The sequence below is a fragment of the Saccopteryx bilineata genome, chromosome 9 (assembly GCF_036850765.1).
Source record: "Saccopteryx bilineata isolate mSacBil1 chromosome 9, mSacBil1_pri_phased_curated, whole genome shotgun sequence".
Taxonomy (NCBI): Eukaryota; Metazoa; Chordata; class Mammalia; order Chiroptera; family Emballonuridae; genus Saccopteryx; species Saccopteryx bilineata.
The window spans coordinates 16,328,260-16,616,617 of record NC_089498.1 but is presented as its reverse complement, the minus strand read 5'-3'; the positions used below and the strand labels follow the sequence as shown (position 1 = coordinate 16,616,617).

General features: G+C 47.2%; 1 pseudogene; it reads right to left on the bottom strand.

Moving 5' to 3' along the window:
- Positions 1-26,006: 26,006 nt before the first annotated feature.
- LOC136313577 (ATP synthase subunit d, mitochondrial pseudogene) lies at positions 26,007-26,491 on the bottom strand (annotated as a pseudogene).
- Positions 26,492-288,358: the final 261,867 nt, after the last annotated feature.

The following is a 288,358-nucleotide window of genomic DNA, read 5'->3' as shown; positions in this document are numbered from 1 at the left end:
TGTATAGATTGCTTAGTTAGGCATTCCCAAAATAGATGTGAGAGCCCAGAGAGGGAAAGCAAATCGCCCGAGGTCACGCAGCAAGTGAATGGCAATATTTGGGCTGCTTTAGGTATCCTGATGTAGCTTAAAATGAGATTAAAGAAAAAAAAAAGTGCATTTCTGAATTTCCATTTCACAGACTGTTCAGCAGTTCTTTCTCTACAGACTAACATTGGAATGACTTTGCATCAGGCAGATTCCGGAAGAGATCTGAGGAAAAAACAGGGACTGAAGACGTCAGGCTCAGCATCCCAGTTCATGACATTGAAGTTTATATTATAGAAGGGGCAGCCTGGGTACCGTGCGCATATTTTCCAGTGTCATCCAAACGAGTAGCCTGCCGCCATTCCACTTTTTGATCACATCTCATTTCACGAAGCCTCTTTTATTAGGTTTTGAATTACCCTGCACAGGTGAGCTTTTGGATGAATTCTCAGGCCAAACCTGGTGCTTCAAAGTCTTTCTCCTGCACTGCAGAGAGATAATCCATTGCCAAGTTCTGCTGATTTTTACCCTCTAGATATCTCTAGGGTACGTCTTCCCCTCTCCATCTCCCCTACAACTATCCTGTCCACGTTCAAGTTCATCACTCTCATCAGGACCCTATAAATAGCCCTCTAGTCAACATACCTTCCCCTACTCTTGACAAAGCCTAGTCCAGTCCCCGCCCAGCAAACAGATTTAATTCACCCCCTTCCCAACTCAAATCGAATCATATTGACTTGACATCCCAACCGAAATCCGCACCCTGGCCAGGGTAGTCTGGCCCGTGCCGATCCCCAGCTTTCTCACCCTCTGGTCCCCACTCCATTCTCCATTCCAGCCCACAGGCTGCCTGCCCTTCAGCCACGTTACCAGCCGGGCTCTCTCCTCCTACAGAACTTGCGCACATACTGGTTGTACTGGACCTACTCGTCCAACCTCCCATTGGCTACTTATTGCCAACTCATTCTTTAGACCTCAAAAATTTTCTTCCTCATGCAGATCTTTTATTGACCCTCAGATCTGACCAGTTTCCATTTGATTCACCGGCACAGGAACCTGTGCCCATTCTGCCCGTGGGCAAGATGGGGGGAATATCTCATTAAAAGCTTAAACACTGGGTGGGCGGTGCTGAATGTACAGGGGTCAAGATCTTGACTGACCTGATGGTTTTAATGTCTGAGATTCAGGTCACTGGGTATCCAGGGCTTTCTTTACCCTCGGGGCAACTATAAAAAGGCAGCATCCTTTTCAGATTCCTGTACTGGGTTTTCAAAACGTTCCTGTTATTTCATCAGCAGACGTGGCTTTTGCTGCCTGTCATTCTGGGAGGGATAGAGATTTGATCCCAGCAGCAAAAGTAGGAGCTAGGGAGGGAGAAGGATGAAGTGGATAGTTCCAGTTTCATTCCCCTTTTAATCCATGGACTCATTAGTCCTTGATGCAGAATAGAAGGGGGCTCCCTGGGGTCCTTGGCATCTGCTCTCCATGTTCTGACCCCTGAAAGCTTGGGAGTTGAGTTGCCCCGCACCTCCCCCATCCTCTGCAGATCGCTGTACACCAGCAGCACGTGCTCACTTCTGTTTTCCGGGGAAGACTGACAAGGACGTGTCATGACTCGGTGTCTTCCTTCTGCTGTGGCCAACACTCCTCGCTGGGAGGTCTGACCGTCTTAGCAGTTGCAAGAGCAAAACGAAATGGTGTAAATGAACATGCCACTGCAAATGCCCGCTCCTTTCATTTATGGTTTGGGGGCCACGTTCCAGTTAGCTCTGCCAATGATTTGTGTTAACACATTCTGGTGACCATTTAGCAGAACCGGAATGGTATGTGAGTGACACTGCAGCGACTGCAGCTCAGAGGAGCCCCCACAGGACTGTTTACAAGAACTGCTTCTATACTGACCGCCCTTTGGGAAGGTGCGCCTGGCCTCACCTTTGCTCTGTCCCTTTCGGGTCAGCCTGCTGGCCCCTCTTCAATCTCCTGTTCTCCATTGCCTTAGCCCTCCCGTCCCTGCACCTCTCTGCTTCCCTCTGAAATAGCCACAGTCACGACGACAGGGGTTAGCATTTACGAGTGCTTGTATAGAGCAGGCCGTGCACATACATGCTTCATCTCATTTACTACAACAGCCCTCCAATAGGTAGCTGTTATTCCCTTTACTTTATAAGAGAGGAAACTGATGTCCTGAGAGGCTACTTAGCTCTGGTGGTGGAGCTGGGCTTTAACCCACATCTGTCAGAACCCCAGAGGTCACAGGAAGAGTTGTGGCGATAAGGCACAGAGAACGCTGGCCCTGTGGACAGTGGGTGGAAGGCTGGGAACCTTGGTCTTGGCGAAGAGGCCGCGCGAGGGCTGGTTCAGCGATGCTGGGTGTCTGAGAGGCTCCGTGGGACTGAAAAAGGCACGGAGTTTAGTATAATGTAAGTTCAGTTTAGTATAATGAGGGAGTTTCCTGATGAAAGGAATGGGCCCCTTGCCCCCGGGGGTGCCAGGGAGGGTGGAGAACACAGAAGCCAGAACTCCTTGTCACGCTCCCATTCTGGTTCTCTTACCTGCTGCGGTTCTGTCCTCAGGTGTCACAAGACCTCGGTGCAGCTGTACCTTCATGTGGGAATTGATTTTTTTGTTGTTCCCATCCTATATGTCATTTCCATCAAGATGAGACTGCAGTCATACTCTCGCTGCTGATGTTGTTCCTGGGCGCCATTAATTGAGTTTGTGATGGTAGCTGAGGGGATTGGGTGCTGGAATTGAAGTCTATAGGCTTACTTTAAGAATCCTGCTAACTATGGTCTGTCTCAAATTTGAACTCCATTTTCTCCTTTTTCTTTTAGCATAACAGTTAAAAGCTTGAACATCAGAAAGGGATGGAGCTGGTTTAAATCCTGACTCTGCCACTTAATGAATGTGGGCGAGTCATTTTATTTCTTGGAGCCCGTCTCCTCACCTGTAAAATGCAGCTTGTAGTGCCTGCCCCTGCATTGCTGTGCAGAGGAAGTGATAAAATGCAGGTGAAGCATTTCATGGCTCCTAGAACATTCCCTGGAAAATGGCAGCTGCTGTCATTCCAGTGCTTTACCCCATGTCAGTCTCTGTGCAGCTCACCTGTGGCTCCTAGTGCCCACGGGGCCATAAAGATGATTGTCATTTAAAAAAATGACTCATGGGCTCAGAGAGGTTAGGCCACTAGCTCAAGGTCATTCAGCCCAGTGAGTGGCCTTTACTCTCCATGTCCGCAGGCTCAGCTCTCTTGCTCTGCCCTCCAGCGAGTCTTCCATGGTAACACCGCCCATTTGAGGCTGGTGACTGCCCACACATGCCGCACCTGGAGGTTGTGCCCACTGGATGCTTTTTACCTCAGTGGTTGAGGACAAGAAACTTGTTTGTGTTTCTTTTTTTCTGTAGCAAATCGAGCCTGTTCTTTCCTCTTCTCAGGGCTCCAGTCTCCTGACCTGGAGGGTTCGGATCAGATTCTGGAGTCCCTTTCTCACTGCTCACATGTTCTCCTGCAGCACCAAGCGCACAGTAGGTCCCTTGTGATGCTTCACAGTAAGCCTGGGACCAAGGTGAGGCAAGCCAGGCAGCTAGGTCATAAAACTTAAAGAGGCACCCATTCTGAGGGCTGTGCGAGTACGAAGTCAGCACCTGGGGGTGCGTGCCTCCTTAAATTCTGTGCCCACGGTGACTCCCCTCACACCCTAGTCCCGGTCCTGGTCCTGCTCCACAAGGTGGTGGACGCATCAGTGACCCAGGGGCCAAAACAGATGTTTTTTCCTTCTCTTTTTAAACACAAGTGATGTGTCCATGGGTATTTTTTAAAAAGAGTTGGCTGGTGCTTTGAATAGTTCTGCTCAAAAAGACATTCTTGAAAAGGGCTATTATTCTCCTAGTTATATATTTTGGGCTTCTGGGGAAAGCAGTAGGGGTATGAGAGTGTAAGAAATAGAAAGATGTGAAAGGGAAAAGATGAAATTACTGTAACAGCAATTAGACTAGCTGAGGAAATAATTTCCAATGATATAGTCATTATTTGTATAAGCATTTCCCCCCTCCACTGCCCCCCCCCCCAAATAAAGACCAACGGAATTTTCACACTTACTTCTTTGGTTTAATTGTCTATTTATTTCAAAACGAAAGCTAATTAAAAGATTATTTTCATATGCTTTAATCACACTACAGCTAACTGTTGGAAAATTTGCAATTAATTGATGCAACAGTTGACATAAGAATGCATTTTTTTAAAAAAATAACATCACTATTTGAATACACAGAGTGAAGCAATTAGTTCTTCATTAGTTCAGAGTTATTTCAAATGCTTTGAAATACTTACGTGTTTAATGTTTAATCATCAAGGAAATATCCCTGGCAATGGAGCTGGCTCCAGGATCATGAATTAAATATCACCCCTTGGGAGTGGGAAGAGCTCAGGAAGAAAAATGGCCCCCTCCCCAGACCTGGCCACAGGCAGTTCCCATGGTGCCCAGGGAAAGCTTTTCTTGATGGGTCAGGGCTTTTCCGGTGCTTGTCGGTCTCCATGCCTGGCTATGCATGTTGCGGTTGGTTGTCTTGGAGTGGAGCTAACGGGGAGGGATGGCCCTGAGTCTAGAGCTCCCTACTGGAGTGAGGTGGATATATGATCCCTACTCTCTAGTTAAGGGAACTGAGGCACAGGGAGGTGAAGCGATTTACTAAACTGGAGCTATCCCTGATGTCTATCTCACTGGTTGTAGGGAAATAAAAATATATATGGTATTTCCTACTGTGCAAAGGAAAACATGGCGGGATCGAGGACCTGCCCAAGGACACACATGCACTTGGTAAGTAGCTGAACTGATGTTTTAACTCAAATCTTTCTGACTCCAAATCTACTCAAGTCTCGGTGCTTGGGTGTGTGATTTTATGAGTGCGTCATGGGCGTGCAAACACAAAAGGACAGCTCCACTGGTGTGCCATGCAGTCACAGGAGGCTCACTCTGTCGTCAGCCAGGATAGGAGCGATTTAGCTTCCTTGGAGCCCAGGTCATGTCCTCTCTTGTTAGCCAAACCAGTAAGGATTCTTCAAATCCGGACTTGAAAATGTCAGGAGCCTGAGAGCGGTCTAATGACAGCAGAACAGATCCCAGACTTTGCCCCTGCAGATGTGTTTTAAGATTGGACGTGAAGATCTTGGGGAGTGCAGTGGGGAGCAGGCCTGGGGGAGCCAAGAATGAAACCAGGGCCACCCCCATTTCTAAAACTCATGTTGACGGTGAGCAATGGAATGATGACTTGGAGTCTCTCTGCCTGTCTTTTGTGGTCTCAACCAGTGGTCCCCAACCTTTTTTGGGCCACGGACCAGTTTAATGTCAGAAAATATTTTCACAGACTGGCCGTTAGGGTGGGACGGATAAATGTATCAGGTGACCGAGACAAGCATCAAGAGTGAGTCTTAGATGGATGTAGGGAATCTGGTCATTTTTTTTTAATTTTTTTTAATCTTATTTTTATTAATTTTAATGCAGTGACATTGATAAATCAGGGTACATATGTTCTGAGAAAACATCTCCAGATTATTTTAACCCTTGACCATGCTGCATACCCCTCACTCAAAGTCAAATCGTCCTCCTCACCTTCTATCTGGTTTTCTTTGTGCCCCTACCCTTCCCCTACTCCCTCCCTCTCCTTCCTCGCCCCCTCCCCACCCCTCCCCCCCACGCCCTGTTACCATCACATTCTTGTCCATGTCTCTAAGTCTCATTTTTATGTCCCATCTATGCATTGGTTCATATAGTTCTTAGTTTTTTTCTGATTTACTTATTTCACTCTGTATAATGTTATCAAGGTCCATCCATGTTGTTGTAAATGATCTGATGTCATCATTTCTTATGACTGAGTAGTATTCCATAGTATATATGTACCAAAGCTTTTTAATCCACTCGTCCTCTGACGGACACTTGGGCTGTTTCCAGATCTTCGCTATTGTGAACAATGCTGCTATAAACATGGGGGTGCATTTCTCCTTCTGGAACGGTTCTATGGTGTCCTTGGGGTATATTCCTAAAAGTGGGATGGCTGGGTCAAAAGGCAGTTCGATTTTCAATTTTTTGTGGAATCTCCATACTGTTTTCCACAGAGTCTGCACCAGTCTGCATTCCCACCAGCAATGCAGGAAGGTTCCCTTTTCTCCACATCCTCGCCAGCACTTATTCTGTGTTGTTTTGTTGATGAGCGCCATTCTAACCGGTGTGAGGTGATATCTCATTCTGGTTTTAATTTGCATTTCTCTAATGATTAATGATGTTGAGCATTTTTTCATATGCCTATTGGCCATCTGTATATCCTTTTTGGAGAAGTGTCTATTCATTTCTTTTGCCCATTTTTTGATTGGATTGTTTGTCTTCCTGGTGTTGAGTTTTACAAGTTCTTTATAAATTTTGGTTATTAACTCCTTATCAGACATACTGTCAAATATGTTCTCCCATTGTGCAGTTTGTCTTTTTATTCTGTTCTTATTGTCTTTGGCCGTGCAAAAGCTTTTTAGTTTGATATAGTCTCATTTGTTTATCCTGTCTTTTATTTCACTTGCCCGTGGAGATAAATCGGCAAATACATTGCTGCGAGAGATGTCGGAGAGCTTACTGCCTATGTTTTCTTCTAAGATGCTTATGGTTTCACGTCTTACATTTAAGTCTTTTATCCATTTTGAGTTTATTTTTGTGAATGGTGTAAGTTGGTGGTCTAGTTTCATTTTTTTGCAGGTTGCTGTCCAATTTTCCCAACACCATTTGTTGAAGAGGCTGTCTTTACTCCATTGTATTTCCTTACCTCCTTTGTCAAATATCAGTTGTCCATAGAACTGTGGATTTATTTCTGGGTTCTCTGTTCTGTTCCATTGATCTATGTGCCTGTTCTTATGCCAGTACCAGGCTGTTTTGAGTACAATGGCCTTGTAGTATAGCTTGATATCAGGAAGTGTGATACCTCCCCCTTTACTCTTCTTTTTTAAGATTGCTGAGGCTATTCGTGTTCTCTTTTGGTTCCATATAAATTTTTGGAATATGTGATCTATATCTTTAAAGTATGTCATTGGTATTTTAATTGGTATTGCATTGAATTTATAAATTAATTTGGGTAATATAGACATTTTAATGATGTTTATTCTTTCTAACCATGAGCATGGTATATGCTTCCACTTGTTTGTATCTTCCTTGATTTCTTTTATCAATGTTTTATAATTTTCCGAGTACAAGTCTTTAGTCTCCTTGGTTAAATGTACTCCTAGGTACTTTATTTTTTTGGTTGTAATAGTGAAGGGGATTGTTTCCTTAATTTCTCTTTCTGATTGTTCATTGTTGGTGTATAAAAATGCCTCTGATTTCTGAGTATTAATTTTATATCCTGCCACCTTGCTGAATTCATTTATCAGGTCCAGTAGTTTTTTGACTGAGACTTTAGGATTTTCTATATACAATATCATATCATCTGCAAATAATGATAGCTTTACTTCTTCTTTTCCAACTTGAATGCCTTTTATTTCTTCTTCTTGTCTGATTGCTGTGGCTAGGACTTCCAGGACTATGTTGAATAAGAGTGGTGAAAGGGGGCACCCCTGCCTTGTTCCTGATCTTAAGGGGATTGCTTTTAATTTTTGCCCATTGAGTATGATGTTGGCTGTGGGTTTGTCATAGATGGCTTTTATCATGTTGAGGTATGTTCCCTGTATTCCCACTTTGCTGAGAGTTTTGATCATGAATGGGTGCTGGATTTTATCAAATGCTTTTTATGCATCTATTGAAATTATCATGTGGTTTTTCTCCTTCCTTTCATTTATGTGATGAATAACATTGATAGATTTGCAAATATTGTACCAGCCTTGCCTCCCCAAAATAAATCCCACTTGATCATGGTGTATGATTTTTTCCATATATTGTTGGATCTGGTTTGCTAATATTTTGTTGAGGATTTTAGCATCTATATTCATCAGGGATATTGGCCTATAATTTTCTTTCTTTGTGTTGTCTTTGCCTGGTTTTGGGATCAGAATTATGCTCGCCTCATAAAAGGAGCTTGGAAGTCTTCCTTCCTCTTGAATTTTTTGAAATAGCTTGAGAAGGATAGTAGTTAGTTCTTCTTTGAATAGTTGATAGAATTCACTTGTGAAGCCATCTGGCCCAGGACTTTTCTTTGTTGGGAGTTTTTTGATAACTGTTTTGATCTCATTTGATGTAATCGGTCTGTTTAGGTTTTCTGATTCTTCCAGATTGATTTTTGGAAGATTGTATGTTTCAAGGAATTTGTCCATTTCATCTAGGTTGTCTAGTTTTTTTGGCATACAGTTCTTCATAGTATTTTCTTACAATCCTTTGTATTTCTGTTGTGTCAGTTGTTATTTCTCCCCTCTCATTTCTAATTTTATTTATTTGAGTCCTCTCTCTCTTTTTCTTGGTGAGTCTAGTTAAAGGTTCATCAATCTTGTTTACCTTTTCAAAAAACCAGCTCCTAGTTTCATTGATCCTCTGTATTGTTTCTTTAGTCTCTATGTCATTTATTTCTGCTCTGATCTTTATTATTTCCTTCCTTCTACTAGATTTAGGCTTTACTTGCTGTTCTTTTCCTAATTCTTTTAGATGCAGGGTTAAGTTGTTTATTTGAGCTTTTTCTAGCTTCTTAAAGTGTGCTGTAGTGCTATGAACTTCCCTCTCAGTACTGCTTTTGCTGTGTCCCATAAATTTTGAGCTGTTGTTAGTTCATTATCATTCGTTTCTAGGAATTTTTTTATTTCTTCTTTGATCTCATTCTTTTTTTTTTAATAATTTTATTTTTTTAATGGGGTAACATCAATAAATCAGGATACATATATTCAAAGATAACAAGTCCAGGTTATCTTGTCGTTCAATTATGTTGCATACCCACCACCCAAAGTCAGATTGTCCTCTGTCACCTTCTATCTTGTTTTCTTTGTGCCCCTCCCCACCCCCTATCCCTCTCCCATTCCCCCCTCCCCCCCGTAACCACCACACTCTTATCAATGTCTCTTAGTTTCACTATTATGTCCCACCTACGTATGGAATAATACAGTTCCTGTTTTTTTCTGATTTACTTATTTCGCTTCGTATCATGTTATCAAGATCCCACCATTTTGCTGTAAATGTTCCGATGTCATCATTTCTTATGGCTGAGTAGTATTCCATAGTGTATATGTGCCACATCTTCTTTATCCAGTCATCTATTGATGGGCTTTTTGGTTGTTTCCATGTCCTGGCCACTGTGAACAATGCTGCAATAAACATGGGGCTGCATGTGTCTTTATGTATCAATGTTTCTGAGTTTTGGGGATATATACCCAGTAGAGGGATTGCTGGGTCATACGGTAGTTCTATTTTCAGTTTTTTGAGGAACCACCATACTTTCTTCCATAATGGTTGTACTACTTTACATTCCCACCAACAGTGTATGAGGGTTCCTTTTTCTCCACAGCCTCTCCAACATTTGCTATTACCTGTCTTGCTAATAACAGCTAATCGAACAGGTGTGAGGTGGTATCTCATTGCCGTTTTGATTTGCATTTCTCTAATAGCTAAAGAAGATGAGCATCTTTTCATATATCTGTTGGCCATTTGTATTTCTTCCTGGGAGAAGTGTCTATTCATATCCTCTTCCCATTTTTTTATTGGATTGTTTGTTTGTTTGTTGTTGAGTTTTATGAGTTCTTTGTATATTTTGGATATTAGGCCCTTATCTGAGCTGTTGTTTGAAAATATCATTTCCCATTTAGTTGGCTTCCTGTTTATTTTGTTATCAGTTTCTCTTGCTGAGCAAAAACATCTTAATCTGATGTAGTCCCATTCATTAATTTTTGCCTTCACTTCTCTTGCCTGTGGAGTCAAATTCATAAAATGCTCTTTAAAACCCAGGTCCATAAGTTGAGTACCTATGTCTTCTTCTATGTACTTAATTGTTTCAGGTCTTATGTTTAGATCTTTGATCCATTTTGAGTTAATTTTTGTACAGGGGGAGAGACTGTAGTCCAGTTTCATTCTTTTGCATGTGGCTTTCCAGTTTTCCCAGCACCATTTATTGAAGAGGCTTTCTTTTCTCCATTGTGTGTTGTTGGCCCCTTTATCAAAAATTATTTGACTATATATATGTGGTTTTATTTCTGGACTTTCTATTCTGTTCCATTGGTCTGAGTGTCTATTTTTCTGCCAATACCATGCTGTTTTGATTGTTGTGGCCCTATAATAGAGTTTGAAGTCAGGTATTGTTATGCCCCCAGCTTCATTCTTTTTCTTTAGAATTGCTTTGGCTATTCGGGGTTTTTTATAGTTCCATATAAATCTGATGATTTTTTGCTCTATTTCTTTAAAAAATGTCATTGGAAGTTTGATGGGAATTGCATTAAATTTGTATATTGCTTTGGGTAATATAGCCATCTTGATTATATTTATTCTTCCTAGCCAAGAACAAGGTATATTCTTCCATCTCATTATATCTTTTTCGATTTCCCTTAACAATGGTTTATAGTTTTCATTATATAAGTCCTTTACATTCTTTGTTATGTTTATTCCTAAGTATTTTATTTTTTTTGTTGCAATCATGAAGGGGATTATTCTTTTGAGTTCGTTCTCAATTGTTTCATTGTTGGCATATAGAAAGGCTATTGACTTCTGTATGTTAATTTTGTATCCTGCGACCTTACTATATTGGCTTATTGTTTCTAGTAGTCTTTTTGTGGATTCTTTGGGGTTTTCGATGTATAGGATCATATCATCTGCAAAAAGTGATACCTTTCCTTCTTCTTTTCCGATATGGATGCCTTTTATTTCTTTGTCTTGTCTGATTGCTCTGGCTAGAACCTCTAGTACCACATTAAATAAGAGTGGAGAGAGTGGACAACCCTGTCTTGTTCCTGATTTAAGGGGGAAAGCCTTCAGTTTAGTGCCATTTAATATGATGTTAGCTGATGGTTTATCATATATGGCCTTTATCATGTTGAGATATTTTCCTTCTATACCCAGTTTGTTGAGAGTCTTAAACATAAAATTGTGTTGTATTTTATCGAAAGCCTTTTCTGCGTCTATTGATAAGATCATGTGGTTTTTGTTCTTTGTTTTGTTGATATGGTGAATTACGTTAACCGTTTTACATATGTTGAACCATCCTTGAGATTCTGGGATGAATCCCACTTGATCATGATGTATTATTTTTTTAATATGTTGTTGTATTCGATTTGCTAGTATTTTGTTTAGTATTTTAGCATCTGTATTCATTAGAGATATTGGTCTGTAGTTTTCTTTTTTTGTGCCATCCTTGCCTGGTTTTGGGATGAGGGTTATGTTGGCCTCATAAAATGTGTTTGGAAGTATTGCTTCTTCTTCAATTTTTTGGAAGACTTTGAGTAGAATAGGAACCAAGTCTTCTTTGAATGTTTGATAAAATTCGCTGGTATAGCCGTCAGGGCCTGGACTTTTATTCTTGGGGAGGTTTTTAATGGTTTTTTCTATTTCTTCTCTACTGATAGGTCTGTTTAAGCTTTCTGCTTCTTCTTGACTCAGTCTAGGAAGGTTGTATTTTTCTAGGAATTTATCCATTTCTTCTAGGTTGTTGAATTTAGTGGCATAAAGTTTTTCATAGTATTCTACAATAATTCTTTGTATATCTACGGTGTCCGTGGTGATTTCTCCTCTTTCATTTTGGATTTTGTTTATATGAGTTCTTTCTCTTTTTTCCTTGGTAAGTCTTGCCAAGGGTTTGTCAATTTTGTTGATCTTTTCAAAGAACCAGCTCCTTGTTCTATTAATTTTTTCTATAGTTTTTCTGTTCTCTAATTCATTTATTTCTGCTCTGATTTTTATTATCTCCTTTCTTCGGCTGGTTTTGGGTTGTCTTTGTTCTTCTTTTTCTAGTTCCTTAAGGTGGGAAGTTAAGTGGTTCACTTGGGCTCTCTCTTGTTTGTTCATATATGCCTGAAGTGATATGAACTTCCCTCTTATCACTGCTTTTGCTGCATCCTATAGATTCTGATATGTCGTATTGTCATTTTCATTAGTCTGTATATATCTTTTGATCTCTGCACTTATTTCTTCTTTGACCCATTCACTTTTTAAAAGTATGTTGTTTAGTTTCCACATTTTTGTGGGATTTTTTTTCCTCTTTTTTGCAGTTGAATTCTAGTTTCAAGGATTTATGATCAGAAAATATGCTTGGTACAACTTCAATTTTTCTGAATTTGCTGATGTTGTTTTTGTGGCCCAACATATGGTCAATTCTTGAGAATGATCCATGTACACTGGAGAAAAATGTATACTCACTCACTTTGGGATGAAATGTCCTGTAGATGTCTATCATATCCAGGTGCTCTAGTGTTTTGTTTAAGGCCACTATGTCTTTATTGATTCTCTGTTTGGATGACCGATCTAGAGCCGTCAGCGGTGTATTGAGGTCTCCAAGTATGATTGTGTTTTTGTCAGTTTTTGTTTTAAGATCAATAAGTAGCTGTCTTATATATTTTGGTGCTCCTTGGTTTGGTGCATATATATTAAAAATTGTTATGTCTTCTTGATTCAGTGTCCCCTTAGCCATTATGAAATGGCCATTTTTGTCTCTGAGTACTTTTCCTGTCTTGTAGTCAGCATTATCCGATATGAGTATTGCTACACCTGCTTTTTTTTGGATGTTATTTGCTTGGAGTATTGTTTTCCAGCCTTTCACTTTGAATTTGTTTTTATCCTTGTTACTTAGATGAGTTTCCTGTAGGCAGCCTACAGTTGGATTTTCTTTTTTAATCCATTCTGCTACTCTGTGCCTTTTTATTGGTGAGTTTAATCCGTTTACATTTAGTGTAATTATTGATACTTGTGAGTTCCCTATTGCCATTTTATATCTTGCTTTCTGTTAGTTTTGTGTCTTGTTTGATCCTTCTCTTTCGTTTTTCTATCTTTTGTTTTTATTTGGTTGTATTCCATACATCTTTCCTCTGTTGCTATCTTTTTTATCTCATGTGCTTCTGTGGTGGTTTTTTCAATGGTGGTTACCTTTGAGTAATGAAAAGGGTCCCTACCCTGTTCATTGTAGCGAACTATTTTGTGAGTACTTTTGCACTCCATCGTCCTTTGCTACTGTTAATCTCCATCTTCTCCCCCTCTTTCTTTTTGTTGTTGTCACAGTTTCAATTTGGGTTTATTGTGTTCTTCTTGGAGCTTTTACTTGTGGCTCTGTTTTTTTTTTTTGTTCTTTGTATCTGATTGGAGAACCCCCTTTAGTAATTCCTGGAGTGGGGGTTTTCTGATGATAAATTCCCTCATCTTTTCTGTATCTGTGAATGTTTTTATTTCTCCTTCGTATTTGAAGGATAGCTTTGATGGGTATAGTATTTGTGGCTGAAAGTTCCTCTCTTTCAGGACTTTAAATATTGGGGTCCACTCTCTTCTAGCTTGTAGAGTTTCTGCTGAGAAATCTGATGATAATCTAATGGGCCTTCCTTTATATGTTGTATTCTTCTTTTCCCTGGCTGCCTTGAGAATTTTTTCTTTGCTGTTGGTTTGTGTCAATTTCATTATGATATGCCTTGGAGTAGGTTTGTTGGGGTTAAGAAAACTTGGAGTTCTGTTTGCTTCTTGAACTTGAGGCTTTAGTTCTTTCCACAGGCTTGGGAAGTTCTCATCTATTATTTATTTGAGTATGTTCTCCATTCCATTTTCTCTCTCTTCTCCCTCTGATATACCTATTATTCTTATGTTATTCTTTTTGATGGAGTCACATAATTCTTGTAGGGCTATCTCATTTTTTTTAATTTTTGAGTCTCTTTCTTCTTCTCTCTGTTGTGCCTCAAGTTGCTTGTCTTCTATTTCACTAATCCTCTCTTCTATCTGACCTGTTCTATTAGCTAAGCTTGTTACTTCGTTTTTCAGCTCGTGAATTGAGTTTTTCATCTCTGTTTGATTTGTTTTTATAGTTTCAATTTCCTTGGACATATATTCTTTGTGTTCATTGAGTTGTTTTCTGAGCTCCCTAAATTGCCTTTCTGTGTTTTCTTGTATATCTCGGAGGATTTTTAGGATTTCTATCTTGAATTCTCTGTCATTTAGCTCCAAGGTTTCCAATATATTAAATTTTTTCTCCATAGATTTTTCCTCATCTAGCTGTGTTACCTCTCTTTCTTTTGTATCCATGATATTCGATTTTCTCTTCCTTAATGGCATCTGAGGGTGGTTTTGTTGATAGTATTAATGAGATTTAATAAAAAATAAAAAGTTTAAAAAAAATATTAAAAAAATAAAAAATCGAAGTTTTTTTTTTAAAAATTAATAATGAAATAAAGAAAAATAAAATAAAATAAAAATTTTAAAAAAAGGAAATTATTCCCCCCCTTCCTTTTTTCCTCTCCTCTCCTCTCCCCTCTTTCTTGAGAAAATCTTGTGGTGAACTCTGAATTATAACAAACAATGCCTGTGATGGAGGGCCTGAATTGGGGAAAAGTAATAAAGGGGCAAAAAAAAAAAAAAAAAAAAAAAGAAGAAAAAAGAAAAAAAAAGAGCGTATGGACCCACAAAAAGCAAATAAGGAAAAAATTTGGGTCAAGAATAAAATGATTTGCTTTTAGGTGTTGGTTGTCTAAGAGTTATGATGAGAGGAATAAGAGGAAAATGGAAAAATGGGGGGACAAATTAAAAAAATTACTATTGTATTTAGTGGAACAAGAACTAGATAATATGGAGAGCCAGGGATGGGAGCACTGCTAGTGAGTTAAAAAGGTGAAGTAAAAATCCCCCAAAATGCCACAAACATAAGTTTGAGTCCCAGATAAGATAATTTGTTTGTTATTGAGGTTTGAATGAGAGGAGATGTAAAGGAGAAAGGAAGAAACTAATGTAGAGGGAGAAAAGAAAGAGAGAGAGAGAGAAAAAGAGGGAACCACTAAAAGAAGAAAAAAGAAAGGAGAGAGAGAGAGAGTTAAGGGTTTTGGAGTGCAACCCTCATAGAGAGAAAGGAAGAGAAGAGAAAAGATAATGGGAGATGTAACACTTATGGGTAGTGTAGGTCAAGGAGAGGAGAGAGTAAGACCGGCAGAGAGTTAATCGGCCAAATTGGACGAGGAAAAAAAGTATCAAGAATGAAGATAAGAGAAACAAATGAACAAATATAATAAAATGGGATAGGTAATAAAGTCTGCAGATTATTCTTCATTTTGAGAGGTTATCTTCTTGCTTTTTCTTTTCTCTCCCTCTTTCTAGTCGGTGACTCTGTACCCCGGGTTCTGCCCCTTTGGCACGCTCAGGTAGAGGTTTGCAGTTGATAAGTCTCTATGGCAATGTCATGTATTGTGCTTTAGTCTTGTTGGCAGTCGAGGCTCATTAGCATTTATAGGCTCTGACAGTGAGAGAGTCCGTGTTCCTAGAGCCTTTCTCCTAGTCTTTCCTTCCTCAATTAGTAGTCTGATAATCCAGCTATGGGGTTGCTGCTGCCTCTGCCTAGATAGTAAGAGGCTCAAAGAGCTGGCAACTCCCCACTCTATTTCCACTCAGCACAGGGCTCTGGGTAAGGCTCAGTCAGTCAGAGCTGCTAGCATAATCAGGCGGGCTTTCCACCCACTCAAAGACCTCTGGCTCTGCCACTCTGTCCGGTAACACAGGCGGGCGCCCACTTCCGGGGCGCTTGGAGGAAACTCTCACTCACTGTCTGCGACCAGGATATCTGGCCAGCAGTCTCACGCTCTGAGTGAATCCCCCAACCGCAGGGAAAAGTTGCAGCGTTGGAATTGAGTCTCGCTCCGTCCCCGTGCGCAGCTTTTGCAAGGTGCTGGGGCGGCCTGAGATTCCGCTTTGGCCCACACAAAGGCCCCTGACTCTGCCCCTCTGTGCGATAACACGGGCTCGCACTGCCAAGGCACTCGGAGGAATCTCTCATTCACTATCTGCACGCGCAAACTCGGATATGAGGCCGGCCGCGTTTCCCTCTGAGTGAAACCCCCGCCCGCACGGAAAATCTCCACCGTTGGAATTAGTTCTCACTCCCTCCCGTGCGTGGCTTTCCCAGGGCGCTGGGGCTGCCCAGAGACTATGCCCTCGGCCCACAGAAAGGCCTCTGACCCTGCCTCTCCGTGGGGCAACACGGGCACCCACTCCCGGGGCCTAGGAAGAAATCTCTCGCCCACTAACTGCGCGCACGCCGACCAGGAGACCGGGTAAAATGGCCGCTCCGCTTGTCTTTCTTTGTTTGGGTTTGGCGCGAGTGTTAGCTGTATTGCCCGGGTTGTCACAGGAACAGTTTTTTCTCGGCTTGGATCTGTGTGCCACAGCCTGGTTCGGCCGTTTGTGCCGCGGCCTGGATTTATTCACCCCCTTTGCCCGCCTCAGTTTCTATATTCACAGTTACAGTTACCAGAGAAAGCCGCCCTGTTTAGGTTAGTGAGGAAGGCAGAGCATTTCTTACTCCCTATTTCCTTTGGGGTTTGGTTATATATTTAGCCAATTTTTCACTCAACCATACCTTTGGGTGTATTGCAAAGCATCTGGAGGCTCCAAGTATAGGTTTTTCTGTTTCTGGTTGAAGATCTTGTTGAGTTTTGGGGGAGATTTATCGGTATCGCTTCCTGCCCCGCCATTACTCTGACGTCATCTGATCTCATTCTTAATCCATTCGTTATTTAACAACCTGCTATTTAGTTTCCATGTGTTTGAGAATTTTTGAGCTTTTCTGTTGTGGTTGATTTCTAGTTTCATGCCATTGTGATCAGAGAAAGTGTTTGATATGATTTCAATCTTCTTAAATTTGTTGAGACCACTTTTGTGCCCTAACATGTCGTCTATCCTAGAGAATGTACCATGAGCACTTGAAAAGAATGTATATTCTGCTGCTTTAGGGTGAAAGGTTCTGTAGATATCTATTAAATCGAGTTGATCTAGTGTGTCCTTTAAGTCTGCTGTTTCTTTGTTAATTTTCTTTCTTGAGGATCTATCTAGTGATGTTAGTGGGGTATTAAAATCCCCTACTATTATAGTGTTGCTCTTGATCTCGCTCTTTATATCCATCAAAGTCTGCTTTATATATTTAGGTGCTCCTATATTAGGTGTGTAGATGTTTATAATAGTTATATCTTCCTGTTGGATTGCTCCCTTTATCATTATGTAGTGGCCTTCTTTATCTCTTACTATATTCTTTGTTTTAAAAATCCATTTTGTCTGATATAAGTATTGCTACCCCAGCTTTTTTTTCATTTCCATTTGCATGAAATTTTTTTCCATCCTTTTATCTTCAACCTATGTGCATCTTTTGTTTTAAGGTGTGTCTCTTGTAGACAGCATATGTATGGGTCCTGTTTTCTTATCCATGCAGCTACCCTATGTCTTTTGATTGGATCATTTAATACATTTAGGGTTATTATTGACATGTAGTTGTTTATTGCCATTTTATTCTTTAAAGCTGTATTCCTCTTTTGCTATATTCTTTTCCCACTTTGATCTGTTTACACCATGCACCTTAACATTTCCTGCAGCATTGGTTTGGTTGTAATGAATTCCTTGAGGTTTTTTTTGTCTGGGAAACTTTTTATTTCTCCTTCAATTTTAAATGATAGCCTTGCTGGATAAAGTAGTCTTGGTTGTAGGTTCTTGTTCTGCATTACTTTGAATATTTCTTGCCATTCCCTTCTGGCTTCAAGTGTTTCTGTTGAGAAATCAGATGTCATCCTTATGGGGGCTCCTTTGTAGGTGATAGCCTTTTTTCTCTCACAGCTTTTTTAAAAATATTTTCTCTTTATCACTTAGCTTTAGCTTTGGGTTTTTTGTTTGTTTTTTTTTTTTGGTAGCTTTGGAATTTTATTATGATGTGTCTTGGTATAGGTTTCTTTGGGTTTCTTTTTAGTGGAGTTCTCTGTGCTTCTTGAATTTGTGAGAGTTTCTCCTGCATTAATTTAGGGAAGTTTTCAGCTATGATATGATTGAACAAAGCCTCTATCCCTTGTTCTTTCTCTTCTTCTTCAGGAACCCCTATGATGCGGATGTTATTTCTCTTTATGTTGTCACAGATCTCTCTAAGAGTTTCCTCAGACTTTTTGAGTGTCTTTTCTTTTTTCTTCTCTGCTTTCATGCCTTCATTCCAGTTGTCCTCCAACTCGCTGATTCGATCCTCAGCTGTATCCATCCTGTTTTTAATTCCTTCCATTGTGTTCTTCATTTCTGATACTATATTTGTCATCTCCGACTGATTCTTTTTTAATATTTCAATATCCTTTTTTATACTTGCTCTTTCCTTATTTAGGTGTTTGTGATGACCATCCATTGTTGTTCTAAGATCCCTAAGCATCCTTACAATCATTATTTTAAACTCCACATCTGGAAGTTTGATTATTTCTATATCACTCAGTTCATCTCCTGAAGTTCTCTCTTGTGGTTTCATTTGGATTGCACTTCTTTGTCTTCTCATTGTGCCTACCCAGGGTGTTTTCTTTGTAGAGCTGGTTGAGTCTAGGCTTGGTGTTGTCTGCCTCTAGTTTTTACTTGTGTTGTTTCTAAGTCTTCTTGGGTTGGCATCAGCTATTATTTGTAATCCACTTTAGGATTTGGGCCGCTTTGAAGTCTTGATTTGTTTGTTTTCTTAACAGGTGATTGTCTTGTTTGCTGATCTCAGCAGGGGGCTTATTTGAAACTGTATCCAGGAATGCGGTGGGTGTGACCTGAGGCTCTGAAGTCCTCTTCTGCCAGTTAATCTCTCTGGGGGCAGGTTGCTTTCTCAGCTTCAGTAGGGGGAGGTGTATCTCAGATCTCCAAGGAGACCTGAGTTACTGCCCCTCCTCCCCACTTCTTGTTTTCAGCTGTGTCTTGTTGCGCTGATTGGAGCTGGAGAGATGTCTGTATCTCTGTGACCTGGAAGTACTTTTGTATTTTGCTTTGTGGAAGGATCAGTCCCTCCCCCAGTTATGGCCACCTCCAGCACTGAATGAGTCAGCTTTTTATGTCATCACCTATATTCCTCTCCCCCTCACCATCTGTCTCTCTCTTTCTCCTCTTTTTGGAAGACAAGCAGGCCCTTTCAACACACCTCATTCCCTGGTCGCCAGGTAAGTGGCTGTGAGCAGTATTTACTGCTCTTTTCCTTGGAATTGAGAGCCCAGCCTCACCCCTCGCCCTGTTCCTGTAAGCAGGGGAGATTCAGGTGCTCCCTACCAGGTTTGTTGTGGCTTATTCTTGGCTCCTTGATTTTTGAAAGCTGTTCTTGTAGTCCAGATTTGGTTTTTCACGCTGATTGTTCATAAATTAGTTTATAATCCAGTTTGGTAGTGTGAGCTGGGAGTCTGTGCATCTGCCTACTCCGCTGCCATCTTCAGGTCTCGGGAATCTGGTCATTTTTTAAAAATAAAACATTGTTCAGACTTAAATATAAATAAAATGGAAATAATGTTAAGTTATTTATTCTTTCTCTGCGGACCGGTACCAAATGGCCCATGGACTGGTACTGGTCCACGGCCCGGGGGTTGAGGACCACTGGTCTAAACAGTGACCTGGCTCCTCTGTGCCAAGTGCCCTCTGTGCTCTGTCTCCTGTGCCCTGTGGAGACTCTTTTGTAAAGTGTGGTTCCCTTTGTCCACGGGGAGCATAGAGCCCCGTAGGAGAAACTAACAGGGAAGCCTGGCAGGGCAGTTTTGTGAGTGACCAATAGGGATGTGGTGCAGTTTGAAGAAACAGGGAGCGAGGAGCCATCGTCGGTATGACAGAGGAGTAGAAATACTCTTAGTCTTAAATTTTCCATGGGGAAAATGAGGGAAAGACATTACAAGCTTAGGAACCGTGCGTGCCTAAGCCCGGGACAGGAAAGGGTGGTGGTTTCAGGGACTGAGGAGTGCTTTAGTAGAATGGGGTGTAGGACGCAGAGGCAGGACGGGCTGAGCTGGTGGATCTGGATTGTAAAGCCCTCGGCTGCCATTCACTGGGGGGGGGGGGGCTTGCAGGCTGGGAGCCAACAGACCGGCGATCTTCAACTTTGTTCATTTCGTGGCACACATAAACTAATTACCAAAATTCTGCGGCACGACAAAAATACATTTTTTTTTTGCCAAGTGATGGAAAAAAAAATAGGTATAATTTTGATTCATTCACACCAGATGGTTATTGTTCTGTTGGCTGTTGTCATTCTTTTATTTGATGGTCTAAGGGGAAAGAGGTCAGTGTCTCTGACTATATAGGTAATGCATGTTTTAAAAATTTTGGCTAAAAATGGCTGCCACAGAGTCATAAGCAGGGAGTGGGAAACAGTGTCTCTCATAGACACTGCCGTTGGCAGAAGCCCAACCAAAATGAACTGAGTTGCTTTCTTTGTCTTTAAGGGCCACTTACTTTTATTTATTTGTATACTTATATCCCTCTTTTTTTTTTTTAATATCACAAAGGAGGGAGGATCCACAAATTCTGCATGAACTCACACAAACAAATGCAATCCAAAATGACAAAGTAAGTAACCCCGGGAGAGGGGCCAGAGATTAGAGTCTGTAGGAGCCCCGCATTCGGCGTGGTTGGAAGGGAGCTGGAGAGACAGCACTGAGCTTCCCAGAGACCAAGGCCAAGATGGAGGCAGGGTCAAGTTCCCCGTCCATAGTGGCCACATGACCTCATCCCATCGGAATCAGCGTTTCCTGATATAGAGGAAGAAAGGCCATTATGAGGTCACCAAAAAGAGTCCTGTAAGACACATTTTAGGAATTTCAATGGGTTGTCCTATAGGTTTCCACCCCATGGGCTGATGGATTTCACTGAGGCTCAATTCAGCAGCAGACATTCTCAGGGCAGCTGAGCAGGGGAACACGACCCAGGCTTGTAGATTTCCCACCATCTGGCTTAATCACAGGATAAAAGTTAGGCTAAAGCGATGCCTTTTGTTCATCTAAGGCAGGGGTCCCCAAACTACGGCCCATGGGCTGCACGCGGCCCCCTGAGGCCATTTATCCAGCCCCGCCGCACTTCGGGAAGGGCACCTCTTTCATTGGTGGTCAGTGCATCCTGTGCTCCTGGAGTACTGTATGTGGCGGCGCCACAAAGCGCAGTGTTGCTCACGTACAGTACTACTTCCGGTGACACTGGATGCACGCGTCACGGCTCCGGAAACGCATCATATCACTTGTTACATCTAGCAGTGACAAATATGGAACCAGACATTGACCATCTCATTAGCCAAAAGCAGGCCCATAGTTCCCATTGAAATACCGGTCAGTTTGTTGATTTAAATTTACTTGTTCTTGATTTTAAATATTGTATTTGTTCCCGTTTTGTTTTTTTACTTTAAAATAAGATATGTGCAGTGTGCATAGGGATTTGTTCATAGTTTTTTTTTTATAGTCCGGCCCTCCAACGGTCTGAGGGACAGTGAACTGGCTCCCTGTGTAAAAAGTTTGGGGACCCCTGATTTAAGGTATCAGCATCCTTTTTTTAAAAAAAGGCAATTTCTGGTCTCTATATCCCATGTAGACCAGATGAGACCTGGCATTCTCTGAGTTGGGGTCCAGGTGAGGGATTGGTTTCCAGGGAGCTGTAGGGAACACCCCCAGTAATTCCAGGGCTCTGGGGAAGAGAATCTGAAAACCTGCTGATGTAAAGGAGTGATGGACAGCACATCCTTCAGGCAATACTCTATAAATATGATTCCTCCCGGCTGGGGTTTTGACAAGGATGGGCAGACAGCGTGCCTGGGCCGGGATCTGCGGGGCAGATGTTCTGTGCTGCTGACCGCAGGGGATTTCTTCACCTTGACGAGCGGAAAAGGGGCAGATTCTGCAGGCTCTCGGCTTCCAATCCCAGGTCTCAGAGGATCCCGCCTGTGAGAATTCAAGGACCTGACCGTGGGCTAGCGGGCCATGTCACCCCCACGTCGGCCCTGACAGGACGCGGTCTCACTCTGACAGACATCTCCCGGGACTGGGTTCCTCTAGATCCTTTTCATTGTTTTTTTGACATGCCCTTTAAGTTGTCACGCTGAAATGTGATTCCCATCTTTGTTTATTTAATGTCATTGGGGGGGGGGGCGGGAGGAGGCTCTTGGAGAATTATGACTAGACATCAACGTGCAAACACACCCTCTCTTCTCAGCTATCTCTCTCTACCTTCCGACATGTCTCTGTAGCCGCTGAGAATGGGCGAGGTCTTGGGCAGCAACAAGGAATGACCAACCTTGGGGCAAGTGGGCAGCTGGCGGGTTCTTCGTGCTGTTCGCTCACCCTGCCAATCCCCTGACGCTCACGGTACACCTACTCCATGCCAGGCACTGAGATGGTGGGGGAGGTGCCCAGGCTCTTAGGGGGCTCGTGGTTGGGTGCGTGAGGCCAGCACACCCACAGGCATAATTTTCTGATCTAAATGAAAATGTGATACACGGGACATATAAACATTGCACTGGAGGTCAACGAGGAGATCCCCTCTCCACTCTTCTCCAAGCGGCTGTCTGTCCAGACGCTGAACTGCGTGGATGTCATCAATAGGTTCCTCCGCTTCTGCTTCCAACTGGGTCCACCCAATGGGGAGCCCCCAAAACAGTTTGCGGGAAATCAAAGAATGCAGATTGTAGATGTCAGCATTGTCAGTAAACAATGCTGACGAGCTGGTGCAAACCAGCCCCAAATGCCGGTGGCCCATAGTCACAAAGCAGCACTATTAATCAGGACAATTTATGAACACATGAAACAGGTAGGTTAGCAAAATAGCTCAGGCCAATATTATGTTTCTGGAATTAACTCTCACAGCCAAGAGTGAGGTCAGAATATTAATCCCCTAACTGCCACACTGACAAGTCACCTCTTGGCTGACTATGTCCTTTGATGGAAGGTTACTGACTCTCTCAGAGAAGCTGATTCCCCTCTACTCTCGCTCTGATTTCTAGTAAAAACTCCCTCTATTCAGCCCTTTGGTCATAGGGGTGGTAAAGTTCTGCTGCAACTGAGACAAGTCAGTCCTATCATCTTAGTACCCTGTCCCTACCCCTCTGTGCGTGGCCCCTGCAGACAGAATGCCCTCTTGAGTCACCCTGTCTTCAGTATACAATCTCATTCTTGCTGGGACTCAGATTGGTTCAAGCAGGGATGGATCAGTTCCAAAACCAGAGGGCAGCTTTTCCAGGGCTGGGTCTTTAAGGAAAGTGGAACATGAGTAGGGGGAGAGCAGGACCATTGCACAGGATATGTCAGCAACTGGGCCTGGAGCTTACCCCACCCGGCACCATGTAACTTCCCCAGGAGCCTCAGAGGCAGGCGTGCTCTGGCCGAGGACAGCCAGGCGTGGGGAGTTCATCGGAGAGCACGCATTCCTGCCTGGCAGAGACAGGTTGCTGCTGCCTGTCACTCAGTTCACCTCCATGGTCTGTGAACCATCCATTACCCAACGCTGCAATGCCCTCTTCTGTAGTCAAAGACCTAATCAAAGTCCAAACTGGACAGGGCAGGAAGACCCGGTGCACAAAAGGAGAGAGATGCCCTAGAGACCCCAGGGAAGATAAGAGGTGACTGTAGCAAGTTCTGTACCTTGGCTGCCTAGGTCATAATTGTTGAGAAGCACGGAGGGGTGGGCTCAAGCCCCAGGCATGTGCAGCTTCGGGTTCCCCGGCTATCAACCAGGGACAGCGATAGCATCTGCTTCAGAGGGCTGTGCTGAGAATTAAATAAGATGAGGCATTTGGCACAGCCTGACCCTTATTTTGCTTTCAACAAAGGTTGGTGAAAAATTGTTATTCTTGCTAAGCAGGAGGTTGCAGGCATGGTTGTTAAGGCAGCTGAGAGGGGACATAAAGCAGTAAGCTTTTACGACAGGCTAAGTCTTCGAATGGAGCGTGGCCAAGTAAGTACCTGAGCTGGAAGGACATTTAATCCTTCTTCTTGTCTAAATCTCTCCATTCGCAGATGAGTAAAATGAGGCCAGCATGAAGAGGCGGCTTATGTAAGGTCACCCTGATCTTCATGGTAGGACCAGGGACTTAAACTTGAATCGCTTTGCTTTTCTATCTTAAGCCTTTTTCCCCAGAGCCTCCTATGGAGATATCTCCATTGATTTTCTCACCTCAAGGGTTATGATGACCCTCAGACCTCTTAATATCCCTGTGAGGAATATTTAAGGTAATACTATACATAAATCATGCCAAATTCATTCTTGAAAGGGCAAGAACAATTGTTGAATTTGCACTGATTTGGTAACATACCCAGAGTCAAGCCCGCCCTAGAAGGCGGAAGGGAGGAGGCAGGATGAATTAGGGATACCGCCTTTCCTGACCTGCAAGTTTATATTCTCTCGTCTGGATCCCATGCCTTCAACCACTTCTTCGCTGAAATTAAGAACTGTGGCTTCAAAGGGACCCCCTTGCTTCACACACAATTCCGTCCTTGCTCCAAGACACCCTCTCTTACAGTGTGTGCTGTTAAAAAACGCCAAGGGACAAGAAAGAGTCTGAAATGTTTCATCTGGAAGAGCAAACTCACACACAGATAAACAAAGGGACAATTAGTTTTTGTTTGGGCTGAGCCAGCAGGATGTTTGTCATGTAAGTGGAAGTCTGTAGAATTTAATAGGATTATTGTAGGGTGAGAAAGTCTATTTGGAGAGGACGAAGAAAAAAAAATGAGAGGATCAAAACATGCCTATGCATATATTTATGGACTAAAGAAAAGAAATCTAACCTAAAAGTTACTCACCCCTTAGTTGAAATAACATCACCACCACGAATGGCGATTGTAATGTTAATAAACTCCCATTAACTCTGCACCAGATCTTGTGTTAAGCAGGGCACATTCGTGATCTCATTTAATCCTTGCCTGGCTACAAGGCACACGTTATTATGTCTGCTTTGGTGGTTTAAGTACCAGGGACAAGAGGGGCTGAATAATTTATGCAAAGCTACCAACGAGGTAAATGGTGGAGGTGGAATTTGAACTGTATTCCAAGTCCTCTTCCTCCTTTCTGCCTCCTATGAAATGCCGTGGGAGCACCACTGACATCTAAGGAGTGATGTCGCCAATCTGAACATCTGAGAGGACAAAGATGTTAAATCCAAGTCTGGATTAATTCAGGGTCCAAGATCAAACAAGACGGGTGAGAAGGCGGAGCATGCTGACCCACTGTAACTGCAGGAAATAGGTTTGCTGGTGCCTTAAAAGTTGCGATTAATGCCTTCAGAAGCATGGCTTCCCTCTTCTAGCTAGCATCTAGAGGGGGCGCATTTCCTCATTCTTTCTCCATTTGCCCAGCAAGGGTTGGCCCTTCACATGGACTTGCTGATTTACTGATGGGCTGATTGATTGATTAATTGATATATTTGCGGCTCTATGGTTTGGGGCTTCCAGCGCTAGCTGGGAATTGATTTTAATCTTCACAGGTTAAAAATAAAAGCTATCAAATCCCTTACAGGAGATGGTGATGAGACACAATCTTATTAAAGAGAAACTGACAATTTATCATCTCCCAGCAGTGAGAGGCCCAGGTTTTTTTGTGTATTCTTGCCAGGATCTCGGTGTCTTGTTCAATATCTAATTTACTTGGAGTTTGACTGAGGGAGTAGCATCCTCTGCAATTCTTGCCTCCAGATTTCAGAGTAGTTAAGCAGCAAAAACTGTTCACAAGGAGGGACTTGGTGGCTATATGTGTTAGTCCATACCAGAGGCCACATGCCTGTTTTCTCTGGTTCCCTTGTGCATGGATGGTAGTGTTCTTCTTTTTTTTTAATTTTAATTATTTATTTATTTATTCATTTTACAGAGGAGAGGGAGAGACAGAGAGAGGAGAGACAGAGAGAAAGAAGGGGGGAGGAGCTGGAAGCATCAACTCCCATATGTGCCTTGACCAGGCAAGCCCAGGGTTTTGAACCGGCGACCTCAGCATTTCCAGGTCGACGCTTTATCCACTGTGCTACCACAGGTCAGGCCGGTAGTGTTCTTCTGAACCTAATTTCTTATCGTATTTGTTTTGTAGTATTATAATTATTTTTCATGTCCAGAGTTTATAAGACAAGGGCCATAACACTCTCCCCTACTCAGTTTATTAATTTTTAGTTGACTGGTGAGGCCAGAGGGGATTCTTTTCCTTGTGGAATTTGGCTTCTGGGAAGATGGCATTCAGATCCTCAGTGGTCACCTGGTCCAAGGGGATTATGGTCTTCATCTTCTCCACCTCTTTCTCGTGTTTCTTGATCCTGGTTCTTGAGAGAGACAGCAACGCAGCATGACTTCTCACGTCTTCTTTTTCTTCAGCGTCCATGAGGGCGCTGTATTTACCCTCCGGCCCTGCAGCCTCCAGGACATTCAACTTCATCCCAGAGGAATCTACCAGGCCGGGCTTCGCTACATTGCCTTTGTCATAAGCCCAGTCAGTAGCAGGTGGGTGGCTTCTCAGGTAGAGTAGCCAACCTGGGGGTGAGGGTCTCATTCAGGATTTCAGGGAGTGAGCAACAGCTTTCTGGTTTGGGGGTGTGAGCTCCCCAAAGCTACCCAGTCAATATCTTGTAAAGCAAGTTTGTACCCAGCCATCTTGAGATGCTTCAGCAATAAGTAACGGCTGATCCTATTTGTTTCTGTTTTTCTGACCAAACATGACTTTGTTTTTGTGTTGTTACCTTGACTTAAATTTTTTTTTCTTTCCCCTCTGCTAAACACTGAAGTGTTGTTTAGCAAAATTCACTTATTTAATGCATTTCACAAGCTAATTAAACCTTCTAACATAAATTGGACCCTCTGGCTATTGGAGATGCTCACCCCATCTGGCTTGGTCAGGAGTTTGTCTTGTTCAGCATTCATCACGTGAGAGCTGGGTCTCCAGGAAGAAGGCTACTCGGCTTGGAGGTGGGCTCATGGGATTGGCTGGGCCCATCCTGCTCCCTGCTATTGGGGTGTGGTGATTGGCTCTGAAAATGAAGGTGGGCACAAAGGATTGGCTGGGTCCATCTCACTCCCCATCACCAGGTCGCAGTGATTGGTTCCATGCAAGGGGTGGGGGCATAGGATTCAAGCATTGGCTTATCAGAATCACCCTTGATGGTGACACATGGGCTCTGAGAAAGGCCTCATATGCCCCAGGTCTGTTAATCTGGGAGGGTATGTGCAAGCCTGCTGGTGCCGGGAAAGGTGGCACCAGCCCCTGGAGAGTGGAGAACTAACAAGGGGAAGGTGGAGCGCAGGGATGGAGAGCCATAACTACACTGAGACTCCTTAGTTCCTCATCATGTGACTCAGGGAATCCCTTCTGCACTCTAAACTAGGTGAAGGTGCATTTCTGGCACTTACACTCAGGAGCCTTGGCCAATACGTATAGGTAGGTTTATTTCCTCTGTTTTATTAAGCGCTAAACTGAGACTCAGAGAGGTCAAGAGACTTGAGGCTCACACGCGTGGTAATGAGCAAAGCAGGCCTGCCTGTATCAGAAGCTGCTGGAGTCGGTGTGACACAGTACCGACTATATCACCGCCACCTCCTTACCTGAATAACATCTTTTTATCTTCAAGGCTCAGAACCTTGAAGATAAACCAAACGATTCACCACCTCCCTGACCCTCCCAAGGTAAGTAGAAGACCTTCCTGTGTTTTCTCATTGATTTACTTCATAGTCGTATTGCTTTATCTTCTGTTTTCTAAATATAAAGTTAATGCACACACATTGTAGAAGTTACAGAGAAACACAAAGAAGATAGCAAATTTACTCTTGGAGGAAACTCGTGTTAAGATGCTGCTCTATTTTCTCTCTGCGTAAGAAACTGAATGCTCACTGAAGACATCATTGGCTCAAGTCTCCATTCCGTGGCTTGTATAAAGTCCAATGTCCTGGACTTGAGTCCAAGCTCTGTCCTATGCTGTGACCTTGATTAATTTACCTAAGCTCCTTGAGCCATTTTCTGATCCATCCACTAGAGTTAATATCTCCTTCTAGATGATGGCTTTATAAGAGAACCAAATGGGGAGGGTGGGGGAGGGGGGGATACTTTAAAACCAGAAAATGTGGTACAAATAACATAATGACAGTTTTTATAAATTTGTTTCTTTTCTTTCTAGTCACAAAAACCTTTCATTAAAATTTTTATGTAGAGTCCAAGTCTATAAAATAGAGAAAGAGGAGTGTCTTTGTTTAATATAGAGCCACCTGCAACCCCAAGTGGCCCAGGATGGGCCTTCGGGTTAATCCAGGGCCCAGGGAGCTATAAAGTACCGAGTGTATTGTTAGGCAATTTCCAAAGTGCTCTCACCTAAGAAACCCAAGGGAAAATGGCTAAGGAAACTTTACGGGTCTGAAAACAGAGAAGGGGTAGGGTAATGGCAAAGAAAAACTCAACACATTCTCCCTTATGAATTAAATTAATGAGAACTCCACCCAGAGCCTGTCCCGGCACCGAAGAAGGTGAAGTTCTCATTCTGGAGTTCGCTTGGCCATTGCTGCATGCCATCAAGTACTTCTCATGACACCCTCTACCCCCTTTCTCTAACTTCATGTCTAGAAGGGGTGGGACAAAGTGAAGTACTGAGGCCACCAATCCTGTCCACACAGGCACCCCAAGGCAGTACTGTGGGATCAGGGAATCATTTAAACATATCCATTGAGCGCTTAGTCTCTTCCAGGTGCTTTGGTAGATGCTGGGGAAATAAAGGTGGGGAAAACCAGTTCTAACCCTTTTCTCTAAGGACTTACTGAGTGTCTGGGGGGTTAAGCGTAAGTCATATAATCATAAAAATGAATGTAAAATTGCATTCATTATATGTGCTAAATGGACCCAGCCTGGGAGATCAGAAAGAATATGATGAGGACATAGAATTTAAACTATTATCTAAATTAATAAGCATCCCAAGCCAAAGAAGAAGGCTGTGCAAAGGCCCTATGGTAGATAGGGGATTAATATTCTGCAGAAACTGAAAGATGGCCAGTGTGTGGAAATGGAGGCAGGGATCAGGACAAGCAAGTTCATGTGGGCCATGCCAGTGATTTTGCTCTTTATCTAAGGAGCCACAGAAAGCTAGAGGCTGTGGCACCTGTCCACAGATTGAGAGGTGATGAAAGACTATCCCATAGAAAGGGCTATGAAGAAGGGAGAATGTAGATATACCTGGGAATTATTTGGATGTCAAAATAAAGATGACTTGGTAACATACATGTTATAGTAGGGTGTATTTCTTTTCTATTGCTGCTGTTACAAATACTGCTTATGGCTTAAAATGGCTTAAATACACTACGGCTTAAAACAACATCAATGTATTCTTCTCTTACGAATGTATTCTCTCTGGCCTGGGGGCCAGAGTAAGAAATCATTCTTAAAGGGCTAAAAACCAAAGTATCAGCAGGACTGGTGCCTCTGGAAGCTCCAGGGGAGAATGTGTTTCTTGCCTCTTCCACAGTCTAGTGGCTGCATCACTCCAGTCTCTGCTTCCATTATCACACGGTGTCTCTTCTGTCATCACAACTCCCTCTGCCTCCCTCTCATAAAGACCCAAGGATTACCTTCAGGGCCCAGCCGGATAATCCAGAACAATTTCTCCATTCTGAGATTTAAGATGTTTCATATTTCTTAATTCAATCACATTTCCAACGTCCCTTTTCTCAACAAGGTAGCATTCGTGGATCCTAGGGATACGGACCTGGACATCTTTCGGCACCAGTTTCCAGGCTGTTGCCTAAGGCAAGGAGAGAAAGAGACCCTGGGTGTTGCCCAAGGTTCTGGTTTGCGAATGGTAGTGAGATGGAGTCAGGGTCATATTGAGATTGAGGTGTCTCTGATGCATCCAAGAGCAGCTGTCCATCAGGCAATTTAGAAATACAGATGTGGGCCCTGGCTGGTTGGCTCAGCGGTAGAGCGTCAGCCTGGCGTACGGGGGACCTGGGTTCGATTCCCGGCCAGGGCACATAGGAGAAGCGCCCATTTGCTTCTCCACCCCCACCCCCTCCTTCCTCTCTGTCTCTCTCTTCCCCTCCCGCAGCCAAGGCTCCATTGGAGCAAAGATGGCCCGGGTGCTGAGGATAGCTCCTTGGCCTCTGCTCCAGGCGCTAGAGTGGCTCTGGTCGTGGCAGAGCGACGCCCCGGAGGGGCAGAGCATCAACCCCTGGTGGGCAGAGCGTCGCCCCTGGTGGGCGTGCCAGGTGGATCCCGGTCGGGCGCATGCGGGAGTCTGTCTGACTGTCTCTCCCCATTTCCAGCTTCAGAAAAATACAAAAAAAAAAAAAAATACAGATGTGGCTCTTTTCCCACTGACTGCTTGAAGGTCGGCTGCCATCATGAATGACACAGGATCTAAGACTAGGAAGTTCATGACCAACAGACGACTGCAGCAGAAACCAGTGGCCATGGACATCCTTCATCCTGGGAAGGCCACAGTACCTAAGACAGAAATTCAGGAGAAACTAGCCAGAATGTCTAAGACCACACCAGATGTCATTGTGTTTGGATCCGGAACCCATTTTGGCGGTGGCAGGATAACTGGCGTCGGCCTAGACTTGCAAGACAAGGCCCGTGAGAGAAGAAGACCCAGAGAACAGCAAAAGGAACACAAGGGCAGAATAAAGACGGTCAGGGGCACTGCAAAGGCCGACCGAGCTGGCGCTGGCCAAAGTGAGCCGGGGATTGGACAACAGAAGGAGTCAGGATGCTTCAGGGACTTCGTCTGTGGTGATGGTGCAGGCTTTTCAGAGAGGATTAACAGACTAAGAAGTTGAAAAAGAAACACGGATCTGGAGTCTGGAAGAAAGGTCTGGGCTGGAGATACGAACACGAGGATCACGGCAGCAGTGTCAGTAATGCTGTCCGAAGGAGTGAGATTGTCTAGGAAAAGAATAGGAGTGAGACGGAGGCTCGCCCAAGATCACGCCTGGCAGTGCCTTCGGAGGAGAACGAGGAAGGATGGTCACCCTCAGGGAGGAGCCAGTGAGGCAGGAGGAAGAGTGACATTTTGGCTCAGAAGTCAAGGAGGAAATGATTTCAAGGAGAAGGGAGTGGTCAGCTTTTTCCAAAATGTCCAAGTAAACCGAGGACTAAAAATGTGCGTGAAATTTATCACATGAACTCCTACGGCAGAGTGATGGGAGCAGAGGGTACATTGGGTTGAAGCAGGCTGAGGAGCAGGTGGATGGGAAGAAAACAGGGAGAACAAATATAGAAAATAATTCTCTGTTTATATGTATTATTCTTCTGGGGTTATTTATTTATTTATTTTTTGTATTTTGCTGAAGTGAGAAATGGGTGTGTGTGGAGGGCGGGCAGGGAGACAGACTCCCGCATGCGCCCAACCAGGATTCACCCAGCAAGCCCACTAGGGGACGATGCTCTGCCCACCTGGGGCGTTGCTCCATTGCAACCGGAGCCATTCAAGTACCTGAGGTGGAGGCCATGGAGCCATCCTCAGCACCCAGGCTAACTTTGCTCCAATGGAACCTTGGCTGTGGGAGGAGAAGAGAGAGACAGAGAGAAAGGAGAGGGGGAGGGTGGAGAAGCAGATGGGCTCTTCTCCTGTGTGCCCTGGCCGAGAATCAGACCTGGAACTTTCACAGGCCGGGCCAATGCTCTACCATTGAGCCAACTGGCCAGGGCCAATCATTTACATTATTCTTCTATGTATTATGTATTTATACTCATCTTTGAGATCATACATCAACCATTTATTACTTCTTCAGGGGAGCTTGTCCTGACCAGCAGACCTTCACATTTACTCATAGCCCCATCTCTTTTCCTATGCAGCCCTGATCAAGGGCTAGGGAAATATCAGATATATTGATCTTGTGATTATGTTATCCATGTCATTCTCTCCTACTGCCCATGGGAGGTCCTCAAAAGTGGGTTCTGGGTCTGTTTTTTGCTCATCATTGTATCCCTGTGCATAGTCCAAAGCTGGCACATAATATGTACACAACTGATTTTAGTGAATGAAAAAATGATCAAATGAATGCTTTAGCTGTATGTTGCAGAATTGGAATCATTTTTTTTTCTTTCTAGAAAGAAGCTTACTGTAATGAAAAGTTCACTGACTTCAAACTCAGACACCCAGAGTTCTGAGTCCAGAACCTGGTTTTCCAGTTACGTGGCTTCAGCAAAATCAGATTGGCTGACCTCTGGAGCCTCAGTGTTCACGGCACTGCTGCGAGATGATCTCCTGCATGGACGAGACCGTCTCCCTGGCTGAGTCTGATACACATTTCGCTCCCATAGCCATTCTGCCTTGTCAAGAGCTGATAACCAGACATGCAAAGCAAGCAATATAGGTAACATTTTCAAGAGCATTACTTGGGGAAACCAGAAACTGACACAAGTTGAGGGTGAGAGAAGGAGACAGAGGGAGACAGAATCAAACACAGAGAGGCAGAGTCCCTGGCACACAGGGCTACTTAACAAATCTCACCCCTGGGCTGTGTTGTGTCTCCTTTTGTCCTTAGCATGTTGTGGCTGGGCCCTTGTAGCTGCATGAGGAATGACTTGCTAATTAGAGAAGATAGATGTCTTGGTGGACGCTGGTGCCTGCTGATGTCGTGAGGGCTCAGTGTGTCAGAGCAGAGAGGCGGGGGCTGAGAGGACCTGGTCCTCCTGCACGGGGCCTCACCTTCCCCCTTCCTGACGCCATTCCAGCTGGGCACCTGACAAAGGAGAGCGAAGCATCCCCCACTCCTGTGCGCACACCTCTGTGATCCCATGCAGAGATGGGCTGCCTGCTGGAAACCTGGACCAATTCCTGTTTATTAATTTGTGCCCCTGTAATTAAACAGTCATAGTAATTAGCATTTCTGCTACGTGCCTTCCCTTTTTATGTTCGAGTTGAAGCTCAGAATAATTATTTATATGATTTCTCAATTTGTTTTGGTTCTGTTTTCCCAAAGTGATACGTTTGCAAAATCGCACGTAACACTTGTTTTGCAGGTCTGATTGTCAGCTCTTGACAAGGCAGGATTGCTGGAGGAGCAGATTTATCAGACGACGTCTGTGTTCTGGGTGGTAGGTAACTCAGAGCACCCATTCTTTCTGATGAATTTGCAAGAACATTTGCAGCCTCCGTGCACAATGCCAGTGGTTCTTGCATCGTGCGTGTGTGTGTGTGTGTGTGTGTGTGTGTGTGTGATTTTTTTGTGCCTATGGGAACAGTTAAAATTTTTGTTGGTTGGGCAATGTTTCAGCTTGTTTGGTGCTCTCATCACAACGAACCACCGTTTTGATTTCCTAGAGTTTGGGTTAGAGTAACAGATACAACCTACATAGTGTGGAGAGAGATCGAGACCTTTATGACTTGATTTGGGGCCCTACTTTTTTGCCCAGTGTTCCCTTTCATGGTTGATGGGAATAGTCCCTCCCATGGGCCTTTGTGGGACACGTCTAGGCAGGTACTCAAGGCAAGGCAGGCTCTGGTCCTTGTCTCTGAGGCACTTCTTACCCACCCCTCCTGCCCTGGAGAGAGAAGGTAGAAATGATTAACGGGTCTACCTAGAAAATCCCCAAATACACAAGAGCGGGTAGTCAGTGGAATACAGTGCCGTATTGATGGTATTCTTAATAAAGGGTGCAAGAAGCCACTAGGCAGGGAATTATGGAAAGAAAGGGGACAAGTGAGAAAGAAATTGTTGAAGGGGATAACGAAGTGACATTTACAGGGTCCTTGGTATGTGCTGGACACTTCGTGGACAGATTATCTTCATTTTGTAGGCAGATTATCTTTCTTTCTACAGTGACCTGGCGGCTTTGGCATCTGGCCCGGCCCCCTAGCCCCATTTTATGGATGTGTCAGTAGAGGCTCAGGGAGCATTGAATGACTCATCAGGACCATCCACTAGAAGGCATCGCAGGCAGGATTCAAACTGAGCCTGTCTGATTCCAGAGCTCCTACACCCTCCTCTCCCCCAGGCAGCTGCACCCAACACTAATCAACACATGCTAGTTTGGAGAACATAAAAGAATTTACCAGCGATTCCCAATTTGCTGAGTATCCACTATGTGCTGGCTATCTGCTATGGGGAAGCAAATGCTCCGTGCACGGTGGGGAGAGCATGGCTTTGGGATCAGAATGACGTCACTGGAAACTTTGAAGACAACAGCCACAGTAGCTGCTATTACTGAGCTCTGGCTGTGCGCCAGGCTTGTTCAGAGCATTCCACGTTCAGGATTCCATGTGATCTTCATAGCGCTGCCTAGGATAGGCACCACTGTTTATCCCCATTTTAGAGGTGAGGAAACTGAGGCACAGAATGGCAGGTGGAGAAGCAGGAGAAATGGGGGTGAGTTCCTGTTGTCATCCTGGACCTGGGCTGAGGGAGGCCTGCGGGAAATGGGGTACCATGACTGCGGCTGGTCTAGCTGGGAGCCAGACAGAGGGAGCTGTCATGTCCGTGACAAGATCTGGGCCCAGGTCTCAAGGTGGCCCTGAGGGGTTCCGTGTGTGAGACCGATGGATGCTCTAAGGATAAAGGCCCGTTCCCAACAGAACCCAGGTATGCTCAGTGGGCAGGGGAAGCCCAGATAGGAAGCACTGAGCCGTGGGTCCAGCAGCAGGACAGCCAGTGGAAAAGAAAGGGAGGAGCGGGGGCCTTGGTATCAGGCCCAACCCGGGTCAGATCTTGGCCTCGTCAGTTATTCAGCGTCTGACTTGAGCAAGACGCTTAGCCTCCCTGAGCCTAATTTTACTGGCAGGATTCAAATAATTTAACAACCGGTTCTCTTCCCTAATGACCATTTTAAGTATAAAAAAGATGATATACCCAAAGGTAGTTTATTATTTCATGCATTTAATACTTAAGAACAATAAAAGAGGTACACAAAACTAGATTGTGTTTGAAGAAAGAGTTTTAAAATATTAATCAAAAAACTTTAGATAATACTTGACAAAAAACAATAAAACTGTTATTTACAATATTTCCAATGACAGCTTGTCACCCCCTGGGTGTTTGGCACTTTTTCTCTTTACGTTATATGTTTGTTTACTGAAGTAACAAACACGAGGGAATTAAAATGTAGTATTTCATCAAAGGTATAATGAGTTTTATGAAATGAATGAATAAATATTACAAGCATAGTTCTGTCAAATTTTTTTCACCTATGGATGGAATGAACATTACTACAGGCGCTTAGAATACACTGTCGTACCGATGAATGTTAAAAAAGAGTAAGGAATGTAAATTTGTGATTTCCACACTGGGTGGCTGCCCAGGCGCCCACCTTAGAGAGAACCCTGATGACAAGTGCCATTTTAACAACCAGTTTGCCGAACTCAACAAAAAATTAGGTATTGGTTTCGCCGAAATGGTGCAAACTGGCTAAATTCCACCACTGCCTAATTTCCTCTTCTATAGAACATGGCAACAGGACTTGCCTTGCAGGGTAGTAATGAAGATTATGCAAGACTATACCTGAAAAGATGCCGGACCCATGCCTGGCACAGGATGGGCCTTCCATAAATATTTGAGAAAGGATGAAAGGAAGGAAAGGATCCAAGGGAGGAAATCCTGGCATACTTCAAGGAGAAGGCATTTGAATTAAGGATGGGTAGAGTTTACCTGGCTTTTGTGTGAACAAAGGCCAGAGATAAGTGGAAGGTGGGTCTGTTCTCCTTACCCTTTGGGGCAGCAGAACCACCCAAGATACTCTGATGCTATAGGTCTTGACGGGGTGAGAAGCAGCATGCCCATGGGGTCAATGCCATGGTCGTCTATCTGGTTAACATCGACCGAGAACCTGCCATGAGCCAGACTCCATGCCTAATGTATGCACAGATCATTCTCCATCCTTCTGTCTGACTCAGTGTCAGAGAGCTTGAATGATGTGCCCAGGGCCATGCCGAGACTGAATGAAAAAGCAGGTTTGGACCAGCAGCCCTTGCATGACATCACCCCCTTCATCTTGCAGCTTGAACTTGTAAAGATGAACCCCCAGCGCTTGTCTCCAGTGCTAGCGCCATTGCCCTGCTCCAAAGAGAGAACGGGGGGGGGGGGGGCGGGGGTGACTGGCAGGTGGCACCGAGCCTCCCGATGAAGACACGCCCGCCGCTCACAGAGGCGGCCCTCTTGACACCTCCGGTCCAAACATTTCGAATTCTAATCGTGGCAGTAATTTGGAAGAAGGAGTTGAAGGTTATCATTTATTTAGGGGGCTCCATCGGCAGAGGCCCTCTCTGGCTTTAATAAATGAAACGCGTTGCCCAGAACGGGGATCACTGAGACATGAGATACTGGGTCTGCCCATGGAGGGCTTTGAATAATTTACATTCCGGAAAGATATTTTATGATAGCACTTATAATCTTCTCACTGGTTCAAAAATCAACATTTACAGCAGATGTCTTTGGATTGATGCCGCCGATAAGCTTATCTCTTTATTATGTGACATGAGTCGGGCCTGCCCAGGAGAGGAAAGTGTGTGGAAATTGATTCCTCTTTGGATCTCAATATTTCATTCCCCCCTAAACAGCCAATAAATAATAAAGGTCAGCTATTAATATTTCATTTTAATTAATATATTAGTAGAGAGAACTCTTTTTAATTTGAAGGGGCCCGGGAAGGAGGCTTTGGGGCTTTGCGAAGGTGATTTATCCGGAGGCTCCGCGTCCGAGGGAACCGCCCTTGGAGAGGTGCCTGCTGGTACGCCTGGAGGCGCAGGAACCGGTGACCTGACAGGGCTGCAGCGCTTACAACAGGAGAACCTCTTCCAGGCGATTCCTTGAGAGCCGCTCGGCGAAAACGTGGGGTCCCAGGTCCTCGGCAAAAGATGGAGAGAACATTTTGCTCTTATAATTCTGAAACGTTTGAGCCCGAAGAGAAAAGGGCGTGGCACGAAATGAATTTTGGGCCCTAGAAGTCCCAAAGGCTATCTGTCTGTCTGTCTGTCTGTCTGGGCATACACAGCGAATGCTCACAGGGGCAAGTGAAGGGGTCCTAGCTGTGGAGTTTTGTGCCGGTGCTGGAACATTTCTCTGCAGTTCACTGGGGAAATGAACCACTGCTCTGAGGCTCTGCTTTCTCACAGGTAGACTGGGCTTCATTGCATAGGGCTGTACTGAGAGGTAAGTGTGGGCGTTGCTGCATCCAGCGCCGTGCCATTCTGTGTAAGTACTGCGCGCTAACCGATATCGCTACTGGAGCTCCTGCGCCGTGCCATTCTGTGTAAACACCGCGCGCTAACCGATTGCGCTACTGGAGCTCCTGCACCGTGCCATTCTGTGTAAGTACTGCGCGCTAACCGATTGCGCTACTGGAGCTCGGGCGCCTGCCATTCTGTAAGCACCACGCGCTGATTGTGCTACTGGAGCTCCGGTGCCCTGCCATTCTGTGTAAGTACCGCGCGTGCTAACCAATTGCGCAACTGGAGCTCCTGTGCCGTGCCATTCTGTGTAAGCACTGTGCGCTAACCGATTGCGCTACTGGAGCTCCTGCGCCATGCCATTCTGTATAAGTACCGCGCGCTAACCCATTGCGCTACTGGAGCTCCTGCGCTGTGCCATTCTGTGTAAGTACCGCGCGTGCTAACCGATTGTGCTACTGGAGCTCCGGCGCCCTGCCATTCTGTGTAAGCACCGTGCGCTAACCGATTACGCTACTGGAGCTCCTGCACCATGCCATTCTGTGTAAGTACCGCGCGCTAACAGATTGTGCTACTGGAGCTCCTGTGCCGTGCCATTCTGTGTAATCACTGTGCGCTAACCGATTGCGCTACTGGAGCTCCTGCGCCGTGCCATTCTGTGTAAGCACTGTGCGCTAACCGATTGCGCTACTGGAGCTCCTGCGCTGTGCCATTCTGTGTAAGTACCGTGCGCTAACAGATTGTGCTACTGGAGCTCCTGTGCCGTGCCATTCTGTGTAAGCACTGTGCGCTAACCGATTGTGCTACTGGAGCTCCTGCGCCGTGCCATTCTGTGTAAGCACTGTGCGCTAACCGATTGCGCTACTGGAGCTCCTGCGCCGTGCCATTCTGTGTAAGCACTGTGCGCTAACCGATTGCGCTACTGGAGCTCCTGCGCCGTGCCATTCTGTGTAAGCACTGTGCGCTAACCGATTGCGCTACTGGAGCTCCTGCGCCGTGCCATTCTGTATAAGTACCGCGCGCTAACCGATTGTGCTACTGGAGCTCCTGCGCCGCTGTGCCATCCAAGCAGAGGTGGCTCTGAAGGTTCTAAAGTGGGATTCCCAATGCCCACGGGAGGAAGAGTTCCACCCGGGAACACCGGTGTGGATTTTAGGAATTGGAAGCCAAACATTTTCTGGATTATTTGGGTTCTTCATACCATTAAACCACAGGCCAGAAGGGGGTCACTGTGGCCTAAGGGAAATGGTCTCCACTGCCACCAGGAGTTGGGTTGCTGCTACACCACAGAGGGGTGAGCACAGAGGATTGTGTGTGAGACCCTGGGGTGAGGTGCTGGGACACTTCCTCATGTTCCCTTTCCCAAAGTTCTGGCCAATCCCACTGTGGCCACCCGGTCACAACAAGACCACTGAGGACCCTAGCCTCTAAGAAATGAGGCTAGGTTCACACTCGAGGGAAGGAACCCTCCTGGGTGGAGGGTAAGGCGGCGTGGGGTGGGCAGTGGAAGAAGAAACTAATTACAGACGGAACTGTATGATCAGAGGACCCGGTGAGAGGATTGTCAGATTGACCCTATGCGTCCCCATGTAATGGGGACATGAACCTTTCACCTGGACAATAAAGGATGGCTCTGACTTTTATCTTGGAACACTTATCTTTCTGCAACGCCATTTGGACCCCTTGACCTATAGTTTTTTTATTGGTTTTGCTGTAGGAGCTCAAAGGGAAGACAGGAGGGGTGGAGGGAGAGAGAGTGCCCTTCCTGCAGGTGCCCAAGAGGTGGCTGTGATTATTGACATAAAGTCACGGAGTCCTGGCCACACAATCCTCCCTGTCCAGTTCTAGCGTTGGGTTCTGGCAACTGTCCCCTCCCTTCCCCTCTCTTTCCTTCCTCCCCTTTTCCCCCTCCCCTTTTTAGGAATGTGGTGGTCTGTGGTAGCTCAAAGTTGTCACAGGCCCTGGGGTCCTGCTCTGAACCCTCCCTAGCGGCTTTTTCGACGCCCTGCCCACAGGTATGTGAACAGGTGCTTTGTCAAACTCCTTAAATAACCCATTTGACTGAGCCATCATTACCCTCCCCCCGGTGCCTGACAGATGCAGGCGGCAGTGTCACAGACATGGGGTGTGACCTGGTTGGGCAGGATCTGGGCGAGTGGGGAATGGACTGGAGGCTGTAGTGGCCAGTCAGAGGCCAGGAGAATGTTGCGTGTGCCTTATCTGTGGGCCCTTCGGCCAGTCGCTCAGCCTCTCTCAGCCTCTGTAACTCCAGCTGTGAAACAGGAATTGTAATATCCATACAGGATGGAACGGGAGTCAAGATGCAAGGAGACTAAAGACCTCGTGCGTAACAGGTGCTCAAGAAGCTGTTAGTTCCCTTATCCTGGCACATAGTAGGCATTCAACTGATGTCAGATAGACACAGACAGGAGAGAGGGGGACAGTGCATGTGTCTCTGTGTGTGTGCATCATGCATGTACATGCACACGAGCACCCAGAGAATAGATGAGGGCTGTGCCAGAAAGAGACAGTTCTGCCTGCAGATGACCCGGAATCTACGCAGAGATTTCAATATGGGGAACACTCAGAGATTCGGCTGTTTTGGGGTGGGGGAATGAGATTGGGGAAGGCCTCAAAGATCCAGGTCAGCTCACAAGCAATGGTGGGGCGTGGACATGCTTGACCAAGGCTGATTGTGGAAGGGAGGTTGTCTGGGCTGGGGACAGGGAGCCCAGGGAGGAGGCCAGGAAGGAAGAGGGTCTGGCTGGTGGAGGGAAAGGACGGGCGCAGGGCCTTGAGCCCCTGCGTGGTGATCTGGGCCCCTGGGCCTCTACCCTCTTGGGCCTCCCTTGTGAGATCAGTGTCTGTTCAGGCCTGAAGCCCCCCTGTACTTGGCTGGGAGCTCATTGGTGAGGCCTGGCCCCTTGTGAGCTGATCCCTAATTTAGAAGCACACTGGGGTTTCGAGGTGAACACAGTCTTCAGATTTATATGAGGAATCTGGGAACACCAGTACGCATTAGGAATCAATGATACAGAATCACGTAACCCCACTGTCCCGAGCAGGCGGGCTTGAGGATCCTTTCGCTTATTCGTTCAGTAGGCCTGGCTTTTTAATTCTTCGTTCAGCAGGCCTGGTCGGCAGGCAGGAGAGAGGTCTGGGAGGCAAAGAGTGAAGCTGGCTTCATAGGGCTGTACGTGAGGAGGTGTTTACTTCATGTAATTAAGGAGAGTGGGTCACTGAGGGCTCATTCTCCACTTTCCAATAAAAAGTATTACATTAGTCATGCTGCCTTTGAAATCTGTCAACAGCCTATTGGCTTGTTGGTTCAAGACTGTGCACTGATTGGAGCCATGGAGAAGATTCCTGCCACAGCCGGTCGCTGTGGCTCGCTTAGAGGGAAGGCAGCTTTGTTCCGTGTGAGTATCCCAAGTGGGAATTTGGGCAAAGACAGGAGTGGCCAGAGGGCATGGCTCGTAGGCACAAGGATCAGACAGACATCCTGAAACACCACAGCAAGATAAGCACCAATGTGGTCTCTCGTTCACTCACATTTTTATTGAGCACTTAGGCTGGGCCAGGTCCTGCTATTCTCTGGAGGTTTAACGATGGTTGGAGCATGGCTTTGAGGTGCTCCAGTCAACCTGGGGAGAACAAGATGGAATCAGGCCAGCGAAGTACAACATAAAACCATCCCATCACAACAAGGTGGGGGATTCCAGGTGCCATGCCATGGGGACAGGAGGCCTTGAACTCCGTGGAGGCTCAGACAATGTCTTTTCATTCCCCACTATGTCCTTACACTGTGCTGGGCTAAATAAACTCACTAGGTATTTATGGAGTGGATGAATGATTGAATGAATGAAAAAGGCAGAAGGGGTGTCAGGAAAGGCTCTTGCAAAGGGGGTTGGTGTGTGAACTGAGTCTTGAAGTTCATGGAAAGTTGGTTAGGGTTGGGGTTAGGAGTAGGGTGATCATTCCAGAGAGAGGGGGCAGCACAGGGAGGACAGAGGGTGACACATTGGACGTAGAGGGCACCCAGTCCCAGCTTTCTGTTTTAGGTTGCTACCTTGGGGCATAATCAGATCAGATCTTAAGCTCATGCAATGCTGGGTGAGCTGCCTCGATGCTGACGCCTGCATGTACTGGTGATGCAGTTTGTTATCTACCAAACCTCTGGAATTTTTTACCGAAGTAACAATTACGGCGCCTAACCTGTGATTTCAGAAGCGCGGCGCACTCAGTGCGGGGAGAAGTGGGCTGACAAGTTAGCTGAGGCATATTTAGGTCAGTCACTCATCTCTTTTTAGTAGCACTTAACGGAAGGGCTTCTGACAGAAGTGTGTGCTTATGTGGCTGACGGGCTGGCGTTCTGCCTGGGTTTCAGCTTTCCCTCACATGGTAGCATGTGACAATTCACTGAACATCTCTCAATGCCGCTGGCTTCCTCAACTCCAGAGTGGAACAAAACGATTCACCTGATTTGCCAGGAGATTCTGTCCAGTGCCACAAAGTCCCCGTGAGTCCAGGAGAGGGATCTCAGACCCCCAGGAATATGATGGTATCTCTCCACAGCACAAAATGGGTTTGAAGCCTGTTGTTTCATCTTAAAAATCACATGGTTTTGTATTCCACCCCTCAGTAGAGTTGTGTATTTTAGTTTTGCAGATTTTTTTTTTTGAAATAAAAGATAAACGTTTAAAAATAAAACTAGAACACCTGATATTTAAATACATCTCAAGCAATGTAATGACTCAAAACCCACCATTATCCATTGAAAAGTACACAAACAAATACTCTTTAACTGTAATACATTTTATAGGAATCTTTGTTCTGGAATTCCTATCCATCTCACACTTCATGATTTCTTATTTTTTTTATTGATTTAAATTTATTGTGTTTACATAGATTCAAGTGTCCCACCGAACACATCCTCCCGCACCCCCGTGTTCCCCTCAATATCCTCTTGCCCCCTCCCCCAACGCCCTCCCCGCTTCCCTCCAGGATTTGCTCTTCTGCTCTCTATAACGCTATTATGTGTATATAATTTCACCAAGCTCTTTCCCTTCTCTGATCCAATCCTCTCATCTCCTTTCCCTCTGTCCGCTTTCCCTCTGGTCCCTTTGATCCCTCCTCTGCCTCTATTCTGTTCCTCAGTTCACATTGTTCATTGGATTCCTCATGTGAGTGAGGTCATATGATATTTTTATTTCTTGCCTGGCTCATGTCACTTAACATAATAGTTTCCAGGTCCATCCATGTTGTTGCAAAAGGTAGTATTTCCTTCTTTTTCATGGCCCCATAGTATTCCATGTGTATATGTAGTACAGCTTTTTAATCCACTCGTCCACTGAAGGACACTTGGGCTGTTTCCAGATCTTCATTATTATAAACAATGCTGCCATAAACATAGAGGTGCATTTCTTCTTTTGAAACTGTGATTTCGTGTTCTTAGTATATATTCCTAAAAGTGGGATGGCTGGGTCAAAAGGCAGTTCCATTTTTAATTTTTTGAGGAATCTCCATACCATTTTCCACAGTGGTTGCACCAGTCTGCATTCCCACCAGCAGTGCAGGAGGATTCCCTTTACTCCACATCCTCATCAGCACTTATTATGTTTTGTTTTGTTAATGTGTCATTCTGACTGGTGTGAGGTGATATCTCATTGTGGTTTTAATTTGCATTTCTCTAATGATTAGTGATGTTGAACATTATTTTCTTTTGCCTATTGGCCATCTGAATGTCCTCTTTGAAGTGTCTATTCATTTCTTTTGCCCATTTTTGATTCGATTATGTTCCTTGATTTCTCTTATTAATGTTTTATAATTTTCTGAGTACAAGTCTTTAACCTCCCTGGTTAAATTTACAGCTAGGTACTTTCTTTGTTGTTGTTGCAGTAGTGAAGGGGATTTTCTTAATTTCTCTTTCGGACAGTTCATTGTTGGTGTATAAAAATGCCACTGGTTTTTGAATATTAATTTTATATCCTGCCACCTTGCTGAATTCATTTATTAGGTCCAGTAGTTTTTTTACTGAGACTTTAGGGTTTTCTATGTACAGTATCATATCATCAGCAAATAATGATAGTTTTACTTCTTTATGAAAAAAAAATTTTTCATTGATAGAGGGGAGATGGGAAGAAAGAAAGAGAGAGAGGGAGTGAGAGAGAGAGAGAGAGAGAGGCATCAACTCATTGTTCCACTTAGTTCCATTTAGTTGTACACTCACTGGTTGCTTCTCTTATATGTCCTAGCCAGGGATAGAACCCACTACCTCAGTGTGTCGGGATAATGCTCTATCCACCGAACCACCTGGCCAGGGCCTATTTTTGCATATTTTCAATGACTTACAGTGACCAAGGCTGGGACTAAGTTGAGGAGAGTGAGACACAGCTGACTTAGGCCCAAACTTTAAGGAGACATCAGAAAAACCTCAGTTATCAAAATACCATGTTAATGCAATATTTTTAAAACTCCAGTTGGCAAACTGGCCACCCCTTTGTGTAAATACAGTTTTATCAGAACTGGTTGCAGGATTAGAGTGAGGCGAGTGATCTTTATTTAAAGTTGTGATATTTTATTTGTCATCGATCTTTTGGCATTACCTTTGATTTTTAAGAACAATGCATTAAAATATTATTTATCAACCCTAGCCGGGTGGATCAATGAATAGAAGGTCCTCCCGGTGTGCCGAAATTGTGGGTTTGATTTCCGGTCAGGGCACACATGAGAAGCAGCCCGTGAGTGCACAACTAAATGGAACAACTAGGTGGAACACCAAGGTAATGCTTCTCTCTCTCTCCCCCTCCCAAATCAATGGAAAAAACATTTTGAAATATATCACTTATCATTGATTTTTTGGTGCCTTCTTAAATTCTGCACCTGAGGAGGCTGCCTCACCTGCCACACCCTAGTCCCAGCCCCCAGTGTAATAACCTTCAAACCCCTCCACCGAAACTTTGGAGCCGAGAGACTCTCCAGGCAGACGCTGCACGTTATCCCTCTGGCTTCGTAAAACCCCGGAGCACATTTCCTGTGTGTTTGGGTCCCTTCCTTGGAGAAACACCAGAGGTGTGAGGTTCTCAGTACAAGGCCAGGTGCACAGGGGCTCCCTGAAGGCGGCAAGCTGGTTGGGCTCCACCCTGTTACAAAATCACCCGTGGCTTTTAGGCAATCCCCTGATCTCCATTTACTCATCAGCCAAGTACGGGCATAGCAACAGGTGATCTTTATTTAGTGAGTCTCGGAAGGCTGTGGTTCTCCAAAGGCCTCCCCCTGCAGGCAGTGGGCATAGAGACTGTGGCAGGCACGTCCCTGTGCAGAACTTCCTGTGAGTCGTGGACTGACTGAGAAAAGGTCAGTGCAAAAGATCGAAAGATCGTTGGTGTTTAAGACAGACGTGCTGAAGTGGTGCTCCCGGGTGTGAGGGAGAGAGGCAATGTTTGCTGGTCTCTTAAAGCTCTTCAGGGAACAAACGGCTAGTCTGGGTGTTGGGAGAGGTGCAGGAGGGGGCAGGGGAGCGTCCACTCTTCCTTTGGGCTGGCGGGCAGGGTCACGGGCATTGGGTGAGGTCCGGCAATGAGACGGAGAGGGTGACATGGGCTAAATGGTGGGTGGAAATTCTGCACAGGGATTTATTTTAAGCCTGATCTGGGGAGCCTTCTCAGAAAAGATGGGTCTTGCAGAGTGTGCTTCAAATGATGGTGAACATTATGACCTGATCAGTTCTGGGCTATCGGTCCAGGGCCTGAAAAGAGACAGATGGTGCTCTCAGGGGGAACTGAGGAGAAGTCAGCAAATGGAATAGCAACAACAGCCCCGGGAAGGTTAGGAGAAAATCAGTAAGGGACGGGGAGGTGCTCGGGGGTTAGCAGCACTGAGGAGGCTTTGCCACCCCAGGCCAAAACAGGAAGGGGAAGGCGGGGTTGCCAGAACCGAGAGGGAGCTGTCGCTGTGGAAGAAGGCTGTGGACAGGTTTTGGGGATCAGAGAGCAGCTGGAAGGGTGAGCCCAGGAGTCAGAAGCCTCACCTTGCTCTCGGTCCACCCTGGAATCTCTCGGCACCCTCTGAGGGATGAACCCGAGGGGGTGTGGTCACACAGGTCAGTGTCCCAACGCCCAGAGCCAGGTGGAGAGCGGGTTTGGGGAGAGATGAGCAGAGGGAGCCCATGGGTGAGCTGAGCTGTGCAGGTGATTGTGTGGCTAAGGAAGGAGGAGAGGGAGAAGCCTCTATTTACTGGGCTCCCACACACCTGGCCTCCTCCTACGCCTCCCAACGCCCACTGTGTTAGCCTTTACTACCGCTGTTCTCAGCGAGGATGGCAGCTGGACTCCCCAGTCCGTTGTCTTGGCCAGTTGAAGAGTCTGTCTGGTATCTCTCGAGGGGAGAGTCTGAGCTTTCCCTGGGGCCCCCGCAGGGCAGCTCTGCCTCAGTGCTGTGAAGGCCGGAGCCAACTCAGGGTCAGGCCGACTTCAGACCTGCACTCCTGCACGCGTGCCTTCAACCACGCGTGCTTTCTGAACACCGATGAGGCACAGGTCTGGCTGGAGGCTGAGGTTTTGCAGGTGAACCGAAACATCCCAACGCCTCCTCATCTGCCTTCTCATTACAACCGTCATTTATGGAGCTCTTGTTAGGTTTCAGGCTTTGTGTTGAGTTCTACAGGTCAACTGATGCATTTAATCCTTGCTACAACATGGCACGGATGGGTGTTAGCACTGTCATTTACATACAGGGACTCAGGCACTCAAGGGCTTGCATTGTACTGAGAACAGAGAAGCACAACCCAGTGTGGGAGCAGTGCCATCGTCATGGAGTTGCACATGGACATTTCTGCATGGCAGGTGTCCTCGGTCCAGTTTCTTTGAGCCTTGTTTCCTGTCATTAGAAACCACCTCGTGGCCCTGGCCGGTTGGCTCAGTGGTAGAGTGTCAGCCTGGCGTGTGGAAGTCCTGGGTTCGATTCCCGGCCAGGACACACAGGAGAAGTGCCCATCTGCTTCTCCACCCCTCCCCCTCTCCTTCCTCTCTGTCTCTCTCTTCCCCTCCCACAGCTGAGGCTCCATTGGAGCAAAGATGGCCCGGGGGCTGGGGATGGCTCTATGGCCTTTGCCTCAGGCGCTAGAGTGGCTCTGGTTGCAACAGAGTGATGCCCCAGATGGGCAGAGCATCGCCCCCTGGTGGGCCTGCCGGGTGGATCCCGGGCGGGCGCATGCGGGAGTCTGTCTGACTGTCTCTCCCCATTTCCAGCTTCAGAAAAATACAAAAAAAAAGAAACCACCTCGTTAGGCTGTTCTCAGAGTGAAAGAGATGGTCCACAGGAAGCCTCTAGCATGGCACAGGACACACAGCAGCCCTGGACATGTCAGCTGCTTTATTGTTGTTGCTTTAATTATCCTGTCACGCCACCTCTGTCACCTTTTGCTTGTCCTTCTCTTCCTCTCTCTAATTATTACCTTTTCCCAGCCCGTCACTGGCTTGGGAGTTCCCCCAGGCACAGTGTCCTGAAAAGACCCACAGTGGCACCAGGTGTGTTAGGTGTATTCATGGTTGTGTTCTTCCTGAACCGCCCACATTGGGTTTTGAATGAGACTCCAAGAGATGGGTGGAGAAATGCGTGTGTGCTCTTTCATTTAGATCCAGACTGTGTCCTCCTTCCTTCCCTCCCTCCCTTCAATCCTCTTCTCTCCTTCCTAGATAAGCCTTGTGCAAGCCCTGGGAAAACAACAACATAAGATCACGTATTTTCACGGCTCCCCGAGCACTTCCCCAGTGGGCTGACGGTACTTTTTCTCCAGTTGTATACATGTGCAGTCGGCAGCTCCGATTCAGAATGCGATTAGGTCACTCAGCTCATCAGAAGGGAGCTGTAGGGGCAGCAGGTCTGTCAGGCACTGAAGCTCCAGTTCCTCCTTGTCACCAGATCGGCAACTTTCTGTCTGCTCCTCTTGTCGGCCCTGTTTTCCCATTTGGTCTTCCTGAGGGGGCCTCTCCCTGTGGTCCCTGTGCTTCTGCCCAAGTCTCACCTGGTAGGATTTTGACTCTTCATGAGGGGCCGGCCTTGGGAAGTTCCTAGTAGAGGCTGAAGGAGCCTGATACTGGGGGTAGAGAGGGGAGCTGTGATTAAAGCGAACAAGTGGACTAGGGAGGATCCCAGAGATGAAGGCAGAGCCCAGACAGAGCCCTTGGAAGATGCTGAGGTAGCACGGGATGTCCTGATTGGCCCAGGGCGGGAGGTGGGAGGGGCTGAGTGTGGCCACCGGCCCTGGTGAGCATGCGCTGTAGTGCTGGCCAGAGAAGGCGCGGAAGAATCGGGGCACACAACAGTGCCTAATAAAGGTCTCAGCCTGTGGTGAAGACTTTTTATTAGCTTGTGCATGTACAGATGTAGCAATTTTTAGGGCAGGAGAACAGTGACATATACCCTGGAGCTGCAGCAGCTCCTGTAGTCCTGAGCGGTAGATTCTGGAGCTCAGACTCTGAGCAGAAAGCTGTACTGTTCCCCCTGCTCCCTGTGCTGGGCCCGGAGCCAAGGGCACGAGCATCTATCTGGTCTCACTAATGCAGTTCCGTGGCTCTCACATTCTGGTGCCCTAGCCTCACCTGGAGGGCTTGTTCTGTTCACAAACCAAAATGAAACAGCCCTGGTGTTTCTTCTTCAGTAAACCAGGAAGGAGGCCCAAATCGTCACATTCGTAGCAAGTACCGAGGGGATGTGAAGCTATTCTGGCGACCACTCCTTGAGAACCACTGCCATGGGATTGCCACCCTTCTCCTGCCTGCATGGAGGAATCACCTGAGAACATAGCTCAGCCGGTTCCAGGCCAGCTGAGGCGTGTGTAGCACCAGACGTCAGGGTGTTTTCAGAGCTCCCGGCCGCTTCTGCGTGTCACTGAAGACACCCCAGCTCTACGCCCCACTCTGCAAATAACCTTCTGGTTGCCATTTTGATTCTAGAATCAAGAATTCTTGTGTGAGTTCATGAGAGATGGCAAAAAAAAAAAAAAGTCAACAACATAAACCTACATACATATTGGGAGATACAAGCTCTCAATTCTTTTGTTTGACTCAGGGAGTCAGCCAAGATACTTATTAAACAGACACCACATGCCAGAAATTGGGCTGGGTACCGGAAATAGAGGAACAGTCCAATAACAGAAATCCACTATGGGGGGGTACATTTTAGTTGCAGGAAATGTGTTCATAATTATAACGTCTATTATGTAGATTATCACATAATGTGAGTTCATCCATTCCCAACTAATCCTTTTGCTGTTTGCATATTTTCCTGGGTGCATAGGTCTTTTAGGATCTGGCTAGCCGAGGTATGCAAGTGGGTCTGCAGGAAGGGAGTTGACACTTTGAGAAGACTGATCAAGTTAAATGATGTTTCTTGAAGGCAGGGAAACCCACCTCTTCTCTCCCATGTCTTTGAAGTTTGTATATCAGTGATGTGTCTATAGACCCTATCCTGAGTGCTTTGTTAAGATCTTCTAGAAAAGAGAAAAGGAAAGTTTGGGATTTGTCATACGTGGAAATTCAGCAAAGTCAAATTAGCATTTTTTTTCTTTCCTAGATGAATTTGTCTACATGAAACTGAAATCGCTAGATATAGACAAAGTCAAACTTTAAGTTTTCATATGCTTCAAATGAGATATCTAATATGCATATAATTTGGAAACTGCAAGCCCTGGTCTTTAGTATTCATGACTTTTATTATTATCATTGCACAGAAGAAGATGGTTCTGTGAATGCAGTCTTAGTAGAACATTACTCTAAGACCAGGGGTAGTCAACCTTTTTATACCTGACGCCCACTTTTGTATCTCTGTTAGTAGTAAAATTTTCTAACCGCCCACCAGTTCCACAGTAATGGTGATTTATAAAGTAGGGAAGTAACTTTACTTTATAAAATTTATAAAGCAGAGTTACAGCAAGTTAAAGCATATAATAATAATTACTTACCAAGTACTTTATGTCAGATTTTCACTAAGTTTGGTAGAATCATTCTTTATAAAAGAACTTACTATAGTTAAATCTGTCTTTTTATTTATACTTTGGTTGCTCTGCTATCACCCTCCATGAAAGCTGGAACGCCCACTAGTGGGCGGTAGGGGCCAGGTTGACTACCACTGCTCTAAGACCCTCGGGAGTGTAGCCAGCGTCCGTCATAGGTGGTAGAGTGACTCTGTCACAGGACTGCTTGCTGGGAGGATTGGATACAGGTGAAACACCCTTCCTGGTGTGCAATAGTCTCAACATAGGTCAGCAGTCATTTCCTCCCACCCCCGGCTCACTGATTGATGTTATTGGCTTTCCCTGAGAAGTCAGCCATGTTGATAAAACTTTTGCTCTCCTGAGGGGATCCCTTGGCAAAGGGAAGGGGATAAACAGAGACAGATGAGGTGATGTGCACCTGGAGGGAGCAGGAAAGGCTGTATCAAGGTGTGTGTGTGTGTGTGTGTGTATGCCTGGCCTTAGGGTCTCTCCTCTCTCTCAACTGGGGGAAGAACTATACTGTCTGTCACTTGGCATATGGCTCCTATAGATCAGCCCCTTGAAAAACAAAAACCAGGTAGGTTTTCAGAGTTTCCTTGGGTGCAGTTTTTCTACCCACACATCACTGTGATTATAGACTAATCACAAGCAAATTGGAAAAATGCGTGATTCTGAGGCAGCTGGTTTACAGCAGTTTTCTTTACCCCTTTCTCTGTCTGGGGCCAGGGAGTGGCAGAGCCAGACTTCTCCTGTTTGACTTCAGTGAGTCTGGGGAGAGCTGAGCTTCCTGTTAGCTGAGTGAAGCTTCTCAGAGCCCCCCCCCCCAAGCAGAGAGCTTGCTTAGCACACACACTGGAGGGGAAAACAGTGCCCCCTCTCCCTCTGGTGTGTCTTGCAGCAGTAAAACAGAATCATGACGAAGGACATCACTCGAGGTGTTCAGGCGTATCTATATGCCTGTGTTTAGAATGAGAAGACCCAAGCATCAGGAGACCTGGTCCTCAGGTCCTTGTTCTGTTACTGTTTTGCTTTATGATCTCGGGCAATTCCCCTCTTCTTTCTGGGTCTCAAATGACAGGATTGGATGGATTGGCTTTCATATCCAGTGGGCTGTGAACATTTTCTTTGTACCTTAGGGTCTGACCCAACTGGAAAGCATAGATGGAGACAGAGGGGAGTCAAGAGTTTATTTCATTAAGTCATTTTTTTCATGATAGGAATCCTGAGAGTTAGAAAGAGGGGGAGGGGCTTGCCTCCCACTGTGTGTGTGTGTGTGTGTGTGTGTAATGACATTAACATTATCCTTCAAGACACAAAGTCCTGGTTTAACTTCCAGTTCTATTTAATCAAGGTAGTTCTTTTTTCTGCTCTGCCTTGGTTTTCCTATCTGTAAAATGGGGGAAGACAGCAGTGCCCACTCTGATAGTGTTATTGTGGGGATTACATGAGATCACTTATCTCTAATAGTTTAGTCTGTAAACTTGTTGAGGGCTGGACACATCACCCTGCCCACCACCCAGTTATAAATCTTTGTTCCTTAGTTTTTAGCACAATGCTTGGCACACAGTGACGACTTATTAATTATTGAATAAAAAAGAGTACATGAATATGACAAGTGGCTCTGCCCATGTGCTCACTAAATGTTACTTTCCCAAGGTACGTGATCAGTTTGTGGTGGAGCTGGGATAGAGTCACATTTCATTGAAACGTGCGTACCAACTGTGTCCTTTCAGTTCTGAAATAAAGGCAGAGAGCTTTTGGCAGCTTCTGTATGCTTTTAAGTTAATTTCTTTTATTTTTGTGTATTTTTAAAAACAATACTCCCCAAAATGTCTTCCTTGGCTTTACTGAGGAAGCCACCTGAGTTCAGCATTCTTGGGTGTAAAGGCTCTGCAACAGTGGGCTGGGGAAACCTGACTGACATTCTGACTCTCCCATGTCCGTGGGGCCAGTGGCATTGGCCCTGGGCCTTGACAGAGGCCAGATGGACAACAGAGCGGGTGCGGCGCCCTCATCGCTCCTGGTCGGTGGCTTCCTCCTCTCAGGGCTGCAGACGTGGACTCAAGGAGAACCCAGGTGGCAGTGGGTTGTGTGGGCTAGCCTGGGGATGCAGCAACCAGGTCCAGGAAGGGTTCTCAGACTGAACACTCCTTGCCTGTGCTTTCCTCACTGAAAGGGCCACTCCCTCTCTTGGGGTTTAGTGAGTTACTCACCTCTCCAGTCCGCTGTGCTGAACCAGGACAGTGAGTTCGGGCCATGCTGCCTCATCTGAAACTCTGATTATAAATACCATGTTTGGTCAACACCCACGGCCAGCATCGTGCTAGCTGCTCATGTAACTTCACAACACCCTTGCTGAGTAGCTGTTGTGTTCAACTCGGATGTACCTGGAGTCCAGAGAGCTTAAGGCCCTTGCTCAGGGATGCGTGGTTAGTAAGCCACAAAGCCAGGCCCTTTGGAGTCTCTCAGTCCATGTGTCCCAGGATCCAGCGTTGGTTGTCTGCTTCACGTACCTGCAGTCCTGTGCGGTACAGGGACCTGCCTGTGCCCTGCGCACCTGGTGGTGGCCTTCCGCTCTGCAGTGAGAGAGCTGCTGTCCCCAACCCGTTCTCTGTCAGACACACGGGTAACTCGCCATGGCTGAGTCTGACATCGGGGCTCCAGTGACTCCCGACCTCGTCTCCACCCCCTCTGTCCATCTGTCCTATGGGAGCCGGGGCTCCTCCCTTTTCCGTAAACCCGGAACTCCTATCACGATTGTTACCCACCACCACCTCTGTGGGCAGTGCCTTGTTATTCTCTGATAGACTTTAACTTTAGTTTGATGTTTCTAACTAAAGTTTTCCATCCGTTTTTAAATTTCCTCTGTTCTAGGAGTCCTCAAGGGTAGCACGTGTCAGAATCCTGTCGGGTCCTAGTGGGCTTGCTGAAACCCAGATGGCTGGGCTCCACCCTCAGGGTCGCTGATCACTCCGTCTGAGGAGGGGAGTGCTGAGAGAGTTTGCATTTCTTACACGTTCCCAGCTGATGCTGATGATGCCAGTCTGGGGGTTTTGAAAAGCTCTGTTCTAGTCTTTCATTCAGCACATGTTTCCTGAGACTCCCCCGGGGCTGGGCTGCTGGAAAAGGAGCGCATTGGTGAGCCTGCTGACATTTGAGAAGTGTCGTCCTCGGGCACGGCCTTTCTGCCAGTCTAGGGAGCAGCGCGCATGCTCAGCTACCCCTGAGAATGACCTGGGGAGCCTTAAAATTATTCTCTGCCTGGACTCCACCCCAGAGCAGTGGGATCGAACTCTCTGAAGTGGGGCCTGCTGTTGTTCCCGTTTGTTAGCTCCTAGAGGATTCTAAAGCGTAGCCAACCAGGATGGAGCCACTGGTCCAGGGAGGCAAAGCCTTGAAAACTGAAGAATCACTCTGCTTGAATCAGCCGCGTTATTTCCAAACACCTGCCTCCGGAGAGCTGGGCTGAATTGGAGGGAAGGGCTGAAGCTGGCCGTCCACAGCCTTGGGTTTCAGGCTCTCTGATCTGGTTTCCTCCGGGCCCTGGTGCAGTGGTCCGTCTGGGGGATCTCTGACGGCCTTGCTCCCTCCTGCATTAATGATTCTGAGAAGACCCGGGGATGAATCTCTGTCTCACTGCCATTGTTATACTCAAGGGCTGGCTTAGCGCTGCAAACAGCAGAGGAGAAGGCCCTCGCCTCCTATGTCATCCCTCTGGCCGCGGAGGAAGGAGCTGGGTTTTGCCAGTGAGGCTTTGCTTAGAGCAGTGGTTCTCAAACTGTGGTCCTGGACCAGCAGCATCAGCATTCCCTGGGAATTTGCTAGAAAAGCAAATTCTTGAGCCCCCATCCCTGAGATGCTGAATCAGAAACTCTGGGGCCAGGGCCCAGCCATCTGTGGTTCGACAAGGCCTCCAGGTGGTGGGGACACAGGCTTCAGCTGGAGAGCCACTGAGCTGTGACTCGCGGCTCCTTCCTGGCCCCAATCCCAGTTGAGCATGAGGAGTGGATATGAATCCCAAGCTCCCTGTGTCCCGCAGGACACCTAGCTTTCCAGTTTTCTTGAAAAGAGATGGGAGAGAGAGGTCGGCAGCATGCGCTTGCTGCATTCATTGGCATTTTTCGCCTTGCACGGGTCATGCCATTTTTCTCTACTTGTTTTGGGTTTGGAATTGAATGTCGTTTGCTTAACACAGGTTAAAGAGAGAAGCTGCTGCTACCTTCTATGACTAAGACGGTTCGTTTTCTCTGAATGTATCGGTGTTCGAGTTCACTCTTGTGATGGTCCCATGCTGGCGTGACAGGAATCTCATCAGGTTACAACGGACAGAGGTTATTTAGATGTGCGTCCTGCGCAAAGTGTCAGAACGTTGTGCGGAAATGTCAGTCAGCCGCTGGACCCTGATTCTGGCTGACAGAAGGCGGGGGTGGGGGAGCTTGAAAGGGTTCAAGGAGAACGGCCACATGGTGTCAGAGCCACTAAAAGGGAAGGTCTCCTTGACTTCCAGCACAAGAGGGGCTGCCTGTGAGGATGCCAGGTCAGCTTTTATGAATACGAGACTCTAAGAAGTGTGGCAATTGTGAGCCGTGGGGGACAATGTCACCTTGATCCACCAATTTACTGCCGCCAGAAGTCAAAAGAGCTAAACGTCTTCACAGGCTTCTTAGTCCACTTTCATTTGGTCACCTGAAGAGGTGCCTGGGACAATAGTGGCGGGATGGGACATTGATGTGATATATATTTGCTTCAGTGACAAGGAGTGGGTGCCTTTGAAGAGCCGAAAAAAACGGCAGAGGATTCTGATTCCCCTCCAGTTCTCCGGCGCCCTCAGGAAGTGAAAATGGGGTCTCAGATTAGATTGACTCTTATCTGACTGGTTTCCTTTAATGACAATCAACTTTGGAACCCCCAAACCAAGGCCTGTCTCTTGCACTATCATAATATCTGCTCTGATCCCCCAAACCTTCAGTATTGTACCCATCCTGCCTCTGGGCCTGCTCACTTGCAAAGGCTTCTTTGAGTTTTATCTCAAGAGGACGGCACAACACCCGAACATTGGACACCACCATTTTGCTGCCTGCTCTTCTTAATTGATGTCGGGTTGCTTTCTCTCCTTCCCCCTTCTCTTCTCCAGTTTAGATCTGGAAACATCTGTCTTTTTATCCACCAGTAGAAGTCTCAAAAGGGTAGCAAACCTGTTAGATAAAAAAAAAAAAATCAGTGTTATGAATTCCGATTTCATAAATGTGCATTCGAGAGATGATTCATGGCGTGTGTGATGGCATTCAATTGCTTTCTCAAACAGTTCATGCTTCATCTCACTAAGAGCGTCAGTCAACGCCAACTGATTCATGATCACAGCACGAGTCATCTTTTGTTTACTAAACGTGAGCCCAGGACCTGTCTGGGCTTGGCCACATAGAACTTCATTTTAAAGGCACATAAAAAAAAATACAAATAAATATGTTTAAAAACAGATACTTTCATAAATGTCTTAAGAATTCCAGTAAAATGATATTGAAAATCATTAAATTTCTTTGCTTATAAAATGACTGTTGGGTACCCACCAGTGCCTTATGTAGTCTAAGGAGGCACCAGGCCTGCCCTCCGTGAGCTTATGGTCTAGTGGCTGCAAACCCTTTAGGGAAATGATTTTGGTTTGAGTCCTTCCAAGTCCCATTTGGGGCTTATGACTTGGGGTCCCAGCTGGACCACAAAGTGTTTGTATGACATTGAGTAAGATGCATTCACTGTCAAGGGCCTGTTATCTCCTTTTTCAAATGACCTTGTTGGAGTCTGTTGTCTTTCATGGCCCTTGCAGCCCTGACATGATATGATCCTAATTGTCGAGGTATTTTTGTTGCTCTCAACTCGATTTCAACAAAACAGGCACAGACTAAAAACACTGAGGCTTAGCTAAGACAAGTCACACGAGAAAGTAGAATTCTTCATTTTGGAACACCTACTGATCTTTTTCATGTACTCCTGAGTGTTCACTTTTGAGTGTTCATAATTGCAGAAATCAAAGGGAAGATCTCATCCTGGAAGAAATTAAGCAACTTTTGATAGGTGGGAAGGACGGGCTTTTTATTTCATGTGTAGTCTCTGAAGGTTTTGGTTTTTGTTATTTTTGTTGCGCATTTTTATTTTTTATTTCTTTTACAAATCAGAACTAAAAAAACAAAAAAAATGAGTCAAGGGAATTTTTTTCACCAGTGATCCACTGGGATAACCCGCGTGTTTCTGGTTCTGGAAGAGGCGGTTTCGTCAGGCACAACTTGACTTCCTTCAAGGGACCTCACCCTGAGAGTAATCAAAGTGGGCTGCCAGGCTCAGGGGAGTCCTCATTGGCTCCTTGGGGTAGCTCCGCCCCCACCTCCACATTTTAACTTGGATAATTGTGGGTTGTCATGACTGACAAGGGCAGCCTTGAATTGGGGGGGGGGCTTGACCAGGGGACATTTTGGGAGCCAGAGAGGAATGCTGGACAGCATGGAGGGCATGAAAGAGATGACCTGAGGTCGCCATCCTGGTGGGAGAGAAGCCCGAAATGACAGCTTTCTCAGGGGCTGGAGAGCTTCAGAGATACACTTAAAGGCCTGGAGGGCGTGGTGGAGTAAGGAGACCTTCTTTCCCAGAGGGAAGGCAGGCATCGTGGGGGTGGCAGGGCTGGGTGGCCATGTGCTCCATGGTCAGCCCCGAGCATGAATTCTGGTGACGTCACTGTTAGAGAGAACTGTAGACAGATGATTCTTAACTTTTCTGGGTACTGGTTTCCTCATCTGTAAAATGGGTATGCTTACTAGTAATGGTTGTAAGAATTGAGTTAAAGGTGGTAAAGGGCTCACCCCAATGACTGGAAGATATGAATTTTAAGAGTGATAATGAGCCCTGGCCGGTTGGCTCAGTGGTAGAGCGTCGGCCTGGTGTGCGGGGGGCCCGGGTTCGATTCCCGGCCAGGGCACATGGGAGAGGCGCCCATTTGCTTCTCCACCCCCCCCCCTCCTTCCTCTCTGTCTCTCTCTTCCCCTCCCGCAGCCAAGGCTCCATTGGAGCAAAGATGGCCCTGGCGCTGGGGATGGCTCCTTGGCCTCTGCCCCAGGCGCTAGAGTGGCTCTGGTTGCGGCAGAGCGACGCCCCGGAGGGGAAGAGCATCACCCCCTGGTGGGCAGAGCGTCACCCCTGGAGGGCGTGCCGGGTGGATCCTGGTCAGGCGCATGCGGGAGTCTGTCTGACTGTCTCTCCCCATTTCCAGCTTCAGAAAAATACAAAAAAAAAAAAGACTGATAATGATTTCTTTACTGGTGTGTTCATATTACCTCCCGAGTGCAAGGACTTCAGAAGTTAAAGAAACATGTCTATATCCCAAGTCTCTTTTGGGTCTCAGTGATGCTCTGAGGGAGAGACTATGAACTGCCCCAATGAGGAAGGCCTGGCCAGGGAACAGGACCACAGCTCAACTCAGAACTGTCCGACTTCTGGTCCAGGTTCTTCTTACTGCATCCCAGCCCTGGGAGCCACAGGGCAGCTGGCAAAGTAGTTCGGTGATTGGCTGATTGGGTGGCTAGTTTTGAATGGAGGAATAATTGCCTTGAACCCCACTTCATTATTTCTTTTTTATGACATGCATAATGCTACTTTCCAATGGTAGAGCAATAGACAGTGGATGTCCATGGAAGAAATTTTGAACCGCATGGAGAGATGTTAAAAAAGACAAAAAAAAAAAAAAAATCCCATAATTTAATCATCAAAGGTTAACATATTTGTGCATTTCCTTATTTTTCTATGTGTGTGTGTGTATAATATGATATCATACTATATGTGTATAATCTTTTAATTTGCAAAACAGTCAATATAGCACATTCTTGTATTTTTAAAAAATATCATAACTTCATAAAAGTAATACATTTTAACCATTTTTCACTTCTTTTGTTCTTCACTCACCCTTCTCTGTTGCTCACCATCTACGTGTGTGTATGCATGTGTGCATGTGTACATACAAATGATCATTATTCATTGGCTGTATGATTTGATAGCAAGTAGTATATACAATACTCTGTCCTCCCTAAAAACTTCAGTAGACGTTTTCTCAAACCAAGACTACTGTCTAATCTACCCCAGAAGCAACCATCTGAATCAGGAAACCAACACTGCTATCCAGCCCTGTTCAAATATCCCCAATTTCCCCAACAACGTACCCGTCTCTTTCCTGGCCCAGGATCCGATCCGCCATCATGAATTGTGCACATCCCCTTAGTAGCCTGCCGTCTGGAACCATCCCTTAGACTCCCTGTCTTTAATGACCTGGCATTTCTAAATAGGACAGGACTTTGCTTCCATAGGGTGTTCCTCAGCCTGGGTCTGTCCAAGGTTTCCTCATGGTCAGAAGCTAGCTGTCCGTTTGGGGCAGAAATACCATAGAAACGATGTTGTGCTTGCCTCAGTGGACCACACCGTGCCAACCTATCCTGCCCCCTCGTGCCAATTTTGGTCACTTGGTCCAGCTGGTGTCTGCCAGGTTTCTTTACAATGAAGTCACCAGTGTTAATTTATAATTTAAAACTAGTTTGTGGAGAGACTCTCTACAGTGACATCAATATTCTCTGAAGTGACATCAATATCCTGCACTAGCCTTGGTGTCTATTGATGCTTCCTGCTGAATTAACCACCACTGTGATGGTTGTCAGGGGCGATTTTCTGTTTTCATAATGTTTCTACATTGATTACTTGGTATTCTACCGTAAGGAGGAGCTTTCCCTTCTCCCTTTTTCATTTGTTAGTTTATTGTTTGTTTATGTCAGTCTGGATGCGTGGATTCATATTTTACTTAATAGGCTAAATGATGTTCCCATGATGATTTATTCTGAGGTTGAAACGGTCTCAAGATTGGCCAGTGGGAGACTCTTCAAGCTGGCTCATTGTGGCCCTTTGAACCTAGACTCATCAGTCTTGGAGCACTTCTTTTATTTATTTTTTTTAAAAAATTTAATTGGATTTATTGGGGGTGACATTGGCTAATAAAATTCCATAGGTTTCAGCTGCCCTATTCCATAGTGCGTCGTCCATACACGGCGCCACACGTTCGCCACCCCGAATCCAGTCCCCTTCCGTCACTGTTTATCCTCCCCCTCTCCCCTCCCCCCTAACCTCCCCCACCCCTCCACCCCTTCTCCCTCCCATAGCCACTGCACTGTTGTTTGAGCACTTCCTTACTTTCTGGCCTAGGGGGATGGGCCGAGCTCCTCTTGTACTTCTCCTGCCCCAGCCTTGGGATCGGTTATTTCTCCAGGGAAATCTGGCTCTTGTGAGCACAGAAGAGGATTCAGAAACCAAGGTCTGGGCAATGGACCTGTTCCTAGTTACTGAGGTCGTTGCTCCTCGGGCCGTGCAGCAACTGAGCTAGGAACCTGTGTGTTATTATCTAGATATACGTACACACTGAACTACCTGCCCACGTATACACATACCCTTCCACACGCACCTACACTCACCCACACCTGCCTCAGGGTTTCTCTACCAGGGCACTCCTGACATTTGGGTGGATACCTTGTTGGGGGCTGCCCTGCTCATCACAGGCTGTTTAGCAGCATCGCTTGCCTGAACCTGCTACATGCTGGTAGGAGCACCTCCCATTGTTACAAACTGAAATATATCCAGACTTTTCAGTTATCCCATGAGGGACAAAAACCACACTGGCTTGATACTCACTGATCTATATAGATTTCCATATCTATTTCTGTGTATATTTTAAAAGTATGAATTCACTCCAATGCCTTTATTTCCAACCCAGTACCTTAATGCCTCCTGTTCTAATCTCCCTTTCTGTGTTCGTAGATCCCTCCTCCGACCATCTGAAACCTGGCTCTCATTAGCCTCAGTCTAGTTGTTAAACTGCCTAACTCCCCTGTGTGTAACCAGCTTCCCTCCCCTGCTGGTCAGTGCTCCAGCCGCCCGGACCCCCCCACTGCCACCTCCTCTCATGGCCTCACAGGCACACGATGCCACCACTCTATTAAAATCGCACTCTTCCATCTTTGTTTCCCATTCTAAAATTTAAATTCCACGTAGGCAAGGAGCAGGCCTGTTCCACTCAGAGCTGTGTCCCCGGCGGCCGGCATGGTGCGGGTCTATAGTTGGTACTCAGTTCTTGTCTGATAGACTAATAGAAGTAGCCATGCCGGGCATTTCAATGTTATGGCAATAAGGAAGCGTCACCTTGCTGCACTCGGGTCTTAGCTCTGTGCCCATTTTCCAGGGTGGAAAGATGGAGGCTGAGCTCTAAGTCTCTCACTGATACTCATGTAAATGGCTGAGTAGTTCTTGGCCCAAATCTGTGCTGTCTCACCTCTTCAGACAGTGCGGCCATCCTGACCACACCCGGTTTTTCTCATTTTGCAGGGTTTAAGAGCTGAATTTCCAGCTGCCAGCCAGTGTTTGTTTGTGACTCTGCCTGATAATAGGGACGCTCTTCTGTGCTGTCCTTTCTGGCCTGACATCATGTGTGATAATCCCACCACCACGCTGCTCGCTGCTCCTGCCTCTTCTCCGCAGCGGCTGGTGGGATTTGCTCTTCTCCGCCGAGCCTGCCCTGCTGGTATAGAAAAAGATGACTTCCCGGGCACCCTGAAGAGTTTTCAAATAAGCTGCTTTCAGTTCAAAGAGTCCTGGCCATCCAGTACAAATGGTATTACTTAACCCACAAGAGAAGGCAGGAATGCTGGGGTGCTGTTCCCTTTCACCCCGTTATTCGAGCATGACGCGGTGGTTTCCCTGTAGGTGGTGCAGATACTTCCGCATGGTTTAAATGCGCAGAGACCTCAGCTTCTATCTGCCTCCCGCACTCCAGCAGGCTGTGGGCTGCTGGCTTCCTACAGCCCTGGGATGGAGGGATAACACAGGCAGGCTCTGACCTGAATGTCTCGTCTACCAGTCTCATGTCAAGATCACAGCTCCTTTCCCTGCTCACTCTGCAGCCTCGGGAAACACGACCTCACCTGTAAGACCAGGTGGGGATGCTGGAGAACGTGGAAGGGCGCTTTGAGCTTGGGCACGCTGTGATTCTCTGAGCAGTCCTTCCTGCTGCGGGGAGTGGAGGGGGACACAGAAGGAGCCAGCCCTGAATGGCAGGAGGTCTTGATTCTAGTCTGGGCTTTGCAATGAGCCTGACCTCAGAGCAGCATCTGTGTGGCCCAGCCTTGAGGTCGGGTCCCTCAGATGGTGCCCAGTGCAGAATAAGCCTGCAACAAACACACCCACCTTCAGTGTTTGCTTTTATCAGATGAATTGACATCTTGAAACTCCCCAGGCGCCTCCATGGTCCTTACCGGTAAAATGGGTGCAGGGAAGGATCGAGTCGATGTACAGCAAATACTGGCCACAGCGTCCAGCACATGGTTGGTAGTTAAGGCTGCGTCGCCGTTCTCACTGCTTGGCTCCAGGCTAGCTGTGTCTGAGAGAGAGCGCTTCCTGCTTCTCCAGTTCTGGGCTCAGCGCTGGACAATGGGCGGAGCTGAGAGCCTTGGCTGCCTGCTCTGTGCCTGGCGGGCAGCTCCTGCTGTTACATTCCAGGCTCAAGCAGCCCTCTGAGATACTTATAGTCCCCCCCACCCCCACCCCGTTACACGTGAGGCAGCTGCCCCGGGCAGGTATGAGGTTTTCTGAGGTCACCTGATTAGAAAACTTCAGAGCTGGGCTGCAAACTTCAGACCTGTCTGACTCCAAAGCGAGTGCTCTTTTCCTATACCTGCTGCCTCCCAGACGCAGTCCACCCACTCACCTCCGACCCCGAGCCATCCTTGGTGTGACCAGGCCTGGGCAGCAGGGAGAGCAGGCACGCCAACAGTCTTGGGCTCCCCTAATCTGAAATAAGGGGTTTTTGTTGTCATCTCTTGGGAGACAGCATGGATCAGGCTGACGGGTATTGGCAGAGAAATAACCACAGAGTCATCATATCCTCTAATTATGTTTGATCCGATGGCTAATGGGGTCATTAGCAAAAGAGAGTGATTGTAGGTGTGCCCACCCCCAGTGGTGGCCACCAGATCGATGGCTGTTCATCATCTTCTCTGCCTGCCCTGCCTGGGGTGCTGGCGATGGCTTCAGCTGGGTCCTGGCGCCCATTCCTGGGAAGGTAAACATATTCCATAACCATCTCTGGTGCCGGTCGATGCCCTGCAGGGTCTTCCCATGTTAGGAGCTTGCAGCTGCCCACGGCCTCTGCCCAGAAACGAGGCCTCCTAGCTCATTATTCTCAGCAGGTGACACGCCAGGCCCTGGGTACATCTGGGAGGTGGCATGTTTGGTCCTGAAGGCACCCGGCGAGCCTCCTCCTTGAAACAGCACCAGCTAGACAGAATCAATTTCCCATTGACTTTCAGCCCCCATCTCAGACACAGTGTAATTCTTGTCTGAGGGTTTAGAAAGGCCATTGACTGTCTTATAAAAGATTTAAACACTTACCTTGTGGCATGCGAGAGGTCTGTATATCACGACACCTTTTTGACAATTTGTAGGGGTGGCAAGGAGTTAGGGGAGGGTTAGCTGGTATTCCTAAAACAGGTGTGGCTTTGACAAACAGTGCCCCCAGGACCTGGCTGGACAGAAATGTGAATGGATCAATCGAAAGCTCCTCCTACTCTCCTACTTCATCGCCCAGGGAGCTGTCTCAATGGGGAGTTAGGCTCCCTGTTGCTCCATTCTGTGAGCAAACCACTTGCAGCACCAGATGATTCTTACCTAGCACTGCCTCTAGGGGGCCCGAGGGCCCATCACTGACACAGAATTAGAAACAGAGGCATCTCTGTATCTAGCACAAAGAGTTTTCTAGTTAAGAAAGATGGGAACAGTAAGATGACCCTTTGCCTTTGGTTAGTCCCACCCCATGATGCATGTCCATTTCTACCCTCTTTTATTTATATATATATATATATATATATATATATATATATATTTTTTTTTTTTTTTTTTTTTTTTTTTCTGAAGCTAGAAACCGGGAGAGACAGTCAGACAGACTCCCGCATGCGCCGACCGAGATCCACCCGGCACGCCCACCAGGGGCGACGCTCTGCCCACCAGGGGGCGATGCTCTGCCCCTCCGAGGCATCGCTCTGCCGCGACCAGAGCCACTCTAGTGCCTGGGGCAGAGGCCAAGGAGCCATCCGCAGCGCCCGGGCCATCTTTGCTCCAATGGAGCCTTGGCTGCGGGAGGGGAAGAGAGAGACAGAGAGGAAGGAGAGGGGGAGGGGTGGAGAAGCAAATGGGCGCTTCTCCTGTGTGCCCTGGCCGGGAATTGAACCTGGGACTTCTACACGCCAGGCCGACGCTCTACCACTGAGCCAACCGGCCAGGGCTCTTTTATTGACCCACAGAATGACTCTGGAAGTAGAGTCAGTATTGCTGTATTCATTTTACAGATAGAGAAACTGAGAGATTCAGAGGTTAAGTGTGTATTTGAGCAAGATAATCTCAACCTTCAGGCAAAGGAGTCTTTTCCATTCACCTCTCTCCTACCCTTCTCCTGTCTGTTTCTGCCCATTTATTCATGTGTTGTACAACAACAGAGCGGATGGTTGGTTTGGCCCATGGCTGGGTTCTTCTGGGAAGTGTGGCAGAGGAGACATAGAGAAAGGACCCAGAAAATGATTAAAGTAACAGATTATAGCAGTGAGTGAAGGATTAAGAGGGAGATAATGTGCTCAGAGAACAATCAAGGAACTCGACGTGATGATGAGGTCAGACAAGGATGCCAGGGGGTTAAGAGAGCTGAGAAGAACTATAAAGTGGGCAGATATTAGATTTTAAAATTTCAGAGCCACAAGTCTTCTGGATGACCACACGATCCGGGGCGTGGCAGCTGACGCAGAGGTGAAAACAGTCACCAGCATTATGCTAAGCACAACGCGAACTGCTTGAGCTGGGCTTTGTCTCCAAATCTCACCATAATGCTTGCTTTACAGATGAGAAACTGAGGCATTAGACCAGTGGTTCTCAAACTTTTTGAAGTTGGGGCACATATAAAATCCTACAAGTAACTGTAGGAGCACTATATACAAATTTCTGAGAACTATGTTATAATAATTAAGTCAAATATTAAAGAAAAAAAATATAAAGTCCAAGCATGCTTTTATGGTAATTAAACAAAATAAATACAACAAAATTAAATTTATTCTGACATTAAAAAACATTTTTATGTTACAGTTTTTGAGTTATGCTTTTTAGAATTTGTAAAAAGGGGTTAAAAAATTTTAAAAATGACAGAAAAGTTATATTTTTATATATACAGATACATTCTTAGTAAAATTTAGTAAATTTGGCAGGCCCCAGCGTGAATGTTTTAAGTTTTTTCATTCTTGTGTGTATGAGAAACATGAGTCTGATGTGTCCTAGCGTTTCTTCAATGTTTGGGCATATATTTGAAAGGCAAACTCTCATTTCCTCATCAGTGCATTGAAGAATTCCTCTCTTTTTACTCTTAATTGTATTGAGTGCAGAAAACTGCCACCATACATATCATCTTAACTTTACACCAAACAAAGGATAGAAGAAACTTGCCTCCAGTCTTTCCGGGGAATAGGGGGGGTAGTGTAAACAATCCAGCACCACAGCTTAACAGCCTTTTACAACCTAATCGGGCAAGTGAGGTGGGGGGTTGGGCAGACTGTCAGCTTACAGCCAATTCCCCACACCTCTGTCCTCCAAAAATCTAAACTCCATAAACCCTGTTGGTTTTTTGGTCCCCAACAGGCACATATTTCTCTGGAATACCATAGGGAGCACCTGGAAATCTTTTAGGGTGCCAGTGTGCCCTGGCACACACTTTGAGAACCACTGCATTAGACAGAAGAAACAGCTTGATCAGGGAGCCACAAGTAGTCATTGGCCGAGGCTAGGATGTGAAGGTAGGTGGTCTTTTTACTCTCAACTGCCACTCATAACACCTTGTCTGACATATCACCCGGTTGGTTGAGTCAACTCTGTGGACATCAGTGTCCCTCAGGATGATGACAGTGGTTGGGATGGAGAGGAAGATGATAAAAAGGGACCAAGTCTCCCATGAAAAGCTGTTCTGCGCCCAAACGAGAGCTGCAGCCTCCATCTGTTCACGCCAGCTCCACCACCATCCATATTGGCCAGGTCAGCTCTGGGCTTCAAGGGGCTGGCGAGTGTCCTGCTGGGCATAGTAGTCACCTTTGTGGTGGGCGCTCAGCTTCCTGATGCAATGGCCCTGTGTCTGGTCACTGCAGGCTGACCCTGGCATCAGATCCAAGCCACGCCCATCAGTGGCGAGGACTGGAGTGTGGGAGGGACCGTGTCCCAGCGGCTGCGGTCACAGGAGAGAGGTCTCCCACAGTGAGAGCACTGCTGAGCAGAGCTGCGTGTTAGCTGGAGGCCCTGGGCGGCTCTGTGCTCTTCACCCCCTCCCTCATCGGGCCAGCCTGCGGACTCTCCCTGGGCCAGGGTTTCCAAGGGGTGTCAGTGCCCGCAGGCGCATTTCACATCATGGGCTCGCTCTCCTGAGTAGTCCTCGTGGTGCGGGTGATACTGTGAATGCCTTTGTTGTTTGCCAAGTTTGTCCAATTATCCTAATTGGGTTTCCTCCCCTCATTTTAATTTAAATCCTTTCCCCTCTCTGTGTGTCCCCTCATTAAGAGGATAGCACGGTGGGGTGGAAATATCTGTGTTCACTTGTTTATTTGGCAACTCTGTATTGGCTCCCCTAACAACTGCTGGCACCTGGGTTATGGAGAAAGGGGGACTTGGGTTGACTCCTAGTCCTGTGCTATGCAGGTAGGCAAAACCCATATCATAACGTACTTTGGATATCACAAGTGAGCTGTTTTTAACCCGTGAGTGATAGGGACCCTTTGTGACCTGGGGGGAATTTATTACACTCTTGGCTTCTCAGTTTTCTTTTCTGTATCATGGGGCTTTTGTATCAACTTGGCACAGTGTTCATTAGAAATCAGTATGACCATGTTGTTAAGAGCCCAGTGCAGTGATTATATTGATAGTAAGGCTACACCCAAACCTGTAGATTCCTTCTCCCTCAGATCCCCTGCATTTTGTAAATGACAGCTGAACAGCTGTGCTGGTTGCCTAGCAGTGGCCAATAGGGTGCAATTTTTTAGTATCTGCATGGTGGATGCCATCCTCATGCTCATGGCAAAGGCCGCTGCAGCCGCAGGTGGCTAAGAGTCCAGCGAACCCAGCTCAGAGAGGTAGCCATTGTGATCGAGATGTAGCAGAGAGATTTAGAGAGTTCATTTCAGAACTCACTCCATGGGTTCCTATCAGCAAAGCCTCCCTGCTTCCCCAGCTCTGTTGGTCTGGAATAGGCCCGCTCAGGGGGCCTGCTTGGCCCCCATTTTTGCACAATCATTCTCAGTGTTGAGACTGAACCAGGTGTGAAATATTCTGCTACACCTAACAGTCCAGACACTGACATCGCCTTCTTCACGCCGGGTAAGTTTTCCAGGCGATCCAGGCTGGGATCTGCCGGGAGCTTCCACTTCAGTGTTTCCGGACAGGCAGCAGAGTCATCAGATCTGAATGGTGTGACCGTTTTCTGTTTTCTGTCCTCGCCTTGGCTTTCTGGGAAGTCAGGGTTCTGCCTCGGCCCCGCTGCATGTTTCAGCGTGGATATCGCGTCCTCTGGCTCCGTGTCACTTGTTTCCTCACACGTGTCGTGCCGTTTGTTCAGACGTAATAAGGACTGTGAGGCTGTGGAAAGAGCAGGGGTTTTAAACAAGGCTGCCTGGGTGGACTCCTGGCTTTCAACCTCTCTGAAGTCCAACGACGTAATGCTCATGCAAATGCCATGAAAAAAAAAAAATGCCAAGAACTGTCTAGATATTAGTTTTATTTATTCTTACCCATCAATTACAGACCAACACCCACATTCTGAGGACAGGCTGCAGGAATGTCCCAGCTTATCTGTTGAAAGGGCTGTCGATGGAGGACAGGAGTCACCGTGTTCACGTGCTCACTCTTGACCTGTGCGAGCAGGATCTGGTTGGTCTAGTCTGAGGAGCTACGGATCCGAGGGAAGTTTGGAGAATTTTTTTTTTCTTCTTTTCTTTCTTTTTTTTGGGGGGAGGGTTTAGTTTAAAACGCTAATCCATCCCCCTCAATGACTTTAATGGAGATTAAGTGAATGAAGTTCACGGTATTGTCAATGTCAATTTAACAACGACATCTGGTCTGTCATTCTCCGTGCATGGGGCGGGGTAGGGAAGTCAGAGATCTGGCTTCAGACTGAAACAGATAGTCACCCAAGGTTCCTCTTCTCCTCCATCTCTGCCCCTCCCACACAGAACACACGCCCTCCCCCCCATCTCCTCCTCTCCTCAAGAATCTGCCAGGGCTCCCAGGTGCCCGGGGACTTCTCCAGAACCTGGATCTGCCTGCCGGCTCTCTTCGACTCCATTCCTGGCTCTCTCCAACTCCACACCTGTGTTCCGGAGTTGCCGTGGGGCCCCTCCTTCAGATTCCCTGTCAGCTTGCAGGTTAGTTCTTCTAAGACCAGCACCTCCGATGCTCTGCCATTCCTCAGCAGGAATGATCTCCCTTCTCAGCGCCACTGGGTGCCAGCCCTGCCCTCTGCAGGGATGTGTCCTAAGTAGATGAGAGAGGAGGTCCATGCCCTAAGGTAATGCATGGCACCAACCCCTCTCCAGTTGGAAACTTCTCGTAGAATGGGTCGCTTTAGAAGATGCTAAGAACCTTGTAACTAACTGTGTTCCAGCTGATCCCTGTTAGGGACAGTTGTCCCTCTTATGAACCTGTTTGGGTCACTACACACATACCTCGTCTACCTACATACCATGAGCAAGCTGGGACATACTTGACTGTGTAATCACAAAGCTCCTCTCACTATGTCAATAAAATTCACCAAGTGCATTCATATTATGGCTTCTCTGGCTCTTCAGAGGCTGAGATCTTTGTTTTTTATTTTTATTTTATTTATTCATTTTAGAGAGGAGAGAGAGAGGGAGAGAGAGAGAGACAGACAGAGAGAGAGAGAGAGAGAGGAGAAAGAGACGGGGGAGGAGCTGGAAGCATCAACTCCCATATGTGCCTTGACCAGGCAAGCCCAGGGTTTTGAACCGGCGACCTCAGCATTTCCAGGTCGACGCTTTATCCACTGCGCCACCTCAGGTCAGGCCGGAGGCTCAGATCTTTGAATCAGAAAAATCCTCACATGTTGGTAACCTTGGCTCTCTGTCCCTGGCAGGGCCACGGGAGAGTCAGAGCCCTCAGTCCCCAACCCTTGTGCATGAACTCAGGAGAAGGGTGGGGTTGGGTCGTCACACCCAAGCTGGCCAAGTCCGTTGGAATTGGATAAACTAAAAGTGCTAAGTGATTGTTTCTTTGAAGCCACTTAGGAATATGAGAGGCCAATCTCTTTCCCAAATCCTTACACTGCCTGGCATGAAGAATTTGAGGACAAATGTTTAAACAAACCCAGTAATGAGAAATCACTCCTCTCGAGATCACTGAGCCCTTTCTGGCACTATTATATCAGACAGTTAGGAAGCCCTCCACCCACCACGCCTCCCACCCTCTATTCCTGTTCCGGTCTCAACATTCCTGGAGTGAGCCAGAGTCTGTGATGCCAGAGGCCTGTTTTAGCTGAAATTAGTAATCAATGAAATCTGCGGTCAATAGGCACAGGGCAAAATAAATACTCACATGAAGGTGACCAACCCTATTTTAATGAGAGTGATTCATCACTGAAAGCAAAGTGCTATTGGCCCCAGATATTGCAATCGGGTTGTGGGGAGGCGGGGCGTGGGAATACATGTGGGACCTTAGGTGCCTCAGTTCAGCGGAGGCCCCTGCACACACCAAAATGGACCCCTCAGCGGCAAAGCTGTCACTGAGCAACATTTACAGGTTACGTTTAGATGGCAAGTGATTAGCATAAATACATTTAATGTCCGTAAACAGTGCTGAAAGCCAGGGACGAAAGTACCGAGGAAACTCATTCAGAAATATGTTTTTGTCTTTACTTTGGCCCAGGCATCACAATTAGCACCCACGCCCACACACATTCACGCAGATACAGTTGTAAAAGGAATTTTGAGACTTGAGTCCCTCAAGCTTTCCAGTTCCCATGCCAACTGTGGACTTGGATGGCTCTTGGATCTTGATTGCATAACGGAATAACTCAAGTTCTAGCACTTCCATTGCTTCCTCAAACACGCGAGTGACACTTTGTGGTTTAGGTGTGAAAAACAAGGCTCTATCGTTGGAGCCACTTTTGTGGGACATGTTACTTGCAGCCAAAAACATCTGTGCCCTTCTTCCTGACAGCGTCTGTCTCCTGTGGGATCTCCTCTTAGCAGATCTTTCCTCTCATGCCAGCTCAAGGTCGCAGCCTGGCAGCCTTCTTCACCCCACCTCCTCCCAAGCCAGTGCACTTGCCTCCCCTGGCCTTCCAATCCCTTGCTCCTTCTCCTCTTGTAATATCACCCTATCTCTCTGTTAGAACCTCTCTTGAAAGTCTTTTGAAAGGTCCAAGTTGCCAACGCCAACAGATCCAGGTGTGTCCGCCTAATCTAGTGGTCCGGGCGTTCATGAGCGCTTCAGCCTGTGCACAGTGTCTAAGCTTGCTGTCCCACCTCCTTCCTTCACTCACATAAAAGTAGTTTCCTCTGACCATTTTGGTCCTCTTCTCTTTCCCTGAATTACAAGCAGTCCCCGGGTTATGAATGAGATAGGTTCTGCAGGTTTGACAATGTTTATATGCACAAAAAGGGAAAAAGAAATACTATGTTAAGATGAATGTCTAAGTTGTATTGAATTGGTAAATGTATCTGTTCCGACTTACACACAAATTCAACTTAAGAACCAACCTGCAGAACCTGTCCTGTTCGTAACCTGAGGACTGCCTGTATTTCCTTTGTTGAGCTCATCTCTGGGTTTCAAGAAAGATATCTGTGTGGGTGGTCCCCATTTCCATAGCAGGTCCTCACCCTGAGAACTAGGGGTCTAACAGCCCACTGGACAACCCGACCTGCATGTTCAGATGAACCTCAAATACAGTATGTCTGAAACCATGAACCTATTTTGTCTTCAGGGCATGTTAATAGGGCTCAGGTTTGGTTTCTGGGGCCAGGTCTATAGTGTGTGTGCCAATTTTTTCACCAACTTCCTTCCCAAGCCAAAACCCCAAGAATAGGCCCTATAGTGTCAGAGCAAGGCAGGGGTCAGGCTGCCTGGGGGCAGAAGATGCTTGACCTCGGGTGTGACCGAGCCCACGCTGAGTCCCAGGACCCTAAGCTGAAGCAGTGAGCAATGGTCCTGTGTCTTCCGTGGCGTGAGGAGCAATGGAGGATCGAGATGCTTCAGGCCCTGGCTCGACTTATTCGTGACATGTGCCACCTCTCTCCTCCTCTCACCCAGTGCAGAGTCTGAGCGGCGAGGACGCTTTCTTTGCTTTGCCACCTCATCCCCGGCACCCAGGACACTGCTGGCGAGAACACAGTCAACGTTTGCTGAATGAATATACTGAATGTGTTAAATAAATTCCAAGCCGATTCAAATATGGAAAAAAATTCCAGCAACTTGAGGTTCTTGGATGGTTCATTTCTGTCTGGTGGAGGTTTTCCATTTTAGTCCTTTGGTCCTGCATGTCACTGAGGTCAGTACCAGGAATGAGGAGGAGGTAGTAGCTTTGTCCATGAAGAAAGCTTCTGAGCAGCCTCTGGTCCAATACTATTGGAAAAAACTCAAAATGTGCATGTGACGTGTGAAACCATGCAGCCAACATCACCAGGAACTTTGTTTATAAATCTGAGCTTATATTTTATTTTATTTCTTTTGTGTGTGACAGAGACAGAGGGACAGATATGGACAGACAGACATGAAGGGAGAGATGAGAAGCATCAATTCTTCGTTGTGGCACCTTAGTTGTTCATTGATTGATTTCTCATATGTGCCTTGACTGGGGGGCTACAGCAGACTCTGAGTGGCCCCTTGCTCAAGCCAGCAACCTTGGGTCCAAGCTGGTGAGCCTTGCTAGAACCAGATGAGCCCACGCTCAAGCTGGCGACCTCGGGGTCTCGAACCTGGGTCCTCCGCGTCCCAGTCCGATGCTCTATCCACTGCGCCACCCACTGGTCAGGCCTGAGCTTATATTCTAGTATCAAGTAAAGATGAGAAAAACGACCCATAGAGGAACAGGACCAGGGACTTGCAAAGAGCTGTGAGTTCCTGGGCACCTTGAGCCTCCTTACTTGTCTCCCCTTGTCAAAACTGCATTTGCTTCTGCTTCGGAGAAGATGGTTTTGTGGGAAAAGTGTAGGCCCAGCGCCACGTGAGTTCCGTGGCCACTGCCCACCCTGGAGCTCAGGAGCGCTGCTGAGGACACAGGCTGGCCGCTGATCAGGCATTAACTGGCCTTTTGAGAAGACCACCTCTGATGCAGTGCTGCCCCAGATGGCAATGAGCCCCTGTCGGTTTCGGGATTTAGGAACTTGGAGGGAATGCTCTCCTCTTCTAACTCACCCAGGCTCTCCGTGGAGCCAGCTTGGTTCACTGCTTTCTTAGACACCCTTTGTCTTTTGTGATAACGCAGGGACTGGCCGAGGCCGTCTGGGTCCCCAGCAGGCCATGTTCTCGATAGGACGTCTGTTTGACTCAAAGCCCACTGTGATGGGTGACCTGCGGAGCAGCGCTGACCTTCACTGCAGTCCTTCCCTGGGCAGTCCGGAGAACCTTCCAGCGGCCGTGGCTCTGGGGAGCCTCTCTTCTCTGGACTGGTCAGGTCCTCTTTTATTGTCCCAGGCACATCTCCTTCCTTGATTCACATCTTGCCTGGGCCTCATGTTGGGACATCACTTTCTTTTTATTTTTTTATCTTGTTTTTTTTTATTTAGTGAGAGGTGGGGAGGCAGAGACAGACTCCTGTAGGCGCGGCAACCTGGATCCACCTGGCAAGCCCACTAGGGGGCGATGCTCTGCCCACCTGGGGCCCTTGCTCCATTTCAATGGGAACCAATTTTTAGCGCCTGAGGCAGAGGCCATGGAGTCATCCTCAGCACCCAAGATCAACTCCCTCTAATCAAGTCATGGTTGCAGGAGGGGAAGAGAGAGGTAGAGAGAGAGAAAGAGAGAAGTGAGAAGGGGAGGAGTGGAGAAGCAGATGGGCATTTCTCCTGTGTGCCCTGACTGGGAATTGAACCCAGGACTTCCACATGCCAGGCCGACACTACCACTGAGCTAACTGACCAGGGCAAAACATCACTTTCTTGTCTTGGGCAATCTCTACACTTTCTATCTGTAATTACATATTTAAAAAAAAACAAAAAAACAACCCAAAGCTCTCTCTTTATTGAAACTAACTGGGTCAAATAAACAATGTCTAGGCTATTAGTGGATCCCCCACATGGTCATGTGACCCATTCCCATTTCCATTTGCCTCATCAATAAATGAGAGTAACCATCTCACCACAGCCTTGCCAGCTTTGGGCATTACTATTTTTTGTCTTTGCCAAATTAAAAGACAACCTGGTTTGGTTTTATTTCTTTAGTTATTCAAGAGACAGGGCAAATTTTCATAAGTTGACTGGTCATTTGCAGTCATTCTTTTGAAATTTATCTTTAGTCCCTGAGTTAATGTTTTTGGTTTCCCCTTGATGAACACAGAAATCACACAGCCCCGGGTCAGCCTGCAGTACTTATTTGTGCCATATTACAATGGCATGTTATGCTTTTCTTGCCCACCATGTGCAGAATTCAGCCTAGACTCAAACGCAGCAGGAGTTTGTAGATGGAATGCTTATTATGATTCTATTCATATATGTAAATATATATATATATATATATTCGAGTAAATGTGTATACATACATATATATTCACTGTGTGTCTATGGTCAACTCAAAGAATGTGTCAGACTTTAATGGGGAAGATTAAGAGCTCTAGTGTTAGGAGTATTCTCAAGTTGAGCCCATCTGAGAGCCTGTGAGTCACAACATATTTTCACAGTTGCTTTATAAACCCTTGAAAATTAGCCTCTGGATTCAGCGTAATAGAAAATGGACTGGTCTTTAATGGTGGCCCCTGGGATGCTTCTAATTATATGTTGGAAAGCCCTTCTGGTCTCCAGCCCTCCGCCAGCCACTCCCCCCAGCAGATGAAAGAGTCGGAGCTGGTCCTTGGGGGTTGAAGTGATGCACTCCTGAGTGTTTCTTTCAATCCATGATGCTGTATTTATGCCACTTCCTGAAGTGGTGGGCTTTCTCAGTTAATAAACGAACATGTGACAAGCACCTGTTTTTGCACAGACGTTTGCATCTCTTTCTGGGATTTGAGCTGAGTGTCTGTTCTGGGCAGGGCAGGGTCCTCCGCAAGCAGCCAGAGCTCTGGGGACGGGTCCTCCGGGAAGCTCTCTGGGCTTTGCCGGATGGTGGCAGGACCTGGGGATTTACTAGGTGCCCATTGTGATGGTAACACTGCTGTGTTTATCAGGCCACCAAGGTGGGAGACGGGTGCAGGGACATGCCAATCTGTTTTATGGGAAGGACGACTTATGCGATAAACCAAGTTTATTAAAGTGCTCACAAGGCTGATGTCTCATGTTCTTTCATTGGCATGCCCTGTCTTTTGCCCTCTTTCCCACACTTACCCTTTCTGTCTCTCTTTCTCTCTTTCCTCCTCTCACTTGACCTTCTTCTTTCCTGCTTCCTTGTTTGTTCCAGGGAGCTCAGGCTGTGGCTGCCACAGACCACGTTCATGAGCCTCTGGCCTGTGCACTCACACTGGCCGCAGGGAACACACACGCCTGTCCGAAGCCTGCCCCTGGCCCGGTTGTGGATTTAACATCTCCCTCCAACCTGCGTACTTGCCTTTCACCCTCTGCTCTGCCCGTCCTTACTTTCTGACCTTGTTCCCAACTCACTCCATGAGTACGTTACCACCCTCCACCAAACACACACACACACACACACACACACACACGTGCGCGCGTGCGCTCTGCCCCAGGATTTTGGCAACAGCCTTTTTGCTAGGGACTGATAGGGAATTCTGTCTTAAGCTGTCTTTCTGGGGACAGACACTTATTGATCTCCTCTCTGGCTGGCAGACCTGGGACTCTTGTGACCTTGCTTTGCACACTCCCAGGTTCCGCTTAGTCTCTGGTCCAGATTAGAGATGCCCAATCTTGGTTCTGTCCTGTGGGGTCCGTTCCAGGTTGGCTGTGCCCCTGGCCCTCCCTACAAGACAAGGACATTAGGAACGACATGCCTTTAGAAGGAGGAAGGTGATAGCTACTCAGGAAAAAATTTCAACCTTCTTGGGTCTTTACTACTATGTATTGGGGAGGGGAAGGGTGGGGGTGTCTCTCTGAACAGGTCAGCCTGTGCCTGGAGTTGGGGCTCAGCTCCAGGGCTTGCACTTGTAGAGGGGAACCCAGAGAGGGGCAGCAGAGAGGGTGGCGATGTCATTAAAGACTCGTAAGCAGGGGCCCATCCTTTCCCGCCGCTGTGCGCCGGGGCTCCAGCGAGGCCCGTCCGTTTGCATGCATCCTCCGTGCTTGCCAAATGGCTAAGTGAACCAACCATGTCCTGAGCATAGCAGTGGAAGGACCGGCGTTGCCTGTCCACCGAGAGGAGAAGACTGAGGGACTCTAATGGGGTGCTTGAAGCACTGTCACATCCGAGCGTTTCCTGTGACTCCAGAGGCCTGAGCCGGGATTAAAAGAGGAGCAGTTACAGAGATGTAGATTTCACTTCCTATCGGGAAGTCATAGCTGTTTAACAAGGAAAGGGGCTGCCTCTCAGGATGAGGAACTCCTTGGCACTGGAGATCTTCAAGGGGAAGATGCCACCCGACCTCCTAACTGTTTATACTATGAAGGGAATTTTTATGCGACCCCCCCCCCAAAGGAGGCAATAACTGTCCATTGGAGGCTCATGGTGTGCAAGGGTCTTTACCAGGCTCTGTGAATGAAGAGACAGTGGAGTCCTTTGTTCTCAAGAAGGGCTCTAGCAGGCTCCTTCATTTGGCGGTCACAAATAGGAAAGGTTACCCTGACCCCCATGGTGCAGATGGGGAAATTGAGGTCAGGAAGGTAAAGCGCCTTTCTGTAGGTATTGGTCGCCTATGATGGGCCAGGCCCCGCATGAAGGGCTCACTTGCATCTTCTCATTTAGTCTTCACATCGGCCCTGTGGAGAAGAGATGGGTTGCAGGGCTTTGATCCAGCCTTACTCCCCACTCACCAGACCCCTGTCCTAGTACCCTTCCCACTAGGACAGGTCACAGAGACAAATTCAAGGCACGTGGTCACGGAGTGCCTGAGATCCAGAAGCTGGGGCAGAGAGCATGCCAGACGGTCTAAATAGGTGGGGGCTGGCAGGGAGGAAACGGCTCTCTGAGCCGGCTGCGGGCCAGTAGCGTTCTGGCGACAGTGTCTGGCTTTATCTGGACAAGATCATGAGAGTCAGATGGTTTGGCTGCTGGCTTACAAGCGATGGGCCTGTGGCTCAGAGAGGGTTAATGTGACGGTTAGCACCACAGAGGTAATGAGAATTGAATAGTCCTATTACCTCCACCACCATCACCACCACCATCACCACCACCATTAACTCCTGTTGCTACCACCGGTGCTAGTCCTACTGCCGTTCCTACCATTTCTGCTTGTCGTACTCGTTGCTACCGTGATCGCAGCTACCACTATGATGATGCGTCATACTATACCCCTGATCGCAGCTACCGCTATGATGATGCGTCATACTATACCCCTGATCGCAGCTACCGCTATGATGATGCGTCATGCTGTACCCCTCATCGCAGCTACCACTATGATGATGCGTCATACTATACCCCTGGTTACTAGTCCTACTTCTATGATTGATGGCAGGATTACCAGTGTTATGAGGACTATTGCTGTTCCCCCACCTCCTTCTAGCAGTGATGAAGTCTTGAGTTATTGCGTGCATACTCTGGGTGAGATCCCAGACTACGCTCTTTCAAATCTGTTATTTCATCTTCCAAACCATTCAGTGAGAGTTATGATGTACGATACAGGCCTTACCCCAAAGCGGCCGGCTTGCCCCACGCAGCGGGGTAAACACAGGCGCCCCTGATCTACAAAGGAAAGGACCAGAGGTGGAGACCGGGAGCTAGGAGCTAGCTTCCATGGGCTATAGAACACACGTGTGTATTTATCTTAAGTTTGGGATTAAAAGAAAAAAATTCAGCCTATTTTCTTTTTGGTTAGATTGGTTTGTGCAGAATTCAAATTAGATAAGGTCTCTAAAATGCCACTCTAAGGACGCGGACAGCGCTGGTGTCTGTGGGCTCCCTGCACGCTGTCTCTTTCCGGAGCCGCGCTGGGAGGAAGGGCCTATCGCCCCCATTTGACAGATCTGAAAGCTGAGGGTCCCGGACGGCGGCGGGGAGGGTATCTCAGGGAAAAGGTCCTCCCAGATCTCCACCTCTGGCCCCGCCCACTCCAGCACTGGGGGCCTCAGCACCAGAATTAAAATGTAGATCAAAACCTAATTGGCTTTGTGTGCACAGTTTAGATAAGATTTACTTTTGAAGAATGACTTTGTGTTCTCACCCAGCAGGCCTGGCCTCACATGGCCCGCTGGCACTTAATAACAGCCGGGGAGCGGGGCCATAAATATCGCAAACGATGCCGCCTGAACGAAACGCCCTATGAACCGTAATAAAACCCCCCCGTGATTAATTCCAGAACGCACTCTGTTCATATTAGACCCGCAGTGGCTTCCCTGATGAGATCAATACAGCGTGGCGGAGTGATCCTAATAGAAGTGTTATCTTTTAATCTTCGGGAAAATGCCAGCTTCTCGAATCCGTCACCAGGCCTCCTGCTTTATTTTCTTGCGGCAACCTTGAAGGCAGTTGTTTTCCCTGCGATGAAGATACATTTAGAGTCTTTTCAAGGATTTATCAATAATAGGTCCCGGTCCTTCTTTGCTGGGCCCACAGCTAAAAGGCCCATTTGTATGCAGCGAGTGGTTGCTGGTCACAATGACCTTTGCTGTCCCCTGCTATTTTCCCAGCAGACAAATGCCTCAGGAGAGCGAGTGGTAAAGACAGATATTCACAGGAGGGAGAGAGAGAGAAGGGAGGGAAGGAGAGAAATAACACGAACAAACAACCTCTCGCTGGGTGGGGTGGGGGTGGGGGGGTTAGGAAGCCAGGCGTGTTTCCAGTTTAGGACTCCAATGGCAGAGATGGCCTCCATGGTCCCGAGAAGGCAGCTGTCGCCTTCTCTGCTGCTTCTGCGGGTCTTTGGGAACTGGAGCATAGTGGAACCGGATGGGAGTCTTGATGGAAAAGAAAATGTAACTACCCTGTAGTGCGTGTCCAGGCAAGAAAAAAGAAAGACAGTGTCTCTTAGCCTCCTGCCTGCCGGGCGGCTGCGGATGGGTTTTGACCGCCTTGTGGGGATTCCTCCCCAGGGAGGAGGAGGTGAAAAGGACCCAACTCCTCAGCAACGATGCTGGGGGAAGCCTAGGAAGGGTCCCTGCACTGTTCCTGCATGTGTCCCGGGTTCTGACGGAGGCGCCACACCACACCTACCAGAGAGCCAGAAAGAAAGGCAGCAGACCTTAGGGGAAGGAGGAGGGGCTTTCAAAGACTTCCTTCTTCCTCCCTGGCTTAAAGGAGCTCACACATCTGTGAAAGGCAGCCTTGGAGGAATGTGGGCCATCGTCCCAAACCACTCTTGTGCAGAAGCAGAAACCCAGTGGGGGAAATGACGGAGCTGGGGGGCTCACAGCAGGTTATCTGGAAGGATGTGTCTCCTGGGCTTCTGCAGGGAACTCTATCTCAACTTGCTCCATGCTGTCACTTAGGGACCCAGACTTCCATTCCCTGGGGCTTCTGAGTCCAGCATTTTATCATCTGTGTGTCCAGCCACACGATCAATGAAGGGGGAGCATAGAAATTTTTGTGGGGGAATATGAGAACCAAGGAGTATGTATAAGACCTATATACCTTTGCCCAATTCCATCGGGCATAACTCGGCCTAAAAGCCAGGTACTGGGAAGTGTCATCTACCAGTGTGCCACCAAGGAAGACAGAAACTTGTGAGCATCTAGCTTATCACACCTGCAGCATCTGCATGTATGAAATAGGGGGACAGATTTCTCCTTATTGGGCCACAGAAGGGACTATCAGCAAATGATAGGTATGAGAGCCTCTGACAAACAGTAGGTGCTATATTAATGTTAATCCTTCTCCCTTGATTATGCCTGTCTCTCCTCTTGTGGATCAGAACCTAAAACCCAAGCCTGAGTCTCCCCTTCAAGTCCATGTGGCCAGAATCCTGGTGGCTGAGTTTTGCCCTTTAGTGGGCTAGAGACAAGGTACTGTCCACATTCTGATCTGACATTGAAGATGGCCTCACCTTGCTTGCCCAGTTCAGTGAAGGCTGAGACTCTTCACCTGCCCACTGGCCCTTCCCTCCTGCCCCTACCTCCTTCCCTTTATTCCCCCATTCCCCTGAGATCATCCCCTGTGAGCTGAGCCTAACACATAATCCATGACTCCTTCAGTTCAGCTTTGCTACACCTGGCATGTTCCTGGAGTCACACTGAGCTGCCTGGTGTCCATGCCCCTAAACAAAAAGTCCTGCCAGCATTGGAGAAGGTGAGGGCATTACCTTTTGGCTTCTTCACTTATGACCTCATGACCTTAGGCAAGTATTGTTCCTTTGAAAGTCAGTTGGATCATATGAATCCTAAAAAAGGGCAACCAACACACAGAGACTGTTGGCAGGAGAGCACAATGTCATGGTTGAGCCGTGGCTATAAAATTGCAGAGAGGGCTGGAGAGAAGGTGTGCCTGCGAAGGTGGTCGCACATGGCGATATCCCTCATTGTCCCCGCCTCGGACACCAGAGTGCTGTCTGAGGGCAATCCTAGTGGCAGAGTTGCTGAAGTGGGGTTGGGGGGGGGCTGACCCCATAGCCCACCACTCTCCAGAGCGATGCTGGATCAGGCACCCCTTTGCCTGTAAGTGCAGCATTCTACAACAAAAGAATACATTCTTTCAGGCATACATGAGTCTATAGCATATATTATATTTTAAGCCATAAAACAAGCTTTGGTAAATGTAAAAAGAATTGAAATTGTACAAAGTATGGCCTTGGTCACAATGGAATGGAATTGGACATTAATAACAGAAAGCAACTTGGGAAATTCACAAATATGTGGAAATTAAGCAACATATTAGTAAATATTAGTGAGTCACAAGAAAAAAATCACAAGAAAAATTAGAAAATACTTGGGAGGGAATTAAAATAAAGAGACGGCATACCTCAACTTACGGGATGCAGCTAAGTATGCTTATTGGGAAATGTGTCTCTGTAAATGCCTATATTTTTTTTAAAAAAGAAAGATCTTAACAACCTAACCTTTCACCTTAAGACACTAAAAATAGAAAACAAACCCAAAGCCGGTCAAAGGGAGAAATTTATAAGGATCAGAGTGAACATTAATTCAAGAGAAGAGAAAATCAATGAAAGCAAATGTTGGCTCTTCCAAAGTGTCAACAAAACCGACCAACCTTTAAGTAGGCTAACAAAAAGACTAAAATAAAAAATGAATGAGAGGCCACTACTACTGACCTTATAGAAAAATAAAATAAAATATAAGCAAATACTATGAATAACTGTATGCCAACAAATGAGAGATAGCTTAAATAAAAAGTTCCTACAAAGCGCTGAAGCTGACTCAAGAAGAAATGGAAAGATTTGAATTGACCTTTAACAAGTGATTGAATTAATAATCAGAAATATTCCCACAAAGAGCAGCCCAGGGTTAGACAGCTTCACTGGTAAATTCTACCAGATATTTAAAGAAGAAATAATACCAGCTATTCACAAACTTTTGCAAAAATTAAAAGAAGAGAGTGCACTTCCCACCTCATTTTATGAGGCCAGCATCACTCAGACACTGAAACCCAACAAAGATATTATGAGGAAAGGGCAGACCACCATCTTCTATGAATACAGATACAAATATCTTCATCAAAATACTGTTAAATCCAATAATATAGAAAAAAGGATTGTACATCATGACCGAATTGAACTTATCCCAGGAATTCAAGGTTGGATAAACATCTCAAATCAATGAATTGAATATACCATATCAATAGGGTTAAGGAAAAAAAAAAAACCCCACACTATCATTTCAAAAGATACAGAAAAAGTTTTTCAGAAAATTCAACACTCCTTTGTGATAAAGACACTCAACAAGGTAGGACTAGAAAGGGGATCTAAGAAAAACCCACAGCTAACATTATACCTAATGGTAAAAGCCTGAGTACTTTTCCCCTAAGATCAGGAATAAGACAGGGATGTCTGCTCTCACCACTGTATACAGTGCTGTAGTTAACCAACAGATTCCATTTAAAATAGCATCAAAAAAGAATAAAATAATTAGGAATACATTTAACAAAAGAAGTGCTAAACTTGGTACTCTGAAAACCAGAAGGCATTGTGGAAAGAAATTATAGACTTAAATAAATGGAAAGATATTTTGTGTTCAAAGTTCAGAAGACTAAGTGTTTTTAAGATGGCAAGACCACTTAAAAGTATCTACAGATTAAATGCAGCTCCTACCTAAATCCCAGCTGACTTCTCTGTGGAAAGTGACAAATTGATCCTAAAATTCATATGGAAATTCAAGGTGCCCAGAGAAGCCAACAGAATCTTGAAAAAGAGAAAAGTTGGAGGACTCCCACTTTCCAAGGTCAAATCTGACTACAAAGCTATGATAATCAGGACAGTGGGGAGCAGGCCTAAGAATGGAGACACAGATCAATGGAATAGAATTGAAAGTCCAGAAGAAACTCTCACATTTACGGTCACTGAGGGTTTTTGTTTTGTTGATTTGTTTGTTTTTGTTTTTGCTTTAGCTTTGAGAAAGAGAGTGAGGGAGAGAGAGAGAGAGAGGGAGAGAGAAAGCATCAACTGGTTGTTCCACTTTATTTGTGCTATTGACTGTTTCTCATATATGCCCTGACCGGGTCTCGAACTGGTGACCTCGGGGGTTGAGCTGCACCCTCAGGATTGAACAATAGATGACAATCTATTGTTGGCTTTCCACGATGACAATCTATTTGTTGTAGCACTGGCCAGGGCACAGTCACTTCATTTTTTAAAAAGGATTTCTTTTAAAGAATAGGGTTTTTTTAAATTAATATTATTGGGGTGACATTGATTAATCAGGGTACATATGTTCAGAGAAAACATCTCCAGATTATTTTGACATTTGATTATGTTGCATACCCCTCACCCAAAGTCAGATTGTCTTCTGTCGCCTTCTAATTGGTTTTCTTTGTGCTCCTCCCCCCTCCCCTTTTCTTCCCCCCCACCCCCGTTACCATCACATTCTTGTCCATGTCTCTGAGTCTCATTTTTATGTCCCACCTATGTATGGAATCATATAGTTCTTAGTTTTTTTCTGATTTACTTATTTTACTCAGTATAATGTTATCAAGGTCCATCCATGTTATTGTAAATGATCCAATGCCATAATTTCTTATGGCTGAATAGTATTCCATAGTATATATGTACCAAAGCTTTTTAATCCACTCGTCCACTGACGGACACTTGGGTTGTTTCCAGATCTTCATTATTGTGAACAATGCTGCCACAAACATGGGGGTGCATTTCTCCTTTTCAAACTGTGCTATGGTGTTCTGAGGATATATTCCTAAAAATGGGATAGCTGGGTTAAAAGGCAGTTCCATTTTTAATTTTTTGAGGAATCTCCATACTGTTTTCCACAGTGGCTGCACCAGTCTGCATTCCCACCAGCAGTGCAGGAGGGTTCCCTTTTCTCCACATCCTCGACAGCACTTATTCTGTGTTGTTTTGTTGATGAGCGCCATTCCGACTGGTGTGAGGTGATATCTCATTGTGGTTTTAATTTGCATTTCTCTAATGATTAGTGATGTTGAGCATTTTTTCACGTGCCTATTGGCCAAAACTGACTAAATACAGTAGGATTCAATAAATATTAGCCTTTTAAAAATAAAAAAATAAATGAATGTGCTAAAAAAAAACCCTGATGGTTGTAGAAAATTGCATTGGCTTATATTAAAAAAATCAAAATTAAAGAAAGTATTTAAAAAATAAAAAAGTTTAAAAAAGAATAGGTTTTTGTTAATTTTTTCAAAGTCCATTCAATGGAGAAAAGAGTAGTGTCTTAAATAAATGATTTAAGGAAAACTGGATATCCACATGCAAAACAATGAAATTAGACACCCCTACTTGACAACATACCACAAAATTAACTCAAAGAGATTAAGAACTAAATTTAAGGACCGAAAGTATAGAACTCTTTGAAGAAAACATAGGTGTAAATCTCCATGAGCTTGGATTAGGCAGTGTTTTCTTTGATATGACACACAAAACATAAGCCAAACTGGGCCTGGTCAGTTTGCTCAGTAGTAGAGCATTGGCCTGGCATGTGGAAGTCCTGGGTTCAATTCCCTGTCAGGGAACATAGGAGGGACAACCATCTACTTCTTCACTCCTTTCCCTCTCCTTTCCCTCTCCTTTCTCTCTCCTTTCTCTCTCTCTCTCTCTTTCTCTCTCTCTCTCTTTCTCTCTCTCTCTTTCTCTCTCTCTCTCTCTTTCTCTTCTCTTCCCCTCCTGCAGCCATGGCTTGGTTAGAGCAACTTGGCTCCAGGCTCTGAGGATGGCTCCATGCCCTCTCCTCAGGCACTGAAATAGCTTGGTTGCCAAGCAACAGAGCAAAAACCCCCAGATAGGCAGAGCATTGCCTAGTAAGGGGATTACTGGTTGGATCCAGGTTGGGGTACATGCAGGAGTCTGTCTTTCTGCCTTCCTGCTTCTCACTTAATAAAAACAAAATCATAAGGTAAACTGGATGTCATCAAAAGTAAAAAGGACTTTTATCTAGAATGCATAAAGAACTATTGCAACTTGGTAATAAAGAGACAATCAAACCAATTAAAAATGGACAAAGGATCTAAATTGACATTTCTCCAAAGAAAATATATTAAGTGGCTAGTAAGTACATGAAAAATGCCAATATTCTTTTTTTTTTTTTTTAATTTTTTTTAATTTATTTATTCATTTTTAGAGAGGAGAAAGAGAGAGAGAGAGGAGAGAGAGACAGTGAGAGAGAAGGAGGAGGAGCTGGAAGCATCAACTCCCATGTGTGCCTTGACCAGGCAAGCCCAGGGTTTCGAACAGGCGACCTCAGCATTTCCAGGTCGACGCTTTATCCACTGCGCCACCGCAGGTCAGGCAAAAATGCCAATATTCTTCAACCAATGAATGGATAAACAAAAATGTGGTATACCCATATAACAGAATGTAGTCAGTAAAAAAAAAAGAAGTAGATGCATGAAAGAACATGGATTAAAGAAGCCAATCTTTGAGGACAAAATATTGCACGATGGGATAATGAAAATATTCTAGAATTGACTGTGGTGATGCTTGTACAATTCTGTGAATATACTAAAAGCCGTTGAACCATATATAGGGGTTGGTAAAAGGAGGTTTATGGTTGTGAGTAAACAAAACAGTTTATTCTTGTATTATTATTTATATATTTATTAATTATTATTAACATACTTTTGCCCCCTCCCCCATATTTTAAATGGATGAACTATATTATATGTGTCTCGGAAAAACTGTTTTTTTGTTTGTTTGTTTTGTTTTTTTTTTGTATTTTTCTGAAGCTGGAACTGGGGAGAGACAGTCAGACAGACTCCCGCATGCGCCCGACCGGGATCCACCCGGCACGCCCACCAGGGGCGACGCTCTGCCCACCAGGGGGTGATTTTCTGCCCCTCCAGGGGGTCGCTCTGCCGTGACCAGAGCCACTCTAGCGCCTGGGACAGAGGCCAAGGAGCCATCCCCAGCGCCCGGGCCATCCTTGCTCCAATGGAGCCTTGGCTGCGGGAGGGGAAGAGAGAGATAGAGAGGAAGGAGGCGGTGGGAGTGGAGAAGCAAATGGGCGCTTCTCCTATGTGCCCTGGCCGGGAATCGAACCCCGGTCCCCCTCACGCCAGGCTGACGCTCTACTGCTGAGCCAACCGGCCAGGGCCTCGGAAAAACTGTTTTAAAAGCCCTGAATAGTATAATTAATCTGCCCATTTTACAGAGGGGTAAACTAAGGTGCAGAGAGATTGAGAAACATCCATGGTCACATAGCTCTGGTGAGGAATGGAACCAGGATCTGAATCACATTATATAGTATTTACCCCTCATGAAGCATCTGATTTTTTTGCTACAGCTTTATTTAACAAATATTTATTGAGTACTTTGTAAAAATACACTTAGATTTCATGTCTTAGATTTTGATTTGATAAAGCAGGTTTGGCATTCAGGTACCCACCTTTCTATGCTTGCTAGGTGATTCTGTAGCCCAGCCTGGATGGAGGACCATGGTTGTGTCAGGGGTTGAGTAAGAGTGTGTTTGTTAACTTGGTGAGCAACGCAGAGTTGAGTGTTCTCAGGGAGGCACTGTGAGTCTGAAAGACCATGTCTTGGTCATGAATCCTTCTGCCCAGTGAAGTTGAAGCCTTCATTGGCAGGCTGGTGTGTGATGGGGAAGAAGGTTTGCTCATGAGTCATGAGTAAGGGGGCCATGTTTCCAGGACCAACACTTTTGATTAATGGTTGTTTGACTTTTAAAAGCCATACCTGGCTAGAAGTGCCAATATCAGTTGGTGCTCAGTGGTGAAACGTATTGATGAAGATGTTCTAGAGGTAGCTGAATTATTTATGGGAGTCAACCTTAGCTGAACACCCAGCATTAATCAGAGATTGGTCACACCTTGGTGTGACATGTACAAAATACTCCTCAAGCCCTATACCCTGTGATCCTTCAGAGAAAACAGAATCTAAAGCGGGACTGGCAGTTCCTCACATCCATGATGCTGTCAAATTACTGCTGCAAAGTGAAGACTCAAAGCCCCTCAGGGTTGCTCAGATTCAGACAGTGGTCTAGAGCCAGTGGTCAGCAAACTGCGGCTCACGAGCTACATGCGGCTCTTTGGCCCCTTGAGTGGGGCTCTTTCACAAAATACCACGTGTGGGCGCTACCTCGATAAGGCATGTACCTACCTATATAGTTTAAGTTTAAAAAATTTGACTCTCAAAAGAAATTTCAATCGTTGTACTGTTGATATTTGGCTCTGTTGACTAGTAGGTTTGCCGACCACTGGTCTAGACCAATGGAGGCAGTATGGGTCAGGACTCGGGGACACAGGCTCTGGGAGCAGAAGGGCTGGATCCAAAGTCTATCTTGATTGTTTCAAAAGTGGTGAGGCCATCGGTAAGCCTTTGAAAAATCCTGAGCTTTAATCACATTGCCGAGTGAGAGGTAATAAGAATACCTTTGTCAATTATTTTAAGGATTAAATGAAATAATGTTTGGGAAGTTCCCAACCTTGGTAGCTGTAGTGTTTGAGAAACGTGAGCTATTTCTATAGCATGGTGATAAAGCCTTTTCCTGGTCCCTGTTGCTGGTGGTGGCCAATGTCCATCGTGAAGACTCAGGGATGCAGAGGCTTTGCTAGCTGCTCCACACAAGTTTATTCCCTTAGCCTAGTGTCAGCTTCATTTGACAGAGGAGACAAATGGAGCTCAAAGAGACTGGATCACCTCCCCAGCATCTCACAATGGAAGAGTCAATTGAACATGGTGGTTCTGACCCTTTCTGCCCTCTTCCTGCCCTGCTACTCACACGCCATCAGAGGGGCAAGGCATCATGGTGAAAGCACAGCCCTGTACTGGCAAAAGGCTTAATTAGTCAGCCTTTCATTGCAATTAATGGTTCTCTTTCCCAGGTGTCTCCATTTGCTGTGTGTGTGTGTGTGTGTGTGTGTGTGTGTGTGTGTGTCTGAGACTGAGCCAGGAGGCATGTTGGCCAAGTTGCTGGGTAATGGAATTCATAATTGCTTGTGGCTTACAATGTGCGTGAATAATTCTTCATTAGTCAACGTCATCTGCTCTAATGGGAAGAAGGTGAGCTGGAAAGGCCACCAGCCAGCACTGGTCTGGATGCCAGCTTCTCTGTGTACAGCGCGGCGGTCCTGGCTGCCTTCTGGGTTCCTGTCTGGCTCATGCTGGCCAGAGGGCGTGGATCCTCCACTTCCATAATGGAGGAACTCTTACTGCACTTACTGGTTTGTGTCCTGATTTTTTTGAGAAAGAACAGTTTTTACTCTTGGCCCTGCAATTCAGATTTGGACAGCAGGAATGTACCCTGGAAATATCAAATCATTATTACTCACTTCTGCAAATGAATGAACCACAGCTTCAAGAAGTAACTTGTGCGAGGTCACGGCATCAGTGGGAGGCAGGACTTGGGTGCAGTCCATGCTGCTAATCACAATGGCCTTAGGGATGAGGGATGACAAGGGCTTGGTTGACAAACCACCTGCACCTCTCTCTTCTGGACCGGCTCTTGGCAGTCCATGGGAAGCCATCCATTCCAGCATGTTTTTCGCAGGCAGGTAGTGATCTGACGCCCACTCTGCATGATGGTGCCGGGTTGAGGCCTCAGAGACACACAGAGCCCAGCCCCTGTTGCAGAAGATCTCCGAGTCCTGACTCTACTTCCTCCACCGTCCCTGCTGTGGTGTTGCCTTGTGCTATAGACCCCATGAATCTCAGCTTCTCCAATCTTCCTGCTGCTAAAGGGACTGAGGAAGAGCTTGCATTGAGGGACAAGAGAGTCCTGATACCAGTTAGCAGGAATGCAGAAGAGAAGGGGCTAATGGGACCTGGAAGGCCTCCTGGAGGAGGTGGTCAACGTGAGGGGCCCTATAGGGCTGTTGTCAGGGCGTGATTCTGATTGACAGCTGCTGTGGGCTTCTGATGTGCTGAGCTATGGTTTTCCGATCGCAACCTGACAGAGAAGTGCTTAATAAATACCAGTGGAATGAATTAACTACATAAATAAAGGGACTAGCACAGGAAGGACTTTGTGAATGAATGAAGAACTCATGTAGCAATTCACTTCTGCTGTTTCATTTAATCTTCCCATCAACCATGCTGGTGGGTATTTTTCTACAGGTTTTATAGCTGAAAAATGTAAAGCCAGAGAAGTTAAGAGACTTCCCCAAGGTCGCACAGCCAGGAAGTGAGACAACTAGGATTTAGTCCTTGCATCTAGATCCAAAACCTGTGTTCCTTTATAATGGCAAGTGTTCTGTCTCCACCATGACCGGGGCGAAAAGTCAATTTTCAGCAGTCATGGTTGTTTGCTGAAAGGAGCAAGTCCCTTTCCTTCTTCTCTAATTTTCCTCCAACTAATTGCAAATTAGTGGTAATTTTCAAATAAAAAGAAGGATCTTGCATGCCATCCATTTGGGCTTACCCAGCAAGGCCCTGGGCCTGGTGACAGCTCCGTCACCATGGCAACCCTGCAGCAGGCCTTTCCTGGATCCTTGGCAGCCTTGCCCTGGACTCCGGAGGTGGGGTCGCTTACCCTCCGGGTTTGCCTGTTTCTCTGCTCTGATGTCCCCAGTGCAGGCCCGGACTCTCCCTGTTTAACAAGGCTCCCCACTCCTCCCACTGTTTGCCTTGCTCCCCTCTATTATGGAATTTTAGAATTAATAGTAATAACAATGATAACATTACAATGAAAAAAAAATGAAAGTCCTGACCAAAAACAAACAAACAAAAAAACAGTCATAAAAATTGCAAACTGGAGAAAAACTTCCTCTCCCTCCTGAAGCATGGGGACATCATTATCCTTCTCAATTTAATTGCTGCGGCTGGTGGGACAGGCACGCCTGCTCCAGGGCAGTGCGGGGCAGATGGTCCTGCTACTCGCGGTGCTGGGAGGCCTGGTGGATAGAAGTGGTGTGATGGGAGAATGTCCACCTACCCCGACCCCAGCCCGGAAGGGCATCCCTAGCAGGCGCCCGGACCCACAAGGAAGATCTTTGCAGAGTACTGTGTATTTATTTGTGTGTTGTGTGCGTGTGTTCGTGTGTGTGAGTGTTCTCAATCTGTAACATTTATGGATCACTCGCTGTGTACCGGGCTCCGAGGATAACACAGTGAAGGACCCCCGTCTCCCTCTGTTCACTGGTGGCTGACTAGTTAGGGATGACCCATGGACAATGGGGTGCTGCGAGTGCTGTGACAGGAGGGGTGGGAGCCGGTCAGCGTGGCCGAGGACCCCTGCGGACAGCGGGGCGTGAGCTGAGTCTGGAGAGGAATTAGCATGTTGCTGGAAAGATAGAGCAAAAAGAAGCATTTCCCAGGCAGAGGGTTTAGCACAGGTGTGGATGCCTGGAGGTGAGACAGAGCTTCCTGTGTTTTGCTAACTCCCGTGGTAAGTATGGCTGGGATGCAGGTGACTGGGGGCGGGGGTTTGGGGGCAGAGGACAATGCTCATCAAATAATTAAAACAATTACAATGAAAACAAATTGGGTACTCGTTCTTGGGCTTAGCACTGATTGGGAGACAGGCCTTTATAAGATCTTTAGATTGCTGAAATAATGATGGAGGGCGGGGCTAATGTCATGTCACCTTGGCCCAGGATGACCAGGAGGGCAGAGTCAAGTTCCTGGGAGCCCTCCCATGGAGACGGCGCGTTAGCTAACGGGGAGATGCGGTGTATTTGCAGGGAAGCCACTTGCTGCCTGGGGTTGTACCCCAGGAGATAGGCCTCATGAACTTGACCTCTGGCCGATACAAGGGACATTTCCTTTAAAGTACCCCCAAATCTAGATAGCTTGAAATAGGGGAGAAGTTCCCTAGGACATGGATCAACTGATTGGAGCATGGATTCTCTACTCCAAAATACTCTTAAAAAATCAGAGGTCTGAACTGAGTTCTTTTAAAGTAACAAGGAAGAAAAAAAAAAATTCGAGATGAGATTTGTAGCCAGGCAATCAGCTAGAACAAATATTTCTTCACAAGCGGGGTTTCTAATCAAGGAAACGAAAAAGTCTATACACTGAATAGTGTCATTCAGTATTAATCAGAGACAAAGTGTTCCGTGAGTGCATGGCACTTGGGGTCCTCATCTTGTATTTGCATTCTTAAAAAAAAAAAAAAAACAGGACCAGGTTTTGCTAAAAGCAGACAACAGTTGCAGCCATGAAGTGTTAGACAAGTCTGTCACCTCCCCGGCTTTTCCCAGTCACCATTTAGGATGACATCTGCAAGCCCCGCTGGTAGTTTCCAGGGCTCTGTCCCATTTCAGAAGCCTCCCAGCACGGTTGACAGGAGATGGCCCTTTCTTGCTCTCTGGTGAGATGTTCTTAGGCTGGGTGGGCATTGTACCCCCAGACTTAGGCTCTGGGTCTTTGTACACACTGGTGATCTTTCTATTTTAGCCCCAGACCCCTTGGGACTTGCCACTGGATTTTATGTTGTTTGTTCTTGTAGGTCCCCCCCCCAAATTCAAGAGTCTGGAACAGCAGTTTTGAACCTTCTTCACCTCATAGCACACATAAGTTAATCACTAAAATTCTGTGGCACACCTAAAAATATATATGTTGCTGATCTGACCAAAAAAAAAAAAAAAAGGTATAATTTGGATTTATTCACACTGGATAACTATTGTTGTGTTGGTGGTTGTCACTTTTTTAATTTGACAATCTAAGGGGAAAGAAGTCAGTGTCCCTGACTAAATAGTCAGGCGTTGCATGTTTTAAAAATTCTTGCTGCACATCAGTTGAAAATCACTGGTCTATAACAAAAGGCCTCCCCCCCCCCCCCAGCCCCCTTCCCCCTGCTTATTTTTATTTATTTGTGTTTCACCTCTTGGAATCTCAGTTACATCATACAGTAGTTCAATGGGGATAACAATAGTGAGCTCAACAGAAGCCCTGTGATTTAAGTGCCTCTCTGGCAGAGGACCAGGCATGGGAGATACCCTCAGGTCATGCCGTCTCTTCTCCCACTTCACAGTATTCACGATGACTGTGTAAGGCAGTCCCACCCCGCCTGCCCATTTTACAGATGAGAAAGCAGAGGCTTTTAAAGGTTAAGTGACTTCCAAGTGAAGAACATCGCTGAGTTAGCATTCAAAACCTGGCCCGTGCATGTCCGGATCCTTTAAGGGAGTCAAACCACAAAGTCCCCAGTCTGCTGTCCCCTGGGACAGGTCTACTGTTGAAAGGGTTGCCTTGACTTGTCATTTATTTACACATCCCCACTGGTGGGATTGAGTCTAAATTTATGATGCACGCTCAGGTCTTCCGTGACTTGTGCTCCTGGAATTTCATTACGCCAACCTGTAATTGTTGTAAATGTTTACACATCTATAAATTATTATTAGGCAAGCAGGGCAAGGTCAGCCTTTATCTTTTAAGGCATCGGGAGGGGACTCCAGAGATTTCCCAGCAGACAAAGGAGCGGGGATCTGATTAATTACGGGCTGTGTTGGTGTCATATTGACAACACTACTTCTTGCTGTTAATTTTGAAGCCCCAGATGGGTCATCCTTTCCTGAGCATGAAAAATTATCACCCTTTTACTGATTGTTTTGCAAGTGATTCAATTTTAAATCACTAATGACTATTGATCGCTGATCTCTTTACTCAGGAAGCAAAGCCCAAGATGCCTTTGGGGTTTCGGGCTGAACCTTATTTTTCCGTTATTTTTTGCTTTATACTTGTTTAGGGCTCATACCTCTCTTCTTAACTTATTTATGTTTTTGGTATCATTTGCTAATTGTTAAGAAATTGCAAGAATAATATAAAAGAAATGTTTTTAAGTAGAAAAGAGCTAATTAACAGATGAAACACCCACTATGTCTCGGGCGCATCTAATGTCACAACCACGTGAGGCTGGTGTTGCTGCTGTTATTATTGAGCGGTGGAGACTGAGACTCAGGGTTCATGCCTCTCTGCCGAGGTGCCACAGCTAGAACATCACGAAGTAGGTCTATGTGGCTATGAGCCTAATTCTTCCCTCTACACCAGTGGTCCCAACCCCCCGGGGCCGCGAACCGGTACCGGTCCATGGGCCATTTGGTACCGGTCCGCAGAGAAAGAATAAATAACTTACATTATTTCTGTTTTATTTATATTTAAGTCTAAACAATGTTTTATTTTTAAAAAATGACCAGATTCCCTCTGTTACATCTGTCTAAGACTCACTCTTGACGCTTGTCTCAGACACATGATAACATTTATCCGTCCCACCCTAAAGGCTGATCCGTGAAAATATTTTCTGACATTAAACCGGTCTGTGGCCCAAAAAAGGTTGGGGACCACTGCTCTATACCTTTAGGCTTAGCCCTCCAAGCCCTTTAACCAGGCTCTAGAACCCGGTTGAAAGGTGAAAAAACAACAACAAAAAACAGTTGTATTTCTGTTGAGTTTGGGGGAGGGGTCACACTGTCAGCTTACACAGCACCCTGGGTGGTAACAAAATTACCAAAAATAACACAATTTCACTCCCAACACAACTTTCCTAAGTTCTTGGGGCGTGGGAAAGAGCTGGGGGAGCCTTGTGATCTCTGTGGAAATACTCAAGGCTTTTCTCCCCAGTAGTGACCTCCCCACACATCCCCCACCCCTTTTTTAACCCACTTTTTGTTTCATTCTTATCTGAAACTCCCTGCAGGTCAGGTCCTATGTCTTTTCCATCTCTGAAGCCCTGAGAGGTAACAAAACGGCTGGCATATGGTAGTAGGTGCTTAACAAAATCTACCGAAGGAATGCGTGAATGCAGGAACTCCTATCTCCACCCTCACGGAGATCATAAATATTGTTGACTCTTTAGCAACGTGGGGATTAAGGGCACTGACCTTCTGCACAGTCAAAAATGAGCATATAACTTTTGACTCCCCCCAAAGCTTGACCAAGAACAGCCAACTATTGATCTAAAGCTCTCGGTAATATAAGCAGTCGATTCACACATATTTTTGTACATAACATGTATTACACACTATTTTTCTGCAATAAAATAAGCTAGAGAGAAGAAAATGTTAAAATTCTAAGGAAGAAGAAATATATTTACAGTATTGAAAAAAAAAATCCACATATAAGTGGGCCTGGGCAGTTCAAAACCTGTGCTGTTCAAGGCTCAACTGTACAGCCGCTGCCAGAGGTAACCTCACAGCTCTGTATTCTTTGTTTCCGAATTCTCTTTCTTTCACGACGGGAAGAGGTGGTTAAGAGACTTGCTCTGCCGTATGGAAAACTAAATTGGAAACCAGTATTTTCTGAAGCCACAAAAAAGAGTTAAATAGAACCCCCTGATGACTGCTGCTTCAAAGTCTGTAACTGAAAACCAAAGTGTCCCCTCTGTACTTAGGGAGAGTCTGGGATGTGGCCCCCTGGTGCTCCTAGACTGGGGCCTTTCAGCCTCCAGAGGATAATTATTGGCATTTAAGCTTTTCTTTCCCAAAACACTAAGGCGAACTCTTTCTACTGCTCTGCCTGCCCCCTGGGGTCTCTGCCTTATTAGTGAGAGAATTGCAAGGTTGGGCTCATTATTCTGGCCTCCTCTTGCCTTTTTCTGTTCCACCCTCTCTTTGTCCAGGATACCCCTTAAAGTATAAATGCCTTTCATAACTCCAAATACAAGGATTCCATTGGCAAATGAATTCTCAGGTTCAACTCCCAGTCCCCTGACTACCCACTGTGGGCCTGGACCTTTCACATTTAGTCACCCAGCCAAGAGATTTCAACTCAAAGCAGCTCCTGTCTGTTCCTCTGTTGAATGCTGTGGGAACTGGTGAGGAACGAGTGGTCTGGAATTAGACCTGGAAATCACGTGGTCTGATGGAGGTGGCAGTAAGTAGGACCTTCTAGAAATCGGGAAGGCCAAAGAGGTGTCACCAGGCCTTAGAACATGTAATACAAATAGCCCCTTAGATGATGCCCCGAATGAGCCAGTATCTCACCTTTCAGGGAGGTGAAACCTCACTGTGTTTGTAAGAATGAACAGCACCAAATTGTTACAAAGACATTTCTTGCCCCCCTTCTGTTTGCTGTATCTACACAGGAGCAGCCCCCCTTGGGAAAGAAAAGACCCCACGGTAGTCCCCACTTCTTTGGGGTTTTGCCTTCTGCAGATTCTGTTCCCCACTGTAAACTAAGGCTCGGACATATTAAATTCCAGAAGTAAACAACTCCTGCATTTCAAAATGCGCTCATCATTCTGAGCAGCTCAATGAAATCTTGTGCAGTCCGTGTTCGCGCCACGCAGGACATGATTCATCCCTTTGTTCGGCATCTCCACGATGCTCCCCGCCTGGTAGTCACTTAGTAGCCATTTCATTGTCAGATCGACTGTCACTCTATCACAGTGTTTGTGTCCAAATAACCTTTACTGAATAACACTTGTTATTACAGCATATTGCTACAATTGTTCTATTTTATTATTGTTACTCTCTTACTGGGCTTAATTTACAAATTAAACTTGATCATAGGTATATATCAGTGGTAGTCAACCTGGTCCCTACTGTCCACTAGTGGGTGTTCCAGCTCCTCTCATGGTGGGCGGTAGCGGAGCAACCAAAGTATAAATAAAAAGATAGATTTAACTATAGTAAGTAGTTTTATAAAAATTTATTCTGCCAAACTTAGCGAAAATCCAACTTAAAGTACTTGGTAAGTAATTATTATTATATGCTTTAGCTTGCTGTAACTCTGCTTTATAAATTTTATAAAGTAAAGTTACTTCCCTACTTTATAAATCACCATAACTGTGGAACCGGTGGGCGGTTAGAAAATTTTACTACTAACAGAGATACAAAAGTGGGCAGTAGGTATAAAAAGGTTGACTACCCCTGGTATATATGGATAGGAAAAATACATAGTATATATAGGGTTTGGTACTGTCCACAGTTTTAGGCATCTACTGGGGGACTTAGAACATCTCCCGCCAGGACAAGGGGTCCCACTGTATATAGGACCCATCAGGAAGAGCTTGCTTGGCTTGCAAACATGAGCCAAGAGAATCTTGACTTCAAATGTTCGAGCTGTCTACCTACCTCTAGACAGGCATTTGTTAGAATCTTCTAAGAGAAACACAAACATTAGTTGAGTGGATTCAACTTACTTTATGAAGTTTACCCTAAATTAACTTAAACCTCTGACAAACAAATTGTCTGTGGGTCTAGTTTCATGACCAATCCCCTCTCCCTGGACCTTGGGGCCACCTCTACGATGAGTTACAATGAGAGGAGAAGATGGGTTTTGCATTTCATCCATGAGCTTCAGGTATCCAAATTCTCCTTAGCACCGGGAATGACTGATAAGCCAAGTTTGCCATCACCTATGACCAAGCCATTGTTCTTCTCTTGGCCTCCAGATCCCTAACTGTTCTATTGCAAATTCCATTTGTTAACGCCCTCCCCTGGCCTTAGAGACCCCATCTCTAAAGTGTAAGGGTAGAAGGTCCCTAACCATTCTCTGAGTACTTAAATGCCATGGCATTTTGGAAGATTCAGCTCCCCACCTCTGAGATTGTTAAACCCCTTGAGAAACATTTAGAACAGCTCCTTTCGGAACATGGATGTGAATTCTTTGATGTCCCTCCCATCTTGAGAGGGGCTCCATGTCCTTGAATCTGGAGGAATTTGTGACAATTTCAATGAATGAAACATGGCAGAAATGACATTATGAGGCATTCGAAACCAGATCATAATGGCTCTGTAGCTTCCATCTCTTCTGATAGGATTTCATATCCGGGAAGTCTGGGGCTACCATGCTGGAAAGGCTGTCTGTCCCAATAGGCCATCCCCGCTGAGCCCTGCCTTCCCATCAGCCCCATCAAGGTGCGGGCATGTGAACCAAGAAGCCTTCAGATGATTCCAAAGCCCTTTGAGCTGTTCCCGCTGAAGACTCAGCCATTGATGAGCAGATAAGCCATCTCCTCCGTGCCTCACCTCACTTCATTACCCCCGGAATCTATGAGAATGTTAAATAGTTGTTGGTTATGCTACTAAGGTATGGCGTGGTTAATTACGCAGCAATATTTAGGCCGACACCTTTTGAGTGACACCTGGCAGAGCTTTTGCGATGTAGCTCACAAGAAGGGTTGCTGGGAGAGCCTCTCCTCCTCTGTGTGTCCGCGTCGGTCTGGAGGGAGCCTCTGCCTCTTCTTTCCTGAGAGGGTGAGTGAAGGGACCTGACAGGTCACCCTTTAAAGAGGGTTCTCTTTTCTCTTTTGGTGACATCTTCTGTCCACTGTATTCCTCCTTGTCAGAAGTTTGCCCGGCCCTCTGTGCCGATGCTGGTTGGGAGCAGACCGCTATCATCGCTGCCTGTGAGATTCCTTAGGGCAGGGACCCTCCTTGCCTGTTCTGTCAAAGCTGTGTTCATCATAGAGGCCTGCTGGTTTTCCAGCAGAGAGTGTGCATGAGGCGGAGGGTGGATGGAATTGATGACAGGTCACACGGACTGTGATTTTCCTACGCGAGACATAGAAAGTGCTACACACACACTTCACCCTGTCGGCTTATCACAGCCCCACTGAGACAGGCAGGAACCAGTGTGCTGCCATTGAGCAGATGTGCATTGGGAGGCTCGGTGGAGCTGTCTGTCCCACATAGCAGAGGTCCTATCCGGATGTGTAATTATGACCAAATGAGGAATGGCCAAGTGTGGAAGGCTGTGAAGGAGACCCTTCAAAGTGGGATCTCAGGAGGTGAGCAGAGGATTCCACCCTCCCTTTGAGTCTGAACTGGGGGAAACAGGCTGGACACATGGCTCTCTGATCCCACGAGGCCTGACTTTGGACTCACATGGGTCTCCTGCCTTGCTCCCTCTATCCTGCTGCTCAGAAAGACTCAGCTAGAAGTCTGTCTGCAGTAATGAGGAGTGAGGTCTTAAGTTGTTCGTACCACCTGTACCTCAGTTGCCCCACCTATCACCTGGAGGTGTACTTTTTCCTCCTGCAAGCCTCACAGGGCTTGTAAAGGTCCTCAGTGTCCTGTTTGTGCAAACATGTTTACAACCTCTTGGTCTCTGTGTGCTTTGAGGAATTAGCCTCAGAGGCCATTATATTTGGAGATGCATAGTTTTCATGTTTAAAAAAGAAGCTTAACAAAACTTTGGTTAAACCCTAAGTAAGCCCCTTCCTTTTGTCTCTGACAAGAGTCTGGAGCATTCAGGCTGTGTGAATCTTAATCCCCGAGTAATCTCCGCCTCCACTCGCAGGGACAATGTCTGGCGTCTCAGGGGTCAGGCCCGTCAGAGCGATGAGCCTGGGATGTATTGAGCTGCAGCTCGGTGGTAATTCTTCCTTTTTCTTTTCAGTAGATTCAGATCAGCTGTGAAAGGTTTGCACTTGCAGAGGGCTCTTGCTCTGCATAGAGTTCGGCTCACCGTGTCTGCCCCAGGCCTGAACTCGAGTGCAGTCACCAAGCCCTTCCTGGCCACCAGCTCCTTCTGTGCCCTCTCACCCCTGCAAACCAGTCACCAAGTGCTGTTCACTCTTCATATGACCTTCTTCTTTTTTTATTTTATTTTTTAGCAAGAGAGAGAGAGAGGACAGATAGGAACAAACAGGAAGGGAGAAAGATGAGAAGCATCAATTCTTTGTTGCAGCACCTTAGTTGTTCATTGATTGCTTTCTCATATGTGCCTTGATTGAGGGGCTTCAGCCAAACCAGTGATCCATTGCTCAAGCCAGTGACCTTGGATTCAAGCCAGTGGTGACCTTGGACTTCAAGGCAGCAACTTTTGGGCTCAAGTCAGTGACCATGGAGACATGTCTATGATCCCATGCTTAAGCCAGTGACCCCGTGCTCAGGCTGGTAAGCCCACATTCATGCTCGATGAGCCCACGCTCAAGCCAGAGACCTTGGTGTTTCTTTTTATTTATTTATTCATTTTTAAAGAGGAGAGAGAGAGACAGAGACAGAGAGGAGAGAGAGACAGGGGGGAGGAGCTGGAAGCATCAACTCCCATATGTGCCTTGACCGGGCAAGCCCAGGGTTTCAAACCAGCGACCTCAGCATTTCCAGGTCGATGCTTTATCCACTGCGCCACCACAGGTCAGGCCCTTGGTGTTTCGACCTGGGTCCTCAGCATCCTAGGCTGACACTCTATCCCCTGCACCACAGCCTGCTCTGGTATTCATATAACCTTCTTAACACTTCCTGCCTCCGTTGCCCCCATGTATCCTGGCTGCGCCTCCCTTTGTTGGTCTTTTATCTGCCACATTCTTGCAGCAACTTCCCTGTCCCCTCTAATCTACTGTCCACCTCACAGCCAGCAAGACTCTTTGAAAATGCCGATGGCCAGCCTTGTTTCTAGGAAGGGGCAGCGATTCCTTTAATTGGTGGAAGTGATCAGAGCTCATGGCTCTGTGACCATCTCTCCCTGTTTCCGTCTTCCCATAGAATACAAGCTCATCGATGGCAGGAAGTCTGTGTTGTTTATCTTCATGCACCTAGCAACTGCCACAGTGTCTGCCGTGGCGGCTGCATCTGCACCTTTAATTGAGAGTGAATGAGGAGTAAGCTACGTGTGCAAGGCTGTGAAGAAGAGCCCATCAGATGGGGATCACAGGAGGCCGACAAAAGATGTCACCTGCTCTTAGGTCTGAACTTGGGAAACTGGCTGGACACAAGGCTATTAGAGCCCAAGTGGTTAAAATTCAGGCTAGTGAGCTGAATGGTGAGGGCAGTGTGACAACAGAAATCCATCAGACTTGGCAGTGTGATGGACAGACAGGCAGAAAGGCAGGAAGAGCCACGAGGTGGGGGTCCGCGGAGGACTGACCTGAAGACCTGTGTTTATGGGAACCCTTTAACCCAGACCCCAGTCAGTTCTCTACTCTTTATAGCCCTGCGATGCTTGCTGTCGCCCTGGGAAGCTTGCCTAATCTTTTTGAGCCTGGGTTTCTCAATCTGTTAAGAGAGTTTGAACCATTTGGAGGATTGGGGATACCCCTCCCCTCCGACAGTATAGAATTCCCCAGGGAGGAGAGGCTGGAGCACAAGGCTGTGGCATCCGGAGTCAGACCATGTTCGAATCCCAGCTCTGCCCCACGCTACCTGTGGGAACTTGGGCAAGTCATTTAATACCTGTGAGCTTCAGTTCCATGATCTATAACACGGGTAGTACCAACCCCACTTGGGTTTCGAGAAGACTAGATGGGGTGTGTAGAAAGGAGGTAGCACCTAGTAGGTGGCTTCTGAAAAATAGCTGCTACCCGTTCATTGGTTAAATGAAGACTTCCCCCTTGGCAGCCTCATCCCGAACCCCCGCCCGGGCTCTGTCCTCATCTTACCTCTGCTCCCCAACCCACCCTGCGTGCCTGAGCCTTTGCTCCTGTCTCTCGCTGGCTCCGTGAACTGCCCTCGCTTACATCCCTGGCTTTGTGTGCGCTCTTGACATATGTTAATGTTTGGAAAATCAGCCTGGAACAGAGCAGGGAGCCCTTCCAAACACGAGCCTGGAGGCAACAAATAAATTACTTTGCAGCAAGGGCTCTGTCTGTTGCAAGTTAAAACTTAACAAAGAAAACAATCCCCTTCTGTTCTGGATGCCCTGGAAGCTGTGGGCATCCTCACCTCTGGGTCAGGACTGCACTTGTGCGGCAGCCAGGGACGGGACCGTCATCAAAGGCGCCATGTGCCCGACGTTGTGCAAGACCCTTAACACTCGTATTACAGATGAGAAATGGCAGCTTAGCAAAGTTAATTAACTTGTCCAAACTCACCCAGAAAGGAAATAGTTGAAGCCACATTTGAAAGCAGGCCTGTTGGATTCCAAAGCCTATGTGTTAACCATTCAACCTCCTGGCCTCCTAGTATGTAAAAAGTGTGTGTGTGTGGGGGGGGCATCACGGTATTTTTGAGAGGAACAAAAACATTTTAGAAGATTTCCTCTGGATACAGCGTGGATTGATGAGAGGAGGGAGGGAGACGAGAGATAGGGGGACCAGGTAAGAGGCTGAGTGATTGGTCAGGTGGGTGGGGAGTTTGAAGTGTGGCCAGGAAGGCTGAGAGTCATCAGACAGCCCGGTGCCCAGGGCTTCCCCCCAGGGGCACTAGCGGTATGTCTATAGCAGTGGAGGACTAACCTCAGGCCCTGTCCACACCCACTGTAGGTTTCTGCCTTGATCCTTTAGGATGGTCTCTGTCTCTTCTGGTCTCTAGGTCTAGCACAATGCGGTAGATTGCAGAAATGACCAGAAACGTTCTTCCCGACACTTTATCCGGCCTGCTTTGCAGTGCAGCCCTGTGCTTCCTCCCACCCAGAGGTAGGGTCTTTCTCATCACTCCTTTGATTCTGGATTAAGTTCGGTCGATGGGACATAAGAAAATGTGATGTAAACAGAGACTTGAGAAGTGCCCGCAGGTTGGGGCGGACCCTCTCTAGCTGCGGTTTGGAACCCTGAGACCAGCAAGGGAAGGTGCCCGAGCTAGCGTACACGGGGAGAGGCCATGAGAGGCTACACAGGGTCCCGATGAGCAGACCCAGCTGAGGCCCCTGAGGCCAGCCAGACAGCCTCCCGCCCGCATTGTGGGCCAGGCCGCAGCGACCGGGCGTCACAGGTGAGCTGCTGGCTGACCATAGAGATGACTGAGTCGGCCAAGACCAAGAGACCTGCCCAGCTGACCCATACAATCGAGAAATAATACACACTTGTTGCTTTAGACCATTAAGGTTTGGAGTGGTTTGCTTTTTCAGCACTATAACAAGGATGTCAGCCTCAGTGGGAAGAAGGAGCCTGGGTATTTCTTGTTTCTCAGTGTCCACTGCCTCCAGGGCAGCACATCTACAGTCTAGCCACCTTACATTTAAAGGAACAAAACAGAACAACAATAGCATCAACAACAAAAGAACCCTCCGGAGTCAGAATGGAAGCTGCAAGTTGCTTCATCCCACCGCTTTTATTTCCCATCTAGAGCCTAGGCTCTCGGGGGCAGAGGCCGGAGCCCTGGCAGAGAGCCCAGACTATAACCTGAAGGTATTTAGAAGCCTTGAAAGGTTTTGCTTGTTTAGTTGCTTTAAAATAAGAATCGAAACTGTTCTGTATCCTGATCCTGTTGGTGGTTATACAACTGTATGCGTTTGTCAAAAGTCACAGAACTGTACACTAAAATGGGTCAGTTTTACTATGTTTGTATTATGCCTTAACAAGATACCGAGGAATTAAAAAGCGATTTTAGTGTGGGAAAGAATGAGTATTTCAACGAGAGCTGTGGATTCTCAAGACCCATCGTGAAAACCACCATGTTACTATGATTGCATTCTGTCACCCATATGTCATTAATAAAAATTATTTGCCATTCTAATTTTAATGAATATTTTAGCTGGAGAACTTATATCATGATAGAATGAGAAAAAAAAATCAGATTAGAAATAAATGCAATGGATATTCACCATTATTTATAATCTAGTTACTCGTGGGAAGATGGAGTACATCCACTCTACCCTATTCCTCTTGCTACACAAAACTAGGGACTCTGGAGATGATAAACAAACACAGTAAGACCCTGAAAGGTGGAAGGAAGAAGCCGGACCAGCTGCGGTTCCTGAGATCTGAGGAATGACACAATCATGTGTTCCTTAGGTTTTCCTTTTGCTTCATCTATCCCAGACTTATAGCTGAAGAATCTAGCAACTCAAAACATAGATGCAGACCAAAAAACAAAACAAAACGCCCCCAAAATAAAAACATTTCTAACAAAAGCCTATCCTTTGTAATCAAAGGACCAGGAAGAGGTAGCCTAACAAGACATCAAACTTTAATATAAGTGGTGGCTTCATCCTCATCTATGCAGCAAAGGCCAAGCAGGGCACCTAGACTTCCACTTTGCCAGGTTGTGATGAAGGTACAGAGAACACCTCACCTGGTCATTCCAGAGAAGCTCACATAGGGACTTGTATCCCTGCTGGGTGGCAATAAAGAGCTTCCTCTCTTCTGCGTGGAAGAACATGTGGTGAACCTGGACTTTATCCCTGAACAGGAAGGATGAATTGCCTCTCCTCACCCCTTCTGAGTGGTGTCAGAGGAGACCTACCAGAGAGTCAGGACTCTGACCACTGCCCATCTGTAATAAGACCACATACTCTATGGCGTCAGTGGCGGTCACATGGGGAGCAGTAATGAGTCACTTCTACCTCTCCACCGACTGATAGCAATTGGATGTGTACTGGGCAGGGGAAACTCCCACCCAACCAATAGGAATGAGGTTGTCAGCAAAGGTTAAGTGGGCAACCTTGACTTCTACCCTACCTCGAAGTAATGATCCAGTGCACACTTGCCCAACCAACGAACGGGGCATCAGAAAAAGCAGAAGGTTAAAATAAGCTCTAGTCTAGAGTGTCATAACACAATACCCAACATTCGTCCAGGTTTCAGTGGAAACCAAAGTCATACTAATAAACCAGAATACTCTCAAACTGAATGCAAAGAGGCAACCAGTAAATACCAACACTAAGATGGTAGAGATGTTAAAGTTATCTGACAAAGACTTTAAAGCAGCCATAAAAAAACAACAACAACAAAAAAGGCCTCAGTGATCAATTAGAAAAACACTTGAAATAAATGAAAACAAAATAGAAAGTCTCAGCAAAGAAATAAAGTCTTAGTAAAAAGAGAAGATATAAATAAGAACTAAATGGAAATTTTATAACTGAAAAATAAAACAATTCAAATAAAAAGGTCAATGATGGGTCTAACGGAAGAATGGAGGAAACTTAAATAATGAACTTGAATATAGGAATTGAGCTGCTCTGGCTGGTTGGCTCAGTGGTAGAGCATTGGCCCAGCATGTGGATGTTCTGGGTTTGATCTGCGGTCAGGGCACAGAGGAGAAGTGACCATCTGTGTCTCCACCCTTCCCCCTTCTTTCTCTCTCTCTCCCTCTCCTCCTCCTCCTGCAGCCATGGCTCAATTGGTACAAGTGCAGCAGCCCGGGCACTGAGGGTGGCTCTGTGGAGCCTCTGCCTCAGATACTAAAAATAACTTGGTTGCAGGCATGGCCCCAGATAGGCAGAGCATTAGCCCCAGATGGAGGTTGCTGGGTGGATCCTGGCTGGGGTACATGTGGGAGTCTGTCTCTCTATCTTCCCTCCTCTCACTTGAAAAAGAAGAAAAAAGAAATTATCCCATATGAGCAACACAGAGAAAATAGGTTGAAAACAAAATAGCAGAGCCTCAGAGACCTATGGAATTTATTTTTAAAGATCAAATATTTGTGTAGTTGAAGTTTTAGAAGGAGAGGAGAAAGAAGTTGAGCCTAAAAAATACCATTTAAATAATAGTTTAAAACTTACCAAATTTGACAACAAAACAAAAAATAAAACTAGAGAGTCAAGAAGCTGACTTTTATCTAAACAGAATAAAACCAAAGATATCTCCATTGATATGCATCATCTGGAAAAAAAATTAAGAGATAAAATCTTAAAAGTAGGGAGAAAAATATGATATCGATGGGGGACAAAACAAGTTGAATGACAGAAACCAGAGAAAGTGGTACATTTTTCTTTTCTTTTTCTTTTTTCCCTTCTCTCTCTTTTTTTTTTTTTTAGCTAGAGAGACAGAGAGAGGGACAGATAGGGACAGACAGGCTGGAAGGGAGAGAGATGAGAAACATCAATTCTTTGTTGCAGCATCTTAGTTGTTCATTGATTGCTTTCTCATATGTGCCTTCACCAGCTCCAGCTGAGCCAATGACCCCTTGCTCAAGCCAGTGACCTTGAGCTTCAAGCCAGTGCCCATGCTGGAGATCTTGGGGTTTCAAACCTGGGACCTCTCTGTCCCAGTTCAACGCTCTATGCACTGTACCACCACCTAGTCAGGCAAAGTGGTACATTTTTCAAGTGCTGAAAGAAAACAGTTGTCAACATGTAATTCTATATCCAAGAAAAATATATTTTAGGAACCAAGAAGGAAGTCAAGATATTCTTAGATGAAGTAAAACTAAGAGAATGTATCGCTGCAGACCTACCTTAAAAGAATGAATAAAGAGAGTTCTGTTAACAGGAAGGAAATGATAAAGGAAATAATCTGGGAACAGCAGGAAGAGAGATAAGCCAGTAGGTAAAAATATGAGTAAATGCAAGAGATATTCCTTCTCCTCTAGAGTTTTCTAAATTATGTTTGAAGTTTGAAGCAAAACTTATACTGTCTGTTGGGCAGATAAAATGTATTATGCTCACTTTGTTAAAGATGACACAAGGAGGCCGTCGCCCAGGTGATATTAATGTGTGTTGGGGGCAGGCAGGATTGTTGTAGCCTGGGGCTTGGTTTTGGGATTAAGCCTTTCCCACCCTTTTTGATGTGGGGCGGTACAATCCAATCATGCCTCAGAGAAGTGACTTTGTATTAGAGACTTCCCTACTTTGTATATTGGATTAGAGGTTGTGAAGCTACAGTATAAAATAGGGGCTGAACAGGAGCTTGGGCTCTTGGTTCCTGAGATTATCATTAGAGGAGAGAGCAGAAGGAGGCCACGTGGAGTAGGCCAGGAGAAGCAGCTAAGATGACGGAGTGCTGAGTGAGATGCCAGTTTGTGTAGAGTTTGTATCTGGGATAAGAAAGGAGATGGGGAACTGAGGAGAATAAGGCTGGTGAGCTAGAAACCTTTGATTCTAGGAAACTCGGATAAGTCAGTGGCTTTGTGAGCACTGAATGTGATTGGGTTTTGGAGCCCAGTGTGTATTTTTACTTGCCCGCCGGGTGCAAGCTAGAATTAAAGACTATGGCCCATCAGTTTGTGGCTCTGTTGTTTCTTTGCCGACTGTCCGAATCCAATGCGAACCTGCAAGAGCCGGGCTGCTGTGATAGTGGCCCTGGCCGTGGCTCCTGGCTTTACACTGTCTAATCTGGCCTGACCTGTGGTGGTGCAGTGGATAAAGCGTCAACCTGGAAATGCTGAGGTCGCGGGTTTGAAACCCTGGGCTTGCCTGGTCAAGTCACATATGGGAGTTGATGCTTCCAGCTCCTCCCCCCTTCTCTCTCTCTGTCTCTCCTCTCTCTCTCTCTGTTTCTCCCTCTCCTCTCTAAAATGAATAAATAAAAAAAATTATACTGTCTAATGTGGTTATAAAAGTATTTAGAAGAAATATTTAAGACACTTATAAATTAGGAGAATGAAGGAATATAAAAGGAAGTTAACAATAACTTATTTGTATATAGTGTGATACATAGAATTATCACCAAAAATGCTATACAAAGATATATACTCAAAAAGAGAACAGATAAAGTATGATGAAATTCTAAACAAACAAACAAACAAACAAAAAGTACAAGTAATTCCCAGAGAGGCAGGAAAAGGAAAACAGAAATGTAAACAGAAAGAATGATCAGAAAACAAAAACCAGAGTAGGACACTTGGCTCTAAACATCAATGGTTACATTACATGTAAATGGTCTAAAAGAGATTGGTAAAGTGGATTAAAAATCATGTCCCAACTATATGTTCTCTACAAGAAACTTCAAATATAATGAATGATATACGTAGACTGAAACTAAAGTATGGAAAAAGATGTATAGTTAATCAAAGAAAAGCAGGAGTGGCTATATTAATGTAAAGCCAGAAGCCACGGCCAGAGCTACTATCACAGCAGCCCGGCCTATGCAGGTTCGCATTGGATTCGGACAGTCGGTAAAGAAACAACGGAGCCACAAACTGGTGGGCCATAGTCTTTAATTCTAGCTTGCACCCGGCGGGCAAGTAAAAATACACACTGTGCTCCAAAACCCAGTCACATTCAGTGCTCACAAAGCCACTGACTTATCCGAGCTTCCTAGAATCAAAGGTTTCTAGCTCACCAGCCTTATTCTCCTCAGTTCCCCATCTCCTTCCTTATCCCAAATACAAACTCTACACAAACTGGCATCTCACTCAGCACTCTGCCATCTTGGCTGCTTCTCCTGGCCTCCTCCACGTGGCCTTTCTCTGCTCTCCTCTGCTCTCTCCTCTAATGATAATCTCAGGAACCAAGAGCCCAAGCTCTCGTTCCGTCCCCATTTTATAGTGTAGCTTCATAACCTTTAATCCAATATACAAAATAGGGAAGTCTCTAATACAAAGTCACTTCTCTGAGGCATGATGGGATTGTACCGCCCCACATCAAAAAGGGTGGGAAAGGCTTAATCCCAAAACCAAGCCCCAGGCTACAAGGATTCTCAACACACATTAATATCACCTGGGCAACGGCCTCTTTAACAAAGTGAGCATAATACATTTTATCTGCCCAACAATCCACCCCTATGCTCACTTTACTACCCACAATCTACATCACCGGCATCCCTGTGCAAGGAAATTAGGCACATTACACAAATTACAACAGCAGAAATCATACAGTTTCAACAATTACAAAGGTACACTTCACCAGTCTCTGAGCACTTTGCCCAAAGCGCAAAATGTCCTCGGCCTTCTTTCTAGCCATGGGAAAAGCTTCCCGGGGCAGGGGAGTGCTTTCAGCAAAGCCACCTCCCACCCCCATCAGGGTATTTCACATTGTCCAAAATCCATAATCCGTAAGTCCATCCAACAAAGGAGCCAATGCCCACTCCGGTCATAGTCCAGGAAATCAGTCCACCCACGTGGGTCATCAGCCACCCCCCTCATTCCTGCCGTCCTGGCAGGTCTTACACTGTCCCAAAGAGGGGCACATGACAATGGCAGTCAGCATTTCCATCTCGGCTCTGGAGAGCATGATAGCTTTCATCCTATGTCCCCAAAATCGCAGACCTACCAGGGCCGTAGTAGGTGCTCCTTCCAGCTGGGCTTCCACCTTCTAGAGACTGCAGATCACAACTCCAGCCCGATTCTCCTCATCCTCCAAAGAGGAACTGAAAACACCAGCTCCCGCTGCCGGTCTCGAGCCCCGGGCTGCCGCAGCCTTCTGCTCTGCAGACCTTGCAGCTCCGGGCCCGGCCTCAGCTTCAGCCTCAGCCCCGGCCTCAGCCTCAGCCCTGGCCTCCTGCTGCTGCTGGCTCTCTGCAACATCCAGGGCAAGCTGCAACTCACGAACCTCTGAATCCTTCTCCAGCGTTTGCTCCATTTCCAGGCGAATCTCGAACACCTGGTCGGCCTCCTCCTCCAGCATTTCCTCCAGCTCCAGGGTCAGCATCGGTTTCTCCTGCGTTTGCTCCAGCTCCTTCCGCTGCTCGGTTTGCAGGTCCCAGGCAGCCTCTTCCACAGAGCTCTCAGTTTCCTCACGCATGGCTGTAAAAGTCAGCCAGCCTACAATCCCCAAAAGGACAGCCATGGGGAACCCTAACACTAGCCAGTCCTCTACTCCACTACTCAAAAGCTCCTTGCCGATCTGTATCGAATCCTGCCGCAGACTACGCCAAATGTAAAGCCAGAAGCCACGGCCAGAGCTACTATCACAGCCGCCTGGCCCATGCAGGTTCGCATTGGATTCGGACAGTCGGTAAAGAAACAACGGAGCCACAAACTGGTGGGCCATAGTCTTTAATTCTAGCTTGCACCTGGCGGGCAAGTAAAAATACACACTGGGCTCCAAAACCCAATTACATTCACTGCTCACAAAGCCACTGACTTATCCGAGTTTCCTAGAATCAAAGGTTTCTAGCTCACCAGACTTATTCACCTCTGTTCCCCATCTCCTTCCTTATCCCAGATACAAACTCTGTACAAACTGGCATCTCAGCACTCCGCCATCTTGGCTGCTTCTCCTGGCCTCCTCCACATGGCCTTTCTCTGCTCTCCTCTGCTCTCTCTTCTAATGATAATCTCAGGAACCAAGAGCCCAAGCTCTCGTTCCGTCCCCATTTTATAGTGTAGCTTCACAACCTCTAATCCAATATACAAAATAGGGAAGTCTCTAATACAAAGTCACTTCTCTGAGGCATGATTGGATTGTACCGCCCCACATCAAAAAAGGGTGAGAAAGGCTTAATCCCAAAACCAAGCCCCAGGCTACAAGGATTCTCAACACACATTAATATCACCTGGGCAACGACCTCTTTAACAAAGTGAGCATAATACATTTTATCTGCCCAACAATTAATATGAGTTAAAATAGACTTCAGTGCAAAGAACATTACCAGAGACATAAAGTATGTGCCATTGAAGGGTTTTAAATAGAAAAACAATGTTGGATCTTGGTGTTAGAAAGAACTTTCTGCTTTATAGTGTTCCAAGGGAGGACCCGAGGCTCAGTCAATACCAAAGTCTAAGAAAACCCAAGGGCAACTACTTGTCTGTGTGATTCCAAGGTTTATCTCTTGAGGCAGCTTAAATCTCTATTATGATGGGTGCTATCTTGCATTGTGTTTGTTTCTTATGTATCAGCCTCCCTTTCCCTTTCCCTTTCCCTTTCCCTTTCCCTTTCCCTTTCCCTTTCCCTTTCCCTTCCCTCCCTTCCCCTCCCCTCCCATCCCCTCCTTTTCTTTCCCCTCCCCCTGCTGCAGCTGAGAATCCAGGATGGGACTGAGTCTGTTTCATTTTCTTATCCCCCGGTAGTAGGTTGTGGAATGGAGGAGCAGATGGTATTGGCTTCTGAGGCCTGAAGAAGGACAGAATGGATCAGGGCTTTAAAAGCTGTGTAAGGGGAGAAGAAGATGGGGGTGGAGGGTCCTGGTGACTTCAGTAGCTGGCTGTGCTTCTGCCTCACGTGTGAGTTCTCTGGCTGGGGCAGTACTAGACCTCATCCCCATAACAATGTATGACTCTTCCAGCCTTCTTCTCTGGGCTGGAGGGCTCCTTGTCCACACATCTTCAGTCAAGGCAGTCAGTTCCTCCTTGGACACATTACCTTCCTCAGCTCAGGTAACCCCCTTTGTCTACTTGGTTGTCCCATGTAAGGGTTGTTCCCACTGTGCCCAGCCTCAGAGGTCGGATCTGGAAGCTCTGTGCTGGGACTCAGGAAGTCTTGTTCTTTCCATCAATAACTTGCTGTGCAACCTTTGAATGAGTATCTGGTCTTATTTGTGTCTTAGTTTCCAAATTCGTGGAAAAAGAAAAATATTTTAAATGAGCCATGGAAAGGTTTCTTCAAAGAAAATCCTATAAACTCTTGCACATTAAACAAAAAACCTGAAGAGAGGAACCCTGCTCCTTGCCCTGCGGAGACCCTACGGGGCACATGTGACTTGATTACTGTCCTTCCAGATGGATTTCTCAGCATTTCTTCTCAATGCCTTTTCTCTGGGACATTTCCAGAAAGGTCCAGGGTCCTTGCCAGGGGTTTCCTCTTCCGCTATCACGTCCTTCCCCATGTTGGCTAAGGAACCACCGAGAGAGTCCAGTGAGAATTTCTCCTGTCCCTGTGCCTATCCTCGCTGAAGACTCAGTAAGGTATTAGTTCTCAGGGCTGGGCCAGAATGTCCTCTTTCTCCCTGAGAGGTGACGGGGTTGGCATTCTCATGGCATAGTCTTGTTCTGGGCCTGACAGTTTTCCGGCAAGCCAGATGCTTTCTGGGGGTTGGCGTCCATGGTTGAGTTTAGTAGGTGGAGCCCATGCTACAGGGAGGGCTAGCTGGCCAGGAGAACAAGCTTATCTTCACCATGGGGCATTCCTGACCACCTCCCGTTCCCAGGAGTAAAGAGCTGTTTATTTCTTTACTCCCACGGGGGCTAGGGTTTTCCCATTAGAGTAGGCATCAGGCTCTGCTATTACCATGGCCTCCCCATGAGCCCGTGAGCCTGGTGAAGGCCAGAACAGAGTTGTGCACCTCTTCCTATCCCTCCCTGCCCAGCGCGGGATCTGGCTCCGAGCAGGAGACCTGCAGGGGCTTGTGAATTGCAACGCACGGGGCTCCGTCTGCAGCTTCTTCCCAGCTGCAATTAGCAGATGGTAAATTCCTCTCCAGGTGGTTGTTGACCTAACAGGTGCACACGTGGAAGGCCTTCCCCTGTGCAGAGTATTTGTGTGTCTGATTTATTATTAGCAGAAGTGGTGGGTCTGGAGCAGGTCCAGAGAATAGTCAGACGTGAGTTAAAAGGCAACGGCTCCTAGGAGGAAAGTTTAAAGTAAACACAGTCCCTTAGTCTGGGGCAGGAAACACAGGCCATGATGTATGAAGTATCAGATCTGTGAGTAGTTTGGGGGGAAAATCCAACCTTCCCCCTACTCTCCTTTCCCCCCTCCCAGCTGCCTGTCTCGAGCACCCAGTGATGGGGTCTTCCCATGCACTCAGCACTGTTAAAGGATGGGAAGGGTGAAGAGGTGTATTACGCACATTCTATGACTTCAAGACACTCACACTATGGTAGGAGTCAGAACACGAAGAGCTGTAATAAAAAAAAAAAGATTAGGTTATATGAGTGGTCAGGGAAGAAGCAGAGATTGCTTCTGGCTTGGATGCTCGAAGACAACTACGTGAAGGAAGATGTGAACACTCACTTGAATTAGGAAAGGACTTAAATCAAAGAGGGGAAGTCATTAAGAAGGCAGATGCTAGCCAGACAGACGCTCTGAATCTCGGTCCGCAGCCAGTGGCTGTGTGGCCTAGGTGAAATCACTTCCCCTCTCTGAACCTTAGCCTCCTCCACGGCAAACTTGGTTAAAATATTCTCTGATAATCACCGCTTCTCCTGCAATTAGTCGGCCCCTCTCCCCTTGGTCGTTCCTGTCAGCACACACTCACGTTATAATAACAACAATGTGTCACAAAACATAAGCCACATCCCCTTTTGGCTCCCACCTGTTTTTACTGCCTTCCTTTACAGCAACCTCCTCACACAAGATGTCCAGTTGTCTCTCGCTCCTCGCGCCCGTTCTTACTTGCACCAGCTCCCATCAGGCTGTTGTCCCTGTCACCCCACTGTCACTGCACGAGTCCGGTCACCATCAACCTATATCATGAAAAACCCAAAGATCAGTTCTTTGTCCAAATCTTATTTGACTTAACAGCCTCGTTGACGCCAGTGACCGCTCTTGAGCCTCCTCCGTGTCGCCTCCAGGAAGCTACACTGTGTCCTCCAAGCTGCCAGCCAGGTTGCACCTCTTTTGAACGGAGTCTCTTTTCTGTTTCCTCTTCGTTTCCGTGACCTTTATTTAAACCCTGGACCAGCCTAGATAGAGCTCGGTGCTAGGATCTCTGCTCTCTCTACCCGCACACCTTTGGGGATCTCCTCCAGTAACGCCCTGACATTTTCCCGGTAACCTTGTTTCAGACTCTGCCCTGAGCTCAGACTCAGACATTCAACAGCCCACTGGGCATCCTGTCTTGGAGGTCTCATTAGCACCTGAATCCTAATATGTTTACGGTTCTGTGGTCAGTATTATATAGGTGTTATTTAATAGGTATTATTTAATATAGATTCTAATTATATATTTATCGGTCATTTCAAGGGGAGAATTTGAAGCGTGAGGAATCATCAGATCTTTCGAAACACTTGCTAGCCTCAGCTGAAATAGAGTTTTTACAGCCCTTGTGTTTTTTATAAGGACAATGAAACCATCATTGCATAAAGCTTGGAATCTAGGGGGGGAAGTATATTTCCCCAATTTGATGTGACGACTGTTTGCATGTGGGGGCGCTCCCCTCTGGTCTCTGTACAGACGCCTTCATAACCGTGAGCAGCGTCACTGTTGCTGTTCGCAGCGTTCGGTGTGATGTGTAGTCGGAGAAGAGAGGCCAGGCGCACGGACTCTGCTCTCGGCCCCCTCCTCTTCAGGGGCCACAGCCCCTAGACTCACAGAGAGACCCACTTACAAGAGTCCCAGCCCAGGCCTCCCAGAAGCCCTGCAAGGGAGGAAATGCAGAATAAACCCCCGGGCCAGACCCCCAGTTTACCTAAGACGCCGCCGGCATCCTTGAGCCGGTTGTGCGGTGTGCTCTTCAATTCAGCCTGTGTTTGTGGTCCCTCCCCTGTACCAGAGGGCGCACGAGACTCTGCTGCTGCCCTGGGACTCCCAGGTGAGGGGAAGACGGACACAGAAACAGCAATTATCACAGAGGGAAATACGTGTCACTCCGGAGAGTGGTGCAAAGTGGGACCCTGGAGGAGGAAGCATAGTCACCGACCGACCTGGCCAGAGGCAGGAGGTGACAAAGTCAGGGCGTGTAATGAGGTGGGTTTTTGTTAGCCCCTTGCACGGGACTGTGTTGCTGAATAGCTGACAGACATACATCTGGGGGCCCTGTGGCCTCTGTTCTTACCTCACACTTGTTCCCACTGGAGCCAAGGGGCGCTATAAAATAAAACATTGAAACTCTGATGCGTGCAAAATGTGTTAGGCTGTCATCACTCTGCAGGGAATAGCATGGCCTATCTTTCTTATTGTCTTGCTATTGGAACTCTGAAATATTTAAAATATACAGAAATTGACAGATATTGAGGAAACAAACACACATATACACCAGACCTATTTAAGCAAAGAAGTTACTTTGCCACCTTTTATTCATATTTTCTTCAAAGGAGGTGAAGCATTACACTGTGAAGCCATCCTTGTAAGCCTTTCAGACTAGATTTCCCTCCCGCTGGCCTTTCCAAGAGGTAAACACGATTGTGAAGTTGGCATGTGTTTATCCTGTGTGTCTTTTTTGCTTTCATTATGTAGGTATTTAGTTTTAAAGTCTTTCTGTCCTTCCTTCCTTCCTTCCTTCCTTCCTTCCTTCCTTCCTTCCTTCCTTCCTTCCTTTCTTCCTTCCTTCCTTCCTTCCTCCTCCCCTCCTTCCCCCCCTCCCTCCCTATCTTCCTTCCTTCCTTCCTTCCTTCCTTCCTTCCTTCCTTCCTTCCTTCCTTCCTTCCTTCCTTCCTTCCTTCCTTCCTTCCTTCTTTTCTCTCTCTCTCTCTCTCTTTCTATGTCTATCTATCTGTCTGTCTGTTGTCTGCCTGCCTACCTACCTATCATATGATACAGGTATTTTGTAACTTTGTTTTTTTCATATTGTTGTAATGGAACAGCAAGAAACAACGTCTTGTCACACAACCACGAAGCCACATTAACTAATTAGGGAGCTTTTATTAGCTAGCTGTGCACGTGAACCACACGGAGGCTGAAGCCTTTCAAATCAACGTGGCCTCAACTGCAGTTTGGAATTGGCTTTTATAGGCAGAATTACATACTAATAATTGAGGAATGGAGAGGGGAGAAAGCATAGCAGTAAAACAGAGCAGTGAAACACGCTTTCTTAGAATGTTTATCTATAGGGTTAATTGAGGGAGAAACATTCTGAGAACACCTGCAACCTTGCAAAGCTAGCCCAAGGCCACAGTCTGGGAGACCAGCCTTAAGGCCAGGAATAGGGAGTCTTTTCAGAAAAAGTAGGCTCTGCTAAAAGTCTTTGTTTTAGAGAAAGTAAGTTTTGTGAAAAATTATTCATGTTAAGAGCCTTTCTTTTCTATATTTCAATCTCTTAATATTTAAAGTTTGTGAGATATATCCATATGGATCATGTTGAAGCTGGTTCTTTCATTTTAACTGCTCTATAGTCTTTTGTTTGAAAATACCATGATTTATTTATTCCTTCTCCTTTGAATAGACACTCGAGTTGCTGCAGAAAGCATTCTTCCCTTTATCTCTTTACACATGTGTGTAAAAATTCCTCAGTGGTGTTTCAGAGGCGTCTCACCTGGGGTTTTGGCGATGTGCATTTTAAGCTTCACTACCTATTTCCAAATTGCTCTCCGCAGACTTTGTACATCTGTTCACTCCTATCTGCAATGTAATGGGTCCCATTTTCCAATGTCGGCGCTACACCCACATTGCAATTTCCAACTATTTCATGAGCATGGAACAGAATCTCACTGAGGTTTTTAGTCATGTTTCTGATTCACAGAGAAGATTCTGTTTTTATATGCTAATATGTAAAAGTTCTTTAGTGCATACACTAAACCAGGGGTCCCCAAACTTTTTACACAGGGGGCCAGTTCACTGTCCCTCAGACCGTTGGAGGGCCGGACTATAAAAAAAACTATGGAGCCCTGGCCGGTTGGCTCAGCGGTAGAGCGTCGGCCTAGCGTGCGGAGGACCCGGGTTCGATTCCTGGCCAGGGCACACAGGAGAAGCGCACATTTGCTTCTCCACCCCTCCGCCGCACTTTCCTCTCTGTCTCTCTCTTCCCCTCCCGCAGCCAAGGCTCCATTGGAGCAAAGATGGCCCGGGCGCTGGGGATGGCTCTGTGGCCTCTGCCTCAGGCGCTAGAGTGGCTCTGGTCGCAACATGGCGACGCCCAGGATGGGCAGAGCATTGCCCCCTGGTGGGCAGAGCATCGCCCCTGGTGGGCGTGCCGGGTGGATCCCGGTTGGGCGCATGCAGGAGTCTGTCGGACTGTCTCTGCCTGTTTCCAGCTTCACAAAAATGAAAGAAAGAAAAAAAAAAAACTATGGAAAAATCCCTATGCACACTGCACATATCTTAATTTAAAGTAAAAAACCAAAATGGGAACAAATACAATATTTAAAATAAAGAACAAGTAAATTTAAATCAACAAAATGACCAGTATTTCCATGGGAACTAGGCTCCTCTCACTGACCACCAATGAAAGAGGTGCCCCTTCCAGAAGTGCGGCGGGGGCCGGATAAATGGGCTCAGGGGGCTGCATGTGGCCCGCAGGCTGTAGTTTGGGGACCCCTGCACTAAACCTTTGTTGTTTCTATGCATTGAAAATATTTCCACCCAATATCTGGTTTATATTTTTAATGCTGTTTTAGGCAACTTCTCTTTTACAGATATTTGTAAATCTTTCCTTTGGTGCTGTTGTGTTTTGCATTTTGTTTAAGGAATCCTCTTTGTCCTGCGCCGTAAAAATTCTCCAGTATTTTCCTCCAAAAGATATGAGCTTATCTTTCTGCATGTAAAACTCTAACTCATGTGGATTAAAAAAACCAAACTTTTATAAATATGAGAAGTTCACAAAATTAAAGTCTATAGCTTAATTATTATAAAGCAAACACAACACAACCATGACATAAGTAAAAAAATAATACATTAGGGCCAGAGAAATACCCTCTGTCAATTAGAACACCTTCCCCTTGCCCAAATTAATCATTCTCCTAACTGCGATGCTTTTCATTAGAGTTTTGCTAAATAAGCATCCTTCAACCCTATTCTTTAGTTTTGCTTGTGTTTTATTTAAAAATTGGACATAAATGGAATAATACAACATGTCATCTTTCACGACTGGCTTCTTTTCCTCCATTTTCAGTCGTGAATTTAATCCACAGAGCTGTTTTATTTATTCCTTTTCATGATGGCTGTTGTATCATTGGATGAATATACCTCAGTGCATTTCTTCATTTGGATTGTTCCCAGTTTGGGAGGTGGTGGATTTCCAGTTCTCCCACAATCTTTTTATTGAGAAGATGGTCTTTCTCCCAGATCTCTGTGGTAGCGTCTTCATCATCAATCAAGTGTTTATAAACACATGGGCCCTTTTCTGGTGTCTGTGTTGCTACATTGGTTTGTCTGTTCCACGCTGCCTTAATTAGTTAAGCTTATAATCAGTCATGAGTCCCAACAGAGCGAGTTCTACCCTGCGTGCTTCTCAGGAGTATCTTTCATCTTCCTGGTCTTCATATTACCGTTTTATAATTAACTTCTCAAGACACACAAACACGCACACTCACACCCAGGTTGGGTTTTTCATTGGAAACCATCTGGATTTAATTTTGAGTGTAAAGCTGGTATCTTCTTTCATGCTATTATAATTTTGTTCTTATATAAAATTATAAGAATAATTTTATTAGGGATGGCTAATTATCCCAGCCTCATTTATTGACCCTCATTCCTTCCTCATGGGCATGTTACTATAACTACAGCAATTTTCTTTTTACTGATAAAGTTGATCTTTATTATTCATGGATTCTGCATTTGTGAATATATGTCCCCTTGAAAATTGATCTGTAACCCTGAATTTAATACTCATGCACTTTTGATGGTCATTCACAGATGCGTGCAGAGTGGTAAAAAACTGTGAGTTATTCCACGTGCATAAACCCACCTGAGTTGAGCAAGGTGACACTGTCTTCTTGGGCAGCTCACACTGTAAACAAGTGTCCCTTCCATGGTCTTTTTAGTGCCGCATATTTGTGCTTTATTTTTTTTTATAGCAATTTTGCTATTTAAAATGGCCCCCCAAAATTGTACTGAAGAGCTGTCTAGTATTCATAAGGGCCAGAAGGCAATGATGTCACTTTAAAGAAAGTATTTGTATTAAGTAAGCTTCCTTCAGACCTGGAATTATAGAGCTTTTGGTCATAAGTTCAGTGTTAATGAATCAACAGTACAGATGTTAAATAAGGTGTCTTTAAACAGACACAGTTCAAGGTTATGTATTGGTCAGTGGATGGAAATATTACGACTAGAGGCTGGCAGGAACTGAACACTGCATTTCCCACAGGAGCAATGGTTCAGTATTCGCTAATTCGGATTCATGGGGACTTTATAAAACATAAACTTAGCCATAAAACATAACTACTGGGAATAATGAGAATTGGCTGTATTTCATTTGCATGACTTTTTTTCTCTCTTTACTTTCAGATTTTCTATGGGGCTCTTATAAAGAGCATATAGCTGGGTTTTTTCCAACCCAATATAAGAATGTTTGCCTTTTTAAAAGAAATTAAATCAGTTCATGGCTACTTATTTCTACCATTTTACTTTATAGTTTACATCTACCGTGCTTTTTTTTTTTTTCTTTTCCTGCTTAATATTGGGTTGCTCGAATTTTATTTATTTATTTTTCTCCTTCAGGTTTGTAAATTGTAAGTTCTACTTTATTCCTTTGGTGGATACATTACCCTTAAACGTTTAGCATTTGTGCTTAATCAACAAGGACTAAGGCTAAACTCTATTTCTTTCCTTTCACCTCCAAATACAAGGATCTCAGAATGTTTTTCCTTTAGACAGTTTAAATGATATTATATCTGTGATGCTAATCTTAGTCCCTCAGACTGAATGGTCCTCCTGAGCTTGGAGTTAGGTCTCAGTTGCCAGTTCTGAAGAATGGGAATCGGGGTTGGGTGAGAGTTGTGTCTGTCCCATCTGTCTCCCAGGCTGAAAATATGGAGCCTGAGCTAACTGCACGGTCTGTTGCAGTATCCCACTGGGGAGAGAGAGGAGGTTAGCCTCCCTCGTTCCTGTTCCTCATTCATCATGATGCTGAGGTTTCGTCGGTTCTCCTTTGGTTTGTACAACAGGCCTTGTTGTGTAGGTACTCCAAACCTAGACCATTTTCAACAATTATTTACATCTGAAACGGGAAAGAGGAAATTATGACAGTTACACCTGGCAGTCATGGTGACCCTTAGCTACAGACCAATGCCACTATTTAGTAATGAGTGATTCTTGCTACCAAGTGTGGGTCCTTTCTTTCTTTGTCTTTATTTGTTTTGTCACTATGGACTATTTGTTAAATTGGCTTTTGAATCCCTGCCCAATCCTGCCTAGAGATTTAGGTCAAGGGTGGCCCGTATCAGCTGGATGTCTGCTTTGTGCTGGGCCTGGGGCTCCTAGGTTTTATGTGCGCCAACTCACTTAAGTGCCTGCATGCACTAGCCCTTTGAGTATTTTCATTGTCTGCAATTGGTAGATTAGGAGACAGACGCCCAGTGGGGTCCAAGGCCAGCAACTAGAAAGACGTTGGCATGTTTTTAAACCGAGGGGGTTAATTCCTACTTCTGTGCAATTTATCCTATAGAATAGGGTTACCACCCAGGGTATCTCAGAGTCACCTAGGGAGCTCGTAGAACTGTGTTTTCCCACCCTCCGTGCATGCATTCAGTTCTAACATGGTGCTCAGAATTATGCATGCTGATTAAGCTCCTTGTATCATGTGGGAATTCTGATCTAAGGGAACAAAAGACCCTGAAAAATCCTCCGGAAGGTCACTGCAGCTAGAAACGACCAGCTCGACGGCTAGCCCTGGCTAGCCTTCCAGTTCCGCTTGCCCTGCCCTAGACTACCCAGCTCAGGGTTTCCTCTCTGCCCTGGGCCTCCCAGGTTCCCCATGCCTACCCAAAGGCAGACCCTTCCTGGAGAAGGACACTGCGCCTGACCTGGAAGGGTGAGCGAGCCCAGGAGAAAAGCGTTCAGACCTAGAAAATGAAGGAGCAAGAGGATCAGCCATTGTGACATTGGGGACCATGTCCTTTGTCCTAAGAAGCCGGAACCAAGAGCATTTGCAGAAGGCACGGTGCAAAGAGGCCCTCAGAGTTCTGTCCTTGCCTCTCACCTGGACCCACAGGAGACCAAACTCATTTCCCTCATATGGAACAGAGACAGAAGTTTCTCCCCACTGGGCTTTAGAGAGAAAGAGCTCAAGAGGGCAAGAAAAATGCCCAGAATCCATTGGAACAGACGGGCTCGCCGAGAGCAGATGCTTTGCTCTAAAATCACTCCCATCTGACTGAAAACAGCTGGTGCTTCCAGGGTCACCCGGCCCCCTTTCTCCATCAGCCTCCTTAGCGCGCGCTCTCTCTCTCTCTCTCTCTTCATTTGCTCCTTCTCACCTTCAAGGGCAATGTCCTGGTGGCCCATTCTGCATGCAGAGCGATATTGCCCAGAGGTATTGGGCTGGTGTAGTTCCAGTTCTGATTGTTCTGGATCGCTGAGGTTCATGCAGGCTGTGCACAGGCTTTGCTCTTAGACATTGGGAACTGGGGCCGGAGGCCCAGAACCCAGACTCACCACCTGACCCTGTTTCTGGTTCACACTTGTGATGACTGGAGACTTACAAGAACCGAAGTCTGTCTTCACTGTGGAAAAAAAAGTGGGGAAATGTAGTCAAATGTGCAGAGGTTTGGGGAGGAAGTAATTCAGGCGGGAATCCTGAGCTGTAGGAGAAACCCCATATGCCAGACGCTTTTCCAGGTGCCGGGGACCCCCACGCCGGCTGGTTCTCCAAGGCACACAGGGATTATACCTTGTCTCCTTTGCTTTAGATCTCACTGGGGGTTTTTTTTGGAAATTTAAAACCCATTAAGGCAGAGGTCTCAAACTCGCAGCCCGCGGGCCGCATGTGGCCCGCCCACCAATTTTGTGCGGCCCGCAGACTGGCCTGCAGATTAATCCACGAAGTTTGATTAGTCTGCGGGCCGCACAAAATTGGTGGGCGGGCCGCATGGCAACGAGTTTGAGATCCCTGCATTAAGGGATGGCTTAAGGAGTTAATAACCTGTTACCATTCTGGAGAATTATACCTAATGATGTTTATAGCTATCTGGCTTATGAAAATAAATACATTAAGATTGGGAGCCAATTCTTATTCATGCCACTTACTGAAAGGCATGTCCTCCAATAATAAGCAGATATCATTCATCTGAAACCCACATGGGGAGAATTTCATTTTTTAAAACTAATTGTACTTGTGGGATTTTTTTTTTTTTTAAACTAGAACCTAGAAAAAAAGTGCACTAATACAATAAACTTTGCATCTCTGGTACAAAATTCGATTTGTGTGGAAAGAAACAAATTAACTGTGAAATGTAACCAGGAAAAGAAATGTTGATTTCGAGGAGCACATAATTAGGGCAGCTTGAATATGCACTGGATTCTTGTTTGCTTCCCCCCAAGCCCAAGCTGCTAGTGAATAGGTATTCAATTTGGTTTTAATTATCATGTTAGTGTCGGTAATAATTTCCATAAACGACTCTTGAGCCACAAGAATGGATACTGCTAGAGCTGCAAAACTGTTTCTTTTTTCCTTTTAAGTATTTGAGCATATATTTCCCAAATATCAGGGCAGTCTGTACAAAGGAGAAAAAGTCATACAAAGATGGCCATTTCTCAGTGTGATTCCAGATCCTTGTATACATATAAAGCCAGGTCATTTGCTTCATTTTGGTGGCTACAGTTTATTCATTCATTGCTAATTAGGGACACTTTCTTAGATGTAAGTGTGCTAGGAACTTGGGAATTTAGAAGACTTTGTCCTTGCATTAAAATTTAGCAAGGAGGAAATACCTGAAAACTAACTTTTAAGTAGTTTAACTGTCCTGAGATGGATTACAAACATGATGGTCAGTGACGACGTAAGGTGACAGGAACACAGAAGAGGGAAAGCGTGCCCTCGCAGGGGTAAGGGCGTGGGGCGTGGAAAGGGGAAATTTGTGTTGGGTTTTGATGTATAAATGGGAGTTTATTAGATGGACAAGGGAGAGATGACTTGAATCAAGAAAGGGCATAACACATTCAGAGGTTCGAATGAGGCTCAGGAGGCTGGAGGGCCAGATTAATGGGGGGAATAAACCAGGAGAAGCTGAATTCTTGCCCACTCACTCACGAATCTCAGTGACCTTCTCTACTCCCTGCCATCATCTCCCGCCTTAACCAGATCTGAAGCCTCAGCCTGGGTCTCCCTAATTCCACTCTTACCCTTTTCTAATCTGTCTTCCAAATCATAGCCGAGGAATCTTTGTGAACCTCTGATCTCTGCCTGTCACTCCCCTTTGCCCTTGGGATCAAGTCCAGCTCCGCATGATCAACAAAGACGCTACCTGGGCTGACCTGTGCCAACCTCTCCGACCTCAGTTCTTCTCTATCGCCTTCTCTCTCCCTCAGCTCCACCACACTGTTCTCCTCTTTGTTCTTAAACCTACCAGCCTTAGCTTGTCCTCTGAGCCTTTGCACATGCTGTTCCCACTGCCTGGCAAACTCACCATTTTCTTTTTTTTTTCCTTTGGTGACAGAAAGGGATAGATAGATAGAGACAGGGAGGGAGAGAGATGAGAAGCATTAATTCTTCGTTGCAGCACCTTAATTATTCATTGATTGCTTTCTCATATGTGCCTTGATGGGGGGGGGGGCTACATCAGACCAAGTGACCCCTTGCTCAAGCCAGTGACCTTGGGCTCAAGCTGGTGAACCTTGCTCAAACCAGATGAGCCCGCACTCAGGCAGGCGACCTCAGGGTTTCAAACCTGGGTCCTCAGCGTCCCAGTCCCATGCTCTATCCACTGCACCACCGCCTGGTCAGGCACAAACTCAGTTTTCTAAAATAAGTATTATCTCTCCTTTGCCTCTCCCACCCTTTTCCTACCTTTACTGAGTCCTTTTTTTTTTTTTTTTTTTTTTTTAAATAACCTATAGGCAGTCCGTAATTATTTCTGTCACCGGTACCTGTGTGTTTTTGTCTGTCATCCTCAATGCAAACTCCAGGAAAGGTGGTGGTGGGGGGGTGATGCTTGTCTTGGTCACTATGTATACCCAGTGTCTGGTCCTGCATCAGGACCATTTCTTGAGAGAATAGAGGAAGGGGCCAGATTACAGAGGGCTTTGTGTACCGGGTGATCAGCTTCAGACCTTCTCCTGTGGACGGTAGGAAGGCAAGAGGGATCTTTAACCGGGCCCATGATGAGCATGGTATGGGTCGGCCTGACACAGAAAATTAAGTTTCAAATACTTTCGGTAATTTGACTCAGACCGGCACTTCACTGGCATCCCTCCGCGGTGGTGCGATGACGGGAGCAAAAAGCGATTTTCATTCCGCGAGTGAAACATAAAACCTCTCCCCACGGGGCCTGCCCGCTCAGAATGAACACTGAACCACTGCCCGGTCCAGCCAGACTGGAGAGCCGGTTAGCAGGAGGGCCGGTGGGTCACTGGCAGCAGAGGGGCCCCTGGTTTGCAATTTGAAGGCGGCATAAAATGCTGGCTGGCTTTCACAGTGCACCAGGCTGAGTGACAGAAAACTGTAAAAAATCTCCCCGTTGGAATATAAATCTGGGATGAACTTGATTAACCAATTTTATGTTGTTACCGGAGCCTTCAATCCATTTACACTTGGATTAAAAAGACAAAATTGAGTCTGGCCCAGACAGGCATTTTTTCAACAAGCAGCATCGGTCAAGGAAAAGAGGCCTACATTCCTCCTCTTCCACCTGAAACCGTTGTCGGGGCGGAGGACTTTCCGTGACGTCCCTCGGCTCGGTGTCTGCGGACTGACTGCGGGGTTTAGCATGTGGGCGCAGAACAAGATAGACCGCAGAAGAGAAGGGCGTCTCCTGGGTGTTCTGCTAGGGCGTTCTCGCTGCCATGGACGCTTTATTGTTCAGCTAGGGCTCCTGCAGCAGCCTCCTCGCTGCGTCCGTACAGCCCTGGGGGCTACTTCTGGCCAGTCTCTGCCCAGTCCTCACCATCTCACCGAACAGCCACGGGAACGCTCTTCCAGTGCAAACCCGGACCTGCCGGAAACCTCTCCACTGATGACTCCTCAGTAAACTGGCCGTTTGAGCCTGGATGCAGTCCATAAGGCCCTTGACAGTCTGACACATGCCTCCCTTTCTAAACCCACCCCTGCTGCTGCGTCATCCTCCCATATGGACATACCGCAATCACACTCTATTTTCCAGGCTCACCTGGCAGGTGTGTGCCCGGAACTACCCGGGGCTCCCCCAGCACCTTGCTTTGCTCCTGCTCCGTCCCCGGCCTTGGCATGACCGCACTCCCACCACCATCGCTTCCTGTTCAGGTTCTCTGCGTCCTTCAGAACCCAGGCTGGAGGCCACACTGACCTCAGTGGACACAGACCTGCACTGGAAGTGGAGACCCGAGTTTCTCGTTCTGCGGCTGATTTTCTCCTTGTCCCTCAGCTTCCTTAATTGAGAAACCATGTCACTGGGAGGTCCAGGAGGTCTCTCGGTGTGGTTCTTATTCGTAGGGGACACTTTTCCCCTCCTGCCCACACCTTGTCCTGATGCTGACGTCAGATGCAGTGTTCAGAGTGCTGAACACCACAGCGGACCCTCAGAAGAGGGCTCAGGAATTGTCATGCCCCCACAAGGATTTATCCATAGAAAAGACATAAGACATATTTGATTATACTCGTGTGTGTGTGTGTGTGTGTGTGTGTGTGTGTGTGTACTGGGGGATTTGCTGATATTGGAGCATGCATTCTACCCTGCCTTCGTTTAGATTTTCCCCAAAGCAGACTCTGGAACATGAATTAGGGAGCAGGTCGTTTATGGGGGGAACGATGAAAAAGTAGGGAGGTGAGACAGAGAAGGAGAAATCCCATTATGAGTGCATCAGTGGGCGGGGTGATGGCTGTGGGCGCCGGGGCACCATCTCCATAAGGGTCTCTGAGAAACTGAGGCTCAGCTCAGGTGTGTACCTTGGTGGCCGGCAGCTGGGGTGTATTCTCCACTCCCCTCCTTGGTTGCTGGAGAGAGTCTTCCAGATTGACGCTCCGGCGCTTTGGGGCAGGTCCGGTGTGCGCCAATCACGCTGCCTTCGCCGGATACCACCTTTCTGCAGAGAGACGCAGGAGTCCTTTAAAATATCAGCAACTACCAGCCTGTCACCCCTGGGCCGGGATGGAATCAGAAATGCGCTGGAGTCAGCTTGTACGAGTGCCCAGGAGTCCGTTGTCAATGTTTCTAGAATTTTTACTAGCCTGTCATGAAACATGGCCATTATTACAAATTACATTGTACTAACTTGTAATTAAGTCATTTGGACGACAAAGGTAACAGATACTCGCACGTCATCTAATTATTTCACTGCCCGTTGCTGTTCTCTGCGCTCTTGGGGTTATGTCTTCCATATTTTCACACGGTGAAAATGCGATGAGATGACGTGAACGTACACAGCCACTCGGGGGACACGGGCATGGGCAGAAGGACGCTCAGAGTTGGCCGTGTGGAAAGCAATACAACAATTAATAAGTAATAATACAAGAGTAAACTGTGTTTCGCATATACACAACTACACACCTCCTTTTGCCCACCCTGTGTTTGCACCATGGAAATCAATCAATGCAACTGGGGCTTTGTTCCCTTGGATGACCAAGTGATTAAACATCAGGTTGTACCTGCAGGACACTGACCGTGTCTGTTACGTCGTTCATTGCCGTTTTTCCTGTGACTTTTCAGTCTAGGTATTAAGTGGCCCACAAACCACTGAGAGGTTGGACAAGCAGCAATAGGCTGGGCTTCCAGGGTGAGTCCCAGCATCCCCTCGGTATTGACGCCCTAAGGCTGCCGCTGCTTCTGCTGCGGTCAGGGAACCAGGGACCTGGGCAGCTGCCCCTGGAATCCGGAAGGCACCCTGCTGATGGAGGGCCGGCAGCCACTCTGTCCTGTTCCACGCCAGTGCAACGCTGGCTGCCCTGCGGCCCGCCTCTCCCTGGGATGACTTCGTGCCAACGCCATGCACGTGATGAGAAGGAAAAAGTCGCATCTGGCTCTCCAGCTGCAGTGGAGTCTGAGATAGGTTTTAGATTTCTGGCTCCGGCATGACAGGAAGGGGTTACAGTGCATGCTGAGGAAGCTGGTCACACGTCGGCCGCAGCGGTCACCTTCCTCAGCAGTCGGAGAACACGGCTGCCTCATAGCCCTCCTGTAGCCCCAAAGCCCAGCACGGGGCCTGGGGGGCAGCGGCAGTCCAATAGAGGAACATTAAATTGATGACTCTGGAAAAGGACATTTCTGTTTCTTGGTTGCTTCTCATGTTTGTCAGGGAGTAAACTCGGAGGAGATTGAGCTCAGAAAGAAATGTGTGGCCTGGAAAGCTTTCCATCTTCTCCCATCCCTTCCCTCCCCCTCCCTCTCCCCTCCCCCTCCCTTCCCTCTCCTTTTCCCCTCATCTCCCCTCCCCACCCCTCCCTTTGCCTCCCATTCCCTCCCCTCCTTTCTCCTCATTTTTCCTGCCTTCTCCCCTCTCTCCCTCCTCCTCCTCTCCCTCCTCCTCCTCCTCCTCTTCCTCTTCCTCCTCCTCCTTTTCCTCCTCCTCCTCTTCCTCCTCTTCCTCTTCCTCCTCCTCCTCTTCCTCTTCCTCTTCCTCTTCCTCCTCCTCCTCCTCCCCCTCTTCCTTTCTCTTCCTCCCCCTCTTCCTTTCTCTTCCTCCCTCTCTTTCAGTTCCCATCACCAGGAGACCTGCTTCTCCTGCAGACACACAGGGGACCCTTTCTACCCAGTCCAAAGTCTCCCGCCTTCCATGTGTCGCCTTTGTTAGTTAAACCCCCCTCCTTGAAGGCGGTCCCTCAGTGCTGCACCATGACCAGGTCTGCAGGAGCATATCACCAAAACTCGGGTCCAGTGTTAACGGGAAACGTGGTCCAAGACACAGCCTTCCCTCAGAAAGGGTGGGCTCCTGTCCTTGGGGCCTCCCTGTGTGTGTTCCGGGCTGGGCTCTCTCAGGCACCGCCAGCTGGAAGAGTTGGAGTGTCCTTTTCAAACTGTGAAATACGTGCCTAATTTGCAACCTCGCTGTGTCCCATTTTCCCTAATGACACCTTAATAGGGGCTTTCAGTTTTGTGTTCTATGGAGAGGGACGCTGGCGTGCTGCTGGCTCAGGCTGCCATGTTGGGGGCCTGGCCGTGGGCCCCTGGAGAAATCCCTGTACCTCTCTGTCCCCGGTCATTCATTTTAAAATGACGTTTGGTGAGTGCTTTTGGTTCTAGCCAGAAACCCGCGGTGAGGGTTAGGTGCCAGCCCTGCTGGGTCTGAGAGGTGCGGGAGGGGGCGGGAGCTGCGGGTGCTGGGCCGCGTCGGCGGGAGCCCGGGGTCTCCAGCTCGGGCTCCCGTGTTGGGGAAGGAACGGAGATGCCCCTGTGTCTGTGCCCAGCCCTCCCCATCCTGACTGCTAGACCAGGCCAGGGTCACTGTGCCCAGAGATGCCCCTGTTTTTGTGCCCAGCCCTCCCCATCCTGACTGCTAGACCAGGCCAGGGTCACTGTGCCCGGGGGGCGGGAATGTGGCTCCACCCTCTCTGCACCTCTGGGTGAACAGAGGTATGATGTGCTTCCCGGAGTATCTGCCTGGCCGTTCTCGTCCTTTCCGGGCTGAGGACACGACAGAGGCCAGGCGGGCTCTTCTGTCGACATAGCCACGCACACCCCTCCCTCTCTCTTAACCTGCAGTCATTCCTGGGTTTTTAACACTTAGATTAGGTTCAATCTCAAACCCACACCCAATTTTTAAAAAGCCAGATGTGCAAAAAACCCAATAAAAAAAAAAACACCTCAAAAAATCAGAAGTCAGAATCAGGGTCATCGAGCCGTAGCTCAGATACTAATAACATGGAAGGACATTCCCAGTCTACCACCACTGCTTCTAGATAGAGCTCCCCAAAGCCCAAGACTGGCAGGGGGGACGTGCAGAGAGCATGCGTCCCTTGCAGGGTCCCCAGTCCAGGGCTATCCCCAGGGCCCCCAAACCCCATTTCTGGCAGTATAGACGGCTTCACACAGAGACGAGGTGGAAGAAGGTGGGGACTGAGCTGGATCACCATGCAGAAAGTCTCCAAGTCACACCAGGTGCAGAGGTGGGGGAGACACATTGATTCCAGCCCCGGAACTGATAGAAAGACTCCTGCCGGAGGATTCTGGGAACACCGCTGGTGGGGACTGAGTATTAGGTCGCTTCAGTTGAAAGTAATAGAGGATAAACCAGACCTATCGAGTGTGTACGATGCACCTGACATCAGTTTGCGTGCTGAGGGCACAGCAGTTATCAAAACCGGTGGAAAGTCCTGTTGTGCTGAGCTCAGAGTCTAGTGGCCCTTAAATAACCAGCTCCTGGGAAGGGCGGATGCCGAACCCAGCTTTGGGGCAATACAGAACTGGAGACTTGAATTTCAGCAAGATGTGTGGTTCCGTTTCTCGCTGTGCTTTGCCATCCCTCCCCTCACACAACTTCTTTCTGTTGCTACCTGCACCTGGAGAAGGACCAGAGAGCCATCATCCACATCCCTGTTCTCATCCCAGGGTCCCAGACTGACAAAGAAGCTGCCAAATGAGGAAACTTTCAGGGGTCCTCAAACTTTTTATAAAAACCGCCCACTTTTGCAGTGCTGGTCAACCTGGTCCCTACCGTGCAACCAAACAGCCCTGCGATTGGCCCATCATGAAAGCTGGAACACCCACTAGTGGGCGGTAGGGACCAGGGCTACCAGCACTGCAAAAGTGGGCGGTTTTTATAAAAAGTTTGACGACCCCTGCCAGCGAACAGGCGTCAGGTCTGATAGGAGACTCCCTGGGCCAAAGAGTTCTAGGTCAGGTCGATGGAGTACCGAGGAGGGTGAAAGGTGCGCACTTCTTTGGGACAGGGGCGTGCAAACCCAGTGCTATGCTCCCTGTCCTTTGAGCCTGCAGGATAGATCACAGCTCAAGAAGGGTGAACTGATGTGAGCAGCCCGAACTGAAACCAGGAAGGTGAAGGTCGCCTGGTATGCCACCAGGCAGGTGGCTTTCCTGCTCTGAGCTTGGCTGCCTGGAGGCGCTACCTTCCTGCAGGGAGACTCCCACCTGCGGTGGCCACAGCCTGTCTCCCCGTGTAGCACGTGGTGCCCAGGCGAGAGCCAGCGCAACCCGACACTGTTCCAAGTGTCCTTCGTTTCTTCCTTCCTTTCCGGTGGCTGTTCCTCCTCACCCTGGGTCTCTGCTTCTGCTCCAGTTCCCTGCACCCCCACCCCTGGGGGTGCCCCGCCCAGTCCCTTTTCTTAATAACATACTGTGCCTGTCCCAGGCTCCCGCAAGCCCTCTCTTTCAGAGGCCCTTACCTGTCTGCTCAGGCCTTCCAGGACCTGAGCTCCTGAGGCATCAGAGCTTCCACAACGGTCATTTCGTTATACACCGAGCAACTCTGAGCAGCTGGAATCATTTCCTCCGTTTCCCAGGTGGAGAAACTGAGGCTCAGAGAGGCCTTCCGTTGCCCCAGGGAGGAGGAGCTGGAGCCCCTGCAGCTGTGTCTGCTCTGCTGTGATGTCCTCGCTTTCCTGGGAGACCAGCTGACACTCAGAGCAGCGGTTCTCAAACACCGGGTGCATGCACACGACCAAGGGACGGTCTTACTTTCTGAGCGGCGGAAGCAGGCATCCCAGGGCGGGGGCCCAGCGTCTGTGCCGGGTTGGCCAAGGGCCTTGCATAAGCACGGCTGGTCTGGTCACGCTTTGAGAACCGGTGACTCAGGATGTGCATAGTGGCGTCAGTGAAGGTGTTGGTTGCCTGGGACCCCTGGGATTCAGATCCCTCCCCAGACCTACTGGATCCAAATCTCCAGGGTGAGCGGGCCGAGGAATCTCTAGCTGACTTGGTGACCCAGGAGGTTTTTATCATCTGGCCAGTTTGGGAAAGCTGATTAAGAAGAATCAAGCCCGCCCAATTAGCACTTAATTGTATTCTGCTTTATCTCCTTCTCCAATTGGTTCTTCTGTTGCAGTTTAGCTCCTTTGGAGGCCTGGACAACAGCGCTTGACTCAGAATTGCCCCAGAGCTGGTGTGGTCCTAAGGCAGGTGACTGATCCGTGTCACCTGGCTACATCTGCACTCAGAGGTGAGGGAGCTTCTTACAAAGCTCGCCGTGGGCTGCGACGCCTCCCCTGCCTGGCACCTGCTCTTGCCTGTCATCTCTGCAGGGCTGAGCCCTTCTTGCTGCTCAAAGACCAGCTCAAGGCCCTTTCATCCCACGAAATGGACTCCAGTACCCCAGCAAGGGACAAACCTCATGCCCGGGGGCCCTTTGATGCTTCTTATGTAAATTTATGTGGCATGAGCACTGCCCATGCAGGAAGGGCTTCAGGGAAGTACCTGGCCCAACGTTGTGTTCAGCGCGGAGCAGGTACCTTTCATACCCTCTCTTTCCTTCCTGCACCTTCCTCTAGGGAGGGCATCGTCTCTGTCCTGGACATCCCCAGCCTGTGGAACAGTTATTGGCACATAGCCCAAGTTCAAGTCATAGTTTAAATTTCCATGTGAGTTTCGGTGATGTTATCAAAACGACATGTTGTCGCGATGAATGTGAATCAACGTGTGCTGTTCACGTGTGTTATTCCCACTCCTAGGAGCTGGGCTCCCCAGCACCTAGCCCAGTGGCTGACACATCATTGACTTCTATAAGTACTTTTTACCCCGAAGGAATAAAGTTATTAACTCTCAGGGTGAAAACCTGTAAGGGGGGGTGGGGAGGAATGTGTGCTTCTCTATTTAAAAAAAAAAAAAAAAATCAGAATCTTAATCTTAAAGCTACTTCAGTCTTGAACAGACTCCTTTAGTCGCCAAAGCCTCTGAGCATCAGTTTATCATTAAAAATAGAAAAAAATAATAACTACTTTATGCATCTTTAAAAACCCCTGAAAAAAAGTACTAAGTACTGTATTGTCACAGTGCACACATAGAGCGAGCTCTCGTAGATAGCAGCATGATGTGATACAGGCAACGGGAGACAGACGGGAGCATATATTTTATTCCTATCAAACAAAAATCAAAACAAGACACAACAAAGGAAACTATAAAAATTCAATATTGGTGTCATTGTGATGAATCAGGCACACGTACTTTGAAGGACTATTTAGCGGTGCATATCAAGCTATAAATATGTTCACATACGTTTACATTAGAATATCAGGTTTAAATACTACAAGAGAATTATTTTTAAAGAGTAACAACTTAGATATAGACTGAGTTCTATCTAGCACTTGGGCAGTAGCTGAAAAGGTACCAGGGACAGGCAGGGAGGAACTGAATTGTCCGGCATCAGGTCGGGCTGGGGGGACAGCTTTCTCCTAGACAGAAGTGCTGGCAGAAGCCATTGTTCCTTTTCTGAGCCTTGCCCTCACAGAGTGGGCAGGTGGGAACTATATCTGCCTCTCCACCAACTTGGCTCACACGGGTGACTCCCTGAGACCCTGCCCCACCCAACTTGTGTGCCCACCCAAGCTGTTTCCAGTGGCTTTTCCATAGTAATAGCCTGTCTTGGTTCATGCTTCAGACTTGCCTAAAATCTCTCAAACAAGCAGCATCTGGTCTCTGCCTGCCCCCTACCTCTAATAAGTGGCCCCTGGGCCAGCACTAGTGCAGCTGGCCGTGGTTTGCAGGTTGGCCCCTCCTGGGCACCTCCAAGCTCAGAACAAGGAGCAGCCATCTGCAGATCACTTTATAGCTCATGCTAGGAGGGCAGAACACAGGCAGCAGCTGACCTTGGCCTGTATCCCCTGGGAAGCCCCAGAGCCAGCACACCCCACTGAGTGGACAGATTGAGACCACGTCAAAGCACCACCCAGCCACCTCTATAAGTGACACACTTAAGGGGTGGACTCAGCTGCATCAGATTCCCACTGAAGTATGCCCTGTCCCATGGGGTGAGGCCTCTGCACAGCTGATCTTCCACAGTGGTCCCAGCCAGTCTTTGCAGCTGATTGGCCTGGAGGAAGGTAAATCCCGCCCATTGACCTGCCAATAGAAATCAAGGCTCATCTATAACAGGAGGGGTGTACACAGCCCGCCTGGTGGGAGGAGTACACCTGGAGTGCCCAGCTCAGGTGAACAGAGAAGCTGTGCCACTGGCTCCCGTAGGGTGCCTACTATATTAGGCCACTATGCCAAGCCTGGGCAACATAGCCGCTCTGCCTAGTACAGAGAAACAAACAGGGAAGCAACCAGAATGAGGAGACAGAGAACTAGGTTCTAAGTGAAAGCACAGTAACAACAACAAAAGAACTAAATAAAATGGAGGTAAGTACTCTATCAGATACAGAGTTCAAAAACACTGCTGATGAGGATGCTCAAGGAACTTAGTGAGAACTTCAATGACATGAAAAGGACATGGGAACCATTAAAAAGAACCAGCCAGCAATGAAGGATACACAGACTGAAGTGGATAATTTACAGGGAATCAATAGTAGAGAAGATGAAGCTAAGAAATAGGCAATTTGAAATATGAAGGATTAAAAAAACACCCAATCAGAACAGCAAAGAGAAAAAAGAATAAAAAATATGAGGATAGTGTAAGAAGCCTCTGGGACCACTTCAAGCACACCAACATTTGTGTCGTGAGGGGAACCAGAAGGAGAAGAGAGAGAGCAAGAAATCGAAAACCTATTTTACAAAATGACAGAAAACTTCCCTAACTTGGTGAAGGAGATAGACATACAAGTCCAGGAAGCACAGAGAGTCCCAGACAAGATGAACCCAAAGAGGCCCACACCAAGACACGTCCTCAAGTGCAAAAAGCTAAAGATAATCCTAAAAGCAGCAAGAGAAAAGCAGTTAGTTGCCTACAAGGAGCTCCCATAAGACTGTCAGCTGATTTCTCTACAGAAACTTTGCAGGCCAGAGGGGATTGGCAAGAAATATTCTTGATGGAAGGCAAGGACCTACAACCAAGGCTACTACCCAGCAAAGCTATCATTTAGAATCAAAGGACATATAAAGAGCTTCCCAGATAAGAAAAAACTAAAGAAGTTAATTATCACCAAACCAGTAATACATGAAGTGTTAAAGGGTCTTCTTTAAGAAGAAAAAGAAAAAGACAAAAAATATGAGTAATAAAATGACAATAAATACATCTCTATCGCCTGACCAGGTGGTGGCGCAGTGGATAGAATGTCGGACTGAGATGCAGAGGACCCAGTTTCAAAACCCCAAGGTCGCCCACTTGAGCATGGGCTCACCAGCTTGAGCATAGGGTCGCTGGCTTGAGCGTGGAATCATAGACATGACTCCATGGTCACTAGCTTGAGCCCAAGGTCACTGGCTTGAGCAAGGGGTCACTCGGTCTGCTGTAGCCCCCTGGTCAAGGCACATATGAGAAAGCAATTAGTGAACAACTAAGGTGCCACAACAAAGAATTTATGCTTCTCATCTCCCTCCCTGTCTGTCCCTATCTGTCTCTCTCTCTCTCTGACTCTGTCTCTCTCTCTCTCAAAAAGAAATACATCTCTATCAACAAGTCAAACTAAAAATACAAACTAAGTGAAGAAGCAGAACAGAAACAGACTCGGACACAGAGAACACTGTGATGGTGGCTAGACGGGAAGGGGCTGTGGGATGGGTGAGAAAGGCGAGGGAATTAAAAAGTACAATTAGTACTTACAGAATAGTCATGGGGATGTAAAGTACAGCATAGGGAATAGAGCCAATAATATCCTAATAACTATGGTGTCAGATGGGTATGAGATTTATCCAGACGATCACTTAGTAAGTTATATAATGTCTAATCATTGGAGTGTACATCTGAAACTAATATAATATTGTATTTCAACTGTAATTGAAAAAATAAAAAATGATTTAAAAGAAAAAATGAACTAGTCATAAGTTTACTTTCCTACATGTGTGCATTTGGCCTTGGTTTCTCCTGAGAACCCATTTCCAATTAGACCTTATTTTGTATTACAGCTATGGGGATAGATACAGAAATACATCATAGGATTTATGATATGGACTCTGCATAGTTTATGAGGTGTGGCATATCATTCATAGTTGGTCCCCATGAACCATTTCTTAGTATGCATGGCCTCATGTAGTCCTCTCTCACAGGGACGGTAGATTGGCTAGATCAGTGGTCCCCAATCCCCGGGCCACAGACCGGTACCAGTCCGTGGGCCATTTGGTACCGGTCCACAGAGAAAGAATAAATAACTTACATTATTTCCGTTTTATTTATATTTAAGTTCTGAACGATGTTTTATTTTTTTAAAAATGACCAGATTCCCTCTGTTACATCTGTTTAAGACTCACTCTTGACGCTTGTCTCGGTCACGTGATACATTTATCCGTCCTACCCTAAAGGCCGGTCCGTGAAAATATTTTCTGACGTTAAAGCGGTCCGTGGCTCAAAAAAAGTTGGGGACCACTGAGCTAGATGACACGCCTTGGCCAATAGGCCTTTGACAAGCTCATGTAGGGGTTTGGGCTCATGGAACCCAGCTGCCATGTTATGAGAAAGCCCAAATTAGTCACAGGAGAGGCCACATAAAAGAGAACCAAAGCATCCCCCCAAAAAGAGCACCAGATGAACTCCCAGCTCATTGCCAGCACCCACTGCCAGCCATGTGGAGAGATCAGCATGGCTGATCCAATCCCCATCTGCCCTCAGATGACACTGACCCCTTACACCGTGTGGAAAGAAGAACCACACAATGAGCCCAGCCGACCTGTAGAATCGTGAGAATCTTTGTTGTTCTAAGCCACGAAGTTTCGGAGTGGTTTGTTATCTAGCAACAGATAACTGACACACTGGAAATGGAACATTTCAAAGTGCCAGTTATCACGTCGTAGGTGCTTAATTAAAATGTGTATGAGAAAGAAGGGGTAGTAACTCCTGCCGCTTGGCCTTCAGATTCCCTTACGGTTGATCACTGCAGCCTTCCCACTTTGACGGGACAGACTCTGTTGAACCGCATCTATCTGTAAACTGGTTGGCCATTCTGGCTCAGGGCGGTTTTTCCTAGACGGCTGATTGTGCAGTTCCAGAGCCAAGGGGCCTTGTTCTTTTTGAAAAGCCAAACCATTCAGAAGCTGGAGAGTTACAGTCACCGCTTAGTAATTGCCCCGCCCCCTGCTAGTGCTGCTGCCATTCTCGGCTCCCGTAATAAAGTTCAGTCTCATGCTCATTTTTTATCTTCCTTAATGGAGCCTGCCATGGAACAGCCATTCGTATTAGGATCTTAAACAACCATGACTTCCGGGCCACGGCACCCTGCCACTGCCGCAGTTCAGTTCCCGTCGTCTCTCCCTGGGATAATTACAGCGGCCCCTGACAAGTCTCCTAGCATCTTGGCTTACACTCCTCTGTTCCATTCTTTGCAGCAGGCAGTAGGCCATTTCTAAAGCACAAATTAGATCGTTCCACTCTGCTTTTTAAAACCCCTCCAATAGGCTCCCCATTGCCTCACACTGGATTAATGAGTGTTCCGGAGTGTAAAGGACTAGGAATGGGATTCATCGTTGCATACGTTTGGCAAACCCTGGGTTAAACGAGGTTAACCAGGGTGTGTGTGTGTGTGTGTGTGTGTGTGTGTGTGTGTTGCAGGACTTCTCAGAACCTTTCATATGCTGATGATGGTGGGAATCGTGTATCTCCGAAAGGGTGATATAAAATGCAACACTTACAAACTGACTTTCTTGTCTTGGGTTCTGGTGAGTGAATGTTCAGGACTATTGAAGTATTTCCGAGTCCCTTCGCCTGGCACACGGAGTTCTTCAGAATGGGACCTCTGCTTCTCTCTCCGGCGCACGTCCCTGCAGTGCTCCTGACTTCTCACTTCCTGGCATCTTGGTGCCTCTGCACCTGTATGCCTTTTACCCACAACCACCCTCTCTGCTCTTTCGTAGCCTAGTGCACTCTTATTCACCTTCCCAATCTCCGGTCAGTCTTTCCTCCTCTGGGGACTGTCCTAACCCCAGTGTACCCACTCCACTCACTTCATCCTCCCCACCGTGGTCTGTGGTCTGGATTCTGTGTTCACCTCATAATATCCCATGATTTGTTTTGCTGTTTTTTTTGCACACAGCCATATACTTGCCTGCTAGCCTTTTCTTCTAGATTGCATGTTCCTGTGAGTCGGGCTGACTGGCCCCTAGTGGGCATTCAGTTCGTGTCTACTGAATAAGTGAGGACTGAAAAGTAAAACCAATCATCATTGACTAAGGCTTTCCCGGGAGCAGTCACATTGTGGTAGACACCTTTTCATGTGATGACCCACCCCAGTCCTAATGTGTCTTTCATATTGACCTTTTCCCCACAGGTGTCTTCCAGGATGCTCTCTGGGGGGACCCTGGAAGGTCATATGAACAAAACTGGGACTTCTCAATTTGTTCTCTGAAAATTTGGACTTAGCAGTGGTTAGAATGTTGTTCAAACTGCAGACACACACACTCAGAGCCCTGGCAGCCAAGTCTGTGTGTGAACAGACGGAGCAGTGGGAGCTGTTTGGGGGGGGGGGGGAGAGAGAGAGAGAGAGAGGAGAGAGGGAGAAGGGAAGAGATGGGGAGATACAGCGGCCTGTGTTCCTATCTGGTCGTATATTTCTCCTTTCAGCAAACTGAGCTCTGACTGCGTCTCCTGTTTTTGAGTTATGACTGTATCATTCGCACGAAGTTTCTATTTCCCACTTGAGCTTGCTTGAAGGATTTTGTTTTGTTTTCGTTATATGTTACCAATAGGGTCTTTACTATTCAACATCCAGGGTTTGTTTTTTTCTTTTTCTTTCCCTTAGAAAAACTCAAAATCTGAGTGTCCCTGTCAATGTGCTTCTCTTTGTCATGGCCACGTTGTGAATATTAATGACAGTACTTAAGCACCTCGATTGTGCATTGAGAATACAAAATATGCGCGTCATTTCAAAACAGACGATTGTCAACGCAGAGCCTGGGCTGAATTCGTCTCACCTAGGTTGTCACAGCTGATGCGGAGGGAAGCTACAGCGACACGCTTGTGCCAGGCGTTACGGATCGGATCTCAAGGTCAGGACCTAAGTGTGTAGACTCAGGAAAGTGCTTTCTTACTAACGATTTGTTATCATGAACTCGACGCACGGGGAGATTAACACAGAGAACAAAGGACGTTAATACAAGGTTCTTTGAGCTACATTTCTCCTTTGCTGAATTGTCATTCCATTAAGCAAATCTGAGGCAGCCTAATTGCTACAAGATTCTACATACTTGAAAATAAATCTGTGAATTTATTTGGGGAATAAATGGGTTTTAACTTGGCTTTGTTGGACTCATACTGTCTGGGTGTTTCGAAGAGATGTTTCGATTACGGGTTTCTAAGAGCTTGCACGACGGTGGGTGAAAGAGTTCACTGTTGACAAGATAGCAGACAGATAGGCCTGGATAAATCCTGACTCAGTCACTTACTCATGGCCTGACCACGGCTTCATTACTCCTCACAGTCTCTGTTTTCTCATCTGTCAAATGGGCATGATAGTAATATTTAGCGTATGGGGTCATTTGGGAGTTAAATTTAATAGTACGTGTTAAAAACTGGCATCCAGGCCCTGGCCGGTTGGCTCAGTGGTAGAGCGTCGGCCTGGCGTGCAGGAGTCCTGGGTTCGATTCCCAGCCAGGGCACACAGGAGAAGTGCCCATCTGCTTCTCCACCTCTCCCCCTCTCCTTCCTCTCTGTCTCTCTCTTCCCCTCCCGCAGCCAAGGCTCCATTGGAGCAAAGATGGCCCGGGCACTGGGGATGGCTCCTTGGCCTCTGCCCCAGACGCTGGAGTGGCTTTGGTCGCAGCAGAGCGACCCCCCGGAGGGGCAGAGCATCACCCTCTGGTGGGCATGCCGGGTGGATCCCAGTCAGGCGCATGCGGAAGTCTGTCTGGCTGTCTCTCCCCGTTTCCAGCTTCAGAAAAATACAAAAAAACAACAACAACAAACAAACAAACAAAAAAAAACTGGCATCCAATAATCGGTAGTTACTATTTCATTTTAAGCTGGTTTTTGATGACTCCTATTAGAGCAAAAAGGAAAGTTGCCATGACACAAATATTTACAAAATTAATTGTGTGACTACAGATGTGGGATTTAAACTATATATGATTGAAGGGAAGGGTGCATGGGACAGCTGCCCCCCGCCACACCTGTACAGGTAGCACCCAGTAGGGCCAGGAGTGGGCACACATGCAGATCATATTTGAAGCAAAGCTGTCCCAGAGTTTATCATCAGCTGAGTACATGTTTGGAATGTATCAAACCCAAGGGATGGATTCAGCCCACATGTGGGCACCTTACAATCATTAATTGACTGATTGACCTGGGTTTTGAAGCATTCATATTTTTTGAGTGTTCTATAGGATTCTAATCCTCTTTCTGAAAGTATCTGACAAGCAGGAATTTTCAAAGGCAGCGTGCTTGGTGAAAATTACATGGAATCTGAAGGAAAAACCTGAAGGCTAGTTATTTTGACTATTTCCTATTTCTTTTGCCTTTGGGCTCAGCATTTCACCACCTGCATATTATTTCTGTATCTGTAAGATAAAGGTAATATCACCATGTGACACAAATGTATTTTCCTTCATTTGTTCATTCATTCATTCATTCATTCATTTAACAAATGGAATGCTAAGGGCTAAGAACCCAGCAGTGAACAGAAGAGACAAAAAGTTTGCTCTGTAAAGCTTATTCTTTTGGGGTAAGATAAATATCTCAAAAAGTAGAACACAGAGTGTGTCAGATGGTGATAGCTACCCCAGGGGGTAAACAAGACACAGAGAAGGATTTGAAGCATCAGCAACGTGGGGGGAGGTCATCAGTGTAGAAGAGAGTGTCTGGTCCAGGACTTATTGAGAAGAAGGTGGCAGCTGAGTACAGACCTGAAGGAAGTGAGGGAGCAGCTCCCGGTGACACTGAGTAGGAGGTGGGAGCATCCAGGCAGGGGGACCAGCTGGACAAAGAACCGGAAGTGACAGTGTGTCTGAAGCATCTGAGGAACCGCGGGAAGACCCGGTGGCTGGAATGGAACCAGTGAAGAAGAGAGAAGCCAGAGGTGAGGATGGAGGGGTCGGCAGGGCAGCAGGAAAGGCCGTGGGGACCACTGACTTTTACGCTGAGTGTCATGGGGAACCTCTGAGAATCCAGAGCTCTGCAACAGAACAATCGGAAAGAGGCTTCAATGGCATCATCCTGACCTCTGCGGCCCCGGGGAAGGACAGGGAACCCTGGGAATGTGGCTGATGGAACCGAGGGACTGCGCTTCCCTTTTTATTTCATTAGAATTAATTTAAACTGAAAAAAACACTCACTGCTTGACTCAGTGATTGGAAAACTTTTAACTGCGTTTGGAACAACTTGGATATGCAAATCTACATTTTCAACTGTACATTTATGAGAGCTAAATATAGATCAGCTATTTCAATAAAAATTTACCACCTGAATTTGAGATGTGCCGTCATTATAAAAAGGCACTTGGACTTCTAAAATAGAGGATGAAAAAATTAAGGTTAAAAAAAAATCTCAAGGATGTTTTGTATTTTCATTATATGTTGAAATAATGTTTTGAGTATGTCGGGTTAAATAGAATATAGTAACATTTATTTCGTCTGCTTATATGGAACTGTTGGAAAGTTAAAAATGACAAGCAAGGCTTCTATTTATTATTATTTTTTGAACAGTACCCAGTCAGGAAAAGAATGTACCAAGCTTGACACATATTAATGAACTAATTCATCCATTCGTCACAAAGGCATTGGGTGCTTTCTATGGACAGGGTGCCGTGCTCATAGAAGGTGACATGGGTGCTCCTTGTCCTCGTGGATTTCTATTCTAGAAGGGAGAACAAACAAAACAAAAAACAAAATAATGTAAAATTTTGGTAAGTTCTATGGAAGAAAAAATAAGGGACCCAAGAAGGGATGTTAGGCGCATAGTCAAGGAATTCCCCGAGGAGGTGAGGAGTTACAGCTGCCTGACAATTGACATTGTCATCAAACTGCCACACAGAAGTGCTTTTTAAACTTTCAAGCACTATCAAAGTGAGTTACCGTTAATATCCATGTTCTTAGGGGCAAGGCATTTGGCTGGACTACGGTCCCTTTGGGAACAGAGACTGTGTCTCAGTCAACATTTCACGTCGGGTGTCTGCCCCGTCAGGCACGTGCGAGGTGTTGGCGAGGATCTGAGACAATCACAGGCCTCCCAAGAGAGAAAATGAAGCACTAAGCGGGTTCCAGCCTTCGTTGCTTCAGTTGGAAGGGAGGATGCAGGGGTGTGGATAGGAGCTGCAAAATAGGTGTGTCTTCTCGGGGCTGCAAAAATGACAGGCGTGGGAGCCAGTGAGCATCCTAGGAGACCAAGTAGGTGGGGAAGATGCGTTAGAGGAGGAGGACTCTGTGTGTTTCTGAGCAGCCTGTGGGTACTTGGAGTAGGTTGGGAGGAGCAAGGAGGAGGCTCAGGGCAGGACGCATGGGACAAGCAAAAGTTTGCAGGTGGGACGTGGTGGCCAAGACCAAGTGTGCTCCCAGGAAGGAGGGGGAAGGGAATTCTGAGAAGCCACTAAATAAATGGGCTCAGAGAGAAATGTGATCCAAATATAGATCGGGCATTTCTAATAAAAATTGACCATCTTAACTGAAATAGTTTAATTGTAAAAGCATTCTAGATTTTGAAAATTTAGGATGAAAATTAACAGAAATGCAAAACTCAATTATGTTTTTTATATTATATGTTGCAATTATATTTTGACTATGTTGTGTTAAATAGATTATATTAACATTAATTTCAACTGTTTTAATTTTTTTTCCCTTTTTTTCTTTTTTATTAAGTGAGAGATGGGTAGGCAGAGACAGACACCCAGATGTGCCCTGAGGGATCCACCCGGCAAGCCCCCTACCAGGCAATGCTCTGCCTGTCTGGACTGCTGCTGCTGTTGCTCAGCAACCGAGCTATTTTGGTGCCTTAGGCAAGGCCATGGAGCATCCTCAGCACTCAGGGCCAACTTTGCTCGAACGGAGCCATGGCTGTGGGAGGGGAAAAGAGAGAGCAAGAGAGAGAGAGAGAGGAGGGAGAGGAGTGGAGAAGCAGATGATTGCTTTTCCTGTGTGCTCTGACCAGGAATCAAACCAGGGACTTCCACATGCCAGGCTGATGCTTTACCACTTAGCCAACTGGCCAGGGCTAACGGTTTTTTTTTTTTCTTTAAATGTAAGTATTAGAGAATTAAAATGACAAACAAGCTCACATTTGCATTTCTACTGGAGAATGCTGTTCCTGGCCCTGCTGTGGCTGGGACACCAGCAGGGAAAAGCCTGGGCTGGCCCGGCCCAGCCTACCTTTCTGTGAGGTCTTCAGATGGGCCCAAACCAAAGGTCAAGGCTCTCAGCATCCCCTATAACTTGTTGGAGTTAATATGTTGGAGTCATAGCCTCAGAGTGTGACAGGGGCAGCTCAAGAGCCCTCTCCCTAAAAGTGAGAAAATGATTCTATGGTCATATGTGCTCATATTTCTTTCCACTGAGAGTCCTTATTCAGGGTCACATGTCACTCTGCTGAAGCTGGAACTCCTGTCCTGACTTTGTAAGTCCCATGAGTGGGAAGTGAGATTTCTGGCCTCAAGTTATGTGGGTTAGCCAGAATTCAGACCTAGATCTTAGGCTAATCCTCACCCCTTATTCAGCCACTGAAACCTTGATGCCGACACTGAGAGGGACCTCGCTCTCTGGCGTTGCAGCCCCTCCCGGTCTCCCAGATGGGAAACTGAGACCCAGCAAGAGAGACAGACTTGTTGAGGGTCCTGCTGTCAATCGTGTTTATTTAGTTCCCTTCTGAGAGGAGAGAAAGACATCTACATTCTCTGGGGTGGGGAGAGAAGGGGTCACTTTTCTGGCCCATCAGTGGGAAACAAGGCCACCACAATTTAATGTGCACTGACCTCAACCAGAAGCGTTATCGAGGTTGATGGGCTGGAGGTGCGCTTCTCATGACCAAATCCCTCACTCGCCCCCAGTGGTGACTTCTGGAGGCCAGACAGAGCTCAGGTCTGGCTTTCTTCCTACCAGGGAGACTGGCAGCTGCAGATTTCGGCTGGCTGGACCAAGTGCCGGCTGGGTGGGGTCAGCACTGGCCCCGGGTGACGCTCATAATAACCGGCTGCTGCCGATCTCGCCCCGGATGCAGGGCTGGGAGCCAGGCAGGAGGAGATAAGGCACATTCGGCGACAGGACCTCCCGCACGCTGTTCATAAGCACATCTCCCTGCCATCTGGGCTCTGTCCCCACACCTGGCCTCCAGCCTGGGCAGCTGGGCCATGTCACACACTCTTCACTCTGATGCATTCCAGGCCGGGCCGTTTAGGAGGAAATCTGAGCCCTGGTGTGGGGTCTGAGGAAGCAGAGTCCAGAGAGGCCCTGGCCCAAGCCTGTCCGCGCCCACCGTCTCTGGAGTCCGGGGCTTGAGTGGCTGTGCCGGGCTCCCAGCTCTGCAATCTCCAGCCCAGGGGACAGGATAGTCCTCAATGTGACAGCAGTTAGGATGGCTGTTCCAGCTCACCCTAGTGTCCCCTGTGGTCATAGCTCTCTGTTGATTGACAGCATTTCACATCCCTAAAAATTGCATTCTTTATCTGAAAGAAACACCCTGAAACGTTAGCAACAGTAAATGTCTACGGGTGCTGAACCTGTGGATGGGTCTTCCTCTATAATTTTCTATCCCCTGAACATTTTCCTCACTGGGCCTGTATTACCTTATGACAATAACATCTGCACAAAGGAGTTTTCCAAAACCCTGTCCAGAAGGCAAGATGTGACTTTCAAGGAGCAGACTGTCTCCTTGGAAGGAGACGACCATTTCTGTGTACCCAGACCCACCCACACCCCCAAATGCTCCACCATTCCTTTGGCTCCATCCTCCTTCATCTATTCCTATTTCTTCTTTTTCAGGGGAAAAGAAAAAAGAAAAAAGCTGTTCTCTCGAAGCAGGGAGCTTTAATACTTTATTTCATTGAATCATCAGAAAAACAAAACAAAACAAGCACTAAGAAGGCAGGACAGAAAGGAGAGGTCTTCGGCGCTGGGTGTCTGGCCGCCACCAGCAGCCATCAGAGCTCCGCGCAGTCACGTGGCTTTCAGCTCACACCGCGTGTCTCCGCCATCCCACCCGTCACTCCCTCAGAGCCTGCCCTGGGCACATCCGCGATTGCCGTCTGTCCTCCCGTCTTCCATCGCGTATTGGTCAGAATCCTCCTGTGGCACCTGAGCCGGGACTTTGAGTCCCCGAGCTCATCTTTTTCTTTCTCTGCCTTGTTCAGGGGACAATGAGGAGCAACTAGCTCGTCTCATTCTATTCATTAGTTCACCAAATATGTTTGAAAGTCTCACGTGCACGGTCATCCAGCCCCCTACCTCTTTTATTGGTTGGTTAGGAGTAGCCGCACCTGCTTTTTTGTGTCTGCTGCCCCATCACGCCGCCGGCTGGCAGTGCTCTTTTCCCTCCCGAAAGCCGTCACTCGTGTCTTCAAATCCAAACAGATGGGAGCCTATTCCAGGAACTCCTGAACCAAGTGAGCAAACTCGTTCTTAAAATCCTGTTCTACTAGAACAACACTCAGTACCAAAAACTGTATTAGGGTTCTCCAGAGAAACAGAACCAATAGGGTCTATCTACCCATCTATCTGTCTGTCCATCCTTCCATGCATGCATCCATCCATCCATCCATCTACATCGGGTCTTTGAGTCACATTATTTCATTCAGTGTTGCATTGCTATATTATTGATGAGATGCTCTGGGAATTTAACTCTTGTTTATGTCAATTAGCCTCTGGTAAAATTGGTTTTGTTATACATCATTGTTAAAAGTCAAAGAACCTTTTGAAAGCACTAAGTGAGGACTCTATCTGCCTATCAATCAATCAATCAATCAGTCAAGAGCTTTATTATAAGGAATTGACTTATGTGCTTATGGAGTCTGAGAAGTCCTAAAATCTCAGTCAACTAGCTGGAGGCTCAGGAGAGCTGATGGTATAGGTTCATGGAAGGACAGGAGAAGACTGACGTCCCCACTTAAGTAGATAGATGAAGATCCCTTTTACTTAGTCTTTTTAGTCTATTCAGGTCTTTAACTGATTGAGAGAGGCCCACCCACACTAGGGAGGACAATCTGCTTTATTCAGTCTACTGATTTTCCTTAGGTCCCCCCCACCCCCGAAGCTGGAAACGGGGAGGCAGTCAGACAGACTCCCGCATGTGCCCTTGACCGGGATCCACCCAGCATGCCCACCAGGGGGCAATGTTCTGCCCCTCTGGGGCGTCGCTCTGTTGCATCCAGAGCCATTCTAGCGCCTGAGGCAGAGGCCACAGAGCCATCCCCAGCGCCTGGGCCATCTTTGCTCCAATGGAGCCTCGGCTGCAGGAGGGGAAGAGAGAGACAGAGAGGAAGGAGAGGGGGAGGGGTGGAGAAGCAGATGGGCGCCTCTCCTGTGTGCCCTGGCGGGGAATCGAACCCAGGACTCCTGCACGCCAGGCCGACGCTCTACCGTTGAGCCATCTGGCCAGGGTGATTTTCCTTAGTTTTTAGTGAGGCCATCTCTTTGTTGAAAATCATATTTGTTCTAGATATTTGGTAATGACAAGTCTCTCAGAATATCTATTTGCCAATTGTTTAGAGCAGAAGTTGCCTATATAGTATGTGTGTCTGTGTACATACATATATGAAATGCATCAAATTAGTAAATTTTATATACTAAAAATATGTCCTTCTGTGATAACTATATTCAGGACAGAGTTTACCTCTGGAAGGCAAAAACAGAAAATGGGCTAAGAGAGGAATACACAGAGGCATCCGATGTATCTGTAATGTTTTATTTCTTAAGACAAAGCTAAGATTTTATCAAGCTGAACCATTGTGAATGAGGTGTATGTTGTATTAGCTCAATATTTCATGGTATGTGGAAAATATTTTACAAAGGGAAAAAGGAATGGAGGAAGGGAAAGAGGGGAGGGGAAAAGAGGAACCAAAAATTATAAGAACAGCAAAGGCCAGATAATATCCAGAGTGATGGTCAAGATCAGGCCACAGAACCAGTTGGAAGGACCCCCCCCCCCCCGCCGCCACACTGAACACTGGACCCTAGGTTTCCCCTGACCCCCCCAACCTCTGCCCTCAATAGCTCCGTGTTGGCCCCAGAACTACTGCCACCCAGAGCTGGAAAAGGGTCACTGCAGTTCCAAACCTTTGTGTTACCCTCCTATTCTCACTCAGGCATAGCCCTGGTTCCGTCGTTACCCACTCTGGGTGCCAGGGGCATTTCACCTTTTATACTGAAAGGCTGTCCCCGATTCATAAAGTAAAGAATTTCTCTAGCACAAGAACGGGGTGGAGTTTTAAATTACAAGGAGCCAAATATTAAGAACCCAATATCCATCGCACCTAGAAAGATTGAGGTCCCACTACAAGGCCCTGGGCTGGGTCCTGTGCCTACAATACTTCCCTCCATCCTGGCCCCATCCCCATGTCCTTGCTTCCAGAGGGGTGAACATCCTCACCACGACTGTATGGATCACAAGAATTGGACTGGCTCCATGTTACAAGGGAACCCAGAGGCAAAGAAAAGATCAAACTTCAGGTCTCCTTAATTCCAAGTTCTTGTTCCTGACGTTTTTCAGACATAATTAAGGAGTGGCAATTTCCAAATAAGCTTCCATCACTTCCCTGTTATTTCATAATTACCAGCAGAGGAGATATGTTTCCTCCTATTGCCTTCTTCGTCCTTGCCACGAGGGAGAGGACAAAGAAAAGGAGACCCTTTTCTTTGTTATACTACAGCCAAATAACTTGATAGAATATTTGATTTTAATAAAGCCCACACGGTCACAGACAACCCCAGATCCTGCCTGTAGGAGGAGGCATTTCCCCAAAGACAGGCAGGAAGGGGATGGGTGGAGGGGAAGTGTCAGAAGCTGTGACAGTGAGAACAAATGTCTTATTTGAGACTCGGGGGGCTCTTCAAATCAGTCTGGGTCAACATGCATCTCAGCAGTAAGCACACAAAGGCTAAAAATCTCAAGTAGAAGTATGAAAAGGGGCAGGGCCTGGGTACAGATGTAGCTGCCCACGCTGTTTCGGTGCCACGGACACAGACTGTACTCTGAGCACCGATTCTCCTCCAAACCACCTGGCTGGCTGTGCCTGCGAGGCCCAGAAATTGGTCACATTTTCTCAAAATTAAAATTCAATAAGAGGCATCTTTCATTTCAATCTCCTGCCTTTGCGCGGTGGACACAATGCTCTGGTGACAGATGCAGGCGAATTGAATTTTGTTTTCCCCATAATGGTTGCATCTAGCCACAAACGAATGTATTTGTTATTGCGATGAAAATAAGCATGCCCGATCCTGAACTTGAAATTGCATTAACTGCCACAAAATGCCTCTGGATCGAACTGCGCGTGTGTTTTCTTTCTCTTCTCCCAGCTCCTATTCTTTTTTTTGTTAAACCTCCACTGACCTGGGTGATCACAGCTCATCGGAGGGCCCCTTCAGCACACAGGAAAAGGAGAGAGCCCTCATTTAAGGCATCTACTCTTGCCCCCCAGGCTCTTAGGCTCGCTCCCTGAAGCCTTCAGCGTTTGTCCCCTCCAGACCTGAACTCTTCTTCTTCCAGTCCACTTTTTAATGCACAGCCTATGTGTTTATTTGGAGAATGGGGGCTCTTGCTCAGGGAGCGGGGGCACAGTCATGAAAACAGATGATCATCTGAGCACTTTCTATGTGCCTGGTGCTTTATGTATATAGTATACCTAATCCTTACATCAGGGGTCCCCAAACTTTTTACACAGGGGAGCAGTTTACTGTCCCTCAGACCGTTGGAGGGCCGGACTATAAAAAAAACTATGAACAAATCCCTATGCACACTGTACATATCTTATTTTAAAGTAAAAAAACAAAATGGGAACAAATACAATATTTAAAATAAAGAACAAGTAAATTTAAATCAACAAACTGACCAGTATTTCAATGGGAACTATGCTCCTCTCACTGACCACCAATGAAGGAGGTGCCCCTTCCAGAAGTGCGGCGGGGGCCAGATAAATGGCCTTAGAGGGCCGCATGTGGCCCGCGGGCCGTAGTTTGGGGACCCCTGCCTTACATCATCTGAGGAAGGGAGGTGCTGTCCCTCCCTTTCACTGACGAGGAGACAGGGTCTTACCGAGGATGGTGGCTTGCAGGGAAGGGTGGGAGAAAGAGAGGAATAGGCATTAACCTCTGGAGTTGGTCTGAGAGCAAGGTGGATGGTGTTGCCCTTGGGAACTGGAAACCTGGGGGCACCATGGAGCTTCCTGTGGGGGGAAGGCACCAGCGTTAGTTAGGAGCCATTTGCTTTGGGAGGCTTATGTGAAGGTCAAGTGGAAATGTCAGGTGCAGAGTTGGTGACTAGAAGGGCTCAGAGGAAAGGAGAGAGACGGACGTTTGGGATAGCTTTGGAGTCAGTGTACTTAGGTAACCCACGCAGTATCACGTTCTGGCCTTCATGACTGCGAAGGCCCTCTTTTCTCCTCTGTCTCTCTCTCTTTTTTTTAAATTAATTGTGTTTATATAGATTCTAGGGTCACCCCAAATGCATCCCCCTCCCCCCGATTCCCCTCAATATCTCCCTGCCCTCCTCCCTACTGTGCCCTCCCCCCTTCCCTTCAGTTTATCCCATCCTATCATCCTCTTTTCCTCTGGCCCCTTTGATTCTTCCTCTGTCTCAATTCCGTTCCTCAGTTCTCATTCTTCATTGGATTCCTCAAATGAGTGAGGTCATATGATATTTTTCTTTCTCTGCCTGGCTTATTTCACTCAACATAATAGTTTCCAGGTCCCTCCATATTGTTGCAAAAGGTAATATTTCCTTTTACAAAACAACACAGAATAAGTGCTGGTGAGGATGTGGAGAAAAGGGAACCCTCCTGCACTGCTGGTGGGAATGCAGACTGGTGCAGCCACTGTGGAAAACAGTATGGAGATTCCTCAAAAAATTAGAAATGGAGCTGCCCTTTGACCCAGCCATCCCACTTATAGGAATATATATATCCCAAGAACACCATAGCACAGACTGAAAAAAAGAAATGCACCCCCATGTTTATGGCAGCATTGTTTGCCATAGTGAAGATCTGGAAACAGCCCAAGTGTCTGTCAGTGGACAAGTGGATTAAAAAGCTGTGGTACATATATACAATGGAATAGTATGAGGCTATGAAAAAGAAGGAAATATTCCTCCTTTGCCTCTTATACTCCACTGCGGAACCTGGGGCAGAGAAGATGGTACACTCAGTGGCAGTCACCCTGCTGGGCTCTTTCAGCAGGGAAATAACTCTGGACTTTATAATTTGGTAAGAAGCTAATTCATTGAAGCAACATACACAGCTGTATGCCTCATTCTGTCCACACCTAAATGCAACAGAACTCTTTCTCGACTTAAGTCAGAATTTTATAGGAATCACCATCACGTCACATTGCCCAGACTCTCTGATTCTACTCACGGTTCCCACAGACGTCCTCGCCCTTCTGCCCAGAGGATGGCACTCTGACATTTGGTGCTCAGAACGCTGTTTCCTCCCTTTTCCTCTGACTTCTGTCCAGACTAGCTCAATTCAGGGAACCTTTATTAAAAACATATGTGTGTCCAGCCTGATATGGAGAAATAGGAATGTGAGCATGCTTTCTAAAAGGAAGATCAAGATGCATGATTTGTTCAAGACACCAGTTTGCGGGTGTGATTTTAGTTACTCGAAGAGCCAAAGAGGGCTACATTAAATCCTGTGTAGCTAGACATCCAGTAAGCCACCTTCAAGGAAAGCAACTGCATCATGAGCCTGTCACTGCCTGGCAATAAGTGTGGATTTGGGTCATTTCTGTAGTTTCCGGTTTTCATGGGTGTAGGTCATGGCCCGTGACGATCATGACATCTTACTCTTAGGGGAGAGGCAAGATGTCCAACTGTGAGGCATTGTAGGTGAATAGGATGAGGAGATAATATGAAATCAAAGCCCGGGCACACGGCACTCAGAGAAGATGCATCTATTCAAGATCTTTTATGTTAAACGCTCTGTTAATGAAGCAGGAATGGTAAGGTTGGCTTACTGTCCTCTGGCTATTCACAGGCTGGTAGTGGACAGACACAAAACCCGTTCACCAGCAGTTTTAACAGAATGCAGTCATTTTAAGGATGGCGTCCTATGTGGGGCTAGGATGGGCGATCTCACCCCTGATTGGGGAAATTGAAACAGATTTCCTGGGAGGGGAGTCACTTCAATGGGGTTTCAGATTGGCAAAAAAATATATTTTTTTGAATTCCGGTAATTCATGTATGTGTGCCATGAGGTGAGAAAGGTTGAAAATCGTTGCTCTATGCTTGTTCATGTCCATATCTCCTTTCCTTATAAGGATACCAGTCACACCAGATTAGGACTCATCCCAACAGCCTCACTTTAACTCGGTCACCTCTGTAAAATGTCTGTCTCCGGATAAGCTCCCATTCTGAGGTTCTAGGGGTTAGGACTTCAATAGATGAGTTATCAGAGGACACAATTCAACCCATAATGGCCCCCAAGCCAAGCCTGGAAGGAGGGCATGGGTTCAGCACGCTGCCTCTCTCTCTCTTCCTCTCCTTGTTCAGTGACTGACGTCGGAAGTCGCATTTCCACGATGGCCTTCTCTTCAGGCAACCCTTTGGATGGCCTTGTCAATCTCTTGGTTAATTAACTCTTTGGAAACCTCCTCTGGCTCTTCCCGTCTGTCTCTTTCTTGCTGGAGTCCGAGAGTCTCCACTTCTCTCTCTTAACCTCTAACTTCCAATGAAGCCTCCCGCCCCCCCCCCCCCCCCGCCGCCCCCGGTTGTCACTCATGCTCTTGTACACGAGGTAACTATTGTGCATTTTTGAATTCTTTTTTTTTTTTTTTTCTGAAGCTGGAAATGGGGAGAGACAGTCAGACAGACTCCCGCATGTGCCCGACCGGGAGCCACCCGGCACGCCCACCAGGGGCGACGCTCTGTCCACCAGGGGGTGATGCTCTGCCCCTCTGGGGCGTCGCTCTGCTGCGACCAGAGCCACTCTAGCGCCTGGGGCAGAGGCCAAGGAGCCATCCCCAGCGCCCGGGCCATCTTTGCTCCAGGGGAAGAGAGAGACAGAGAGGAAGGAGGGGGTGGGGGTGGAGAAGCAAATGGGCGCTTCTCCTATGTGCCCTGGCCGGGAATCGAACCCGGGTCCCCCGCACGCCAGGCCGACGCTCTACCGCTGAGCCAACCAGCCAGGGCCCATTTTTGAATTCTTGATTCTTTTTGGCGACAGTTTCCTTATCTTTGAGGTGCGTAACAGGAAAAAAGTGAATGTTTCATTTGATCCAAACACATTTACTCTTTTATTAAAAAGTCAAATCATGTTTATTGAACTAGACAGCAGGTACTTTACTATTTCATTTGTGGCTTTTAGGAATTGGAAGTGGTTTTCACTTGTCTATTTACCTGATCATTTTATTTATCTCAATCTCAAAAGTAAGTAGATATCCCCACCCCTTTCTACAGGGTTAGACCCTGGAATCTGCAGCAGGAAGAACTTGGCCCAGGTTCCAGTGCGCCTTTTGCTGCCTGTGTAACTATGGCTGGATGCTTAAACTACCTTTATTTTATTCTTCAGCTATAACATGGTAATAACAGTAAGGCGGGATCCCCTAGGTCGGAAATGAGTCAAATAATTAACTGATGTTTATGAAACTGACTGACCAATACTGGACACTAGATAGGTACTCAGTAAATAGTTGTTCAATTAAACATCGCTTCTCATCAATGTTCGTTCAGCTTCCTGTGACCCCAGACCTGGGCCAACAGGTGAGCCCGCTTGTAAGGCACTGTGCCTCCTGAGGGGCTGCTGAGATCCTGGGGGGTCACGGAGCTCCATGGACGACGTTGCCATCAGCAGAGTCCTGGGAGCACAGCCATCATTGGAAGCTCTTGGTGCATTGATGTCATTCCATCAACTGGGACACATGCATTTGACTTCTCCCACCTGGAGAGAACCCTGGAGGGGATCAGCTGCATCCTGAACCGCATGCACGTGGATTTGTTTCCAGCTGCTGCTGTGACAACTGACTGCAGACTTGGTGGCTTAAAACGACACAGGCTCATTATCTAACAGTTCTGTAGAGGAGAAGTTGGGCTCAGACCTCACTGGCTCAAATCAAGGTGTGGGCAGAGCTCTGCCCCTTCTAGAGGCTCCAGAAAGAATCCATTTCCTTGCCTTATCCAGCTTCTCGAGGCCGCCCCTTATACTTCCGCTCATGGCTGCCTTCTTCTGTCTTAAAGGCCGGCAACTTTCTGGTTCTCTTTCCCACTCTGTTGTGATTACTGTCCAGTGAACCCACCCAGATAATCCAGGATGCTCAGTCAGTCGCAAAGAGTCTTAACTTCAGCACATCTGCAAAGTCTCTGTTGATGTGTAAGGTGACATACTCACAGGTTTCCAAGACTAGGATGTGGGCATCTTTGGGAGGAATTATTATTTGGCTGACCAGTGTGGACACAGGATCAGAGAGGGCATGGATTTGGCCAGGCACACAGAGTAGCAGGTGGATATGCTGAGACTTGATGCTTGGCTCAGATCTGGGGCATGAGCTGGTATTGGCAGGGAGGAAGGAAGCAGAGATTGTAACATGAGAATGGCACCTACTCCGTATCCAACATTTTGTTAGGCCATTTCACAAGCATTATTTTAATTTTTTACTCAGTTCCTGTGGGCCACCTGATTATTAATAGTCTCATATTACATCTGAGGACAATGCTAAACAGCTCAGCATACTGTTCCCTGCCTCCACCTCAATGCATTTCCAAGAGAGAAGGTTCCAGAGTATGAGCCATAAGGCAGAGACAAAGGAGGGAGTAGGGGAAGAAAAGAAAGTGATAAAGTCAGGGGAAATAAGACCCATTACTCCCAGCTGCTCTGTGGATGGGTGGGAGCTCAGCTTCCTCAATGTTACGTGCGTGGGACATAATCAATTACCTGGTAAATCACATTGAGCCCCAGGGACCTGCTGGAGTCACAGAGACAGCAGGGAGGTTAGACACCAGGGCTACAGCTATGGAATGTCTAAGCCATCGTTTTCGCGGGCTCCCTTCCCGCCAGGCCCTCCTGATCTGCTCCTGTGTAGCCAGTGGGCGGGCAGACAGACTGGCGCTGGGGTCCGAGTTCTGGCTTTTCTGCACAGAGCCCTACCTTCCTCGCCCTGTGTTTTCTCTTCTCCTCACTACCCCTGCTTGCGTCTCTCTGATGCAGACTGAAATGTCCACCCAAGTGGGGCATTTGTGATTCACATCCCCGCTTTCCCCTTACAACCATTACCACCATTACCACCATGGGACCTTGGGCTGGAGTCCTATCCGGCCTGGTTGCCTTGGTTTTCTCTCTTATCCAGTGACATCGAGGGTAACCACCTTAGACTGTTAACATCAGGATGCATACCACGAGGGTTAAATGACACAGGGAATCACAGGGCTCGGCTGTCATGACATCTGTCCTCCAGGCATATGCAAGCAGCTAAGAAGAGACGAATGAGGAGGCAGACTGGAGGCAGCCCAGGCTCATGCCGCTACCTGAGCACAGGTATGCAGACCTGCCCAGGACGGCCGCTGTGCACACGAGGGCTACATTTCTTGATACTGTGTCTCGGTCCATTATAAAATGCTCAGTGGATCCCTGGGTAACAAAGCTGTGTAGAGGGCCTCTTGGAGAGAAAATCAGGACACAGGCATTGTGGCAAACGGCTTGGATAGCGCCCTCTTCTCTGCAGATGCTTAAAGTGTATCGGCACCTCTGCTCTGAAATCCCACAAAAAACGAATGGCTGAGCCTTTTTCAAAGACTTTCACCCTCAGAGAGGTGTTACTGGACCGTCTGGCAGGACACTGGTGTTCTGAGGATCACCTGGTCCTGTTCGGGGAAACTGGGCCAAGCATGCCAGTGACCACAGCCGGGCAGCAGGTGCCTTCTCAGGCGAAGGGGCAGCCAGCCCTCTGATGTGAAAGTTGAGGCAGCGCATCTTAGGAAAGGTTGGACAGGCGCCGTCCCGTGCCCCCGGGGTTCTGCTCCCCCTGTGCAGACGACAAGGGCACATGTGGTTTGAACACAGAAGGCCTTCTGTCGCAGGCCCACGGCTGACTCTGGCCTCGCTGGGTGTTCTCTGGCCGGGAGTCGGGAAAGATCCCGTTAGTCTGGGCCACGCGCATCGCCTCAGCAGCTCACTGGGCCCCCGGGCCCCCTGGTGCTCGCCCGCTCTGCTTCGAGGTTGTGGGGTGCCCCTGCCCCATGGCTGGTTGCGGAAGGGCACAGAGCTCGGAGCTCCTCAATTCCAAGCCGCCCTGGGAGGTGTTATTTCTTTCAGCCCGTCTCCCCAGCCGCTGCCTTCACCCGCGGGGGGGGGGGGGGGGGGGAATGAGTGACCCTGGGGTTGCCCGTCCTGTCCCATCCATACGGTCTCCCCATTCAGCACCGAAACCTCGGGGCGAGTGCCATGAGTCAGTCCCTGCCCATCGCTCCCCTCATACCTCACCTTTTCTCCCCAAACTGAAATCCGGCCGTCCTCCCATTTCACCCTCCAGATCACGGTCCAGCACGCCCTCCTTCCCGAGATCTCCCCTCCTCCCCTCCTCCCCTCCGCTCCTCCTCCCCTGCTTCCCGAGGTCTCCCCTCCTCCCCTCCTTCCCTCCTCCCCTCCTTCCCTCCTCCCCTCCTCCCCTCCGCCCCTCCTCCCCTCCGCCCCTCCTCCCCTCCTTCCCGAGGTCTCCCCTCCTCCCCTCCTTCCCTCCTCCCCTCCCCTCCTCCCCTCCTCCCCTCCCCTCCTCCCCTCCTCCCCTCCTCCCCTCCTCCCCTCCTCCCCTCCTCCCCTCCTTCCCAAGGTCTCCCCTCCGCCCCTCCTCCCCTCCGCCCCTCCCCCCCTCCGCCCCTCCTCCCCTCCGCCCCTCCTGTCTCCTGCCTGCCTTCCCACCATCCTCAGGGTTCGCTCCCTGTGGTCAGAACTACCCGCCTGGTTTTTCCTCCTACGGGGCTGCGCAGTTCCCAAGGGCAGACTCAGCCTTACTCTCCGTGTTTCCCGAAGACCAGCCATGTCCCAGGCGCTGTAGGTAATAAGTACTTTGTCCTCTAACCCTGCTGGGGGACAGGTATCATGACCCTCACTTTATTAATGAAGACATTGGCGTTGGTTGGGTGTAAAGGACTAGCCAGGGTCTGAGTTTGAGCCCGACCTCCCTCCAAGCTTCATATCATCACATCAAGATTCGTATCATCAGTTCATCTCCCCCCCACCCCCAAATAGACCTTTATCAAAAATTTCATCGCCGGGTTTCCAAATTCCATTCCTTTGCAGTAAGGGAAATTCAACCTTGTCTCCCATTTAAATATCATGATTCGTTTTGTTGAAAGTGCTGTGGACACAGGAGTTAAATAAGGACAGCCTGTGTGGACTGAGAGCCATTCTGGCAAACTTCCTAGACTGTTAGGTTGTCCTTTCAATGTTGGGGTTTTGTCATGCTAATCAGTTACCTGTGCAACCAACCTTCTCAGCTGGGATTTTTTTTGATTAGAGGAAATATTCTATCAGATATTTTGTGACCCTGGAGACATGACATGTTTTTTACTGTAGGGAGGAGGATGCCCACGACACTATGGTGATCCTCCAGGTAAACCAGGGTTTGTGAAGCCACACTCCACACACCAGGGACGTGCCGAGACGCAGTGGACCAGAGCACTAGTCCTCGGGAACTTGAGCAGACCGCGAGTTCCGCTTCAGACCTGGTGAGGCAGTCTCTCCAGAAAGGGCTGGGACAGCTTTCTGCATAAAGCTTGCAGGCTTTTAAGGCAGCTGGAGCTGGGACTCACTGGAGCCTCCTAGGGAGGGCCCAGGTATGCCCACCTCGTCCTGCAAGGGGCAGCGGGAGCTCGTGGCGATGCGCAGCCGGGGTCCTGGGGTGGGCCGGGAGAGCCGGAGGACCCAGGGTTAAGGGCTGTCCTGGGAGGGTGGGGTTCTCACAGAGAGGGGACTGCCTAGGTCCCCAGGCCCCTCTGAAAATCTAGGAGTGTGATGGCACTGCCTGATTCTCCATCCAATAGAGAAAAGAGACTTAAAAAGAGTAAGGATGACCTTTGCAAATAAATTTAAGCATCTCCCATTCACCAGGTCCTGTGACACTCATGATGTTTTGTGATAAACCACTCTGTCTGGTGCTGAATCTTACAAGTCTTAACAGACACTGAGCACTGAGCGCTCACAGAGATCAGGAAAGATAGGGCCAGAGCCCCTTCCAGAGTCAGAGCACCAGTGAGACCCTTGTTCCTCCCGCTGCCTCACTGCCTCACTACCCCACTGCCCTGGGGCTTTGGCTTAATCATCCCTCTAACCGATGGTCCCCTAATCCGGCCCCTCTTTCCTAGTCCTCTTTGGCCAGGACTTCAGCAGACTGGTCAGCTCTGATGCAGGTTATAAGTTGCGGATAGTTCGTAGGCGGACAGGACTTGTACTCTGAAGCTCTGGATTCCAATTCCTGTTCTACCACTTGAAAGCTGTGTGTCCTTGGGCCAAATACTTAACCTCTCTGAGTCCCAGTTTCTTTTTCTGTAAAATAGTCACACGGATCCCCAGGTCACAGGGCTTTGGTCAGGATAAGAGGAGTTGATGCCATGAGTTGGCAAAATTTTTTCTGTAAAAGCCTAGATAGGACCTATTTTAGGTTTTGTGGGTCACACAGTCTCAGCTCCGCCATTGTATTGCTAACACAGCCATAGAAAATACATAAGTGAACAGGCATGGCTGTTCTAATAAAACTTTATTTATATAAACGGGTGGTGAGGTGGGCAGGGTGTGGACACAGGCCGTTTCTCACCCCTAAGTAAGGCACGTAAGTAAGGAAAGCACTTAGCATGGAACCCAGCACAAGGTAAGCCACGAATAGACATTGAGAGCTGTTGGAGTTGGGATGGTTAATTTCATTACTAGTCGAATTGAGGCAGAGCTGGGCACATACCCAGGTCCCCGCTGGGAAGGCGTGCAGAAGAGTGCGGGGAACTCAAGAGACCTGGTGGGATATATGAAGGCCACGTCACAACCGGCATGTGACCTTATAGAGAACACTGATGTTCTAAAATTACAGGGTTGGCAGAAGGAGTGTTAGCTCAATGCAAAGCAGGGTGAACGTGTGTGGTGTGTGTGTGCATGCATGTGTATGCATGTACTTATGTGTTCATGCGGGGGGTTGTATGTATATGTGTGTGGTGGGCAGGGCAGGCAAGGAACATATTAATATTCCATGCCAGGTGGGGATCTGTGTGCAGGAATAACACCTATCATCTGTCACCTACATTCTTACCTGGGACTGGCAGGGAAAACCCATCCCTGTGAGAAGGGCCCGATTAAGAAGCACTGCCCTGTGATAATGACTGTCTCCTCGGTTTGAGTGTGGCCGGGGTCCTTTCTGTGACCTCTCAGAGGTGCCCAGGTGGGGGAGCATGTGGAGGGTCTCTGTAACTGGCCTTCTGGATCCCTCTTCTCCAAGTTCTAGAACATTCCCTGGGGCCTTTTCTCCTTGGCTTTCAGAAGTACCATTTGTCTGTTTCTGCTAGAACCCTGGCAGAAAATTCCCACAAGAACCTGCATGGCAGTGTCACTGGAGGATGATGAAGATACTGGTGCTCCGAGCATGCATGAGGGGGCTTTCCCTACGGGACACACTCAGGTTCTAAACAGAAGGCCCCGGAAGAGAGAAAACAGAGACCTTTTCTGATGGCCGCAGGTGCTGATCTGTCTGATAAGGCCTTGGCGAAGAGCATGTCATCTGCCAGCGAAGCTGGAAATTCGCCCAGCTATCAGGTCCGGAATGAGTAACCACAGGCTCTGAGAGAGTGGCCAAGCCGGCTTCTTAAATGTTCTAGAGCAGTCAGCTGATTGTCAGCCAGGTCTCACTTCTTTCTCACTTTGCACCTGAGAAGGCTGACAGCCGTGCGGACGGACCCCTGTCGCGCAGGCAGGAGTGAACACACGGGGCCCAAGACCAGAAGCCCCCACTCGTCCTGCGCTGTGAGACGGTGGCTTCTCCCTGCCTCAGAGCTGCACCCTGGGCCTCTGTGGGTGCCTCTCATCAATCCACGTGATGTCTATCCATACTGCTCCCAGCTGGGCACCCGGCCCTTAAACCAGGCCTGGGCTCATGGAGGCTCTTGGTAAATATTTGCTGAATGAACGAAAAGCCATAAAGGCAGGTTCTCCCAAGCTATGCTACCAGTGGGATAAGTGGGCCCCTTTGTCCTCGGAGAAGGTTAAACTCTCTGTGGCCCCTGTGGGCTGGGACGACAGTGTAGCAGAGAGAGGAAGGGACAGGGACTTGAATATAACTCCCCAAATCTATGTGTAATGTGTCTCAGGCTGAGTTCTCACAGCAGGAAGCTGGTTTTCCTTTTAAATATTTGACAAACAATATTATACTAGTTTCAGGTATCCAACAGTGATTCTACATTTATATACTTTATGATGTGATCATCATGACAAGTCTTGTAACCATCTGTCACTGAAAAGTTATTACGATATTGTTGACTATGCACCCTGCGTTGTGCGTTACACTGCATTGTTTGCTCAAATCTAGCTGGGGAGTCTGATGGCAAGTGGGTGACTTGGGAGGCAATCAGGAAGCACCAGCAGGAGAGTGGGGAGGTGAGGGAAAGTGGGAAGAAGGACAGTTCAATGGGTATGAATGAGCAGACTCTACACCAGGGGTCCCCAAACTACGGCCCGCGGGCCGCATGCGGCCCCCTGAGGTCATTTACCCGGCCCCCGCCGCACTTCCAGAAGGAGCACTTCTTTCATTGGTGGTCAGTGAGAGGAGCATAGTTCCCATTGAAATACTGGTCAGTTTGTTGATTTAAATTTACTTGTTCTTTATTTTAAATATTGTATTTGTCCCCGTTTTGCTTTATTACTTTAAAATAAGATATGTACAGTGTGCACAGGGATTTGTTCATAGCTTTTTTTATAGTCCGGCCCTCCAACAGTCTGAGGGACAGTGAACTGGCCCCCTGTGTAAAAAGTTTGGGGACCCCTGCTCTACACATCAGGGGTTCAACCCCCATGGGGCTTCTGGGATACTTTGGAGTTGTCCCACCCAAGGGTGAGAGGGCTTGGGGTATTGACCCACCAACTCGCACTCATCCTGGGAAGAGAGCTGTTCTCCGGGCTGTCGACTGACCCCCCAGTAACCGGCCTGCCCTGAGCAGGGCCACACCCCCGCCACAGGAGAAAGCCCCACTGGTGCGTCTGAGAGGGGAGGGCCGAGAGGGATGGCAGGGGGCACTGATGGAGGTTACTGCCCTTCTCTCCCTTCTTTTCTCTAATAAGTTAGGAAACTGAGGCTCAAAGCAGTGAAGGGACTTATAGATAAGCAGAAAGCTGGGATGGATTTTTGCTGTTAGCAGCCAAGCTGGGATTCAAGTCCAATTTTGTCTGACTCAGAGCCTTGCTCTCCCGGCAGAACCTGTGGGTCCCACCCCTTTCCTCATGGGGAGCGTGGCCCCGAGGGTCCTGGCCGCTCTACCCTCTCTGCATTGCTAGGTCGTAGCTGCACCGGCGTGTTCCATTATAATATTCTCCCCTGTTCTGTGTGGAGCAGTTAACTCGGCTTCATGATTATTTCATTGGGGCTGCGCTTTAGTGAAACACAACCTTTAATTTGTTTATTTAACATTCCTGGTCTGCACTTGCCGATCGGGTATAACTGATTGATTGATTAATTAATTAATGGAACCACGGCTCAGGCTGGGTCATGGCAACAGTTTCGACTCTGCAGGGCGCTCGGGAGGGTGGTGATAGAGATGGGTCACGGTCCCTGGCCTGCGCACGAGGCGGTGGTGGGGCTGACTGGCCTCCCCTGCCATCCCCTGCCATGTCCCGGGGCCAGCAGGCTCCAGCCTCAGTCTTGGCCACCCAGAGTCCAGAGTACCACGTGTCTGTGTGTAACACTTGTGGTTGTATTTTGGGGATACAGGCTAGACTTTGCTGTCATTGTCTTTCTGCCACATTGGTCTAGAAGTCCCAGAGAAATGGTTCCAAATGAGAGGTGTGTCTGAAATGGTCCGGATTATAATGGGTTTGGATGGGACCGTCTGAAGCTGCACGGTGCCCTGTCCACTCAACGTCCGCAGCCTGTCCTGCCCAGCCAGTTAGGGCCCCTTCGCTTGGGCAGTCTGAAGCTGCACGGTGCCCTGTCCACTCAGCGTCAGCAGCCTGTCCTGCCCAGTCAGGGCCCCTTCGCTAGAAATAAGGTGCTTTCCTTTTGGGTGAGATCAGGGCTCTGCCTTCCTGTGGGGTTTGGACCTCAAAGGATAATGGCCTTTCTCTCATTCTATAGCCATGTGTTGACGCTAGACCCGAAGCCCCAGGGTTCAGACGTTGCCCACCAGGTGGTCTGCCGTGGGGTCTCCACCATGACAGTGGCCGGTTTCATTCAGTCATAAATTTGTAAATATGTATTAAAATGCCTATTATCTGCCAGATTATGTTCTAAGCACTGTGACCCCTACCTTCATGGGGCATACTGGGACAGATGTGGCCCCCACCTTCATGGGCATACTGGGACAGATGTGGCCCCCACCTTCATGGGGCATACTGGGACAGATGTGGCCCCCACCTTCATGGGCATACTGGGACAGATGTGACCCCTACCTTCATGGGCATACTGGGACAGATGTGGCCCCCACCTTCATGGGGCATACCGGGACAGATGTGGCCCCCACCTTCATGGGCATACCGGGACAGATGTGGCCCCCACCTTCATGGGCATACTGGGACAGATGTGGCCCCCACCTTCATGGGCATACTGGGACAGATGTGACCCCCACCTTCATGGGCATACCGGGACAGATGTGGCCCCCACCTTCATGGGCATACCAAGACAGATGTGGCCCCCACCTTCATGACCGTGCTGTCTTCACCTGGGCACACAGCTTTGCTCTGCCCCTTCTGCAGCCTCCTGCACTGCCCAGCCAGCCCTGGACGGCCTTTCCTCTCATGTTTGTTTAGAGTGCCTCCTAGGTGCCAGAGAAGTTGCCTCCCTTGGTTTCTGCCATAAGTCAGCAAGGAAGGAAGTACTATTGAACTTTATGGAAAGCAGAAGCTCCATCAGATGATGTGACATCCGCAAAACCAGGAGGTGTCAGGGTCAGTGCTGGAACCCAGGACTCGCACTTGAAGTCCACAGCCCGGTCTGCCCAACTTGGCCACCTGAGTTCCAGCCATCCCTGCTTTGGCCTGTTCTGCTGCTGCTGAGACAGCTGTGAACATGCATGTTGTCCTGGAGCATTTCTCCCAGACTTTGGAGGAAGAAAGCATTTGTAATTTTATACTTAGGGAGCCTCTAATTACCTTTGCCCTGGGAAGGAGGGTCATGCTGAATGAGACAGAAGTTTCCAGGGCATAGGCTCCTCCTTGGACCCAGCTTCAGCAACGCAGTACATCCCACCTGGTGAGGACAGACCAGGCCAGTATCAGATTAGAGAGTCCAGCCCTGCAGGGACGCTGGCTTCTCCCAGTGGTTTGGTTTATTTGTGGACACAGTGCCGTAAGTCTATGGTAAATACTTGCTGAAGACTGAGTCAAGATGAAGAAGCTGGCCCTGGCCAGTTGGCTCAGTGGTAGAGCGTCGGCCTGGCGTGCAGGAGTCCTGGGTTTGATTCCTGGCCAGGGCACACAGGAGAAGCACCCATCTGCTTCTCCACCCCTCCCCCTCTCCTTCCTCTCTGTCTCTCTCTTCCCCTCCCGCAGCCAAGGCTCCATTGGAGCAAAGTTGGCCCGGGTGCTGAGGATGGCTCTATGGCCTCTGCCTTGGGTGCTAGAGTGGCTCTGGTTGCAACAGAGCAACGGCCTGGATGGGTTGAGCGTCGCCCCCTGGTTGGCATGCTGGGTGGATCCCGGTTGGGTGCATTTAGGAGTGTGTCTGATGCCTCCCCGTTTCCAACTTTAGAAAAATATTATACAAAAAAAAGATGAAGAAGCTGTATTCAGATTTTGGTTTTGTCTCCTGCTCCCTGGGGGGTCTTGGACAAGTCACATTACTTTCTTGAGTGTGAGATTCGTCAGGCATAATAACATGGAACTTACAATATGTGCGTTGTTTTGGACATTAAATGAAATAATGTGAAAATATCCAGCTCAGCAGGCGCTAAGTGCCGTTCGCCAAAGTCAGGTTCAGGCAGGGCTGGACAAAGTCTTCTAGGTTAGTTTTATGTTCACCAGGCCATAGCACCTTATCCTCTTCAACTCATCTGGAAGAGATGAAATGCAGCTGCAAACAGATGTTCCTGCCACCTGAGCTACGCTGGAAGTTTATTCTTAGTCCCCTCAGCCACAACATGGGGACACAGTCCTCATCTAGAGAGCTCGAAAGGCAATATGGAAGCTTCCGCCCACCTCTCGGGGCCCTGGAAAGAATGGGCAAGGTTTTGTTTCCAAATGTGCTTGGCAGAGGCGGATGGTGGTGGTGATGGGGGGGGGGGTTAATTATAATTACCTGTTTATCTCTGAGATTTGACCTAGGAGAACACTATTCTGTTCGAACAATGGTGTTTAGCAATGCTCAGCTAGGCATGAAGCCTCCATCTGCTCCGCGGTGGACGGAGCCGGGGGGCGGGGGAGGGGCGGCGCGGGAGGGGCGGCGCTGGCCTCACAGCCTCACAGCGGGGGAGGGGCGGCGCTGGCCTCACAGCCTCGCGGACTGGCCTGGTTCTGTTGTTACCTTGACGAGTTCACCTTAGGGAGACATCAGTGGTGGCTCAAGGACCAACTCATCTGTCTTCTTTTCTGATTGAAGAGTAGGGAGGCACTTGTGAGAAAGCAGTCCTGGGCAGGGGCTGGTGTAGAGACATCATAGGGCATAAGAACGCATGGAGGATTATTTTATCTTTGAACCACTGGAGAAACCGTAGCTGATTGGCTTTGAGGCTGCGGTGCTAAGGTGAAGTGTTAAAAGAAAAAATGTTTATTGACTAGGGACAAGCATCAGTTGTCTTTTAAGCAGCAATGATTGAGAGACAGTCAACGGCGGGAAAGATATTATGGCAGGAGCAGAGGTGGGGGTGGGGAACTAAAGGGACCTGGGATTAAGTAAGAGAGAGCCATCGGGGACATACAGAGGGACCCGTTGACATGTTCACAGTTAGGACAGGAGCCAAAACAGGCTCCGTGGGTGGGGTGGTGGGAAGCTGCTCTCTGGAGGCAGCGTGAAGTCTGACAGAAAGGGATGGGCATGTAGGAACAAGGAGAACGTGAAGAGGTCATTCTAGATCAAAGGCCCAAGGTGCAGTCTGGCCGTGGGGGCTGGTGGGTGGACAGTCTCGCTCAAGGATCGTCTGGGTAGAAGGCCTCCGATTCCAGTTCTGCAGTGTCACTGAGTAGCTGGGCCACCTGAGGCTAGTGACCATCCCTCTCAGGACATCAGTGCCCCACTTTCAAACTGGAGTCTCACATCCGACTAGAGACCTGAGTGTGAAAAGAATATAAGGAGACTGACCCTGGCTCAACAAGTACAGTTCTTCTTCTTCTCGACTTTCCCATTTCCCGAAAATTACTGTAATTCCCTATGGCCAGTGGGCACTGGATGTGTGATGAGAAAAGCCCTGTGACCCACAGGTGATCACTGGGTGTGACTGGCCATTGTTACCTCCGTCCTTACCCCAGAGAACTGACTGCAGTCTGTATCAGAAGGCGACAGCAAGAGATTCTGTGACCGCAGCTGTACCCCAACCACCATGCCAGGAAAATGAGGCAAAAGGTCATGACTTCCTGTATTGCTTAAACTGGGATCTGGAATCCTGCCGTGGAGTTCCGTACATGCTGCAGCTGCTCCTATTGCAGAAATGTTCCTAGTATAGACTATGAGGACTTTCCAAAGATGCCCACTGTGGTCAGCAGAATAAGGTCCCCAAAGAGGTCCATGTCCTAATTCTTGGATACTGTAGATAATGCTGTTTTACTTGGCAAAGGAGAATTAAAGTTGCAGATGGAATTAAGGTTGCTAGTCAGCTGTCCTTAAAACAGGGAGATTATCTTGGATTATCTAGCTGGACCCAATGGACTCACAAGGGTCTTTAACAGCGGAAGACAGAGTGGAGCTGGCAGTGTAGTAACATGGGGAGGACTTGGCCCAACATTGTTGGCTTTGAAGATGGAGGAAGGGACCTCTAGAAGCTGGAGGAGGCAAACCAGATTCTCCCTAGAGCTTCCAGAGAGTCACATAGCCCTGCCCATGTCTTCATTTTAGCTTAGTGAGACCCATGTTGGACTTCTCATGTATAGCACTGTAGGATGATACATGGGTACTGGGTGAAGCTACCAAATTTGTTACAACAGCAATAGCAAAACTTCATCTGCCCTCCGCCTCTAATTCTCCTTCTTGCCTTTCAACAGGCTCTCTGTCATTCACCTATGCACTTATTCATTCATTCATTCTTTCAGTCACTCATGCCTACATATATTTACTCCTATATTCCTATATAGTTTAAGTTCCTAATTTGTAAGCAGAAGTTATGGCAGAAAATATTGCATAGGGTCTTCTTGAGGATTCAATTAAATAAACCAAGTACAGGGCTGAGCATGTTGACAGGCATGGAGCAAGCAGCAGAAATGTTAGCTGTCTCTAGTATTATTGTTCTTTTCCTTGCTGTTCGGTCAGAAAACATTTCTTGGGCATCAGGCTTGTGCCAGCTCTGCCTCAGCTCGGATCCAGGTGCCTGGTTGGGAGAACAGGCTGGGCAAGCATTGAAGAGGCCCTGGGGACAGCTTCACTCAGTGACCTCTGCCTGTGTCTCATTGGCCACCTCCATCTGGAAGCAGGCTAGTAGCTCCAGTCTGTCAGTTGGACTCGTGGCTGCCCTTTAATAAAATCAGGGGTCTGTTATTAGGGAGAAAGGGAGCTTGGATTTCAGCAGGAATTGACTCAGAGTTGGTCAAGACTTTGGAAACGAAGAGAGAGAGAAAAGAAAATACTTTTTTGGGAGGACGATATGTTCACATCTTCTTTTATGTGTAATTCCATTTAACTGCATAACCATCCTACAAGGTCAATTGTCTTATTCCATTTCAATCCGATGGCATAGAGACCCGACGTCACGTTACTGATAGGAGGCAGGGGCACAGTTGACGGACTGGGCACTGGCTTCCCCATCCACCCTTCACGGCCTTGTCTTCAGGGTGGGGGCTGCAGACACACTGAGCAGGTTGAACACCCCCCTTCTCCTGATACTTTTGCTTCAGAACAAAGTATTTCACCCAGCAGGATGCAGACTGCTTGTTCCTGGCCTTTCCAGCTCCTCCCTATCAGTGCTGCGGCGATAGTGTTGCCTTCAGCTCCCAACACCATCCGGGTCCCTCGACAAGAGCGGCCAACAGGAAGCATTATACATAGGCTAACGCAAACACAGAAATCACCAGAGGTGCAAACCTTTAAGAAAATAAAAAAGTGTTTTCCATCTCTATCTGTGGCTCTTGAGAACCCATGTGTCCTGCTGACCCATCTTTTGCAACTTCTCTGGGCTGCAGCGGGCTGCCCGCGGTGCTGTCTGGCACGCTGACCTGCTTCCTCGTGCCAGGGCACTTCTTGCCTCGTTGATGTGCATTGAGCTTTTCCATTCACATTCCAAGAATACATTGTGCTTTCCTGGGTGCCACCAGACAGCTGGCCCCATTTTGTGTGAACAAACTGTCACGGAAAACCCTTCCGGTGGCTGAGACACGAGAGGGCCCTCACTGGAGACTCCATCTGGAGCCCAGACCCGTCATCAATGTACATAATTGTGAGACACATTAATAATAAGACAAACAATGAATGGGCCAGCTGATAGAGGGGAGCCTTTAGTTACCACTTGGCCAAATAAAAACTGATTCAGTGATTAGGCTTCATATCAGAGACAAAATCCCTTAGAAACACCGTGTGTGTTTAGATGCCCAAGAGTGACATGACAGAGAAAAGCCACCGTGTGTTTCTGAGACACATTAGGAAGCACAAGCAGGGGCTCCATAATGCTGTTTCCTAACTCGCTGTAGGACGGCCCTGGGGCTGAGCTGTGGTGCTTTAACCAAAGCACTGGAGTAAGCCTGGGGCTGTGCAACCGTAGGCACTCTCATCCAAACAGCAGTTTCCAGGCCCGGCATAGGAGATTGGATTTACCAGTTAGGTCGGCCTGGGACTTGACCTCTCTCATTAGCCCGTCTTCACCACCACAGGATGGCCACGATGATTACATTAGGTGAGGCGTGTTGCTGCAGAGCATGCATCATCTTCTCACACCCTACGCCGCTGTCATTTGCTTTGTTAACATCGCTTCCATGAGGACGATTAGATGTCCCATTATTTTTCCTGGCTCTTTCTGTGCAGGCTTATTTTTTCATGCAGCTGAAATAGAATCCAAAAAGAAGAGAAGCCCTGGCCAGTTGGCTCAGTGGTAGAGTGTCAGCCCGGCATGTGGAATTCCCTGGTTTGAGTCCTGGTCAGGGCACACAGGAGAGTGACCATCTGCTTCTCTACCCTTCCCACTTTCCTTCTCTCTCTCTCTCTCTCTCTCTCTCTCTCTCTCTCTCTCTCTCCCTCTTCCCCTCCTGCAGCCATGGCTTGATTGGTTTGAGCAAAGTTGACCCTGGGTGCTAAGGAAGGCTCCATGGCCTCACCTCAGGCACTAAAATAGCTTGGTTGCCAAGCAACAGAGCAATGGCCCCAGATGAGCAGAGCATCGCCCCCTAGGGGGTTTGGCAGGTGGATCCTGATTGGGTCACATGTAGGAATCTGTCTCTGCCTCTCAGCCTCTCACTTAGTAATAATAATAAAAAATAAATAAAAAGAATAAGAAAATGGGCAAAATGAAGTTGACTTGACTACGTACTTACTATGGGCCCGGCATTGTGCTAAGGGCTTTATAATTACTATCTGACTGCGTCATTAAGTGATACCATTGTATTGCATTTACAGAATAAAAATCTAAGGCTTCTACAGATTATCCTGCCCCAGGACAGCCAGCTGGTAGGCCCAGAGCCCAAATCAGTTAAATATAAAGGGAGTTCCTGTCAATTTCACTTTATAAATGAGAAACTTCCAGTCATCCACAGTTTTACCCTTATAACTTAGAAACCAGGTGTTTCCTTTTAGTCCCTGGAGGTGATACAAAATCCTCCTACACCTTACAAGCTCTCAGATAAATATTAAATTACGTTTGATTTAAACTTTGTTCAAAATACCTGCTGCCGTGTTTTACCGTTGAAAGTTAGAATTCCATGCACGGAGTATTGGGTGCCTTCCTGTTAAATAGAACATGCAGCTAAGCGGAACAGGAGGGTCCTGAGCATCCTAGACACAAGCGTTTTCTCCATAATGAGTGGGATGAGTACATCCTGCAGAAAAGCTCACCGTCTGGGTTTTGAGGCCGTGGTGGTTGGATGAGTGATGGATGACACTTGACTTCTGGTCTTTATTCTGTTCTTTCTTCCACTCCGATTTCCGTTGCCTGTCTGGTGAGATGGAGGAGGGGCATATTCCTGCTTGGTTTTTGCCCTATATGTGTCTACCCCCTTATGCTTGGGACGGGAGGTAGAATCACAGCATCCATGAGTCGTGGTGATGATAGAATGTGCCCTGGTCCCTTGTTGCTTCCTGTCCTACACTCGGTTTCCTGTCTGATCAAGAGTCGACTAGAGTCAATCTGCCCATGAAGCCCCCAGTTTTTCTCTTGGTTGTGTCCACTGCATCTGCTGGAGTTCCCTCTTTTCTCAGAGGGGACAGTGACGCTATCATATGTGCAGGTAGCATTTTATTGTTTCAACACCTATCCTTTAGGGCAGGGTAGGCGTTATTTTATACAGTTTGTAGATAACGAAACTGAGGCTCCAGACATTTAAATGAATTATTAAAAGCAGGATAGCCAGTGAGTGGTGATGCTGAGCTTTAAGTCTAGGCATTGGATACCCTGCAGGACTTGGGGTCTTAGAAGAGGCTACAGATCTCAGTGGGGAGCTTTGGAGCAGATTATCCTTAAAGGAACCCTGCCCTCATGGGCAGGGCATCCAATGGGTTGTCCTATGGTCCCCCAACCCTGCATCTTTAAGAGAAGAAGGCAATTGTGTGCATCACTTAGAACAGAATTTTACTTAGTAAAAAGAAAAAAAATAGTGTTCTTCCCCTCAAACTTTATAAGTAAGGCAAAGAGGATTGAGTGATTGAATGTCAACAAAATAAAGCCCGCAGAAATAAATGAACATTTCATATTGTGCTTCATTTCAGTTTTGCGAGCTCCAAAACAGTACTTGAAGTGATTAATGTTTTCTTCATTAACCGTAACTAAACCCCAGTAAAGCCTCTCTCTTTTCTCTGACATGGTTTTTTTTTTTTTTAATTTTTATTTTAGGAGAGGGAGGGTAGTTCATTTCTAAAAGTAACCCTTTGGGACCTGCTGGAGGCCGCTCAAGGTCATGGAGAGAGTATGGGCTTTGCTGTCAGGGAGACTGGGCTCAGATCTCAGGGCTGTGACTTTCTAACTGTGTGATTTTTGAAAGAGTGAGTCTTTGTTTTACATTTTATTAAGCGGGTGTTAATCTGGGCCTTAGAGAACCATGGTAGTCTGTTACCTTGGTGGCCCTCAATGACCTCGTGCCTCCTGGTATTCATGCAATTTACATCTGGGTTGTGTTTATGGTTTATTTAAACCAGTGGAATGTGGTTGAACCTCCAAGGGTACTAAAGTGTAAGCTGCTCGTCTTTCTAAAGCAGTGATTCTCAACGAGAGCTTACTTTCTTCTCCAAGGACATTTGTCAGCTTCTAGAGACATGTGCAATGTCCTAGCTGAGCGTGCTGCTGGCATCTAGTGAGTGAAGGCTAGGGATGTTGCTAAACATTCTACAGGGCACAGGACAGGTAGCTGCCACCCCACCAACAACAAAGAATTATCCATCCCCAAATGTCAATTGTTTAACCATCAGAAACCCTGCTGCTAAGACTTCAACTTGGACATTGCCTTAAGTCTCTACATAAGAGAACAAGTTATCTTATTGGAGAGAGCATGAGAAGAAGCTACCTGGAGGTAATGAGGTTACCTGGAGGTGCAAGGTCACATTCAGAAGAGAACGGAAGACTCTTGAAAAGGGGAAGAGAATCCCAGCCATCCCATCATCTCAGCTGTGCCTGGCCCACAGCTTCCTCACCAGTGGAACACAGCCCATGAATGATCACTGGCAAGAACAGCAGAAGAAATGCCCAGCTGAGCCCAGCCCAGTTTGTAGAATCACAAGCAAAATCAAAATGTTTTCATTCAATTTATCCTACTAACTTTGGAGTGGTTCATCACACATCAGCAAATGACTTAAACAATAGCATATATTAAAGACACTATTGTATCTCAACCAATGTCAGATGCCCTCCAGGGCAGATGCTGGGGTGTCCCACCCGCATTCCCTCTTCAGGTCTCAGGCTCTCATCCTCCCATGCTGCTGGTAGTACTGGTGGCTGACAAATCACCCAACCCTTTCTCTGGGACAGCCTGCATCATATGACTGGTCCATGTGCAGGAAGAAAGTCCTGGCACCCTTGCTTCCAAGCAGGACAGCAATGAAAGCACATTGGCTCCCCAGGGCCACTGCTGAAACTGCAGCCAGGAAGCATCTTTGCCTGCCCGATCCAGCTTCCTTCAGCCCCTCCAGGTATTGAACTTGATGAAACTGGCCCCAGGAATCTCCTGTGTGCAGAGCGCCCTCTCAGAGGCTGCCCCCCATGGCTTAGAATAGCTTTCGTCCTCCCAAAGTTTTTGCTGTAAGACATTCAGGACACAAGATAGTTTGGCCAAGAGTGCCACCCTTGGATGCTGAAGGAAACCATGGCTCTATTCCCAGCTTTCAATTTCTGTTAAATTTTAGTTGCCTTGGCAATAAGGTCACAATAAACCTTGCCTTGAACCCAAAGAGAAATTCAAAAGTTGAACTGTAACTCTGGGAAACTTATAAATAGCAAAAATGAAAAAACAAAACAAAACCCCACACAGGGAAGAATACTGATCTTCACCAGAAATGCAAGAAGTGCAAATAAAGTCTACCTTGAGACACCATTTTACACTGACTAAATTAGCAGAACAAAGTTAAAATAAGTTCACGCACACATTTCTGGTGACATTATGGTGAGTATTGGGCCTGCTTAATCTGCCTACTTAAAAATAAATTTAACATCAGGAGAAAGCAACATAGCAACATACGGTGGAAGCTGTAAATATGCCCTTGCCCTCCGGCCCGTGAGTAAAAATGGATCTGGATAAATTTTTTTCAGAGAAGATTTGGGAATTAAATTCTGATCTCTTAAATTTCACCAGGCTGAAAACAGACATGTAGTGTAAGTAACTAGGTAGTGGATAACAAGAAACTTTAGGCCTTACTGTTGGAAGATTGGGAGGGCTGCCTTGTGTAAGTCAAAAGAGTAATATTGAACAGTGGCAGTGTCTCCCAAAGCTTGGCATTCTGACTTCTGACATCCAAATTGCCTGGGGATTTGTACAGTGGTTTTCAACCGCCGGTCTGTGGACCCATGCCGCTTCTCCAGAAATTGCATGCCAGTTTGCAAAAGCGTTAACCACCCTGATGTTGTATGAAGATTATAGAGTCTATTCTGTAATCATTGGGTCTAGGATCTTCATACAACATTAGGGCGGTTAACACTTCCGCAGACCGGCACAAGCTATCAGGCGGACCGGTGGTTGAAAACCACTGTATTAGAGGGTGCAATCGGAACCTGACCCCAAACGTGAGGAGCAGAGTTTATGTGAGGTGGGTCTGCATTTTCAGTCAATTTCCCAGGTGTCCTCCTTGTGCCTCCCAAGTCCAACAGTACTATATTGAAACTGTTCTTTTATGCCTTTTTGAGGGACAGAATTTATGCCACTTGGGGACAGCATTAGAAGGGATATTCTCTCTCTCACACTGTTGTAGTTATTTTTTTTTTAATTATGTTTTCACAATTGTTAAGAGAAAAAAATGTCATTTTCCAGGAGTACTTCAGAGAATAGTCATTTTAATTATAGGTGTCTTAATAGTCCCCCCTGAAAGTCGCATAGCCTATCTCATCTATGAGGGTAGGTTAAGTATCAAAAGAGAAAAGTCTCACACTTAAGAAAAGGGCATTCTTATCATGATTAATCTTCCTAGTAATAGATATTCGTGACATATTTAAGAATCTTCCATTATTAACCAGCCCAAAGTCCCCTTGGGTTCTGAATCAAGCCCACTTCCAGCTCAAGGCTTGGCAGGTTGGAGTTATGTCACTTGGGTTAGGGAAAGCTGCTCTGAAGGCTGGAGCGCGGACATTAAATCCCAGAGCTTGAAAATATTGTGCCCTTAATCTGGAGAGAGGAACACACGCGCGAGACATGAACACCTCAGAGTGCAATTGGGAAGACAGGCGGAAACGTTAGATTTTGACCATGCCACCCATCCTTGCCGTGTGCAGTCATTAGCACAACTAAAATAGCTGTCGTAAAACTAATATATATTTCTGTCTCAAGACATTTCAACGACGATTTAACGAACCATGTGCTAGCCTAGCAGACTTTCTGGTCTTTTAAGAATATTATCTTTTTTTTTTTTTTTTTTTCTGGCTGTATCATCAGAAATGTTTTTTTAACAACAAATTCTGTTATCAGAGAGATATTAGTCAGGGGGATGTTTTTCTTCAGAGGTGAATCTTTGATGCTAGTTTGTGTATACCTCATACCCAGCCCAGTTATGGATTAGAAGGAGCAGCAAGAAGGAATTAGATTACAGGTACACGGGCACACACACAGACACACACACCCCCTATACACACCATCTAATAGCTTCCAAGGGAAAATACTGAATACAGGGAAGACATATTACAAGGTCATGGAAGGCTGATGGTGTCAGAGGAGAGAGGCAGAAACGTCCCTTTTTAGTGTCAGTCAGGGGTGAGGGACGTGAGACTAAAACCTGTCCTCATCTCCGTGTGAGGTGGGACCACATCAGTCCTAGAAGGCTTTGCGTTCCCAAAAGTGCGCAAAGCCTTGGGGTCAAGAGAAGTCTCAAAGGTTTTGCTTTTCCTAACAAAATCAACAGCGGTTATAAAAGGACATTCTTGATGAAGACTAATTCCTAAGATTGACCTTTCACCAAGTAGAGCAAGGCTAACAATGGACAGAAGAAGGTATTTTTAAAATTATTTTTATTTATTCATTTTAGAGAAGAGAGACAGAGAGGAGAGAGAGAGAGAGAGAGAGAGAGAGAGAGAGAGAGAGAAGGGGGGAGGTACAGGAATCATCAACTCCCATATGTGCCTTGACTGGGCAAGCCCAGGGTTTTGAACTGGCAACCTCAGTGTTCCAGGTCGATGCTTTATCCACTGTGCCACCACAGGCCAGGCCACAGAAAAAGGTATTTTTGTTGTTGTTTTGTTTTCTTAAAGCTTGCTCTATTTCTATTAGCATTTAAGCAGTGCAAGTTGCTAGTTAACTATGGTTAGATGTCATAACCAAAGTCACAATTTTACTTTTATAATAAACTGTATACTTGATTGAAAAACTCACAATTATTTTCTGAATCTCTGGTAAAGGTGTCTCGTAGGTTAGCCCGTGGATCTCATACGTGAGACTCTGCGACTCATTTGAAAAATCAAACATTTTTCACATTTTCGGGCTGGACACATGTGGTCGTTCAGCTCTGCATTCCTGCATGTACCTCTCTGTCTTTTCCTCCTCCTTCTAAGAGAATTTGAGATTACGTATAGATTATAATGATATTGTATTTTGAAAACCTAAAATTTAACTGAATATTTCCATCTGTTAAAACCAGGGGGATATGAGGAACACTTGTTGAATTTGTTTCTGTGTTTAGTTATATGCTTGAAATATCTTCCTACTAAAAGTGAACACACAAGCAGAAAAGTTATCTGGACCAGGAAATACATAAATCTATATGCTGGTGTATGTGTGTCGTGTTGTGTGTTGTGTGTGTGTGTGTCTCACGGTAGGAGGCAGAGGAATCAGCAAGGATGTCTGTAAAGGGTCAGACAGTAAATACTTCCATCCTGGCAGGATGTACAGTGGTCTCTGTGGCATCTGCTCAGCGCTGCCATTATAGATTAAAAGTGCGCACAGACAATACCTTGATGAACGCACGCATGTGACTGGCTGCCAATAAAACTTTACCTGTAAATCCCAACTTAGGATGGTTTGGCTTTGCAATGGTGCAAAACTGATACACACTCAGTAGAAACCACACTTAAAATTTTGCAGTTTGGTCTTTTCCCTACTAGCAATTTGCGGTGTGAGATACTCTCTCTCGACACGGGCGGTGGGAGCTCCCCATCAGCCGTGGGATCAAAGGTTAGCAGTCAGTTCTCTACGGGGGAGTGTGTTGCAACATTTTTTGGATATCATGTTCCGAGCACATTTAAGGGCTAAGCTATGATGTTCGGTAGGTTATGTGGATTAAATGGATTTTCAATTTAACAATATTTTCAACTCATGGTGGCCACATCGGGTCGAGGAGCACCTATATTTACGGAAACTGGCTGCAGCCCAGGATTGGCTGTTGTGCGCCAATCCCTGGTTCAGCAACTTGACCAGGCACTTGATTGTTAGAATTGTTTTTCCACACTCATCATTTTGCTTGAGGAAAAAAAAATACAAAACATGTAGCATGATGGCTAGCACCCCTTTATGACTACTATTCTCATTTCCCTTTTTTAGCAACATCCATTATTTCATCCCAATCCTAATGTTATTAATCCCATCTTTGGGTTTAATTTTTCAAAAGTCACTTCCATTTGTTGAATGCCTAGGGTGTCCAATGTTAGAATATCCCACCTATCAACTAATCTATCTATAGATTTATAGATAATCTATAAACCTCCAAAATCAGTTTCTCCATTAGCTTCTTGTCTAGCTTTTATTATCTTGCCTACCTAGAATCTAATCAAGGGTTTTTAATATCAGCAGCACTGTTGCCATTTAGAGCTGGATCATTCTTGGGGGTCTGTCCTATGCATTGTAGCAGCCTCTGTCCAGTAGATTTTGGTAGCACCTCTCGCCCAAGTTGTGGCAATCAGTGATATCACCAAACAATGCCAAATGTCCCCTTGGAGGAGGAGGAGGAGGAGGAGCAAAATCAAACTAATCTGTCATCTATCTACTTATCTTTACTGCTACTTTCAAGAAAGCACAGAGTAAATGTTATTATTCACATCCTACAAATAAAGAGATCGAGGCTGAGAAATTAGGTGACTTCGATACAAGGTTATTTTTTTTTTATTTTAGAAAGGAGAGAGAGAGGGGGAGAGAGAGAGAGAGAGAGAGGAGAGAGATAGAGAGAGAAGGGGGGGGAGGAGCAGGAAGCATCAACTCCCATATGTGCCTTGACCAGGCAAGCCCAGGGTTTCAAACCAGCGACCTCAGCATTTCCAGGTCGACGCTTTATCCACTGCGCCACCACAGGTCAGGTGCACACAAGGTTATGACAGTATTAAGTGGTGGAGCTCGGTTAAAAAAACTAGATTTTGGCCCTGGCCGGTTGGCTCAGCGGTAGAGCGTCGGCCTAGCGTGCGGAGGACCTGGGTTCGATTCCCGGCCAGGGCACACAGGAGAAGCGCCCATTTGCTTCTCCACCCCTCCGCCGCGCTTTCCCTCTCTGTCTCTCTCTTCCCCTCCCGCAGCCAAGGGTCCATTGGAGCAAAGATGGCCCGGGCGCTGGGGATGGCTCTGTGGCCTCTGCCCCAGGCGCTAGAGTGGCTCTGGTCGCAACATGGCGACGCCCAGGATGGGCAGAGCATCGCCCCCTGGTGGGCAGAGCGTCGCCCCTGGTGGGCGTGCCGGGTGGATCCCGGTCGGGCGCATGCGGGAGTCTGTCTGACTGTCTCTCCCTGTTTCCAGCTTCAGAAAAATGAAAAAAACAAAACAAAAACAAAACAAAACAAAACAAAAAAACTAGATTTACCTTATTATTTTTTTTTAAATCCATGAGACTAGGCTATTTTAAACTGAACATAAGGCTACACGTTTTATCCTTAACGCATTGTTCTCCTTTATTCTCAGCTGAAAATTAATTCTGCCTCTGAAGCCAAAACATGTCATTCAGCCAAAACATACGCAAGTGTTCTCTGTACTCCAAAATCCTGTCCTCCACTCGAGATGTAGCCCCACTTCCCGCCCCACCCCTCCGTCGTCCTGCTGCTTTGTACAGCCTGCTTCTTGTCGCCCCCAGACGCGGAGGGCGCTCTGTGACTGAGAGCGAGCCCTCCATTGCTTGTTAACCCAGCAGGAGAGGTGGCTCTGCTCGTTTACAGCCGGGGACTTGTTTATTGTTCCATTTTGGAGAAAACTGTAAACGATTCCCCTGCTGATCCCTGAGTTAGTGTGCATATAGACCCTGGTCCGTCAGAACCCCCTGATATCGGGCTATTTGAACGTTCCGGTAATAGAAAGCTTCCCTTTGCATCTCTCAGCGACAGGCCGCAGCTTAGGAACATAACTTCTGAAGAAACAGAGCGAGTGAAAAAAAAAAAAAAAAAAGGTTTTTTTTTTTAAAACCGATCGTTTGGCCTCTCCGAGCCTGACAGTTTGGTTCGGCTTGTTCACAGTAGTTCTGATTTCTGCCCCAGTCCTCACTCTGATGCCCGTTTGATGGTTGACAGCTTCTGGCCTCCCTGGCCAGAATTCAAACAGGGAGAGACATTGTTTTATGGCAATTAACAGGGACGCTTGGAAGAGAGGGCCACAAGCTGGAAAAAGAAAATTAATTGAAAATTTAACCTTCAAATAAAAATACTCAGACCTCCGGCTTCCATCTGTAAGCGGCTTCCCCTGCCTGCGCTCTCCGTTGTATTATTTGAGTATTTTCTGCACCATTTCTGATGAATGCAGCAGGGCTATTTTCCAGTCTAGTCCCTTTAATAAATATGTGTGTCAAATACACGTTTTCTCCCCTGAATGTAAAAGACGTTGAACTCCCCTTGTCTGTGTGTGCTAACTGGTTATGCAACAAGAGGAACAGCTCTCTCTCTCTCTCTCTCTCTCTCTCTTTTTTTTCTTCTTTTTGCAGATTGTGTAAGAAAAGCCAGTGGGCTCCCAGACCAAGTTAAAAAGGTACCTTCTTTAATGTTGCATATTGTGCGAGCCGGTTGCTAACGTTGGTTTTATTTCCATCTGTCAAAAGCCAAGCCAGAGTGCATTGTGTTTGCCCCGAGTTGGCTCAATTAATCCTCCGCTGGAAACAGTTCCGTCGTTTCCTGTTTGGTTAAGGTCCTGTTCAGTCGCTCCCAAACCGGTGCTGGCCTCTGCCGAAGGCCGCCAGCGCGCCTTTGACATCACTTTCTGGGAAGTATCCTCGCGACAGAGACAAAGGAGAGGGGTGGGTGCAGTGCCCTGACAGGAATGTCGACTTGGAGTCAGCCCCATGTCTGCCTTGGGTACAAACAAGAGCGTCCTGGGCTTGGTCCTGTCGACCTGATCGTCCCCACAGAGCTAAAAGAACCAGCTAGTGAGTCACACTGGGGGATGGATGGCTTTGTCGGGTCTCAGGGTGGGGCAGAACCCCAAGAGCGCGGCTTCCGTGAAAGTCTAACAACGGTGTGTTAGTTTGCAAGCGCTATAACAAAATAACCCTGGTGGGGAGGCTTTGACAACGGGAATGTCCATGTTTTCTGGCAGTTCTGGAGGCTGGAAGTCCACGGGATGGTGTCAGCAGGGTCGGCTTCTGCTGAGGCCTCTCCGCTTGGCTGTGTCCTCACAGGGTCTTCCCTCTGTGTCCGTGTCTTATGTCCATCAAAATTTCTTCTTGTTTTGGGGCCACCTGTTATACTAGATGAGGGCTCACCATAATGACCTTATTTTAACTCAACGACCTTTCTAAAGACCCTGTGTCCAAATACAGTCACGGTCTGAGGTACTTGGAGTTGGGACTTCAAAATACAAATTTTAGAGGGACACGATGCAGCCCATAGCAGACGGTAACCAGAAAGAAAATAATAAAAGCATGATGAAGTAAGAAGAGAAAGATCTTAAACCAGAACTATATAAGTAGCCAACCCTCCTCTCCCCCATCCTCTGTCTCCCTCTTTCCCCTCTTCTTCTTGATTCTTCTCTTTCTTTTTTTTTTTCTGATAAAGGTTCTCTTCAACATTTCTATCAAGTCAACATAGTTTATGGGATGCAGGCTTTTGAGTCACAGGGCTCTGAGTTCAAATTCTGACCTGACCTCTTGCTAGCTGTATGACCAAGGGCAAGATGTTGAAGTTCTATGAGTCTTTGGTTCTTCAGCCTTAAAAACAGGGTTATTAACAACTACCCCGCTGCTGATGTTTATAAGGATAATAACATTTTATCTGTAAGGACCCATGGCTTTCTTCTATGTTCTTCCCTGAGCGCAGGCAATAGGGGGTGGGTTGTCAGTAGGGAATTTAGAAGTAATGACACTGCTGACTTGTTAAACGATGTCAGGGGGAAAGCACTCCGCATCGGTGTGGGCGGCTCCCACCTCCAGCCCACCCTACTGTGTATAGAACACTCGCTCTTTCCTCTCTGTTACATATTAAATACCTCTCTCTCTCTCTCTCTTTCTCTGTCACACTCACAGCTGTATCTTGCATTCACAGGACAGCTTAACTGAAAGTATTTCACATGACTGCACATCTTATTTTGTATTCACTTTCCTCAGAAATTGCCAAGCCTCACAACTAAATTATATATGATGGAGGAGAGCCATCATTTATTGTTGTTTGGAAATGAGGAGGCCTACCGGTCTCTGGTTAGAGCCTTTCTCTTCTTTCCCAAACATCCTCAGTTTCTCCAGTTGGCTCCCAGGGCTGTGCCTTGCCAGATGGCGTTTGGCTGTGGATTAGAAATAAAAACACACAACAGCTGACCATAAAACACACAACAGCTGACCACAGGAGATGTGTGTGTGTGTGTGTGTGTGTGGTGGGACGCATCGTTTTTATTATTCCATACTCCTTTCTGAAGGGGCGCCCAATCCCCTGGCATCTGTATATAGAGTAGCTACATCTATTACAGTTCTGCTCTAGAAGGGGCTATTTTACATAGGCAGAAGAACAGAGGGTTGGTGAGTCATGCTAAAAACAAAACAAAAACAGCAAGGCAAAACAGCTCTGCCTCGTACGTTTCCTTGCTTCATCAGGGGACATCTGTCTTCATACAATATCAGAAAGTGTAAACTCTCAGCACAAGTCATTAAATATTTCCTAGGACTATTCCACATTGGGATTGTACAATGTTACTTCTTCCATGGGAATCTCCAACCATGGGAGAAATAGATGGTGTTGTGACCATCACACAGGGTATGATGCCATTATTAAAATGATGTCTGTGGTGGCCATTTGATAATATGGGGACATTTAATCCTATTGTGTTAAGTGAGCAACAAGAAGCAAAATGTGACAGAACAGAGATTAAAATGTTTAATGACAGAAAAAGAGAACGCTTTCAATTATGCCCAATTGAATGCTCAGAACTTAGCACACTGGCACAGGTTTGGAAAGAGCTCGTTGCTGGGAGGTGGGAAGGGGTCCGTCATCTGCTCTGTCCACTTTGGTATCACAACCTTGAACTTGTAGCCCATAAGTCTGGACCTGACCTGGTTTCCTCTAATGAACTGAGTAGGTTGTGTGGAACCTGAGGCTGAATTTAGGATTTAAGGACGGCAATCAAAAGATGGGTGAACATGGTTGAACTCAATCTGCAATGAAACGTTCTAGAAATATATAGAAAGTTGGTGTACCCATAACTCATGTGACCTTTGACTACTACAAAGCAGATCCTTAATAAAAAGGTTCCAATTTCTTCTTAGAAGACACGGTAAAATGTCTACCTTGCACTTACTAAGCGAATTGTCTGCTTTTGCTCAAATGGCTTCACTTCTGCCACCCAAATTCTCTCTTTCATGCTATTCTAGACGCGTGGATTTGCCCCATAGTAACACTCCCCACGGGTCAGGCTCATGATCATGAGTTGCAGAATCTTCTAGGTTTCTGTTATTAGAATAACAAGATTATTTGTTCTAAAGTCGAGTCACAGGGCTCTCTGGGTTCCTCCAACATGCTCCCCCACAGGTGGCCACCGGTTCGCGCTGACTTCTGCCCCTGGCAGTTTCTCTTTGGTTGCCGTGGGGTTTAGTGTGTGGAGAGGTTTTGGGGAGCAATGCATATTTTTCAAAATGGGAATTTACAAATAGTGAAAGGAGTGTCTCAGCTACAGGACGGTAGATTGTACACCTCCTCCTAAATTCCATGATCCGACCCTGCCACGAGAATTTGGCTGGTGAGTCACCCCACACCCATGGTGACTAGGACCCCACACTGGATAAAGGGGCCTGGAAGGAAATGCATGGAGATGCTAATAGCAATTGGATTTCAGTCTTGGGATTATGGATTTTCTTCCCTTCTTTTCCAAATGTCCTTTAATGCCTTTGATAAGAAAAGAAAACTGAAAAAAAGAATCTGCAATAATGAGGCTACTTTTTAATGTGCATACCAAACCTATTGACATTGTATGAGCTGATTCGTTAATTTTAACTTTTTTATCATCACACATGAGAAACTGAAATATTGAACTTTATAAAGAAGACTAATGAAAAAAATCACCATTAAAATCATCACCCCTATTCTGGATACTGGTAGAAATAACTCCTAATTAAAAAAAATTTAAAAACCACACCAGGGGGTTGCTCAGTGGATAGATCATTGACCTGGGATGCTGAGGACCCAGATTCAAAACCCTGAGGTCACCAGCTTAACTGATTTGAGCACCACGGGGTTGCCAGCTTGAACGTGATATCACAGACATGACCCCATGGTCACTGGCTTGAGCCCAAAGGTTGCTGGCTTGAAGCCCAAGGTCACTGGCTTGAGCAAGGAGTCACTCACTCTGCTGTAGCCACCCCCTCACTCCCGCCATCAAGGCATATATACGGGAAAACAATCAATGAACAGCTAAAGTGCTGTAACAAGTTGGTGCTTTTCATCTCTCTCCTTTTCTATCTGTCTGTCCCTGTCCCTCTACCTCTCTCTCTCTCAAAATACATACATACATATATACATACATATACAATAAAAAATTATTATAAACCAATACAAATAAAATAAATAGTAAGTTAAGGAGGATACTGTCCATAACATTAAAACTTACTGGCTGGTTCAATCCACCCCAACCTTTATGTAATCATTCACGTATTCATTCAGCCTTACATATGGGCTAAGTCATGGGATTCACTGACAAGACAAGTACCTAGTCTCTGTCCTCGGAGAGCCTGTAGCCTAGGTTAATTTCTTATGCTGTCTAGGATTAACAGATACTAAATGAAAAGTGAGTGGAGGAAACTAAAAACAGTTCAATATCTCTCAGAACTATATTTTGCATTCATGAAAGATAATAGGGTAAAAATGTATTCTCTACTTCGTCCAGTACATGCACGCACACACACACACACAAACATACACACGCAGTCACTCTGTCTCTACCTGGCTCAGAGACCCAAGATTTGTATGAGTTACAAAAGTAATCATATATTTAAAACATGCGTTCTTGAAAGAGGCAGTTGACTCTCCTACATCTTGCTGTGTCCCACAGATGTCTACTCACAGGAAATCCGAACAAGTAATGAGGGTAGACAGGGCTCCCATGTATCTCCGGCCATGACCTTCCCAGAGAAAGGGACGTGTTGGGGCGGAGACAGGAAAGTTCCTGGCAGCAGTGTGCATGATAAAGGCAATTCCTATGTTTGACTGAGTTACTGGTTCAAAGTGTCAGAGAACCGAACAGGTGGATGAGGAGATGATCTCACCTTGGTTCGTCAGTACCTGAATGGAAGGAGACTTGTTGCAGGCTAGTAGTCCTATGTAGTATTATCCCAAAACTACTTTTTTAAAAGTAAATGTGGGTGGGTGGGAAATACTGCAGAACAAAGAAAATACATAACATCACCATGAAAATGATTCTTTATATTATATAAGTTAGGTGTAAAATATTTGGTAAAATACAGGAAGATAGGTCCCGAACCACTATTTGGAAGCCATTTTGAAAATAACAGCATCACAGACTGATGAAAAGCTGAGTGAGACAGGAACAGGTTGCAAGGAAGCTAAACTCAGCAGCAGGGGATGAGCCGCTGACTACCCACAGCTAAGACAGAAATGACCAGGAGGTCAAGTCAAAGCTGAGTGAAATAAACTTAAAAACTTATTCCCCAAATGGGTCCCTCCTTCCCTCCCTCCTACCCTTCCTTTGTTTTATTTTTTTCCTTTTTTCTTCTCCTTCCCTCCCTCTCCCTTCCTTCCTTCCTTCCTTCCTTCCTTCCTTCCTTCCTTCCTTCCTTCTCTTCCTCCTTCCCTTCTTTGCTCCCCTCTCTTGCTTCCTCCCTCCATTCCTCCCTCCCTTCCTCCTTTCTTCCCTCCCTTCCTCTCTCTCTTTCTCCCTCCCTTCCTCTTTCTCTCCCTCTTTCTCTCTCTTTCTTTTTCTTACCTCCTCTCTCTCTCTCTCTCTTCTTTCTTTCCTTCCTTCTTTCTTTCTTGACATATTTTTGGAGCATCCAATATGTGTCAGAGGAACACAAAGAAAAAGAAAAAGGGAGAGAATAGATATTATACACATAAATTTTAGATATTTCTGAAGATTAAAAGAGAGCAATTAAAAGAAACAATCATCAAGGGTATAATTAGATACAATTTTCTCAAGCTGAAAGGATCTAAATATGGAGATCAAAAATCCCCACTGTATTATAAGAAGAGATAATGAAAAAATAATTGCACCTAGAAGAGCATAATAAATGCCAGAAAATGGAACACTTATGCAGTGTTTTCAGGGAAAAGTGACCCAAAGACATTATAACCAGCCAAATGGCCATTCATGTTAAAAGCAATAGACTAAACAAACCCCTTTCCCCACCCCCACATACACTCATGCACACACACACCCCCCCCCCCAAATACACAAACCCAGAATACATGTTGAAAAACTTTCAAAATATGTTACCCATAAACTCTGATTTGAGGGGTGAAAATTGAATATGATCTATAACCAACTGAGAATTGACTTGAAATTAGAGATTCACGAGTGGGGGAACCACGGCATTAAAAGACTGATCGTTAGGAAAGAAAACCATATAAAGTCAGAAACAGAATATCCTTCCAATTTGAATGCAAACGCTAATATGATTCTCTTGGGTTGAGACAAGAGATGGTTCTCAATGATACAATACTAATCTAATAAAGAATGGATTTAGAAAGGAGACATGAAAAACATAAATGCACTAAATTGTTCATCTTGCAAATCGGTGAGAGCTGACAGTAGTAGATCTTGCAGATCGGAGGAAAAGGGATTCAAATATGTAGAATTACATTGAAAAAAAATTTTTTAAGAGAATGCATTCCTTTCTGAGAAAAAAGCAACAATGCAAGCAAACCCCAAATGTAGACCAGAAAGTAACAGAAGAGAGTGAAGTGAAGAAAGGAAATGGTAAAGCGACAGAGAGCTGATATGAAACAGAACAGCCAAGGTCGCCAGCAATGATGCTGACTAGCTCTTGTCTACCAGTTACTATAGGCCAAGAGAGCTCTCTGCACTTTACGTGCACTTCATTGCCTCATTTAATTTTTTACAGAGGAGTAAACTGAGGCAGAGACGTTTTAACTACACACAAAGTGCTCAGAGCAGGCCTCTTGGCACGTAGTCAGGACATACGGGAGTCATATACTAACTTGACTGGTGACATCTCCCATGGCATTGTCGACAGGCGAAGTCCTTGTCTAAACGTGCCTCGGACAGAGAGGGTGCTGTCTGAAATCTATGACGTGAGTTTCTCCAGGGTTCTGCAGTTTTACCCCCCTGCCAACGCAACCCTGTTACAGCCTCACTGTGTGGTTACAAGTATTGGACCAGACGGCAGTGGGACAGGAAATACATCAAGTACTTGTCTGGTAATATCGTTATTGTAAACATTGAGATTTCACCTAGGAGTGGCATCTTATTTACCTCCCCCATTTTACCCGAGTTCTCAGAGTGTGGAATTGACTCAGGATCCTGGAGGCATGCTTGCTGAAGCAGGCACTCCAAGAAGTGGCCACCAGTGAATGAAGCAAGGGCTGATAATTCACAGCCGGGGACGCCACCCAGAGTGGGGTGCAGGGGCCACCACCCAGAGTGGAGTGCAGGCGCCCCCACCCAGAGCGGGGTGCAGGGGCCATCACACAGAGTAGGGTGCAGGGGCCACCACCCAGAGTGGAGTGCAGGGGCCCCCACCCAGAGCGGGGTGCAGGGGCCATCACACAGAGTGGGGTGCAGGGGCCCCCACCCAGAGTGGAGTGCAGGGGCCCCCACCCAGAGCGGGGTGCAGGGGCCATCACACAGAGTAGGGTGCAGGGGCCCCCACCCAGAGCAGGGTGCAGGGGCCATCACACAGAGTAGGGTGCAGGGGCCACCACCCAGAGTGGGGTGCAGGGGCCACCACCCAGAGTGGGGTGCAGGGGCCACCACCCAGAGTGGGGTGCAGGGGCCACCACCCAGAGTGGGGTGCAGGGGCCACCAAGGAAAGGTTCTGTTGGCCTTTTTTTTAGGTCATTTTAAAAGATTCTGTTTAATTAACACTATCTTTCCAATGATTGGGAAGACCAAACTTCTCTTATTGTGTTCAACAATAAATTCCTACTCAGGGTTACATAAAACCAAAGGCAAAGAAAGCTGAAGAATTTGGTTAAAAATATTATCAAGGAAATGCATAAAAGAAAGTAGGGCCGATGGCGTTAGTTTCCAACAAATTTTTTTCCAGGCCAAATAATATTAAAGGAGACAAAGAGTGTCATTTTGTGACCTACAAAAAAGATAAACTAGTCATGAAAATTTATTTGCCAAATAACATAGCATCAAAATATATAAGGCTGAAAATGTTAGGAATAAAATGGGAAATTTATAAAAATATATTTGGTTTTGGAGATGGTAGCCCACCTCTCTTACCCTTGGCAGAAAATATTGAGAAGTGAAGGGACAAATTTAAATAAAATAATAAGAGTACATATTAAAATCAATAGTTTTTAAAGCATTTCTGGAAGATTTAGAAAACTTGAGCTTATTTTAAGCCACAACAAAAAGCATAATAAATCCCTTAAAGCAAATATTTTTATAAGATCACTTTTTCAAATTCAATGTCAGATAAATACAAACTAAAAATAAACATGAAAACAAATAATGAAAATTAAAATTTCTCTCTCAATAATTTTGAAGAATAATAGGACCTCGGTTACTAATTATTTAGAAATAAAACAAAGGTGAGAATACTTACACGAAGAGCATGTTATACTGCCCAAGACACAGCCATCACGGTAAACCAATTCCTTACTAGATAAGAAATAATAAAGTAGACTAATTGGTCTCATTAAGATGTTAAACTGAGAACTCAATCCTAAACTAAAGAAACTACACAAATGCACATGATGAAGATAAGAACAGAAATAAATTAAAATAAAAAATAACTAGAAAATAGAGAAATTATTCCAACCTTTCGATCTTTCTCTCTCTTGCTGTCCCTCCTCCACCCCCATCTATCAAAAGTAAATAAAATACAGCAACTAGGTTAACTTGTGATGATCTTATTAAAGAAAAAAAAACCCCACCATTCAGCCTTAAGGAAAATAGAGACTGGATCATTCCAAATGTAAGAGGTCTTAAAAAAAAAGAAAATACAATTAGAAGGTACAGCTTTAGGTTAATAGGGAGGAAATAGAAGTAACTGAAATTGGCTCAAAAAAAAAAAACCCCACTAATTAATTGCATAGACAAGTAGCTACGGAAGAAAATGGAAGCTTTCGGTTTAACACGGCAGACAATGCCATTGATGGGTTTTCTCAAACTGTCGGGCATCAGAGAATTTCTCTCTGGCTTATAAATTCTTCCACAGCACAGGCAAATTTTGAACATGTGCATCTAAGTTGTTAACACCTCAGACTATACACAGTCGATATTCCTTTCTAGTAAAATACCTTTGACGACACAAAAAGACACCTTGCACAACAGCGTGGATTTAAAAGGGGATAGGACCCCACGTTGCTGAGTTGGTGGAATAGATTGAGAAGCATTTTCTCAGCACCGAACAGCTCAGAGATCCGAGAGACGGAGCAGTCTTTGAATCTATCCAGTTCTCTTGCTTCGTCTCCCCCATGTGTGTTCCTAAACACACACACACACATACGTGTTCTCTCTTCATCACTCGATCTTACACACACATGCACATACAGATACACAAACACACAGCTTACTGTCTAACCTTAACTTGAACTACGAGTCATGTCACTGATGAGACTAACAGGTCACTATCCACAAACACCGAGAAATTCATTATAAACCTAATAGCTCCAGAGCCCTGCTTAATGCATGGGCTTTGCTTAACTTCTGCATTACTGCTTGCTTTTAAAACCATGCAAATAATAACCTAGAGAGATGCCAAAATAAAAGTGGCAGCAAGTGAAGGGCTTCATTCTGGATTATTTATTTGCATGAGAAAAAGTGCTATAAATAATGATTCAGAACCCAGTCATTGGAACAGGAGCAAATTAAACTTTCAGCCCAATGAATGAATGACAGTGGCCAATATTCCAGCAAAGCTGGGCAGTGACCATGCACACTGCTTACCCTGGATCTTTAACTGCACAGGGCTTCGTTTCATTGTTTTCCAATTTGGGATAAGCAAAACAAACAAAAACATTTAAAAAGTCAATCATTTTAAAAATCACTAAAAGTGAGGACCTGTGCCTAAGACAGAAGAAGCATCCTTCTGGAGATTAAAAAAAAAAAGAGGCATCTCTATTTTTCAAGATAAGTTAAAAATAGAAGAAGTCTAAGGCATGCCCTGAAAATTACCAGCCTCTTTGAAATAGAATCAGGGTAGAACAGAGAGGGTGGTACAAGACGAAAACAAATGCAGAGACTCAAAGAGAGCCCTTTGGGATAAGACCGGAAGACAAGACATCTCAAAATGCCACGGTAGAATTTTAAATTTGCATTCGAGGCCACAGTACAGAGCTGACACATTGTAATCTTTCATATCTTCTTACTGAAGGACTTGGAATGTATTGCTATTTTATTTTTTGATAATTCAGAATTCTCCTTTTAATTTCCCTTTTTTTTTTCACTCTGCTCTAACATGATTCTTTTAGAAGCTCCTGAGCCCGGGCAGCCTTCTGCTTATGGAAAGGCAGCCCAGTCTTGGGCGCAGTTCTTGAGTCATTCTTAACACTCGTTTCTCCAGCACCCTCCCACCTGGTGCTCCAACCCCATAATGTCTTTCTGAGCTACATGTTCTTTCTTCCTTCCTTTCTTTCTTTTCTTTCTTTCTTTTCTTTCTTTCTTTTCTTCCTTCCTTCCTTCCTTCCTTCCTTCCTTCCTTCCTTCCTTCCTTCCTTCCTTCCTTCCCTCCTTCCTTCCTTCCTTTGTAAAGATGTTTATCTATTGATTTTACAAAGGGTGGGGGAAGGATGAGAAGTAGTTGCTTCATTCTAGCTTTTCACTGAGTGCTGTCGTATGGGCCTTGACCGGGCAAGCCCAAGGCTTTGAACTGGTTATCTCAGTGTTTCAGGTCAGCGCTCCATACACTGCACCCCCACAGGACAGGCTGCATTACCTCTCTCTCATCCTCTCCAAACTTTATCCTTTAAACGTACGTTTTCCCATCTGCTGTGCACTAGAAATACAACCAAGCTATTTCATTAGTAGTATGATAAAAATTATTGTCAATAGACGTTAACTTTTTAAAGTAGTGCTACAAATGATCATTATTTTAACTCTTCAGTTTATTTTTTTTCCCTTGGCCTCGCTATCATTTCAGTTGTTCCCCTTATCTTGTGTTTTCACTTAATGTGGTTTCAGTTACCTGTGGTCAATCCCTGTCCAAATATATTAAGTAGAAAATTCCAGATAATGAACAATTCCTAAGTTTTACATTGGGCATCGTTTTGATCAGCTGATGAAATCACATGCTATCCCACATTAGATATACTCTTCAGCCATCATTTAGTTATTAGATCCAATGTCCAGTGTCATGCTGTTTAAGTCACCCTTATTTTACTGTCATGGCCCCAAAGCATGAGAGTAGTGATGTTGGCCATCAGACATGCCGAAGAGAAGTTAAAGTAGATGTATGTATAAGAAAAAACATAGACTACCTATAATTTGGTACTGTGTATTTTCAGGCAGCTGCTGGGGGTCTTGGCACATATACCCCATGATAAGGGAAACAACTGTATTCACTCTCATTCTACGTAGTAGACTGATATAGTATTTTTGGTGTTTCTATATGTAAAGTCATCTTAATGAGTATTGATTGAAGCACACATTTGCAGACAGCCTTGGAGATATCTGTAGAATGCCAACATGCTAAGGTCCTTGGGTTTCTTACGGAATAGGTCCCAAGGCTGGGGTGACTGTTGTTTTAACAGACTTAGTAACTATTGTCTCAGTTGCAGGAATAGCTGGAAGGACTAGAGATGGGGAGTCACCTAGGACATTTCTTTAAGATTCCTAGGAGCTGGGATGACTCTCCCAGAACCCAGTCATTGGAACAGGAGCAAATTAAACTTTCAGCCCAATGAATGAATGCCAGTAGCCAATATTCCAGCAAAGCTGGGCAGTGACCATGCACACGGTTTATTCTTGAACTCAGGGAAACCCTCTCCAGATACACACTGTTCTGGGGACTAACAGATGGCTCAGACTCAGGGAAGTGCAGAAGCACATTTTGTAGGACCACCGAGGGCACATCCCCCTGACGGGACTAAAAAAGTAACAGCAACTCAGGAAACCCCAACTGGTTATGGTGCACGGACTGGCGAATGCGGCGGTCTCTCCATCATTTGCTTTTAGTAAAGACTGTTTTCAAATGGAAGCAATCTGTCTTTCTCATGTCTAGGACGAGTGGTTATTAACTAGGGGGAAACTGCCTCCAACAGAGGGTCAATTAGTTACTGCATTTTAAAGCAGCTTCTTGAAAAACAGCAATTAATTTCACTGCATTTCTAGGTGTTTCTTCTCTACACCTTATTATCCGTGTGAAATCACTGTTATTCTGGGCAGATATGGAGACTTGATTATTTCTAAGAGCTTTACAGGAGGCCGTAGTCCATTTTTTAATTATTATTATTTTTTCTTTAAATGAGTGCTAGCATAGAATTAGGTTTATATTATTGCCGGCACCTTTTCACTATTGGAGATAGACTTGAAAAGACAGAAAATGGGAAGAATTCACACTGAAAGGGGAGATCATAAATACTCAGCAAGCCTATTTATCCAGACCTATCAAGTCAAAATACTATCTGATAAGAAAAAAAAAAGAAAAGACTCCAAACACAACATGGGTTATTTCTGTTTACTTACTAATATTCCTTGCACTTTCCTGGCCTAATGGTTTGGGACATTCATGAGCTTTTTTCTTCTGGGTAAGAATAATCAAAGGGACTATCTTCAACCATCTCTTCACCTTGTATCTCAGCTTCAGCTGCATCCTCTTTGACTGGGTTTGACCCTGCTGCTCTCCGATTTGGTCTTCCTAGATGCTACAGAGAACCTGACTGGCTTTTGTCCAAAGAGCAGGGAGCAATAATTTTTAAAATGTATTGATTGATTTTTAGAGAGAGAGCACACATGAGAGAGAAACATCGATTTGCTGTCCCACATATTTATACATTCATTGGTTGAGTCTTGCATATGCCCTGACTGGGGATTGAACCCGCAACCTGGCGTATCAGGCCGATACTCTAACGCAGGGGTCCCCAAACGTTTTACACAGGGGGCCAGTTCACTGTCCCTCAGACCATTGGAAGGCCAGACTATAAAAAAAACTATGAACAAATCCCTATGCACACTGCACATATTTTATTTTAAAGTAAAAAAACAAAACGGGAACAAATATAACATTTAAAATAAAGAACAAGTAAATTTAAATCAACAAACTGACCAATATTTCAATGGGAACTATGCTCCTCTCACTGACCACCAATGAAAGAGGTGTCCCTTCCGGAAGTGTGGTGGGGGCCGGATAAATGGCCTCAGGGGGCCGCATGTGACCCGCGGGCCGTAGTTTGGGGAACCCTGCTCTAATGGAACCAACTGAGCTGTCCAGCCAGGGCTGCAGTAATTTTTCATTGATGTAGATCATCTAGCTATAGGAACTGGCCACATCTGGGTTCAGAGACTAAGCTTTAAGTTGGGCATTTCACACTGACCTGGCCAGACCTTCCTGAGGATGTCTAATTTTGAGCAGTTCTTAGAGGTATAGACCAAAGTTTCTCAACCTCAGCACTTTTTTTTTAACATTTGGGACTGGGTAATTCTTTACTGTGAGGGGCTATGCTTTGCGTTATAGAATGCTTAACAGCATCCCTGGTCTCTGCCCACAGATGCCAGTAGCACCCCTCTCCCCTCAGCTGTGATGATCAGTAATGTCTCCAGATATTGCTAACTGTCCCCCAGGGGACAAAATCATACCAAATTGAGAACCCCTGGTAAAAACACAACTATCTATGTTTATAGAGATAGAGGATAGACTATAGATAAATATCCGTGGACATATGTGTGCATAATTTAATACGATGAAGGTTGTAGTTTTTGGAAAGACTGTGTCTTAGAGTTCACTAGAGAAAAAGAGCCAATAAGAGATCTATGTTGAGAGAAAGAGAGAGTGAGTGATTGATATCAGAATTAGTTCACATTGACTACAGAGGCCGAGGAATGCCATAATCTGACATCTGCAGGCTGGAAAAGCAGGAAAGCCAATGATATGCTTCAGTTTGAAGGCCTGAGCAGCAGGAGCACTGACGTCGGAGGGCAGGAATCCACGGATGTCCCAGCTCAAGCAGAAAGCAAATTCACCCTTCCTCCACCTTTTTGTTCTCCTCAGGACTCACCGGCCTGGATGAGACCCACCCGCATCTATGGGGACAATCTTCTTTACTCAGTCCACCAATGCAAATGCTAATCTCTTTTGGGAACACCTGCACAGACACACCCAGAAATACTATTTTCCCAGCTATCCGGGCATCCTGTAGTCCCGTCCCATTGACAACAACATTAACCACCGCAGCTTGTGATGTGTGTGCTGGCACACCTGGGTTTCAGCCCAGGCTTTGTCACTAACGAGCGTGGGGACACTTCCTCAACTCTAGAGCCTAAGAGCCTGGGGCCTCGAAGGTTCTGGTGAAGAACAGGTGAGCCAGTGCTGGCACGGGGCTTGCCACTGAGCGCCGTGCCCGGTGGGTGCTCCAGGAGGCTGTCCCCTCCTCCCGTGCGGAAGCCGTTAGTGCCAAGTAGATAGGACGGTAGCCACACTGGAAACAGAAGCCATTCCACTCACTAATAGATGTTTCTAGCCTCTTTGCTCCACATCAGCGGAAAGAGATATCTGCCTTCATTTCACACTGTATACTAGTGTGTCATGTCACATAAGATGGCTTTTCTTTAAAGAGCAAGTGGGTAAGCAACATCCAAATGCATCCGCCTTGTGCACCTTGAAGCACCATATGGGTGAAGCCGGAGTCTCCCTGGACCGGATACCCCAAGGCCACGCCCATCCCCAGAGGCAACTGCGGTCAGTAGATGGAGGTGTTTCCTCCAGGACCTTGTCTCGCCTGTTATATCGCTGCCATTTTGGGTGTGCAAACATGCACGTGTCTGACTTGTACAGACTGAGGTGCTGCCTGTTCACCACATACACCGTTAGTGCGCCCAGACCTGGCTCTTTCGTGTCCGCCGCTGTTGGGCATTCTGCAGTCTGGGGCCTCTGGTTGTTTTCATGTTTGGCGCTGCCACCAACAACGTTGCTGCGGACGGACTTCCCCTCACTGTGCCCTTATCTACAGTGGACACTAAGATGGGAGATTCTTGAGACAGAGCACACGCGCAATTTACATTTTAATAAAAATGCCAGGTTGCCTCCGAAGTGGCCAGGTCATTTTACATTACCTGCACACAGTAGCATCAAGTCTATTTTTTTTTTTTTTTGCCAATATTACGAAAACAAAAGAAAACAGATATATCGTTTTAATTTGCATTTCACCAATTATTGTCAAGATGAGTGTATTTTCTCATGTTTGTTGGCCTTTTATTTTCCCTTCTGAGATTTGCTTCTTCCTTTCCGGTGCCGGCTTCTGTACGGGGTTGTTTATCTTCTTATTGATCTGTGTGATTGTTTTTATACGGGCTGCATATTAATTCCTGGTCAGTTAAACACATCGCACGGGGAGAGACTTTGAGATGCCGCACAGTAAGCATTTCAAAGGGCGTCAGGTTAAAAAGCCACTGTCTGAGATAATTAGTGAGGCTTTCCTAGCTGTGATGTGTCCCCATCTCCTTGTCTCTGCTTTCCCCGTTAGACTCTTGAATGTCCACTCCCAGTTACAGTTAGTTCCGATAGTGTCAACTGAGGTGCTGCCCCTGAACTTGGCTATCTTCTGCATTCTGGGCACAGGCCATGGCCAGTGCCTGCCCAAGGGAAGGAAGCACAGCAGTGCCCCTGGCAAGCCCTGTCTTCCTCAGAGTGGCTGTACTCCTTCCCGGGGGTACAGCTCAGCGCACTATCCGTGAAATATTAATCATTGTTGTGAGCCCTGGCCAGTTGGCTCAGCGGTAGAGCGTCGGCCTGGCGTGCGGAGGACCCGGGTTCAATTCCCGGCCAGGGCACACAGGAGAAGCACCCATTTGCTTCTCCACCCCTCCGCCGCGCCTTCCTCTCTGTCTCTCTCTTCCCCTCCCGCAGCCAAGGCTCCATTGGAGCAAAGATGGCCCGGGCGCTGGGGATGGCTCTGTGGCCTCTGCCTCAGGCGCTAGAGTGGCTCTGGTCGCAACATGCGACGCCCAGGATGGGCAGAGCATCGCCCCCTGGTGGGCAGAGTGTCGCCCCCTGGTGGGCGTGCCGGGTGGATCCCGGTCGGGCGCATGCGGGAGTCTGTCTGACTGTCTCTCCCTGTTTCCAGCTTCAGAAAAATGCAAAAAAAAAAATCATTGTGAGTAAACAGGATTCGCGACATAAGCTTGCAAAGCAGTTGGTTGGGCCGAATTAAACCCTTTCCTCACTGCAGGCCATTTTCCTCTCTCCGTGTTTCCTCTGCGACCCTGCCTGGTGACCCTCCAAGGGCAGTGGAGTGAGCAGCGTATCTCAAATGGCATTTGACAGGACAAGACTTTCTTCCTAGCGCCTCTCTTAAGACTTCACCGTGGAAGATGCTTCAGGGCATTTTGTTGCGGAGCGTGCAACAAGGACGCAGTTTGACAGCTGTCACGTGGCCTTCCCGGCGTGGGTTTTTTTTGTTTGTTTGTTTGTTTTGTTTTTTGTTTCTTTGTACAGGTCATTCTGTGCCTTATTTCCTTTCTGCCCCATGTGTATCACCTACACGCGGGGCATTGCATGCAGAACTAGTTCCGTGATGGATGCTATCAGGATGCAGGTGTGAGGTCGGGACGGGGCACCGCAGGAGTGGGGTGCGCGCACGTGTTCGGGATGCGATGAGCTGTGTGACTCTGGAGAATGAACTCATCCTCTCTGGGTGGTCGTTGGCTCACTCTGCAGCAGGAATGATAAATAGTTGATTTTCAGGAACTTTGCGGAGAACTGAATGAGGTAATGGATGCCCCGGCACAGAACAGGCGCTCGGTGTGTAAAACAATAATAGGCGTTTTCAGCTGGGACCTTGGCACAGTGTGAGGCGTCCCAGCAAACTGTAATCTCAGGTGTTCTCTGATGCCTCCAATCCGCTCATTTCTCAGGGACAGTTTGGGAAAGCACTTAGATGAAGATACTTTGGAGCAGGGAACGCAGGGGCTCTGCGTCTTTCCTCACGGTTCTTCCTGGGGGCGTCCTGTCAGACTCCCGACCCCGTGGTGGCACCCCAGCCTGGCTCCTTCGCCCTGGAGGGAGCTCTGTCTTCCTGGAGCAGCAGCGGATCACATTTTGCAGCTTTTCCCACAATTACAGAACAAGTCCCGTTGTGCCCGCTACAGATCCCCATCCCAGCCCGTGGGCATCATCACCTTCTCCGAGTCCTGAGCCCCAGCGCTGGCGGCCGACCCCAGAGCATCCTAGGTCCCGCCTCTTCCCTTTGTTTCTCCTGCCCCAGCAGCGGTGGGCGAGCAGGGTGCGCGGCTCCTTCCTGCAGTGCGTGGAGCCGCCACGCCCTCGGGTTCTCCTCTTACTACTTTGGTTACCTAGTGATCAACATCATTCCTCGTGAGCCATTCTTCATAGGAAACTTTCTTCATTCACATAACGGGCCTTGGGCGCTGCCTTCTGAGTTGACCCTCCCTGAATGACCAAGGAATAAAGTGAAGAATGGGAATAGAGAAGGAAGGGATGGATTAGAAGGAAGGACGGGAGTCATCCGTCTTCTACAGCCAGGACTGCGTTCCTCCCTGCAGCTGTTGGCTGGTGGCCTTGGCTGACTCACACCCTGCCATCTGGGACACATCTGGTCACTCAGTGAGTGGTGCTTCCCCACCCAGCACCGTAACCCACCTACCGTAGGTTAGCCGGTTCATCATGGCATGTCTCTTGTTTTCTCATGGGATTGGCTGCTCAGATGTGGTTTTCTTTAACGTGTTAGAAAGTCATCAGTAATTCATTAAAGTGCCCCCAGTGACGTTGACTGCTGTTATGATGATGAGTACATCGTTGCATTAGGTTATAGATATTAACATCTCTTTTATGGGGATCCGTTAATGGGCTACACACGCTTGCCAAAGAACCTGAACCCATGAGCTTGGTATTTGGGGCCCGCTTGCTCCGTGTGCTCAGATGGGCATTGAGGACGTCTCTAGTGTCAGACTCAAGAGTGTGCGCTTTGATTTCAGACAGCGGGGCTCTGCTGCTCCTCACTGTGGGGCCCTGGACGATTCACTTAGCTTTCTCGTTCTCTACGTCCCCAAAGCCCATCCTACTGATAGGTTCCCCAATGAAAATCTCCGAGAAGCATGTGATATAAGATCCCACAGGCCCAGGCTGGTCTCAGAGATGCTGAGTCTGTAGATGTGGGATGGGCTCTGATGCTCATATTCCAACAAGCTCCTGGGGAGACTGTGTGAGTGCCGTGTGCGTGCCCTGAGGACCACGCTTTGAGGAACGCTGCATTGCAAGGTCATTATGAAGTCTCAGAGCAGCTACCCGTGCAATGCACCCAGCTGGTTGGTGGTCAGTCAGGTTTAACACCTTCCCCTTCCTCCATTGGGAGATACTGCATTTTACATAAAGACATGTGGGGTAGAACTTCAGACCTGACAAGAAAAAAAAACAGCTGCTGGGGATTAGACACATTGCTTAACTTTTCTGGGTGTCACCTTTTCCCTCACCTGCAGATGCAGATTTGAAGGGGTCTTTTTGAGAGTAAACACATAAAGTACTGTATAAGAAAAATGCTTTGCAAACCATAACTTGTCTTTCAAATGTTATGCTTTCTAATTGATGGGTTTATTTTCCTTTTATGATGAGCCTCTAAATCCATACCCTTAATCCTAAACAAGAATTTTTCTTTTAATCAAATACAGATTCATTTATAAGGTGAATTAGAATTTAGTGCATCTAGGATTATTTCAAGATTATAGACCCTACATAATCATTGGGTCTGTAATCATCACACAACATTAGAGTGGTAAACTCTTTCATGGACAAGCACGAAATTTCTGGTTGGCCCAGCAAGGTCCACGAACTGGTGGTTGAAGCACACTGGTCTGGGGGACCGCTTGTGGTCCACAAAGCCAGTGCTAAAGGATGTGTGGGTATCAGTGGCCAGCCTGATCCCTTCGGTCCAGGGCTTGAGGTCAGGGCAGTGTGACTTGCCTGGATCCCTAGAGCAGGCTGGAGCAGGCTGAGGTCTGGCCTTGTGAGGCTGCCCTGGGCTCCCTTTCCTGTCCCATGGACTGTCCAGTCTGGTGCACATCCCTCTCTCCTCACACGCCACTCTCCCCCCGCTCTGCATGCCACGCCTTTCCGGTCGCCACCTCCGCTTGTCTCAGGGGAAGAGTCCACATGTCCGGAACTCAGATCCTGGCAACTGTCTTTCACTTTCGAGAGCTGCTGATGGGAATGCAATACGTGTCCGAGTCAGAGAGACTTCGGCTCAGGTCTCTGCCCCGTACGTCAACTTCTTGCCCTCGTTAAGGCCTCTGACCCTCACTCTCTTTCTTACCTAGAAAACATGGTGCTACAGGTAAATTCTGGTCTTAATTGGTGTGATACATAAATGGAAGTAAGGAGTGGAAGGAACAGGCCTTAATTAAGCACCTACTATGTGCCCGGCCTTTTGGCTGTGTTATCCCCTGAGATCCAGGCCCAGACTGTGCTGTTGGATTATCACGTCATCCCCCCACGACAGCCACATGTCACAGATGCAGGAACACTTCACTGGGGTGCCCCCAGCACCTAAAACATGGCAGGACTCTACCACGTCCCAAAGCCTGTTACTTGGGTGACTTTGTACGTCTAAACCTTGCCTCTGTGGGCCTGGTGTTGTGGGCTTTGGAATTTTCTGCTTGGATGAGAAGATCTCTGAGGCCCCTTCCAACTCTGCATGCCCATTATCTCATGCTGCTGCTCATTAAGAAAGAATTGTAAGTTAATTGAAACAGCACTCCTTGGGCAGGCTCTGGAGAAAACCATATAGATATCTATAGGTTAAATAGAAGGCAGGGAATGACAGGCTTTCCCTGGCCGAGGAGAACGGTAATTCAGAGGATGAAATATAAGTAAGACTGGCTGCCCTATTTGGGACAGTGCCGCGTTCTCTTCCGGGCAGACCACAGACAGGGACGGATGCTGTACACATTGACCACGGGCGGTCAGCGTGTCCAGTAAGGAGGGGTGAGCTGAGACTCGGGGGTCAAGGATAACATGAGGCAGGCACACATTGCTTACTACTAGGATTTAACCAGCTTTCTTGGGTGCTTACTCAGTGTTCCATTGACTGGGTGAGGAGGTAAGGGCTCAGGGAAGTGAAGGAGCTTGGCTTTGTGACCCAGCCGGGGCGGAGAGCCCTGGGCTGGAGAATCTGAGCAGTCCGTGCTGTATGCTGCCTTGTGACTGGGGCGGGGTCAACTGTCACATGGAGAGCTACTCCAAGTTCAAAGCCAGGTCCGTAAGAGTGAGCAGAGGGCAGGGGAGCCCACCCTCACCAGCCAATCTGAGGGGAGGGAGCTGTTGTCCGAAGCCCAGAGCCCTTGGGTCTGAGCTCTCCTTCCTAAGTCCGTTCTTCCCACCTTCCTCCCTCCCGGCACACCTGACACAGTCCTCGGACGGCCAGGGGAGAGCCCTACGACGGAAGGATCCGAGTGGGATTCAGTCCAATCAGCAGGCAGGCGGCTAGCTGTGCACGGCCCAGACTGGAGCAGGGGGGCTGAAGGTCAAGGCCCGAGGGCAGGTCAGCCTCCGTGACGCCTGGTCACTTCTCCCCTCCTCCTTTTCCCCTCTCCTAATGTGTTTGCCCCTCCTAGGTACATTTGTCCCTATGATTCCATTTGCTTTGAGTTGTCTTTTACCAACTCTCTGTTTCTCCCTCATCAGACTTACCCCCCTTTTTTCTCTCTTGCACTGTTTCTCTGCCTTGGAGCGCTCTCTCTCTCTCTCTCTCTCTCTGCTCCTGCCCTCTCAGCTCCATAGCTCGGCTGGCCTGTAGAGCTCACCACCCTTCCCAGCTCAGACCCGTCCCGCCCTGCCTCTCTGATGACTGGGCTGGCTTCTGCCCGGCAGCCTGGGCCTGGCCTCTGACAGAGAACCTCCCGCTCTGAGCCTGGCACTTGTCCGCACCCCTCTCTGAGACCCTCTCAGCCTGGAGGTGATCAAGTGTCTTCTTCCTCCCAGATTCGGGCCTGGCTCTCTGGAGAGTAGATGAGCCCACAGGTGCGAGCGGCCGAGATCCAAGGGCACAGCCCTGGCTCTGCCACCGGCCGCTGCTCGGGGCCAACACAGCTCCCGTCTGTCTGCAGGCCTCCCCTTGCAGAGGATTCTACCCGCCCTCCCCCTCCTCTCCTAGTGTAGGAGGGGCCTCAGGGAGCCTCTGTCTGCACAGAGAGGCCTGGATGGATGCCACTCCTTGTGTTCCCAGCCATCTTCCAGGGCAGCCCTTTCCATTCTGGTCTTTTAAAAAATAATCAATCAAATTAATTTTTTATTTAGACAATTAAATTTAACAGGGTGACATTGGTCAACCAGAGTACATAGATTTAGAGAAAACATCTCCATATCATCTGGACAGTCGATTATGCTGTATACCCATCACCCAAAGTCAAATCATCCTCTGTCACCCTATTTTTTGTTTCTCTTTATGCCCCTCCTCCTCCCTCCACCCCTTCCCTCCCCTCCCTTCCCCTCCCTCTGGTAACCGCTACATTCTTATCTATGTCCATGAGTCTCAATTTTGTGTCCTACCTCTGTATGGAATCATATAGTTCTTAGCTTTTACTGATTTACTTATTTCACTCAGTATAATGTTATCAAGATCCATCCATGTTGTTGTAAATGATCCGATGTCATCATTTCTTATGGCTGAGTAGTATTCCATAGTATATATGTACCATATCTTTATCCAATCCTCTACTGAAGGGCATTTTGGCTGTTTCCATGTCTTGGTCATTGTGAACAATGCTGCAATGAACATGGGGGTGCATGTGTCTTTATATACTCATGTTTTCAAGTTTTGGGGGTATATACCCAGTAGAGGGATTGCTGGGTCATATGGTAGATCTAGTCTTAATTTTTTGAGGAACCACCATATTTTCTTCCATAAAGGTTGTACTACTTTACATTACCACCATCAGTGAGTGAGGGTTCCTTTTTCTCCACAGCCTCTGCTGCACTTGTTATTACCCGCCTTGTTGATAATCTGACATTCTGGTCTTCCTTATTCAGTCACTCCGCATCAGCAAGCGTTTGTGACACGCCCACTCTGCGCCTCTTATTGTGCTGGGTGCTGTCCTAACACCTGTTGGTAGGAGCAGCTAGGCATGGTGGCTGATGTGTTCCACAGGCCAAGTCACAGAGGCAGAAGAGGACTGATGTTGCCGGGGGTGAGGGCTCTGATCGGAAGGGCAAGGCTAGGGGCCCTGAGGTGGAACTGGGGCACCCAACTGAGTCAGTAGGAATTAGGGACACTTGCCTTGACACACTCTCCCTCAAGCTGAGACCGGAGGATGCATTGGGTTTTCCTGGTAAAGATACGTGTGTGTATAGCTGGGGTTGAAGGGGAAGCTAGTTGGAAATTATCCAGGTATAAGCAACAGGCACTGCAAAGGCTTGGAGGTCAAAGAGAATATTTCTTCCCTTCCCTTGTTCCTTAGGAGATTATCATGCCATCCTTTAAGATTCAGCCCAGCCTAGAACCTTCCTTCTCTGAGTTCCTATAATCCATCCCCCCATTCCTCCAGGAGAGCCATGTGTAGCTATGTGACAATGAGCCTGGTCCCCTCAATGGACAGGGGCTATCCCTGACATCCCAGAACCTAGTTCCAAAGCTGGAATGTACCCAATTCTCAGTCAGTGTTACTGAGTTCTGTTAGATGAATGGATAAAAGGTAGATGAGTTAAAAAAATAAAAAAAAGCGCTCCAGGCACAATGTGCACCCTGAGACTGCGCGAGCGGCCTCTACCCAGCAGCCTCCCTCAAGATACGCCACTTCCTTCCAGGTTTCGGGAATTTTATCCGTCTGATCCATTATTATCCCAGCTTCCAAGGACTCCTGTTCCTCCAAGAAACCAAGCAAACTCCCCCCCAAACCGGGTGTATCTGTGTGTGTTTCCTGCGAGTGCAGGCCTCACTTTCAGAAAGTAATCAATTCTAATTGATTGGCTAAACCTAACTTGTGTTCTTTTGGTCTATTCTGGACAGCAAAGTTCATTAAAAGCGGGCCTCTGGCAAGCCGACACCCCTCAGTGCTACAGTAATAAGGGCTTATTATACCAAGCAGCCGGATCTGCCCTAAAGGGTCTCTGGCATGTTGTCGTGGGGACTGGCCCATCTGTAGCAGTGTTGTTCTGTAAATGAGTAATTCGACCATGACAAAGATCCACGAGAGGTTTTTACAGAGCGTGGCCTCCCTTGAGGGCTTAGAACTCGGAGGGGGAGTTGCCTGTTGTGGGGTGGAGACCCCTTCCATCCTACCTCCCCTTCCCGACTCCCCCAGACAGACGGAGTTCTCTTGGCACCGTGCTCAGGAAAGTGGTATGGCCGCTGGCCGGCAGGACGCTGCTCTGGGGCTCCGTGGCCCCTGTGCTGGTCGTGTCTCTCCTGCATTGTTTGCTTTCAGAGGCTCCGGTGAGCTGGAACCGGAAGGTGTAAATTTCTTTCTGAATCTGCACAGGGCAGCAACTTCTGGACATCACCAAATCTTACAGCAGAACCAGCACAGGGCCCCCAGAGTGCACATGCCCTGAGCGAGCCTTCCGGTTCAAAAGCTGGAGTGTGCCTTTAAGTAACATTGATAGGGTGCCAAGCTCTGTGTCGGGCTCACACGCATGGCCACATTCACGTGCTCTAGCAGCCACCGGAGCTGGGGGTCATTGTCACTCTGATTCAACAGCAAAGGTGTTTGTTTGTTTTCTACTTTAAAATGTTCTAAAAGTTTATACAAAATAGGCATTACTTTTTTTGTTTTTGTTTTTGAGAAATAGGGCTAGAGGGTTAGAGAAGACTTTGGATTTTTACTTGACACCCTAAACATATTACTCATAAATTTAAAAAAGTAGTTATTAACATGTTTATTATTGAAAATTTGAAAAACAAAGAGGAGGAAAGGAAAAAAAATGCCACCTGTTGGATATAATTAACATTTTTGTTTTCATCGTTGTCAACAAATCTTTAAACGTATCCAAGTTTACATGAATAGATGATGAGCCAGGATTTGGCTCCAATTTTGTAGTGATTTCTTCCTACTGGGGTTTCTGAAGGTGTTTTTTACATACATACATGATGAGTTCCATGTCTTATTGTTGACAATTCAGAGTCAACTTGCTTACAGTGTGAATTTGCTTATTAAAGGCTCTGAGAAGTCCTGCAAACTTATATGAACAAAGACCCCCCCCCCCAACTCCTGCAAACCTCCCATGGAACTCAGTTTGGAAAATGCATGTGCCCTCTCGTCCTTCCACACTTAATCCTGTCCTGCCACACGAGTCTCTGGAGCTTGTGTGGGCAGGTGGGGACCCCGCAGTGGAGACAAAGGAGAAGCGATCTCAGAAGTCACTGCTGGAGGAACAGCAGGACCCTTTCTGGCTTTCCCATTGTTTTTTGTAAAAATGAGGAAACTGAGAAAGAGAAATGAGAGTCGAGTGCCTCACCCAGTGTAGCAGAACGAGTCAGAGACAGGACTGGGATTTGAGCCCAAGCCCACGAGCAGGCCCTGGGCTCCTGCCAGTAAAGGCTCCCTGCGGAGGCCTGAGGCTCAGCCAGGCCTTGATGTGAGGCAGGGTGGTGAGGGTCCCCAGCAGAACAGGACCGAGAACTCGAACGCTTAGCACCAGAAATGCACTAAGTGGCCTGGCTCTCCGTTATTTGCTTTTGCCACAGAGTAGAAGTCCGCGTCTGGACCTCAGCGAGGGGCGGTGCTGCTTCTGCCTGGTTTCCCTGGCAGCCCTCTGTCCCCCGTGCAGTCAAGCTGGGGGCGGAAGAGACTGAACTTGCCCCAAGGGCAGGCCCTCTGCGGACCGGGCTCCTTCACTCCGTCTGCTCCATGATCCCACAGGGTTGGGCTATCCCACCTCTTTCCCCAGAGGGCCCAGCCTTTTCAGAGCAGAGAGCCCAGACTCCAGAACCCATACCCCATCTCCCATGAAGCCATCGCTCACTCATCAATAGCTTTGCAATCCCAACATTTTCGGCTGCCTGCAGGGCCCAGGGCTCCCCAGACCGTACATTGACTGGTTCATCTTTCACTTCGCACTGAGCGTGAACCCGGGGTCAGGAACCATCCAGACATGGCAATCCAAAGGTAGAGAGACATCTGCATCCGGTCTGGGGACAACCACAGAAGCAGCTCACCGAGGCAGGGGCACTAACAGTGCTAAGTTCCCAGTGCCGGAAAGCTTGGAGAGCCTTCCGCTGAAGGGCCCGTTGAAACGGGTATCGAGGATGAGGCTCGGTTAACGCAAAAGTGGCGAGAGGCTCCGCTTTCTTGGCAGTGGAGTGGGAACAGCTTAGCTAAAGGGGTGGCGGTGAGAAACAGCACATCTGGAGCCCAGCTGTTCAGTAACCCGGGATCCGAGGGGGTTGGGGGCTAAGAGAGTAGGTGCAGCCTGGTGGTGAGCAGGGGTGAGCTTGTAAAAGACTGCTGAAAGGTCAGGTCCTGCGAGGGGCATGAATACGTGCGCATTCAGTAAAGTCCTCCCTCTGCGGCGTAGGCGGGGCGTTGGAGGGCCCCGGGGAACGCGCGGCAACCTGGCTGAAGACAACTGCCCTCCTCCGGGTGATGCTGGGCGGTGGCACTGAGACTGTCCGGGAGGGGGATGCTCCTGAGGTCAGAAGCCAGCGCAGTTCTGCCCCGATGTGGAGCTGAAGAGGCAAGGTCCGGGTCGGCTTCCGTGTCTCCAGCCAGCTTAGATGCCGAACACAGACTACGGCCTCAGCTCCCCGTGATTTCATTCTGTCCGCTAAGAATGAGCCATTAAATGCATAATAAATGTGATTTGTTAGCTTGACCTTTGCTAATCTTTTCCCATACGTTAAACCCCCAAGCATTCGTGGTTTTAGGCCAGGGCTCAAATAGTAGCAGCAAACCGGGGGCAGGCACAGTGATGGTGGCCATCGTCCCTCTGGGCAGAGGAAGGAAGGGAACTCAATAAAAACGGGGCGACTTTGTGTTAGCCCCTTGCGCGGGCAATTCTGGAAAGACACAGGGATAAAAGTCACCTTTCTCCTAGGCAGACCTCTTCCACCACTGGCTGGCCTTGATTTTGGGGTTTGAACATTTGGCCACCAAACTTACTGGCTAACTTAAACTAATGTCATGCAGGGCCTTCTGCGTCGCCGGTGGAAGCCCTGGAAACGGCTCCGTTTAGCAGGCTGCTAAGTCTCGATTAGAAGGCTTTTACTCTCATTTTATAAGAATGTTTTTGAGGTCCTCATTCTCCCCTGATGCAGCCTCCACTCCCCAGCACACACACCACTCTTTACACTCCAGGGCCACTGCCCTGCAGAGCGGGGGGCAGCTTCACATGGCACCTTGCCAACCAGGGCGCCTGGCCAGGAGAAGGCCGAGCCCCTGTCTTCCTCTGAGAGGTGGTCCTAAGCCCTAGATAAACCCGTTGGCCCTGCACGTGCTTCTGGAAGGAGCCTGGCAGGTCGAGCCTTTCTCTGGGGGCAGCAATAACGATTCACAAGGATCATACAAAATATTACTTGTGGTGGAGCCGTCAGGGCCTCTCGGTGTCGTGAGTGGGGCTAGGGGCACGCTGAGGACGACCCTTCCAGAAAGGGTCTTTGGAGGCACCTCCTGAGAGGGCAGACCCTGGCTGCTGGCCCAGAGGAGGGTAGGGGTCAGGCTTTCCTCAGACAGGGCCCTGGGGGCCCTAAGGCCTGGTTGTAGACTGCCCAAGCTCGGGCCAGGCTGTGGAGGCAGGCAGCAGCATCCCCCGTGGGTCCTGCAGCTGCGGGGCTCTTGCCTGTCTGCGGGAAGTTTTCACGAGCAAATCTGAAGGGTGAGGCTGGAGGTGGGGTGAGGATGGGTACAGACCCACAGCATCCACCAGGAAAAATATGTTGTATGTTCTTCTTGGATCAACTTTGTTGCCCTGGAGAAAGGTCAAGTTCCTACCTTGACTCTAGATCCTGGTGCACTGGCTTAAAGCTTGGTTCTGGGTCACACACACCCATCTGTCCGGTGACTCTAGTTCAAGCTGCCTAGGCCCCAGTTAGAAGCTGCAAATGCAACAATTGTGATCCACAGATGTGGGATTTGCATTTGGTGGCTAATGACAAAACCCTTGGGGAAGGGTGCTCTCACTGCTATTCCTCCCAGCAAGGCCAGTTCCCCTTGCCCTCCCCCACACTCAATACTGGTACATGCTTGCTTAGCCCGTGCTCATAACCCTTCGGGTGAAATGGCATCTTGCTGTTGCTTCCATTTCTGTTGATTTACTGATGATATCTTACTGTGCTTTCGATTTGCATTTCTCTGATGATTAGTGATGTTGAGCATCTTTTTATATGTCTATTGGACATCTGTATGTCCTCTTTGGAGAAGTGTCTATTCAGGTCCTATGCCCATTTTTTAATTAGATTTTTTTTTTTTTTTGGTGTTGAGTGAAGCTTACTTTTGTGAATGATATTAGGTAAAGAGTAGGTAGGAATCTACTTAGTTACTTATGTCACATAATTACTTCTCACACCATTGACTGAACTGTTGACATTTCTCAACTGATTTGAAATGTATCTTTTGTCATGAAGCATGTTCCTATAACACAGGGGCGGGCAAAAGTAGATGTGCAGTTGTTCATATGGAATATAATACAATAAATAATAGATAATAATCTAAGAAGAAACTGTGATTCACATACTCACCACTGGAACCCTACTTTTGCCTTCCCCATATGTTTTTATATACATATGTAGGTGTGCATTATACACACACACATACACATATACAGTGTGTCTGTAAAGTCATGGTGCACTTTTGACCGGTCACAGCAACAAAAGATGATAGAAATGTGAAATCTGCACCAAATAAAAGGAAAACTCTCCCAGTTTCATACCTATTCAGTGCAGTTTGATGTGGGCTCACACACAGATTTTTTTAGGGCTCCTTAGGTAGCTATCCCGTATAGCCTCTACAGACTCGTCACTGACTGATGGCCTACCAGAACGGGCTTTCTCCACCAAACTGCCGGTTTCCTTCAACTGCTTATCCCACTGAGTAGTGTTATTCCTATGTGGTGGTGCTTCATTAAAAATGCGCTGAAGCCCTGGCCAGTCGGCTCAGTGATAGAGCATCGGCCTGACGTGCAGAAGTCCCGGGTTGGATTCCCGGCCAGGGCACACAGGAGAAGCACCCATCTGCTTCTCCACCCCTCCCCCTCTCCTTCCTCTCTGTCTCTCTCTTCCCCTCCCGCAGCAAGGCTCCATTGGAGCAAAGATGGCCCGGGCACTGGGGATGGCTCCTTGGCCTCTGCCCCAGGTGCTGGAGTGGCTCTGGTCACGGCAGAGCAACGCCCCGGAGGGGCAGAGCATCGCCCCCTGGTGGGCAGAGCGTCGCCCCCTGGTGGGCGTGCTGGGTGGATCCCGGGTCAGGTGCATGCGGGAGTCTGTCTGACTGTTTCTCCCCGTTTCCAGCTTCAGAAAAATACAAAAAAAAAAAAGCGCCGATATTCACGTTGCACTTTGGTCACAGATTCGAATTTAGCGAGCCACAGAACACACTGAACTTTCCTCTGTACCGTCCACACCTCGACTGGCATGGCCTTGGGCTGCTCCGCTGTATACACGGTGTTTCATCATCATCTGCGCATGCACACATGCTGCCACATCATCCTAGAGAAACTGGGAGGGTTTTCCTTTTATTTGGTGCAGATTTCACATTTCTATCGTCTTTTGTTGCTTTCCTGTGACTGGTCAAAAGTGCACCATGACTTTACGAACACACTGTATATATATCTGGTTACTCTACAATCCTACTTCTAATGAAAATATGGGGGGGAAGTAAAAGAGGCATTGCAGTTCTGATGCTACTTTGGGGTCTTTGTTTTGATAACAGCAGTATAAAAAATCTTTGCTATATTGCTTAATGCATATTTAGCAAATGCATATGTTGTAATTAAACGTAAAGAGCTATGTTTTCTGGAGTCCTTGCCTCCCAGGAACTCTCATGGCTTAGTGAGTGCACAGACGTTGGACATATTATTAAGGTCGAGAAACTTAGAAGTAATTAAATTGACATCTAAATTGCTGGATTGAATCCTGGAACAGAAAAAGACATTAGTAAAAACCTGTTGATATGCAAGTGAATCCTGGAGTTTGGTTGATAGAATGTAGCAATGTTAATTTCTCAGTGTTCACAGTCTACTTTGATTGTGAAAGACATGAAGGTTAGGGAAGCTTGGTGAAGGGTATATGGGAACTCCCTATGTTACCTTTATAACTTTCCAGTAAATCTAAAATTATCCAAGTTTAAAAAGTATATTTAAAACATGTCAAAAATTTGCATGCAAAATTAATACAATGATGAGTATTCAATCATGAGTTTCTCTTGGGCAGTTGGTGAATGTGCCCCAGAAGGGGGACACTTTGAAATGTGTGGCTTTTAAAAGGCTCCTTACCAATCCGGGATTTGGTTCTCATTCTTCTCATCTGTAAAATGGGGGAGAAAGGTGGGAGATGATCCCTGAAGCCCCTTCCACATTTTGGGGATAAGGGTATTTGCCCTGTTAGGAAGTTTCTCCCCGCAAAAGTCTTCGCACACCCACAAATCGCACACTCAGGAGATACCTGATGAAGTTGGCCTCCAGCAGGCTCGAGTCATGGTGTAATGCTGCAGGAGCAAGAATCTCAGTTCAGAAGAGAACCGTTCGAATCACAAGTCAACAGTCAACAAACCGATCAGCTGTTGCCCTTCAGCACAGACAGTAAAATCTCAGAGCCTTGGTTTTTTCGTCGGCAAAATGGAGACTGAGATAAAACCTGTTGTCTCCCAGGGCTGCTGTGACTATTGAACGTGAAAATGTTTATGGAGACATCTCTTTGGGTACCTCGTGCATTGTCAGTGAACACAGGTTCCCCTCCCTCCCTTCCCTCCCCCCCCCCCCCCCCCGCAGTATGTTAACTCCCATTCAGACTAATGCAGCTGCCGCGAGGGAACCCTGGTTACCAGCTGAAAACTCATTTAGAGTTCTTTGCCATCTTCCTCCAAACTGTCATATCACTGAGTGGCTATGTTTCTTGCCAGGTGCCGGGGACAATCAAAAGAGCGAGATGCTTGCTCAGTAATGCAAAATGTGATTTCTCCAGGATGCTGCTGCGTGGGGAGGACATATGCATTGAAAGGAATTTTTAGTAGGCTCACTGTCACAAATTGGATAACAGGGAATAAAACAAGACTCAGACGGAACACTGCCAGTGCCAAATTTCTTAAAAGGCAGGCGCGCAGACCTAGCAGAGGTTTGAGTATCAGCCTCAATCTGGGCACAAAGCCGAGAGGTGAGAATTGTAGGAGCTTTGGTATCACACAGTCAGGGAAGGGGGGCACCACTCCCAGCCCAGTCGTGCAATGTACTGCCTCCAGGGGGCGCTAGGAAGCCTTGGGGCCATACACTGGCTTTCTGGGGCATCAACTGAAACTAAATTACTATTTCCTTTTAGATTTGACATCTGTCTGTAAATTGGGGGCAGGGCTAAATAAACCAATAGGCTCCGTAGCACCCATTGTAAAACAATTTTTATTTTTATAAACTCCCATTAAAATTCGTTGATCGAATATGTTGGTAGATTAATTCCTCCCACCCCTTCTTTTTGGTATTGCAAAAGCCATCTGAAAAATAGGGCATCATGCTGAAAAGTCGGATACACGATGCTGTTTTTGTCGAGTATACAAACAGGAAAAACTAAACCACATGCCACGAAGGGATACATATGCGTGTATGTGATGTATATATATTATATATAGAAAAGCAGTCTGGAGATCTGTGAATATGCAATGCAGGACCGGACGCGGGCAGAGGCAGAGCAGGACCGCAGGAGGCACACTCGGGAGGCCTCATCACGGCCTCAGCGACACGGCTGCTCAGGCCCCACGCTCGGGCCATGGGGCTGGGTTTTATGGCTTGGCTTTATATCTTGCACTTACCTAATGTATATTTCATTATGTATGAAATATTACATAATTTAAAGAAACCCAAGGCAACCACTCTGAAAGCAAGTTTATGTTAAAAGGTTTATCATCCAGGGGGAAAAAAAGAAATCCAAAATGCACGATCAATCACCAGAGGTGGGGACAGCAGCTGAAGACACGGAAACTCCCTGCAACATGAAGCTTCCAGCCCCGACTGTGTGCCCTCAGCAGGTGTGGCCCTCTTCCTCCCCTGCCCACGGGCTGGGGCTCTGCCCGGGGCCCCTCTCCCACATGCACCGGCTTCCCTGCTGCTCTCTGCCTGTCCCTGACTGCTCCAGGGGCTCGCGCCCAGGTCAGGGGTGAAGGGCGTTTATTTCACAGGAAGTGTTCTTTCCCCTCACTTTTCCCATCTAAGGAAGAGTAGCGGCAAAGCCTGTCCTTGAGTCGTCCTGCTCCTGGACCTCCCATGCCACCCCTCCCTCTATTACCTGGTCCTATGTTAATGTTCTTGTCACCTGTCTAACACTCCCAGCATTGGGCACGCGACAAACACTCACTCCCTTTTCCCGCTCCTTGACATGCTCGCTCTGTTTCTCCATCTCTAAAATGGGGAGGGCAATACCCACTTCAGACAGACATGGTGGCAGCCCTCGGAGAAAGCCATGGTGGTCATCCCCAGCATGGGACCTGGAAGAGAGGACACAATCCACAGACAGATTCTTTTCGCAGGCGATGTTGGCTCTCCGGGCTACTTTGCTAATTGGGGCCTCAGTAGTCCCGTCTGTCAAGTGGGGATATCCATTTGTGCCTGTTTGTGCGGCTGGCTCCTGGGCAGTGATGGGAGGGGAAACCTCGGACCGATGGGAGCATCCTCGGGAAGTTCCAACAGAGGAGAGTAAGTGTCTCCAGAGATTTGGAGCATCTCTCCACGCAGCTGTCTGGTGGCCCACACGTCCCTTGTCGGGTATGGAGACATTGGTCACTACGGCAGCAGCCTTCACGTGGCTCCTCCACAGCCCAGGCACATCTGTCCGCCTTGTCTTCTGCTTGGCTTCAGGGTGAAGACCAAGCTCACAGGCATGGAGTCCTACAAGAGGAAGGCGCTCTGCAGTAGTCTGTCATCCATGGGCCACGGGTCCCAGGGAAGTCATGGCCTCTTTCTCCCGATTCCCTTCCGAGCCAAGGACAGCTGCGCTGGCTTCCATTGCCTGTCCCTGGGCGGCTTCCGCCGGGGAGTTCTCCCTGCACGGGGCTGGGTCTCTTGACAAGATTTGCATCGTATGGAAATCAGCGTCCGCCCTCCTGTGGAGTGGCTTTCAGCTTTCGGGGCCCCAGCAGGTGTTGGGATGCAGACAGGTCTCTCTTCTGCCCCAGAGAGCTGACTGTGTTCACAAAACAGCTTTGGAATAAATTGTCAAAATTGGAAAAGGAGGGCTCGTGCGAGAGCTACACTGGAGCTGGTGGCCTCGGAACTCGGAGATGCACGGCGCAGGGCAGCCTGCAGGGGGAGAGGGTCACGCTGCCTTTCAACCCCACGGTCTTGTGACCGCGCCCGCCCGCGCAGGACACCTCACTAATTAGACTGCGTTCCCTGCGGCCTGTCACACTCCTTTTATCTTGCCGTTCCACCTTGGCCAAGTTTTAGCTGCATGACCTTGGACAAGTGACCTAACCACCTGGAACGCAGTGTCCTCATCAGTAAAAAAAAAAGAAGAAGAAACGAGGGCCTTTGCTGAGTTCTTTGGAAGATCAGAGCTAATGTGTGCGGAATTCCCAGCGGCCTGCTGGAGGCCCCGAAGGTCCGAGTCACTGCCGAAGTCACTCTTCTGTAACAACTTGAATCACCTGCACCTAAGACCTGCCTTGGGGGACGGGGGTGTGTGTGTAAGTGTTCAAGGGCTGCTGGGTTATTGTACACGTTCTAAACACTGGAAATGAAAAGTTGGAAGGAGGAGACATTTTGAGCTGAAATCTCTTTGTTCTTTTTCAATTTGAGGAATATTTTCTCATTTTTGAGACTCCTGGCATTGAGTAAATTGATTTCCTCCCTCCCTGGTCACAGAGGTAAAACCGCACTTGCTCGCCGCCGGGTGGGCTCTGGAAGGCTGCGTGTCCTTTCTTTGTTCGTGTCCCCGTTTGGGGTTCCTTGTGGACTCACCCACCCGCCCCTCGGGCCCAGGTTCTCTGCACAAGCTCCAGCGGCGAGCCTGCTAACCAGGCCTGGCCTGTGTCCTTGCTTCCGATAGCTGAGGTCAGGCCACACTTGGCAAGTTTAAAACGCGGCGTTCTTAACTCGCTACCTCGTGTAACAAAGGGAGAGAGCCACATCGCACTCTCATTAGCTTCCGAGAGAAATACTGATGTTTGTTGTTGTTTTTTTTTCTCCTTTTCCTTGCATTGGCAAGAGATTTAGTTTTGCTTAAAGGAAACACAGATGACGCTAATGAGACTGCAGTGTCTTAATTTGCATATTAGATGAGATAAATATTGAGCTCATTAACACCTAGGATGAAGTTTCATTGCCTGGGACAGTTGTTCTGTGGTGAACGTGTTCTCAGCTGCTTATTAGAGAGCAGAACGATGGGAAGGGAGACTTGGCTTCCCCACACACACTGCTGGTCAACCGAGGACCCTCCCAGGAAAGGCCACCAGGATTCTCTCTTTAGTCTGGAATGAATCCCGGATGCTTTTCCACGGGGATTTTGATCCCATTGGGAAGTTGGTCTGTTCTATCCGGGATTCCAGAAGAGGGTTTGGAAAGGACAATCTGGCTTGGCCAATCATTTTATTCTAGTGGCAGGTCGGGCTACGTGATTTGCAAAACGAAAATGCCAGGATCCTGGTTCAGAAATTAATATGTTCGAGACGGCAGTCGTGGATTAGACCCTTGAACCAAGCGTGGCCCCTGGCAGTGGAAGGTCTGTCCCACCACATAGCAACGTGCTCACGAAGCCCGCCCCGTCTGTGGAATGTGAGCTTGCAGAGGAAAAAAAGGAAGGAAAAATTATTTTAAAGGAAATAATGTACTGCTCACAAAAATTAGGGCATAATTCCAAATGAATATGAAGCGATAAAATATCCCCTAATTTTTGTGAGCAGTATAGTTCATATTTAGCTTAGTTCAGTGAACTGAATAAATTGGAGTGAATATAAATGAAATTACAGGAGTCTCTCCTTATCCACAGGGGATACGTTTCAAGACTCTCCCCCCCCCACCTTGGATGTCTGAAACCACAGATAATACCGAACCCCATATATGCTATGTTTTATTCCTATGTGTACATGCCTATGATAAAATTTAATTTAAAAGTTAGGCGGCCCTGGCCGGTTGGCTCAGTGGTAGAGCGTCGGCCTGGCATGCAGAGGTCCCGGGTTTGATTCCCGGCCAGGGCACACAGGAGAAGCGCCCATCTGCTTCTCCACCGTTCCCCCTCTCCTTCCTCTCTGTCTCTCTCTTCCCCTCCCGCAGCGAGGCTCCATTGGAGCAAAGATGGCCCGGGCGCTGGGGATGGCTCCTTGGCCTCTGCCCCAGGCGCTAGAGTGGCTCTGGTCTGCAACAGAGCGATGCCCCGGAGGGGCAGAGCATCACCCTCTGGTGGGCAGAGCATCACCCCCTGGTGGGCGTGCCAGGTGGATCCCGGTTGGGTGCATGCGGGAGTCTGACTGACTGTCTCTCCCAGTTTCCAGCTTCAGAAAAATACAAAAAACTAAAAATAAATTAAAAAAAATAAAAAGTTAGGCACGGTAAGAGCGGAACAACCATAACAGTTGGACAAAATGTGAATGAAAAAGGGGCCACGTGCCAAAACTGACAAGCTCAGGGGAGGCCTGTGTGGCAGCCTTGCAAACTCAGAGACCTACGGTAACCGCCTGGGATGGTCTGAAACAAAAACTTCCTAACTAAAAGCAAGTCATGGCTGATGGTCTTGTCCTAGAGGTCAGCATCTTCCTTGACAAAGGTCAATCTTTTTACCTTAACTGAGCCTATTATATATATATAAATATATATATTTTTATTATATATTATATAATATATATTATATTATATATATATTTTAATTTTTATATATTGATTTTAGAGAGGAAGGGAGACAGGAACATCAGTTTGTTCTTCCACTTGTTTATGCATTCATTATTCATTGGTTGATTCTTCTACATGCCCTGACTGGGGATGGAACCCACAACTGTAGTGGATCAGGACGACGCTCTACCCAACTGAACTGCCTGGCCAGGGCCTGTCTGTGGTACTTTTGCATCTAGAATAAGGTCTTTGGATTGTCAGAAGAAGCCCCTTTTCCAGACTCCTCCGGGCACAAACGCTCCCCAGAGTGCAGGACCGCAGGACCCCTCGTTGTTCCCCTGTTCTCCCGCACACCCGCTCTATGTGCTGTAAGTGTGCGCTGTTCACCACTCGCTACCCGCCAAGGTGCAGGAAGGCTGTGTCCGGCTGTTTCACTTTCTGTCCGGTCTCAGAGATGTCCCCGCTCTGCTTTCTCCCACCTCCCTAATCTACCACCAGTGGATTTCACGTCACCCCTTCCATCTTCTCTTTTGATTCTGATGCATAAAATAAGTGGTGAAACTGCCATTTTCCGGATCATTTTCTCCAATCCGTTGAGATTTTGCTTATGGGCAATAGCCGTCCGTTTGGCTCAAACTCATAAAAATTCTCTACGAGTTTGGACGTTTCTTACAGTGACACTAATGGTAAAACAGAACAATTATAACAATATACTGTGATAAAAGTTCTATGAATGACTTTGGGGCCGTTATTAAGTCAAATAAGTGTTAACTTGAAGACAAGCACTGTGATACTGTGCCAGTTGTCTGAGATGCCTATTAAGTGACAAGTGAGCAGGTAACGTATAGGGCGTGGAGGCGCTGGACAGAGGGGTGACTCGTGTTCTGGGCTGGGCAGTATGGGACAGCACGGGATGGCACAAGATCTCATCACGCGACTCAAAACAAACAGCGTGCAACTTAAAACCTACCCATGGTTTATTTCTGGAATTTTCCCCATTTACTTCTATCAGACCTTGGCTGACTGTGGGTAACGAGACCTAAGAACATGGACCCGCAGATAAGGGGGTCAAGTCGTGCTCAGTGTCCTCTCCTTCCCTCTGCGTCTGCAGACTTTAGAGGAGGGCACTAGAATCCCCCCCCCCCCCCCCACGCTCTCCAGAACAGCCTCTCCACCTTCCACAGTGCTGGCTCAACTTGCCACTCCCAAGCCTTAAGCTTTGCTCTGCCTTTTGTATTTTAATTGCTTTCTCTCTTGCTCTTAATGAGCAATCAGGGCTATTTCTTTGCTGGGGACCTGCTGGAGAATTTCAAGCAGCGCGTGTGCCTATGAAAGGGACAGGTGAATTCGGCATTGTCTGGTGTGATTAGCTTTGAGGAGGCCTGGAATAGCCCTCTATCTAACGGGAAAACGTCCACTTAACTTGCAGTGGTAATTCATAGGAAATGTCAAGTGCTCCACTCTCTGCTTTGTGGCAGTTACAGAGAAGATTGGAAGGAGGGTTGGCGAGGAGAGCTGAGGCTACAACCACTGCGGGGGAGAAATGAGCCTAGATCGTTGCGTGCTCCTGTGTGGCGGTGCCCGGTGCGGCCCATCAGAATTAACTCCCTAGCAACAAGTAGGCAAGAGGCAAAGGCTGAAGGTTAGAGAAGCCAGAGGTTCCTCATTATGGAATTAAGACCTGTACTTGCGCTGGGTATACTATGTTTTACGATGGTCTGGAAGAAACGGTCATTTTTGCCTAAGCCTTTTTTTCCCCCCCAATGTGATTTCTAACGTGGCCGGTGGGTGTTTGTTTCTCCGAATTTCTATATTTTTTCTACAACCACCTGGACGCCTTGCTGTCAGCCGGCAGATGATGCGTGCCTGTCGATTGACAGAGATGTAGGAAGCCATCGTGAAAGCTTCCTCCCCGAAGGAGTGGAAATCCTCGGCCTTCAATTAGTGTCTTTTCTCCCGGCTGGAACTCTTCAGGATGACAAAGGCATCAGGTTACAAAGGGATGTGGGGAATTGTCCTAGCAGGACCACAGATGTCACACGTGTCCCAAGCTCTCAGAGACAGCTGAGCTCAGTGATAGGAAACGGGTCTGTGCATCTGTGTCATTTTTCTGGGGCTTCCCAGTGGCCTGAAGGGTTGGCTTTCCAGCTTAGAGCTGCGATAGCCATTGCCCCAAACAGGGGCTGGACCTCCAAACCTTCGACGACTTTAGGTCACATTGAGCAAGTAATTTGTGCGAGTTAAAAAAATTTAAAAACTTATAACCTTAATAATGACAAATGAGAACACTATATATATAAAGGCAGGCTCCCCATTCTCACCACTCCCAAGCTAACCGAAAAACGATTTGCTTCTTTCAAAAGGGTGTACTGGACATTTAACGTATCCCATTATGCCCTCCATAGGTGTGGTTGAGCGGACACGCCGAGTGTCCTTGTTGAGTGCATGCGCGCCCTCTGTGGGCTTGGCGGTTTTCAGCTGGGCACGTGCCTTGTCAATCCGAGCATGTCATGCTTCAGGTGTCACTCTGAGAGATAGCCGTGGACCACTGTATTAGTCTGCTTGAGCTGGCCTCACAAACTAGCACAGACCAAGTGGCTTAAAACAACAGAAATTTATTTTCTCACGGTTCTGGAGGTTGGCAGCATGCGATCAGGCTGTCAGAAAGATGAGTGTCTCCCGAGGCCTCGTCCCGTGACTTTGTCGGCGACCGCCTTCTCGCCCTGTCCTCACAGGGCCTTTTCCCTGTGCCTGTGCGTCTCCGGTGTCTCCTCTGTGTCCTGATCTCCTTTTCCTGTTGGGCCCACCCGGGGGACCTTATTTTGACTTAACTTCCCTGTGTAAAGGCCCTATCTGGAGATGAGGGCTTCGACAGATGAATTTTGGGGGGTCACAGTTCAGCTCCTAACACTTGCAGGCACACCTCGGAGACAGTCTGGGTTCAGCTCCAGACCCCACAATAAAGCGAGTCATCACCTTTTCGCTGGTGGAGGGTCTGCCTTCACTATCTGTGAAGCGCAAGAAAACAAGGTCCGCCTGCACGGAGTCCCTTCCCTTCACAGTCCCCAGTGCAGACTGTCCCTGTTTGGAGATGAGTGGGAGGCATTTGCAGGGACCCCGCGGCACAGACGCGCTCTGGGGAGAAGGAGGGAGACGCATTTCTTCCTGTACTAAAGGCCCCTCCCCTCCCCTGTGGGCACAGCCCCCGGGGGGGCGGGGCCGGCATTCGAGGGGCAGTCTCAGTCTCCCCAAACCTGGGCTGTTCCTGCTCCTCGCCTGCCAGCGCAGACGCTCACAGACGCTCTTTGGCTGGATTGTACTCTTTGGTTAAATATTGTTTTCAAAGTTTTATCAGTGACAGCGGACAGATACAAGGGGATGGAGGTGAGAAAAAAACGCAGGGACTGGAGGAAGGTGTGGCCTCATCCTTTCGTTTTCAAATTTTGGTCCTTGATCCACCACCCCTTCGGCCTGGGTCCCGCCCCTTCTCTTAAAGGCACACTTTCTGAAAGGCCCCTGACGAGTAGAGAGAGGTGGAAAGGCAACAGGACAGCTGGCCAGTGCCCAGGCTGCTGGTTTTGGTCATCTCAGCCCTGCCCATTGGCTATTGATTGCCAGGCAGCTTGTAATTCATGGGCGCTAGTCAAGAAGGGAGGACTAGGAATGCCCACCTCCTCCCCCGCCGGCTCGGGGTCCATGCCAGGCCTTTTACAGCAGCCCAGACCCGTCTGTCTAGCATTTGTGTTCCGTCCAGTGTGAAGTGAGGCCCTGCTTCCGAAGGCCACTCAGTGTGTCGCTTCTCACCCTTTGAGGCCCCAAATAGCTGCCCTCAGTGGCGGTTTCCCTCTTTGCTTCCATTCCTCCAAAGGGTTGATAGTTCGTGCTTGAAGAAGTCATGCCTACGAGAAGAACACCAGGGGAGGAGAAGCCGGACATGCCACGCTCTTGCCAGCGCAGGCCCCATTGCTTCACGCTTCACTATAGCTCTTTCTTTAAGATCCCCACTCGTCTCCTCTGAGAAGCCGTCCTCACCATCTGGGCACAAACGATCACAGACACCACAGAGCTCCACAGCAGCACCTCTGGGACAGGCCTGCTGGCCCTGTGCAGACACTCTTCGGGTGTCTGTATACCCTGACCTTCAGAACCCAACCTGGAGCTGGGCATGCGCTGTCACTCAGTAAGTAAGTATGTGTCCAATGAGTGGGGTGAAATGCACATCTAATAACAAAGCTCCGCCCCCACACACACACCTTCTCAGGTCTGACTGCTTCGGGGAGGCCACCTCTAACTAGAGAGCTCACGCCTGCCTCTGGGTTGCCTCTCACGTTTGTGTAACTTTCATATGCGTATCATGTGGTAATACATCACATTGTCCCCCCACCCTAGCAGAATGTGATCCATTCTTGCTATTCCCCAAACCTAGAGCTATCTGTGGCCACGTGAAGGCACCACGATGCCATGCGTCTGTTGAATTGAATTGCACTTAACTAGGAAGATAAATAATCATGTGGTTTCAAGTAGGCTGGATCCAGCTTTGGCTAATTTAGAAGCAATTTCTTAATTTATTCTCTCATTGTTTATGGAGTAAGTGTGATGTCGTCAAGGCACGATCCTGGGCAGTACAGATGAAATAAATGTGCATTTGTTGAGTTACTTCCATGGACAGGCAACTTTCAAAGAAGTTACCTCTCTACACACCACTTGAGTAGGAGCGGGGGCCAGGCCTGTTTGTTCACGGCTTAATCCTCAAGGCCAGGATTAGTGACTGGAAGCCAGGCACTCGACAGAAGTGCTTTTCAATCATCGATGTGCCAGAGATTTCCAGCCGGTCCTTGAGAGAGTTAGCCATCCTGATGTTGTATGAAGCTTATAGACCCAATGATGATAGACTCCATCGTCTTCATACATCAGGGTGGTTGACTCTTTCATGGACGGCACCAGTTCATGGGCCAGCTGTTGAAAACACTGCTCTACAATCTTTGTAGAGTAAATGAATGAACAGCGTGTGAGATTAGGTGTTACTGCACCATTTTATGGAGACGTTAAATCAGTGGTCAAAGGCCATTCCGCTATTGCCTGGCAGAGCCATTTGCAGATCTAGTCCATTTGCCTCCAGTGGGCCATTTGCAGATCTAGTCCATTTGCCTCCAGTGGGCACAGTGTCTCTGTGTCCTCCATTGTCTCTTACTTTTCAAAGATGACGCTATCTCCATTGCCGTCAAGCGTTATTGTCAGCAGATGCTGTCATAGGAAACAGGTCATGAATGGGACCCAGAAGATGTTCTGGGTGGGACTGGAGGAAGTGTGGGTTATTATTATAATAATTATTATTATGTTTCTCTGTAGAATGTCAGAGGAGGGCTTGAAGAGAAGACAGTAATTCTCTGGGCCTGGTGGAATTAGAGTTCTGTAGACTTTACCTGATGGTCAGCGAAGGGCCCTGAGTGGTGGGTACCAGGCCTGTGGGAGAGGCAGTGTGGCTTGACTATCTCCGGTTTGCCTGAGGAATTAAGCAAACTGACACTGAGTGCCGAGGCTGGGCCCAATCCTGGAATGGACACACATGCTCTGTACCCTCAGATGACTCATGTTTTACTCAGGGGAACAGAACCCACCAGCTGGCCATATTGAGGGATGATGGTCACTATACACCCTTGTTGCATAGGGTCAGTTAGCCGTGTTGTGGTGGTGTTCATTATCTGGATATTTCTCTGAGAGAGAGTCCCAAGTTTGAGGGTGTTTATTGGCCAAGGTCTGATGAGTGGTGCCTTTGTTTTTCACCAGAGTTATCATCTCTAAATGAGTGGAAACCCAGCTCCTGCTGTTAAACCAAAGCTAGGAGAAATGCAAACTTTTAATCTGCAATCGATCAACTCCTGAAGTCACAGCGTGGAGTGTCTCTGTGCTTTGTCTGTTTCTTTTTTGTTGTTTGTTTGTCTATCTGTTTAAATTTGCCTTATTGGCTGGAATGGCATTCCTTCATTTAAGACTCATAGGAAGTGCTTCTTGATGATTTATGCGTGGAGGGTCCAATCTGTGGGCTAAATAACAGGTGCTCTTTGGGGAGCACTAAAATGACTTGTTGTGGAATATTTATGCTAATGATAGGTTAAGTGATCACCCCTGTGCTGATGGCTCCAGAATGGCTGTCATAGCTCGAGGAGCAGGTTATGATATCTGTCTCTTCCGTGTTGATGTTCCCTGACCCTTCCTGAAAAGGCAAGAGAGAGGACCAGCCTCTCACTTATTTATCCCTGATTATGGACCTGCCTTGTTAGATACTGTAGCATACTTAATCCCACTGCCAGGAGCTATGGTCATCCCCATTCTACGGATGAGGAACTCCGTCTGCAGGTGAGAGCTCAGGCGAGTTGCCTGAGGTCACGTGGCTTGTCAGAGGTCCAGCTTGATTTGTCTGGTTGGCCTCTGTTTTCTCTAGAACACGTTTTCCTGCTAGGCTTTAGAATTCCACTCACTGGTTTTCAAGATGGCTTGCTTTTGTGCCTTTTTTTCTGTGACATTTGGAGGGAGAAAGGATTGAGAAAGAGTTGGATATGACCTGACATATGAAGGAGAGGTGGGCTCCTGTAAGCTTCTCATCCCCCTCTCCCTGCCGGTCTGATTTATAAAGACTGCCCCCCACAGGGCATGGTGGGAATTGGATCAATGACTGTCACTAACCATCATCCTTGGTACCTTATGTGAGCTCACTCATTTAACTTGCAGAACAACCTTATGTGGTATATACTATTACTTCGATTCTACAGAGGATGAAATGGAGATATAACAATGATAAATGGGTTACCCAGTATCATTTGACATCAAGGAGACAGGGCAGGAATTTGAAACCACTTGCATCTAACTCCAAAATCCATGCTGCTTCTGTTAGGTCACCATGTCATAGTAGGGGGCAAATAGGAAGGCGAAGAAACATCCGGAGGTGATGTGAACAAGGGAGGGTGCTGGTGAAGGAGCAGCTGTGCTCGGGAGCAGGAGTACGTGGAGGAGGCCATCTTGTGGGAGGTGAGCCAGGGTATAGGGCTTTTGGGGATGGCTCAGCTGGCCTTGGCCACGCCCATCTGTGGTGAGCAAGCTCTTGTGGTTGGCCAACATTGTGGGAGGGCCCGACTCCATTTTTGGAGAGGAGGGGAAAGAGACCCTCTCACTGTCTGGATGGGGCATTAGAAAAGTTTGAGCTAAAGGGAATGGGTGGGAGTCCTCTCTTTGAGATGTCCATGCACCTTATACATAAAAAAGATGAGACAATGCTTGTATTTTCCCTGAGTATCTCTCCACATTCTCTGCCTCCTTGCCAATATCTTGAGACAGATGGGGGTTATTTTCTTTTGTTTCATGATGACCTGCAGTAAAGCCAAGACTGACTAGAAAGAGATATATCTACTCCACTTTGAAAAATGTGACTGAGGAAGCAGGAAAGTCTGTTTCATATGTTGCTGTAACTGATAGCTGGGACAAACTGATCAACATCAAGGTTGTAGTTAATGGTAGAAGGGGGAAGTTTAATTGTGTTACACAGACTAGCTCATTGCTCTGTCAGGGGGAAGTTTAATCGTTTTACCCAGATGTGTCCTGTTTCTGCACGATAGGCTTTTGATAGCAAACAGAAAGTGCTTCCTGCTAGTTACAAGGGTTAAAACATGCACAGGGTTGAGGTAAACATGGAGGTTTACCCTAAAGCTCCTGTCGGAGCTGTAGTTTCTGAACTTAGTCTACAAACCCTAGGACCTCATAGGTTGGGTTTACTCGAGAGGCGAGAAAGATGAACCCATTGTCCTTGCAGAGCCCACACTCCAGGAGCCGGAGATCTGGACCACAAATGAACTGCAACCTCCCTACTCAGGCTGCAGATCACCAGGCATTCTTTACAGCAGTGGTTTGCAAACGGGGGTCTTATTAAAATGCAGCTTCTGATTCCATAATTCTGAAGTGCCCAAGGTTCTGCATTTCGGTCAAGTCCCAGGTGACCCTAACACAAGCCCCGGCCGGCCCTCACTAGGGAAGCCCCCCGTGTGTTCTGTTTGGTCTCTTTATTTCAGTGCATGGAGGAACATGAATCAAGTCCTCCCTCCGGAGCGCAGACTTGGGCATACACAATAAATCCATTCATCATCCTGAGGAAGAGGCTAGAGCTAATGACCCTCTCTTAGTGTGGATAGAGGCCGCAAGAGGCCCAGGCATCTGGGTCTCAGAGTCACGACTGCGTCGCCTGGACTAGAGCAGATCACAGGAAGAGCCTTCGCTGTAGGTTGGCATTCTGCTTCAGCTGGATTTCGGGGACTGCCCCTCATGGTGTGGCCCTTGAACTTGGTCCGAAGTTATGACACTTTTGTCGCTTTGAGTGTTTATGAGAAGCCCCACAATCCACAATTCCACAATTTGTTCTTTGCGTGTCAGTGAAAACATTTGTTTGCAGGTCATGAGGGTCTGTGTTACCACACACACACACACACACACACACACACACACACACATTCTGCATAATTTCTGGTTAAAATTCACAGAACGGTCCACATCTCAGCCACACATTGTCCACTCTATTCCCCAACATGCCCAGTGAGATGCTGGGGTTTAAGCCGTTCCCAAATGTCCAGCTCAGGGAATCTTGGCCCCCACGCACGAGTCCTGTTATTTCTTCACTATAAGCAACACGCCAAAGCCGTGAGGGTGAGGACCTCGGAGCGGGGGACTGAAGAATGGCCTCCGAACATTGGAAATGCACTTAACGTGGAGGCCGTCTCGTCGGCACCCCCAATAAATGTTCCAAAGCCAAGAGCTCTAACCTCCAGATTGGCGCGGAGGGAGCAGCAGTGGAGCGCAGCAGGCTATCAGCCGCGGTTGGCGTGTTGGAACCTAGGGATTGACGCGGGACGGGGAGCAGAGCCTGCCGGCCTTTTTCCGTTTGGCCGGGGACCAGCAGCCTCTGCTCACAAAGGAGTTCCTGCAGGGATGAAATTTCATCGGGGAGGAAGGGGACCGACACGCCACCGGCCGGCTGAGGCAGACGCGTTTCCCAGACCAAAAAAGAAAAAGAAAAAAATACAGTCTCGGGTAAATGCGATTTACTCTAAAATATGAGCTACAAAGAGAGGAATTGTTTAATCATCTGGGGCCTTTCACCGATTCCCTTTTCTGCTGACCATTACCTCTGGGCTGCCCACCTGTTACCCTGCCAAGTGGGTATGTAGCCAGGTTAATGATGGCATTATCTAGCTCACTGCAAAAATAAAAAGAGGGGAAATTGGCCCTGGCCAGTTGGCTCAGTGGTAGAGCGTCGGCCTGGTGTGCAGGGGTCCCGGGTTTGATTCCCGGCCAGGGCACACAGGAGAAGCGCCCATCTGCTTCTCCACCCCTCCCCCTCTCCTTCCTCTCTGTCTTTCTCTTCCCCTCCCACAGCCAAGGCTCCATTGGAGCAAAGATGGCCCGAGCGCTGGGGATGGCTCCTTGGCCTCTGCCCCAGGCGCTGGAGTGGCTCTGGTCGCAACAGAGCGATGCCCCGGATGGGCAGAGCATCGCCCCCTGGTGGGCAGAGCGTTGCCCCCTGGTGGGCGTGCGGGTGGATCCCGGTCGGGCGCATGCGGGAGTCTGTCGGACTGTCTCTCCCCGTTTCCAGCTTCAGAAAAATCCAAAAAAAAAAGAGGGGAAATTGAACCTGGGATAAGAAGCAAAAAATAAAAATAAAGTTTTGTGAACATTTTTTTGTTGTTGTTCAAACAGTTTGGAGAAAAAGGGGTTGGCCATTTTGGAGGCGAGCAGGTACCGCCTCTCTCTAGTGAGCGTAGTCACCGCAGCGCTCCGAGTTTGCTCGGAACCACTGCCCCTGGAATTGAAGTGCCACCGAGCTTGAATTTAGATTCCTACAGAAGTAAGGCTTCCTCAGCGCCATGCATCGTGCCACCAGCACGGAGTCGTCTTAACAAACTGCCTGCACTCACGGTTCCTTCAGACGCGCCCAGCGGCTGCACAGGCTTTTGCCCTGTGGTTGCCAGAAACGCTAAATGAAAACACCCATTGCTTTCTTGTGTTTCTTTCCTTCTCAGCAGCTAGATGTTTCTGGACCTCTGCACAATATTCAGAAGATGTTTGCAGATGAGGGAAGATGTCATAGCCCTGCTCCCACCCTCCCAAAATAGAATAAAATACCAGCCGCTGTCTGTCTTTAATGCTGAATTTCAGGCTGAGATCATGGTCTCTAAGAGAGGCGTACCCCTGGTTACCCAGCCCGAGGACGCTGTTGTCATGACCGGTCGGTCGTGATCGGGGGCAATTGCCTGCAGTCTTATTCTGAACGCTCTGAAGCTTGGGCTTATTTATTTGTCCTGGGGTTTGACACACATCAAGGCCGGCCCCGGGAAGGCATGGCGAGAACAGAAACTCGAGCCATCACTCGGAAGGCCCAGCTGCTGCCTGCTTGGCGGTGACTGACTAATGTGTGGGACTGACGGTAACACAAGGATCAAAGAGAGAAAGATAAGATGACAGCCATGGTAAATGTTTTGAAGGAGGGTGACGTGCTGCTCTGACAGCTGATGGTGAGAACTGACCCGGTTAGCGATACTGAAACTTTTCCTCTGCTAAGGTGAATTCCTAGTTCCTTCAGTCTGTAAGGGTTTCTCTCACCTCTTTTCTTTTTTTTTTTTTCCATTTTTCCGAAGCTGGAAACGGGGAGGCACTTAGACTCCCACATGCGCCTGACTGGGATCCACCCAGCATGCCCACCAGGGGGTGATGCTCTGCCCCTCTGGGGCGTCACTCTGTTGCATCCAGAGCCATTCTAGCGCCTGAGGCAGAGGCCACAGAGCCATCCCCAGCGCCTGGGCCATCTTTGCTCCAATGGAGCCTCGGCTGCGGGAGGGGAAGAGAGAGACAGAGAGGAAGGAGAGGAGGGGTGGAGAAGCAGATGGGCGCTTCTCCTGTGTGCCCTGGCCGGGAATCAAACCCGGGACTCTTGCACGCCAGGCCGACGCTCTACTGCTGAGCCAACTGGCCAGGGCTCTCTCACCTCTTCTGAATCTCCTTCTCTTCTGATGCTCCCAGTAGGTAAACCAGGCAGAGATTACTGTCACCATGCTGCAGATGGGGACACTGAGGCATGGAGGGGACAAGAGCGCACTGCCCCGTCCTGTCTCTGGCGCACCCTGCGGTTTTGTGCCATCCCCGATGTCATTCGGGGTGATTGTGAAGACGGCGTCTGTCTGTGTCTGCTGGTTTCTGGGGTATGTTTTCCATATTAAGTCTGATCAGACTTAGTTGTGACTAGCCTCTCAGAAGTGGGAAAACTCTGAGTCACTGAAATAAAATATTTTTCAGCTGCTCCCGTCAGCTGGCCTGCTCAAATTGCCGTTCCTGTGGCTGTGGATTAGTCTCTGCTACAGCCCTCTGTTTCTCCTCCTGAGCCGTCAGCTTCCGGAGGGGGCACCCGGCTGCCTCCTGAGGGGTCTTCTATCTTTGGACAGCTGCTCACATGAGCAAGATCTTCTTTAGAGTAAGCTAATAGGTTTCGCCATGTCTTCTGCTTGGTCACATGTCTTCTGGAGCAAGACTTACTGGAGATGAGATATGGGTCCTGGGTGGGGGAGCAGGGGGGAGGATGTGGGATGTCCTAAACCCCGTGTTGTAATAAAACAGGACACATGAATTCCGCACGACAGCATGAGTTCATTGTTAGTTGGTTTGCTCAGGGGTGGGATCCCATCCTCCCCCCACCCCCATTAAAACTAGAACTGTAAACAAAGGGGACCTCCAGGTGGCCTCCCAATAAATGAAATGGGTCTACCCTCTGCCCATTCCCCAGCACCGAGTTTTCACTCTGTGTTTCTGCATCCACTTCATAAACAGTGACTGTGAATTAGATGAAGGAGGCCCTGAAGGGCCCAAGGTTGGCCGCGATCTGTGCCCCTCACGCTGCCGAACTCACCACCGTGGCCGGAGGCGAACTCTTTCCTGCCCACTCCTCTGAGCCGCCAACTCCCTTTGACAGTCTGCTTGGAGAATCACGGATTCTCCAGGAAATTACAGCTGGGAGTCTGAAGAGCTATGAGCCCCTCTGTTTTTGTTGTTGTTTTAGGTTGTTACTGGTAGATGCTCCTTGCCTTCAGAAATGCAGACTTGGTCCTGGGCAGTCTCCCAGGTGGCCCAGGGTTTGTCCCGGGCTCAGGCTCGTACTCAGGATGTACGATCAGATCGGGAGAGCTGGGGAACTGACGCTGCAGAGTCTCTGCTGTGAAAAGGAGAGCCCCTTTGGCTTTGATTAATGAAATAAAAAGAGAGGAAGAAAATGTTCTCTTCTAAATACACACCTTGAAGTTTTTTTGTTTTTTTTTCTTTATAAATAAATTTTTATTTTAATGGGGTGACATCCACACCTTGAAGTTTGATGCCTTCCTACCCCATCTGGAAATATCCTTGGCTCTCAAGGAATTAGCAAACAAAAACCCTGCGTTGCCCAAGAGAGTATGATTTAGCATTCAACTTCTCAGGTCTTTCCTAAACTCTGCACATGAAATAATGGCATTTTATTGCCTACCCTGTGTCACTTGTCACTTACAGCAGTGGTCCCCAACCCCTGCGCCACAGACCAGTACCAGTCCGTGGGCCATTTGGTACCGGTCCGCAGAGAAAGAATAAATAACTTACATTATTTCCGTTTTATTTATATTTAAGTCTGAACGATGTTTTATTTTTAAAAAATGACCAGATTCCCTCTGTTACATCCGTCTAAGACTCACTCTTGACGCTTGTCTCGGTCACGCGATACATTTATCCGTCTCACCCTAAAGGTCGGTCCGTGAAAATATTTTCTGACATTAAACCAGTCCGTGGCCCAAAATAAGGTTGGGGACCACTGACTTACAGCATCTCAGAAGCTTGTGCAGAGCCTGGCACACGGATACGATTGCACCCATTCTGCAGACGAGAGCACCCCAACAATTAGGGAGAGGCTGTACCATTAGGGCTCGGTGTTTTCTGACCTAGGGAGCCCTCCCCTTGTTCAGGAGTCACACCACGGCCCTCAGAGGCGATGCTTTGTGCTAAGGCCCGAGGAGAGCTGGGGGCAGGGCAGCGGGGAAGAGAAAGCCTCCGCTGTAATTTGTGCTGCTGGGAATGTTTAGTCCAGTAGGTCCAACAAGACTGACCATCAAGGAAACAGGTGGAGGCTTCTTGGTGGTGAGATTAGAATTCAGATAAGAAAAAGAACCTTAATAACCTTTGGAGGACAGGTGCTGTAGACTGAATGTTTCTATTCTCCCCACGTTCACGTGTTGAAAGCTAATCCCCAATATGGTGGTATGAGGAGGTGATTAGGTCATGAGAGTGGCACACGTATGATGGGATTAGACCCCCACCCCCCGAGAGTTTGCTTGTCCCTTCCCCCACATGAGGACACAGTGAAGAGATAGCTTCTATGTACCAGGGAGTGGGTTCTCACCAGGTACCATATCTGCTGGCATCTGGATCTTGAACTTCTCAGCTACCAAAATTATGAGCAGTGTTTGTTGCTTCAGCCCACCCAGTGTATGGTTAGCTGGAGCCCACACAGACTAAGACAGCAGATGTTCCTGGTGGTACTCTCCTGGGAGCAAAGGCCTTCAGCAAAGGCCTGATGGAAGAGCCCAGGGGGTGTTCAGACCAGGGGGATGGACCCTTGCAGGTGGACCCAGCCACGGAGAAGGTAGGGATGCGAATACCTCATGTGCATCGGCCATATCGCTGACCCAATGTTTCTGGCTCTCAACACTGTTGACATTTGGGGCTAAGTGATTCTTTACTGTATGTGTGTATGTGTGTGCGGGGGCTGTCCTGTGCATTGTGGGACGTTTAACAGCATCCCTAGCCTCTATCCCAATTGTGACAACCGGAAGTGTCTTCAGACATTAGCCAGATGTCCTCTGGGGGACAAACTTGCTGGTTGAAACATTGCTCCAACTTAATCTTTCTTCATGGCAATGTCTGCAGGTGACTCCATTCTCCTTTACACTGATGTAGAAAGACTAAGGCTCATGGTCTCTAAACTCGGGCCTGGGAGCATGGGGTTTTGATCCCGTACAAGACGTTGCCTGACTGCTGAGGGGGAGGAGGGAGAGAGTAACCTCGTGGACTTGGTTGCTGCGAGCTTTCATCTGTTTTCTTACGGCTTGGAACTTGTCCTTGGCCTGTTGCTTTCCCAGAGAGGGGGAGGTGCCCTGTGCTGCAGAGAGCAAACCGTTGGATGGTAATCCCCTTAGGCATGCTCTTGCATAACGTGCTGTGACCCGATTCATTCATTCTCAGATGTTTACCGAGCTCTGACCATGTCCTGGGTGTGATGCTCATTGCCGGGGATGCAAGGGGGAACCGGTCACAGCCCGAGCCCTGCCTCGGCCAGCTTTGTATGACAGCTGGAGACAGACAGCAAGACCATCGCAACTACAACCGCAGCAGCAAACCCCAACTGCACACTCTCAGAGGAAATACTGGGATGAAAGAGCTGGCCACGTCGCCTGAGATCTGTAGGGCGGGGCGGCCCCGGCTGTGCGTATGGAGATGGGAACAGGGCGTTCCAGGCAGGGGGAACAGCCAGTGCAAAGGACCTTGGCTGAGAAAGAGCTCCGTTTGTCTTAGAAATAGGCGGAGAGGGTGCGGGGCTGGCTTTACAGTGAAACCTATCCCTCCTAACAGGAGTGCTGACCACCAGGAGCTCCTGCTGCTCACGCTGTGGACAGAGTTGGGGACAGTGGAGCAGTGGAGACTACAGCACAGAGTAGAAAGTGGACCTGGCTGTGTCTGCAGAGCCTCGAGCCACCAGCCTTACAGACACTCTCGGGAGACACATCGTTGTCTCCAAGTGAGTCTGTTTCTTCCCAGGACTTTCACACCCAGTTGGGTTGTTTTCCTGCAGGAGCAGTGGCCTCGGGGCCTCCTTGTTCCTGGGCTCCCTCCAGCCGGAAGCCCTGCCCCTCTCTGCTGCCTGGGTCCCCAGGCTCTGCCTCCGTCCTGGCCTGTGTAAGGGGACCCGCCTGTGCTTACGGCTCGCTTCCAGTTCCTGTTCTACTCTCTGCTCGCTTTGTCACTAGCGGTCACCAGCTCGGTGCTCCAGAGTGGCTTAGCCTTAGGAGACACCCACGTGTGCCCACCTGCACCCTCCTCTCGGGCTGAGGGCCTGGGCACGCCCACCTTCCTTTCTCGGCTGTGTTCCCCTCATTGTCCCAGCATGCTTTTTTCTCTCGCTCTTTTGTCTCCCAGTTTGCCTGGAGCCTGGGCCTGTCTGTCACAGGGACACCTGGAAAGCCTGAGTGGGGGGCCTGCGTTCTGAGCTTGCCCGCAGCCTTGCAAGCCCTAGGGGTGCAGGGGAATGAAACCACAGTTCCTGCCGGCAGGATCTCCTGGGCTGCTGCAGGAGCGCGGGCCCCCCAGGGGCTGAAAAGCCAGCGTTCCCTGGACCGCGTGGCAGCCCAGTGGCACGGAGACGGGGCTGGGGTTGGTGGTGCGAAGACCCAAGCTAGAACGTGGTAGCGGGAGGCAGGCCGAGGCTCGGGAAGTTCCTCGGCCTCCCCGAGACGTGCCATGCCTGTCTGAACATGGCACCTGGGTGCCCGACAGCCAGCTCAGCGACAGAGCTCCCAGCCCGCCTTCCCCCCTGGGGGGGGGGTTTACTCAGCATTTTCTTCACCTCGGAGACCCTGTGGCAGCTTGTGCCCCCCCATCCCCGTGTCCCGCTGGCGTCTCTTGGATGGATCACAGGGAGAGGAGGTGCTAGAGAGGGACATCAGGTGGGGCAGGTTGAGGAGGACGCAGGCCCAGGCTTCACTGCCCACTGGCGGTGTGCGTTCCGATGGGCGGCTCGGGCTGGCTGGGCTGGCTGGGCTTCCTTTCCTTGTTTGCAAAGTGGAGCTCATGCCTCTTTCCTAGGACGAAGTGAGGAACAGGAGGGAGGCCTCAGTCACAGCCTGGAACTCTGGAGTCATCTCCAAAACTCAGTTTCTCCCTCCCTCCCCCTCCCTCCCTCCCTCCCTCCCTTCCCCCCTCCCTCCTTCCTTCCCTGCCTTCCTCCCTCAGTCCCTCCATCCTTCCCTTCCTCTCTCCCTCCTGAATGAATTCGGAACAAGATCAGTTGAGGACATACATCCTTTGTCTCCCTGCGAGAGCCCCCTCTTCCCCCCCACCGTGTAATTGTCAGCAACAGAGTTGCAAAATAAGGAGGTCTGAAGCCGCTCTCAGCACCGCAACATCTGCACCAGAGCAAACTCGAAAAGCCCTCAATCCCCAGTCATGAACGCACTATAAAAACAATGTGGCAGAAATGAAAATTGTTCCATCATAATATTTCACAGTTCTTTCTGACAAAAGCCAAGCCGCCCTCATGAATACACATTTCCCGGCGTCTTATGCATTATGCATCAGCCTATAGCTGGGGACCTGGGAATTGCCAGTCCCTTGTAAAGGGCCTTTGAAAGTGCCTATTTTGTAAACAAATGGAGCCCCGGCCCAGCACTCGGGCTCTTTAGGTAATTTAAGACTGCCTGAGTGGGGACCAGCTCTTCTCAGGGTCATAAATGGCACAAGAGTCTCCAGTGTTCACTGGACGGAGGGGGCGCTTCAGAGTTCAGTATTCTAATCTTTAATTTCATAGCATCCAAGATGGCCATCCGGAGGCGCAGGGACAATTCCTGCCGAAGCCAGAGCCAAATGTCACTGGAATGCCAAATGAGCCCGCCAAGGCTGGTTTACTGGCTGGGCAGTCAGGCAAATTAGTGGAGATGTATGACGTCCAAGAGCCTCAAACAGGGTCGAGCCTGGTGATGGGGGATGCTGTCGGGCGAGGGGCCCGGGGAGCCCAGGCAAGGGCAGGGTTGACCTGGCTCCATGGCCTCGCAGGAAGGCGTTTTTGTTTGCCCGAGGTAGGCAGGTTGGAAATGTGTATTCGGTGCTCACTGTTGTCATTCGCTGGCTCTTGACGATGCTCATTCAGTAACAGCCTCTGTTCTGAGGGTGGGGAGACTGAGGCCAGACATTTTCAGCGGCACATTCAAGGTCACAGCGGTTCTTAAGCAGCGGGTCATCTTTTGCTGCGCCTCCCCGCTGCCTCCATCATGAATTGGCAGCGATTGAATGGGCCAGGGGGCAAAACTGTTACTGATTGCAACGATTTGCGCAAAGGTCAGCCGGGATCCTGACAGCAGCCCAGGAAAAGAGCGCTAACGCGGGGCTGTTTTGTGTAATTTGCAATCCGTCCTCTAAGGTAGCCTTAATTTAAATGGCGGCCAGTAGATGATAGATCTCTACCCCTGTACATGACTGTGTGGCGGTAACAGGTGGTGATGGATTCTTGGCTACAGCCATTTATTCCATAGAATGTATGCAGCTCTCACAACAGGGTGTGCTGCGAATGGACTTGAATTGAGGCACAGAAACTCTCAATTCCAGTGCTGGGGATGACCCTCGTCTTCCCTTCTTTGCCCCTCAAATGCTCACCTGTAAAATGAGGGGCCCCGATCGGAGGCGCCTCTGGGTTGTATCCCAGTGGAAATGTCCCACCTGCCAGAGGGTGGGTGCAAGCCACCGTGACGAGGCCACGACGAGGACAAGGGAGGCAAGGAGCCACCTCGCGCCGTATAACAACAACACATCTGCAGGGCTGGGCTTCCGAGGCGGGTGGGGGAAGTCGGGGGAAGTCCAGGGATGTCCGGCGCTACGGTCTTCTCCAGCTGTGGGGCCCGCTCGCTGACTGATGCAGTTTGACAAATGAATGCAGCAACCAGCTGAAGGCTCAGGAAGGTGATGAGATGACTTGTTACTCCCCAGACACCTGCAGGAATCTACCTGGGAGAGGGCTGCTTCCCCAGCCTCCGCTGACCCAGGGAACAAGCTGGCATGGGGAGGTGGCTGGAAGAGGAGAGAAGTGGGATCATCAGGTCATCTCTCACTCGGAGAGCCCATTCATAATGCTCTAAGCCTAGAATAAGTGGTGTTCAAACAGCCGTTTGGTTTTTGTTAAAATGCACTCCCATACCTGGAGTTTTTTTTTTTTTTTTTTTTTTTTTTTTTCCATTTTTCTGAAGCTGGAAACAGAGAGACAGTCAGACAGACTCCCGCATGCGCCCGACCGGGATCCACCCGGCACGCCCACCAGGGGGCGATGCTCTGCCCATCCTGGGCGTCGCCATGTTGCGACCAGAGCCACTCTAGCGCCTGGGGCAGAGGCCAAGGAACCATCCCCAGCGCCCGGGCCATCTTTGCTCCAATGGAGCCTTGGCTGCGGGAGGGGAAGAGAGAGACAGAGAGGAAGGAGGGGGAGGGGTGGAGAAGCAAATGGGCACTTCTCCTATGTGCCCTGGCCGGGAATCGAACCCGGGTCCTCTGCATGCTAGGCCGACGCTCTACCACTGAGCCAACTGGCCAGGGCCATACCTGGAGTTTTTGATTCAAGAGAGATGTGTGTGTGCGTGTATCTTAGGGGGAGTTACACGGTTATTCCACATTTCCAGGTGATGCTACTGGTCTAGGACCCGTGCTTTGAGAACCACTGATACAGAAAAGAGAAAGGATTATCTATAGATCCTTCATTTCCGTATGTTAGCATCTTTAAACTGCTCAAAAATACTCCCAAATATTTGTAAAAAATAAAGTGATTTCAACTTGTATACCTGGCACAGCAGGGAGCAGTGTCCCTGAGATCCATAAATATTTATTTCAGGAAATAATTTCTCCTGAATTATGAAAGTGAACTATTCAATGTAGAAATTCATCAAAGTGGAAAAATGAAATGAAATTTGATGGAGATACGTCACCTAGAGATAGCCCGCTGGCCTTGGTTCATTTCTGCCCAGTGAATTTGTGCACAGAGGTCTTCGTGTTGGTCTTGTAGTTTCCCTCAGCTGGGATCCTTGGGATATTAAGTAGTGTTATGAGCAAAAGGACACAAACAAAAACAATAAAACCAGAGCCACCAACAGAAAAGGTGTCTGTTTCAAGGTCAGAATCTTTGGAAAATGCGTGGTAACCAGAATTAAAAAGTTGAGCAGTTTCAAGGGGAGGAGTCTAATATAGGAGAGGCGCTCAGGGTGGGGCTGTCTCCAGGTGGGCTTCCCGATGGTGCCCCGCCTTTTCTCCCAACCTCTCCCCCACCCTGAACTTTTGAAGGGTTGGGGGGTTCTTAGCCCTCCCAGGAGAAATGCCTGGAGGGCTGTAAGAAATTCACCCTGGGTATAAAATATGTAGTTTAAACCTCATATCACATTGTTCTATATATCATTGGTCATCTTGGGTTTCCAAAAGAAGCTGCCTTACTTCATTGAAAATTCAATGAATAAGCAAGAAATGGTCATTTTCCCTAAGTTAGCACTCTCTAGGCAATCAAGAATGAAGACTCAAAGTCCATACTTATCATGCTGTGGCCAGAGCTTGCGGTAAGCTGCCTTCCTCTTCTTAAATGGGTGCTAACTCCACAGTGAAGGCCCGCACCCTCACGACCTTATCTAAACCTAATTACCTCCTAAAAGTTCCACCTTAAAACATAATCATGTAAGGGGTTAGGGATTCAACATACGAACCTGGAGGGACACCCACATTTAGCCCATAATAACGTGCCGCGGACCAGCGCAGCTCGTAATTCTGGGTCTTGAGTGAGAACGGTGCGGAATTAAGAAAACAGACTCATTAAGAAAAAAGGATGGGATCGGGAAGCCTCTTCAATGCTGATGGCAATATCCGAGTGCCCCATAGCCCCCAGTTTGCTTTATTATATAGCCATATGCAAATCAAGGAAGTCCTTGATACAAAGTTATACATCTGAGGCAAGAACGGGAACTCTCCCAAGGCATAAACAGGAATCCCCCCACCATGCATAAGCGAAATCAATCAACATCTGAACAAACAAAGAGTGAGAGTAAGGGCATGTAAATTGCTTCCAGCAATTTAAGGAAGCAAGTGAAGTGGGTGCAAATACTCAGCATCACAGCCAATATGGAGGTGGAGGGGGGAGAATTTAGCCTTTTTTCTAAGCCTCAAATTCACAAAGGCTTTTTGCCACTTGCAGTCTACAACAATAACAGTTTTACCTCTTGGCAAGCCAACTAATCTCTCTGAGATTGTTCACGTTTTTAAAAGAGAGATGGTGATGCCCAGGTGATCTACAAACTTTCTCTGTTCTGGCCATTGTGAAATGGGCGTCTCATGTCTCCCTGCTCTGGCACCAACCGTTCCTCCTGCCTGCAACAACTTCTCCATCCATTTCTGTTCACCCATCTGATTTCTAATGGCCTTTCAAGACCCCAATGTTATTTCCTTCTGTCAATCTACCTCCACCGAAGGTCTTACTGCAGGGTTAGTGCATATCTCTATCTCTTCCACGGGCTGTGAATTGCTTCTTAAGGCCAGAGACTACCTGTCCCATTCAGGCGTCCCCAAACTACGGCCCGTGGGTCGCATGCGGACCCCTGAGGCCATTTATCCAGCCCCTGCCGCACTTCCAGAAGGGGCACCTCTTACATTGGTGGTCATTGAGAGGAGCACTGTATGTGGTGGCCCTCCAAAGGTCCGAGGGACAGTGAACTGGCCCCCTGTGTAAAAAGTTTGGGGACCCCTGCTAGGTGTTCATTAAAGTGTTTGGATCATTGGACATAATATTGTCCACTGCATAGAAGGAAAGATACGCAGTAGATATATTGCTACAACCACTGGTGAACAAGACAGATTATAAAACCAGCAGAGAACATAAGGAAGCAAATGAAAACAGCGATAGGGTTACCCACAAATGTTTTAAACACAATTCCTACCATGATGGTTTAAAGGGACCCACTTGAGAGAAAAGTGCCCTATCCAGATGAAGAACTCCTTTTCATGGCGACGACAAGGGCCAAGACTGGTGCTCAAAGCCAGCCAGGTTTCCTGTGAGGATCTTGTGTCTGCTTGAACATTCCGCACACACAGGTTGGTCCCCGTGGAGCAACTGGGTCTGATGGAAGCAGACTCTCCAGTACCTACAAATCATGAAGCTATGGGTGAGCTGCAGCAGTTAATGATCATCTTAATTAACCCACCAAACTGGACGCACGGCCAGTATTCAGCCAACCTTTTGATCCCAGACAGAAATCTATTAGGCGGTGGAGAGAATGGGAAGACAAAAATCTGATGAATGTTTTTACCTCAGTGGATATGAAAGTTAGCAGATTTTGAGGACTCTAAGAGGGATCTGTTTGCCATTAGCAGCAATACATTGCATTAAATCTGGAAAACATCATTCCCTTAAATGCAAGCTAAATGAGTGTGCTGAATAATGGCTTGAGATTAGGTGTGTCCAGGGCCTGCCAAGGCTGGAAAGGAGAGAATGAAGATTCCTGTGTTAGGAGGAACACACCTTCTCCAGTGGACTCCATTCTGAGCTTGTTTTGATTCCGGCACTAATCTGAGAATCTGGTGAATGTCATGAAGTCTCTCCCAGAATAAGTCATGCACATGGGCAGATCACTGGATGTTTCTCAGGGGCTCGTGGATTTCTGAAGTGTCCATCCGTGGTGTCCAGTCATAAATCCTTGCTCCTGGGATGCTGTCTGGTCTAGTGCACAACTGCAAACGTGAGGCATCTTATCAGAATCATCTCTGAAACTTTTCATAATGTGCGTTATTTCCCGGTTGATAGGATGGTGGGTCACCACAACCTTCCAGGAAGGGAGAACTGCGGTGTGGCTAAGATGTGGGTGTTTTTAGAAAAATACCCCAGTGATTCTCTTTCCCCCATTCCTCACCCCACCCATGAGTGGAATGAATGGGTCAGGATAGTGGTGGAATTCAAATAATTTAACAACCAGTTTTCTCCCTTAATGACTGTTTTACTTTTGTGTGTGTGTGTGTGTGTGTGTGTGTGTGTGTGTGTGTGTGTATTTTTCCAAAGTTAGAGGGAGGAAAGCAGTCAGACAGACTCCCACATGTGCCTGACCGGGATCCACCCGGCATGCCCACCAGGGGGTGATGCTTAGCCCATCTGGGCTGTTGCTCTGTTGTGACCGGAGCCATTTTAGCACCTGAGGCAGAGGCCATGGAGCTGTCCTCAGCGCCCGGGCCAACTTTTCTCCAATGGAGCCTTGGCTGTGGGAGGGGAAGAGAGAGACAGAGAGGAAGGAGAGGGGGAGGGATGGAGAAGCAGATGGTTGCTTCTCCTGTGTGCCCTGGCTGGGAACCAAACCCGGGACTTCCACATGCTAGGCCTATGCTCTACTGCTGCTGAGCCAACTGGCCAGGGCCTATGACCATTTTAAGTATAAAAAAATGATATACCAAAAGATAGTTTATTATTTCATGTATTTAATCCGCAAATAAGAAAAATTAAAGAGGTACACAAAATAATTATAAGAAAGAGTTTTAAAATATTAATGAAAAAATATTAAATAATACCTGACAAAAAACAATAAAACTGGTCAGAGTAATGGCGGGGTAGGAAGCGATACCGATAAATCTCCCCCAAAACTCAACAAGATCTTCAACCAGAAACAGAAAAACCTATACTTGGAGCTTCCAGATGCCTCGCAATACACCCAAAGGTATGATTGAGTGAAAAATTGGCTAAATATATAACCAAACCCCGAAGGAAATAGGGAGTAAGAAATGCTTCGCCTTCCTCACTAACCTAAACAGGGCGGCTTTCTCTGGTAACTGTGAATATAGAAACTGAGGCGGGCAAAGAGGGTGAATAGATCCAGGCCGCAGCGGCACAAACGGCTGAACCAGGCTGTGGCACAGAGATCCAAGCCGAGGAAAATCTGATCCTGTGGCAACCCGGGCAATACAAGCTAACACTCGCGCCAAACCCAAACAAAGAAAGACAAGCGGAGCGGCCATTTTACCCGGTCTCCTGGTCGGTGCACAGTTAGTGGGCGAGAATTTCTTCCTAGGCCCTGAGAGTGGGTGCCCGTGTTGCCCCACGGAGAGGCAGGGTCAGAGGCCTTTCTGTGGGCCGAGGGCAGAGTCTCTGGGCAGCCCCAGCGCCCTGGGAAAGCCATGCACGGGAGGGAGTGAGAACTAATTCCACCGGTGGAGATTTTCCGTGCTGGAGGGTGTTTCACTCAGAGGGAAACGCGGCCGGCCTCATATCCTGGTTTGCGCACGCAGATAAGGAGTGAGCAATTCCTCCGAGTGCCTCAGCAGTGCGCGCCCGTGTTATCGCACAGAGGGGCAGAGTCAGGGGCCTTTGTGTGGGCCAAAGCGGAATCCCAAGCCGTCCCAGCGCCTTGCAAAAGCCGCGCACGGGGACGGAGCGAGACTCAATTCCAATGCTGCAACTTTTCCCTGCGGTTGGGGGTTTCACTCAGAGCGTGAGACTTCTGGCCGGATATCCTGGTCGCAGACAGTGAGTGAGAGTTTCCTCCAAGCGCCCCGGAAGTGGGCGCCCGCTTGTGTTACCGGACAGAGTGGCAGAGCCAGAGGTCTTTGAGTGGGCAGAAAGCCCGCCTGATTATGCTAGCAGCTCTGACTGACTGAGCCTTACCCAGAGCCCTGTGCTGAGTGGAAATAGAGTGGGGAGTTGCCAGCTCTTTGAGCCTCTTACTATCCAGGCAGAGGCAGCAGCAACCCCATAGCTGGATTATCAGGCTACTAATTGAGGAAGGAAAGACTAGGAGAAAGGCTCCAGGAACACAGACTCTCTCACTGTCGGAGCCTATAAATGCTAATGAGCTTCAACTGCCAACAAGACTAAAGCACAATACATGACATTGCCATAGAGACTTATCAACTGCAAATCTCTACCTGAGCATGCCAAAGGGGCAGAACCCGGGGTACAGAGTCACCGACCAGGAAGAGGGAGAGAAAAGAAAAAGCAAGAAGATAACCTCTCAAAATCAAGAATAATCTGCAGACTTTATAACCTATCCCATTTTATTATATTTGTTCGTTTGTTTCTCTTATCTTCATTCTTGATACTTTTTTTTCCTCCTCCAATTTGGCCGATTAACTCTCTACCGGTCTTACTCTCTCCTCTCCTTGAACTATACTACCCATAAGTGTTACATCTCCCATTATCTTTTCTCTTCTCTTCCTTTCTCTCTATGAGGGTTGCACTCCAAAACCCTTAACTCTCTCTCTCTCTCTCTCCTTTCTTTTTTCTTCTTTTAGTGGTTCCCTCTTTTTTTCTCTCTCTCTCTTTCTTTTCTCCCTCTATATTAGTTTCTTCCTTTCTCCTTTACATCTCCTCTCATTCAAACCTCAATAACAAACAAATTATCTTATCTGGGACTCAAACCTATGTTTGTGGCATTTTGGGGGGTTTTTACTTCACCTTTTTAACTCACTAGCAGTGCTCCCATCCCTGGCTCTCCATATTATCTAGTTCTTGTTCCACTAAATACAATAGTAATTTTTTAATTTGTCCCCCCATTTTTCCGTTTTCCTCTTATTCCTCTCATCATAACTCTTAGACAACCAACACCTAAAAGCAAATCATTTTATTCTTGACCCAAATTTTTTCCTTATTTGCTTTTTGTGGGTCCATACGCTCTTTTTTTTCTTTTTTCTTCTTCTTTTTTTTTTTTTTTTTTGCCCCTTTATTACTTTTCCCCAATTCAGGCCCTCCATCACAGGCATTGTTTGTTATAATTCACAGTCCACCACAAGATTTTCTCAAGAAAGATGGGAGAGGAGAGGAGAGGAAAAAAGGAGGGGGGGAATAATTTCCTTTTTTTTTTAAATTTTTATTTTATTTTATTTTTCTTTATTTCATTATTAATTTTTTTTAAAAAAACAACTCTTTTCGATTTTTTATTTTTTTATTTTTTTAACTTTTTATTCTTTATTAAATCTCATTAATACTATCAACAAAACCACCCTCAGATGCCATTAAGGAAGAGAAAATCGAATATCATGGATACAAAAGAAAGAGAGGTAACACAGCTAGATGAGGAAAAATCTATGGAGAAAAAATTTAATATATTGGAAACCTTGGAGCTAAATGACAAAGAATTCAAGATAGAAATCCTAAAAATCCTCCGAGATATACAAGAAAACACAGAAAGGCAATTTAGGGAGCTCAGAAAACAACTCAATGAACACAAAGAATATATGTCCAAGGAAATTGAAACTATAAAAACAAATCAAACAGAGATGAAAAACTCAATTCACGAGCTGAAAAACGAAGTAACAAGCTTAGCTAATAGAACAGGTCAGATAGAAGAGAGGATTAGTGAAATAGAAGACAAGCAACTTGAGGCACAACAGAGAGAAGAAGAAAGAGACTCAAAAATTAAAAAAAATGAGATAGCCCTACAAGAATTATCTGACTCCATCAAAAAGAATAACATAAGAATAATAGGTATATCAGAGGGAGAAGAGAGAGAAAATGGAATGGAGAACATACTCAAACAAATAATAGATGAGAACTTCCCAAGCCTGTGGAAAGAACTAAAGCCTCAAGTTCAAGAAGCAAACAGAACTCTGAGTTTTCTTAACCCCAACAAACCTACTCCAAGGCATATCATAATGAAATTGACACAAACCAACAGCAAAGAAAAAATTCTCAAGGCAGCCAGGGAAAAGAAGAATACAACATATAAAGGAAGGCCCATTAGATTATCATCAGATTTCTCAGCAGAAACTCTACAAGCTAGAAGAGAGTGGACCCCAATATTTAAAGTCCTGAAAGAGAGGAACTTTCAGCCACAAATACTATACCCATCAAAGCTATCCTTCAAATACGAAGGAGAAATAAAAACATTCACAGATACAGAAAAGATGAGGGAATTTATCATCAGAAAACCCCCACTCCAGGAATTACTAAAGGGGGTTCTCCAATCAGATACAAAGAACAAAAAAAAAACAGAGCCACAAGTAAAAGCTCTAAGAAGAACACAATGAACCCAAATTTAAACTGTGACAACAACAAAAAGAAAGAGGGGGAGAAGATGGAGATTAACAGTAGCAAAGGATGATGGAGTGCAAAAGTACTCACAAAATAGTTCGCTACAATGAACAGGGTAGGGACCCTTTTCATTACTCAAAGGTAACCACCATTGAAAAAACCACCACAGAAGCACATGAGATAAAAAAGATAGCAACAGAGGAAAGATGTATGGAATACAACCAAATAAAAACAAAAGATAGAAAAACGAAAGAGAAGGATCAAACAAGACACAAAACTAACAGAAAGCAAGATATAAAATGGCAATAGGGAACTCACAAGTATCAATAATTACACTAAATGTAAACGGATTAAACTCACCAATAAAAAGGCACAGAGTAGCAGAATGGATTAAAAAACAAAATCCAACTGTATGCTGCCTACAGGAAACTCATCTAAGTAACAAGGATAAAAACAAATTCAAAGTGAAAGGCTGGAAAACAATACTCCAAGCAAATAACATCCAAAAAAAAGCAGGTGTAGCAATACTCATATCGGATAATGCTGACTACAAGACAGGAAAAGTACTCAGAGACAAAAATGGCCATTTCATAATGGCTAAGGGGACACTGAATCAAGAAGACATAACAATTCTTAATATATATGCACCAAACCAAGGAGCACCAAAATATATAAGACAGCTACTTATTGATCTTAAAACAAAAACTGACAAAAATACAATCATACTTGGAGACCTCAATACACTGCTGACGGCTTTAGATCGGTCATCCAAACAGAGAATCAACAAAGACATAGTGGCCTTAAACAAAACACTAGAGCACCTGAATATGATAGACATCTACAGGACATTTCATCCCAAAGTGACTGAGTATACATTTTTCTCCAGTGTACATGGATCATTCTCAAGAATTGACCATATGTTGGGCCACAAAAACAACATCAGCAAATTCAGAAAAATTGAAGTTGTACCAAGCATATTTTCTGATCATAAAGCCTTGAAACTAGAATTCAACTGCAAAAAAGAGGAAAAAAATCCCACAAAAATGTGGAAACTAAACAACATACTTTTAAAAAATGAATGGGTCAAAGAAGAAATAAGTGCAGAGATCAAAAGATATATACAGACTAATGAAAATGACAATACGACATATCAGAATCTATGGGATGCAGCAAAAGCAGTGATAAGAGGGAAGTTCATATCGCTTCAGGCCTATATGAACAAACAAGAGAGAGCCCAAGTGAACCACTTAACTTCCCACCTTAAGGAACTAGAAAAAGAAGAACAAAGACAACCCAAAACCAGCCGAAGAAAGGAGATAATAAAAATCAGAGCAGAAATAAATGAATTAGAGAACAGAAAAACTATAGAAAAAATTAATAGAACAAGGAGCTGGTTCTTTGAAAAGATCAACAAAATTGACAAACCCTTGGCAAGACTTACCAAGGAAAAAAGAGAAAGAACTCATATAAACAAAATCCAAAATGAAAGAGGAGAAATCACCACGGACACCGTAGATATACAAAGAATTATTGTAGAATACTATGAAAAACTTTATGCCACTAAATTCAACAACCTAGAAGAAATGGATAAATTCCTAGAAAAATACAACCTTCCTAGACTGAGTCAAGAAGAAGCAGAAAGCATAAACAGACCTATCAGTAGAGAAGAAATAGAAAAAACCATTAAAAACCTCCCCCAAAATAAAAGTCCAGGCCCTGAAGGCTATACCAGAGAATTTTATCAAACATTCAAAGAAGACTTGGTTCCTATTCTACTCAAAGTCTTCCAAAAAATTGAAGAAGAAGCAATACTTCCAAACACATTTTATGAGGCCAACATAACCCTCATACCAAAACCAGGCAAGGATGGCACAAAAAAAGAAAACTACAGACCAATATCTCTAATGAATACAGATGCTAAAATACTAAACAAAATACTAGCAAATCGAATACAACAACATATTAAAAAAATAATACATCATGATCAAGTGGGATTCATCCCAGAATCTCAAGGATGGTTCAACATACGTAAAACAGTTAATGTAATACACCATATCAACAAAACAAAGAACAAAAACCACATGATCTTATCAATAGAGGCAGAAAAGGCTTTTGATAAAATACAACACAATTTTATGTTTAAGACTCTCAACAAACTGGGTATAGAAGGAAAATATCTCAACATGATAAAGGCCATATATGATAAACCATCAGCTAACATCATATTAAATGGCACTAAACTGAAGGCTTTCCCCCTTAAATCAGGAACAAGACAGGGTTGTCCACTCTCTCCACTCTTATTTAATGTGGTACTAGAGGTTCTAGCCAGAGCAATCAGACAAGACAAAGAAATAAAAGGCATCCATATCGGAAAAGAAGAAGGAAAGGTATCACTTTTTGCAGATGATATGATCCTATACATCGAAAACCCCAAAGACTCCACAGAAAGACTACTAGAAACAATAAGCCAGTACAGTAAGGTCGCAGGATACAAAATTAACATACAGAAGTCAATAGCCTTTCTATATGCCAACAATGAAACAACTGAGAAGGAACTCAAAAGAATAATCCCCTTCACGATTGCAACAAAAAAAATAAAATACTTAGGAATAAACATAACAAAGAATGTAAAGGACTTATATAATGAAAACTATAAACCATTGTTAAGGGAAATCGAAAAAGATATAATGAGATGGAAGAATATACCTTGTTCTTGGCTAGGAAGAATAAATATAATCAAGATGGCTATATTACCCAAAGCAATATACAAATTTAATGCAATTCCCATCAAACTTCCAATGACGTTTTTTAAAGAAATAGAGCAAAAAATCATCAGATTTATATGGAATTATGAAAAACCCCGAATAGCCAAAGCAATCCTAAAGAAAAAGAATGAAGCTGGGGGCATAACAATACCTGACTTCAAACTCTATTATAGGGCCATGACAATCAAAACAGCATGGTATTGGCAGAAAAATAGACACTCAGACCAATGGAACAGAATAGAAAGTCCAGAAATAAAACCACATATATATAGTCAAATAATTTTTGATAAAGGGGCCAACGACACACAATGGAGAAAAGAAAGCCTCTTCAATAAATGGTGCTGGGAAAACTGGAAAGCCACATACAAAAGAATGAAACTGGACTACAGTTTGTCCCCCTGTACTAAAATTAACTCAAAATGGATCAAAGATCTAAACATAAGACCTGAAACAATTAAGTACATAGAAGAAGACATAGGTACTCAACTCATGGACCTGGGTTTTAAAGAGCATTTTATGAATTTGACTCCAATGGCAAGAGAAGTGAAGGCAAAAATTAATGAATGGGACTACATCAGACTAAGAAGTTTTTGCTCAGCAAGAGAAACTGATAACAAAATAAACAGAAATCCAACTAAATGGGAAATGATATTTTCAAACAACAGCTCAGATAAGGGCCTAATATCCAAAATATACAAAGAACTCATAAAACTCAACAACAAACAAACAAACAATCCAATAAAAAAATGGGAAGAGGATATGAATAGACACTTCTCCCAGGAAGAAATACAAATGGCCAACAGATATATGAAAAGATGCTCATCTTTAGCTATTAGAGAAATGCAAATCAAAACGGCAATGAGATACCACCTCACACCTGTTTGATTAGCTGTTATTAGCAAATCAGGTAATAGCAAATGTTGGAGAGGCTGTGGAGAAAAAGGAACCCCCATACACTGTTGGTGGGAATGTATAGTAGTACAACCATTATGGAAGAAAGTATGGTGGTTCCTCAAAAAACTGAAAATAGTACTACCTTATGACCCAGCAATCACTCTACTGGGTATATATCCCCAAAACTCAGACACATTGATACGTAAAGACACATGCAGCCCCATGTTTATTGCAGCATTGTTCACAGTGGCCAGGACATGGAAACAACCAAAAAGCCCATCAATAGATGACTGGATAAAGAAGATGTGGCACATATACACTATGGAATACTACTCAGCCATAAGAAATGATGACATCGGAACATTTACAGCGAAATGGTGGGATCTTGATAACATGATACGAAGCGAAATAAGTAAATCAGAAAAAAACAGGAACTGTATTATTCCATACGTAGGTGGGACATAATAGTGAAACTAAGAGACATTGATAAGAGTGTGGTGGTTACGGGGGGGGAGGGGGGAATGGGAGAGGGATAGGGGGTGGGGAGGGGCACAAAGAAAACAAGATAGAAGGTGACAGAGGACAATCTGACTTTGGGTGGTGGGTATGCAACATAATTGAACGACAAGATAACCTGGACTTGTTATCTTTGAATATATGTATCCTGATTTATTGATGTCACCCCATTAAAAAAATAAAATTATAAAACAAAACAAAACAATAAAACTATTATTTAAGTTATTTCCATATTGCTTCTTGATTGGTGTCCTCACTTGCAATTTTTTTTTTCACCTATGGATGGAAGGAACATTACTACAGGCACTTAGAATACGATATTGCGCATATGAATATTAAAAAAGAGTAAGGAATGTAAATTTGTGATTTCCACACTGGGCAGCTGCCCAGGTGCCCACCTTAGAGAGAACCCTGATTCCAAGTTTGCCGAACTCAACCATAAATTAGGTATCAGTTCTGCCAAACTGGTGTGAACCAGCCGAATCCCATCACTGGGTCAGGAGGAGAAAGAACTGTGGGTTATAGAGCCGTTGCTAGAGAGATAACAAATATATGTCTAATATCAAGATATACCTAATCGAGATGCGCCTGACCTCAAATCCCAGCTTCTTTCCTTAGCAGCCTGGAGACCCTCCTCAGGGGGCTTTTCCTCTTCCAGCCTCCATTTCCCCATCTGTAAGGACTTGTTGGGAGAATTGTGATGAAGGGCAGTGCATAGACGACACAACCTTAGTTCCCTTTCTTGAAGGAAAAATAAAGGTGCAGACTAGGAGATTCATTACCGGGTCTCCTCAAGCAGAAAGTCCTGGGCAGTGGATACACTGTTACACTTCATGTCTGGTGCAAAGCACAGTTGATGATGGGAATTCTCCCCGTTGCTCCTCCGGGTGTGAGGTGTTGGGAAAGTGTTGCGTTTGTCCAAATGCCCTGGGAGGGAATATGTCGCTTATAAAGGCTTCAAGGAGATGTCTCACAGAGAAGGTTATGAGCACACAAATATTGCCAGTAAAGACAGGAGTGCTTCACCATATGGTGGCTTTCTCCGGTTCAGCTTCCAAGGGCATTGTGAGTCGGAAAAGCATAAAAGTGTGGGCAGTGTTGTGAACAAGCCCTTTCTACCTTGAAGCAGGAGGATGATCTAGGTGGGCAGCTGCTACAGGGCTCCGAGGTCCGGTGTCACGGGAGCGGGGGGGGGGGGGGTGGTGTTCTGCTTGCACATAGGTCTGGAGGTGAGTCTCTTGGCACTAAATTTCCCTGATTCTCAATTTCCCATCTCTACCACGGGGTAATTGCTACCTCATGGAGCCGCCAGGAGCACTCGGTCGATAAGCTGTGTGGACAAAGTGTCTGGTGTTCCATGAGTGGTGGCTATCTCGGCGGCGGCGGCGGCGGCGGCGGCGGTGGTGGTGGCGCAAGAAGACTCAGGTTTCAGCCGGGCAAACCCAAGTTACCAGCACAGGGTGAACCCTCAGGAACGGGGGGGTACAGAGCCAAGGGGGAGGAGCCTGGGGGACGTGGGGACACACCGGAAAACGGATCAGAGTCAGAGTGAAACAGGAAGAACGGGCCGGGCTCGGGCTCTCCACCTTGCTCTACTCCCGCCCTGCTCCGCTGCAGGAGGAGGTGTCTTCCACCTGCAGGGACCAGTTCATCCCACTTCATCCAGCACTCTCCCAGGCCAGCAGCCCATTGTGCCTGGAAACCCCTCAGTTTCTGGGGAGTCAGGATGGTCGGTCACCCTATACGCATGTGCATGCTCCAGCTCATGAACAACACTAGGCCAGTCCTGTCTGGGGTGGGGTGGGGGGTTGTGGGGTGATTCCTGCTGCTACCTCGCTTGGCACCTATGACATCCGTCTTTCCTTGCTCCCACCACAGCCTCTGGGCGTGAAGCTTTAGCTTCAGTGTACTACTACTTGGGCTCCTGCTGAGAATTAAAGGACATTGTCTAGTTCACTGCGTTAACAGCATGTAGAACATTCCTGCCACCAAGTAAGATGCTCCGTAGTGTGTGTGGAATGGGTACAGAGAGATCTTGCCTGGAGTTCCAATAGGCGTGGCTAGGGTCCTGCTTAAAATCAAGCTAGCGTCCCCCTTCACAAAATGAATTCACGCTGCCCGGTCCTACTCTGATCTGAAAGGGCAGTTCACAGCTGCGGAATCCTCATGCTGATCTTTGCCGCTGCCTTGAAGCTCATTCAGGATGCTCAGGGCCACCTCGCTGGTGTGTGACACATAACAGGAGAAACTTCCTCTTTCCCCCGCGAGTTCAGCAACCCTTGAGTCAGAGCCCATTTCAAGCCACACGAGGAACAATGGGGAAGGCCTCGATGTCATGGTTTAAATATTCTCCAACCTTATCCCCACGTATCGTTATTATCTGAGACATTCTGGCATGTAGGCACCCACGCTCTGTCTTCCACCCTGATTCTCATCCTGGTAAGAGGCACATTCACTGTTTGTGGGGGCATGACAGCAAACCGTGACTCATTCTTTGGAACACAGGGTCACCGTGGCTCTAGTTTCAGAACTAGTGGGAGAAAACAAGATGACACCCCATTTTCTCTTATTTTCCATTTTTAGACAGGAACGGCCATGAAGGTACTCACGCCCACGTGGAGACTTGCAGGAAGAACAGGACATGAGTTGGGCATGGCTGCTGTCCGTCCAGCCGTGAATGACAGGCAGACATGTACCCCATTGGGACATGTAGAGGCTGTCATCCTGGTGACAAGAGGTAGGTTTTTGAATCGGACACACCTGAATTTAGCTCCCAGCCATACGACTGATTAGATCCGTGGTTCTGCTGTTGTTATATCATCGCCGTCGTCATCGCAGCCTGTGCAATGCAAAGGAGGCCTCGTGCCAGCTCAGTCACCGCCACTCTTCATGGAACAGGGGAGAACATTTTGTGTCCTTGCCCTCTATCTAGAAAGGCCACTTGTGCCTCCCACGCACCGTGATGATCCCAGGGCTCTATATACACTTCCCAGTGTCACGTGATGTGTACTGTCCCCTGCTGAAAACTCCCTGAGGGAGCTGAGCAAGGACAATCAGTGAAAGGTAGAGCTCTGATGGGCACTGGAGAAGTGGGAGCGCTGGGAACTCAGAGCCGGTTACGAGGTAATCTTGCCCGCCCATCTTCTTTCCTGTAAAAAGAAACTCCTACTGATCTTAAGAACAACCTCACAGCTCGCTGGTTCGTGTCCTAGCTCTGATGGACTCAGTGTGGTTCACTCACTTTCCCATGGGACCAAACTTTTGTTTTCCTTTGTGTAAACCTCCTGTGTTGGCGGAAAATATTCTTCTCTGCCTAAATGTCCTCTCTGCCCTTCCAATTCCATCTCCTCCTTCCAGGCTTAGCGCCTGAGTCCTCTCTCCAGGGAGCTTTTCACTGTGGTCACTGCCTGTCACCTCTCTGCCCCAGACTGGAAGATATTTGAGGACAGGGACTCTCGTACCCTCTCTGCTTTCTCTTGAACACGGAGCCTGGGTGATGTTCGCTTCTGACCTGGGAGGCACTTCTCCTGGTCTGCCTTTCTGCCCGGCATTGCTGACATTTCTGACACATATCAGAGCCCGAGAAAAGGTATTTGTTTTCACGCAGCTGCCAGGCAGAGGTCATTGCTTTGGATACATTTTCTTTTCTTTCTTTCATTCTTTCTTTCTTTTTTTTAATGAACTTAATTATTTTTAATATCTTTTCCAGAGTAGAATTCATGAAGTGACCCTGACTTGGCTGAAAGCCTTCTCTCGAGAGCTTTGGGAGGATTAACACAGCCTCTTAACACGGACTGGCTGCCTATTCCTTTCTTCGGGTTATCAGAGAGCGAGACTTGATCCTAATGAACAGAGGGGGAGCCTTGGGCCTAGCAGTTTCTGTTCACTGGGAGAGAGGCAGGGGCTGGAGCCTTTGGAGAGAGCAGGCTGTTGTTTTCCACGATACCAGCTTGTGTCTGAAGGCGGGAGCCGTACGGCAGCTTTGGGAGCCCAGAGAAAGGCAGAAAGCAGAAGGGGCAGGAGCGAGAGCAGTTGTCACCATAAGAGAGTCGACTCCGGCAGTGGGGACCGAGGCCAGCGCCGACGGCGTCAGGACCGCTGCCACCCAGCACGAATTAAAAGTCAGTGACAACAGTTCTTTACTGCACAAAGATCATAAAAAGAGAACAACAACAACAACAACAACAACAAAAAATGGGACAAATTAAACAGCAGTGTAATGAGAATGGATGCAAATTCCTGGCTCGTTCTCTTCTGGCAACAGGAGGAATTGGTTCGTGCTTGGAGAGGGTCCTATGAAAAGAAGAGGCCGTTTACACGGTTCCCACTGCATCCTACAGAGATTCCATTTGGCTTCTGTTTGTTCCCTTGTTATTCGGGCTCTAGGCCTGTGGTTTAATCTCTCTCAAAAGGCCAAGGAATAAGAAGAAGACTCCCTTGCTGGTCTCTCTCTCTCTCCACGCCCCCCAGAAAGGGCTGGCCAGGTTGCAGTGCCTTTGACCTTCCGAGGCGGATGTGCCAATCACGCACACACACCTCCCAGAGACAGAATGAACTGACAGAGAGGTTGGGGATGATTGAGATCTGGAGTTGGGTGACTGGCCCAGCCTTTTAATCGTGCTACCCAGACACGGAAGCAAGAAGCAGACAGACCCCTCTTGTCCCACGCGTGGTCTCGGACAGGGATGGCGTGCCATCGAGAGACCTCGAAGAAGTAAGTGGGCAGGGGGAGAACTGTGTGCAACGATCCCGGGAAACTGTATTCTTGAGGGCTGCCGATGGCATCGCCAGTTCAAGCCCACATCCTTCCCGGAATGTGGCATTAAAATATTCTGCTCAGCTGCTCGGCACTCCAGAAATACAGTAAGTAGCACTATTTTTAAAGGATCATTGGGCTTCATTAAGCAAAGAGAGGCTTCTCTTCAACGTGGTGTTGAGGATTCACTGTCTAAACAGAGGGCCGGGGTGTTGACATCCTGGCAGAAGCGAGTATTATTAATAGGCCTGGCTTTTCCTGGTGCTGCCGCCGCTCCCTTCCCAGGCGTATCCTTGAGCTGGTTATTTCAGGCGCTTGGGTCCTCGTTTTCTCAACCTCTGTGCACAGTGAGGATTAGAATGAAATAAACTGTCTCCCAGTTTATGGGGCGGGGGGGGGGGGGTGAAACGCAACAAGTTGGCTATGTAACCATTGCACAGGGCTCACCGGTTCTTCCTGTTCATTAATTCACCGAGAAACGCTTCTGCCGCGGATGTTTTGGATAAACACTGTGATTCCAATTTCTCTCTTGAATTCTCTCCCTCATTAGGATCTAATGAGGTTTAATAAAAACTGGGCTGAGGTTAAAGCACTGTGGTTCTCGCTCACCACAGGCCGTCATACCTGTCCAACTCTTGCCCAGGGTTAGGGTTAAGTATGTAGATGAGTTAGGTTTCCGTGGAGAACAGGGGCGGGGCCTGGTCAGTGATGATCTTTGCAGTCGGGCAGACTGGTTTGGAGTCCGGGCTTGCTTGTGCCGAGTGAAGAAGGTCACTGATTTCCTCAAAGTCTCCTTTCCACCATTGGTAAGAATCTATCTTAGAAGACTGTTGTGAGGCCAGATAAAACGGGGCCCCGACTGCGCCTTGCTGTGACTGGCACGTAGTGCGGGCACGTGAGCCAGGGGGCCCTTTCAGCAGGAAAAGGTGCTACTGCGGCGGTGGTCTCGGGCCACCAGCCTGCCTGCCTGCCTGCCTGCCTGCCTTCCGGTTTCCGGTTTCCGTCCCAGGCTTTCCTCACCAGCTCACCTGCGCTGCCCCACTCCCCTCTCCCAGACTGCCTTCTCACGTGTTCCTCATGGAGGTCTCTCTCTGTAGGGGTTTCTAAGCCCCTCGTCCTCTGCAGTGGGGTGGACTGCATGGGCTCCCTCTTCCCAGCTGGGTATGCCTTGCACCTCTTTTGGCTTTGTGGGATCAAAGACTTTGTGAGAGGAGTTTTAAATTTCTGGAGTCCTTAACATTCTTTATGGAAATACATAGCAAAGTATATATATTTTCAGTGCACAGCCTATTGCATTTTTGCAAAATTTACAGGTCTATGTCATTGGCACCCAAATTAACATTATTACCAGCATCTTAGAAGCTCCCCTCCCCATTGTCTCTAGTCACTCTCCCACCAGGTAAATTCTACAGGCTACTTCTGCCTATAAATGGAATCCTGCACCATGTACTCTTCTGTCGGCCCTTTCCCACTTGACATTGTGTTTGTGAGAACCATCAGTGTTGTGCATCATTATAGATGGCTTATCTCATTGCTGTACAGTATTCCGTTGGGTACACAGACCACAATTACATGTCAGTTCTTCCGTCAATGGGCATTTGGGTTGTTTCTTGTACGATCCAGTGGCACAGACGTTCTGTTAAGGTCGTGGAGCCTTTACCCTAAAAATCACAGACACGCACACATAACACACACACACACACGCACGCACGCACACACCCCCCAGAAGCTCAGGGCAGCCCTTGGCTGGGATTTGAGGTCAATTTTAGAAGTGAGACTTTTTATGAACTTTAATTTGCAACTTCAAGGTTTCCCAGTGGCAACCCAGCGAGGGAGGCAAGAGTCTCCCAATTGCACACATGGCCAAACCGTGTCTGCGAGGAGAGTTGAGCTATTTGCCTGAGGGAGCAGATCTAATAAATGCTGAGCCGAGGTCCTAATCCAGGCTTCAGCTTCTCTGAAGAGTCCGCATCGCTCAGAAAATCACACCACCTCTCTGCAAGGTTGGATGAACTCTCACTTCAATGGGGACTTAAGGAAAAATGATTTTATTCCTAGGTGTCTGGAAGAGGCCTGGCCAGGTAGGTCACTGCTCTCCTGGGCTGGCCACCATCTCCTCACCTTTAAGAATAAGGCAGTAAATTCATTACGCATGAGGAGTATAGGGCAGTGGGCTAGAGACTGGAGCCAGACTATAACGTTGGAATCTTGATTCCTCTACCCATTAGCTGTGTGACTTTGGGCAGGTTGCTTGCCCTTTCTGTGCCTGTTTACCCAGCCATAAAATAAGGGGGATAAAAGTTACTACCTCCGAAAGCTGCTGCGATGCTGAAATGGAAAATGTAAAGTGCTTTACACCGCGCCGGGCACTGCGTTGATATTTCTCGGGCTCTTACTGTTGTAGGGAAATGCAAACCCTTCGGCAGGTCTGACATTCTAAGAGCTGGAGCCTGTCACTTCAGCCAGCACTCTGAATCAGAGATCTTCACCGGCTCCTAAATAAACGTTACATGGCAGCTCCCACCGCTTCTCTTTTTTGGAGATGTCTATTAAAATTATGATTCAATTGTCAGAAACAAAATATTCTTAAGATGTCTCCAGCTATACCCTCATATTATATGACAGTGTCTGGCTTTAATATCCATCTAAATAGTTACACTGTTGACAGGTTTCGGGAGCAGCGTTGGCTCCGCCATTCCTCTCATTAACTTATGTAGCAACATCGTAATTCTCTGGAAGGATTAAAAAAAGAAGGATGCTGGCATCTTCCATCTGAATTCATTTCGTACAGCGTCTGTGTCAGGGCGTTTTGCATATGAATGAGATGCTTTGACGTTCGCTCATTAATGTGGGAACACTGCGGTGACATGTTTTAGAGTTCAGGTTCAAAAGTTTGAAGCCAGAGAGGAGAAGGAGAGGTTGGAGGCTCGGTCCATCTGCGATGTCGCTGTAGTAGCCTGGCATGTGTTCTCAGCCCCAGTGAGGCTGGAGTCTAGAACCACACCTCTGCCTCTTGCCCGCAAGACCGACATCCACCTCATCCTAGTCTACAGGAGCCCCGTGTTCTGGCCACGCCGACACGGTTTGCCATTGGTATCTTCGATCCTTGCATAGATCTGCTGTTCTCTCGGCTTGGTAGGTCTGTCGCTCCTTTGTGCTTGGCAAACCTTCAGGATGCCATTGAAGATCAGTGTTTTTCTGAACCCTTCTTAGCTCCTCTAGGCAAAGTTTAGCCACTTCTTCTCTGGGCTCCACACCAAATCCTCACATCCTTTTTATGCCGGATGTCCCCATCGTCCCAGCCCCGGTGATCAGTCTAGAGTAGCAGGTGCTCAGTGGATGTTTGCTAAATGGACGGATGTAGAAAGCCGGAATAAGATGTGGTGAAACATGTCCTGAGCTTCTCTCTCCCAGGGACCTAAGGTGTTCAAACTGCTCCTGTCAGGAGCAGGCGGCCAGGAACTGCGCACCGGAAAATGTCAGCTCGGTTGACAAGACTCAGGCTCAGGGTTGGCCCTGGGGTTCTGGCTGCATTATGTCTCCCTCCGATCACAAGCTTTGGAAAGGGACCGAGCACATCCTCACAGCTCATCTATGGCTTTGTTTTATGCCTTGTGCATTTTCTTTAAAGAGATTTTCTAGTTCCAGCCCACGGCCTTTGGGGAAGGGAAAGGTCATCATGGACTCCCAAGTCCAGCAGGCCTGAATTTGAATTCTGAATCTTTCCTGTCCTGCTACAACCACTAGTTATGTACGTAACAGCCTGTGCCTCCACCTGCCCAGCAGCGGCACCTGTTCATGCTACAGTGAGTATCATACACCTACTGTGCGCCAGGTCCCCCTCATCTATCCTGGGGTGAGGGGGAGCAGGATTAAAAGTGGACAAAAAGCCCTGTACCCATGGACTTTACGTTCTTGTGGTGGAGGGTGTGGATCAGCCACAAGATGAATGAATGAATTCAGCAGTACGTGAGAAGTGATAAAAGTTACAAGGAAAAATAGACCCAATAATAGGAGTGATGCGGTCCTCCTTATAAGATCACCGTGAGGCTCCATGAGAACGTGGTCCCTGCGTGGCCCCAGGCCCACCCACAGTAAGTGCTCAGTACACGGCAGCCGTGAGGATGACCATGGTCTAGAGAAGGGAGGAAGAGGCGGATAAAGTCTTCCTTCCCCCTGACCCGTTCTAGGCTGGCCAGCCCGGCGTTTTCTCTTCCCTAGCTGCGTGATGTGGAAGGACCCAGACTCCTGGATGAGCTGGTTCTAATCTTCTGTTCTCAGGCCTTCCCGGGCCTTCCTCCTTTCCAGCTGCTCACCATTGCACTGAAGGTTTGGAGTTCCCTGCCCATAACCTGACCTGATAGTTTACACTCACAATGGACATTTCTCTTTTGACTTCCCAGTATCTGACAATCCGTTTAATTGTTGGGGGCAGGGGGGCAGGAGAGGCAGGCAGGGCTTTGCCTTCCGCTTTGGAAACCCCAAGGAGGCAGTTGGTTCTGTCCCGGTTCCTTGACTGTAGCCTAAGCGGGGTCACCTGGAGACTCCAGCATGGTGCATCGAACCTGGGATGAGTGACAAAGAGCAAGGATTCTTCGCAGTGGTTCCCAACATCGGTGGCCCTTGTTCCAGCTGTGCCGTGCCCAGCATTGGCGGGGTCAGTGACGCCTGTGGCAGGCCACACAGACCTGGAGCCTGGACAAGCACTGGTTCCTGTGGACCAGCCTACCTTAGCCCCGCCCACTGCCTGAGACTTCTCTCCTGTCTTTCCAATAACCCTGTGAGCGGATTCACATCTTCTAGCCAGTTTCCTCTCTGCTGAAGTCACCAACATTGATTTCTGTATTGTGTACAAATAATATCCCTGATGGGTTCATGCTCATCCAACCGTGAGAGTGTCCCACGGAATCACCGGGGCAGCCGTCCATTATCGCAGTGCTCGGGCCAACCCCATGCCATGGCAGTTAACTCAGAGCCTCTTCCGGAATGGCTGGCCCCGGAGACTGTGCTCCTTACAGATCTGCAGGCATGTCATGGTGCAGTCACAGCAGCAAATGCTCTGCCTGGCCACACCGTTTCTTTTCGTTGCACTGCTGTCCAGACCGAGCTCAGACCAGCCTCTGGGAAGCGGTCCCTTCCGTTCTCCCTGGCTTGGGCTAAGCCAGTGGGTTCTCAGTCTTGACTCTCCATTTGTACAATGTAGGGAGTTATAAAAAACTCTGCAGCCCGGATCCTAACTTCCAAATCGTCATTCCAATGGGCTAGGCTGCAGCTTGGGCCCTGTTTCCTGTCGTTCTGTCTGTCAAATGTCCCATGCAACTCAGATAAAAATATTATATTAGTTTCAGTGGGCCAGAGTCAAGATGTCATGAGAGCCACACTCCCTCCAGAGGCTCTGGGGGAGGCTGTGCTCTAGCCTTTGTCGGCTTCCGGACCTGCGTTCCTTGCCTTTCTGGCTCCTGGGCCCCTCTTCCATTTCCAAGCCAGCAGCGTCGCACCTGCCTTCAGTCTTTACATCCCCTCTTCTTTAGTCTCTGCAGTCAAATCCCTTCTGCCATCCTCTTATAAGGACTCGTGTGCTTCCATTTAGGGCCCACCCGAATAGTTCAGGACCGTCTCCCTATACAGGATATTTAATCACACCGGCAAAACTCCCTGTGCCATTTAAGGTAACACTGGTCCAGGAATAAGGAACCGAGTGTCTTTGGGGACCGTTGTTAGGACGATCACACTAGCCAGGTAGCTATACTATAGCTGAAGTCCGGAGCTCTGACCCCCGACCAGCGTACTTGGGACTCTGGGCTGACCTTTCACGCTGTGGATTCTCAGTGTGGCCCCGGCTCTGAATCGAGGCTCATCAGGGGAGCTTTTACCTAGCCTGTGGAGGAGAGGGCCAGAACAGGCAGGTCATGCAGCGAAGGCACTGGCTCACGAGACAGTCGTGCTGCTGGAGGGAAGTGAGTAGATTGCACTTTGCCGGTCAGCTCTGTGAGCCTGAAATGTGGGAATCTGGCCCAGAGAGACAGGCTTCCGCCTCCAGAGGCTGACACCCCCAGCTCCAGAGCTGAGAATCTGAAATGGCACTTGGGTGTAGTCACCAGGGGGAGAGCCACCTAGGCTGGCTGCGGACGTCTTGACTTGATTACGTCCTATCTTGGAAACACCATTTATTTTACTAGTATTTTAACACGTGATTCGAGCGGGTGGTGCCTTTGCACTATGTTTTATCCAGTTCTCCTAGGGGCTGGTGCACCTACTGCCCGCCCCAGTTGCAGTCTTGGCGGAGCGGCGTCTCTGCTGACCCCCAGCAGCCAGCCGCTGCGGTCTGCCTCCGGGCTTTGCTCAGGACCGTGAAGACGGCGGGCCCGGCAGGCAGCCTGTGAGAGTCACCTTGGCCCTCACAGCTGCTTCGGCTCCGTGACGTTGGCACCATCTGGCTATTGATTCGATTGTTCTGAGACCACGCAGACGGCCTTAGCTCGCTCACAGAGGGGTGCGAACACCTAGCCCAGACGCAGCAGCAAGCGCTTGCCGCGAAACTCCAGCCAACCTTCTTCCTTTCGGACGCTTCTCCTGTTCGGAGTCCTGCGGAGTGAGGCCTGTGGCGTCTGCTATGAATGTTCACGAGACGGGGAACTTTTGTTTTATTATTTTCTCTTTCATGTGGAAAGCGTCTGGGAATCTATGTGCTCTGCTAACATGAGCCGACAACTCCTTCCTGAGGCCGTCCTCCGAGCATCCCTCAGGAATCCCACCAGCGTCAGGCCTCACCTTGAAGAGGAACGAGACCCACTCCCCAGCGAGTCCTTCCCCTGAACCAGCGGGTCCCCTGGCAGTGCAGTCTGAGCCGTGAATGTCGGAAACCTGGGCACGGCCAAGATGAATGGTAAAGCCATGTGCCCCTGCCACAGGGACTGGGGGCCCCAAGTCTCAACATCCCGACATCTTCCCTGTTGGGACTTTGGGCGGGAAGGCGTGTTACTTGCTCCCGGAGATTCGGTTCACCCCTTCCATCACTAAGAGAAAGCCGAGCTCACGGAAAGGGCAGAGGTGTTGAGGTGAGAGAGGCAGGTTATGTTGGCATTTAAACTAACATTATCACAGAGCCCAATAGGAGGTTAGGTACGGGTTCTATTATTTCTAACAGCTCTGGGGAGCGGGCTATTTTGCTCCTCATTCTACAGGGAGGAGACAGGTTAATGGAGGTTAGGTAACTTGTCCGTCCACTGTCGGTCAGCTAGTAAGTGGGTTTGCCAGACCCAGAGAGTCGGCCTGAGCAATCTCCTTTCTCCCCTGCTCTGCCACAACGCACGTCACTCTGCATTCTACGCCGTTACTCCCTGTACCTCTCTGACTTATATTAAGGGGTTTCCAGCAGGACGCCCGTGTCTCCACCTGGACACGCCAGGCGCAGGAGAGAGCAGAGGCACAGCGTAGGCAGTGACCACTCGCTCTGCTGGATTGTTTCTGGGATCTCCAGATCCTCGGGGAGAAGCAACCGGAAGTGTCGATTAAGGACTAACAGGCCCTGTGTGCTTTATTGTGCATCAGCCCGGGGAGTGAGTGGTACCAAGCAGTGAGCCCAGCTCTCCGAGGATGCCGCCTGAACCAGCAGCATCTGGGCCCTTGCTAGAAATGCAAAGGTTCAAGCCCTACCCAGACCTACTGAATCAGAAACGCTGAGCCTGGGGCCCAGCGATCTATATTTTAACAAGCCCCCGGGTTGCTCTGATTCATGCTAAAGAGGCTCCTTCCAGAGTCTGTGCTCTGTCGCTCCCAGCAAACCCTTTTGCCATAGTCTTCACAGACTGAGACAAAACAGCCATTTCCAGGTGCTGTGCAGGAGAGGACAGGGCTGGTCGGGCCTGCTCAGTCCTGGAGGGCTGAGAGCCCGGGGAGCAATCCTGGGGGATGTGCCCTTTTTGGAGGAGATGCACTTTTGCCTGGGAATGCTGTGTGTTCCAAGAGGCAATTCCCGAGTGTGCTGGGGCTGCTGGCTCCAAGCTCCGGGCTCCAGGCGCCCCCCATCACCGCCTCCCCCTCCTGCAAGCCTTCCGACACTGTAACACACCTCCAGACCTGGGTGCCTGTGATTCTCATCATTAGCACCTTGTCCTTGGAATCCTTGCCTTGTAAACCTCTTTGTTCTCCCAAAGTTCCGGGTAGGGAGGGGCAGGAAGCCTGGGGGAGTTCTCCTTCCGGCCTGCTCCTCTGCTTCAAGTAGAACAAAGCCAGGGCATGGGAAGGCGCTTTGATCCCAGACGACGAGTGCGGCTGGATTAAGTGTTTGGAGAGACCAGACAGCTCTGGCACAGAACAGATCAGTTCCTTTCTTTTTTTCCTCTGTTTTTTTTTTTTTTTTTTTTTTTTTTAAGACATAATTCATGTCCTAGAAACAAAAAAAGTAAAATGTTTTGAAGGATGGTGTTTCCATAGCTCTGTAAATTTCAGGCATAACTTGAAACATCTGTGTGCTGGGTACCCAGCGCCTAGTGGCAGAGGCCCCGCCCCCTGGCAGGCGGAGGCCCCGCCCCCTGGCTGGAAGCCGCCTGCCCTGCCTGATGTGTGGGATAACAGGCCTTCTTGAGGAGGGATGTGTTCTGCCACGTAAGGCCCATGAGTGGCAGCTGGGACAGGAAATGCTGGATCGGGGGGGGAACCTTGGGAAAATTTGCTCATGTATTCAACACAGTTGCTAGACATAGGGAACTCTGAGTTTAAAAATAAACACGATAAAACAAACATTTCTATAGAGAGTCCCCCCTCTGAGCCAAGCACTGCCTGGTGTGCATCAACTCCACGACCCTTCCCCACAGCCCCTGGGGTCTCCGTTTTCTCAGATGATATATGGCCATTTTAATAATACTGAGAAGATGGGTGTTATTGCTGTCCCTCGCTTTTGTTATGTATTTAATTTTTGTATTATTTCTAATAGTTTTTTTTTCCAATTGTACTTGACCTATAATAGTTATCCTGGTATTACGGAGGAGAAAAACTGAGGCACGGAGAGGCTGGTAAGCTACCCGAGTTCACACAGCTCACTGCGCGGCGGGACCGGGGTGCACACGCAGGCGGTCTGGTTCCCGGGGCCAGGTCTTCCCCGTAGCAGCGGGCTCCCGGTCCTTAATGAATCGCAGTCCATCTGTGGAGGCGGTGGGATGGCGCAGGGAAAGCCTGCAGATGCTTGTTCCGCACTCCACGCCTGCCCGCCCTTAGCATTGCTGTTGTCATATTCACAGAACGGACCCGCAGAGGGTGGCGGGAAAGCCGAGGAGGGAACCAGGAGCCCAGAGCCACCACGCAGCCAGGAAGAGTTCAGCCTTGATTCGCAGGCGAGGCAAGATGCGAGCTGAGTCTCCATCTAGAACCGCATCCTGGAGGGAAAGGAGGGAGGCGTGACAGGCAGGGCAACGCCCGGCGCCGGGCCAGGGGAATTAGGCTGCAGTGACAGAAACCAGGGGACTGTAAGGACGCTTTGCTTCTGCTTGCCATGCCTCTCATTAACCCCCTCACCTTTCCGAAATCCCCTGCATCAGAATCTCATGTGCTGCATCAAAATGATGGAGTTAGAATTAGAAATGATCAGCCCTGAAGGGACCTCAGCATCTGTATTGAGTTCATGAGTAAACTTATATCCAAACGGCAGAAGCCAGTCACTGTGCTTTGACTGTTTCCACCACTCGTGCCATCCGCACACCTTTCCCAACAGGTAGCCTGGACTTCGATGTCCCCTGTCTACCTGCAGCCCGAGTCTTGCATCCTCTGACCTTGGGCTAATAAATTACCCCTCCATGCTTGCCCTTTGCACTCTCCTGCCTTTGGTGGCCAGATCTCAGGCACAATCAAAGCCTGGTTTAGATGTCATTTCCTCCAGGATGCTTTCCGTGTTTTTCCCAGCTGAGAATAAGCCCTCCTTCCTTCTAATTCCCTTGTGGCAGTGATGGTGTCCTATCTCCCGCCCTGTGCTCATCTCATTGATGGTAAGCTCCTTGCAGTTGAGATCCGTGTTTAATCCAGAGTCCCCAGCGCCTAGCAGACCGAGCCCATGCCAAATGACAATAAGCAGTTGAAAATACGTAACAAACATATTGATAGAAATGACTTATAGTAGTTCCCCCTTATCCTTGTGAAATACATTCCAAGATGCTCTAGTGGATGTCTGAAACCGTGGCTAGTACCAAACCTTATATATACTATGCACACATGCCTGTGATAAAGTTTAATGTACATTTCCGGCATAGTAAGAGACTAACAACAATGACTAATAATAAACTAGAACCATTATAACAATATGTTATAATAAAAGTTATGTGAAAGCGGCAATGTTATTAAGTAGAATAAGAGTTGCTTGAACACACACGCCCATGATACTGTGGCAGATCTGGTAACCCAGCGGCTACTAACAGGCTAACGGGTGGGATTTGCCGGACAAAGGAACGGTTCAGCTCCTCTGTGGGAGGAGCAGGATTGTGTGAGATTTCATCCCGCAATCAGAATGGCATATGATTGAAAACTTATGAATTATTTATTTCTGGAATTTTCCAAGAAAAGCCATGACTAAGGAGGGGGGCAATGGTATTTGTCCTCGCACACTGGCTTTTTTGTTGCTGTTACTTGGGCACTGTGATCAGGAAAATGAGCCCTGAGAAGAAACCCCAGGGAGAGAGCTCAGAGAAGCTGTAACTAACTCATGGGCAGGAGGGGGTCCCCATCGTAGGGCACCAGCAATGGGCCATTTCAGGGTTCTCTGCCTCAGGGGTGATGGAGAGAGAAAAGATCTCACTTGAGGGTTCAGTATGATTTGGAGTTGTACATTTCTCAGTACCTGAAATGGCAAAACACAGAATACAGTCTTAAGACAGCTGGAAAGGGCCTAGATTCCTATGTGCTCCTGAATTCCAAAGGCCTGATATCCTTATAGTTTTGTTTTGTTTTTTTAACCAAATCAGCTGTGCTTATCAGCTGCTATTCTAATGAACCTCCTGGTACCAGTGCGGGAAGGGTAGTTTTATTAGATATGACTGGGCGGATTCTCATGTTGAAAGCATTTGGTGTAAAACATGAACGCATCCCGTCCTCTGATATCCTTCCAAATATTTCCTTTGAAATCGGAAAATTACCAAAGAACTTAAGATAAGAAGATGAAAAGGGGAGTTAAAAAGCAAGGGTGAGGTCTCCCCCTTCTTCTCCGCAGTCCTGCATGGGTGGGGCTTCGGGAATGTACAAATCAATGCAATTAGCAGATGAGATAGGGCGGGGCCTGGAGCTGGGCAGTCCCCAGACTCTGCCCCAGCGGGGCTCGGTCACATGGCCAGTGTTCTGGTCCTCTGCGTTCTCCTAGGGAGCTGGGATCACACAGAGAAAATCAGAAGAGGGCTGACTCTCATGTAGTCAACCATTTAATTTTTCATGCCCCCTGGTATTATGGTGTTTAAATCTCATCATCAGTGTTTATAGAAATCAACCCTCCCCTTCTCTACTGACGATCTCTTCCAAGGTTATTCACCTCCCCTCACTCTGAATACAGCACCCACAGGGGCTTAAAGCCTGGGTTCTGGAGTCGCCGCCTGAATTCACGCACCAACTTCAACGCTTTAGAGCTAGGAGACCTTGGACAAGTCATTTTACCTCCCATCACTCAGTTGTCGTGTTGTTAAAATGAGGAGGATAAACAATAGTTCTTTTCACATAAGGTTGTTATTAGGAGATAACGTATCTGATACATTGAAGCATACCTGACAGATTGTAAATAATAAATGTTAGCTGTTAATACACTTACCACCAACACCCATTTATCATGATGAAGCCCCCACAGGAATCGAGAACAGGGTTTGCAGAGTGTCTGGGTTGGTGAACACATTCACATGCTGGGGGGGGGTGCACCCCCACCTCCACAGGGGCCGGAAGCACCTGCATTTGGACCCTTCCAGACCTCACCCTATGTATCTCCTAATGTGGCTGTTCGTCTCCCCCATTTATTTTATCTTACGTAATATTATGCTTGTTACGTAAGTAAGAGTTCCCCTGAGTTCTGTGAGCTGTTATAGCAAACGATTAAACTCAAGGGCCCTCTGATTTGCAGCCAAGTCAGACAGAAGCGTGGGTAGCCTGGGGACACACTACTTGCGATTGGAATCTGAAGTTGGGGGGCAATCTGATGGGATGAGCCCTTAACCTTCGGGGACTGTGCTCACTCCGGGTCGTCACTGTCACAACGGAACTGCAGAGCACCCAGCTGGAGTCCGGGCAAGGGAGAATTAGTTGGTGCGGAAAACATCCCCACACACTTGGTGCTAGAAGTGTTGCTCGTTAAAGAAAATGTTTCTCCCTTTTCCCTGTGAATCATGAACAATTTCCACGTACACCTGGGCTTTTCCGAACTCCTCACACTCGATGTCATTTGGGTCTTTCCCCAGCTTATTCAGTGTGCCACCAACACACAAGATTGCATGAACTCTACTGCTCCACGTGTTCAAGATGGGAGCCGAGGGGAGTCAAGATGTGACTACCCATGAGGGGAGTCACATCTGCCGCGAGTGGCCTTGTTTTCTAGATCAGACTTTCAGAGTCGATTTTCAGAGGTCGTGAAACAGGGGCCGGTATTGTGAGACACGTTTAACCGTAGAATTTAGAGTTGCTTACCCCGACAGCCAAGATGGTCCCCTAATCCCTACTGAAATCCCGTCTTAAGACTTGCCACCATCTAAATGTGATTCCCACCGTTTGATAGATGAGAAGATGGGTACTCAGAGAAATTAGTGTCAGTGGGTTGATGGTCAAGTGTCAGTGTCAAGAGGTGGTAGTGGTATAGCTTAGAAAGGAGAACACCTGGAAGGTCAAAGTGGCCTCTCCGCCCTTGACTTGGAAGTACGGCTTTTGCTGTGCTTGGGATTTTCCTGGATATTGGTACAGAGCAAAGGCATTCCCTGGAGATGACAGCTATTTTGGGGTTGCAGCTCTTCCATGAGTCCCAGGGGTCCTCACCCTGGGCCACACCCCTAGTATGAGCTGGTCATGCCTGTGGCCCCGGCCCAGTTTTCTAGACTCATGCCTTCCCCTTACTTTTTGTGATTCTGGGTATTTTTCTCTCAACCCCCTTCTTGGTCTGAGTCCTTTAAGACATGGGAAATGTTGGGATTCCTAATGTTCTGGGCCGGCGGCCCTGCCAGGCCCTTTCTGGGCTCAGTGCCCTGTGTCGGCTCTCTGTCCAGGCTCCGATGGCTATTCCTTGACCTGACCCATTGCCTGCTTCTGCCGATTCTTCACCTTGTTCTCAGCTCTTTTCTGCTCATCAGCTCAGGTGGTCCTCATCTCTCCTGACTCCATCCAGGCTGTAGCTCTGACTTCTCTCTGGTCTGGTGCGAGTCCCCCAGCCCAGTGACCTCGGTTTTTCCCTCTCCTCACTGGCAGGAGCAGGATACCAGGAAGTCCCCCTTTTACTGGAACGCATGAGTAATGGGGAATTTATTTACTTTCTCATGCCAGCTTCGGTTCCTTAGCCATGCGGGATTCTGGAGTCCCGGGAATTTCTGCCATTGACCAGCCACATCTTTCCAGGCCACAGGGCAGGGTGTGGGGACCCTTTGGTGTAAAGGCTCTTCCTTCTAGACTGGCTGGCACTGTCTGGAGCCCATGGCCAGGTGCAGAGTAAAAATTCTTTCCCCGCTGGCACAAAGGGATTTGGCGCTCCTGTCAGACGATCAGCAACTCTTCTAGAGGGCTGGAATATTGTGGTCCAGAAACAGTCCCTCCGGAGGGGAAGAAGTCGGTGTTTCCGGAGCATCTACTGCATTCCAAGTGTCAGGATAGTTTCTTTCCCATCTGTGTAAGAGACTCTCTTGATTTCGGAATTCTGGAAGGGACAAGCTTAATCACCTGCTCTAGCCGTGCCTTGGGGGAGTCCAAAGGTTTCCTGAAGAATTCTTTTTTTTTTTTTCTGTATTTTTCTGAAGCTGGAAACAGGGAGAGACAGTCAGACAGACTCCCGCATGCACCCAACTGGGATCCACCCGGCACGCCCACCAAGGGGCGATGCTCTGCCCACCAGGGCGCGATGCTCTGCCCCTCCGGGGCGTCGCTCTGTTGCGACCAGAGCCATTCTAGCACCTGGGGCAGAGGCCGAGGAGCCATCCCCAGTGCCCGGGCCATCTTTGCTCCAATGGAGCCTCGACTGCGGGAGGGGAAGAGAGAGACAGAGAGGAAGGAGAGGGGGAGGGGTGGAGAAGCAGATGGGCGCTTCTCCTGTGTGCCCTGGCCGGGGATCGAACCCGGAACCCCTGCACGCCAGGCCGACGCTCTACCACTGAGCCAACCGGCCAGGGCCTCCTGAAGAATTCTGATTATCAAGGGATCTGGGTCTCATGACAGAACAAAAGGATGCTTTTTGGGGAGAGGAGGCGAATGAACACAAAAGGCAGCTGAGATTGTAAAGATCTTTTTTTTCTTTAACAGAAAACACATTTTTGGTTCTAATTCTCATTAAAAGGGAAAAAAAATCCTTGGGGGCAAACATTTTTAATTCCACTTTACGTATGAAAAAAAATGAGTGTATATTAGGGATTTTAACTATGCTGTCTTCTCTCACATAGCAAATAGCTGGCAGATTCATTATTCAAATCCAGGTCTGTAAGACTCCAAGCTCATGTTCTGTCCACTCATTTAAAGTGGAACTGGGCCTTCGGATTCAAAGACCAGTTTAATTGTGTGGCTGACATAGGTTTTATAATGTCATCTTTAGATCAGTGCATGGACCAAGTTGTTTTCTGGGAGTCATTTTACTTCATACGAGGCAACTAGAATTTTCACCTTTTTAGTATCAATTTTGACCCTGAAAGTTTTACATTGCAGGAGTGGTGGGACAAATAACTCATCAGAATGTTAACATTTTTTTTTGCAAACTTGGGATGAATTAGACACCAACATAAAAGGCTCCCACTCCTGGAAATAGATGGTCTGCTCTCTTAGTTAAAAATTGCTAGATTCCAAAACTTATTAGGAGTCTACTTGAAATTCTGTACTGTCCCAATTTTATCTTCAGAATTGAATTAATTAGCCCAAAAAAACATTTGCATGCGTAATTTGTTTTTTTTTTCTTAAGATGCACCGTGATAACAAGCTATTCTTTTATATCATTAAGATGGAAGCATATTTTCATGCAAAGCAGAATCTGTTATTTTTGAAGTATATAATTCCCTTGTTCTTAATAATATTCAGAAAGTAAGTATATGTCAGACCATGAGTGTCCTGGGCCTTTGGAAGTCAGACTTTTAGCTCATGAGGCCATGGCTGTGGGCGGTTTCCTCTGTATGTAGCACAAGGAAATTGATCCAGAGGAAGTCACAAGAGTTACAACATTACTAAGATGTGCATTGAAGGCCAGTTCGTAATTTAAAATAGTGTTGGGCGTAAGATTTGAAGGTAGAAGAGCTGGAGATTGTAACTGGTATTGGCCTTTATGGTGTCATTTAAAACCAAAATTTTATAGTCGATTTCTGTCTTTCGACCTTGGAGGCTCGAGCAATCACAGTCATTTTAAGAAACGTATCCGCCTTGATTAACCTCCTTGTCTATAAAGTTACAGTGCATGAAACTGCCTCTTCTGACACTTTTTATTAGAGGAGATGATTATGAAAATACATTTTAAAGATGCTGTTCATTTTTAAATGACAAAGAGAAGAAGTTTATCTAATTACAGAATATATATTCCCGTCGTTGGATAAATGAAAGGAACCTGATTTTATTGACGATTCCTGGGAAACTGGTGAATTAATTTTTAACCTGAACTTCTGGAGACATGTACCACTGATTTATATGTTAAACCCCAGAACCAACCTCAGAAGATATTTTATAAAAAGACATTCTTCAACTGGTCAATTGTCTTTCTTCTACAGCTTTGACTCAATTCTACTTATAACTTTTTCTCCTTCATGTCAATAGAGTTAAAAAAACAAAACAAAAAAGGCCCATTTACACTTTGCTCCTTTTTTTTTTTTTGTATTTTTCTGAAGCTGGAAACGGGGAGAGACAGTCAGACAGACTCCCGCATGCGCCCGACGGGGATCCACCTGGCACGCCCACCAGGGGCACCGCTCTGCCCACCAGGGGGCGATGCTCTGCCCCTCCGGGGCATCGCTCTGCCGCGACCAGAGCCACTCCAGCTCCTGGGGCAGAGGCCAAGGAGCCATCCCCAGCGCCTGGGCCATCTTTGCTCCAATGGAGCCTTGGCTGCGGGAGGGGAAGAGAGAGACAGAGAGGAAGGAGGGGGGGTGAAGAAGCAAATGGGCGCTTCTCCTATGTGCCCTGGCCGGGAATCGAACTCGGGTCCCCCGCACGCCAGGCCGACGCTCTACCGCTGAGCCAACCTGCCAGGGCCTATACTTTGCTCCTTTTTAAGTCCAGAGTAAATTATTGTAAAGTTGAGGGAGCTCAAAAGCCTGGGGACAGGAATTTCATGGGATTCAAAGAATGGCCTGGGTTGGACTCTGTCTCTTGGATTCCCTGGTGATGTTCTCATGGGAGACTTTCGTTCTCTGAGCCTGTTTTCTCTCCTATAAAGTGGGAGTATTGTAATGAAAAACTCTCAGGGATATAACATGTAAAACCTACACAGAAGACATCTGTCAACGGTGATTTTTATGTTTAACACGGAGAGGATAGTCATAAGCGTATCTACTAACTACTTACTCTCTTGTGTATTTGAAGACATTTTATGTGAAGGCGCTGTAAGGTTTGTTCTGATCAACTGCTGGGGGGTAGACAGAAGCGGAAAGTAGAGCTGGGCTTGATTGGTGTGAGTCACAGGGAAGTCGCTATCTTCCTGAGCTGCCTGGGGTTGTAGGAGGAGGCTGAGCAGGGTCTGCCCTCCCTGGGGTGAGTGTTGTAGAGAGGTATCAGGATCCGATAGAAGATTAGGCCAGGTAACCCGTAACTCCCTTCTCTGCCTGATATTCTGAAATTCTCTGATTAATCAGACCCTCGAATTGGGTAGAGGTCACATCTCAAATCAGATCTCCGAGGTCAAACGAGCCACTCTCCTGATGCCTTGTAGACTTGGATTTCCGGGGAAGGACCTGGGTCTCTCTGGGGTCTCCTCCTGACTCTCCCGGATCTCCACAGCCTCCCGCTTCAGGGAGCCTGCACTCACAGTTTTCTCTCTCTTCTAAGCCAGGGGTCCCCAAACTACGGCCCCCGGGCTGCGTGCGGCCCCCCCGAGGCCATTTATCCGGCCCCTGCCGCACTTCTGGAAGGGGCACCTCTTTCATTGGTGGTCAGTGAGAGGAGCATAGTTCTTACTGAAATACTGGTCAGTTTGTTGATTTAAATTTATTTGTTTTTTTTATTTTAAATAATGTACTTGTTCCCGTTTTGTTTTTTTACTTTAAAATAAGATATGTGCAGTGTGCATAGGGATTTGTCCATAGTTTTTTTTATAGTCTGGCCCTCCAACGGTCTGAGGGACAGTGAACTGGCCCCCTGTGTAAAAAGTTTGGGGACCCCTGCTCTATGCCATATGCTAGATCCCCGCAAGCCCTTCCTCCTCACACCCTCCACCTGCCACACCCCCTTTGCTCTCACTTTCAGATTTTTAACTCCCATTGGGACCAGGAATAGGTGTCTTCCATCGGGTCCCGTTCATTCGAGTTGACTTTGCCTCTAACAAAAGCTGACCCCCAGAAAAATTGATACTCCCTTTGGGACCACCTCTGGAAGTTCCTTTTTGTATCTGCTGGCTTCATTTAAGAAGTGGCATGTGGGAAGAAGAGTGAGCTTTGCACACAGAACTGAGTTCAAATCCTGTCTCTACCACTTGCTACCTGTAAAATCTTGGGTAAATCCCTCCACATTTTAGGGTTTCTCTTTTCTCATCTTACAAAATTATCTACCTTTCCAAGGGCGGTGCAGATTGAAAGAGCTTGGTGTAAATCCCACAGCGGGTCCCAGATGTTGCACGAGCGTGTCCCCCAGCACGGTCACCTTCGCCCGCCTGCCTTACCATGGCCTTCCTGGGTGGTCTCCGGCCTTCAGAATCATTTTTCATCTCTTCTCATTTCCTTCAGAAGCTTTCTGAGAAACTTTTATGACCAGTGACATGAAAAATGTGTATCAAATTCTACTTCTTCCAGGAAGCCTTCTCTAATTAAAGGAAGTTATCAAGGATATTAATATCCATTTTAAATGATATGAAGCTAACATTCATTCTGGTTTTCTTCCTGCCCAGCGGAAAAGGGAACCCACGGTGGGGTGACGAGTAAAGACGACCCGAGTCCCTGTTTCACTCTTATGTCTTCCGAGCAGACAAATCCTTGCAGCTGCCTTATCTGACTCTAGAAGGCTTGACTGTTTGCACGTGGTGGGCGGGGGTGCCTTTCTGAATCTGAACATACCGAGGGGCCGCTGGAACTGGTTTGTCCTCCTTATGGTGGACGTTGTAAACAGGCGTAGCGCTAACACGGAGGAAATACAGGATTTGAAGTCAGACAGAACAGGGCCTTTGCTATGCACAGTCACATCCTGCCTGTGACCAGGGCAGTTCGTCTAAAGCAGGGCTTAGCAAGCTTTTTCTGGAAAGGGCCAGATCGTAGGTATGTTAGGCTCTGTGGGCACTGTGCCCTTGGTTGCTCACACTCAGCTCTGCCATGGTGGCTCGAAAGCAGCCCCAGAGGCTCCCTCAGCGAACGAGTGAGGGGGTGAGTGTGGCTGTGTTCTAAGAAAACCTTATTTACAAAACAGAAGGCGGGCTCGCTTTGGCCCGCAGGCCGTGGTTTGCTAACTCCTGGCCCAGTTCTCCAAGGCTCCATGTACTCATCGCTCACCGTCAGCACGGGTGATGGAGCTTCGTGAAGATGAAATTGGGTAGCGGAGTGGAACATCGGAGCGCTCGGCCCGACCTGGGAAGGATCTCCGAGAAGCTACTTCTTTCTGTGTCCCCTTTTTTCCTCCCAAGGACTCCTGTCCTGGGTGGTGAGGAGTGAGGAAGAGATGCACACAAAGGTCCTTCCCAGCCCTGTGATTTTTGTGAAATTGCCCGTCAAAAAAGAACAAAAAAAAAAAAGAACAAGAAAGAGAGAGCATGCCACAGAGAGCAATTGTATGCGCGTTCTTTTTCTCTGCAAAGTCTGACCGCAAGAAGCACTAAATCAATCCGATGACAAAGTGGATGTGAAAAATTGAGTTGGTTCGGTCCCCAGTATGCAGGAAACCTGTGCTATTAAGATCAGAAGCAGAAAAAGGGGTGTGGGGGGAAGGAAATGTTTTCTACGCATTATACGTATTGACTACTCTGCGACTCCCACGTAATTCATCACCGGAAAACTTAAGCCATTTCCCTGAGTTCAGCCGCTGCTCTGATCAAGAACAAAGCTATTAACATAAATGCAGATAAATACACGGCCAATAATGATATTCCCAATTGCTTCTGTGTCAACCCGCTCAGCTCATCAATCTTGCCTGCCTGGTTAAGAAGGGACTGAGAGAATTTATAACCCAGGAAGGTTGCTTTCTAAAGCATTTCCACCTCACAGAGGAGGGTGAGGATGAATCGTCTAGATCTAGAACGTTCCAGGAACGCTTTTCCCTTCTGCATCCCATCTCAGGGGCACTCCGGGTCACCGCTGCTGCCCTGGTCCACTGCCCCTCTGGGCTGGGGCTCTTCCAGTGTGACATTTCCCCGCCAAGCAAAGCTCCTGGCTGATCCTGGGGTTCACAGAGTCCTGCCCCTTCACTCCTTGGGGACGGGTGTGTCCTAGGGAGCTGTTGGTGTCCCCACGCTGCCAGCAGGGGTTTGGGGAGAGCACTCCGCCTGCCCGGGGTTTTTCTATTCTCAGCCCAAAAGTCAATGCTTATTTGTGGTGCCTGCACCAGGTCAGTTGCGCAATTTCTTAGCTTCCGCCTTGGCTCAACTCTTCTGTGTATATTTTATTGACTTCCCTTTCTTGTCTGTTTTTAAACAGCAGTGTGTCTGGTCTCTGCCCCCCACACCCTCCTCTCGCTCTAGTCACTCTCCTCGGCCACCTCGTTGACTTTCATGGTGACAGATGCCACCTACACTCCGATGACTCCCACATCTTGACCTCCCGCCCAGGCTTCTCCTACAAAGTACAGGGTTCTGCACTGAACTCCCCATGGCTGTCACTTACCTAGCCTGCCAGGCACATGCAACTCATAACCCAGCCTTGTTCCTACTGAGTCATTACAAGTGACACGATTCTCCAGCCAGTGGCCCAGATCAGAAAGGGGGCCGTGCTGGGTGCCTGCCTTTCCCTCAGCCCCAAGGCCTCCGCAGTGGGCATGAAGAACCTCCCCCAAATCTCACACACACTTCCTCCCGCTCCACTGGGTCACTGTCTTGGTGAGGGGCTCGTTGTGGTTGACCCGAGGAATGCCTTATTTTGGTCTCCCTGACTCTAGTCACCCCCTTCCAAGTCTCCCTGTCTCTCACAGTTAATGATCTGGGGTTCTCTGAGTGCTATGGTGGCGTAGCGTAGGGAATGTGTCCACCTGATGCAGAGGGTCACAGTCTGCAGGGGCTGCTGTGGGGACAGAGACCTGGAAACAGCTGAGTGGGCTTACAGCCTGATACAGCCACTCAAGCCTGGGGGAGAGAAGTCTCAACTAAAAAAAAAAAAAAAAAAGGAAAAGAAAGCACAGGCTCCTCCTACTTTTAGTGTCTGTGCATCTGGCTAGATGATGTAGCATACTCAACCCGACTCTTCTCAAAGCCCTTCAAGGAAAACGCTGTGCCCCCGCCCTCACCCCACCCCGCCTTACAAGTGACAAACCATCCTTGCAATTTGTTAGTTTGGATGATCTCTTAGTTAGAATGGGGCAAATCCAAAATTTGAATCTAAGGCATCCTGTGTATAAAAATGCCACCCCCAGTCCCCACTGCCCGCTTCTCTGAGGAGGGAGACCACAGGGCGATTCTGAGAGACACGTGGAGAAGGAACGCAGGGAGGCTGAGCACCCAGGGAATGCACTTCCCCGGAATACGAGCGCAGGACCTGGGAGACTTGAGTGCCTATGTCACTCACCGATCTGCCCCTAGAACCCACAGGATTCTCTTCCGGGGGAGCTGCTCAATAGAGGTTCATCGAGTAAATGAACTAAATCACAAAAATCCTACAGACTTGGTCTTGGAAGCTCTATTATTCTATAGAGAGCATTATCTTATGTCCTTATCAATGTTGTCCTACATGTCTGTCCTCCTTGCTTCTGACAGCTGCGTGGACAGGACTTCCTCCCATGGGTTTTGTTGCCATGGGGATGAGAACAGCAGATGTGATATTCATTCATGCTTGTTGAATGAATCCGGGACCACCGACTCCCTTGCCTTTTTTTCTTTCTTTCCTCATTCAACACAGTGAATAAGAGTTCTCCATGCTCTGTCTATAACCTAATTTTACCTTCCCAGTGGCCCTTTAGAGTCTGCCCTGGGACCCTAGTTCTGCCAGAAGCAGTGACTCCCCCTCAGCCTCCCTGTGATCTGTCATGGGCTCCTGGTGGGGGATACAAGTTCAGTGAAGAAGTGACCCATCTCTCGCTCTTGCTACCCCGCATACCATCTTCTTCTTCACCTGCTTCACGTGGTATTTCTCTTGCTGTTGCAGAAGAGCAACTGCAATATTCAGAGAGGAATTGGATATCCACCCAGCTCTGCCTCTTTGCCTTGGGAGTGATCTCACTTTGCATACCTCCCTATTTCTTGGAGTTAATATGAACGTGTAGAGTAGGAGAAGGAACAAGAGTTCCATGGCTCAGGCAATCATAGTTTGATCCTGGTTCTATTGCTTACCACCGGTGTGAATTTTAAAAGACCACTCACTTGGTCTGATCCTGAGATTCTTTATCTATTAAATTGGGTCAATCACCCCACCTCTAGCCTTTTGATATTTAACAAGCTGGTATTGCACCCTTCGTAGAGAGACGGTAGATGGCCTTTCCTTTTCCTGGGTTCCCACATGTTCATAAAACACATTGACACTAATACAGATACGCTTCCTGGTTCGAGGAACTGGCCACTGGCAGGGAATTTCAAACCGCTACTTGGGGTGACAGCATTGGTCTGGCGGTCACCTCACCTGTCTGAGTGGCCCCAGCCAGGCCGCAAGGTGCTCTGGCCTTTGGCCGGTGACATTTAGACCTGTCCGCCTGAATGTCAGTCTTTTCACAAGTGCTGGGCTCTGAGATGCCAATCACCGCTTGCGGTGGCCGATCGGCGCGCTGTAATGTGTGCCTGCCGACTTCCTCCAGACAGAAGGGGGCGGATTGCGTTGACCCGACATCATCTGTCTGGCTGGAAGCTCGTTTTTCTTCTCCTGCCTGTCTTACTCCTGCTCATTGCTTAAGATGTGTCTCAGGGTGCTTTGCTCTGCCTCCTGCAGGCGACTCGAAATGTCAGTGCCGGCCTTCACTTCCATCTCAGCGACACATTCACTTATTCCCTCCATCTGTTCGTCCATTCATTCCTGGTTTTCTCTCTCCCCACCGCCCCCCCACGCCCCATGAGCTGTTGTTGAGCATCTCCCATATGCCTCGCTGTTGGAGATTTTTAGATACAAGTCTCCATAAACGGGTTGCCTTTCCGCCCCAGAAGGAGGTGCCAACATAAACAGAGTGTTCAGAGATTTATTTATATTGTGATCACTGTCTGTGCTGCTCCAGCTGGGGGCGGGGGGTTGTAGTTGTGGGTTTGGGGCTGGGTGGGGTGGAGGGTGAGTATTCCTCTGCATTTATCCAGACCCGTCACCTGGTTTTGTGTCTGGGTTTCTCAGCATCCCTGCTCTCTGCCCACCTGTGCGAACAGAGCAGATCCATTCTTACTCCTGTGGTTTTCGCTCCTCCTGCAGCCAGGATTAGCCAGGATCAGTTAGGGCTCGCCAACTCTTGACCCAGGCTGCAGTTGCTCAGCTCTTCAAATTAGGGCAGCTTGTAGGCCCCCTTGGGAGGGTCACACCATTAAAGGTAGCAAGCCGGGGTCTCCTCTTTCTCTGAGTTAACAGCTTCTCCAATTACTTCTTTTCTTTCCCCCAATGAGTTCTTTAACATTGGGCTGAAGTGATGCTTTTCTAAGTAGAGTTCAACAGTACCCCATTCTGCATGCCTTACGCCTCCCATCTATGTCAGAAGGACTTCCTTCCTTCCTGGCTGTGTAGTCAAGAAGTGGGCAACCTTGCCTGGTAGTTGTGATCCCCTGTGAGGGATGCTCCCGGGGTTGTCTCAGGATCCTTCTCAAGAGACATCGGGACCCCTTTGCCAAAGGGACTCATGCGGTCCTCCTGGGATATCCCAGGATTCCAGAGAGGCTGATGCAAATGAGACTCCTTCTGTGGCCAGCGCTTCTCTATGCTATTGGAGAACTTTTCTTCACAGTAACCAACAGCTCATCTTAATTGCTTTTGTTTATGGTTCAATAAGTGCACCATTTGGCAGCACCAGCTCACAGCAATATCTTAAATTACCCAAGCCTGCCCACTTTCATTTATGTACCCTGGCTGGTGTCTGATGAGCACTTAGGTTTTTAACCATTTATTTCCTCTGCCTGACAGGGAATGAGGAACATAAAGCTGATGGGAACAGTAAAGAAGGGGGAACGCCGGAGACTAGGGAACCATAAAAGTAGTGCACAGTGTACGAGGCCAATATAAAAGCAATGAGTTTTTAATATACGGCGTAATACATTCGTATACCTAATAAAGTCAATTATTGTTGAATCCGTTATTTCTCAATTTTCCACCTCAGCTCAGACAAAAACAAATCTGGAGCTATTCAAAAGAAGGAAAAAAAATTTATCGTAATTGCAAAGGCAGCAGCTGTCAAAAAAATTGTCTAATAAGTGCCTTTTTAACACTTCTACCCTCCCAGGAACTAGGGGTAATGTCGGGAACAGTGCTTACCACGAATCTAATCTAAGGCAGAAGTGAATCGTTGCCCTTGATTTGAGCAATTATCTTGCGCTTTGCTAATTGTTTTTCTTTTAATATTCCAGTTGTCATTCTGTAGGCAGCAGTGAGAGGGGGAAGGAAAGTTAGTGAGTGTGTGTGCTCTCCAGTGACACTGCAGTTTATTAACGTGTGAACCTGGCCACGTTGTTTAACCTCGCTGAACCGGTCCACGCCGCTCCACTCCTCTGTGCTGTGGTTTCCTGATTAGCTTAATGAAGGAGCTGTTCCCGGACCTGACGGATCATCAGAATAATTTATCTTAAATTGATTTTTATCTGTAACACTCTATTGCTAATTGAAAAAAAAAAACCACTTCAAAATATCATTATGTTATTGCTATTTTTAATTATAGGAGAATATTATTTATTGATGCATGATAATATTATCACAAATCTAATGGCTTTGAACAACTTGCCTTGATTACCTTTATTATATCAGTTTCTGTGGAACAGAGGTTGGTACACAGCTTAGCTGAGTCTTCTGCTTCATGCCTTCCCAAGGCAACAAAGTGTTAGATGGGGCAGTGGTCTCATCTGAGGCTGGACTGGGGAAGGCTGTGTTTCCAAGCTTCCATGGTTGTTGGCAGAATTCAGTTCCTTTCAGGTGCTGGACTGGGTGCCTTGATTGCCTGTGGGCTGTGGGTGAGAGGCCACCCTCAGTTCTTAGATCAGTCTTGGCCAGAGATTTGCCTCTGTTCCATGTGGGCCTCCCCAGAGTGACCATCTGCTTTATCAAAACCAGCAAAGGAGGGAAACTACAAGATGGGCGTTACAGTCTTATACGATGTAGTCACAGAGGAGGCAACCTGCCATTTTCACAGTATTCTGTTGATTAGAAGTGTGAATGAGGTCCCACTCACACTCAAGAGGAGGGAGTTGCACAACAGTGTGAACACCAAGAGTGGGAATCACGTGGCCCACTTTTGGGTCTTCTTACCACAAAGAATAGTTTTTTAAAAAGCAAAAGGGTTCGGACGTCAGAGTAATGGCGGAGTAGGAAGCGATACCGATAAATCTCCCCCAAAACTCAAGAAGATCTTCAACCAGAAACAGAAAAACCTATACTTGGAGCTTCCAGATTCTTCGCAATACACCCAAAGGTATGATTGAGTGAAAAATCGGCTAAATATATAACCAAACCCCGAAGGAAATAGGGAGTAAGAAATGCTCCGCCTTCCTCACTAACCTAAACAGGGCGGCTTTCTCTGGTAACTGTGAATATAGAAACTGAGGCGGGCAAAGGGGGTGAATAGATCCAGGCCGCCGCAGCAAAAACGGCCGAACCAGGCTGTGGCTCAGAGATCCAAGCCGAGGAAAATCTGATCCTGTGGCAACCCGGGCAATACAAGCTAACACTCGCGCCAAACCCAAACAAAGAAAGACAAGCGGAGCGGCCATTTTACCCGGTCTCCTGGTCGGTGCGCAGTTAGTGGAAGAGAGATTTCTTCCTAGGCCCCAAGAGTGGGTGCCCGTGTTGCCCCACGGAGAGGCAGGGTCAGAGGCCTTTCTGTGGGCTGAGGGCAGAGTCTCTGGGCAGCCCCAGCGCCCTGGGAAAGCCACGCACGGGAGGGAGTGAGAACTACTTCCAACGGTGGAGATTTTCCGTGCTGGTGAGGGTTTCACTCAGAGGGAACCGCGGCCGGCCTCATATCCTGGTGTGCGCGCGCAGATAAGGAGTGAGCGATTCCTCCGAGTGCCTCGGCAGTGCGCGCCCGTGTTATCGCAGAGAGGGGCAGAGTCAGGGGCCTTTGTGTGGGCCAAAGCGGAATCTCGGGCCGCCCCAGCGCCTTGCAAAAGCCGCACACGGGGACGGAGCGAGACTCAATTCCAACGCTGCAACTTTTCCCTGCGGTTGGGGGTTTCACTCAGAGCGTGAGACTGCTGGCCGGATATCCTGGTTGCAGACAGTGAGTGAGAGTTTCCTCCAAGCGCCCCGGAAGTGGGCACCCGCTTGTGTTACCGGACAGAGTGGCAGAGCCAGTGGTCTTTGAGTGGGCGGAAAGCCCACCTGATTATGCTAGCAGCTCTGACTGACTGAGCCTTACCCAGAGCCCTGTGCTGAGTGGAAATAGAGTGGGGAGTTGCCAGCTCTTTGAGCCTCTTACTATCCAGGCAGAGGCAGCAGCAACCCCATACCTGGACTATCAGGCTACTAATTGAGGAAGGAAAGACTAGGAGAAAGGCTCCAGGAACACGGACTCTCTCACTGTAGGAGCCTATAAATGCTAATGAGCCTCAACTCCCAACGAGAATAAAGCATAATACATGACATTGCCATAGAGACTTATCAACTGCAAACCTCTACCTGAGCGTGCCAAAGGGGCAGAACCCGGGGTACAGAGTCACCGACCAGGAAGAGGGAGAGAAAAGAAAAAGCAAGAAGATAACCTCTCAAAATCAAGAATAATCTGCAGACTTTATAACCTATCCCATTTTATTATATTTGTTCGTTTGTTTCTCTTATCTTCATTCTTGAGACTTTTTTTTCCTCCTCCAATTTGGCCGATTAACTCTCTACCGGTCTTACTCTCTCCCCTCCTTGAACTACACTACCCATAAGTGTTACATCTCCCATTATCATTTCTCTTCTCTTCCTTTCTCTCTATGAGGGTTACACTCCAAAACCCTTAACTCTTTCTCTCTCTCTCCTTTCTTTTTTCTTCTTTTAGTGGTTCCCTCTTTTTTTCTCTCTCTCTCTTTCTTTTCTCCCTCTATATTAGTTTCTTCCTTTCTCCTTTACATCTCCTCTCATTCAAACCTCAATAACAAACAAATTATCTTATCTGGGACTCAAACCTATGTTTGTGGCATTTTGGGGGGTTTTTACTTCACCTTTTTAACTCACTAGCAGTGCTCCCATCCCTGGCTCTCCATATTATCTAGTTCTTGTTCCACTAAATACAATAGTAAGTTTTTAATTTGTCCCCCCATTTTTCCATTTTCCTCTTATTCCTCTCATCATAACTCTTAGAAAACCAACACCTAAAAGCAAATCATTTTATTCTTGACCCAAATTTTTTCCTTATTTGCTTTTTGTGGGTCCATACGCTCTTTTTTTTTTTTTTCTTTTTTTTTTTTTTTTTTTCTTTCTCTCTTTTTTGCCCCTTTATTACTTTTCCCCAATTCAGGCCCTCCATCACAGGCATTGTTTGTTATAACTCACAGTCCACCACAAGATTTTCTCAAGAAAGAGGGGAGAGGAGAGGAGAGGAAAAAAAGAGGGGGGGAATAATTTCCTTTTTTTAAAAATTTTTATTTTATTTTATTTTTCTTTATTTCATTATTAATTTTTTTTTAAAAAAAACAACTCTTTTCGATTTGTTATTTTTTTATTTTTTTTTTAACTTTTTATTCTTTATTAAATCTCATTAATACTATCAACAAAACCACCCTCAGATGCCATTAAGGAAGAGAAAATCGAATATCATGGATACAAAAGAAAGAGAGGTAACACAGCTAGATGAGGAAAAATCTATGGAGAAAAAATTTAATATATTGGAAACCTTGGAGCTAAATGACAGAGAATTCAAGATAGAAATCCTAAAAATCCTCCGAGATATACAAGAAAACACAGAAAGGCAATATAGGGAGCTCAGAAAACAACTCCATGAACACAAAGAATATATGTCCAAGGAAATTGAAACTATAAAAACAAATCAAACAGAGATGAAAAACTCAATTAACGAGCTGAAAAATGAAGTAACAAGCTTAGCTAATAGAACAGGTCAGATAGAAGAGAGGATTAGTGAAATAGAAGACAAGCAACTTGAGGCACAACAGAGAGAAGAAGAAAGAGACTCAAAAATTAAAAAAAATGAGATAGCCCTACAAGAATTATCTGACTCCATCAAAAAGAATAACATAAGAATAATAGGTATATCAGAGGGAGAAGAGAGAGAAAATGGAATGGAGAACATACTTAAACAAATAATTGATGAGAACTTCCCAAGCCTGTGGAAAGAACTAAAGCCTCAAGTTCAAGAAGCAAACAGAACTCCAAGTTTTCTTAACCCCAACAAACCTACTCCAAGGCATATCATAATGAAATTGACACAAACCAACAGCAAAGAAAAAATTCTCAAGGCAGCCAGGGAAAAGAAGAATACAACATATAAAGGAAGGCCCATTAGATTATCATCAGATTTCTCAGCAGAAACTCTACAAGCTAGAAGAGAGTGGACCCCAATATTTAAAGTCCTGAAAGAGAGGAACTTTCAGCCACGAATACTATACCCATCAAAGCTATCCTTCAAATACGAAGGAGAAATAAAAACATTCACAGATACAGAAAAGATGAGGGAATTTATCATCAGAAAAGCCCCACTCCAGGAATTACTAAAGGGGGTTCTCCAATCAGATACAAAGAACAAAAAAAAAACAGAGCCACAAGTAAAAGCTCCAAGAAGAACACAATAAAACCAAATTTAAACTGTGACAACAACAAAAAGAAAGAGGGGGAGAAGACGGAGATTAACAGTAGCAAAGGACGATGGAGTGCAAAAGTACTCACAAAATAGTTCGCTACAATGAACAGGGTAGGGACCCTTTTCATTACTCAAAGGTAACCACCATTGAAAAAACCACCACAGAAGCACATGAGATAAAAAAGATAGCAACAGAGGAAAGATGTATGGAATACAACCAAATAAAAACAAAAGATAGAAAAACGAAAGAGAAGGATCAAACAAGACACAAAACTAACAGAAAGCAAGATATAAAATGGCAATAGGGAACTCACAAGTATCAATAATTACACTAAATGTAAATGGATTAAACTCACCAATAAAAAGGCACAGAGTAGCAGAATGGATTAAAAAAGAAAATCCAACTGTATGCTGCCTACAGGAAACTCATCTAAGTAACAAGGATAAAAACAAATTCAAAGTGAAAGGCTGGAAAACAATACTCCAAGCAAATAACATCCAAAAAAAAGCAGGTGTAGCAATACTCATATCGGATAATGCTGACTACAAGACAGGAAAAGTACTTAGAGACAAAAATGGCCATTTCATAATGGCTAAGGGGACACTGAATCAAGAAGACATAACAATTCTTAATATATATGCACCAAACCAAGGAGCACCAAAATATATAAGACAGCTACTTATTGATCTTAAAACAAAAACTGACAAAAATACAATCATACTTGGAGACCTCAATACACCGCTGACGGTTCTAGATCGGTCATCCAAACAGAGAATCAACAAAGACATAGTGGCCTTAAACAAAACACTAGAGCACCTGGATATGATAGACATCTACAGGACATTTCATCCCAAAGTGACTGAGTATACATTTTTCTCCAGTGTACATGGATCATTCTCAAGAATTGACCATATGTTGGGCCACAAAAACAATATCAGCAAATTCAGAAAAATTGAAGTTGTACCAAGCATATTTTCTGATCATAAAGCCTTGAAACTAGAATTCAACTGCAAAAAAGAGGAAAAAAATCCCACAAAAATGTGGAAACTAAACAACATACTTTTAAAAAATGAATGGGTCAAAGAAGAAATAAGTGCAGAGATCAAAAGATATATACAGACTAATGAAAATGACAATACGACATATCAGAATCTATGGGATGCAGCAAAAGCAGTGATAAGAGGGAAGTTCATATCACTTCAGGCATATATGAACAAACAAGAGAGAGCCCAAGTGAACCACTTAACTTCCCACCTTAAGGAACTAGAAAAAGAAGAACAAAGACAACCCAAAACCAGCCGAAGAAAGGAGATAATAAAAATCAGAGCAGAAATAAATGAATTAGAGAACAGAAAAACTATAGAAAAAATTAATAGAACAAGGAGCTGGTTCTTTGAAAAGATCAACAAAATTGACAAACCCTTGGCAAGACTTACCAAGGAAAAAAGAGAAAGAACTCATATAAACAAAATCCAAAATGAAAGAGGAGAAATCACCACGGACACCGTAGCTATACAAAGAATTATTGTAGAATACTATGAAAAACTTTATGCCACTAAATTCAACAACCTAGAAGAAATGGATAAATTCCTAGAAAAATACAACCTTCCTAGACTGAGTCAAGAAGAAGCAGAAAGCCTAAACAGACCTATCAGTAGAGAAGAAATAGAAAAAACCATTAAAAATCTCCCCAAAAATAAAAGTCCAGGCCCTGACGGCTATACCAGCGAATTTTATCAAACATTCAAAGAAGACTTGGTTCCTATTCTACTCAAAGTCTTCCAAAAAATTGAAGAAGAAGCAATACTTCCAAACACATTTTATGAGGCCAACATAACCCTCATACCAAAACCAGGCAAGGATGGCACAAAAAAAGAAAACTACAGACCAATATCTCTAATGAATACAGATGCTAAAATACTAAACAAAATACTAGCAAATCGAATACAACAACATATTAAAAAAATAATACATCATGATCAAGTGGGATTCATCCCAGAATCTCAAGGATGGTTCAACATACGTAAAACGGTTAATGTAATACACCATATCAACAAAACAAAGAACAAAAACCACATGATCTTATCAATAGACGCAGAAAAGGCTTTCGATAAAATACAACACAATTTTATGTTTAAGACTCTCAACAAAATGGGTATAGAAGGAAAATATCTCAACATGATAAAGGCCATATATGATAAACCATCAGCTAACATCATATTAAATGGCACTAAACTGAAGGCTTTCCCCCTTAAATCAGGAACAAGACAGGGTTGTCCACTCTCTCCACTCTTATTTAATGTGGTACTAGAGGTTCTAGCCAGAGCAATCAGACAAGACAAAGAAATAAAAGGCATCCATATCGGAAAAGAAGAAGTAAAGGTATCACTTTTTGCAGATGATATGATCCTATACATCGAAAAGCCCAAAGAATCCACAAAAAGACTACTAGAAACAATAAGCCAATACAGTAAGGTCGCAGGATACAAAATTAACATACAGAAGTCAATAGCCTTTCTATATGCCAACAATGAAACAACTGAGAAGGAACTCAAAAGAATAATCCCCTTCACGATTGCAACAAAAAAAATAAAATACTTAGGAATAAACATAACAAAGAATGTAAAGGACTTATATAATGAAAACTATAAACCATTGTTAAGGGAAATCGAAAAAGATATAATGAGATGGAAGAATATACCTTGTTCTTGGCTAGGAAGAATAAATATAATCAAGATGGCTATATTACCCAAAGCAATATACAAATTTAATGCAATTCCCATCAAACTTCCAATGACATTTTTTAAAGAAATAGAGCAAAAAATCATCAGATTTATATGGAACTATAAAAAACCCCGAATAGCCAAAGCAATCCTAAAGAAAAAGAATGAAGCTGGGGGCATAACAATACCTGACTTCAAACTCTATTATAGGGCCACGACAATCAAAACAGCATGGTATTGGCAGAAAAATAGACACTCAGACCAATGGAACAGAATAGAAAGTCCAGAAATAAAACCACATATATATAGTCAAATAATTTTTGATAAAGGGGCCAACAACACACAATGGAGAAAAGAAAGCCTCTTCAATAAATGGTGCTGGGAAAACTGGAAAGCCACATGCAAAAGAATGAAACTGGACTACAGTCTCTCCCCTTGTACAAAAATTAACTCAAAATGGATCAAAGATCTAAACATAAGACCTGAAACAATTAAGTACATAGAAGAAGACATAGGTACTCAACTCATGGACCTGGGTTTTAAAGAGCATTTTATGAATTTGACTCCAATGGCAAGAGAAGTGAAGGCAAAAATTAATGAATGGGACTACATCAGACTAAGAAGTTTTTGCTCAGCAAGGGAAACTGATAACAAAATAAACAGAAAGCCAACTAAATGGGAAATGATATTTTCAAACAACAGCTCAGATAAGGGCCTAATATCCAAAATATACAAAGAACTCATAAAACTCAACAACAAACAAACAAACAATCCAATAAAAAAATGGGAAGAGGATATGAATAGACACTTCTCCCAGGAAGAAATACAAATGGCCAACAGATATATGAAAAGATGCTCATCTTCTTTAGCTATTAGAGAAATGCAAATCAAAACGGCAATGAGATACCACCTCACACCTGTTCGATTAGCTGTTATTAGCAAGTCAGGTAATAGCAAATGTTGGAGAGGCTGTGGAGAAAAAGGAACCCTCATACACTGTTGGTGGGAATGTAAAGTAGTACAACCATTATGGAAGAAAGTATGGTGGTTCCTCAAAAAACTGAAAATAGAACTACCTTATGACCCAGCAATCCCTCTACTGGGTATATATCCCCTAAACTCAGAAACATTGATACGTAAAGACACATGCAGCCCCATGTTTATTGCAGCATTGTTCACAGTGGCCAGGACATGGAAACAACCAAAAAGCCCATCAATAGATGACTGGATAAAGAAGATGTGGCACATATACACTATGGAATACTACTCAGCCATAAGAAATGATGACTTCGGAACATTTACAGCAAAATGGTGGGATCTTGATAACATGATACGAAGCGAAATAAGTAAATCAGAAAAAAACAGGAACTGTATTATTCCATACGTAGGTGGGACATAATAGTGAAACTAAGAGACATTGATAAGAGTGTGGTGGTTACGGGGGGGAGGGGGGAATGGGAGAGGGATAGGGGGTGGGAGGGGCACAAAGAAAACAAGATAGAAGGTGACAGAGGATAATCTGACTTTGGGTGATGGGTATGCAACATAATTGAACGACAAGATAACCTGGACTTGTTATCTTTGAATATATGTATCCTGATTTATTGATGTCACCCCATTAAAAAAATAAAATTATTAAAAAAAATAAAATAAAATAAAAAGCAAAAGGAATAGGAAAATGTAAAGTGTAAGGTTAAATTCTTCTTTATTCTACTCACTTTGACTGTTACTATTTCAAATTTTGGTTGTTTTATCAGTCTCCTGAGGCTGCCATAACAAGTTACCATAAACCGGATGGCATGAAGCCACAGAAATTTATTCCTTCACAATTGCCAGGGCTGGGAGTGTGAAATCCAGGTGTTGGCCACATTTCCCTAAGGCTCCAGGGGGGATTCTCCCTTGCCTCTCAGCTTCTGCTGGCTATTAGCAATCCCTGGTCCTTGGTTTGTAGCAATATCACTCTAACCTCTGCCTCCTTTGTCGCATGCCTTCTTCCATGTTTGTTCCCGTGGTTTTTTCTTTTTCTTTTTTTCCCCTTCTAAAGAAGACACCAGCCCTTGCATTTAAGACATACCCACGTGCAGTATGACCTCAACTAATTACATCTGCAGAGATCCTGTTTCCAAATAAGGTCACATTCTGAGGTTCTGGGTAGACATGACATTTTTGTGGGACACTGTTCATTCCACTGAAGTTATTTTTTTCCCTCTGGCATTTGCCACCCCGAACACTAAATCATGTCTGGGAGCCCTGCTGGCCACCTCTGCACTGTGGGAGAGGCGCGCCGCTGTCGGACGGAGCAGAACGCCATGGCGGAGAGTCACTGTGCCTTCCTTGGTCCTGTGACCGGAGGACAGACTCAGTCTCTCTCTGCTTCAAATTCCTCAGTTGAAAAACGGTCATCCTCATAATAACTGTATTTAACTCTTGGGGTTATTGGAGGACTCACAGGAGAGTATATGTCGAGCTCTGAGAATAGCCTCTGGAAAAGTCAGTGGTCATTACTTACCTCTTACTGCCCCTTCTTCCCCTACCTACCCCCTGCTTTCTGGGATGTATGAACTTTATGTTTATTATTTGTTTTCTTATTTTATATTATATTTAAATAAAAGGATTAATTATAACTATAAAGAATTATTAACATAATAAAAATTATCAATAAGTATAATCCATATAAAAATGTACTGTGTCACTGAATTAATAAGACATTAAGTAACTAACACATCAAAGTGAGCTAAATTAGTTCAGTAATTCAATTATTTTGAATTTTATATTTATGCTCAAAACTGTGGCTTACCCTAGGTCGTTTGAACAGTATCTGGTTACCTCCGCCTTAGAAGAAGAAATGAACAATCCCCTTCCTCCCCCTGTTTCCCCTTTATTTTTCTCTTTGCGAGTTTTATATTTTTTATTTATTCTCACTTAGCGTTCTGTGTCTTAAGAGGCTAATTTTAGAATAGCCTTTGCATTGAACACCAACTGTTCATCAGTATTTTAATATTGTAATCGTAGTTGTAATAACGCATGCAATTTGCATGCCTACTGCAAGTCAATTGCCGTTCTCCACGCACTGCCTGCATCAGCTTGTTTCATCTCTGCTACAGTCCAGTTAGGTAGGTGACATTTACAGAGGAGAGGACTGAGGCACAGAGGGCTTTTCCAGGGTCAGAGAGCAGGCAGGTGACATGGGTGGAGCCTGGCCACTATCCCGTCCCTGACCTCAGAGCTCTGCTGCTTCCGCTTGAGTCTGGGTCGCTCTCCATAGTCACGTGATCTGGCTGGGCTCACCGAGATCGGAGCGCAGGGCGGGGCCGTTCAACTCACACCGCACCAAGGGACGTGGGAAAATCAGGGCGACTTTCTCTCTTTACTTATATCCAATGAACTCCTCAAACACAGGCTGCATTTTAGATTTTCCATAGTCATCTTTCATTTGGTATGCTTTTGTTTGTTTTCCTATGTTCCTTTATTGTTTTCTGACAGAAAAAAAAATCAATGTCTTTGCTTTCCTTTTAAGAAGTTGCAACTTCTTGGCCGTGCAAGTGTGAGATGGAGGCTTCCCTCTTGAAGATGTAATTTCTGGCACCTGTCAACTTCCTGTTTCCTTTTAGACTGATTGCTTTTTTGTCACATACTTGTCATCCTGAGATTTCCATTTGTTCCCCTCCTGGGTTTAGTTTCCATGTTTCCTAAGATTTCCTCAACTCCTTATCTATTTTTCTTGGGTTTCTTTTTCATTTGGCTAAAGTGTAGTCTCAATTTCATTGTTGTTTTGCAGGAAATATTCTCTGCAGAAACATCAGGGTCCTTGATGTATGTGGTCCGGGTGTGTAATTGAAATATGTTTTCCCTCAAGAGGGCGAGAGCTATGTGAATCTGGTTACCGTCTCGTTGAAGATAATACCTTTCTTCTCTGTAAGCTCTCGGGATTTTCTCTTCATCTTCGCTGTTTGGTCGCTCACCGGGATAAGAGGTCAGAGTTTTTGGTTTATTCATCCCCTGTGACACTCCAAGTGAGTCTGTCATTCTGACCACCAGAGGTCTTCTTTCATTTCAAGGATTATAGCCTTGGGCAACTTTTATTATTATTATTTTTTTAATGTAAGCTCCTGGTTTCCCTCCCAGGTCTAGGATGGGGCTCCGGAATCTGCATCCTAACAAGATTTCAAAATGGCTTCATTAGGCAGTGATGTCTGTGAACCGCCAGACAAAGGGCCCCCTGAGATCACTTTCCGGCTCCAGCACTGTTAGGTGGCAGAGTGGCCAGGGTGGCGTTGTTGTGATGTTGTCCCGTGGTGCTGTGCCCCTGCAGAGTTAATTACCTTCCCCAGCATGGCAGGGGCAGAGGTGTGAAGCCAGGCCACCCCAGTCTAACTCACAGCGTTCTGACAAAGGTCATGTGCGATCTCGTTTGTAGCACTGCTTTGAAAACACGCCTGGGGCCTGGGCATGTCGGAAGTGAGCTCATCCAGGCGCTGCGGGCTGTGGCGGGGCTCAGTGCGTTTCAGCGGACCGCATCCTCATTCCATGACCCAGCTCAGGAAATGTCTGTCCTTGCCTTCCATTTCTGCTGAATCTTTTGTTCATATTACCTGCTTCTTGGTCCCTGAAGGTAGATGTCTGCCCGAGATAGAGCCGTCTGTTTTAATTTGTCCCCTTGCCTTCTCTTTTTTCCTAAAACATTTGCTGACTTAAGTCTCAAATCAGGCCTGGTGTTCCCAGTCTCTAAATAGCAGTGCCTCCTCAAACTGCTCTCGAAGTCATTATTATTAATAACAAGCATAATAATGATAATACTAAATGGCACTCAGGTAAAATCTTCCATTACAAAATGCTTTCAGAAATGGTACCTCTGGGCTGCTGGTTTCTATAGGAAACACGAAAGCTGATTAAAAAAGATGACTGTTCTATCCAAAATGTGTTTGCTTTTCTGGGCTGAATTCATTTGTTTGATTGAAAGTTTCATAAGGAAGGTGTGTGCTGGAGAGACCTGGGATTGTGGAAATAAGCACAGTGCTGAGCCTGAAATAGTTCATTGATAACCCAAATGTTTATCCTGCTTTAGGCGTTGGCCCTGCTGTGTCCACACGACTCTACTTTTTCCAAAATAAGCCCAATCTCGCTGCATTTCTTGGAAGCCCACAGAATTCTAAGGCAGCCCCATGCTGGGTTTCCTGGTGTCAGCCCCTATCTGTTCCTAAAGGGCGGTGTGGCTTTGGGCAAGTGATTTACCATCTCAGTGCCTCCATTTTCTTATCTGTAAAATGGGGGGTATAAACTGACCTCCTAATGTTGTTGTCAGCACCAACCAGTTTCTAGCGTGTACGGGTAGCATTCCAGAATGGAAGCTATTGTTGTTGTTATGATTATTGAAATTATTTTCCTGGGCCGTAGGGACCACGCATAAGAATAATCCAGAGATAGATTTTTAATTTAAGTGTATCTGCGTAAGTGTTCAAGCAAGTAGACACCGGCTGGATTTTCACGTGGTGAACACACCTAACAGAACTTGGAACTGGAACACCAGCACTCGCCCTGGGGGGACCCCGTATGTCTTGGGTCACTAACTGCCACCTACCCCTCCCGCAGTGCAACCCATATTCTATCTCCTGACTGCATCAAAGCGTTACGCCTGATTTTGCACTCCTAAGTGGAATGATGCAGTGGACATTCTTCTGTCTGTCTGTCTGTTGGGTGGGTGGAGGGTTCTGGTTTCTGGCACTTGGCACAGGTTGTGTGGTCCGCCCCAACTGCACGTCCTGGGGGAGGTCTTCCCTTCCCTAAGCCGTACGGTGCTTGGGTGTCCCCGGGAGGTCTCCTCGTGGAGGGTGCCGCTCCGAGTGTGGCCGCGCATCACTTGAGGCGGACTTAAGGGAATAGCAGTCTTCATTCTATTAACTTATCAGGCCGGGCTATTTTCCTCACCCTCTTTTTCTTCATCCAGCTGGTCTCCGAGGTGCCTCTGTCCACCTCCTCCACGCCCGAGGCCCGACCCTGCTCCCTGTGGCCTGTCCGAGTGCAGCCACTGTTTCCCTTCCCACCTCTCCCGGCTGAACTTGCACCACCAGGCTTGTCTTCCTGGAACACACATCTGTTAGGCCACTTGCCTGGTCAAAACTTTTGTCCTCAGTGCCGACGGATGCAAAACAACTACACAACACAATAGAGCTCTGAGCTCCTTGCACCATCAGGATTGACCTTGAACCAGCTTCTTCTGCCAGCACTTCCCTGTGCTTTGCCCACTTCCTCCCTGGGCACTGGGGCCATACCGAATTAGCCCCTTGGTGCGCTAGTGTGCTCTCGGCCTGGCATGACCTTCCTCCCTTTCTGCCCGTATTGAACTTCTTCTCATGGTAGAAGACCAGCCCAGGGCCGTCGTCATGTTCCACCAGCCCTTCTTGCAGCAGAGTCTCCATGAAGCTTAGCCCAACATCCTGGGAATCCTGTCGTCCGTCCTCATCAGCCCGGCCCTGACCCCTGGAGGGCTGGGTCTGAGATCGTGGCTGATGGCTTTCCCCACGGCTCAGTCCTCTTGCATCCTTGTTCTAATGACGAGGCTGCTCCCTGGCGTGCTCAGAGACTGTCTCCGCCCTCATTAAAGAGGATGTGCTGGAGCAGGCTCTTGTCAGACAAACTCCTCCTGATTGGGGCAAGTGGGCCCAATTTCCTGTTCATGCTAACTGCTTGAGAATTACTGATGATGCTAAGTTAAAAGGAACTTTTATTTGTATAATTAACACTCCCCTCCCCCACAAGGCAATTGGATGAATAAAATGTGCTTTTCTGTCAATATGGAAGCCATTCCATTTTCAACAAGACCCCGGGGCGTGTGTAGGAGCCTGACAGGTGGAATTTGGTTCATGCATCAGGGAATCTTTTGAAAGGGCTAGAGCGTTGAGAAACCGGAAGCACCCCTGCCCCTGCAAGTCTTTGGGACTGACATTTGCTCCTCTTCAAAATCATTCCTGCTCCTTACCTGAGACCCCACAGCTCGTCGCCAGCACCTTTTTCTGCCCGACGTGAAACAGCTACCTGTACATACAAGGTTCCCCTCATTTGTCTTCCCGGTCCTCCAGGCTGTTATCCCCCACTTTGGACCCAGCACACGCCCAGCGCACATGGTTGCCGACTGAGTGAATGAATGCTTTGATTTCATTTCTGACTGGGCCGTTCAAAGTCATTTGCACTGGGCAAATGGCGTCAGTGTTAATACTTCCCTGGTTTGCAAATTGAAGGAAGAACTTTTAGTGGACTCTACAAACAAACAGTTATTCAGGTACATCCACAGATCTTAGGGACATTCACATCGACGGCCTGTGTGGAGCTGATAAGGACCCATGCCCTACCCTTGCTTTGCTATCAAGTTCGGGTGTGATTTATAATGGCTACCTCCGTGGGAGGGGCCACGGTGGATGCTCCGCACCTGTTACCAGCTTTCACCCTCATTCTTTGTGTGGTATAGTTCCAGGAAAATATTGATTCTCCACAAATATAAAAACGAGCCTACCCCTCTGCCAAGGCTGCTCAGGAACTAAGGGGAATGGATGGATTTAGAAGAACATGAGGGAAAGTCTTATTGTATGAACCAATAGCAACCTTAGTGGGGTTTTAATCAGTAGCCCCTCCCCACCCCTTATGAAGATGACATTGAACCATCTTATCATACCAACATTCATTCGGCACCAGTGCTGAGCCTTGGGGACCGCAGTGATGAACACAGAGTGATGAACACCTCAGTGATGAACACAGAGCCGTCTCTTTATCCTCCCCGAACTTCCCTGTCTCCTGGGGGAAGCCAGACAGAACGGGAGAAAGGCAAGTAAACAAGCTGATGACTTAAAATGGTTCCAAAACTCATTGATTTTTAAGACACATTTCCTTTCACCTTTTAATACGGTAGAAAATGTGATGTCTTCAAATGGGAGCGTGTGTTTAATATATTGCTTTTCCCCCTGAGAGGTGATTAAATTGACGCTTTGACTTCCAATCGATGATGTCTCAGCATGGAGGAAATCCGGTAATAATACAAACTCACATGTATTGAACACTAAGTGTGAGCCAGGTGCCGAGCGGTACGTGTTTCAGCATTGTCTCTGGCGTTCCGGAGAGCAGCCCGATGGAGGGTGTGGAAGCCTCTCCCCTCGGCGGGAGAAGGACCTGGTTTTGTGCTGAACCCCTGCGGGGGCCGGAACGCGAACCTCGGCTTGTCTGACTGCTCCCCTTCCGAGCCCTTCTGGTCCTCTGCCTCCTTCTTCTCCTGGCCCCTCCCCCAACACCTCTAGGGCTGGCTGGTGCAAAGCAATCCATGCTGTCAGGATGTCCCCAGGTACTCCTGGCGTGGCTTCGTAGTTTCCCTATAACCAGGAGGTACATCCTGAGAGTTTATTGACCCGTAGAGAAGCCACATGGAAACAGGGCAGAGACAACACCCGCAGAGCCTTCTCCGGCAGTGAATCCTGAAGCGTGTGCGGGGGGACCCACCTTGGTCAGGAGTCTTGCTGTGCTTCACACTGCTCAGGTGAGTACTTAGAAAAGAGGGGCCAAAGCAGCCCCTCTGTGCTGCCGGGAGGTCATCTTTACTTTTTTTTTTTCTCTCTGTATTTTTTCTGAAGTTGGAAACGGGGAGGCAGTCAGACAGACTCTCGCATGCGCCTGACCGGGATCCACCCGGCATGCCCACCAGGAGGCGATGCTCTGCCCATCTGGGACGTCGCTCTGCTGCAACCAGAGCCATTCTAGCGCCTGAGGCAGAGGCCACAGAGCCATCCCCAGGGCCCGGGCCATCTTTGTTCCAATGGAGCCTTGGCTGCGGGAGGGGAAGAGAGAGACAGAGAGGAAGGAGAGGGGGAGGGATGGAGAAGCAGATGGGCGCTTCTCCTGTGTGCCCTGGCCGGGAATCGAACCTGGGACTCTCGCACACCAGGCCGATGCTCTACCACTGAGCCAACTGGCCAGGACCCAGAGGTCATCTTTTTAGAAGGATGTTCTGGTAACAAAGAGAGGAAACTCTGGCCCTGACGGTGGAATAGAGTTTGCCAGTAAGAAGATGCTAGAGATGGCTGCTAACCCACGCCCACCCCAGAGGGGCTGAGACTGGCACAGGGTCCCCAGGGCCAGGTGGAGAGTCGGAAGCGGGTCCCTCGTCCTCCGGTCACCTGTGCTCCCTCCCTGCCTCCTGTCTCTCAACCACGTCCTCCACTTCCTCTCCCCTTTCTTTTCTCCTCCCCCACTTCTTTCTCTCTCTCTTCCTCCTTCTGGTCACCTTCCTGTTCTGTTCCTTTTCATCCAGAGAAAGGTCTAGTAGTGGATTGAAAAGGTATTAAGTAACTTTGGTGGCAAAAAAACATTTAAGAGCGGCAGCTAAGATGGAAAGTTCTAGAACTTGTGAAATTATGATGATGAACCCCGAAGATGAGTTTAGGATGGATGTATGTGTCTAAATAGTTAATACGTTCATTGAGGGTTTTAAAAGATGAGGCTTGTGGCCCTGGCCAGTTGGCTCAGTGGTAGAGCGTCAGCCTGGCGTGTGGGGGACCTGGGTTCGATTCCTGGCCAGGGCACATAGGAGAAGTGCCCGTCTGCTTCTCCACGCCCCCCCTCCTTCCTCTCTGTCTCTCTCTTCCCCTCCCACAGCCAAGGCTCCATTGGAGCAGGGATGGCCCGGGTGCTGGGGATGGCTCCTTGGCCTCTGCCCCAGGCGCTGGGGTGGCTCTGGTCGCGGCAGAGCATCGCCCCCTGGTGGGCAGAGCATTGCCCCTGGTGGGCGTGCCGGGTGGATCCCGGGCGGGCGCATGCGGGAGTCTGTCTGGCTGTCTCTCCCCGTTTCCAGCTTTAGAAAAATACAAAAAAAAAAAAAAAGATGAGGCTTGTAATTAATATTGATAGATTTAAGTGATGAGAGATGACCAGAAAAGAAGGCTGTTGGGCTGCCTGAGAGCCAGACATCCGCTGAGATAAGACGGGCGGGAAGGGGGCAGGGGTAGAGCCGGCATGTTAGAAGAGGCCGCTTCAGCTGCAAATGCAAAACGAATCCAAACAGGAGCTCTGGGAGGCTGTGTGGACACTGGAGGCATGGAGGACGTGGAGGCAATTTCCACATCCATTGAATTCATGTCACGCAGGCTGGGCTGATCTGGGTTACACTCAGCTGCTGAGTGGACCGGAACGTGGAAATCCAGCACAGGTCCTAGTAACCTGTTTAGAATATTTGTGAAAGAATTGGAGACGGAAGGCCTTGGGGCCCAGCAAGCAAGGCAGTGGAAGGAGACGCAGGGAGAGAGGGAGGGAAGGACTTGTGGCCACGCAGGTGCTTCTTTGTTGCATCTAAGCCCCAGAGGCTGGGGCCATCTCCTATCAGCTCCCGGGGCTGTCCCAAGAGAAGAATTATCTGTGACGATGGGTCTGTACTCTGTAGACTAATGTCCCCGGAGACCTCATCTCCCTTTGGTATGCCAGCGATTTATATATATTTGGTCAAACTGAATCCTCCTAACCAGAATATAGCACTCTGTCTTGGAATTTCCTTAAGGCTAAATGGATGTTTAAGAGCCTGTCATTAGTTTATAAACATAGATATGGAAGGAGAAAGTCATTTTAAGAAACTCTGGCTTTCTGGACTTTAAAAAAATAAATTACGGAATGATTAGTTACTTTACAGAAGTTTCTTCATTTTTTTTTAAAGTCTTCATCATTCCTTTTATTTATTATTTTTTAAAATTTTTTTTAAAATTTTTTATTTATTCATTTTAGAGAGGAGAGGGAGAGACAGAGAGAGAGACAGAGAGAGAGGGAAGGGGGGAGGAGCTGGAAGCATCAACTCCCATATGTGCCTTGACCAGGCAAGCCCAGGGTTTTGAACCGGTGACCTCAGCATTTCCAGGTCGACGCTTTATCCACTGCGCCACCACAGGTCAGGCCATCATACCTTTTAAAAACAACAAAACAAGAACAGAATTTTCCAACTTCATCGTTTTCCAACTATATTCCATGCATAAACTAAAACTACTCTGCCTGACGTATGCATAATGACATTTCCACTACTTCTAGCTCGATTATTCATTCCGCCAACAATGCAAAGGACATGCAGGCAGGTCCCGTGAGGAAGAGAGAGATATAAAACAGCACCTTAGTCTTCAAATAGACAAAATTGCCACTTCCTGTTTTTTGTAATCTTTACTATGTTTTATGAAAACAAATTGCTTGCTGCAGAAGATTTAGAAAATACAAAAGGAAAAAAAAGAAAAAATCACAAGGAAGAGATATGCCTATAATTTCCCTAATCAGAAAAACTCACTGTGGAAGTATTTCTTTCTCACCTGTCATTGTAGGCAGCGTGCATATGTGTGTGGGTGTACAGTTATGGATCAGAACAGGGTTTAAAGGGGGGGGCAGAGCCTCAGCGAGGCAAGAGCTTTGCAAAGAACTTTGCAAATCATAATGGAGTTTGGGTTTTTCCTTTTGGCGATGGGGAGCACGGATGAATTAATGCCAAGCGAGTGGTGTAACTTGAATGCTTGGAACCTTTTTTCTTAGCTGGAAGGGTATATCAATGAGTATACAGATGATGTTGGAAAAGGCCTATCAGTCATTAGTAACCCTGGCCAGGCACTGTGCTAGGTACCTGACATGCATTGCATTCAATCCTCACAGTTCTCTGGATGGGGTACCCCACTTTTGCAGACGATTCGGGTATTGATGCTTAAGGAAGATGAAGCAACACGCAGCAGGTCACCCAGCTAGCGAGCTAACAGTGGTAATCGGGATTTGAACCCAAACCATCTGGCCGTAGAGCTCCTTGCAGTTTCCTTTTGTGCAGAACAAACACCCGAAGTCTGGCAGGTGAAAGCAGACCCCGTTTTATCACAGGCACTCAGGCTGGGCTCAGTGGTTGTCTCTTCTGCTTGGTCACTCAGTGATACACAGGGGTAGGGGTCCGGAATGACTCAGTTCACTCCCCTGGGCTGGCTGGGAGGGTGGGCTTAGCTGGGACTGTTGACTGCAGGGCCTTCATGTGGCCTTGCCTGGGTGGTGGCTAGCTCAGGGTAGCCAGGCTCCTCACACAGCAGCTCAGGGGTCCCAGAGAGTCCCCTCTGGACATTTTTCTATTAACCAAATAGCCACGGAATCCACTTAGAATCAAAGGGAGGAACAAAGACCTCCCCCCCCCAAATAATTTGTGGCCATGTTTAATGTACCACATGTTCCAACACTTAATCACTAAGGAGACATTGAGAGACTATTTTTGAATCCACTGCCGGTGTAACTGATTGATTGATTGATTAATCTGTTAATCAAATGCATATTAAACAACTGTCATGTGTTAGACATTAGGGTATAACAGCAAAGCAGACGGATTTCCACCCTCCCTCTGGTTCTTATCATCTAGGAGGAGGGGCAGTAGTAACTGACTAACAATGGAGATCATGGGAAGCTCAGAGAAGGACAGGAGCAAGCTGATGAGAGAGAGGCGACGGAGCTGCACCAGGGAGGCCATGCCAAGAAAGTGGTGTTTCTTCGACCAGTTGAGAGAGGAACAGAAGGGGAAGCACGCTTTCTAGAAGAAACAAGTCTGCAAGCTCAAAAGTGGGGAGAAACTCCATGAATCTCCAGAACAGAGATGAGGCCGATATCCCAGGAGGATGCTGGAAAAGGTGGGGTGTGGTCCCAGCACGCAGAGCCAGGATGGGAACCAGATCGCCGAGGCCTCAGAGACCAGAGGAGTTTCATTTCATCCCAATGACAAGCACAACCACTGGGCTTTGGGCAGGGGTGTGGCACGATCTCAACGTTTACCCCTCCAGTGCATGAATAACCTGATGCTGTGTGTCTTTGAGCTGGAAATGAACCTCTCTGGGCCTATTTTCACTCTTGTTATGAACAGGTTTGAGTGATTTCCAAGGGTATTTTCAGCTTTAGTATTCTGGCTTTACATGCCCTTTGTTTATATTTTCACCTGGGGTTGGCCCTTTGTTTATTTTGCTAGGAAATACCTCACAGACAGCCTCTGCAGCCCAGCCTTCATGAATGTGTCTTTCTGGGCCCCTGTGTCAACACCAGCCCTGAGCAAGACATTTCATCCAAGGGGAGAGTGGTGCGGATCTGAGCAAGAGGGGGATCAGAAACAAAGGGCTTGCACATTCCAACGGCTCTTAACTTGATGTAAACTTTTGACCTGTAATGCTTCCCAGCTGTTCAGAAGTCACACATCCCATCTTGATTAGGCTTGCCCCCAGAAGCGATCCAAACCGAGGGGGTTGTTTCGGGGAACCATCCCCCTGCCAGGCTCTCCCTCCGCTGGAGTTGGCAGTTCCTGCTGATGGTGGTGACCACGCCCTTCGCTTAATGTGCCCAGTGGAAGGGGTTCGCGCTCTCTCCCCCTCGCTGTATGCCGACAGCGGCCACCTTTTTAACAATCTGTTTTTACAATGTGGAGAAAGAGGGGGGAGCAGGGCATGGGCCAGTGTTCCTGCCCCCCTTCAAAATAACAGACCCCAGGTGGTGGGAGTTAACTGGGAAGGCTCCGATTCCAAAGTACACATCGAAATAAATGAAAACCAACTGGAGTTGAATTGGGCAGAGGCAACAGAAGAGAATTCAGCTTCAAGGGTTACTTTATTATTATTCTTATTATTATTTTTTGTACCAAATGCTAATCATGGGGTGAACTCAGAAGGAATGTGCTTTCTCTAGATGAATTTCCTAACATGGTAGAAAATGGACAGAATCTAGGAAGCAACCCTGATTTCGCCAGGGGTCCGATGGCATGCTGGCCAGGAGGGTGACCCCTCCATCCATCACCAGGCCTGGGGGCCAGGTGCCTGTGGCTCACACTGAGTTTGGGAGAAGGCTAAAAGCCCCCAACTTTCCAACGATTCTCTGAGACCCAGGGATTCAGACCCCCGGGTCCCACTTTTGTTTTCTCTGAAAATAAGCTTTCAGGTGATTTTTTTTTTTTTTTTTTGGTACAACATATGAGAAAATGTGCAGGAACTTACATTTTTGTTTTGCAAGTTTCCTAGTATCTGTTCAACCAAAACGCATCAACATATTTATGTAAGTGTGTGCAAATTAGTTAACACAGATTTCCTATTATGCCGTGTACTCTATTTAGTTGACCACCGTAGGCATGATACTAAGTCACGACTGTGCACCTGGCCATTGTAATTGTTAGGAGACAGCACATGGGGAACGTACCCAAACCAGACCTCCACCTTTGCTGTTCGAAGGCACTGGAGGGTGTCAGGTCACCTGGCTTCTCCTACTGAGCCTGTGGGCCTCCTTCCGCCTCCTGACCCCCCAGCTTTCTCTCTCTTCTCCCAGCGTCTGCTGCAGCTCCTGATTTCCTGGTTGCTCCCCAAGTGGGCGGGGCAAGTTCTTACCTTCCTTTCTTTGCATCCTCTGTTCCTCTGGCTGGAAGGTTCTTCCCATCACCCCCCCCCCACTCCCTTCCTCCACTAGTTTCTCAAAGGGCATGCTCCCTGGAAAGCCTTGTATATGGTTCCAGGTAGAATTACTGTATTTTTTGCTGCATAAGACGCACTTTTTCCACCCCAAAAGTGGAGGGGGAAATGCCTGTGCATCTTAGGAAGTGCATGTTCATTTTTGTAAGCTGCTGCGGGTTCCTGGACAACTAAAGGAGTATTTGAACATTAAAGTCTCTTCTCATTTGTTAATCACAGTGCTCATGGTTGTTAATACTGCTGTTGAGTTTAATTGTTGAAGTATTATTGTGGTATATTTTATTAAATATTTTAACGCACCATTTGGTTGAGAATATTTTTTTTTTCTTATTTTCCTCCTGAAAACCCTAGGTGCGTCTCATGGTCAAGTGCATCTTATGGAGCGAAAAATACAGTATTTCCATCTCTACTCTTCTCACTTACCCTATAGAGTGGGCAGAAGTAGGCTTACCATTGTGAGCATGAGAAACACAATTTATTCTTACATTATTTATTAATTTTGGTATTCTTTTCCATGTGAACAACTATAAACCTACTTTTGCCACATCCTGTCCAGTATTAAGCCATTGTAAGAGGACTTCGTTTTTACAGACCTGTTTCTCCCCCCTGGGACTGTGAGCCTGGTGAGGACAGGGGCCCCAACTGGCTCCTCCCTGTCCTTCTAATCCTCGCCCAATGCCTACACAAAGTAAATGATTTTTGACAAGATGGGAGCACTTCATGCTCAAGTACAGAACTCTCTACAGAAGTCAGGTTTACAGATAGAAGCACTTTTTAAAATGTATTCTACAAGCTATTGACCCCCCTGCAGGTCCGGCGTTGTGTGACACCTTCTGGGATCAGAGCACGGAGGGAGTCGACCTTCTATGTTGCTGTAACACAGAAACTGATATGGCCACAACTGAGACACGCCAGTTTTTCACTTACCCTGACATTTTTCTTAGCCAATTCCTGACTCTGAGCAACTCCAACAGCCACGGCAGGGAAGGATTCCAGCGCACAGGACAGCTCAGCTCCAGGGGCAGGGAGACCAGCACTTTATTATGCAGTTACCATGGGCCCGGCTCTATACCTCACTTCTCTTGTTTGTGTGTTGTTGTTGCTGTTCTTTGTTTTTTTTTTTTGTTTGTTTTTTTTTTTAACATACCTCATGCTGTTCCAGAAAGGATCAAAAAAGGCGAACTGTATTGTATCCTGGACATGGGTTTTCTCATTTCTGTTTGACAGATGAAGAGATTGAGGCTTGGAGAAGTTGTCATTGGCCCGAGCTCCTTCATCCACTTACTGCACATCTAGACGGCACCCAGAAGCAGTGCAGGACTCTGCCTTATAGCCTGTGCCCATTCCCTGGGCACTGACCGGCTTGTGTTCCTCCCCTCTCGCCCCACCCCTGCCTCAAGCAAGGCGCCTGATGTATATCTATGTGTCTGATGGACCAGAGCTGTGTGACCATACATGTGTTGTCATTACTGCAACGACATTAGCAGAAATGTCCACACTGTTTTATATGCCATCCTTTCCCTTTTGTCAACATGCATTCTGGGACTTCGTGCTGCATTCCTATCTGCCCCAGGTGTCCATTCGTAAATCAGATTCTACCCTCAGAAGAGGGTCTGGGGGACACAGAGTGTCGGCGTCAGCCCCCTAGTCCTCCCAGGAAACGCTTCAGCAAGGAGAACTGTTCCTTGCGCCTGTGACACTGCCCATCAGTGGGGAGGCCAAGGCTGCAGCTGCCAGGTGTAGGACTCTTCAGACATCCCACTGGTCACCCACCTCCCTGTCCTGTCTGTTGTATTCATGCGTTTGGGGGAGGGGTGTTTTTGTTGTTGTTATTGTTGTCGTGTTAGTTTTGATTTGTTTTCCTTTTCCCTCTGATGCGGCCCATCTCGGCTGCCCAATCTTTTGTGGCAAGGCACACAAATTATTACTGTGGGTAATTTTGATAGAAAATTTGACGGGTTGGCTGGAGACACTTCAGTAGGGAAATTAAAATGAAAAGGAGTAATTTTAAGAGAGGAAAAAAACCAAAATGACAGTCTTGATCATTTCAGGCCCAGGGTGTCAGGCGGAGACGGCATATTGGCGTGCCGATCCGTTTCCTCATTTTCATTCTTGGTTGACGTCGCCACGGCCTCTGGGAGGAGGGCTCTCCGCCCGTCCTGGAACCTACGTGAGCTGGAGGATGCTTCACTGCCCAGTCTGTTCACTAGATGGCATGGCTCCGACCTGCTGAGCTGCGGA